Source organism: Oreochromis niloticus, linkage group LG14, assembly GCF_001858045.2.
Source record: "Oreochromis niloticus isolate F11D_XX linkage group LG14, O_niloticus_UMD_NMBU, whole genome shotgun sequence".
NCBI lineage: Eukaryota > Metazoa > Chordata > Actinopteri > Cichliformes > Cichlidae > Oreochromis > Oreochromis niloticus.
This window is the reverse complement of record NC_031979.2, coordinates 4,671,390-4,935,157: the sequence shown is the minus strand read 5'-3', so window position 1 is coordinate 4,935,157 and position 263,768 is coordinate 4,671,390. Positions and strand designations below refer to the sequence as shown.

Below are 263,768 nucleotides of genomic sequence, written 5' to 3'. Positions count from 1 at the left end.
GCCTTATTTCGGCGAAACAGTTGCGTTTCTCGCCTGAAACACATTATGGGTTTTCATTTTGTGAATAACTTGAAAATCTTAGCTCAAACAGCTGCAAAACCTATTTCCCCAGCAGGAAAGCCTGAAATATGTGTGTCCGAGTCTCCTATCAAAAGTTACAGCTGTCTTTATGGACTTGGTGAAAATCGCCTTATTTCGGCGAGACAGTGCGTTTCTCGCCTGAAACACATTATGGGTTTTCATTTTGTGAATAACTTGAAAATCTTAGCTCAAACAGCTGCAAAACCTATTTCCCCATTGAAATGCTGAATTCTATAAGGCCAAGCCTGAAATATGTGTGTCCGAGTCTCCTATCAAAAGTTACAGCTGTCTTTATGGACTTGGTGAAAATCGCCTCATTTCGCGAGACAGGCGTTTCTCGCCTGAAACACATTATGGTTTTCATTTTGTGAATAACTTGAAAATCTTAGCTCAAACAGCTGCAAAACCTATTTCCCCAGCATGGAAATGCTGAATTCAATAAGCCAAGCCTGAAATATGTGTGTCCGAGTCTCCTATCAAAAGTTACAGCTGTCTTTATGGACTTGGTGAAAATCGCCTTATTTCGGCGAGACAGTGCGTTTCTCGCCTGAAACACATTATGGGTTTCATTTTGTGAATAACTTGAAAATCTTAGCCAAACAGCTGCAAAAGCCTATTTCCCCAGCATGGAAATGCTGAATTCTATAAGGCCAAGCCTGAAATATGTGTGTCCGAGTCGCCTATCAAAAGTTACAAGCTGTCTTTATGGACTTGGGTGAAAAATCGCCTTATTTCGGCGAGACAGTGCGTTTCTCGCTATTACTGCATTTGAATGGAGTTCTCGCCTGAAACATTATGGGTTTTCATTTTGTGAATAACTTGAAAATCTTAGCTCAAACAGCTGCAAAACCTATTTCCCCAGCATGGAAAGCCTGAAATATGTGTGTCCGAGTCTCCTATCAAAAGTTACAGCTGTCTTTATGGACTTGGTGAAAATCGCCTTATTTCGGCGAGACAGTGCGTTTCATGGAAATGCTGATTACATGCATTAATGGGTTCTCGCCTGACACATTATGGTTTCATTTTGTGAATAACTTGAAAATCTTAGCTCAAACAGCTGCAAAACCTATTTCCCCGCATGGAAATGCTGAATTCTATAAGGCCAAGTTGAAATATGTGTGTCCGAGTCTCTAATCAAAAGTTACAGCTGTCTTTATGGACTTGTGAAAATCGCCTTATTTCGGCGAGACAGTGCGTTCTCTATTACATGCATTTGAATGGAGTTCTCGCCTGAAACACATTATGGGTTTTCATTTGTGAATAACTTGAAAATCTTAGCTCAAACAGCTGCAAAAGCTATTTCCCCAGCATGGAAATGCTGAATTCTATAAGGCCAAGCCTGAAATATGTGTGTCCGAGTCTCCTATCAAAAGTTACAGCTGTCTTTATGGACTTGGTGAAAATCGCCTTATTTCGGCGAGAACAGTGCGTTTCTCGCCTGAAACACATTATGGGTTTCATTTTGTGAATAACTTGAAAATCTTAGCTCAAACAGCTGCAAAACCTATTTCCCCAGCATGGAAATGCTGAATTCTATAAGGCCAAGCCTGAAATATGTGTGTCCGAGTCTCCTATCAAAAGTTACAGCTGTCTTATGGACTTGGTGAAAATCGCCTTATTTCGGCGAGACAGTGCGTTTCTCGCCTGAAACACATTATGGGTTTTCATTTTGTGAATAACTGAAAATCTTAGCTCAACAGCTGCAAACTATTCCCAGCATGGAAATGCTGATTCTATAAGGCCAAGCTGAAATATGTGTGTCCGAGTCTCCTATCAAAGTTACAGCTGTCTTTATGGACTTGGTGAAAATCGCCTTATTTCGGCGAGACAGTGCGTTTCTCGCCTGAAACACATTATGGGTTTCATTTTGTGAATAACTTGAAAAGCTAGCTCAAACAGCTGCAAAACCTATTTCCCCAGCATGGAAATGCTGAATTCTATAAGGCCAAGCCTGAAATAGTGTGTCCGAGTCTCCTATCAAAAGTTACAGCTGTCTTTATGGACTTGGTGAAAATCGCCTTATTTCGGCGAGACAGTGCGTTTCCCTATTACATGCATTTTATGGGTTTCCTGAAACACATTATGGGTTTCATTTGTGAATAACTTGAAAATCTTAGCTCAAACAGCTGCAAAACCTATTTCCCCAGCATGGAAATGCTGAATTCTATAAGGCCAAGCCTGAAATATGTGTGTCCGAGTCTCCTATAAAAGTTACAGCTGTCTTTATGGACTTGGTGAAAATCGCCTTATTTCGGCGAGACAGTGCGTTCTCGCCTGAACACATTATGGGTTTTCATTTTGTGAATAACTTGAAAATCTTAGCTCAAACAGCTGCAAAACCTATTTCCCCAGCATGGAAATGCTGAATTCTATAAGGCCAAGCCTGAAATATGTGTGTCGAGTCTCCTATCAAAGTTACAGCTGTCTTATGGACTTGTGAAAATCGCCTATTTCGCGAACAGTGCGTTTCTCGCCTGAAACACATTATGGGTTTTCATTTTGTGAATAACTTGAAAATCTTAGCTCAAACAGCTGCAAAACCTATTTCCCCAGCATGGAAATGCTGAATTCTATAAGGCCAAGCCTGAAATATGTGTGTCCGAGTCTCCTATCAAAAGTTACAGCTGTCTTTATGGACTTGGTGAAAATCGCCTTATTTCGGCGAGACAGTGCGTTTCTCGCCTGAAACACATTATGGGTTTTCATTTGTGAATAACTTGAAAATCTTAGCTCAAACAGCTGCAAAACCTATTTCCCCAGCATGGAAATGCTGAATTCTATAAGGCCAAGCCTGAAATATGTGTGTCCGAGTCTCCTATCAAAAGTTACAGCTGTCTTTATGGACTTGGTGAAAATCGCCTTATTTCGGCGAGACAGTGCGTTTCTCGCCTGAAACACATTATGGGTTTTCATTTTGTGAATAACTTGAAAATCTTAGCTCAAACAGCTGCAAAACCTATTTCCCCAGCATGGAAATGCTGAATTCTATAAGGCCAAGCCTGAAATATGTGTGTCCGAGTCTCCTATCAAAAGTTACAGCTGTCTTTATGGACTTGGTGAAAATCGCCTTATTTCGGCGAGACAGTGCGTTTCTCGCCTGAAACACATTATGGGTTTTCATTTTGTGAATAACTTGAAAATCTGAGCTCAAACAGCTGCAAAACCTATTTCCCCAGCATGGAAATGCTGAATTCTATAAGGCCAAGCCTGAAATATGTGTGTCCGAGTCTCCTATCAAAAGTTACAGCTGTCTTTATGGACTTGGTGAAAATCGCCTTATTTCGGCGAGACAGTGCGTTTCTCGCCTGAAACACATTATGGGTTTTCATTTTGTGAATAACTTGAAAATCTTAGCTCAAACAGCTGCAAAACCTATTTCCCCAGCATGGAAATGCTGAATTCTATAAGGCCAAGCCTGAAATATGTGTGTCCGAGTCTCCTATCACAAGTTACAGCTGTCTTTATGGACTTGGTGAAAATCGCCTTATTTCGGCGAGACAGTGCGTTTCTCGCCTGAAACACATTATGGGTTTCATTTTGTGAATAACTTGAAAATCTTAGCTCAAACAGCTGAAAACCTATTTCCCCAGCATGGAAATGCTGAATTCTATAAGGCCAAGCCTGAAATATGTGTGTCCGAGTCTCCTATCAAAGTTACAGCTGTCTTTATGGACTTGGTGAAAATCGCCTTATTTCGGCGTGACAGTGCGTTTCTGCCTGAAACACATTATGGGTTTTCATTTTGTGAATAACTTGAAAATCTTAGCTCAAACAGCTGCAAAACCTATTTCCCCAGCATGGAAATGCTGAATTCTATAAGGCCAAGCCTGAAATATGTGTGTCCGAGTCTCCTATCAAAAGTTACAGCTGTCTTTATGGACTTGGTGAAAATCGCCTTATTTCGGCGAGACAGTGCGTTTCTCGCCTGAAACACATTATGGGTTTTCATTTTGTGAATAACTTGAAAATCTTAGCTCAAACAGCTGCAAAACCTATTAATCAGCATGGAAATGCTGAATTCTATAAGGCCAAGCCTGAAATATGTGTGTCCGAGTCTCCTATCAAAAGTTACAGCTGTCTTTATGGACTTGGTGAAAATCGCCTTATTTCGGCGAGACAGTGCGTTTCTCGCCTGAAACACATTATGGGTTTTCATTTTGTGAATAACTTGAAAATCTTAGCTCAAACAGCTGCAAAACCTATTTCCCCAGCATGGAAATGCTGAATTCTATAAGGCCAAGCCTGAAATATGTGTGTCCGAGTCTCCTATCAAAAGTTACAGCTGTCTTTATGGACTTGGTGAAAATCGCCTTATTTCAGCGAGACAGTGCGTTTCTTGCCTGAAACACATTATGGGTTTTCATTTTGTGAATAACTTGAAAATCTTAGCTCAAACAGCTGCAAAAGCTATTAATTCAGCATGGAAATGCTGAATTCTATAAGGCCAAGCCTGAAATATGTGTGTCCGAGTCTCCTATCAAAAGTTACAGCTGTCTTTATGGACTTGGTGAAAATCGCCTTATTTCGGCGAGACAGTGCGTCTCTCGCCTGAAACACATTATGGGTTTTCATTTTGTGAATAACTTGAAAATCTTAGCTCAAACAGCTGCAAAACCTATTTCCCCAGCATGGAAATGCTGAATTCTATAAGGCCAAGCCTGAATATGTGTGTCCGAGTCTCCTATCAAAAGTTACAGCTGTCTTTATGGACTTGGTGAAAATCGCCTTATTTCGGCGAGACAGTGCGTTTCTCGCCTGAAACACATTATGGGTTTTCATTTTGTGAATAACTTGAAAATCTTAGCTCAAACAGCTGCAAAACCTATTTCCCCAGCATGGAAATGCTGAATTCTATAAGGCCAAGCCTGAAATATGTGTGTCCGAGTCTCCTATGAAAAGTTACAGCTGTCTTTATGGACTTGGTGAAAATCGCCTTACTTCGGCGAGACAGTGCGTTTCTCGCCTGAAACACATTATGGGTTTTCATTTTGTGAATAACTTGAAAATCTTAGCTCAAACAGCTGCAAAACCTATTTCCCCAGCATGGAAATGCTGAATTCTATAAGGCCAAGCCTGAAATATGTGTGTCCGAGTCTCCTATCAAAAGTTACAGCTGTCTTTATGGACTTGGTGAAAATCGCCTTATTTCGGCGAGACAGTGCGTTTCTCGCCTGAAACACATTATGGGTTTTCATTTTGTGAATAACTTGAAAATCTTAGCTCAAACAGCTGCAAAACCTATTTCCCCAGCATGGAAATGCTGAATTCTATAAGGCCAAGCCTGAAATATGTGTGTCCGAGTCTCCTATCACAAGTTACAGCTGTCTTTATGGACTTGGTGAAAATCGCCTTATTTCGGCGAGACAGTGCGTTTCTCGCCTGAAACACATTATGGGTTTTCATTTTGTGAATAACTTGAAAATCTTAGCTCAAACAGCTGCAAAACCTATTTCCCCAGCATGGAAATGCTGAATTCTATAAGGCCAAGCCTGAAATATGTGTGTCCGAGTCTCCTATGAAAAGTTACAGCTGTCTTTATGGACTTGGTGAAAATCGCCTTATTTCGGCGAGACAGTGCGTTTCTCGCCTGAAACACATTATGGGTTTTCATTTTGTGAATAACTTGAAAATCTTAGCTCAAACAGCTGCAAAACCTATTAATTCAGCATGGAAATGCTGAATTCTATAAGGCCAAGCCTGAAATATGTGTGTCCGAGTCTCCTATCAAAAGTTACAGCTGTCTTTATGGACTTGGTGAAAATCGCCTTATTTCGGCGAGACAGTGCGTTTCTTGCCTGAAACACATTATGGGTTTTCATTTTGTGAATAACTTGAAAATCTTAGCTCAAACAGCTGGAAAACCTATTTCCCCAGCATGGAAATGCTGAATTCTATAAGGCCAAGCCTGAAATATGTGTGTCCGAGTCTCCTATCAAAAGTTACAGCTGTCTTTATGGACTTGGTGAAAATCGCCTTATTTCGGCGAGACAGTGCGTTTCTCGCCTGAAACACATTATGGGTTTTCATTTTGTGAATAACTTGAAAATCTTAGCTCAAACAGCTGCAAAACCTATTTCCCCAGCATGGAAATGCTGAATTCTATAAGGCCAAGCCTGAAATATGTGTGTCCGAGTCTCCTATCAAAAGTTACAGCTGTCTTTATGGACTTGGTGAAAATCGCCTTATTTCGGCGAGACAGTGCGTTTCTCGCCTGAAACACATTATGGGTTTTCATTTTGTGAATAACTTGAAAATCTTAGCTCAAACAGCTGCAAAACCTATTTCCCCAGCATGGAAATGCTGAATTCTATAAGGCCAAGCCTGAAATATGTGTGTCCGAGTCTCCTATCAAAGTTACAGCTGTCTTTATGGACTTGGTGAAAATCGCCTTATTTCGGCGAGACAGTGCGTTTCTCGCCTGAAACACATTATGGGTTTTCATTTTGTGAATAACTTGAAAATCTTAGCTCAAACAGCTGCAAAACCTATTTCCCCAGCATGGAAATGCTGAATTCTATAAGGCCAAGCCTGAAATATGTGTGTCCGAGTCTCCTATCACAAGTTACAGCTGTCTTTATGGACTTGGTGAAAATCGCCTTATTTCGGCGAGACAGTGCGTTTCTCGCCTGAAACACATTATGGGTTTTCATTTTGTGAATAACTTGAAAATCTTAGCTCAAACAGCTGCAAAACCTATTTCCCCAGCATGGAAATGCTGAATTCTATAAGGCCAAGCCTGAAATATGTGTGTCCGAGTCTCCTATCAAAAGTTACAGCTGTCTTTATGGACTTGGTGAAAATCGCCTTATTTCGGCGAGACAGTGCGTTTCTCGCCTGAAACACATTATGGGTTTTCATTTTGTGAGTAACTTGAAAATCTTAGCTCAAACAGCTGCAAAACCTATTTCCCCAGCATGGAAATGCTGAATTCTATAAGGCCAAGCCTGAAATATGTGTGTCCGAGTCTCCTATCAAAAGTTACAGCTGTCTTTATGGACTTGGTGAAAATCGCCTTATTTCGGCGAGACAGTGCGTTTCTCGCCTGAAACACATTATGGGTTTTCATTTTGTGAATAACTTGAAAATCTTAGCTCAAACAGCTGCAAAACCTATTTCCCCAGCATGGAAATGCTGAATTCTATAAGGCCAAGCCTGAAATATGTGTGTCCGAGTCTCCTATCAAAAGTTACAGCTGTCTTTATGGACTTGGTGAAAATCGCCTTATTTCGGCGAGACAGTGCATTTCTCGCCTGAAACACATTATGGGTTTTCATTTTGTGAATAACTTGAAAATCTTAGCTCAAACAGCTGCAAACCTATTTCCCAGCATGGAAATGCTGAATTCTATAAGGCCAAGCCTGAAATATGTGTGTCCGAGTCTTCTATCAAAAGTTATACCTGTCTTTATGGACTTGGTGAAAATCGCTTTATTTCGGCAAGACAGTGCGTTTCTGGCTGTTACATGCATTTGAATGGAGTTCTCGCCTGAAACACATTATGGGTTTTCATTTTGTGAATAACTTGAAAATCTTAGCTCAAACAGCTGCAAAACCTATTTCCCCAGCATGGAAATGCTGAATTCTATAAGGCCAAGCCTGAAATATGTGTGTCCGAGTCTTCTATCAAAAGTTACACCTGTCTTTATGGACTTGGTGAAAATCGCTTTATTTCGGCGAGACAGTGCGTTTCTGGCTGTTACATGCATTTGAATGGAGTTCTCGCCTGAAACACATTATGGGTTTTCATTTTGTGAATAACTTGAAAATCTTAGCTCAAACAGCTGCAAAACCTATTTCCCCAGCATGGAAATGCTGAATTCTATAAGGCCAAGCCCGAAATATGTGTGTCCGAGTCTTCTATCAAAAGTTACAGCTGTCTTTATGAAGTTAATGAAAATTCACAAAATGAAAACCCATACTTTGTTTCAGGCGAGAACTCCATTCAAATGCATGTAATAGCGAGAAACGCACTGTCCTGGCGAAATAAAGCGATTTTCATTAAGTTCATAAAGACAGCTGTAATTTTCGATAGAAGACTCGGACACCCATATATCAGGCTTTGCCTTATAGAATTCAGCATTTCTATGCTGGGGAAATAGGTTTTGCAGCTGTTTGAGCTAAGATTTTCAAGTTATTCACAAAATGAAAACCCATACTTTGTTTCAGGCGAGAACTCCATTCAAATGCATGTAATAACGAGAAACGCACTGTCTTCTTCCGGGATGGGCAATTCTCTGTGTTCTTCTCCTCTTCTTGCTTCGACCTCAGGGGTGGACTACCCTGAGGTCTTTTTCCACAGAACTGGGAATTATTCTGCCCCGTGGTTGAGCTCCAGGATTTTTTCTGACTCAGCCAAGTCAGGGCTTCGGGCCCCCTTGGTGTGGTCCTTCTGAATTTCCACAAACCCCCTTCATGTTTATTGCTGTGGTTCTGAAATCCTCTCGAGGTGACTGACAGGACTCCAAATGGCATGAACCTTGACCCCAATCGCTTTCTTGGCAGTCTTGGTGTCTGCTGCGAAGGATCCTCCTATCTCCTTGACCTTGTCTGGTGCCTGCCCCTTCCTCTGTAAGAGACAGAAAAGGAAAACACCTTTCTGCCTAGCCTTGATAATCTAATGTTATTATCCATTGTTCTTGTAGTGATTCAACGTTGGTTTAGAGTATTATGTTTAGGACTCTCTGACACAGACACAGATAATTCTAACCATTATCTGTGTTTAAGCGTGTTTGCAATTACCCCTCTGCACTCTAAGTCATTCCTACAATATATCGGTCCGGACAGTCACGCAGAACGAAGCTTTTAACCTTCAACAGACTGAGTGCCAACTCATATGAGCACATTCGCAGTGTGTTTATAAAAATGACTATAACCGCTTATTTTAGTAATAAGCGGTTATAGTTTAGTATTTTAGTAATCAAAGATTTTCAACCCTAACCTTCCCTCCTTTCACATGTTTTAACATGTGAACAAGAGAACATGTGTTTCGTTCAGCCTGCTGTCCCACAGGTTCCCCTCCAGTGTGATAGTCACCCTTTCAGCTTTTTTCCTCTTAACTGGGGTGGGGTCCTGTGCTCGAGTCAGTGCTAAATCAGCTGTCGTCCCCATTCAGTCGGTCAGATACTGGGTCTTCCAGACCATCAGCCGGCCTCCTCATGAAAACGCACTAAACGAACAGAGGCATTTTATCTTCTAAACAAGATTCAGTTTCTTTTGATCATTAAAGCTTAAACACGAAAAGAATGATCTGTGCTTCTTATTGGTTCTCTAGGAAAAAATCTGGAGTTCTGGGAACTTATGGGTCATTGTAATCTTAAGTTTTACCGTACCTGAATTGTTAACCACACAAATCACCATAAAGTCATAGAAAATGATCACAGAAACCATTGTTTCATGTTAAACCTGGAACTACACCCTTTTGACGGTGTGTCAATTCAACAGAACTAGGAAATTAAAAGAAAAAGGTTAGTGACATAATTTCTCAGAAAACATCAGAAATTCTCCTCCCAAGTACCGTTGCTCCAGGCCTGCAACCCATCCATCCATCCATCCATTTTCTTCCGCTTATCCGGGGCTGGGTCGCAGGGGCAGCAGACCTCCCTCTCCTCAGCTACCTCCTCCAGCTTATCCGGGGAAACACCAAGGCGTTCCCAGGCCATGAAAAGACCATTTATGAAAAGACCATCGAGGGAACAGTTCACCCTGCCCAGGATAGAGTTACCGGGGCCCCGCCCTGGAGCCAGGCCCGGGGAGGGTGCCCGAAGGCAAGCCTGCAACCCTGTGCTAGGAAATTAAATCAGTTTGGTTATCATGTTAAGTCTATTTACTCTAAGAGCCTGCATCCACACCACACTTGCCTAGAAACAAAACCAAACCTGTATGTTAATATGAACTTCACATTTGCGATCAATGATAAAATAATAGCTTTTATTTTCTGAATGTTTCAGTCAACCACTCACCCAGAGGATCTTCAATCCCAGAAAATGCCTTCTCATTTGATAATGTCTGTCGTCTTTCCATACCCTGGTAACTTGCCCATCCAGAGCTGTATCATGTTGAAATATACGTACAACAAGCCAAACCACACCTTGATCACACCAATCATTTTTCCGCCAAGAGGAAAAACAGGTGGGTCAGGGACAGGTACATCCAGGTGGGTCAGGGACAGGTACATCCAGTGACGACAAAAATATAGGCTATTGTTGAGTTGAGTTTCTTGTCCCACAAACAAGGAGGGTGCTGCACCTATTTCTAGGAATGTGTGGTTATTACACAGGTTTTTGTAGGAACTTCGCCCCCCTCACCAATTTGATCAGCCCAGTGAAACCATTTGTGTGGACACCTGCATGTCAGACTTCTTTCGAGTCTGCCAAAGCATTACAGTGAGTTCCCCTGTTCTTATGGCATCCAATTTCATGTTACATTTCAAACTAGAAGTTGACGCTAGAGTGTGTGGTGCAGGAGCTGTCCTTAGGCAGGAGGATCATCGCAGCATGGATTGGCCCATTTGCTACTTCTTGAAAAGTTCAACAAATACCAGATGAACTACAGCACTATTCAAAAGGAAGCCCTTGCATTGTTGTTAGCCCTACAGCATTTCGAAGTGCATATCAGGTCCAGCACGGTACCCGTTCGAGTATTCACTGACCATTACCCATTGGTGTTTCTCTCCCAGATGCAAAATTCAAATCAGAGACTTATGCGTTGGTCCCTTCTTTTGCAGGATTTTAATCTCCAAATCGAGCATAAGAAAAGTATGGAAACTGTAATCGCTGATGGCCTGTCAAGAGCTATTTTTTAGTTTGGGAATTAAACAATAGGAGCCTTGTTTAATTCTTATGGAAGGGGGTGTTACGCATCTGCATTGTATGTGTTTGTTTTGTGCACTCACGCATCTGGTTATATTAATTCAGGCTGTGCCAGGGCCCTGCTGCGATTGGTGCATACACAGCTCTGGATGTGTGACTGGGTGTGTGACTTGAGTGACTGGTTCCAGTAGGAGGACTTGCCCATTAAATGGAGGCTTGAGCACCATGGCGAGATAGGTTCTCGCGTTTCTCCCAACGTCTGAGCTGTACGCCTGTGACAGCCACTGGCTGCAGTCACTTTGTGACAGTTAAGGAAGTGGAGTGGGTAGGGGTGAGCTACTGTTTCTTTTGATCACCCGTTTTCCCCTGTTTTGAGTAAGTTAAGGAGGTCAGACTCTGTCTTTATTTTTTTACTTTTGTTTTGGTAAGGTCAGGGGTGTGGGAAACAGTTTAGATTCGTTTTGTTTATTATTTTGGCCTTGGCTCACCCTGAAGTGTTGAAACTCCCATTTTGTTGTTCCTTTTTTTTATCACATTGTAAATAAATTACATTGTAACAAACTGATTTGTTTCCTGTCCTGCTTGGGTCTTTGCAGGGGAGCCAGTGCTTCACTCATGTTATAGCCTGGCCCCGTAACAATTCACATAAATAAAAATAAAATAAAATGCGTTATGGATGAAACTTTACATTACCTTTTCAACAAGGAAGTCAGTGCCTCCTTTGTCTCAATTTTTACCTCATCTGTCCACAGGACATTCTCCCAGAAGCTTTGTGGCTTGTCAGCATGTAGTTTGGCATATTCCAGTCTAGCTTTTTTATGATTTGCTTTCAACAATGTCGTCCTCCTTGGTCGTCTCACATGTAGCCCACTTTGGCTCAAACAACGACGGATGGTGCGATCTGACACTAATGTTCCTTGAGCATGAAGTTCAGCTTGGATCTCTTTAGAAGTCTTTCTGGCCTCTTTTGTTACCATTCGGATTATCCATCTCTTTGATCTGTCATCAATTTTCCTCCTGCGGCCACGTCCTGGGAGGTTGGCTACAGTCCCATGGATCTTAAATTTCTGAATGACATGAGCAACTGTAGTCACAGGAACATCTAGCTGCTTGGAGATGGTATTATAGCCTTTACCTTTAACATGCTTGTCTATGATTTTTTTTCAAATCTCCTGAGACAACTCTTTCCTTTATGGTGTTACTTTTGTGCCACTATTCTGAGCGCACGTAAAAAAAATTTGCAGGTGCAAGTGTTGCATTTTGAGGAGAAATTTATTTTGAGCAAAGAAAAACTAAATTTGAGTGAACGAAATGCATTGCTGCGTGCAAAAAATGTATTTCAATGTTTGCTATTATCCATACATCCTTTATCCATCCTTTGCATAAGTGCTCTAATGTTTTCGGAGATGCCTGTTACCCACTACCTGACTGCACATCTGGACTGGCCATTGGGCATACCGGGCATTTGCCCAGTGGGCCGATGGTGGTTTTTCATTTTTATGTTTGCTTGTTTGTTTTTGTAATGGTATAAACAATGAAAGGTGGTGGATTAGCCAATTGGTCATGATCAACTCTGAGCTGGACCAGTTACAATACATCCGTATTGAGGGGAAAAGGAATGCGATTCATCCCGTACTTCAGCTAGAATGAAAAAAAAAAGACACAAAGAGTTATTCTGTCTTTATGCTGTCAGCTGCCTGTTCTTCTGTCATTCTCTCTCCCTCCCTCTCCTGTTGCTACTTCAATCATGAAACTGATCAATGATCAGCTGATCGTCTCTCTTGTTTGTTTATTGCCCACTTTCCGCCAGAAAGAGGAAACCAGCGGATGTTGCGCTAAACAACAGCAGCACGTTCAAGCTTGATAAGCTATTGTTAGAATTTATTTAATATTACTTACTAGTATCAGCTGATGTTTGCTGGAGCCACAGCTGTAAAAGCTGGTGCTCATGATTTCGGTTTGGATATGTGGTGAGAGGAATACATGAAGGCGATACAAATCATACATATATACCAACAAGACAGTGTACATCACTGTCACAACAGCATTTGTTTTAGTTCAAAGGCTTTATGGTTTTGACTATAATATCTGGTGGTGCAGTCGGCCGATTTTTTGTCAGTTCAGCCTTATATATTAAGTTTAACCCGAGTGACCACCTGGTCAGCTGATGGGTAACAGGCATCTCCGAAAACGTTAGAGCACTTATGCAAATATGTGATGCCTTGATAAATCGAGCAGATATTTGAAGTTTACACAGCACCATTCTTGCATGAAAATATCTTAGAAGTTTATTTTGTGACCCAGAAAGAGCAATATTTCAAACTCCGCCACTCTGTGTTCCTCTGCCACTGCTTCGTTTGAGTTTTGGACGAAATGGATTCTGGGATATTGCATTTCGTCATTTCGAGCTGATTGGAGACCAAAACAGTCAATCAGATTTTTTTGCATCCAAGTCTGTGATTGGCTGGTTTTGTGGCACAAATATAACGGTGTACAAAAAGAGTTGAACAGCACGGGCAGAAATGTTGAGAGCGCAAGCAACACATTGCGAGCAAGCGCAAATGCAAAAACTGAGTAAGAGGGCCTGCTATTGTGTGTGTGTGTGTGGATAATAGCAAACAATGAAATACATTTTTTGCACGCAACAATGAATTTTCTTCACGCAAATTTAGCTTTTCTTCGCCCAAAATAAATTTCTCCTCAAAATGCAATACTTGCACCTGCAAATTTTTTTTATGTGCACTCAAATTTTTTTTACGTGCGCTCAGAATAGTGGCACAAAAATAATGCCATATTCCTTTGCTTCCTCTGGTCCATGTTGAGTGTGGTACACATCATGTCACCAAACAACACAGTGACTACCTGGAGTCAGCAATGCCTGACTTTCAATGGTTAAGATTTATAGAATTGTTATTTATTATTACTTTTGTCAGATTAAAGTTATTTCTCTGACCATTGTGAGTTTTTCTTTGATTGACCGAAGGGTATCAACAATTTTGTCCACGTCTGTACACTGTAAAATATAACTTGTTGTTTCAACTTAAAAATATGAGGTAAAGGGCTGCCTTAAAATTTTAAGTTAAGTCAAGAAATAGAGTTTGTTCTTATAACACAACCAATTGTTATCTTAATGAAAAATCACATGTTGTCTAAACTTTCATCTTAGTTTAGTTGACTGAGATTTATTAGTCAGTTCAACTCCTTTAATTGTCATCTTTACTTGGGAAAACCCTTTCAGCTAAATTAAAATAATCTATTGTTTAAACTCTTGTCCTAGTTCAGTTGACTTGGGTTTTTTAGTTAATTCAAATACTTTAGTAGTTCTTTTAACTTAGGAATCTATTTTAGCTTAACTAACATAATTTGTTAGCTAAGTTGATTTAAGTTTATTAATTAACTGAGCTCCTTAAGGTAGCTGAGTGAACTTGTAAATCAGTTTCATTTTAATTATCAGAGTTGATTGACTGGATGTTAAGAAAAATGTGTATTAAACATCTTAAGTTTTGTTTTGTTTTTTTTAGCTTTCTAACATCCATTTCAGCAAAACTACCTGTTAGGTTTATCTTAGATCTCAGGTTTAAATATCTACATTCCTTTAAATTAATTTTCTGTTGTTTACAGAAAAAAAATAAAAACCCACAGATTCCATTTAAGTCTATCTGATCATTTCATACAGAAAGTTTGTTTTAAGAACATGACAAGACAATTACTCATGAGCACCCAACATTCACCATTTATTGTGCCATCTTAGTCATCTGAGAAACAGAAAAATCAGTGACGTAGCTCATCAGGCTCACAATCCATCAAAACTCAAAGGCTGCTCCCTGTGAAACAATAAATTTGAACTTGGTCTTGAGCCCAGTTTGGGTGAAGATGAAATTCTGACCAATACTCTAGGAGCAGTAGTGATTCTTGTGAAGTAACAACATAAAGTCTGCATTAATGTAATGTATCAACGGGACACTTGCTATTTTAGAAAAGTTATTCTTTACATTTACAAAATTTTTAAACTTCATTGTGCTCAGTCACACCTGTTAGCATAAAACTTGAAATATTAAAATAGTACAAAACCTTTGATAAGTGACAGTAAAGATCAGTTTATAACAACTAAGACATCAAACTCTTGTATTTGTCTTCGTTTACAATTGCAACAAATTCCACAGAACCAATATCTCTGAAAATGACTGCATGCTTCTGAAACATTTGATAATATGGATATTTCAGAAACATCAGTTTGAGTCTGCTCAATTGCAAAACAAAGGAAAAACTACTGACTTGCATGAGATAAGCATCTGCAAAGTCCAGCATTATATTGTTGTTCACATAAGTTTCTTAAACCATGAACAAATGAGTAATTGTCTAATCTGGAATGTAAAGTGTAGTCATTTAGTGACATACAAAAGTGAGAATGAGAACTTGCAAGAATAAAAAAACAAACAGTAAAATAAAAACTGTCCTTAACACTAAGGAACATACAATTACAGTTCTGCATGGCTTTCTGCAAGAGTCTGTTTCTTAGACCATGCACTAGTGAGATGCACTGCCTTCCACCAATGTTCATTAGGATGTTCTGAATGACTTCAAAGATGTCCTTAAGTTCCTTTGGATAGTGTATGTTGAGGGCAAAAAGAAGGCCCATCAGCATGGAAATGGCACTTGAGACATCCCTCAGATTAGACAGGATTACTGCCGCCTCAAGGACAACCAACACATCGATGATGTCTTCTTCTTTCACCATCGCAATGCCAACTTTCATCCTCTTAGAAAACGTGTCTTCAATACCTGTCGGCTATAAAAGGGTTCAAAGACAAAAAAAAAAAAAAAATTACACAATTACAATTACACAATATCCCTTGTGCTTAACAATTCATGTCTTTCCAAAGAAGAGCCATACTGATGCTTTGGATGATGGTGATTGGCTTTGGGTAACACTTATTAGTTGTTAAAGTTTTTTCAGAATGAGATATGCACCCCCATGTTACAAATCCATTTCTTGCTTTAAACAAAGACCATGTTCATAAATAACTGAGCATGTCTTCAATTGCAGAATTCAAACAAAATTTTCAATTTAAATGGTAAATGGCCTGTATTTGTATAGTGCTTTACTAGTCCCCTAAGGACTCCAAAGTGCTTTACACATTCAGTCATTCACACACATGGGTGGATGACTGAATCGTGACTCAAGAGTTGACAGTTCGTCTTATAATTGGAAGGTTGCCGGTTCGAGCCCTGGCTCCGACAGTTTCAGTCGTTGTGTCCTTGGGCAAGACACTTCACCTGTTGCCTACTGGTGGTGGTCAGAGGGCCCGGTGGTGCCAGTGTCCGGCAGCCTCGCCTCTGTCAGTGCGCCCCAGGGTGGCTGTGGCTACAATGTAGCTTGCCATCACCAGTGTGTGAATTTAAATCTACTTATGCTAAATATTGGCTGTGCTCTAAACCAAATCTGGCTGAGAATACATGAAATGTGCAAACTGCAGCTACACTACAGGATCAGATTATGGCTCCATAGACAATGCTTCTTTAATCAGTTTATTGATTAAAGTTTATTTTTTCCCCCTATATTAACAGTATGAAAAAAGAGCATATAGACATGGCTGAACAGGTTGCATAATTGGCACTGAATATCAACATCCACCTTTACCCAGCTGCCCAATGACTCTCGGCCAGTAACCTTTAATTGCTTACCCAGTCTACACAGTCTCTTTTCCAGGGTCCAGGACATTTCACCAAAGTATTGCCCCCCACAGCTGTAGCAGCCACTGCAGCCCCTTAAATATCCTAATATCTCTGCCATTACAATATACAATGTGAGAAATCAAACGTAAAGCTGAAGTGAACAGTACAGCAGCGAAATGTCAAAGACCCTGGTGAAGACATGAATAAACACAAGACACTAATAATATCAATGCTAGCTTGCCAGTTAGTTTCTCTGAAACCCAGACCAACTCCAGTGTCAAAGATCTTGTAATAATACATTTGGTGAGGAAAAAGTACACATGTACTTTTTAATTTAAAATCCACTGTGGTGCTGTCATTATTAAATTTACTAAAAGAAACAATGCTAACCTTCACAGTCTTGAAAGTGTGTGAGGGATCTTCCTTTAGAAAATGAGGTCCTCTGTCCTCTTCCTTTGTGTAGGGCTCTGGTCAAAGAAGTCAAAAAGAAAACAAAAACACTTTTTAAACAGTGTTTATGAAGCATGTAGACAGCTCCAAATTCACAGCTTTTTGATGCATAATTCCATCAATATATGATTATCATTGGAGATTTTGAATCAGGCTTATCAGGACATTCAAGTAGAATATGATATCCAACCTACCACCAATATACACAGATTCTGTAAAAGTTACCACACTAAATGTCCAGTTGTGAAATATGATGACAGACTTTACTTATCAGCTTTCTTTCAATGAGTTCATCAGTTGAACTGGATAACCTAAAACTTAAACAAAGGATTAGATTTCGCAGTTGAACACTTACATCATCTCCGAAGCATCTTATGAGCCTAGTTAGCCTTTCTATGCCGCTCTTGATTTTGTACAGCTCCACGAACCTCTCCATAATGGTCAAGCACAGCAAAAAGGAACCCTTTCAGGTCAACAGATGTAAGACGGGCAAATTCTGCTTCAACCTGAGCAATAGAAGAAGAGGGGTGGAGAGTACAGGCAGAGTTAAAAAAAGATTCTTTGAGATCCAAATTTAAGCAAACCGTCATCTGAGGCCCATTAGAGAAAACACAAACACACAAAAGCAAACAAACAAAAAGATGCACTTTACCTGCCGTTCAGCAAACAAGGAAGTTCAGAGAACAATAAGCTCTGTCTCGAAATCTTTTAAAGTAGAATGATTGTGAAAATGACTTATGTGATGTAAAACTTTAGTAAACGTGCGATTAAAAGAACACTGAGTAAAAGGACAAGTAACAATTTCCTTATTCCTCAGATGTTTACCTTGATGAGCAATACTGTTTTAGTCCAACTGCCTCATTAAAGTTACACAACAGGCTTTTTACATTAAAGCCAGCAAGTCCATTACATACTCCCTTTTTAGATCTGAAATACTGTGCAGATTCTGTGTATATGTAGTGGACAGCAATTTACCCCAAAGAGCGCAAAGTTTGCAAGTCCACCTCATTTAAATGACAAAGTCAGATGTGATCATCTAGACCTGTGAAAATAAATTAATGACAAACTTGCAGTTATGGATGTTATTACAACCACAAGAACCTAAACAGTCTGCTCCATTGCTTTTGTTAATGAATCATTTGTTGGTAACACGTCTGAATATTTAGTTTATGCCACCTGCATGTGATCATCAATAGTGCCATATTACTTCTTAAGAAGTACCCTGACACTACAATCTTTATATCATTTGTTCTACAGAGCTATTAAGTTACAATATAATCTGAGGTGTTTCCAGTATGACAAAATGCACAAATTGTAACTTACCATTTGACTCCACTGACAAAAATAAATCCCCAGCATCAAGTTTGGCTTCACAGACCTAAAATAAGTAAAATAAAAATATATGTTATAATTATATTGTTTTCGCCATTTATTCATGTTTGCTAATTTTCTGACATATAAACAATGTTAGTTTTGTTACAATACAGAGAATGCAGTTTAATTAAAAGGTAAATTATGCAAAAAAAAACAAACTTCTGCAGTATACTATGCCAAAAATCAGTGTCTCTGATGCCAATTATTTTATCACTACAGCTCGTTTAGTATGGAAACTCACACAATCTAGTCATACTGATCACAAGAGTTCAAAAATAAGGGAAAATAGTGAGCTGTTGTTAAGCATAAAGCATTTCAGGGTAACAAATAACTGCACAATATAATTAAAGCAAAAAATAAGCACACTGGAGGACTATCTGATAAAAACTAATATAATGCTGGTTTGTAGACCATATTTTGTCTCAGTCCTCAGTGCACTCTTGCAGCTTAGCATGCAGCAGTTAATAACACCTTAAGTGATTACATAGGGGTAAACAGATGACAACAAGCATCCGAGTCCTGCCAAAAAGTTCTTTTTGAACCCAGTCAGTTATTGGAAATATTGCCAAAATGAACTTCCACCAAAATACAACAGCCTGTGAACTTGAAAGAAATTTACAAGTACAGAGACAATATGAAATAAGCTTTATTAATTAGCTGAGTTAGCTTGCTAATATCGCAACAGGGTGAGTGCACAACCTTAAAGCTAGCAGCACAATACTTGTGATTTGCTCAGCGCCACATTAAACCCATAAAAAAGGCCATGTGTCAGTTTATTAGGTCAAGTTTGGTCATGACACACAAGCTGGACCTTGTCGGCTAAAGTTACATTAGCTAAAGCAAACATTTCGGTAAAAGAGAAAAACACACATCATGCCATAAATTCAAAACATGTTCCAACTTTTGTAGCTCTCTTTCCTTATAGTTATAACCAATGTTACTCACCTTGAAAGCATATTCCAAAGAAGACGATTAGAAAACGTCCAAGTAAAGTGAGCATGTCGTTAACCGCCAATTCCCCATGATGCACCTCGGTAGCAGTCACGTGAGGCAGTTTTGAATCCTGCTGTGCTCAACTTACCCGCATTGTCAAGTTCACATAAGTTTCTGATTTAGCTGGACATGAGTTTTCAAGTTAGCTTTTTTTGGTGTAATTGGGACGTTTTTAACTTGTAATTCTATGTTATAACAACAACTTCAGTCATCTATCGTCAAACTGATATAGAATAATATGTTGAAATAACAAACAGCTAGAATTACATTTTACAGTGTATAACTTTAAATGTTAATAATGAAGTTTCACCATAAAGCCAGCTATATGCACTATCAAAAATAATGATAGTGGAGACAAAAATATAATTTGAAGGTCACTTCATTTTACCCTGTAATCCAGCCACTGGACATGAGGCCCACCACCTGGTTCAGGGAATCTGGCACGTAGACTCCCCTGAGGAAGAGGAATCGGCAGTAAGCCCACTGCCACAGCTTGGCGGCCAATTCGCAGAGGGGAGGAGAGCCCAGCCCCCCCTGCCGATTGATGTAGGGCGCCACAGCCATGCTGTCAGTCTGGACAATCACGTGGAACCTACGCAAGCAAGGCAGAAAGTGACGAAGTTCCAGGAACATGGCCTGTAGCTCCAACGTGTTGGTATGGCAAGAGATTTTTTCATGAAAGAAACAGTAAAAGAGGGACTGTAATGTTATGTGCGCGTTGAGAATTTTAGCATCTCCTAGTGGTTAGCTTGGAGACTGCGGTCAAGTGAATTTTTGGCCGTTTATCAATGCCCAAGTACGCGAGTACGTACTCGCGTTCTCGGTGAGTACGTACTCGCCGAGAACGCACGGGAGTACGTACCCGCCGAGAACACGAGCACGGACTCGTGGGCCGTTTCTCAATTCTCAAGTATGCGAGCACGGACTCGTGATTTGTACAGTCGGAACACCAGCGTACGTGATGATGTCACAGGTCCGGAGTTTTTACTGCCGTCCCCTCTTAATGTAACTGTGAGTAACATGTTATGAAGCTTAACTTTAATCACAGCCAAACCGGTTTACTCAGGAACAAATAACACACTGAAATAAACCAAACATTAACATTTAGAAGTGATCTAAGTGACTTATATATCATTTTTAACCGCACTAGTGAAACCTCTATTAATAAAAATAGTGTACATGTACATACGTGTACATACCTTAATAAAAACAAGCAGGTGAGATGTTAGAACGCTTTTATTTCTATTCTAGTGGACACTCAATACAGCTGCTGGAGTTTCTTTAACCTGAGTAGTGAGAAGTCCGCGAGCGGGGGGGGTGAAAACGATGTGCCAGGAGTCCGCTGTTGAGTTTTGGACGAAATGCATTCTGGGATATATAGCTGTCCCAAGTCCACACCGATGCATGCTCGATAAAACGGGCGGATCGAGAACACATCCGGGACTTTTTCGCGTTCTCGGCTTGATGCGTACTTCGAATTGGAACAGTACTTGGTCTCCGACTGATGACGTATCACGAGTACACGAGAACGCAAGTACGCACAAGTACGCATATTGATAAACGCCCTTTATGTGGTGTGGCTTGTATTCCTATTGGATGTTTAGGGTCACATGAGTGGGGTGATACAGGAAGAGTTTCCTATTGGATGTTTAGAGTCACATGAGTGGGGTAATGCAGGAAGCCATTTTAGTATGGGGATTTGCACAATGAGGGTACCAGAAGTCTCTCCATTTAATCCTTCAGCATCCACCTGTGTTATGCCATGGAGAAGCTTTGTTTGTAAGTTTGAATTGTGTTTTATCTTTATGAGTAGTGAGTGGTGTATATTTTATTGACTTTATGCATATTTGGAGAGATTTATATATAAATGCCTAGATCTGTTCGCCATGTGAAGCAAATGCATAATTCTTCGTTGAGCATATTTCTTTTTGTATTTTTGTAGTTTCACAAGTTCTGGGAAAGCACTGTAAGATGTACATTGATGAAGACAAACAAGTAAACAGCCCTCAACTTTACTTTCACGTCTGACTCATCATTCAACGCTTCCAGTGCCTACGGCATACGTTTAGCTATCTGTCACTTCGTGTACCAGAACCAAGATGGCAGCATGCTCTTTGTTCGTTACGTGTCCGTCTGTAACTAGTTGTAATTAGTTGTTCTTAAAGATTTCTTAAAAGATTTTTTCCTTTTTTTGTATCTCTTAACGTATTTCTTAACTATCTTTTAACGTATTTCTTAACCTGACAGTTAATATTGCATGGATTGTTGGAAAATGTGTGGTTGGTAGATGCTTTGGAATTTGATGGATGTATCTTCCTGGAGCTAACAGGCCTAGCCTGGCCCTGTACCGTCCTCCTGGAGTTAACTGGCCTAGACCCGGCTCTACACCATCTTCCAGGAGCTAACTGGCTAAGGTCTGGCCCTGCACCATCCTCCAGGAGCCAATTGGCTTAGGCCTGGCCCTGTGCCATCCTTGTGGAGCTAACAGGCTTAGGACTGGCCTCGCATTATCCTTGTGGAGCTAACTGGCTTAGGTCCAGCCTTGTACCATCTCCCATGAGTTAACTGGCTTAGGCCTGGCCCTGCACCGTCCTTCAGGAGCTAATTGGCTTAGGCCCGGTCCAGCATCTTCCCACAGGAGCAAACTGGCTAAGATCTGGCCCTGCACTGTTCTCCAGGAGTTAACTGGCTCAGGCCTGGCCAAGCGCTATCCTTCTGGAGTTAACTGGCTTAGGTCTGGCCCTGTGCCATTTTCCTGGAGCTAACTGGTTTGCTTCACCCACAGGTCTGTACTGTTCACTTCTGTTAAGTACTAAAATTGTGGATGATGGCAGTATTTACTATTCTTATATTCCTCTTGGCCTTTTTGGACCCTCGGATAAGCAATTGCATATGGACACATAGCAGGGGAATCTCTGAAAATGATCTTTATCTGCAAGAGAATTCTGAAAAAGGCACATGCTCTATAATGTTGCAAAAAACAGAGCAGTTACCAACTCAGTTGGATCATGACATTAGTTTCATGCCTGTTTTGCCCAGAGACTTCCCTAAACTTCAGTCTACTCTGGCCTTGCATACTTATTTCATTTGCCCATTTAATGGAGGTTTCAGCTCGGGTTCAACATATCAAAGTTTTGAACCCAAATCAAAGGTGAAACAGAGGTTGTTGATTGTCTTGCTTCTATTTTTGTCAGGAAATGTGCAACCAAATCCTGGCCCTGAACTGCAATATTCCCAGACTCCTTCTGATTTTAAAATAATGTCTGGTGTCAAATATATTCATCTTAATGTGCGCAGCCTACTACTGAAGATGGACATGGTCAAAATTTGGGTTAAATCTACAGATGCAGATGTTGTTATAATCTCTGAAACTTGGTTAACTAAATCTATTACTAATGAAGACATTAACATATATGGGTACAATGTATATCGTACTGATAGGCCAAAAAAAGGAGGCGGTGTAGCTATTTATGTCAAATCAAGATTTCATGCCTCGATTGTTCTGTCCCAATCGATATGCAAACAAATGGAGTTTTTGGCCTTGAATGTAGATATTGCTAATACTCTTTCGATAACCATTGTTGGGTGTTACAGGCCCCCATCTGCTTCAAAAGAGGCATTATCTTCATTAAAGCACCTTTTGGCTAAATTAAATTACACTGAACTACTAATGGCTGGAGATTTGAACTGGGACTGGCTAAATGCAACTTCTGGTGAATTTAAAGAATTTTGCGATTCAGTTAATCTTACCCAGCTAGTCTATCTTCCTACCAGGCCAAATCTTAAATGCCCTGAAAAGTCCACATTAATTGATTTGGTTTTAACAAATGTACCTCATAAATTCTCTTCGCTTGGTGTCTTCTGTAATGACCTAAGTGATCACTGTGTTGTTGCTGTTTGTACAAATGCTAAAATTCCAAAATGTAAGCCGCGCATAGTGTGTAAAAGGAATCTTAAACAATTCAATGAACAGGCTTTTCATCATGATTTGTCAGTAGTTAATTGGGAAAAAATCGGACTATTACCAGATGTAGAGCTAGCTTGGACATATTTTAAGGAAAGTTTTATGGAAATTGTTAATAAACATGCCCCCTTACGGAAAGTTAGAATTAAAGGTCGAGAAAATCCCTGGTTTTCGCAGACACTCGCAGATAACATACACAAGCGTAATAGAGCATGGGACAAGGCGAGGCAAACAGATACTTCCACTGATTGGTCTGTTTTCAAACAGCTTAGAAATAAATGCACTTCTCTTATTAAAAAGGCCAAATCTGAATACTTTTTGTCTGTCACCACTGAGAATCTCAACGATCCACAGAAATTTTGGAAAGTAATCAAGTCTTTTTCTGCCAATAAAATGACTCAAACCTTTCCTAAATTTGTTGTAAAAGATTCAGTCTCAATTAATGATAAAACTGAAATTTTGAATTGCTTTAATGAGCACTTTTTATCAGTGGGTTCCTTGTTTGATTCTGCAGAAACTTTTTTTTAACAAATTCTTGCCCAGAATTCTCTATGTTTTCTGGAGACCGTTTTATCTTTGTACCTTTTAGTGTTTATGAAGTGCATAAAGCTTTAAAGGCTTTGGATCACAGAAAACCTCCTGGTCCAGACTTGATGGAACCTTATTTTTTGAAGCTGGCAGCGGATTATATTGCAGAACCACTTTCAATTCTATTTAATTTTTCAATTAAAACCAAAGAAATTCCATCGGTTTGGAAATCGGCTTTTGTTTTGCCTTTATTGAAAGGAGGTGATCCATCGGTGTTGACTAATTATAGGCCAATATCAAATTTGTGTGTTTTATCCAAAATCATGGAATCTCTAGTTTGTGACCAGCTGAAGGAGTTTATGTACTCTAATGATATTGTTTCCAAATTTCAGTCAGGCTTCAGGAAAAAACAGTACTAACACTGCCACTATGAAAGTGATAAATGATATTATTATGGCACTTGATAAGAAATTGTACTGTAAATGGCCTGTATTTATATAGCGCCTTACTAGTCCCTAAGGACCCCAAAGCGCTTTACATATCCAGACATCCACCCATTCACACACGCACACACATTCACACACTGGTGATGGCAAGCTACATAGTAGCCACAGCCACCCTGGGGCGCACTGACAGAGGCGAGGCTGCCGAACACTGGCGCCACCGGGCCCTCTGACCACCACCAGTAGGCAATGGGTGAAGTGTCTTGCCCAAGGACACAACGACCGAGACCGTCCAAGCTGGGGCTTGAACCGGCAACCTTCCGATTACAAGGCGAACTCCCAACTCTTGAGCCACGATCGCTGTGCGTCACTCTTTATTGACCTCTCAAAAGCTTTTGACACTGTTGATCTTGCTGTCCTAAAAAACAGACTGCTCAGCCTTGGATTGTCAGAACATGCAATAGCGTGGTTCTCAAATTATCTGAATAATAGAACCCAGTGCATTAAACTTGAAGGTCTTTGTTCTAAATTTGTTGCTGTCCACAAGGGGGTGCCACAGGGCTCAGTTTTGGGTCCCCTTCTGTTTCTTTTATATATCAATGACTTGGGTCAAAATGTCTCAGACACAAATTTGCATTTTTATGCTGACGATACAGTTATTTACTGTTATGGATCATCTCTTGCTCAGGCCATTGAAACCTTACAGAAAGCCTTTGTTGCTTTCCAGCATTCACTTATCCAGCTAAAATTAGTTCTCAATGCTGACAAGACTAAGCTAATGTTGTTTTCTAAGTCAAAGAAGGTCCCGGAGCCTATTCCAGTGGTGTCCACCCTTGAAGGAAATGTCATAGAGATAGTTCATGAATATAAATACCTTGGTGTCTGGATAGATGACTCCTTTACCTTTAAACCACATATAGAGAGACTTGTAAAGAAACTGAGGCTGAAACTTCGTGGGTTTTTTTTTTTTCCGTAATAAACAGTGCTTTTCTTTTGCAGTAAAAAAACGTCACTGCAACTTTTTTATCCGTGTTAGATTATGGTGACATTCTGTATATGAACGCTTCTTCTTCATGTCTTCTAATGTTGGACACGATGTATCATGCTTCCTTGAGGTTTATCACCAACTGTAGATATCTGACCCATCATTGTGACTTGTACTTAAGAGTAAAAGGACCTTCTTTGGCCATTAGAAGACAGGGGCATTGGTACACTTTTATTTACAAAGCTATGCTTGGATTGCTGCCTCCTTATATTTGTACATTGGTCACAAGGACAAATAGTGGTTCTTACTCCTTGCGTTCAAATGATCAGCTGCTGCTGTCTGTTCCCCTTGTCCGCACAGAGTTGGGTAAGAAAGCCTTTGTCCACTCTGCGCCTTTTTCGTGGAACCTGTTACAGAAAGACTGGAAACTGACTGAACTGTTGTCTTTAAATGTTTTTAAAACTAAACTCAAAGGCCTACAGACTGCCTCAATAATGTGTAATTGTTAAAGGATTTTTATATGTATTCTGCTTTATTGTAGTTAAAAACCCCTAGTTGTTTAGCTTCATTTAAATCTCCTATTTTACTGTGTTTCATGACAAAGCTTGCATGAGAGAATACCACAGGTGCCTCCACCCTTGCTGAGTTTGCTGAGATAAGCTTGACTGGTTACTATTTTTAACAGTTTAAATATGTTTCATTGTTATCACCTTGTAAGGAGTTGTTTTACACACAAGGGGCGCCGACCTGACATATTTTAGGAAGGAGCAGGGTATAAATAAAGAGAGAACTGATGTCTCAGTGTGAGTCTCCACTGAGATCACCCATGTATATACATGTTTGAGTTGTGTCTGTCTTTGCTTGCTGGAAACGATTCTTTGACATAATTTTTGGTCCTTCGAGCCGGAAAGGAAATAACAACTGTTTTGTTGTGACTCCAAACAGAGATCTACACTGATTCCTGACGCCGTGGGGAGCCCGCACTGAAGTCTGTCAACAGCCCTCTCTAGGTAGAGGTGAAAGCCCAAGAGCGTAAAAAATTCGGGTCTTGGCCAGTGTTCTATCAGTGGTCCACGGCGGTGGGATTCAGTGGAACGATCTAACGAAACCGGCTGCAGCGACGTTTCAGTAAGGTAAAGAAACCCACACATATACACTCGCGTAAAACGAAGATAGGTTTCACCCGCCGAAAGGGTTGGAGAGTCTGATCCACTGCACGGATCTCAAATAGGACTAATCCGCCGAAAGGATTTGAAATTTAGGGCTTGCCCACCGCACGGGCTGGTAGAAAAGTTAGGGCTTGCCCACCGTATGGGCTGGTAGACTGATCCGCTGAAAGGATCTGCGCGACTGTATATTATATATTTGTGTTTTGTGTGTGTGAAGAGTAAATCATTTTTAACAGCACAGTACGCTGCTGGATTACTCTTTTGCTCTGTCATTTTATTTCCTGTCAGTAGCCAAAGTACTGGTGAGTAGAGGAGAAAGGTTGTGTTCATCACGTAAAACTTACACCGCTCCACGAATAGCGTAGGAGTAGAAGGGCGTGTTAGTTACCACTCCTAACTCTAATACCAGAGACGGCTCTGCAGTGTTGTTGTAATGGGTAACAAAGCTACAAAACTCACTGCTGACAAGCAGTGGCTAGAGAAAAAATGTCCAGGCGCCGGACAAATTAGTGCATGCAGATGGAGGAACCCAAAGAAAACTAAATGTCCCACATGGGAGGGAAAATGTAGCCCCTCCGCATTGACTAAATTAAAAGAAACCCTCCAAGCAGAAATAAATACTGAGAAAGATCCAAAAAAGAAAATAAAACGCTCACAAGAACTGCAATATTTTAAAGCATGGAAAGAGGAGAAAGAAAGGAGAAGTGAAAATAGAGAGAAAAGACAAAAGAAAAAAGAAACGATGTTACAAAAACCACAGCCACCTCCTTATGTGCCAACGCCGTCGTCACCTGAACCACAATCAAAAAAATCCATTCACCACCCAAACTAACCCCTATGCTCAAGCTCAAAGCATGTTAAAAAGTATAACTGTTGGTAGAAACCCACAGGAGGACATAGGAAAAGACCCATACGGGAGAGACACGGGGGGCAGTGTAGATCCACCTGGCCTCTCAGGTCTGTTTCCAATGATAGCCACACCCAATCCTAGATATGGACAGCCAACTGGTGGTGAAAATAATGAGCGAGATGAGGATCCAAATATATTTGTTTTTAGACCATGGTCACAAAAAGATAGACAGAATGTACTCAAAGATGTCCCACCTTTAAATGAAGGTTTCATACAGTGGAGAGATGCTGTCGAGTTAATTAGAAGACAGTGGTGTTTGAATGGCCATGAAATGCTTCAAGTAATACAAGACCTGTTAGGGTTAAAAATGGGAACAGTTAGAGGAGACTTCACAGGATCAGGAGAAAATGGTAGGGCCCTAGGTCCTGGATCTGCTGACCTACAAACTGCCATGACACAGTTGTATGAGCGGATTAGAGTTCGACTGGCTCCCAGAGCAGACTATGCTAAAATAGGAGAAGTAAAACAGAAGGAAGCTGAAACAGCATCCGACTTCCTCGATCGCTTACGTCCAGTTTTAAGACAACATTCAGGATTAAACTATGAGGAAGGCCCAGACACCCCATATCAACAACATTTAAAAAATGCATTTTTAAATGGCCTTTTGCCACCTGTAAAAGCATATGTAGAGAAGCATTGGGTGACCATGAACATCGGATCATTGCCTGATGCATTACAATATGCAGAACACGCTACTCGTGTGTTAAAGAAAAAAGATAAAGGGAACGTTTTTTCTGTGGATCCTGAAACAGGATTCATAGCCTTTGTAGGAGGATATAGAGGCCCAAGGCAGGGACAGCAGAGGAACAGAGGAAGGTATAGAGGAGGTTTTAGAGGTGCAAACAGAGGGGGCGGATATCGAGGAAAGGGAGAGAGTGACAGAGAGAGAGAGAATACTTGTTGGAACTGTGGTAAAGAGGGACACTTTGCAAGAGATTGCAGGAATAGAGGGGAGAAACAGCAGGATTGACTAGGAAAGGGACAAGAAGAAGAACAAGCAGAGGATGACATTTTTAATATAGAACAATTAGTTCTAGATTCAGAGCATAAACCTACTATAATTATTCACGTAAATGGTCAGCCTATGACCATGTTATGTGATACTGGTGCATGTAGAACAGTCCTACATGAAAAACCAAAGGGATTGAAATTTTCAGTAGACACCGTAATTGTAAAATCAGCCTCAGGACATACAACTGTACAGCCTCTCACAGAACCATTAACATTGGAAGAAAGGAAGAGTGGTAGAAAATGCAAAAACCAGTGCATTTATGATCCATCCTGCCCAGTGAATCTGTTAGGCAGAGATAGTTTAGAAAAACTAAACATAGGAGTAGTACCTGGTGAAAACGGTATGCACGCAGAGTTAATGTTGTGTGAGGAGGAATCAACAAGCCAATCTCCTTTTTACTGCAAAGGGAATGGTGAGCCCCATTATTACTGGACTTTAGATCTGCCACCTTTGGAGCCTTTGCAGTGATTAGCGGAAAGGTATTTGCCACCAGACTCTCAACAACTAGCGTGCACAGACTATCATAACACTTTGAGATTTAAACAAAGCCCAGGTCCTGATCCTCCATATGACAAAGAAGTGCACAGATTAGGCCCACAAAGACTAACTCTACAACACCTATATGTAACTAAAAGCGGCAATGCTGTATGCTCTGTAATACAGAACGATAACACACAAGAGTTAAACCGAATGGCGAAGCCACACGTCTCAGTGGCACGAAATAATGTCACTGACTGGAAAAATTTAGAATATGTGTTGACCTAGGTTGAAAGAGATAGATACGAAAAAACTGAAGACACGCATGAAGGGTGGCTGCAAGGGCGTAGGACAGGATGTATGAGGTACACATTAGGTTGGGTAGTGACGGCTAAACCAGCAACACATCTAATTGACTGCGCAGACTCACACTCATTAAGTCCTATCACTGAATGATATGCAGTGATGGTTGAGACACACCCAGAATTGAAGCAGTTACCTGAGACATTATGGTCCACAAGTCAAACAGATGTAGGCCTGATTAAATCAGCAGATCAAGTACGAGTAAAAACAACAACCATGTATAGGCCTTTGAAACCTCAGTACCCCCTTACTTCAGAAGCTAAGGAAGGCATTACACCAGTAATAACAGACATGCTAAAAGCAGGGATTTTAATAAAAACAACGAGTTCGACATGCAACACTCCAATATTTCCTGTCAAGAAAGCAAACACAGGGAAGTATAGACTAGTGCATGATCTCAGAGCTATTAATGAGATAACTGAACAGATACCGCCTGTTGTAGCTAATCCACACACAATTTTAAATCAGATTACTCCCAAAGAACAATGGTTCTCAGTGATAGATCTATCAAATGCATTCTTTTCTGTGCCTCTACACCCAGATTCACAACACCTATTTGGATTTACATTTAATGGACAAAAATGTACGTACACGCGTCTACCTCAAGGGTTTCAGAACAGCCCCACTCTGTATGCTGAAGCTCTACGAAAATCAATGTCATCATGCAAGTTGCCAGCTCCAGGCCAATATTTGTTGTATGTAGACGATATTCTAATCACCGGAGACACAGAACAGAGCTGCAAAACAAATACATTGACAGTATTATATCATTTAGCCGAGCAAGGTCACAAGGTTTCTCAACATAAGTTGCAACTATGGAAAACAGAGGTGATATACTTAGGGCATACGTTGTCAGGACAGGGAAAGAAACTACTAGACTCAAGAAAGCTAGCAGTACAAAATGCTCCAAAACCTCAGACTAAGCAGCAAATGATGAGTTTCCTAGGACTTTGCAACTTTTGCAGATCATGGATACCTGAGTATGCATTAAAGGTACAGCCTTTACAGAACATCATTTATGGAAAAGATTTAGGATTAAAAGATAAAGTAACCTGGTCAACAGAAGCATCTATAGCTTTTGAACACTTGAAAACCGTGCTGCAAACTAATATTGTTTTAGCTTTGCCAGATTATCATAAGCCGTTCTATCTACATGTAGATGGAGGAGGAGGTTATATGAAAGCAGTTTTAACACAAACATTCGGTGAAAAACAGCGTCCACTAGCATTCTATTCATCAAAGCTGGACTCTGTTGCAGCTGGCCTCCCAACATGTGTACAGGCCTGCGCAGCTGCAGCAGAGGCGGTACAGAAATCAGCTGACATTGTTTTAGGACATACTCTGACAGTTAAAGTACCACATGCAGTAACTTCAATACTGCTACAAGCAAACCTGTCGTACCTTACACATGCCAGACAACTATCACATGTGGGCATTCTGTTGTCACAATCCCACATAACGATAGAAAAGTCTGGACAGCTGAATCCAAGCACACTTTTAGCTACACCGGATGATGGCCAACCGCACTGTTGTATGCAGAAGTTAGATGAGGAAACGAAACCACGAGCTGATATTTATAGCACACCACAGCCTGGCTTCCTTGACATTTTTGTAGACGGCTCAGCATCTAAAGATAGTTTTGGTCGGAACTGTGTAGGTTATGCTGTGACAACTCGTGACACCATCATAGAAGCGAAACCACTACCTTCCTCACACTCAGCACAAAGTGCAGAATTAACAGCTGTAATAAGAGCATGTGAACTGCATAAGGAACAGAATATCAACATTCATACTGATAGCCAATATGTCTATTCAGCTGTACATCATTTTGCCAAGATATGGCAGAATAGAGGTATGGTGACGTCAACAGGACGCCCAGTTCAGCACGGAAGTTTACTTAAAAGACTGCTAGAAGTAATAACCTTACCGAGCAAACTAGCCTTATGCAAATGTGCTGCACATCAAACGGATGTGTCAGACATAACCAAAGGAAACAATTTTGCAGACAAAGCAGCGAAGGCAGCTGCGAAATAAAACAGTGCACTAACAGTGGAAACAAACACACAGATACCAATAGACATTCTGAAGAATGAACAAAAATCAGCTCCATTAAATGAACAAAAGAAATGGTTAAAGTGCGGAGCAATTTTACGAGATGACCTGATGATGTGCGACGGAAAACCAATACTACCAAAGTCCTTAAATAAAACAGCGGCCCTGGTGACACATGGAGTTACTCATGTGTCAACAGGAGGGATAGTAACTATAGTCACTAAACACTTCTATACTATAAATTTCGAAACTTCAGCAAAAGAATTTGTAAGAACATGCATGACCTGCCAAAGACATAACTCACAAGGGAATTTAAGACCAAGAAGAGGTCATTTCCCTACACCGCCTCATCCTTTTCATACAATACACATGGATTTCATTGAACTAAATGAATGTCAAGGCTCAAAATACGCATTAGTGATCATAGATGTATTCTCAAAATGGCCTGAAATCTATCCAGTAAAGAAAGCAGATGCCATTTCAGTTGCTAAATGTTTGTGTAACCACTTTATTCCAACTTATGGCATCCCAACTCTGATGAGATCAGACAATGGGACCCATTTTGTAAATGATGTAATTAACAAAGTCTCAGAAGCACTAGGATTTAATATCAAAAACCACTGTGCCTATCATCCACAAAGTGCAGGATTAGTAGAAAGAACAAATGGTACAATCAAGCAGAGACTAAGGAAGTGTATGGAAGAAACAGGAAGACCGTGGCCTGAATGTGTAGGCCTGGTAAAAATGTGGATGAGATTAACACAAGGATCTCAGAAGCTCACACCGTTTGAGATCATCCATGGTAGAACATTTCCACTACCTATAACGAGTGAACCTTTAACTAAATCTTTTAGAGAAACCACATTAGCAGAATGGATGACTAAACTGCTAGAAAACAAAGAAATTGTGCTGAATAACAAACTGCCAGAGGACTTTTCTCCAGTATCTTGCAGGTTGAAGCCAGGTGATTGGATCCTAATCAAGGTGCTCCAGAGGAAAAATTGGAGTTCACCCCGTTGGGAAGGACCTTACCAAGTGCTTCTAACCACTCCCACAGCATGTAAGATCGCGGAGCGACCATCCTGGATACATCAAAGCCACTGTAAGAAAGTGAGTGAGAGCATAGACTAACTAGACGCCGACGCCCCTGCCCTCTGGTGATCCGAAAGGTGGAGGAAGGGCTGATTGGGTATATCCCGCCTTTTTGCTTCTTGCCTTTGGTCTACTTATCAGAGGGGTCAGGTGTATCAGGTCATCATGAAGCTGCTTTTGATCTCACTGACATTGGCAGCCCTGGTCGCAGGATGTCTAATACTGCTCAGGAAGAACGATGGACCTCGCAAGAAAAGAGCCTGGACACATGATAATTCACATCACTATACAATGATACAAGACAATATCCACCCTTGGATGAACAACGCATGGTATCGGTACATACATGACAGCACACCCACCAAAGACTGTTATGTCTGCTCACATATGCCACCAACAACACAATATGCAACATTGTATGGCAAAGCAATGAACATGACTCAGGTGAAGTGTGCAGCAAGCTACGCCAGTCTCGGGTATCAGTACTCTGGAATTGTGATCAACCACAACAAACCTTCGAAAATAGGATTACGAAATGGCACGTGCGATGAATGGTTCTGGGTCGACCTGAAGGTGAAACAAAGGAACAAGGCTGGGTCATTTCCAGTCTTTCTCGAGAACCCTGGAAATTGGGATCATACCTTGTGCTACCGCCAGTCTAAGGGAACTATAGACATGGGAAACGCCACCAACTGCAAAGCAGTAGTGACGCATGCTCTTGGAGGACCAGTGAAGAACAATGACATTTCCAATGGCACCTATTGGGTGCAGGGAATGGCCTGGCTATGTGGACAGCGGGCCTATTTCACTCTCCCCCAGAACTGGACGGGTATGTGTGCTCCAATCTTCATATCTGATCACACGTTTAAAATAACTACCGACGATACATCACTCAAAAGAGGGAAGAGATCAGTTGACACTCCAGACCCGAAACCACATGACCCAATATGGGGCTCTGACGTCCCACAGGAATTCAAGCTTTGGACTACAGGACAGAAAGTGCTGCACTCACTCTTTCCGTGGGTAGGCACAGGGAAAAATGCGCTGAGGATCGAGACATTGAACTATCGATTTGGATTGTTCCTGAATACATCATGTCGAGTCAATGACCAGCAAAACGAGGAGATAGATGCCCTGCGAATAATGGTCATGCAACATCAAGTGGCGCTTGATATTGTGCTGGCTGAAAAAGGAGGATTATGTGTGCTTTTTAACACCACCTGTTGCACTTACATACCTGACAACATACATTCTAGTAACATGACGGATGCATTAAAAGTTCTAAAAAGGCTTCAGAATGTGCAGTCAAAGGAATATGTAGACGGGGGTACAGATTGGTTGAGATGGTTGCTAAATGGCTCATGGACTGTTTTGCTGTATAAAGGTCTAATATTCATAGGACTCTTACTTGTATTATTCTGTGTATTCTCCACATGTATTCTCCCTTGTCTCAGGAAGATGATTTCCAAAATGATTTCCACATCATTGATAGCTTATGTTACTGTACCACTGGATGACAAAAATGATCTGAGTAACAGTGAAGATAACTTTGAAGACGAAGATGTCTATGTGTAAGAAGAAAATCTTAAAGATGACCTGTGAAGCTAGATTGCAATATAAGTAACACATAATGATGACATGTTTGAAAATGCTAGGAGCAAGAGAACATGTTCGGAAATAAAGTGTGAAACGTGTTTAAATGAGCTAAAACAGGAGGGAATGTTAAAGGATTTTTATATGTATTCTGCTTTATTGTAGTTAAAAACCCCTAGTTGTTTAGCTTCATTTAAATCTCCTATTTTACTGTGTTTCATGACAAAGCTTGCATGAGAAAATACCACAGGTGCCTCCACCCTTGCTGAGTTTGCTGAGATAAGCTTGACTGGTTACTATTTTTAACAGTTTAAATATGTTTCATTGTTATCACCTTGTAAGGAGTTGTTTTACACACAAGGGGCGCCGACCTGACATATTTTAGGAAGGAGCAGGGTATAAATAAAGAGAGAACTGATGTCTCAGTGTGAGTCTCCACTGAGATCACCCATGTATATACATGTTTGAGTTGTCTTTCTTTGCTTGCTGGAAACGATTCTTTGACAGTAATTGTTTTGTGTAATTTTTAACTTTGTTTGTTTGTATGTATTTGTTTGGAAATGTGCTGCCTCTTGGCCAGGACTCCCTTGAAAAAGAGGTTTTTAATCTCAATGGGACATTCCTGGTTAAATAAAGGTTAAATAAAAAATAAAAACCACGCACGCAGCGGACAGAATAGTGAAAAAACAGCATCACACCAGGGATAATACAGCAAGTCTGGATAGCAGAGACTGCTAACGCTCATTAGTCTTCCTGCCTCGTTTAGTAGTACCTTACATGCCGAATAGTCACCATGGACAATAAGCCAGATACAGAAGATAAACAGAAGACTAGATCTCCAGGAACATCTGTGAAGTCATATGTGACCAGATCTGTTGCTAGTTCTTCTAACAGCTCCCGCAAGTCTTCAGCAAGCTTAGCTGCAGCTAAAGCACGCGCAAGAGCCGAAGCAGTGCGTGCTCGCTCCACCTTTGTCAAAAAAGAAACTGAACTCATGGTGGAAAAGGCCCAGTTGAGAGTAGAAGAGGCACGCATGGAGGCTGCTCTGGCCACACTGAAGCAAGAGAAAGAAGTTGCAGCGGCTTTAGCTGAGGCAGAGGTTTTGGAATCAGCTGCAGCAGAACTCTGCTCTAAACAAGATCTCAGGGCAGTGGACATCATAGGAATTCCCCCTGACTCCACAGAAAAAAGAACAAATGATTATGTTGAGTGTCACTCCAGAATGCACTCTAGTCAGCTGTCATTGCCCGGCCTTGAGTCCCACATCACCTCCAGTCGGCCACGCGATTTCTCTCATGCTCCACCACTCCAGGACAACGAACTGAATCCCATTCATGCAGCCACTGATAGACTGAGCTCCACTCCAGCTCATGTCAAGTGCCATACTACCTCTGAAGAAAATGGTGTGAAGCATCCACCTGCCCAGAATTACCCGGGGATTTATCCATGTAGTGTCACCCCCCTGCAGGAACCTCAACCACACACACATCCTCTTAGAATGCAAGCAGAGCAGCCCTCTGCTCTGAACCATACCGGCATTAATGACTTTGCTGTCTACATGGCTCGCCAGGAACTTGTGACATCCAGGATGACAAAGTTTGATGATCGTCCAGAGAATTATTGGGGCTGGAAGTCTACCTTCATGAACATCATCAAAGGGCTGAAACTCACCTGCAACGAAGAGCTCGACCTTCTCACTAGATGGTTAGGTCCTCAATCATCTGAGCAAGTCAGGAGAATTAGAGCTGTTCATGTCAATGACCCCGCTGCAGGGCTCAGGATGGCGTGGATGCGACTTGAAGAGAACTACGGGTCTCCTGAAATAATTGAGAAAGCTCTGCTGGACAAACTGGAGAGATTTCCTAAGATCAGCAACAGGGACCCTCTCAACCTGAGAGAGCTTGGTGACTTGTTAAGGGAGTTGGACTCAGCAAAGTTAGGTTGTTTGCCTGGGCTCGCCTATCTGGATACCTCTCGCAGCATTAACCCAATAGTGGAGAAACTACCGTATGGCCTTCAGGAAAAATGGATGACACAAGGCAGTGCGTACAAGCTGCAAAACCAAGGCCAGTTTCCACCATTCTCATTCTTCGCTGACTTTGTCTGCAAAGAAGCCCGCACTCGTAATGATCCAAGTTTTGCATTTAGCTCATTTGGGATGACAACAGTGAAACCAGAAAACTCCCCTAAAAGGTACACGCATTCAAGGAGCCAGGTCTCATCCAACAAAACAGAGATTACATCAACATCTGCCATCAAGCCCACAGAGTCAGCTAGCAGTAAGTTGGATGTGGACAGACAAAAAAACCCCACCCTCTCAAGCAGTGTAGGGGCTTCCGAGCTAAGACTCTAGATGAACGCAAAACGTTCCTGCGAGATAGTGGAGTTTGTTTCAGATGCTGCTCCTCAACTGAACACGTTGCTAAAGACTGCAAAACAATCATTCACTGTAAAGAGTGTAACAGTGACAGGCACGTCACAGCGCTTCATCCAGGACCAGCTCCATGGGCTGTCAAAGACCCTGAGGATGAGCATGGTGGGGAGGAAAATGAAGCGGCTTCTCCAGACATAATATCCAAATGCACAGAAGTGTGTGGAATTGCCAATAACTCCTGCTCTTGCTCTAAAATCTGCCTCATAAAAGTGCATCCTAGAGGACAACCAGAAAGATCTATAAAAGTCTATGCCGTACTTGATGACCAGAGCAATAGGTCTCTTGCTCGGTCCAAATTCTTCGACCTGTTTGGCCTCAAGGGTACCGGTTCTCCCTACACGCTGCGCACATGTGCTGGAGTCACTGAGTTATCTGGCCGAAGAGGAGTTGGATTTGTGGCTCAGCCATTGGATGGACGTCTCAGCATTCCTCTTCCCACACTTATTGAGTGTAGCCATATCCCAGATGATAGGTCGGAGATACCTACTCCTGATGTAGTCAAACACCACCCACACCTAAAGTCTATCACTCATCTCATCCCTGAACTTGATCCAAATGCACAAATTCTCCTTCTGCTGGGTAGGGATGTATTACAAGTCCATAAAGTGAGAGACCAACGCAACGGGCCCAATAATGCACCCTATGCCCAAAGGCTGGACCTTGGCTGGGTCGTAGTTGGAGACGTCTGTTTGGGAGCAGCTCACAAGCCGAAAGCAGTTAATGTCTGCCGGACTAACGTTCTGGAGAATGGGTGTCACTCTCATTTCAGTCCATGTCCCAACCACCTAGTTGTGAAAGAGAAGCTTACAACAAGGACAGGCATAAGACCTCTCAACTCTCAAACCCTGTCACACTTTCATCCTCTGGACAGTCTGTTTCAGAACTCTGATGATCATTCACTTGGCAACAAAATCTTTGAAAGAACAGAGAATGACAATGAAGTTGCCCCATCTATTGAGGACAAACGGTTCATTCAGTTGATGGATAATGAGATGTTCATAGACGATGCTAACAGTTGGGTAGCTCCCCTTCCCTTTCGCATGCCAAGACCACGGCTGCCTAACAACAGAGAACAAGCTCTGACTCGTTTCACCAGTCTCTACAAAACTCTAGAAAGGAAACCTGAGATGAGGAGACATTTTCTGGCTTTCATGCAGAATATCTTTGATCGAGATCATGCTGAAACAGCTCCAACACTCAACGATGGAAATGAATGCTGGTACCTTCCCAGTTTTGGCGTCTATCATCCACGCAAGCCTGGCCAGATCCGAGTTGTGTTTGATTCAAGCGCTCCTTATCTTGGCATCTCCTTGAACGATGTGCTGTTGACAGGGCCAGACTTAAATAACAGTCTGCTGGGAGTCCTAATGCGGTTTAGGCATGAACAGGTAGCCATCACAGCAGATATTGAGCAGATGTTTCACAGCTTTGTTGTCAGGGAAGGCCACAGGAACTTCCTCAGATTTCTGTGGTTCAGAGACAATGACATCGCGAAGGAAGTTGTGGAATATCGCATGAGAGTCCATGTGTTTGGCAACCGCCCCTCTCCAGCTGTTGCTACTTATGGGCTCCGGAGAGCAGCTTTACATGGAGAGAGCGAGTTTGGGGAAGAGGCAAAGGAGTTCATACACAGGAACTTCTACGTTGATGATGCACTCAAGTCACTGCCATCTGCAACAGCAGCTATCAGTCTTCTCAAGGCAGCCCAAGGCATGCTTGCCATCTCCAACTTGAGACTTCATAAAATAGCATCCAATTGCCTAACTGTCATGCAGGCTTTCCCATCAACAGATCATGCAAAAGACTTGAAAAATCTTGACCTGGACAAAGATTCACCTCCTTTGCAGCGAAGTCTTGGATTAAGCTGGGACCTTGTGAATGACACTTTTACATTCCGTGTTGCCAGGAGCGAGAAGCCATTCACCCGAAGAGGAGTTCTTGCAACCATCAATAGTTTGTTTGATCCACTTGGTCTCGTAACTCCCGTTACTATTCAAGGAACGCTCTTGTTGCAGCAGCTCACTCGTGACAGCAGTGACTGGGATGCTCCCCTCCCGTCTGAAAAGGCAACAGAGTGGATTACCTGGAGGGATTCACTGCAGGATTTGGAACAGTTTGCAATTCCCCGAGCCTACATTGCTACGTCTCTGTCCACTGCACAACGTACAGAGATCCACATCTTCTCGGATGCTTCCACCAAGGCCATTGCAGCTGTGGCATATCTCAAAGTGGAAGATGTGGAAGGTAAATGTCATGTAGGTTTCATAATGGGGAAAGCCAAGTTAGCCCCCGTGCCATTCCACACTATTCCCAGGCTGGAATTAGGTGCTGCTGTTCTGGCAGTGGAAATTGCTGAGCTGCTTGTGAAAGAGCTGGACATTAGTCTTGATAGTCTGAAGTTCTATACTGACAGCAAGGTGGTGCTGGGGTATATTTACAATGAAAGCAGGAGATTTTATGTGTATGTCAGCAACAGAGTGGAACGGATAAGGAAGTTCTCACGCCCTGAACAGTGGCAATATGTCCACACTGATGACAACCCTGCAGATGTTGCCACCAGGTCAGTGCCTCCAGCTCATCTCTTAAGCACCAACTGGCTTACAGGTCCCCATTTTCTGAGACGTTCTGGGGACACAGACTCAGGTAAAGAAACATCCTATGACCTCACTGATCCAGACTCTGATACAGAGGTCAGAAGCCACATCACTACTGTTGCAAACCCCCATAGGAGTATGGGGTCGCATCGATTTGAAAGATTCTCCATGTGGCAAACCCTTGTCAGAGCTGTGGCCTCCCTAATCCACATCGTCCAATCCTTCAAGTCTGAGAAGGACAGCAATGGGCAAGATTGCAAAGGCTGGCATCACTGTCTGAAGCCACACAAAATGGATACACTGTCACAAGCAAAGCATACCATTATTGGATGTGTACAAAGGGAGACATACCAAGTGGAAGTGTCTTGTTTGGAGAAAGGCGAAGTAATTCCTAAAAACAGTCCTCTGAGGAAGCTCAGGCCAATTCTTGATGATAGCAAACTTTTAAGAGTTGGTGGGCGGCTCCAGCATGCTTCAATCGAGACACATGAAAAACATCCTCTCATCATTCCTGGTCGCAGCCACGTAGCTACTCTACTTATAAACTACTACCATGAGCGGGTTCACCATCAAGGCAGAGTTTTTACTGAGGGAGCTATCTGCACGGCTGGCATCTGGATTGTAGGGGCAAAGACATGTATCTCCAGAAACCTGCACAAGTGTGTTACATGCAACAAACTTCGTGGTAGACCCGCAGAGCAGAAGATGGCAAATCTTCCACCCGATCGTCTCAGCACTGAACCCCCATTTACAAATGTGGGTCTGGATGTATTCGGCCCCTGGAATGTCTCCACCCGTCGCACCCGAGGTGGTGCAGCAAACTCTAAAAGGTGGGCAGTACTCTTCACGTGTTTAAGTGTTCGTGCTGTGCATATTGAGCTCATAGAGTCAATGGACACATCGAGCTTCATTAATGCTCTACAGCGGTTCTTTGCTATGCGTGGTCCTGTGAAGATGATCCACTCTGACTGTGGCACAAACTTTAAGGGAGCTTGCAGAGAACTTCGAATTCTCCTACGGGATGAAACCGACATCTCAAGGTACCTCAGTGAGGAAGGATGCACATGGCTGTTCAACCCACCTCATTCTTCCCATATGGGAGGAGTGTGGGAAAGAATGATTGGGGTTTCGAGACGGATTCTTGACTCTATGCTTTCTCAGATCAGTCCCTCGCATTTCACTCATGAAGTGCTTTCGACCCTTATGGCTGAAGTAGGAGCGATAATAAATGCAAGACCTCTTGCTCCCATCTCAAGTGATCCAGATTCACCGTTTCTTCTGACTCCAGCAATGATCTTGACACAGAAGGTCTGCGCCCCTCTTGCTCCTCCAGGATCATTTGAAGCTACAGATATGTATCGTCAGCAGTGGAAACGTGTCCAGCACTTGGCGAATACATTTTGGGAGAGATGGAGGCGAGAATATCTCTCTACTCTTCAAAGTCGAAGCAAGTGGCAAAATAGTCAGCCCAATGTCAAGGAAGGGGACTTGGTGTTGCTCAAAGACCCTCAGGTAAAAAGAAATCAGTGGCCAATGGCTCTTGTCACCAAGGCTTACCCAGACAGCGATGGACAGGTCAGGAAACTCGAACTGAAGGTCACGAAAGGAGGTAACGTTAAGACCTTTAGACCAGTAACCGAAGTAGTGGTACTTTTGTCTATCTGATTATCTACCATGGACAGTCAATGTGTTGTTTTCTTTAGTTGATTGGACTGCTAAGAAATTGATAGTGGTATTGTGTTCAATACCAGGAAGGGAGTGTAATGTTATGTGCACGTTGAGAATTTTAGCATCTCCTAGTGGTTAGTTGGAGACTGCGGTCAAGTGAATTTTTATGTGGTGTGGCTTGTATTCCTATTGGATGTTTAGGGTCACATGAGTGGGGTAATACAGGAAGAGTTTCCTATTGGATGTTTAGAGTCACATGAGTGGGGTAATGCAGGAAGCCATTTTAGTATGGGGATTTGCACAATGAGGCGTACCAGAAGTCTCTCCGTTTAATCCTTCAGCATCCACCTGTGTTATGCCATGGAGAAGCTTTGTTTGTAAGTTTGAATTGTGTTTCATCTTTATGAGTAGTGAGTGGTGTATATTTTATTGACTTTATGCATATTTGGAGAGATTTATATATAAATGCCTAGATCTGTTCGCCATGTGAAGCAAATGCATAATTCTTCATTGAGCATATTTCTTTTTGTATTTTTGTAGTTTCACAAGTTCTGGGAAAGCACTGTAAGATGTACATTGATGAAGACAAACAAGTAAACAGCCCTCAACTTTACTTTCACGTCTGACTCATCATTCAACGCTACGGCATATGTTTAGCTATCTGTCACTTCGTGTACCAGAACCACGCACGCAGCGGACAGAATAGGGACAGAAAGTAAGGGGCTCTTTGTTAGTCTATTTTTGTTTATAATTCAAAAGCAAACATGATAAAGTTAATATTTTAAAAAAATCCATATCCAATGTTGGGAAGGTTACTTTTAAAATGTATTCCACTACAGATTACAGAATAAATGCCCCAAATGTATTTTGTAATGTATTCCGTTACGTTACTCAATGAGAGTAACGTATTCTGAATACTTTAGATTGCTTAATATGTTATCATGCTTTTTACAACTACATGAATGTGCTATTGCTGTGTGATTTATTACTGTTACTGAAGGTTACTCGCCATATCAATACCAACTAAATTTTTAAATCTTAATATAAAATGAGTAACAGTAGGGTGGACATTAGATAAGGCTGCACTTTTTGCAGCGATCTCTTATAGAAAACTATTCCGTGCGTATGTAAAACAGGTCCGCGGCTCCAAACCGTAGTAAAGGGACCTCTGGCTAATACGTCGGGTTCCGTGTCGGGCTCGTAGCCGAAAAGTAGCTTTATTTTGTTGTCTGAGTCAACTTTGCTAATGAGAGACCAAGAGAGGGGCTGAAAGGCTGCTCCAATGGAATGTAATGATTTGGAGGAAAACGCGAACACAGTGAGTCGAGTCTTAATAGCTTACTTACAACTGGGCTCGTCAGGCATTCTTTTTGGCTGCAGTGGTTATTATTATAGTTGCATTTTTCCATCTTCCCTTTCTGGTCGGTGGCAACTCATACTTTTCGACTCTCCTTTTTCTCCCTCCATGGCGCTCACAGACACATAACGGGTATGGCAGTCCATTCTCCATGCAGGATGGACTACATTGCCAATGCTGTACACTCTTTAGGGCTATGCCTGTAACACTCCTATTTCCTCCTATTGACATTATATTAAATAATATTTTGAATAAATTAAAAAAAAAAAATTTCTTCACGTTATTTTGTAGGCCCGCAAGTAGAGGTGACATGGGCCGCGAGGTTGAGACACAGGCATTAGAGCCTCTTAATGCTTGTTTTGTTTTGGTTTCCACCGGTGTGGAATTACGAAAAATAGAGAAGGCATAGCCTAACACAGGAGTTCTGTGTTCGGCTAGAACTGGGCGAACCTATATAGATGACAACCGGAAGGATCATGTCTGGAGGCGTGGCCCTGCTCCTGAAATTCAGATACATAATCTTCAAAAACAGGATGTGACAAGTGATAATAATAACAACTGTCCATCCTCCAGGATCCCCCCACCCAAGGGAAATACACCGCTCTCAAGGCGCTGCTGCGCTACTCCCTCTCAGATGCAGAGCACCCGAGAAACTCCTCTCTCTCTTGGGCCTCGAGTTTGCTAGAAATGGATGACGGCGTATTCATCTTCACTCACCTCATCCTCTGACAGTTACTGGTGCAAGCTTGCCTCGCCAACTCCCCACTCCTGGCCGAAGGATTACCACTCACTTGCAGAAGAAGCGGATCGCATTTTCCTGGCTACTACGAGCTTCGGCATCCAGGCGATAGTTCCCAACTCACCGACGGCATCTCCCCCACCGATTCTCCCGGGGGCCTCCAACTCATCGATGGTGGCTGGGATCGCAGCATGGTGGCACCGCGGAAAAGGGCCGCGGAAAAGGGCGCTGTCATGCTGATGACAGCGCCGTGCGGCCTTTGTAGGGAAACAAACCCGCCAGCGCTCCGTAGCGACTCTGACCCTGCGGTCAGAGTCGCAGGGTCAGAGTCCTCTATAAAGAGCTACTCTTTATAGAGGACTCACGCTCGGGGACAGGTTTTCTCGTTGACTCCAGCTCCCAGAAGAGCCTCAGGAACTCTCATGCACAGAACAGATTTTCGCCTTAAGAAACATCATCGAACAGTGCGTCGAGTACCGGCAACAGCTCGCCATCAATTTCATCGATTTCAGGCCTTTGATAGCATCCACCACGATTCTCTTTGGCAGATCCTGCGCTTGTACGGTGTCCCTACCATCTTCATCAACATCTTCAAGGACCTGTACTTGCGATCATGCTGTTGCATTAAGACCGGAAATGGCCATACCGACTTCTTCGAGATCACCACCGGCGTCAGGCAGGGCTGCATCCTGTCACCTCTGCTTTTTCTCGTTGCCCTCGACTACGTCATGCGGTGAGCTGGTGCCCGTATAGGAGCTGGCGTCCATTGGTCTGATCAAGACTGTCTTGGCGACCTTGATTTCACTGACGATATCGCCCTACTTGAGGAAGACGAGCTGAAGCTACAGCAAGGAATGACCCATCTAAGAAGAGAAGCCGGCAAGATTGGCCTGAGGATGAGCTCTGAAAAGTCGAAGATCATGCACGTCAGCTCCAAGGACACACGACGGGGGATCTACATCGGGACACAGCAGCTAGAAGAAGTGGAGAAATTCACCTACCTCAGTAGCGTGATTTCCCATGACGGCGATGCGGAGGTGGATGTCAAATGCCGCACTGGAAAGGCGGCTGCGTATTTCGGAGGATCAACAAGATCTGGTCCTCCCCAACCATCTCCCTCAAGATCAAACTCTGCTTGCTTAATTGGATCGCGATCCCAACCACCATTTATGCCAGCGAGACTTGGAAGGTGTCGGCCTGCATCAACACCAAGCTCGACGTCTTTCAGCAGCGATGTTTTCGCCGGATTCTGCAGATCCGCTACACCGACCACATCACCAACGAGGAGGTCCTGCAAAGGAGTGGCACGGTCAAACTTCACAACATCGTTGGACGCCAAAGACTCTGACTGGCCGGCCATATCCTCCACATGGATGACGCACGGATTCCAAGAACAGCGATGCGCTACTTTAAAAGAGACAACCATAAGAGAATTTTTAAAACAATCCTAAAATGTACAGGTAGCCAGTGGAGTGAAATTAAAATGGGGGATAATGTGCTCAGACTTTTTTGTTCCAGTTAAAAGATGTGCTGCAGCATTTTGCACAACCTGCAGACGCCTAATGGATGCATCACTAGCCCCACAATAAAGTACGTTACAATAATCCAGCCTAGATGTAACAAAGACATGGATGACTGTCTCAAAAAGCTGTTTAGGTAAGATGGGCTTTATTTTGGCTAATTGCCTCAAATGAAAAAAGCTAGATCTTACAACAGCTCTGACCTGGCTTTCAAGTTTAAGATCTGCCTCCATTTAACTCCCAGATTAGTGATGACTGGTTTAACATACTGTGCCAGCGAACCAAGATCTATAGTAGTGGTCTCAGAGGCACCACCAAAAACCATCACTTCTGTTTTCTGCTCATTAAAATGTAAAACGTTCAAAGCCATCCAGGCCCTTATTTCATCAAGGCATCTGAGCAGAGGGTCTACTGAGAAGCCATTTATCTTTTTAAGTGGGAAATAAATCTGGGAGTGATCAGCATAACAGTGGAAAGATATCCTATGTTTCCTGAAAATAGAGCCAAGGGGTAGGAGAAAAGAAACGGGCCTAAAACTGAACCCTATGGGACCCCAAATTGAAGAGAAGCAGCAGAGGATACAAACTCACGAAGTTTCACAGAGAAAGTTCGCTCTGCCAAATAGGATCTAAACCACTGCAGTGCGGTACTCCTAACACCCACCAACTTCTCTAAACGGGAAATTAAAATGTTATGATCCACTGTATCAAAGGCAGCAGTTAAATCTAAAAGCACAATAATAACACAGTCACCTGAGTCAGTTGCTAAAAACACATCATTAAAAACTATTAAAAGGGCAGATTCAGTACTATGTAGAGCTTTAAAACCAGACTGGAAAACTTCTAAAATACAGTGTTCTTCTAAAAAGGACAATAATTGCTTGTAAACTACCTTTTCAAGAATTTTCAAGATAAAAGGCAGTTTGGAAATAGGCCTGTAATTTGCAATAATATCAGGATCGAGAGCAGGTGTCTTGAGTAGAGGCTGAATCGCTGCATGTTTAAGATTCACAGGTACAACACCAGAGGACAAACTACTATTTACAATGGATTGTACAAATGGTGCTATAGTGAGAAAAACCTCTTTGAAAAATCGAGGAGGGAGAGCATCATAAGGGGAACCTGAGGGCTTCAGGTGAGAAACCAAATCCTGCAGGCAGAGCAAAGAAACTGGCTCAAACCTGTGAAAGACAGCAGAGCTAAGGACAGGGATAGAAGGGTCGAGAATGGAATGGGAAATCTGCCCTTTCACAGATGGCACTTTATCTATAAAGAAGTGTAGGAAGTTTTAACAAATTTCCTGAGAGGACTCGACACCAACAGTCTGTGAAGCATGAGGGACCATGTCAATAGTCTTAAATATGGCAATTTGCCTGAATAATAGCAGCAAAATGTTTCCTCTTAGCATCTTTTACAGTTTTCTGATAAGAATTCCAGTAATTCTGTAATATTTGGTATGATACCTGAAGTTTATCCTTCTTCCATTTACGTTCAGCTCTCCTACACTTTCTTCTGGCAGCACGGGTGTCTTCATTCAGCCAGGGTTCAGATTTGGCTTTAACTTGCCTAAGCTTAAAGGGGGGGCACCGAATCTAAAACGGTTTGGCAGACTGAGTAAAACCGCGTGCTCAGCTCTTCTGTATCATTATATATGGAATCAGGAAGGTTGATTCCATATATATATTGTGATTAAAAACCTCTGCACAGATGTAATGTTAACTGGTTAGCAGGAAAATTATATGCAGGTCGTGTAAGTTGTTAAGTTAGGCAAAAATCATGATTATATGTTTTGTCTCCTAGTACCTATGTCATTGCTGGCTATTTGGCAGGCAGGAGTAGGACTCAAAATACACGAAATGGAAATGCAGGACAAACTAAAAGTCAGTTTTATTACTGAATTTATGGTTACAGAATGTATTTACATTAAAAAAAAAATTACTCAGACATGGAAGAAACCAGAACAAACTTACTAGGCAATGAGGAAGAAACTGAGAGGACACAGCAAAAGGGAGAACATTACAAAGGGAAACTGAGAAAAATTTTTACACACACAGGATAATGAGTGGCAATAGGTGGGAGGACAGCTGAAATTAATTACAGATAATTAGACAGATTACTTTTCTACTGGGAATGTGTAACAGTCCATTAGAAAAAGGTAAACAGGAAGCGAATGAATGTTGATGATTACAGATATCTTTATTCGATTAGGAAACATCTCCATCTCCAATATCTGACCTAGTCAAGAACACTCTTGAAAAAATAAATATATTACTGTCAGCCTAAAATCAAGAGACACCAAAATCAAGCATCTACGGAGGAAGGCAAGATGAGCTTGTACCACAGTGATCTGAATGTTTCTACTGATGGAGGAATTCTGAAGTGTAAAGGCCTTTACTCTGCTCAGAATCAGCCAAATGCTGCAAAACGGGTTTCACAGTGCACATGGATAATAAACCAAAGCAAACTGCGAAAGCAAGTTGTTTAGTGACAGCTTTAGCTTAGCTGACTTGACTAAATGGAGCAAAGAATTGGTTAAATCTGTGCATCTCCGGCAGGTTGCGCTCTGCCCGTGCATCTCTGCACACGCCCCGGCCTCTTCGTGAGCGCGCGGCTCGCGGAGCAGCATCAGCAGAGCGGGGGCGCGGATCAGATCGAAGCGGACATTCTGCAGTCATTGTTGGAGGATCGTGCGGAGTTGGACGGACTTTCGTACCAAGGTCTTCTGCAGCGTGGCCGGGTAAGATCCGCGGGAAACCGCATGTCCAGCTCAGGGGCCGGTGGGGGGAAACGGTGCGAAGCGAATGCGGGGGACGGCTCTGGAAAGCCGGCAGTGTATTTTCTTTTCTCCTTACTGAAAACAGGGATGGTGGAGGTGAGATGAGCGCTTACTGCTGCTTGCGCCGTATTACAGCGCAGTAGGTGCGCGCTACCTCACGGTGTGGAGGGAAAACGGTGGTCGGCGGTCTCCGACCATTAGTGGTCCAGTCTCCGCTACAGCCGCCATGACTGAACCGCCGTGTAGCTGTCTCTGCTCCACCGGGACAAGCCCAGCTGTGTGGTACTGGTCATGCAACTTTAGTAGACACACACACACACACACACACACACAAAGCAGGCCTCCGTCGCACCTTTATGTGAATGATTTCTGTAATGCTGTCGCCTACAGCAGCGCTCTGGGAGTGGAGCGAAGATGATAAAAATAATCGTGTTTCATGAGTCCGGACGCGCTCGGGAGAAATCCTCGGATGCTTCTTGTGATGTGATGCAGACGTGCTCTAGTTTCGAGGTTAACGTGTGTTGCTGCAGACATACAGATGGAAGCAACAACTGGGACTGGTTTTAAGTGTCCCGTGGGCATTGGGGGGGGCATCGATATGTAGTGTGTGTGAAGAGAAGCTATGTCATCTAGGTTACTAGCGCCCAGTAAGGGTCTGATCTTCAGGGTGGAGCTGCATTAATGAAAAAGTCGGTAGCTAGCGTGTGCGCAGTACTTTTTACCATGAGCACTGGCAGGGGCGGATCTAGAGAAATTTTCTTAGGGTGGCATGGACATCAAATGGGGTGGCAAAACCAAAACCTTTTTTAAAAAAAAAAAAAACCCTACATATGTAGATATTACATATGGTTAAAAGGAAGTATACATATTCATTAAGTATACAGGTTTCATATAAATATAGTCTAAACTTAATTAATTTTCTGTAGCCCGCATAATTAAACGTTAGAGTTACATGTGAATTTTGATTTTATGTACTGTATGGTAAGCTTGGGTGATATGTAAATATTTTCCAACTGACAATCGTCAGTCCAATAACCAACGATAGGGGATATATTTGTGCAGACTGATGGGCGGAGCAATATAATCGTGCACAGACTGATTTGCGCAATTACAATTTATAAGTTTTGTTTGGAGGGAATATTTTGCCTTCTTTTCTTGTTTGTTTCACTATTAATATAGCTACTTTTGGGATTATTCATTCATTTATTTATTTATTTGACATTTATTTATTTGCGGCAGAGAGCCATTGGGGGGGGGGTCGTGGTATGAAAAGCAAAAAAAAAAGAAAAAGAACGCTTGGAGACTGATGGCATAGTGGAGAGGTTTTTGACGGGGCTCCCACACAAATGTAAAGCAGGAGATGAAGCATCGCCAAATATGTTTCCAAACCAACTTCCTTCCAAGCCAAAGACTAGAAAATATGGTGAAGCATATCTTCCCTTTGGCTTCACCTGCACATGTGCCAAGGTAGGTCTCCCCTGCAGAACTGGTTTTCCCTGCGTCAGGAGCATGTGCTGGGCTCTCCAAATCACGGACAAACGGTATCCCACATTCTTGATTTTTAGTTCACAAACACTTCTTGTAATGACTAACTACTCCTGACATTTTGAAGATGTTAGCTCTTTATACAGTAAAGTTACAGTGGGATACAGTGGGCGTTATTCTTGTAAAACAAAGGGGGGCCTAGCAAAAGAAGTTTGGAACCACTGGGTTAACCCACTTAGTTCCAAAATATAATTGGCCATATTTGACTGCTTTTGATTTTACATTTATATTTCACCTCACACAACACACTAACTATGCACTCCACCCTAAACGTTACACATCTTTCTCTCTCTCCCGCTCGCTGGCTTTCGCTGCTGTCACTCCCAAATTTTTCCCATCATTCCGAAACAACAAAATCCCACATGATGCCATTTTTTTTGTTTTATATATACACACACACACACACACACACACACACACACACACACACACACACAAGAGCGCAGTCCTGGGAACAGCTAAGATACTGCGCAGGACCCTCAAGCTCCCAGGCCTCTGGTAGAGGACCCGAGCTTGAAGGACAAACTGCCCGCAGGGGCGTGCTGGGTGTTTTTTTTTAATATATATATATATATATATATATATATATATATATATGATGGAACAACATTTTCATGATGATCTGGGAACAACACCAACATATATATATGTATATATATGTCATATGTAGGGAGAGAGAGAGACTGCTTTGTCAGCTTAAATCGGTCATGTGCGTGTCTGCACACATCTGCTACTGTGTGTGTGTGTGTGTGTATGCCAGAAAGATGGAGAGAGTATGAAGGTGCTTCTTCCTCCTCTCACCTTTCATCAGGTAGATAAGACCTGCTAGGCATCCACTCTTAATTGGCTCTGCCCTGCCAGAGTCCGTGCAGCTCCTTCTCCACTCCTCATTCCCTAACAGCTCCTCCCTTCATCATCACCTCTTATCATACTTAACAATTCCTTCTTTACACCCTTGTCCTTTACCTGTTATGCAAAGCCTAATTGGAATACAGTGGCTGCTTTAGACTACCGTGTGGCAGGTTTAATTATAGCTTTTTGTACATACTAAAAGATATCATCTTATATGAGATATTTCTGATATTTTGTTTGTAGATTTGTTTAAACCTGGTTATTAAGTTTGTGGGAGTGATGCAACTATAAGCCTTTTTGTCTAAACTTTGTCCCATGTGAGTGAATTACTCAGAGTAAACACTAACAGAAAACTGCAATTCAATATTCATATTTAGGACACAAATTACTTAGATTCATGCAGTGGAATGTAACATGATGAGTTCTTCTTTTGAAACACTGTTTTTTTTTTTGTTTTTTTTTCTTTCTTTCTTTGTGTGCTACAACTTGCCTTGAGGCAACAGTTGCTATGATTCGGCCACATTTAAAAATTGAATTAAATTGAAAAATTCCATACTATATGTATGTTTGAACAACCACGTCTTATACTTACAGAGAATGGTAGGAATAATTTCCTAAATCACTTTTTATGGTTGAGTCAGTCTGAGGAAGGAGGCTGCACTTTTGAGCTGCTGGCTCAGAAGTGTCTAGTGTAGGAGGTGTCATGAGTTGTCCATGATACAGAGGAAATACAAGCGAACTGAGCTGGAGATGTTTTGTTGTGCTTCTGAGTGGTAATTTTAATGTGTGATGTAGGATTTAAAATTTAGAGATTTGCCTTTAAAAGATGGCAGAAGTTTTCCAGGTACTTTTGATGATAATGTGGCATGTGCATATTTCATTACCTAAACCTAAACTTGTTAGATTGGTGCCAATTTTGAGCTGCATCATTTTTGCAATCATGTGAAACAGGTTCATAGTCACATTTATTAACAATTCAGCCCCATGACTAACATTTTCCTTTCACAATAAAGCCTAGCAGCTCTGACCAATTTCTGACAGCGTAACATTGCTGGATGAGGCTGGGCTTCCGATGTTAGTCGGGATTTGTTTAGCAGTATACTGATAGATGTTCCAGCCTCGATGTTGTTTCTGTGTTCTTGTGGCTGCATATCAGGACTCGGACTGCATTGCTGCAGATAATATGTGAGAGCACTTTGCAGAGCACTGTAGGACTGCCTGCAGTGGCTGATCCTCCCCACTGAGCACACTGACCTCTACATGGAAGAAAGAGAGGAGGGGGAGGAGAAGATGGAGCTATTCTCTCTATTCTTTTTGTTCTCCTTCTCTCCGAGTGCCTTGCTGCACAAGCTGGCTGCTTGGAAATGGCATTGCTGCAACCCCTCCTCCTTCTTCACTCTCCCCCTGCTTTTCCTTCATCTATGGGGTCCCAAGAGCTTTGTGAGCGTCTGTTCGAGCCAAATGCCAGCACTCTGCATGCCCTCTCCCCCCTTCCTTCATCTTCCTGTGTGTATATGAGGGGGAGAGAGTTGGGGGATTTCTTTGGATGCCTTCTTTATCCATGATGGGGGTTGCCTGTTGCTGTGTTCTAGTGCTTCATCCCCAGCATTTGTGCCATTGGCGTGTGAGTAAGAGAATGGGCATGTTATTGTTCTCAGTTTCACCATAAGCTCTTTTCACACATGTACTGCAGCTCTACTGCATCCCAGTCCTTTGTCTATGACACTGTGCTTAGCACCACAAATTAGTTTAAAAAAACAAACAAACAATTTTTTCCCCATGTTCTGATGGGATGCTTACATTTAAACATACACTTCAAATAAACTGAAACATCAAGGAAATTGAGCCAAAAAGTTGGTAATCTACCATTTACCATTAATGTATCTTAGCTCAACAACCAGCTGACATATTCTTTGAAACCTGGCAGCTAAATTGAATAGATATTTTGCCAGTGTTCATGTTTAAGTTGTGAGGCTTTCAGTGTGAACATATCAGAAATTGTACATCTAAATGTGTGCGTTTAGTCTAGTATTTGCTTTTTTTAATGGCACGCATATCTAGATGCACCTTGACTGGCTTCAGATCCTGCCTGTAGCAGTTGCCACACACACCGCAAGCTGCAATAAGGATGCAAAGCCTCCTTATTCCTTGCAATTACAGGTGATCTTAAAATGGCAATTGTGAAACTTACTTCTCAGGACATTAGATGTATTACCATTATTTATCCACCTTTCTGCTTAGTAACCACTTGCTGAAGTTCTGTTGCTAGAAATCAGATGAATATGGGCAAGTAAATGCATGTCAGCTTTTTGAATTTATCATTTCAGTAGAAAGTAAATGCCAGTTCAATTCACTGATGCTAACTAAGCTAGCAACTCTAGGGCAGATGTACTTTATTAAGATATGAAATGCATTCTTCTTGCTTCCTCCACTTCTGTACCATTGATTCATTAATGTTGAATTCTCTTGCTGCTGCTCTATTCCCATGTTCTACTGCATGACTGATAGAGTTTGAAATCTGCTTCATGAGCATGTCTCTTAACAGGTGCCATTTTTGGGTCCTTATACACACACAATACGGTAATATTATGTTGAAGCATGGTACGTATTAATCTGCGAGGCTCCTGACTACGGTAGCTGTAATGCTCCAACAATCCATCAAGCGGTGTGGCTTCGTAGCTTACCAAAGTCTTACTAAAACATTTTGACAGATTTTTGAGTGCTGTGTACCACATAAAATCTGTTCGCGTTCAGTAAGCACAAACAGAATTCATACATAAGGCACACTTTTGAGGAAATGAAAGGATTTTAAGTGCACCTTATAGTCTGAAAAATACGGTACTGAAAATGTTCTTGTGCTTAAAGTGCTTTGCTGAGCTGAAATTTAAATATCTCAAGATATATAAAATAAAAAAGTCAAAATTAAAAGTACCTCAAAGGCTTTGAACTGAACATCTTAATATCCGAATATCTTACCTTGGGCATGGGCATCTGAGAGGTTCCGCCCTTGACTATCTCTGATTGGTTTAGACCACGATATGGGCATAATGTGTGTCTGTTGTTAACCACACAGAGACTTTAAGAGTTGCAGAGTCTTCTTTGTTTGTTTGTTTGTTTTACTCTAATGGCTGGTCGCAGCGGTGCGACCTAGGATTTTTTTGGTGGAACATTGGCACATTGGCAGAATGTGCAGGTGTCACCGTGCACTATTGGATTATTGTGGGAAATCTTTCCTTCATCATTTCCCTTTTCTGCACATCTGTGCAGAGACACTTACGTGGCACACAAATCGACCGAACAGTAGCAGCACGGAGTCGGTGCTGCGGCGCTTCAGCGGCACAGTTAGGCCATGATAGGGCATAATGTTGTCTGCTGTTGGCCACACATAGACTTTCAGAGTTGCATAGACGTTTTCTTTTTTACTTGAACGGCTGGTCGCACTGGTGCGACCTAGGATTTTTCTTTTTAGTCGCACCATTGAGAAATTAGGTCACATTTGCGACCAAATTGGTCACACTTTAGAGCCCTGGGGAGTTAAATTCAGTGGGGAAACATTAAAATTGGTTGTAATGGCTCAATGTGGGGAAAAGTATCATAACTCAAAATAATTTCTATTTAGAGCCCCAGGAGAATTTTGTAGTGTACAGTGTTCTGTCACCATGTAACTGTGTTCTGTTTAAATAGATTTTCCCTGAGAAATTTGCTCTTTAGTGCCTCCTTCTGGCATGACCTGGTGTAACGTGCGCAAATCTGTCTCTGTTCTATGATGTCATCAGAAAGTGCATGCTATTGTTTGGGGAAAAGACTTCTCCTGTTCTCCTGTTCTCTGCTGTAGTGAGAATTGCCTTCCTTAAGATGGTCTTTAAGGGAGACATTGTCGGTATGTAATTCTGTTTCATCCTTACTAATGAACAAAATCTACTTGAAGAAATGCGATTGCAGTGTTTGCTTAATAGAAATGTTTGTAAAGAGAGGATTCACTAACGCCTTTGGCTAAACAAGTCATTTGGACTGTTATTTTGTATTTGTCCTTGTCTATGATTTCTAAGAGCATTTCATGTTGTTTTCTCAGTTTTACCCTACTTCAACTGGCCTAAGTAAAGGGAGTGAAGTCAAAACCCTCTTGTCTGCGTGGTCATTTTGAAGAGGAGTTTAGTCTGAATGTCGACTCTAGCAAGGCGTTAGAGGCAGAGGACATTACAGTAAAACGGCAGCCTCTCAAAGACCAGTCTTGTGAGGAATTGCACGGCAAATAAAGCTATCCTCCAGAAACAGCTCAGCTCTAAGATTCAGCTGCAGATGTTGGCAAAATCCACTCGACGGCAACATGTCACAGAGAACCAGTGCATCAATGAAAACCAGATCTAATATATCTGGCTCCTCCAGGCATTCTAGTTCAGCTGCAAGTAAGGCAGCTGCCGCACAAGCACGTGCAGAGGCTAAGGCAGCTAAGGCTGAACCAGCATTCATGGATAAGGAGAATGATCTGAAGTTGCAGCAAGCAGAACTAGAAGCCTCTATGCAGCTTCGAAAAATGCGTCTTGAAGCGTTGTTGGATAAAGTACGCATGGAAAAAAGGGCTGCAGCTGCAGAAGCAAAGGCAGAAGTTTTGGAGGCTGCAGTGATTCAAGATAATAACGAGACTCTTAGTGAAATAGATGTTCCTGCTGATGACCCAGTAACACGCACGAGGGAATATGTGAAGGGTGCCACACATGGCAGCCAAACCACGCCCAATCTAGCAACCTCCAATGATAACACAGAGATGAAGCTCCCTCAGCATTCGCTGACCATAGACTCTTACCCCAGGATCTTTACGCTAGGATCTGAGGTACATACTCGAGCAAGCCCCAAGCCAGTTGCAGTACCACACATCCAAACACGAACCACACCCATAGTAGCAAATCTAAAGGAACATTTCCCAGGCAAAGCAGAGCAAAGTGACACCTACACCCCTAAACAAGAACCAACAGTCAGTTATGCTCAACAGCCTCTAGACAGTGGCTACACCGGCACCGCCTATATTACAACCCTAGACAACTTCAACCACCCACATGAGACCACATACCAGGAAAGGGGTGCACTGTACACTCTGCTAGAAATGGAGCACAACATGTCAGACCTTGTTAGATTTATGGCTCGACGCGAACTGGTGTCTACAGGGCTCCTTCACTTCAACGACCGTCCCGAATGCTACAGAGCCTGGAAAGCATCGTTTATAAATACCATCAGAGGCCTCAACCTTTCACCAAGCGAACAGCTTGACCTTCTTGTGAAATGGCTAGCTAAGGACTCAGCTGAACATGTCAGACGAATACGATCCGTGTATGCGAACCAACCAGCAAACGGACTCAGAACTATGTGGGATAGGCTCAATGAATGCTATGGTGCACCAGAGGTCATCGAAAAGATTAGACAACTTTCCAAAGATTCCAAACAGAGATGGTCGTAAGCTAAGAGAGCTGGGAGACTTGCTGTCGGAAATACAGGCTGCCAAAGAAGATGGTGACCTGCTTGGGCTTAGTTATCTGGATACTCCTCGTGGTGTTACCCCTGTGGTGCAGAAGCTGCCATTTTATCTCCAGGCTTTCCCTAGGCTTTAAGTACAAAGAAGATCGCGGGGCTCCCTATCCCCCATTCGGCTTCTTTGTGGACTTTGTGTGTCGGGAAGCACGGATGCGCAATGACCCTGGCCTCACACAGACAGCATTCAGCAGTGAGTTATCAGGCGCTAAGCAATCATCTAAAGCCGAAGGTCACAAAGCTGTGGCAGTTTTTAAAACGAGGGTCTCTCCGGATCCTCTGCCCCCTTCCAACGGTACAAGGACTGCATCGTTTGGCACCCGATCTGGAAGCGAGTCATCCACTAGAGATGATCCAGCAGAGCGCTGCCCGCTACACAATAAACCCCACCCCTTACCCAGGTGTCGTAGGTTTAGAGAGAAGCCAATAGAAGAAAGGAAAGCACTCTTAAAAAGGCACGGAATATGTTACAGGTGCTGCAGAGCCACACATTTGGCAAGGAATTGTGAAGATGACATCACCTGCTCAGAGTGTGGGAGCAAGAGCCACATTGCAGCCCTCCACCCAGGGGTTGGCTCAATGGTCCACCAACACAGCACGCTCCGCACCAGATCAGGGCAGGGAGGGAAACTCCAACCTGAATGAGACTGTTTCCACAGCATGCACTGAGGTCTGTGGAAACTATTCCGCAGGGCATTCCTGCTCAAAAATGTCTGACCAGGGTGTACCCGACTGGCTGCCCTGACGCTGCAGTTACGGTATACGCAATATTAGATGATCAGAGTAACAGATCACTTGCATGTACCAAGTTTTTCGACTTATTCAACATTTCAGGGTCTCCTTCACCATACACTTTGAAGACATGTACTGGAACACAAGAGACAGAAGGCAGACAAGCACATGGCTTTGTGATCGAACCCATCAACGGCAGTGTCACACTGTCTTTGCCGCCACTGATTGAATGCAACGAGATCCCAAATAACTGTGCAGAAATACCAACACCGGAGGTAGCATTAAATCACAGTCATTTGAAGGCCCTTGCAAAGCACATTCCAAAGCTGGAATACAAAGCTTCAATTCTGCTTTTGTTAGGCAGAGATATCATTAGGGTTCATAAGGTCAGGAGACAAGTGAATGGGCCACAAAATGCACCCTATGCCCAGAAGCTGGACCTGGGTTGGGTTATTGTGGGAGATGTGTGCATCGGAGATGTCCACAGACCTGCTGTTATCAGCTCTTGCTACACTAACGTACTGAAAAATGGACGCCCTTCTCTCTTTCAGTCATGCCCAAACAAGTACTCTGTAAAAGAGAAATACAGTAGTGGTGGGTCCCCTTCATTTCCCCTCACATGCAAACATCCCCTTGCCAGTGAGAAACAGGCCACTTTAGACTGCGATGTGTTCCAGACAACAAAAGACGATGACAAAGAAGCTCCTTCAATAGAGGACGGATAGTTCATCCACATCATGGAACAAGAGGTTTACAAGAATCAAGAAAACAGGTGGGTGGCTCCCCTGCCTTTCAGATCTCCACGACCAAAGCTCCCGGATAACTACGAGCAAGCACTTGAACGGCTCAAATCACTGCAGCGATCTTTCAGAAGGAAGCCCAAAATGAAAGAAGAGTTTGTCTCGTTCATGGCAAGGATCTTCCAGAATGGGCACGCTGAAGAAGCCCCACCTCTGAAGCCTAATGAGGAACATTGGTACCTGCCTTGTTTTGGGGTTTACCATCCCAAGAAGCCCTCTCAAATAAGAGTCGTCTTCGGCTCCAGTGCCCAGCACAAGGGTTTGTCTCTTAACCAAGTGCTCCTAACGGGACCAGACCTCAACAACACCTTGGTAGGAGTCCTCCTTCGGTTCCGGAAAAATCAGATCGCCTTCACCGTGGATGTACAACAGATGTTTCATTGTTTCATGGTGCGACCTGAAGACTGGAACTTCCTCAGGTTCCTCTGGTTTAAAGAGAACAACCCAGAGAAAGAGATTATGGAGTTCCGTATGAACGTGCATGTCTTTGGAAATAGTCCTTCACCAGCTGTGGCTATTTACTGTCTTAGACGTGCAGCACAGGAAGGCCGGAAGGAGTATGGGGAGGATGCAGAACAGTTTGTCACTCGTGACTTTTACGTGGATGACGGTTTAAAGTCCTTGCCCACAGCAGATGCAGCTATTGATCTGCTCAAAAGAACTCAAAGAATGCTGGCTCGCTCTAACCTTAGGCTGCATAAGCTAGCTTCGAACAGCAAGGAGGTCATGAAGGCCTTTCCCAGTGAAGATCATGCCACAGACCTGAAGGATTTGGACCTTACTGCTGACACTCTACCAATGCAGCCTAGCCTCTGGCTGTACTGGGACTTGAATTCAGACTGTTTCACTTATCGTGTTCAGGACGAGAGGAAGTCATTCACTCGACGAGGAGTTCTCTCAACGGTGAACAGCCTGTACGATCCTCTAGGATTTGTTTCCCCTGTGACAATTCAAGGAAAACTGCTGCTTCGAGAACTAGCCTCAGAGTCTTCGGACTGGGACGCTCCATTGCCAGCAGAAAAAGAAAAGGTGTGGGAAAGTTGGAGAGATTCTCTGCAGGAGTTAAGACATCTGAGGATCCCCAGACCATAACAAACATGTCACCAACTACTGTCAAGTTAACAGAACTCTGTGTCTTTTCAGATGCTTCGGGGAAAGCAGTAGCCGCAGTTGCTTACTTGAAGACTGTGGATGCGGATGGGGGATGCTGCACTAGATTGGTTGCAAGTAAAGCCAAACTGGCCCCACGTCCAGAGCATTCTATACCTCGGTTGGAGCTTTGTGCAGCAGTTATGGCAGTAAATCTGTCTGAGGTCATCACCTCTGAAATAGACATTGTATTTGACGCAGTCACCTACCTACTACACAGACAGTAAGGTGGTGCTCGGATATATCTACAATGAGAAAAGGAGGTTTTATGTATACGTGAGCAATCGAGTCCAGAGAATCAGACAAAGCACAATGCCACAGCAGTGGCGAATATGTCTGCACAGAAGACAATTCCGCAGACATTGCTACGCGGTCTATCACAGCAGACCGCCTTGAGAACACAATATGGTTCTCTGGACCAGCATTCTTGTGTCGACCTGAAGAGGCGTCACCTGTGGTACAGAGGTTTGACCTTTTGGAACCAGATCAAGACAGTGAAATCAGGCCTCAAGTCACAACACTGTCGGTCACAGTCCTCAAACATCTTGGCTCTGGGCGGTTCAATCGCTTCTCATGCTGGAGTTCCCTCGTAAGGGCTGTTGGTACCCTTATTCACATTGTTCAGAGCTTCAAAAAGGGAAAGGAGTGTGTCGCTCAAAAATGTGAGGGTTGGCATCAGTGCAGCACACCCCCAACTGGGGATATTCTTGAACAGTGTAAGCTAGTCATTATCAAAACAGTTCAACAAGAGGTCTATAGGAAAGAACTGGAGTGTCTTGCATCAAACGCCAACATTCCCAAGAGCAGCCCACTCGTTGCCCTGGATCCTTTCATTGACTCAGATGAGCTATTAAGGATTGGGGGTCGTCTCATTGAGGCAAAAATAGGGTTCAACGAAAAACGGCCACTGATTCTGCCTGGACGGCATCACGTAACCACCCTCATAGTGCGTCACTTTCATGAGCAGGTACGTCACCAAGGACGTCTCTTCACTAAAGGAGCTGTCCGATCTGCAGGTTACTGGATCGTTGGTGGCAGGAGTTGCATTAATAGACTCGTTTTCGAGTGTGTCACTTGTCGAAGGCTGAGAGGGAGGTGTGAAGTTCAAAAGATGGCAGACTTGCCGCCAGACAGGCTCAGCATGGAACCACCTTTTAGCAATGTCGGGATTGACGTGTTTGGGCCCTGGTCTGTATCAGCCTGTTGCACGAGAGGAGGCCACGCTGATAGTAAGAGGTGGGCTGTCCTCTTCACCTGTCTGTGTGTCAGAGCTATACACATTGAGGTAATTGAGTCCATTGGATTCCTCCAGTTTCATGAATGCAGTCAGAAGGTTTATGCCGATTCGAGGGCCCTTGAAGAACATACACTCTGACCAGAGTGTATGTTCTGGTGACTAATTTCACCAGAGCTTGTAAAGATATGGGGATTCCCTCAAATCTTGATGGGAAAGCCATGGAGAGGTTTCTGTCAGAACACGGATGTACGTGGACCTTCAACTCACCGCATTCCTCTCATATGGGAGGAGCATGGGAAAGGATGATCGGCATCACACATTGTATCCTGGACTCGATGCTTCTTCAAATGGGCTCCTCCAAACTCACACATGAGGTACTCACAACGTTCATGGCTGAGGTTTCAGCCATAGTGAACAGTCGACCACTTGTGCCTGTCTCAAACGATCCTACAGATCCTTTCATTCTTACACCTGCTTCATTGCTTACTCAGAAAGTAGGTCCATGCCCAGTACCAGAAGGAGATTTTGGACGTAAAGACTTATTGAAGTAACAGTGGCGCAGGGTCCAAAGCTTGTCTAACACATTTTGGGACAGGTGGCGGAAACAGTATCTATCAACGCTACAGTGTCGAACAAAGTGGACATCTGACTGGCCAAACCTTAAGCAAGGAAGCGTGGTGCTTCTTAAGGACAGTCAGTGCAGTAGGAACGACTGGCCCTTAGGAATTATCGTTGATGTGTATCCCAGTAAAGATGGAAGGGTGCGCAAAGTGCAAGTAAAGGTCATCAAGAAAGAGGGACCAAAGCTTTACGTCCGGCCTGTGAATGAGATGATCTTGCTCATTCCTCCGGATGACTGAAATGTGTTTGACCTTGTCATATTAGTAGGTGAAACCCGCTGAGTTTCAGACGGGGTGTGTTCTGTCACCATGTAACCGTGTTCTGTTTAAATAGATTTTCCCTGAGAAAGTTGCTCTTTAGTGCCTCCTTCTGGCATGACCTGGTGTAACGTGCGCAAATCTGTCTCTGTTCTATGATGTCATCAGAAAGTGCATGCTATTGTTTGGGGAAAAGACTTCTCCTGTTCTCCTGTTCTCTGCTGTAGTGAGAATTGTCTTCCTTAAGATGGTCTTTAAGGGAGACATTGTCGGTATGTAATTCTGTTTCATCCTTACTAATGAACAAAATCTACTTGAAGAAATGCAATTGCAGTGTTTGCTTAATAGAAATGTTTGTAAAGAGAGGATTCGCTAACGCCTTTGGCTAGACAAGTCATTTGGACTGTTATTGTGTATTTGTCCTTGTCCATGATTTCTAAGAGCATTTCATGTTGTTTTCTCAGTTTTACCCTACTTCAACTGGCCTAAGTAAAGGGAGTGAAGTCAAACCCTCTTGTCTGCGTGGTCATTTTGAAGAGGAGTTTAGTCTGAATGTCGACTCTAGCAAGGCATTAGAGGCAGAGGACATTACATACAGGTTGTGATCAGTTGATCTGCTGCTGTTTGTGGATTTCTGAATTTAACAAGATGTAAGGGGGTGTTTTATGAGTTGTCCTGCCTGAATTTCATCCTCAACACTGACAGTACACTGTTTATGTCTTTATGTTAGACAGTACAGTGGTCCCTCGCCATAACGTGGTTCACCTTTCGCGGTCTCGCTATTTCGCAGATTTTTTTTGTGCAATTTTGCATGTTTTTTTTTTTTTTTTACATTGTGTTCTGTGTCCTGATTGGCTGTAGACCACAGTACAGAGTGTGTTCAGCTTTTCAAATGTACATAAATCTTCAATCGCTAGCAGTGTGACTCTGAAGTTCTGTACTCAGTGTTTTTAAGTTTTTCCCCAACAAACACAACAATGTCGACGAAACGTTTTGCACCATCAAAGGCAACCGTGGGTACCTTTGGTTTCACTCTATAATACTGGACTTATTTTTCTACGAAGGCTTGAACTTGAAAGTGTTTAAACAAGAGAGAAAAGTGTGAAAATCTTCTGACCTGTCTGAGAAAAGTGTATAAAGTGTGTAGTGAGGGGTTTTACAGCCTTAAAACATCTATAATAATTGTAAAACATAAAGTTGGCTACAGTTGGCTATTTCACCTATCATGGGTTATTTTTAGAACATAACTACCATGATAAACGAGGGACCACTGTATACAGTTGGTATGAAGGTGGAATTCATTCAATGGATCTAAGCATTATCAGCTAAAAATCATATGAATCTCTGTTACAATTGATGTAACCTCTGACCATGAAACCACAGCCACTGTGCACTAGTCACACACAATCTAACCTGTTTATCCTGCATTAACCTGCAGAGTATTTTTATGCAGCCTTTAAAAAGAGATCCATGATCTAAGCAAACTGAGTAATCTACCTCAGTTTATTTTGCAGCATGTTTCACAATATGAAAAAACATAATGTCACACGTACAGACCTAATATCTAATTTAGAAACATGAGGAGTTACATCTAAGCTTTAAATGTCCAGTTTATCAAATACCACTGAGCAGTCCTTACAATTAAATCTAACCGCTCGTCTTCCTCTCCGTCTTTCTTAGTATCTTTCTCCATCTCTGAGTGAAGTTAGCTCTCTCTCTTTTCTTTCCCTGTGAAATACAGCAGCTGGACCTTTAGTTAGCAACACACTGTGTGACAAACTGCGCACAAACTTTGGCACACGTCATCTCTTTTTATGCAGCATCCTCTGGTGATTAACACATGAACAGGATTACCATTTATGCCTTACTGTTTAGGCTAAAATTGATGTAATGTTTGGAAGCTCACAGTGAAAAAACAATAACTTAACCCAAATGCGTTAAAGTAAAAGTAACAAGCTCGTTTTGAAAATGTAGGAGTAGAAAGTACAGATTTATTTATTTTTTTAAGTTAGGGAATAGAAGTAAAAAGTAGTCAAGTAAAGTACAGATACCCGAGGTACAGTATCAAAGTATTTGTCCTTAGTTACTTCCCAGCTCTGCATACAAGTAAGTTAAAGACAACAGCTGTAGTTTCAGTTTGGTTTTGTAAATGCATATCTCATTTGTGGTGTTTCTGTGGCAGTGGCTGTATAAAGCTGCTGTTTTTGAAAAATCCACAGGAAGACCTTCAACACAAACTTTTTAGATCCAGTTTTTACAAAAACTTAAATCAGAGTGAAAATTGTCTGTGGAAATTTTAAAAATATTGTTTTAATTCACCAGTGTGAGATACATGAAGTCTCTCTTTCTAATTGCATTGTACTAAACATTCAGACAGCAGCTTTAGTGGGCACTGTCCGTTGATTCCACTTGTCTGCACTGGTCACATCTAATTAAAGCTAGTTCACTGAGTATCTTTACAACAGGCTATTGTCAGGTTTGGTTGGTCTCTGCAGACATATATTGTTCCTGAGGGTAGAGCCTCCATTTTTTGTAACACCACTTTTCACTGTTTCAGTGTTACATTTTATCTCCACTAGACTGCATAGGAGCAATTTCAGGACTCACATTCTCCAATTAAACTTGAAATGATATTATTTCTAACGATTAAATTCACAATTTTTTCTACCCAGGACCTTCAGTATTTAAATGGTGTTACAGTGGCATCAAATTATTGCATTACATATATTTAACCCTTCTGAGGATGGTTCTTTTGCTGTGCAAATAGTTAAATATTTAAAAATAAATAGTTAAATAAATACATAAAAATTATTGATAACCTCTGATACTGCTAAAGAACTTGACTCACCATTGACTGTTGAAGAAATCATTGTTGCCTTGAGAAGCACGCAAAGTAATAAATCTCGTGGTTCGGGCAGATTCCCTGTTGAATTCTTTAAAAAAATTTCAGAATAAACTGTTCCCATTACTGCTTGTGGTATATAAGGAATCATTGCATCATGGCACTCTCCCCTACTCTAATGCAAGCCTCAGTAAATCTCACCTTAAAAAAAAGATAGGAGCTGCAAAGATTTGAATCCTTACAGACCTCTTCTTAATAAATGTGGATGCTAAGACCTTCCTAAAGCTTTGCCACATTGTCTGCAAAATATTATACCAACTATTGTTTCATAGGAGCAAACTGGATTTGTTAAGGGAAGGCAACGATTTAAAAAAAATCTATTTTCATTCACCTAGTCATTACATACGTTTGATAAATATCGTCATTAATTCCCTCTTACCTTTGCTGTTTTGCTTGCACCACGATAAAATCACACTTCCTGCACAGCTCTCTCTCTCTCAGTGATATTCAAGAACAGTTTCCCATCTCAAATCTCAAACCAATGCAGTTCAGTACCCTTAATACCTATGGCACGCTCCAATTGCCGCAATAAAATACTATGGTCAACACTATCGAATGCTGCACTGAGAAACAAGGACAAGCACAGAGATGAGTCCACTGTCTACTGTCAGAGACCATGAGATCATTTGTAATCTTATCTAAAGCTGTTTCTGCACTGTGATGAGCTCCAAAACCTGATGGAAACTCTTCAAATAAACCATTCCTCTGCAGATGATCAGTTACTTGTTTTACAAGTACTTTTTCAAGAATTTTTGAGATAAAAGAAAGGGTGGAGATTGGCCTATAATTAGTGTAGACAGCTGGGTAAAGTGATGGCTTGATGTTTTGGATTAGCCAGTTGAAGAGTGTTCCTACCAAAGTGCAAGGCAATATGTCTGTGTAGGTTCTTAGTCATCAAGGTCATGGTAGTCTGCTGTGACATGGTAGACCTGGCGCACATTGTACTGGCGGATTATGCAATGCGATATCCCGAAGCAGTGCTGCTGCGCACCATTTCTGCAAAGAGTGTGGCGCAGGCTCTATTTCAGGTCATCTCCCAAGTCTGCTTCCCAGAAGAAATACTGACTGACCAGGGCACATCATTCATGTTTTGCACTGTAAAAGAACTCTACGGAATTACTGGGCATTGAATCTGTTCGGACTAGGTTCTACCATCCTCAGACTGACGGGTCAGTGGAGTGGCTCAGTGAGACTTTAAAGTAGGGCTGGGTATCGTCACTGATTTCAAGAATCGATTCGATTCCGATTCATAAGGTCCCAATTTGATTTCATCCACAATACGATTTGATTCGATTTGAATCGAGGAAATTTTGCCTCAGACAGTCAGAAAAATTATAATTCTGATCATTTGTCAGTGCATATCTTTTATATCTATAAGTGCATATTTTTATATCTATAAAAAGAAAGCTGACACTTGTGAGACTTTATCAGAGGTGTAAGCATCACACCAGATGCCTTTGTGTCAAAGTAACTGAGGACAAAACAGAAAAACATGAAGGAGATTTTCCTGGCCTGGCTTCTTACAGCAGATAACCACCTTAAAATATTCTGCAGTAGAACAAAAACTGAAAAAAATCATGAATCAAAATATAAACATTACCTGATGCTGCTGAAGTGAAGCAGAGCGAAGTTACAGAGGCTTGATTAGAGATACAGCTAAGCATTTTCCAATTTCGCATAATTTTAAAAAGTTGAAATTTCTTCTGTTAACAGCAGAAATGAGGCTTTCTTGTCAGAAGTCGGTTAAATTAAAAAAAAACCCAAAAAACAGCGTCCGACAGTGCTGTACATAACTGTAGACTGGTTCATAATAAGCAAGCGAATAATGCAGAAAACAGATTTTTAGATGGGGAAACTGTTCTTGAAGTACTCTAAGAGAGGAAGAGAGCTGTGCATGAAGTGTGATTTATTTTATTTTATTCATTTTTTTTTTATTGTGGTGGAGGCAAAACAGCAAAAATAAGAGGGAATTCATGACGATGTTTATGTGAAGCGAAATGTGAAGCGTAATTTGGATTATTTTTTTTTTTTTTTTTTGCTGGTTCAATCAATTTTGGTTGGAGAGAGACACAACTGCACCTTCAGAATCTAGCACAAAAGAAAGACGTAAACACAAAGTGCAGACCTGCCGACGCATCAGAATCTGTGACCTTTCGGCTTTCAGCCCCGACGGTGTGTCCACGTATGTGCTGTTCGGTGAGAAACCCGACATCTCACTGATTCTGATGCGTTGGCGGGTCTGCTCTTTGTGATTACGTCTTTGTGCCGAACCCATGTACCTGCTCTGATTTAATGTTTTAGCTGTTTGGTGGTTGTTGAAATTTTGTGAGGTTTAACCCGAGATTCTAGTGTTTCGGGCAAAATAAATTTATATTTAAAAATCGATTAAGGATTTTAATGAATCCATATCGCGTTATTCAAGCTAGAATTGATTTTAAAACCCACCCCTACTTTAAAGTTCATGATTTGTAAGTTAGTCTTGGTAGTTGGGGATCAGTCCACCTCAGCTCCTGACTGCCACCCGACACACATTTCACCCGGCCCCTATGGCGCCTCCTGTGGGTGGTGGGCCCACAGGAGGATGGGCCCATGTCCCTTTTTGTGAGGTGTGCCTGGCTGGGCCCCATAGACTAAGGCCTCGCACCCTCCCCGAGCCTGGCTCCAGGGCCTGAGGGCCTCGAAAGAAACCGGTTCAGGCATCTGACAAGGATGCCTCCTGAGTGTGGTGTTCCGGGCATGTCCCACTGGGATGAGGCCCCGCAGCAGACCCAGGACACGCTGGAGAGATTATATCTCTCAGCTGGCCTGGGAACACGTTAGTGTTGCCTTTTAACTGAGTGTAAAAGGCAAATTGCTCAAAAGGAATTAGCTGTAAAACTGAAAATGGAAGTGATAGAGTCGTACAGTGTGTGGTGTAGCCCGATAGCTCTTATGGTGAAGAAAGATGGGTCTATACGGTTCTGTGTCGACTGTTGCAAGGTGAATGAAGTGTCACGTTTGCTCGCTGCTTGCTTTTTTACAACACTGGATTTAACCAAGGGCTACTAGCAGATTCTTTTGTTTCCAGAGTCTAAGGAAAAAAACAGCGTTCTCCAGTCTGTATGATTTGTACCAATTTGTCTTTCATTTGGCTTGTTCTGTGCCTCAACCACCTTCCAACAACTCATGAACCAGGTGCTGCACCCGTCTGCTGCATATGCCGCTGCTTATTTGGATGAGATCATCATCCACTGTGATAACTGGGTAGAGCATTTGCAACAGGTGGAGTCCCTGAGGAATGCGGGGATCACTGCCAACTCAAAGAAGAGTGCTGATTGGAGGGATGTACTGTATTTGGGGTATCACTTGGGAGGTGAGTAGGTGCGTCCACAGATGGCAGTGTGGAGACTATATTCATTATACTGTTTTACCCCGGAAGTTTCTCATGGAGCAGCACACTCTCCCTGTCTCAATGTATTCATCAGGCTGGAAGCTGTTTGTTCACACCTCAGTGGCCTCGTTAATATTTCACTGCCTCTTTCACACACTATTACACATACCGCAGATTTCCCCGTGCGTGGGGCTGGACGGCGTCAACGTGTTAACGAGCTAACCGCGCTAACACATTGATGCTGTGCAGCTGCATGCACGGGAGCAATCTGCGGTAACTCGTTAACGGAGATTTGCCGTGTTAATGCAGTAATGGGGTTTGCGTCATTTTAACGAGATTAACACTGACAACACTACTTGTGAGTATTGGAAGAGCTGGAAAACAGTTGGACCCCTCCCCCCCAACCCCAACATGCACAGTGTGTTCCGTCTTTGTCTCTGTCTTTTCATCATTCTGCCTGACTCATTTTTTTGTTTCATTCTTGATTGTCTCCAAACTGAGTTAGTTTTTTGTTTTTAGTTATTGGTAACAACAAAACCATCTGTGAAGCTGAAAATATTTTGTCCATAATAAAAATTCACCTGTAGTACAAACTAGAATGTGACTGCCCTGCAGTTACGCCTGCCTGGAAATGCCCACATATGAAACCACTACTTACTCATTTGCACAGGAGGAAAAAAACTAAAAGAAGACAGAAGATGTAATATTTTATGTTGGGAGCTACTTAAACAACAACAAACGAAAAAAAGATTGTTAGTTGTTTTGTTTGTACAGAGGAGGAAAGTGGACTGTTTGAGTTGGAGTTACTGACTTGAAAAGATGTTTTTGTTGTTGTCATATTCTTGTGACGCTGATGTTGTGGGAGAAAAATTTAAATCTTGTTTGGATATACTTTTTAGGTCTTATTGGAACTGGTGTTGGGTTTGTTTTCATTAATTGTTCAGGATGATAAGTATTTTCTTTTACTTGCATCCTTGTGGTTTATGGTGTTTTAGGGAAAGATGAAAGATGTCCACTTTACCAGCTATTACTCTTGTTCTGTGGTGATGTCCTTTCTTTTTACAAACAGTAGTGACTTCCCGACTCCCAAAGTTTTGATAATGCATATGTGTTGCGATGTATTCCACAGAGAAAAGAGAAAAATTGTCAGTTCCACTTGTCGTCACCATACAGGACTGAAATTGTTGCGCTTCATTGAGCAAGAGCAGAAGATAGACTTGGACTTCATAAACAGATTAAACTGGCAAGACTTAGTAAAGAGTCTGGTGCAGTGACATTGGTTTACACAGCAAAGTGAAGGATATGTGGGCATAAGAGTAGGGCTGCAACAATTCGAGTAATTCAATTACAAAAACTTCTCGTCACCAATTCTTTGCTTTGATGCTTCTTGACACATGGCTCTGTAGCCCACAGATGAGTGAAATTATGTAAAAGTGAGTTTTTCACCCACATTTGCACCTAAAAACAGACCTGCAATACAAATGTATTTAGGAGCAGCATGTGAATTAAAAACAGCATTAAGCCAACGCAGCCCCCAGTTTTAAACAAAAACGCTGATAACACAACAGCAGCAGCGATGCTGACGCTGGCACAGTTTAACATAGAGGCAAAGTCTGTTTACACATCACGAAGAGCAACAAGGTGGAGCCATTACCCAGATGGTGAGCTTGGGTTAAATGAAAGAAAATGTGTTTCTAGCATCCAAAACAGCAGCGCGGTTCCTGTAATCACCATTAAAAACTTTACTGGGAAAGGTCGGAGTCCTTCATCAAAAGCCCCTGGTCAACAAACTGATGTGAAGAAAAGCAAACTTTCTACCCGCTCACCCCACCGCTGTTTGTTTTATACAGTGAAAAATCTGAAGTAAGTCTCCAGAAATTGTAGTAAACTATGCAGATGAACCCTCAACTTAGTTTGATCCCATGTTTAATTATACAGCTTGCTGAAGACTAACGGCAGCTGTCCTATTTTACATGGGAGCAATACCTGCAGCAAATGGGGGTGAGTCTAAAGCGGGGCATGGAGTGTTACTAGGACTGGGCAATATGATGAAAATCTACTATCACAATATTTTTGAGCTATGTCACCATAGCTGGACTGGCCATCGGGCATACCGGGCATTTGCCCGGTGGGCCGATGGTGATTTTTCGTTTTTATGGGCCGATGTTTTGTTGTTTGTTTGTTTAGGGGGGTTTTGTAATGGTATAAATAATGAAAGGTGGTGGATGGCTAATTGGTCATGATTGACTCTGGGCTGGATAGATTACAGCCGACGAGGTCGAACTTTGAAGTTCCATATTGAGCTGAAAAGGAACACAGTTTGTCCCATACTTCAGCTAGAATGAAAAAAGACACAAAGCTGGAGTTATTCTGTGTCTTTACACTGCAGCTGCCTCTTCTTCTCTCATTCTCTCCCCCTCCCTCTCCTGTTGCTACTTCAATCATGAAACTCATCAATGATCAGCTGATCGGCTTTTCTGTCACAAGTCCCGTCTCCCTTGTTCGCTCACTTTGCGCCAGAAAGAGGAAACCAGCGGATGTCATGCTAAACGACAGCAGCGCGTTTAAGCGTGATAAGCTGTTGTTCAAATTTATTTAATATTACTTTCTAGTATCAGCTGATGTTTGCCTGAGCCACAGCTGTAAAAGCTGTAAAAGTTGTAAAAGCTGTAAAAGCTGCTGGTCATGATATCGGTTTGGATATGTGGTGAGAGGGAAATATGAAGATGAAACCAGGAGATGTCCTTACTGAATTATCAGGTGATGGAGAAACAGGTTTACCTTTTAGGAGACATGAATGAGTTGAAGGGAAGTTATGAACTGAGACAAATAACACCAGTATCCTTTTCTATGTAGTTGACAGCTGGTAACTGTGCAGGGGTGGGTCTAGCAAAGTTTTGCCAGGGCATTAACACGGAAAGGGGAGCACAAAGAAATACTTTGCTTTCTTATTCTCATTTAAAATATCTAGTTTTTAATAAATAATTATCTGAATCTTACAACTAAAGTTTTCATCTGATCTAAAATGTATAGAAACCCATTATTGTATGTAGTAAATATTAAGTCTAATATACACCCTAGTAAGTTATAGTACTTTTTCCTTTTGGGAAGGTACCATCTGTGCAGTCTGCAATTCTGTTGATGAAAGATGTTGAATCTATTAAAATATTGTAGAAAAATAATTGGTTTCTGTGCCTTTGTTTTACACATACATTAAATTAAAGTTGGTTATGTCAATTAAGCATCATGAGGCGGGGGGTGGGGGGTGTTGCCCTATTTTTTTTCATTTTTTATTTATTTTTTTATTTTTTGCTACGAGTTGGCAGCCCTATTAGTTAGGTTGTTTAATATTTCTGCCAAATACTGTTTAGAATACTAGGAGAGGGAGGAATAGGATGGCGTAGGTTTATTCGATTGATACATTAATACCAACGAGACGGTGTACATCACTGTCACAACAGCGTTTGTTTTCATTCAAAGGCTTTATGGCTTTTCCTATAATACCTGGTGGGCCGGTCTCTAGTCAAAATGCCCGGGCTGATTTTTTTGTCCCAGTCCAGCCCTGTATGTCACGATACATGATATATATCAAAATATGTTTAAATAACCTCCTAAAACAAATGTTATTTTCAACCATATAGTGCCTAAAGGTTCACTCGTATACTCATTCAAATCGACCATTCATTGTGTTTTTTTCCCCCTACTTTTACTACAGAAACTCTGAATCAATTGAAAACTTTTATTTCAACTAATTTCTTAACCACTAATTGCACGCTTAGGTTTTTCACAAATGATTATACTGTCACAGTAAGTCTCTTTCTGTGGTCAACACTAGACCTTTAACAAGCAAATATTATAGCAATAAAAAAGTACATCAAGCAAGAATTCACAATACAAAACAGTTGAACTTAAAAAAGGTGCACTTGTGTGCATATAACAAATAAAAGTTGTAAAATAAAAAATGAGATAATTACAAAAGAAACGTCTAGATAGTGATTATAAAAATGAACAGTCAGGTATCACAGCTGGTTAATTTAATGTTTTCTTTTGTGTGTGGGGAGACTTTGAAATGTAGAGTTTAAAACCGTCTTAAATTTGCAGTGGTTGACTTTTCAGCTGGTGGAATAAACTCATGGTAATGCTACCTTTTTGCGGCATAGTTTTACGGCATGCTTTGCAGATTACAACATTTTGTTTGGCATCCTCTTTGTGAAATCCAAACAACAGTGAGCCTCATTCCCTAGCTATTCTAAAACTCCCGCTGTCACCATATTTTTCCCTATCTGGTAGTGTATATAAACACGCATGCTTGGTGCAGTGTGCCAGGTAGAAAATGTTCCGGTTGGGAGGGAAAGAAAAAAAGAAACTTCACAGAGAATTGCATGGAGAAAACTTAATATTGCCATGTCAGTTTATACACAATGGTTACGATAAAGCCATTTTAACCATTGATACATCAAGTATATTCAATATATTTCCAAACCCTAGCTTTTAATAGACCATATTTATTTCAAGGCTTTCATAACACTTTTCAGATTGAAAGTGAAATAATATAAAGTATTGTAAAAGTTAATGTAATACTTAAAAATATAAAAATATATTCTTTTTTTCAGAAGCCATTAAAAATGTACATGCACCATTAAACTATTATTTTAGCAATTGAGTAATCTATAGATTATTCCATTGATTAATCCAGTAATCAGATAAGAATACTTGTCTTATTAATGAGCAATAATAAATATTCAAAAGAAAACATACTGTCTTTCAAAATGTACTTTATTATTTTCTATTTTAGAAATCAGTGTTTTTTTTGTTTCATCCATCATCTGTTTCATTTGTCAAAAACAAACCTTTTCTATTTACTTGTCATATTAAGTTGGCTGATTGTGACTTACTCCCGTTTTCACACCTTGGCTCGTGTGATTAGGTGGAGGATCAATAGGGGGGCCCATGTCCCTCTTGGGGGGACACTCCCATAGGGCTTAAATCTGGGACTCTCCACCATTTGACCTTAGAACTAAAAGAGCTTCTTGGATGAGAGGTGAAACGTCTTCAAGCAACTTAAAGAAGTCCAGACGCTTTTCTTTCCAAGCTCCTTAGACTCTGGTCTAGTACACACCATGCCCCCCCTTTACCTCACCTCTGTTTGCTTCTAAGTAAAATAGGACAGCTGCCGTCAGCCTTCAGCAAGCTGTGTAATTTAATTATGCAATCAGACTAAATGGTAAATGGAGTGATTCTTATATAGCGCTTTTCTACTCTCCCGGAGTACTCAAAGCGCTCTATACAACATGCCACAGTCACCCAATCGCACCCATTCACACGAGCACCGTCTTTTAAGGTTCTTAGTGCTTAGTCCTAACTACCATTTATACTCCGATGGACGCATCGGACGCACTGTGCAAAACAACAGCGGTGGATAGAGCAGCTACAAAATTTGCTTTTTTTCATATTGGAGTTTGTTAATCAGGTGCTTTGATGAAGGACTACCTTTCCCAGTAAAGTTTGTAATGGTGATTACAGGAACAGCGCTGCTGTTTTGGATGCTAGAAACTTGTTTTCTTTCACTCAACTTGAGCTGACCATCTTTGTAAGGTTCTGTCTATTTGCTCTTCACAGTGTGTGAACAGACTCTGCCTGTATGTTAAATTGTGCCAGCATCATCATTGCTGCTGTTATCAGTGATGTTTACAACTGTGGGTGTTACGCCCCAGCCTAGGGGTACAGGAACGTAACATAAGAGTTAAAAAAAAGAAGACCCCGCCCTGGTCCCCAAAACCATACACAGGGGGAAAAACGATTTCTTAGTGAACGGTGGCTTATTTGTTTACACTGAAAATGAAGCTCCGGGGTGAACAAAGGCCAAAATAACAAACAAAACAAGCTAAGTCAGGAGGAGGTGCTATCTAAAACCCTATGTGAAACAAAAACCAAACAAAAGACAAACGCTACACCTAACTCCCTAACTGAAATAAACAGGAGAAAACAGTGCAAGGAAAAAACAATAAGGCAGCTCACCCCTTCTGTTCCAGTGCTATTTACAATGTGCTATTTACAATGAAAACTAATGTACACACTATATACAGAACTCAGAAAGTCGCAAGAGTCACAGGCACAAAAGTCACAGGTTTTGGAAGCCAGGGTCAGGTCTGCTGCTGCTGTCAGTGGCTGCCCCGGGACAACTGCTGGTGAGGGATTTTGAAAGCAACCACATGATCAGGGGACCAATCAGCAGCCATCAGCTTATCCAATCAGGGACCTGCAGAAACTTAAAGACACAGACCGAACAAGAAACAGCCACCAAAACACATTATGGCCAGGGCCGTAACAGTGGGCTTTATGCTTAATGTTTTCAATCTTTTTGTTCACACTCTGCTCCTAAATACGTTTGTATTGCAGGTGTTTCTTTAGTCTTATTCTGGTTTAAAAATTCACATTTACATTGCTGAACACATCTGCGTAATATAGAGTAGCGCATTAAATGAAGCATCAAAGCAGAGAATGATTGACAAGAATTTTTTGTAACTGAATTATTCGAATTGTTGCAGCTCTACTCTTATTACCACATATCCTTCACTTTGTTGTGTAAACCATTGTCACTGCACTAGACTTTTTACTAAGACTTGCCAATTTATCCTGTTTATAACATCCGTCGACGTTTTTTTCGAATTAAATTTGCATAACTTAATGAATCGTTGCAGACCTACAACAAGCTAACCTACCTAATATGAATGCACGGAACTGTTTCTCAGAGTCAGTTTAATTTAAGAATTTTCTAACATTATATTTTTAAGTGATAGAAAGCAGTTCTGCTAACCTAATTGAATGGTTACCAAAACTGACATCAATGTCCAAAATGATGTCATGCTTCCTGACTTGCTGACTGTGTTTCTGTTTCAGTCTCGTCTCTGTTGAGCAGTAAAAGTTTTGAGACATCCAGCAGTTAATGTCATCAGTGTAGGTCATTATTGTTCACATTGTGAACAGAGGTTAGATTATCAGAGAAAAATGAGAAGTACAACTGTGTGCCATCTACATAAGAATGGTAGGGTAGGCTATCAGATGAGAGCTTGTAATTCAATTCAATTCAATTCAGTTTTATTTATATAGCGCCAAAACACAACAACAGTTGCCTCAAGGCGCTTTATATTGTACAGTAGATTGTACAATAATAGATACAGAGAACAACCCAACAATCATATGACCCCCTATGAGCAAGCACTTTGGCGACAGTGGGAAGGAAAAACTCTCTTTTAACAGGAAGAAACCTCTGGCAGAACCAGCCTCAGGGAGGGGCGGCCATCTGCTGCGACCGGTAGGGGTGAGAGAAGCAAAACAGAATAAAGACATGCTGTGGAAGAGAGACAGAGATTAATAACAGGTATGATTCAATGCAGAGAGGTCTATTAACACATAGTGAGTGAGAAAGGTGACTGGAGAGGAAAAACTGAATGCATCATGGGAATCCCCCGGCAGCCTGTGTCTATTGCAGCACAACTAAGGGAGGATTCAGAGTCACCTGGTCCAGCCCTAACTATATGCTTTACCAAAAAGGAAAGTTTTAAGCCTAATCTTGAAAGTAGAGATAGTGTCTGTCTCCCGAATCCAAACTAGGAGTTGGTTCCACAGAAGAGGGGCCTGAAAACTGAAGGCTCTCCCTACCATTCTACTTCTAAAAACTCTAGGAACAGCAAGTAAGCCTGCAGCGCAGTACCTGTGATACCTATAGCATGCTCTAATCGAGCTAATAGAATATTGTGGTCACCAGTAGCGAACGCTGCACTAAGGTCTAGCAGGACAAGCACAGAGATGAGTCCACTGTCAGAGGCCATAAGAAGATCATTTGTAACCTTCACTAAAGCTGTTTCTGTGCAGTGATGGGCTCTGAAACCTGACTGAAACTCTTCAAATAAGCCATTCCTCTGCAGATGATCTGTTAGCTGTTTGACAACTACTCTTTCAAGGATTTTTGATATGAAAGGAAGGTTGGAGATTGGCCTATAATTAGCTAAGAGAGCTGGGTCTAGGGATGGCTTTTTAAGTAAAGGTTTAACTACTGCCAGCCTGAAGGCCTGTGGTACATATCCGATTATTAGAGATAGGATAGGTTGATCATATTTAAGATTGAAGCATTAATTAATGGCAGGACTTCTTTGAGCAGTTTTGTAGGAATTGGGTCTAAAAGACACATTGATGGTTTGGAGGAAGTAATTATTGAAGTTAACTCAGAAAGATCGATTGGAGAAAAAGAGTCTAAATGAATATCAATGGTACTGAAAGTAGCTGTAGATGATATTACATCTGTGGGATGATTATTGGTAATTTTTTCTCTAATGATTAAAATTTTATTTGTGAAGAAGTTCATGAAATCATTACTGGTTAACTCTCCAAAAGTTGAATCTGTTCATCTGGACGTAGCGTTTTGTGGGAGAAACGTTTCGTCACTCATCCAAGTGACTTCTTCAGTCTCAGCTGACTGCAGGTTTCCCCAAACCTTATAAACAGTACATTTGCATAATGACTGAAACCAGCCCACTGAAGGAACAATGGGCTGTGAGGTCAGTTCCTTAATCATAATTATGCAAATTCCCATGTCCATTGATCAACAATCACTGACCAAAACCCACTGATCAAAGAACACTGATCAATGGCCATGAGTACCATTCACAGAGAGTTGGGGAATGGCTGCAATCACAGCATTGTAAGATGCCGAAAGATGTACCCTTAGGCCCCCTCCTCGATTCAGAGATGGTCTTTCCCTTTTCACGTAAATTTCCATTTACGTGAAAGCGTTCTTCCCAGGGAAGAACGCTGGTTTGAGCGCGGAGTCAAGGAGGCCATTTACGTGAAAAGGGAAAGACCATCTCTGAATCGAGGAGGGGGCCTAAGGGTACATCTTTCGTCATCTTACAATGCTGTGATTGCAGCCATTCCCCAACTCTCTGTGAATGGTACTCATGGCCATTGATCAGTGTTCTTTGATCAGTGGGTTTTGGTCAGTGATTGTTGATCAATGGTCATGGGAATTTGCATAATTATGATGAGACTGAAGAAGTCACTTGGATGAGTGACGAAACGTTTCTCCCACAAAACGCTACGTCCAGATGAACAGATTCAACTTTTGGAGATTTACTTTCCTGGATGATTGAGAATGCATCAAGACATTACTGGTTAACATTAAAGGGAGGGTTGGCTCAACAGTACTCTGACTTTTTGTCAGCCTGGCTACAGTGCTGAAGAGAAACCTAGGGTTGTTCTTATTTTCTTCAATCAGTGATGAATAGTAAGATGTTCTGGCTTTGCGGAGGGCTTTCTTCTAAAGCAACAAACTATTTCTCCAGGCTAAATGGATACAGGTTAAATAGTAATGGACCAAGAGCAGACTTTGCGGAACCCCTGATTGAATTTTGATTTGTGCAGATTTAAAGCTGCTAACTGAAACATAAAAACTTCTACCCGTTAGAAATCTTGAGAGCCAGTCCAGAACCTGACCTGTTAAACCAACATGAAGCCCTTGAATTAGAATGTTATGGTCAACAGTAGCAAAAGCAGCAGTAAGATAAAGAACTATAACTGAAACTCTCACTGTTGATCTTCATGACTTTACACCAACTGTGAATATTTTATTTCCTCTCTTGGAAAACTGCTCCAGCAGTACTACGCTTCTCCTCATAGCTACTGCAATTCATCTTCTTATATTTCTTCATGCTGCTGTCCCTGTCTGCCACAAAGTTCTAGGTTCATGTCTCACTCTATTTTTGCAGAACTTCATGGACCTCAAACCACACTCAATGTATTGGTCAGTCTTAACCAGCTCCCCAAACTTGTCCAAAAACCTCACATTCCACATGAGAATAGGGCCACTGATCCTCTTTTATCTGCTCTGAAACCCAGTCATTTTCTCTGTTAGTCCTCCAAGAATACAGGCCTTGCTCCAGGCAAGGCACAATCAGCTGGTGGAGACTATTCATTGCCAGGAGTGTAATGTGAAGAAATACACTAACAAGCTGATAAAACTTGACTTTAAAAAGTCAAGCAATAAGCAGCTATTTCACTTCCACATAAATCAGAGGGCAAAAAATCCCGCCTTCGGCATCCAATAAAGTCATTAAAATAAAAAACAAAACATAGCAAAAACAACTCATTATTACACCAGTGAAAAAATCAAACAAAGCTTTTCAAAATTCTGCCAGAAGTTACAAAGCTCTGTTTTCCAAAGCTCCATTGACCTTACAATATACTGACACATAACCTTTGCTACGTCCATACTGAGATGGCATCCATCTTTAAGATGGCACCGAGAATGGAAGTATCCAACAAGCACAGCGCGAGACCACATTGTTGGGAACAGCAAGCGGCGCAGAAGGTGCGGGTGGAGGAAACAAAAGTGGGGATGCAGAACTACGAAAACAACAAGACAAACCCCCCACTTCATCCATCTTTCTCACAAACGCCAGATCCCACAACATTTACTACAACCGCTGTGTCCGGCAGTGTTGTCTACTGAATGTAGCCAACTGAATCATGGCTCCATCTAAACATCACTGATGCCTCAGTGGAGTTACTGGGCTAACCATACACTGCCAGGACTGCAACAAAAACTCCGGTAAGGGAAGTTTTTGTTACAGTCCTGGCAACAAAAACTTCTTGTTCAGAACTTATGCGCTTCAGAACTGGTGCCATAACAGGAGAATTCTAAAAAGTCACTGCTCACTAGACTTAGACGCCATGTCCATTCAGAGCAGGCCCTTCTATCTACCTTGCAAGCTAACATAGCCATAGTTACAGTTGTTTACATTGCTCCTGACGCTAATGTTAGATCAGCACTCAACTACCTCCAACTTATTATCAGTAAACAGCAGAGAGAGCACTTGGATAGTGTCCAGGACACTGTGTCAGCTGAACTCTGGACACGCACACACATACATATACTGATACTGATAAGCACTCACCGACGCATCACCCTCCCTACCCCGGATCCAACGCCACCTCCAACGCTTACCTCCCCTCTGATGTGGACATCGGGTCAGTTGGAGGCGCAGTCGAAAGATTGCAGCAGTCCCAGATCAGATGTACACACTGGAACTCTTTCCCATGTTGCTTGTCTGTGTTTATTGTGCTATGGTGTGTTGATATCTGTGCATTCCTGTATTATCCTTTTGTGTTACACATTTCGATGTTTTTTTCCTCGCTACCTAGCCTGACCTGTCTCCCCAATGTGATGTTTGTGTATTGTATGTACGGTCGGCAAGGTCTGTCATCTCGGTTGCGGGCAAAAGGCCTGCAACTGACAAATAAAGGCTATCTCATCATATCTCATCATCTCATCTCATATTGCTGCTGGGGACTTTAATAAGGCTTATTTGAAATCTGAACTGCCCATTTTCCACCAACATGTTAGGTGTCTTATCAGGGGGACAGAACACTGGACCATGTATACAGTAACACCAAGCAGGCCTACAGAGTGACACCCCTCTGGCACCTAGGACAATCTGACCACACCTCTCTGCTTTTCATTCCTGCCTACATGCCCTCAGGAAACAAACCCGTCCAAGCATTTGAGTCATTAAAACATGGACAGGTGATGCTCTCCTCCAGCTACAGGACTTTTTTTATCTGACAGACTGGTCCATCTTCGAACAGCAGGACCTTGAGACCTTAAAAATAAAATGATATTTTTATATTTCAAGATCATGATAATCTTCCAATTTAGAACTACAAGTTAAAAAAGAACTAACACAAATAAAATACACTTCAGCTAAATACTTTTACAATTTATTTTCCCAAACCACGGAGCCGCATTATAAAGACTAGAGAGCCGCGTGCAGCTCCAGAGCCACAGGTTGCCGGCCCCTGCCTTAGGCAGTATTATTATAAGGAATGGCATACATTTTCACTGCTATGCAGATTACACCCAACTTTATCTATCCATGAAGCCAGATAACACACACCAATTAGTTAAACTGCAGGAATGTCTTAAAGACATGAAGACCTGGATGACTTTTAGTTTTCTGCTTCTAAACTCATGTAAAACTTCGGTTATTGTAGTCGGCCCTGAAAATCTTAGAACTATAGTATCTAACCTGATTCTTACTGTAGATGGCATTACCTTGGCCTCCAGTAACATTGTGAGGAACCTTAGAGTCATTTCTGACCAGGGTATGTCCTGGGTACCAATGCATGTGGTAAAAAAATATGTAGGACTGCTTTCTTCTATTTGCGCAATATCTCTAAAATTAGATATATCCTCTCTGAGTGACGCTTAAAAAGTAGTTCAGCCTAGAAATAATAAATACATGGACTACTGTAATTCATTATTATCAGGATGCCCTAGAAACTCCCTGAAAAGCCTTCCAAAATGCTGCAGCAAGAGTACGGACAGGGACTAGAAAAAGGGAGCATATTTCTCTTATATTGGCTTCCCTGCATTGGCTTCCTGTCAAATGCAGAATTGAATTCAAAATGCTGCTACTTTAGAGCACTTCGCTCTCCCACTGCAGGCTTACCTGTTGTTCCTAGAGTATTTAAAAATAGAATGGGAGGCAGAGCCTTTGGTTTTCAGGCCCCTCTTCTATGGAATGAGCTTCCAGTTTGGATTTGGGAGATGGACACTATCTCTAATTTAAGATTAGGCTTAAAACTTTCCTTTTTGCTAAAGTAAATAGGGCTGGATCAGGTGACCCTGAATCCTCCCTTAGTTGTGCTGTAAAAGGGGTAGGCTGCTGGGGAATTCCCAAGTATTTCTTGAGTATTTCTTCTTCAGCCACCTTTCTCATTAATTATACTTTATTCTGTCTTCTACAGTCTTCTACACCCTGTCTTTTGTCCTGTATCCCTTTGTTTGCAGCAGATGGCCGCCCCTCCCCTGAGCCTGGTTCTCCTGGAGGTTTCTTCCTGTTAAAAGGGAGTTTTTCCTTCCCTCTGTCGCCAAAGTGCTTGCTTGTATGATGCTATGATTGTTGGGTTTTTTCTGTGTACGTATTCTTGTAGGGTCTACCTTACAATATAAAGCACCTTGAGATGACTGTTGTTGTGACTTGGAGCTGTATAAATAAAACATAAAACATAGAAATAAACGCAATACACACATTCACAGTCCCCATATACTCTATACTCCTACACTGTAAAATATAACTTGTTGTTTCAACTTAAAAATATCAGGTACAGGGCTGCCTTAAAATTTTAAGTTAAGTCAAGAAATAGAGTTTGTTCTTATAACACAACCAATTGTTATCTTAATGAAAAATCACATGTTGTCTAAACTTTCGTCTTAGTTTAGTTGACTGAGATTTGTTAGTCAGTTCAACTCCTTTAATTGTCATCTTTACTTGGGAAAACCCTTTCAGCTAAATTAAAATAATCTATTGTTTAAACTCTTGTCCTAGTTCAGTTGACTTGGGTTTTTTAGTTAATTCAAATACTTTAGTAGTTCTTTTAACTTGGGAATCTATTTTAGCTTAACTAACATAATTTGTTAGCTAAGTTGATTTAAGTTTATTAATTAACTGAGCTCCTTAAGGTAGCTGAGTGAACTTGTAAATCAGTTTCATTTTAATTATCAGAGTTGATTGACTGGATGTAAAGAAAAATGTGTATTAAACATCTTAAGTTTTGTTTTGTTTTTTTAGCTTTCTAACATCCATTTCAGCAAAACTACCTGTTAGGTTTATCTTAGATCTCAGGTTTAAATATCTACATTCCTTTAAATAAATTTTCTGTTGTTTACAGAAAAAAAAATAAAAACCCACAGATTCCATTAAAGTCTATCTGATCATTTCATACAGAAAGTTTGTTTTAAGAACATGACAAGACAATTACTCATGAGCGCCCAACATTCACCATTTATTGTGCCATCTTAGTCATCTGAGAAACAGAAAAATCAGTGACGTAGCTCATCAGGCTCACAATCCATCAAAACTCAAAGGCTGCTCCCTGTGAAACAATAAATTTGAACTTGGTCTTGAGCCCAGTTTGGGTGAAGATTAAATTCTGACCAATACTCTAGGAGCAGTAGTGATTCTTGTGAAGTAACAACATAAAGTCTGCATTAATGTAATGTATCAACGGGACACTTGCTATTTTAGAAAAGTTATTCTTTACATTTGCAAAATTTTTAAACTTCATTGTGCTCAGTCACACCTGTTAGCATAAAACTTGAAATATTAAAATAGTACAAAACCTTTGATAAGTGACAGTAAAGATCAGTTTATAACAACTAAGACATCAAACTCTTGTATTTGTCTTCGTTTACAATTGCAACAAATTCCACAGAACCAATATCTCTGAAAATGAGTGCATGCTTCTGAAACATTTGATAATATGGATATTTCAGAAACATCAGTTTGAGTCTACTCAATTGCAAAACAAAGGAAAAACTACTGACTTGCATGAGATAAGCATCTGCAGAGTCCACCATTATATTGTTGTTCACATAAGTTTCTTAAACCATGAACAAATGAGTAATTGTCTAATCTGGAATGTAAAGTGTAGTCATTTAGTGACATACAAAAGTGAGAATGAGAACTTGCAAGAATAAAAAAACAAACAGTAAAATAAAAACTGTCCTTAACACTAAGGCAATTGTATGCTGTGAGCATACAATTACAGTTCTGCATGGCTTTCTGCAAGAGTCTGTTTCTTAGACCATGCACTAGTGAGATGCACTGCCTTCCACCAATGTTCATTAGGATGTTCTGAATGGCTTCAAAGATGTCCTTAAGTTCCTTTGGATAGTCTATGTTGAGGGCAAAAAGAAGGCCCATCAGCATGGAAATGGCACTTGAGACATCCCTCAGATTAGACAGGATTACTGCCGCCTCAAGGACAACCAACACATCGATGATGTCTTCTTCTTTCACCATCGCAATGCCAACTTTCATCCTCTTAGAAAACGTGTCTTCAATACCTGTCGGCTATAAAAGGGTTCAAAGACAAAAAAAAAAAAAAATATTACACAATTACAATTACACAATATCCCTTGTGCTTAACAATTCATGTCTTTCCAAAGAAGAGCCATACTGATGCTTTGGATGATGGTGATTGGCTTTGGGTAACACTTATTAGTTGTTAAAGTTTTTTCAGAATGAGATAAGCACCCCCATGTTACAAATCCATTTCTTGCTTTAAACAAAGACCATGTTCATAAATAACTGAGCATGTCTTCAATTGCAGAATTCAAACAAAATTTTCAATTTAAATGGTAAATGGCCTGTATTTGTATAGCGCTTTACTAGTCCCCTAAGGACTCCAAAGCGCTTTACACATTCAGTCATTCACACACATGGGTGGATGACTGAATCGTGACTCAAGAGTTGACAGTTCGTCTTATAATCGGAAGGTTGCCGGTTCGAGCCCCGGCTCCGACAGTTTCAGTCGTTGTGTCCTTGGGCAAGACACTTCACCTGTTGCCTACTGGTGGTGGTCAGAGGGCCTGGTGGTGCCAGTGTCCGGCAGCCTCGCCTCTGTCAGTGCGCCCCAGGGCGGCTGTGGCTACAATGTAGCTTGCCATCACCAGTGTGTGAATTTAAATCTACTTATGCTAAATATTGGCTGTGCTCTAAACCAAATCTGGCTGAGAATACATGAAATGTGCAAACTGCAGCTACACTACAGGATCAGATTATGGCTCCATAGACAATGCTTCTTTAATCAGTTTATTGATTAAAGTTTATTTTTCCCCGTATATTAACAGCATGAAAAAAGAGCATATAGACATGGCTGAACAGGTTGCATAATTGGCACTGAATATCAACATCCACCTTTACCCGGCTGCCCAATGACTCTCGGCCAGTAACCTTTAATTGCTTACCCAGTCTACACAGTCTCTTTTCCAGGGTCCAGGACATTTCACCAAAGTATTGCCCCCAACAGCTGTAGCAGCCACTGCAGCCCCTTAAATATCCTAATATCTCTGCCATTACAATATACAATGTGAGAAATCAAACGTAAAGCTGAAGTGAACAGTACAGCAGCGAAATGTCAAAGACCCTGGTGAAGACATGAATAAACACAAGACACTAATAATATCAATGCTAGCTTGCCAGTTTTTTTCTCTGAAACCCAGACCAAATCCAGTGTCAAAGATCTTGTAATAATACATTTGGTGAGGAAAAAGTACACATGTTATCATGTGGCATCTATTGTTTCATAGATGCCACATGTTTCATTTAAAATCCACTGTGGTGCTGTCATTATTAAATTTACTAAAAGAAACAATGCTAACCTTCACAGTCTTGAAAGTGTGTGAGGGATCTTCCTTTAGAAAATGAGGTCCTCTGTCCTCTTCCTTTGTGTAGGGCTCTGGTCAAAGAAGTCACAAACAAAACCAAAACATTTTTTAAACAATGTTTATAAAGCATGTAGACAGCTCCAAATTCACAGCTTTTTGATACATAATTCCATCAATATATGATTATCATTGGAGATTTTGAATCAGGCTTATCAGGACATTCAAGTAGAATATGATATCCAACCTACCACCAATATACATAGATTCTGTAAAAGGTACCACACTAAATGTCCAGTTGTGAAATATGATGACAGACTTTACTTATCAGCTTTCTTTCAATGAGTTCATCAGTTGAACTGGATAACCTAAAACTTAAACAAAGGATTAGATTTCGCAGTTGAACACTTACATCATCACCGAAGCATCTTATGAGCCTAGTTAGCCCTCCTATGCCGCTCTTGATTTTGTACAGCTCCACGAACCTCTCCATAATGGTCAAGCACAGCAAAAAGGAACCCTTTCAGGTCAACAGATGTAAGACGGGAAAATTCTGCTTCAACCTGAGCAATAGAAGAAGAGGGGTGGAGAGTACAGGCAGAATAAAAAAAAGATTCTTTGAGACCCAAATTTAAGCAAACAGTCATCTGAGGCCCATTAGAGAAAACACAAACACACAAAAGCAAACAAACAAAAAGATGCACTTTACCTGCCGTTCAGCGAACAAGGAAGTTCAGAGAACAATAAGCTCTGTCTCGAAATCTTTTAAAGTAGAATGATTGTGAAAATGACTTATGTGATGTAAAACTTTAGTAAACGTGCGATTAAAAGAACACTGAGTAAAAGGACAAGTAACAATTTCCCTATTCCTCAGATGTTTACCTTGATGAGCAATACTGTTTTAGTCCAACTGCCTCATTAAAGTTACACAACAGGCTTTTTACATTAAAGCCAGCAAGTCCATTACATACTCCCTTTTTAGATCTGAAATACTGTGCACAGTCTGTGTATATGTAGTGGACAGCAATTTACCCAAAAGAGCGCAAAGTTTGCAAGTCCACCTCATTCAAATGACAAAGACAGATGTGATCATCTAAACCTGTGAAAATAAATTAATGACAAACCTGCAGTTATGGATGTTATTACAGCCACAAGAACCTAAACAGTCTGCTCCATTGCTTTTGTTAATGAATCATTTGTTGGTAGCACGTCTGAATATTTAGTTTATGCCACCTGCATGTGATCATCAATAGTGCCATATTACTTCTTAAGAAGTACCCTGACACTACAATCTTTATATCATTTGTTCTACAGAGCTATTAAGTTACAATATAATCTGTGGTGTTTCCAGTATGACAAAATGCACAAATTGTAACTTACCATTTGACTCCACTGACAAAAATAAATCCCCAGCATCAAGTTTGGCTTCACAGACCTAAAATAAGTAAAATAAAAATATATGTTATAATTATATTGTTTTCGCCATTTATTCATGTTTGCTAATTTTCTGACATATAAACAATATTAGTTTTGTTACAATACAGAGAATGCAGTTTAATTAAAAGGTAAATTATGCAAAAAAAAAAAAAAACTTCTGCAGTATACCATGCCAAAAATCAGTGTCTCTGATGCCAATTATTTTATCACTACAGCTCTTTTAGTATGGAAACTCACAGAATCTAGTCATACTGATCACAAGAGTTCAAAAATAAGTTAAAATAGTGAGCTGTTGTTAAGCATAAAGCATTTCAGGGTAACAAATAACTGCACAATAGAATTAAAGCAAAAAATAAGCACACTGGAGGACTATCTGATAAAAACTAATATAATGCTGGTTTGTAGACCATATTTTGTCTCAGTCCTCAGTGCACTCTTGCAGCTTAGCATGCAGCAGTTAATAACAACTTAAGTGATTACATAGGGGTAAACAGATGACAACAAGCATCGGAGTCCTGCCAAAAAGTTCTTTTTGAACCCAACCAGTTATTTGAAATATTGCCAAAATGAACTTCCACCAAAATACAACAGCCTGTGAACTTGAAAGAAATTTACAAGTACAGAGACAATATGAAATAAGCTTTATTAATTAGCTGAGTTAGCTTGCTAATATCGCAACAGTGGTTGAGTGCACAACCTTAAAGCTAGCGGCACAATACTTGTGATTTGGTCAGTGCCACATTAAACCCATAAAAAAGGCCATATGTCAGTTCATTAGGTCAAGTTTGGTCATGACACACAAGCTGGACCTTGTCGGCTAAAGTTACATTAGCTAAAGCAAACATTTCGGTAAAAGAGAAAAACACACATCATGCCATAAATTCAAAACATGTTCCAACTTTTGTAGCTCTCTTTCCTTATAGTTATAACCAATGTTACTCACCTTGAAAGCATATTCCAAAGAAGACGATTAGAAAACGTCCAAGTAAAGTGAGCATGTCGTTAACCGCCAATTCCCCATGATGCACCTCGGTAGCAGTCACGTGAGGCAGTTTTGAATCCTGCTGTGCTCAACTTACCCACATTGTCAAGTTCACATAAGTTTCTGATTTAGCTGGACATGAGTTTTCAAGTTAGCTTTTTTTGGTGTAATTGGGACGTTTTTAACTTGTAATTCTATGTTATAACAACAACTTCAGTCATCTATCGTCAAACTGATATAGAATAATATGTTGAAATAACAAACATCTAGAATTACATTTTACAGTGTAGGTCCAGGCACCAACACTCCTAGAGGGGCAATCCACCCCCAGACACAGGAGATGGTTCCCTTTACTCTGGGGTGGAGACAAGCAGATCACTCTGGTCCCGCAGCAGCAGGGAAGGAGACCAACCCAACCCCTGACCAGACAGCCAGCTCCTCTTCCTGGCCCCTTGACCCAGACGGTGAACAGAGAAGACCCCATGCCTCACTCCGCCTGCTCATGTGCGGTGATGCTGCTGTTCCAAAGTGCATTTAAAACACAGAAGGGGCATGGTGCAACAACAACAGTTGCACCATGTTGCACCATGCAACAACAGTGTCAGCATAGCCGCTCAGAAAAACACTCAATGTCTACATGTATTTAAAATTGATAGGTGGGCACCGGCACCAGAGGTGAGGTTTAACCCTTTAAGACATACCATAGAAACAAGTCTCTGCTGTAGTGCCATTCTTGGGATCATTTCAAGTTTCCATACATCAATACAACCGTTATAGCCCAAATTTTAATAATATGTATGCATTAAGTCCATAGTAACTACATACATTTCAAAAAAGTGCAATAAACTGCAAAAAAAATTGAAAATCATTTTTGTTTTTTTTACATATATTTCTGGTTGGAGAAATTTAAGAAGTTTATCCCTCAAAACTGTAAATACAAAAAAGTTGCACAAAATAGTTTCCAACTACAGGAAATTTATTTTGAGTGTCTTCATAGTTTTAATTTTGAGATATACCATTTTTAATGTACTACAGGAAAAACAAAAATAAATATTATAATGCAAATTTGTAAAAAAAACAGCATGTGCATCAAAATAAACTATTTCCAACAGTGCAATTTGAGTTCTAAGCATCCCAGAAATGATACAGAGAAGCATAAAGTTGAACATGACTTTTAAAAACACCAGTATAGGCTTATAAGGCCCTGAAGGTAAAAAAAAAAACAACCCTATATTTTCCGCGAAAATGATGTCACTTCTGGTTTCGGGCAGGTAATGGCGGTCATGCAATAGTCCGCGCTGACGTCTATTCCAATGTAGGAAGTGTTATGAACAGCTGATTGGATCAGCAAAGCATGTTTCTAGAATATTGTGTTTTTGTTGCTGCAAATGCTTTTTATGCAATTTTTGCAAAGCTATATGTGGAAGGCAGGCAGGCAAAGTACCCGCTCCCTGGAGCCAGTTCCCACCGCTGACCCCCATGGGCACCACGGTTCCTCAAAATCCACCATAGGCAGGGGCCCCTGGCCCATCCAGACCAGGGCCAACAGCAGGAGTACCACCACCAAGCCCCACAGAGCTCAGGGGGCCCACCCGACCCCACCGCAGAGGAAAAACTACTCCCGCCACAACATTCAGTCAACTCCCAGACACGCAACCACAACCTCAGTAACGCATCAACCATTCAAGCCTCCCAGACCCAGCCAGCAGAGAGGCAGAGCACGCCCAGAACCTGGAATCCCTAGGTTCCTATAAATATATGTTCCAAGTATTTAATTCCGTTACAACTCCAATCTGGAAAGTTAATCATATTATTGTTCTATAGTATGTCAGGGTTGTAGCAAATGGGTGTACATTTGCATGGGATTAATGAAGACTGACTGACTTTTTTTTAGAAACTCCCACCATGCTGTCAGAGAAGAACTGATATTGATGCTTTTAAAGCATACGTTGTTTGATGTTTGGCCTAATGAATGGTAGGTCTGAAAATATTATAACATAGTGCCTGTTCTACGTGTAGCCAGTGCTCATCTAAGAGGGTACGTTTTAACCATCCTGAGATGTATTGTAGCCTGTTGGCCAAGAAGTCGTGGTGAAAATTAGGCAGATCACCTTTATCCTTTGTCCTTTGAAGGATTTTTAAGCTAATACACAGGGGTTTGTCTTTCCAAAGAAATTTAGAAATGGACTATTCCAGGGACCTAAACCAGTCTTGTGATTAATTCTTGGTAAGACCATTATTTTAAAAGTGGGATGTGGTTTAATTTAGTTAAATCTGCAAGCTTAGGAGAGACATTAATACCTAAGTATTTAATATTTCCAAATTGCAGTGGGGTAGAAAAAGAATTATGAAAGGAGCAATTAATCGGAAGAACTCTAGATTTTAACCAGTTTATCGAATAATCTGAAACTCTTGAGAAAGAGTTTATTAATGCAATTACCTCAGAGTGAGTGGTTTGTGAGTGTTGGAGAAAAAGTAACACATCATCTGCATAAAGACTGATTTATATACGTTCTACATTCTTGCGATTTATGCCCTTATTATTACCGTGCAGAATTCAAACAAAATTTTCAATTTAAATGGTAAATGGCCTGTATTTGTATAGCGCTTTACTAGTCCCCTAAGGACTCCAAAGCGCTTTACACATTCAGTCATTCACACACATGGGTGGATGACTGAATCGTGACTCAAGAGTTGACAGTTCGTCTTATAATAGTTATATAGTAGTTTACGGGTCATAAGCCGCTACTTTTTTCCCACACTGTGATCACTGCGGCTTATACGGACGTGCGGCTAATGCATATTTTTTTTCATGCGGCCAAAAACATTTTACCTGGTAACAGTAGACCAATAAAATTGATAAGTAGTATATATACGGTATATATTTTTACCGGTTGTTAAGAGACGTAATGTTGTTTGTGCACTGTTCTGTCAAAAAACCATAAACAACGTAATTTGTATGTCACCGATATGTAGGTATACTTAAAGGTAGCCGTGTTACAGGCGCTGTTCGAGGAAAAAAAGCATTTGCAGTATGTATTTTTGTATGTTACCATAACGTTTATGTTACATTACGGATTAAATTAAACGTTAACAATCCTCACGTGTAATATTTCTGTGTAAAGATCTCATATTACAAGTGAAACGCATACGGCTTAAAATCCGGTGCAGCCTGTACAAGTATAAAATTGATTTTCTTTCTACAATTAGAGCATGCGGCTTTTAATCATGTGCGCTCTGTAGTCCGGGATTTACGGTATATAATATTTTAACCAGTTTGTGAAAGAGTTTTCAAAGCCACATTTGTGTAAAGTTGCAAATAAAAGTTTCCGGTTATCTCTAGTAAATGCTTTTACCACATCTAGAAACAGTATTGTGGTTTCAGTGTTTTTACTGCATCAGTAGCATATCAAATTAAGCCATCTAGGTGTATTTATTGATTCCCTCCCTTTTATGATACCAGTTTGGTCAGGATGTATCATGAGAGGGGTGACAGTGTATAGACAGCCTGCAATTCTGACTTTTCAGACAAAATTTGGGAGCCATTTTAACATTGTTCTCTATGGAGAAGTTTGATGGAGGAGGCTGTGCTTTGGTGGGATTTATGAAAGAACCATAATATGCACCACAATAACAATAACACTGGATGAAAGCGAACAATGGTGGCTACGTTTTGTGGATAAAATGATGGCTGTAGAGTGAAAAACGTGGACACAGCAGCAGTTGAAAGACAAAAAATTATTTCTAAATCTTCCACTCCGACAGTTAATCAACACACTCTGTCAACATTCCATGCAATACACACGCATTATAAACTTTGAAACAGGTGAAAAAAGGCATTAACCATTGAATTAGATGATAACTTTTTGTTGAATAAAGTTGAATTTTAAAGTTAAAAATTAGAAAAATACAAGCACAGAAATACAAGTCCAAAAGAAAAGGGATTTAATGGTGGTTGAAGTGTTTTTCTAAGTTGATTAAGGAATTACTGATGTGCTCCAACCCACAGGTTAACTGCCTAAGGTAAGGTAGAAGAGGTTTAATTTACAGAATAAACACTAAGATTAATGCAAGGAAAAAACTAGTGTGGTTACTATTTTAGTGGTTTACTATTTCATTTCACTTTTTATCTGACATAATAAAGTGTTCTCTTTGCAAGCATCATCTATGACACCTTGTTACTGACAGGTAAACTAACATAAGCATTATGGTACTAACATTAACATTAACAAGGTATCAATGCAACACAGTAACTTGACTCTGTAAAATGCACACATTCAGAGTTTACACCCAAGGTCTAGGTTCCTGGTGTTTTACATGCTCATACATTGTGTCAGGGTTCCTGGGTCGGTGACCCAGTGTTTTCAGTTTTGTCACGTTTAGGTTAAGTTTAGGTTATGTTGCCACATCAATGTTCTCACTCCCTGCTTTTCCTGTGTCAGCTCGTATCTTGTGTTATTAGCCAGATTATGTTCAGCTGTGTATTCACCGGTCTCTCATTATCATCCTCATCAGTCTGTGTATTTAAGTCCTCTGTTTCCACTCGTTCACTGTCGTGTCATTGATGTTATGTTGTCGTTTCCGCCAGCGTTCAGTCAGTCAGTCCTTCATTCATTCATTCATTCAGTCAGTCAGTCAGTCAGTCATCCAGCCAGCCAGCCAGCCCTATCCTACCTACTTCTGTTCTGTTTGTTCACTCCGTTGACAATAAACACCAACCTTCACCTACCTACCTGTGAGTCCAGCGTTTGGGTCCTCCTTCTCTCATCCACGACACTATCCTGACAGAATGACACGACCCCGCGTTGTGGACCCAGCGGACTCGTAACTTTTCGAGCAGCAGAAGGCAGCGCTCCTTCGCTGGACGGAGGAGCTTAAGGGGAAGCAGTGGCTCTTCGCAGAGAGAGAGAGCGCGTCTTCGCGGGGACTCGTCTGGCTCTGGGTGGGCCTTGGGGACGCCGCGTTCTTCCGCCTGCTGCCCCTCCTGCATCGGAGCATTCGCCGCGGAGAGTGGGCGTCACCGGCCAAGCTTCGGCCGCTCGCTTCCTCGCCACTCCGCTCCTCGCTCGCCCGCCGGCTGCTTCACTCTCCAGCCTTTCCGCCTCGCCACGGCATAGCGGCTACACCTCCCATCTCCGCTCAATGAAGGCTACCGCGCCAGCGACTCAGCTGTCTACCCCACCCGCTTCCTCTTCCCGGAGAAAGCGGCGCACACGCCGCCATAAAATGGACTACTTTCAGCAACTCCCGGTGGTGAGTTCCAGTGACTGTTTTCCACACCCCTCATCTGATAATTCACTTAAAACGCACAATAGACTCATTTCTGATTCATGGGGAGTTTCCCTCCTAGAGGATGAAGTGGACTGGGAAGATTTCTTCTGCTCTGCTCCCCCAAAGACTGTTAAAAGACTGTAAATAGTGGTGGCAGAAGGACCAGAATAAATCCCGATAGACCTGTCAGTATCACTCGCCCAGTCATTATTTCCACTCCTATCAGTCAGCCTACACCAACACCTGTGCCAGCTCCCAGGACGAGGGCAGCTGTGACCCAGTATACCTCCACACCCGCTCCTGTTTCTCGGGTGGGGGTGACTGGTGTGCAGCCACCTCCCGTGCCTGTCCCAGCGCCTAGGCTGAGGGCAGCCAGAATCCAACCTGACCATCCCAGAGGCCCAGCCAAGGCTCTCCAGCCAGTGCCCTCATGCTCTGGAGGCTCGGAAGAGCTAGCCTGCTTACCCATCAGTCCACCACTTCATCCACCGTCTGATCCAGCCTTTCACGCACTAGCTCTATCCCTGGTTAGGCTAGCTGAAGTGTCCCCTGCTCAGCCACCGGCTTTACTAGCCCAGGCTGTAGCTCTATCTCCCTCACTAGCTCAGTCTGTAGCTCAGCCATTAGCCACACCAACCACAGCTCCGTCGTCAGCCTCGCCCACCTCTGTTCATCCCTTAGCATCTCCACTCCAGGCAGTTCACACGCCTGCTGTTCAGCTTGCACTCCAGGCAGTTCACACGCCTGCTGTTCAGCTTGCACTCCAGGCAGTTCACACGCCTGCTGTTCAGCTTGCACTCCAGGCAGTTCACACGCCTGCTGTTCAGCTTGCACTCCAGGCAGTTCACACGCCTGCTGTTCAGCTTGCACTCCAGGCAGTTCACACGCCTGCTGTTCAGCTTCCACTCCAGGCAGTTCACACGCCCGTAGTTCAGTCTCCTCCTGTCCTCCAGGCCCCTGTAGTGCAGTCTCCTGCCCTCGTCTGCTTCTGTCCAGTCGGTCCAGTCGCCTCCTGTCTCCCAGTCTCCCGTCCTCCAGTCTGTCCAGTCTGTTGTCCAGTCTTCTGTAGTCCAGTCAGTTCAGTCTGTCATCCAGTACTCTGTAGTTCAGTCCCCCGTTGCCCGATTTCCTGATCAGTCTCTGGTCCAGTCACTCATCCACCATCCTGTTCAGTTCCCGGGCTGCAGAGCCAGCTGTGAGCTCTCCTGCTCCTCAGCCAGGGGCCTCCGCGCCCGCTGGCCCTGCTTGTCTCCAGCCAGGGGCCTCCGCGCCCGCTGGCCCTGCTTGTCTCCAGCCAGGGGCCTCCGCGCCTGCTGGCTCTACAGCTGTTGCTCCGTCACCGCCGGCTTCTGCTTCGCCTGGTCCGGCCTCGGCCTCGGATTCGGCTTCTGCTTCGCCTGGTACAGCCTCTCTCGGATTCGGCTTCTGCTTCGCCTGGTCCGGCTTCGGCTTCTGCTTCGCCTGGTCCGGCCTCGGATTCGGATTCGGCTTCTGCTTCGCCTGGTCCGGCCTCGGCTTCAGCTTCTGCTTCGCCTGGTCCGGCCTCGGCTTCAGCTTCTGCTTCGCCTGGTCCGGCCCCGGCTTCTGCTTCGCCTGGTCCGGCCCCGCCGTCGCATTTGCCTTCGCCTGGTCCAGCTTCTGCCTCTGCTTCTGCTTCGCCTGGTCCTGCGGCTGCCACGCCGTCGCCCAAGCCACGTTCTGGACGTCAACGCCGGCGTGGTCGATCACCGGACCTGCTCAGTGGCCGCCGCCGTCTGCCTCGCGGCCGCCCACCAGATCGCCTCCAGCGTCACAGCCGGCTACGTGGCCGCCCACCGGAACTGTCTCGTCTCGTGGCCGCCCACCTGAACTGTCTCTGTTTGGACTCTGTCCCTCCATCCTGGGCCGTCGGGTGCCGGCCTTTGAAGGGGGGGTACTGTCAGGGTTCCTGGGTCGGTGACCCAGTGTTTTCAGTTTTGTCACGTTTAGGTTATGTTGCCACATCAATGTTTTCACTCCCTGCTTTTCCTGTGTCAGCTCGTCTCTTGTGTTATTAGCCAGATTATGTTCAGCTAGGGCTGGGCCATATCATACCGTTCACGGTAATACTGGTGTAATTTTGGGCAACGATAGGAAAATGAAATATCGCGATAGAATATGGGTAAAACGCGCATGCGCAGTGCCTATGTTTACATACGCACATGGCGGCGACGCAGAACGAGAAGAGCGAAAGTGGATCGTTAAATGAAACGGATGAACCAGAATTGGTTTGTAAAAATGCTGCAACCTCAGTGGTGTGGAACTGGTTTAGCTTTCGTCCGTCAGATACACAACAAAGCACTATTTTTGGTAGAGCATACTAGCGGGCCGTCATTATTACCGTGTTTTTTGGAAAATACGGCACACTTAAAATCAATCCTTTGATTTTTCTGAAAATCGACAGTGTCCCTTATAATCCCGTGTGCCTTATGTATGAATTCTGGTTGTGTTAACTGACCTCGAAATGATTTTATGTGGTACACGGCGCTCGAAAATCTGTCAAATGTTTTAGTACGACTTTGCTAAGCTACGAAGCCGCACCGCTTGATGGATTGTCGGAGAATTACGGCTATCGTAGGCAGGAGCCTCGCGGAGTGATACGTACTGTGCTTCAACATAATATTACCATATTGTGTGTGTGTAACCTCTTTTTAAGTTTTGTGGATATTATACATGGTTATGCTGAGGATATGTCGGCCAATTTCCACTGGAAATGCCTTTTGGTTCAACTGTCAGCGAGGAATTTGCATTTGCACTGTTAAATTTTTATATAGCTTTAATGCACATAAAAAAACAGCTGCTTGTTTAAGTGAAAATACATTGATGGGGGGTTTTTCACTAATAAAGTTGTGGAGTTGTAAAGTATTTTGTCTAGTGTCAATTATATCGTCAGTTATATCGTTATCGCAAATTTTCAAATGTATATCGTGATAAATATTTTTGGTCATATCACCCTGCTCTATGTTCAGCTGTGTACTCACCGGTCTCTCATTATCATCCTCATCAGTCTGTGTATTTAAGTCCTCTGTTTCCACTCGTTCACTGTCGTGTCATTGATGTTATGTTGTCGTTTCCGCCAGCGTTCAGTCAGCTAGCCAGTCAGTCAGTCCTTCATTCATTCAGTCAGTCGTCCAGCCAGCCAGCCCTATCCTACTTCTGTTCTGTTTGTTCACTCCATTGACAATAAACACCAACCTTCACCTACCTACCTGTGAGTCCAGCGTTTGGGTCCTCCTTCTCTCATCCACGACACTATCCTGACACATTGCTGTCATTGACCAAAATCTCTGCATTACAGTCTGCATTCAGCCTCGTTTTTATGCAAAATGCTACCACACTTTTTGAGGTCTCATCTCGTTTTTCTTCTATCTGTTCTATTGTTCTTCACCCTCATGTTTTGCTGTTTGCATTTTTTTTGGTTGTATTGAGTGCAGACAATAGCGGTGATACTGACCCAAAGCTTCCTCTAGTGTATTGCAGTTAGAAAAATACATTCATGTGGTTTTAGAATGTGATGTGTTGACAATAAAATTTCACATAGATAAATTTTTGTAGACTTCATTGAATGTGCTAAATTCTGAAACTCTCTGAAAATCTCTTATGTTAAAATACATAACTTAATACAGTCTAGACTGCTACTGACTCTGGAGAAATGTATTTGGAATGATAATCTCATTGCTAAATTGCTATTTATTTTATTGTTAGTATACCTGGTGGATCCATTTTGCATTTGTCTGATACTGACTGGTTCTTGCAGTTGGCACGAGTAATAGTGCTTGGATCCTGAAATGCTAGACAGTGGGCACTGGCCAGACATGTCTTTGGTATGTACTGTCATGGTAATGGTGCTTCTTTCCCCTAACCTACCAGACCTTCGTTAATAGTTACAGATAGAAGAGAATGAGGACGGGGAAGTCACTTAAACTTGAACTAACTGAGGCAAACGTGTGTGTGTGTGTGTTGTATATCCACTGGGAAATGCCATTAATCTGGCTTTTTGGCCTGTTTGTTTTTAACGGATTTTAAGGTGCTGGAACTAATGATTTTTAGACCTGAAACCTGAGCTCACACTTGAAAAGACAGGAGGAAAGTCACGTGAGACAGGGTGAAGAGATTTTTAAATAACAAATAATAATGTAATAGGACAGAGGAGTCAGAGGAACAAACAATATAATATGTGTGTAGTCTTTAGTGATTCTGTGGCACTAAACACTGCACAAAAGCAGAACTGCTTGAAATGTCTGATTTTTATAGTGGAGCAGTTCAATATGTATTAGAGCTGGGCGATATATCGAGTTTTTTAAAAATATCGATATATTTTTATACGAGATATAAGATGTGACAATATCCTTTATATCGATATAGTCTATGTTACATAATTATAGTTGCGGAGCCGCAAGTTTGCCTCTCTTTCGTCCACTTTTGTCTTTACGCAACGTTACTCGACCTCGCCTCTCCTTCACTGAACACAACTCCCCCTCCTCCTCCATCGCTTCACCTGCAGGCAGCGACAAGATGGACACGGCAAATCTCCGTTAATGAGTTACTGCGCATCGCCCCGTGCGTGGGCCTGGACGGCGTCAACGTGTTAACGAGCTAACCACGCTAACGAGCTAGCCACGCTAACGCCATGCACGGCCTGAAATCCTTTCATTTTCTCAAAAGTTGACTGCGTGCCTTTTGTATGAATTCTGGTTGTGCTTGATGACCGCAAACCGATTTTATGTGATACACAGCGCTCAGCAATCTGTCAAAAAATGTTTTAGTTCGCCTTTGGTAAGCTACGGAGCTGCACCGCTTGATGGATTGTCGGAGCATTACGGCTACCGAGGAGCCTCGCGGAGTAATACGTACTGTGCTTCAACGTAATATTACCGTATTTTGTGTGTATAAGAACCATAAATGGCACCTGTTCAGAGACATGGTTACGAAGCGGATTTCAAACTCCAGGCTGTCAGTCAGCAGTAGAAGTTGGGAACAGAGCAGCTGTGAAATCTCTCTTTGTTATTATGCTCAGCGTCTTTTAGTTTACATTTTGACTGCACAATTGTGAGCTCTTTGTTATGCACAAAACAACATAGTTTTCTTTTATTTATAGAGCATCATTCTTTAATAAATGCTCATAATTTATTTTTGAGTAGTTTTTTTCATGTACATCTATGCTGTATGTTAATAAAATTGCCTGTGTGACATCTGGGACACAGCTTTGACTAAGAATTCTTTTTGTTCTTACTTTATGGCTTTAAAAAGATATCGAGATATATATCTTATATCGCCATCCAGCTAAAAAATATCGAGATATGAATTTTGGGTCATATCGCCCAGCTCTAATATGTATGTGCTCCTCACTTTCAGAGGGTGAGTACAAGCACCATGCATACAAAAGTCAGTTTGTATTAGACCAGAAAAGCAGTAAAGTGCTTTAGAATACAAGCCACGTTTTCCAGCATTTCTTTTGGAACATTTATAACAGACGTGTTGACAAAGGTATGAATTGGTTAATGCATTACAATTAAGCTCATTAAAGGATGATGTTTTGAAAAGAAATCAGTCTTTGTACGTGTCATGTTCAGTGATGGGAATAACGGCGTTACTTTTTTCTGTAACGAGTAATTAACTAATTACTATTTTTATCGTTACAATGCTGTTACCGTTACTAACAAGAAAATGCGGTGCGGTCGCGTTACTATTTTTCAACAAACAGATGGTTGAAGCTGTGTTTAGCTTACTGCACCTTATATCAGTTGCATGGAAGTAGCTGTCTACGTAAGTAATCTGGGCAATACAGCTTTAAGCAGCTGCACACGCTCCCACGGACGGCAATCACTTTCTGCCCAACGATCACTTTTTGGCACAACACCTGGAGCTAACGGGCAAAACAATCGCATGAGTGCTGCTGTTTAACTGAGGAAGAATTAAGTAGTCGTGGTAAGCCAATCACATGACCACTTTAAGATGACAAAGCAACAAGGTGATATATACCAGTTTTTAAATTGTGTTGATAGGCCACGTAAAACCAGAGTCATGATAAACAATATATACGCAGCGTTTTTTCCTCAATAGCTTCGTCACGTTTACTGTCTAAGGACAGCACTGGCAAGCACTCTCTGCTTATGACCAAAAAAACCCCCCAAAAAACAAAAAACAGCCCGTTCGTGTTGGTGGAAAAATGCACCATGTCGACCAATCAAAAAATGATATGACAACATGACATTTGGTTGTTGTGTAGCCGACTGGCTCTGCTGGAGCCAGTCGGCAAGCTTGGGAGTCACTGCACCTAGCGCCCTGATTACCACTGGGACCACTGTTACCCTCACCCTTTTTTATATATACGTGTGTGTGTTTATATGCTTGTATAAACATTTGTATATACAAGCATGTAAACACATGGATGTGTGTATATATAGATGTCTTGTAATCTTTAATTTTCTTTTATTTAGACTATGTATCCCTCTATTCAGCACTTTTACCAACACTTGGTGTCTTTTAAAAGTACTATACAAATAAAGCTGACTTGACTTGACTTCTTTCAGTACAGGCTGACATTAATCTTGTCCTAATCAAAATGCTTCCAAACCGCAGCGATTCAATATATGTTGTGTGTTTCACTTCTTACCTTGTAAGTTCACCACATTTGGATGCAGAGAGAGTTTGGTCTGCAGCCCTGGTGAGTTGTGAGTGGCTGATAATTCCTAGACCCAGGAAGGAGTATTTCTGGTCAACTCATGAAGGAAGAAACCTTTCATTTCTGATCTCTACTGCATAAATACTTTTTTGTATGGTAAAGAAAAAAACTATTCTGTTTGCTGCTTCACATTACCTTGTTGCCTCAGTCAGCTTTGAGCTGAGAGTGTGTATGCATATGTGCCTGTGTCCAAACATATGTGCGCTTATCTTTACATGCTGATAACATCCTTCTATAGATGCATAAAGGTTTTATGACCGGCAGGCTTGCCAGCAGGACTGTCTCTCTGAGTTACATGTTAACCTATAACTGTGTATTAGCAAGGTCAGACAAAGCAACATTATCTCTCTTTCCAGTAGAAGTTGCTGTTTGCTGTTTACCATGTATTTCAAGGCTAATTAGCGTGTAATAAAAAGCTAATGACAGGGTGTTTAGAGCTGACAGTAAGTGGGACTTCTCTCAAGAGAATGATGCTATTTTTCTGTGTGGCTGATGTGGTGTGTGTGGCAGACATTTAGCTGACATAAGCTTGTAGGGTTTGCTGGTATAGTAACAACATAGCAATTATGCAGCAGAAAGATGAAAATTTATTTTAAGCTCACATTGTTTGCAGTGTTTATGAGGAGATCTGAAGAGATGGAAAGTTTGATGAATAATTATCGTTTTGAAACTTTTATATCCTCAGAAACTACATCTGTCCAACAATGACAAAATAATATCAAATACAGCTCAGAACTTTCAACTGTTTACATTTTTCAGCAGATGGAGTCTAATATTAAGCTTAATGCTATTGTTGTGTACTGTTGAATGAAAAAAGGTGCTAAAGTTTTTTCTTATTTCTTTAAATTAGACAAAACTGGCATGTTGAGGTGCCCAATTCTTACAGAGGGATATTTGCAGCATTTGAATTAATGAAGGTATTATATAGTCTATGTTATAATTATCAGAATACAGAACTCGTAACATGCAAGGGTTAAACCTCTGCTACAGAGCTCGTGCTCCAACTGCCCATCTGCAGCTCGCTTTGCAAAGGAGCTGCACCCATATAATATCACACATAAACCCATACACATTTGTTCAAGGTAATTACGGATGTGTATTATGTGACTTTTACATTTAGCAAATGAAAACCCAAGTGTAAAATCTATGGGAGCTCTTGCTTTGGCACAGCATGAACAACACCTCCCTCTGTACCATTCGCCTTGCTAGCTTCCAGACACCATTTGTGCAATGTGTGAGAGACATTTTGTTGCTCAGCTTTTTCTCTGAGTGACTGTAACATACAGTAGTGTGAGAAAATGTTTGCCCCCTTCCTCATTTCTTTGCAGCAACAGCTGCAATCAAGCCTTTGTGATCACTGACAATGAGTCTTTTACAGTACAGTGGAGGAAATTTGGCCCACACATCTTTGTTGTAATTCAGCTACATTGGAGGGTTTTTTAAGCATGAACTGTCTTTTTAAGGTCATGCCAGGGCATCTCAATTGGATTCAGGTCAGGACTTTGACTAGGCTAGGCAAAGTTTTTGTTTTGTTTCTCTTAATCCATTCAGAGGTGGACTTGCTGGTGTGTTTTGGATTGATGTTCTTCTGCAGAACCCAATTGTGCTTCAGCTTGAGGTCATAAACAGATGACCAGACATTCTCTTTCAGGATGTTTTGATAGACAGCAGAATTCGTGGTACCATTTACCACAGCAAGTCGTCTAAGTCCTGAGGCAGCAAAACCACCCCAGACCATCACATGTATTTTACTGTTGAAATAATGATCGCTTCCTGAGAGCTGTGTTATTTTACGCCAAATATTATGGGACACACACCTTCTAAAAAGTTCAACTGTCTTATCAGTCCACATAGTATTTTCCCCAAAGTCTTTGGGGATCATCAAGATGTTTTCTGGCAAAACTGAGAGGAGCCTCTATTTTCCTTTTGCTCAGCAGTGGTTTTCGTCTTGGAACTCTGCCATGCAGGCCATTTTTGCCCAGTCTCTTTCTTATGGTGGAGTCATGAACCCTGACTGAGGCAAGTGAGGCCTGCAGTTCTTTGGTTGTTGTTCTGTGGTCTTTTGTGACCTCTTGGACCAAAATTACTCCAGGAGCTGCGCTCTTGGGGTGAATTTGGTCAGCTGGCCACTCCTGGGAAGTTTCACCACTGTTCCATGTTTTCGCCATTTGTGGACAATAGCTCTCACTGTGGTCTGCTGGAGTCCCTCAGCTTTAGAAATGGCTTTATTACATTTTCCACACTGAGAGATCTCGGTTATTTTGTTTCTCATTTGTTCATGAATTTCCTTGGATCATAGCATGGTGTCTGTCTTTTGAGAACCTTTTGGTCTACTCCACTTTGTAAGGCAGGTCTTATTTATGGGATTTCTTGATTGAGAACAGGTGTGGCAGTAATCAGGCCTGGGTGTGGCTAGAGAAATTGTACTCAGCTTTCCAAAGATGTGATACGTCACAGTTAATTTATGTTATAACTGTGTGCAACAAGGTGCTTTATGTTGTAAGGTAAAAACATTACAGTAATACAAAGAAAACAGAGAAAACCCTAACAATCATGAGCAAGTACTTTGGCGACAGTGGCAAGGTTTCTTCCTTCTAACAAAAAAACGTCCAGAAAAACCAAGCTCGGGGGGGGGGGGGCATCTGCTTGTGCAGCAGATGTTGAGTGTGAGGGCAGGAAGACAGGCTGTAGAAGAGAGCCAGCGATTAATAATAACATTAATAAATGCAAATTGAGTGTTTCTTCTTCACTCATCTTTTTTCAGTCCATTATACCTCTGTTAGCTACACTGCTAGCAGTTTTTCAGCTTCCACTGCTTTGTCATTTGCCATTGCTCATTTTGTGAGCAGCAGCTAACCTGTCTGCTATAAATTTTGGCAGAACCATGCTTTTCAGGAAATGTATTGAGACAGCAATAAACCTAAAATTGTGAACTGGTACTACATAAATAAAATTAATGGTAGTAGTATTTCAGATGTTGCAATGACAGAATCCCTTAAATTGTTTCTACTTCAAGTACAAATAGAGAAAAACAACCATTTGTATGTATTATTACTGTATTAGCTAAGATATGTAGTGACTCTGCCAAAAGTGAACAAAAACAGATTGGAAGGGTTATTTCAGTACTGAGGCATAATTAGTGTGCCTCCCAACCAGTAAAGCTCACAGAGTTTTTCAGCATCAAAGTTTCCCAACAATCATCTTCCATCCCACCTCCACCATCACTTACTGAAGCTGACACCAAGTTGACAGTTTAATAATGTCAGAGAAAAATAAGAAAAAGTGATATTTTCTGCATTTCTCTTAGGATTATCGTCAAATTTTTCACTCATGAATGACTACTGAATTTTATTTAAATGCACGCTTAGGTTTCCATTTGTATTGTTTCAATTTGGGGCCACTGTTGCCAAGCTAAATAGGTTTACTTTCAACAGAAAGTAAATACTCTTTCAGAAGACTCGGAAACCATCTGCCTTTCCCACTCCATCTCTTTATCCCTTGTGGTGAAAGTGCTTAATCACCAAAATGCAGACTATTGTGGTAGTCTTACAGCTACAGCATGGCTTTTACTGGAACTGGTTTCAGGCCAAAAGTGCAGATTGGCACATACTTGTGGCTGCTTACTTACACAACACAGTATTTTCTTTTTTAATAAAAGAGAGAACACATTGAAAAAAGTAGCTACTTTGCATTTGAAACCACATCTGGCTTACTTTTGGTGATATTACATGGTTTTGAAATATAGTACTGCAATTTTCAAGTAATTTAGAAAAAGGGTTATGATAGGGTCAAAGTATAGTAGCAATTTGTCTCTGCAGTTATGTTCTATAGTATTTTGATGATGATACAATTCTTCCTAGCCATATAATTGTTTTGTTCCTTGACAAACAACCACAGCTTTTTTTTTTCTAAAAGTAGCAGTTGATTGTCGGTATCCACATACTGCACAAGGATGATGTAAGTTTCATTATGGCTGCCAAGTAACTGCACTCAGCTGGGTCATCTCTTTCACCATCTCTACTTCTCTAATGGTTAGCTATGGCTATTAACTATGGTTAATTGGCAGAGACTGTGAATGAAAAGAATCCCCCCTCCTGTTGCTGACGTTTCTCTCTTTGTCTCTGCCTTTCTTTTTCTAGTCTGCTTCAGCATGGAGTTATGATGGAATGGATATGAATATGAGCCAGTGGGAAGGCATCCGAGCCCCTCTTCTCCGCCTGGCCTTGCTGCTGCTGTTGGTATTCTTGAAGTCACCACTCTGCAACGGTCAGAACACCCATGGGGCTCCTCAAGATGAATCTCACTTCAGCTTCACTCAGCCTGTCTACCATGCCACAATTTATGAAAACTCAGCAGCACGCACCTATGCCAACAGTAAAATTAAAATGGGCATCCACCTCGTCCAGCACTCCTGGGAGATCCGCTACAGAATCACCTCAGGTGACGATGAAGGTTTTTTCAAGGCAGAGGAGTATGTACTCGGAGACTTCTGTTTCTTACGCATAAGGACTAAAGGTGGTAATGCCGCCATCTTGAACCGAGAGATTCAGGATAATTATGTATTGACAGTGAAAGCTTCTGTCAAGGGAGAGGCTCTTCTTGAGACCTGGACTAAAGTCAGTATTCAGGTTTTGGATATGAATGACCTCCGGCCCTTGTTTTCACCTACCACATACTCTGTCACCATAGCAGAGAGCACCCCTCTCAGAACTAGTATAGCACAAGTTACTGCCACAGATGCAGATATCGGTTCCAATGGAGAGTTTTACTATTTTTTCAAGGAAAAAACTGAACTGTTTGCTGTACACCCAACTAGTGGAGTGGTTACTCTCAGTGGAAGGCTTAATGTTGATGAGCAGAATCGTTATGACTTAGAAATTCTGGCGGTGGACCGTGGCATGAAGCTTTATGGAAATAATGGTATCAGCAGCACAGCCAAACTTTTTGTCCATGTAGAGCGTGTAAATGAACATGCTCCACTCATGAATGTCCTCACCCACAGCCCCTCATGGCTGGATAAAAATCTTGTGTATGCAGTGGTTACTGTTGAGGACCAAGATGAAGGGTTAAATGGAGAAATAGATTCCTTGGTCATTGTAGGAGGAGATCCCTCAGAGCAGTTTTTTGTTGACAGAACTAAAGAAGGAGAGTTTGCTATTAAAGCGTTTGAGTCAATAAGTCAAACATATCCTTATGGCTGTAATCTTAGCTTGCAGGCTAAAGACAGGGGCACCCCGCAGAAGTTATCTGCTGTTGAAGTCATCCAAATCAAGGTCGAAAAACATCAAAATTCAGATGCTAAATTTATGCAAGAGTTGTATGATGTCAGTTTAAATGAAATTTCACCTCCAGGTACACTTGTAGTGGCTGTTAAAATCACACCAGAGCCTGATGATGCAGAATATATCCTAACAACTTCTGCGGATTCATCCTTTTTTCAAATGAATACCCTAACAGGTGTAATCTCTACTGCTCGCTGGTTCACTCGGGTGTTCCAGGATGTCTTTAATCTTGAAGTAATGGAAATGGATAGTAATCTAAAAGTTAAAGTGAGGGTAACCATTGAGGATGCTAATGATCACACACCAACATTTGCTCAGTCCTCTTATGAGGTTTTTGTTAATGAAAGTGTACCAGTTGCAACCAGTGTATTAACAGTTTCTGCAGTTGATAAAGATAAAGGTGAAAATGGATACATAACTTACAGCATTTCCAGTCTTCAGCCATTACCCTTTAAAATCAATCAGTTTTCTGGTGTTATAAGCACCACTGAAGAGCTGGATTTTGAATCCTCATCAGAAAGCTTTATGTTCATAGTCAGAGCATCTGACTGGGGGTCTCCTTACAGACGAGAAAGTGAAGTAAATGTAACAATCCATCTAGAAAATGTAAATGATAATCAGCCGTTGTTTGAGAAGGTAGCATGCCAGGGGATTATTCCTGAGGATTTTCCAGTAAATGAAGTTATTACTACAATGTCTGCAATTGATATAGATGAATTAGAGTTAGTGAAATATAAGATCATTTCAGGTAACGAACAGGGGTACTTTGACCTCAACCCAGATTCAGGGGTTCTTGCACTGCAGCATTCTCTCTCAAGTGCCAATCCAAAGAGTGGTTTATTTAGTTTAAAAATAACTGCCACTGATGGTGAGAGCTTTTCTGATCCTATGTTTGTCAATATCTCAGTTGTTTATGGAAAATCTTCTTCCAAACGTTTCACATGTAAAGAAACAAATGTGGCTCAAAAATTAGCTGAAAAGTTATTGAAAAAGTCCAAAGCTAGCAATAAACCTAAAATTGAGGAAGGTTTTATTGACCTTTTTTCTGTGAATCGGCAGACGCCCCAGTTTGACAAAACATTTCCCACACATATTACTGTGCAGGAAGACCTTAAGGTAGGCTCAAGTGTTTTCAAGGTGAATGCCTATGATGGGGACACAGGTTTCAATGGTCAAATTCTATACTCTATTTCAGATGGAAATATTGATAACTGTTTTACCATTGACACACAGACGGGACTTATCAGTGTGTTTCTACACATGGACAGAGAAAAAAGAGATCGCTATCTCCTCAACTTAACTCTCTATGACCTTGGCCTTCCACAGAAAAGTTCCTGGCGGTTGCTTACTGTCTATATAGAAGATGCAAATGATAATACACCCCAATTTTTGCAAGAAGGAGGCTTTAGAATTGTCATACCTGAAAACATAGCCTTAGGTACTGACGTCATCCAGGTTGAGGCCATTGACAAAGATCTTGGGCCCAATGGTGAGATTGTATACTCTCTTTTGACAAGCACCACTCAGTTTGGTATCAATTCCACTAGTGGGATATTATATGTTGCTGGCCAACTAGACAGGGAGTTTGTCTCTACGTTTAACCTAAAAATTGAGGCTCGGGACAAAGCGGAGAAAGGAAGCCAGAAGTTTTCTGTGACCACACTGAAAATCATTTTGGAGGATGTAAATGACTGTCCTCCACTATTTATCCCTGCTGTGTACAGAACCAGGGTTCTGGAGGATCTCCCAATAGGAACAGTTGTAGCCTGGTTAGAAACTCTGGATCCAGATTTGGGGTTGGGAGGCCAGGTTCGGTACTCCCTAGCCAGTGATTATAATGGATGGTTTGAAGTCGACAGGGCAAATGGAGTTATTCGACTCACAAAGGAGCTGGACTATGAGACACAGCAGTTTTACAACCTTACTGTAAAGGCCAAAGACAAAGGAAGGCCTGTTTCTCTTCTTTCTGTTACCTTTGTGGAGGTGGAGGTTGTAGATGTGAATGAAAACCTCTATGCCCCATACTTTTCTGATTTTGCTTTGACTGGATTAGTTAAAGAAAATGCCCGGATTGGAACCACTCTACTCCAGGTCACAGCTAATGATGATGATGCTGGCAGAGATGGAGAAGTTCAGTACTCCATTCGAGATGGGAGTGGGCTTGGAAGATTTGCCATAGATGAAGAGACAGGTGAGTTTTCTTTGAAAATGATCTTGTGTGTCATGCTTTTAGTCATTGCAAATGAGAATTATTGCATAACAGTTTGAATTATGGTTTTAAAATACTATATGGTTGTATAAAATTGTCTAGTGTTGTAACGTTCTTGTTACTGAAGTGCATTGTTTTAACTTAAATAACCAAAGAAGTCAATACAGCGTGAGTTGGGTAACACAGTAACCTACCGTGCATTTTCAGATATAAAATCTGCACAAATTGGCTGTTTAGTTATTTTCGCATTATTGTTAATACTCTAGCTGCAGCATTTGGATTAACTAGAGTTTTTTTCAGGGAACTTTTAGAACACCCTGATAATAATTAATTAAAATAGTCCCCGCTAGAAGTAATGAATATGGAATATGAAGATATTGTGCAGATAAAAAATAGCAGGACCAGGACACAGTGACAAAAAGTGGGCTACTGGATCAAAAAGGCATAAATGAATATAATGAGAATAGGGCACTGTTGGAATGATACTACAGATGTAACTCCAATGGAAGGGTTTACATGAAGACGATGTGAGACCTATGGAGTCTTTGACACTGAACATCTGGACTAATGGAGAAACAACTAGTAGCTCAGTGCTCCAACATCTAGAAGAAGATTGACGAGGTACAACACAAAGGGAGAGCCAGGATGTCAGGTCAGGGGGAGATATCATCATCCCGGTCTTTTAAAATTGGGTACCAAGCCCCAAGAACAACTGATGCGTTGACGGTGTTGAGTGTGAGAGGAGCTGACCTAAGTGATAGCCAGATTAGCCATGATCCTAAGTGGCCAACTACCAAGACTATGTTAAGTATCCTCTGAAGGGTACTAAATGAAGGAAGTAAATGTAGCATTATGGACAATACCTACTGTGACCACCACAGAAACAACCTACAATCTACACCATAACATGGAATTACTATCTATCTGCATTTGCTGGAGAGTGGAGCTAACTGAAGCCTTTGAAGCATCTGTGTGCTCCATGGATCTGAAGTCTGAGAGTTGGCTTTGGTTGCAGAGCAATTAGCAGGGCAAGAAGTTACCAATGTCCGGGAGCTTTTTGCCTCTGTATTTGTGCAGAGTCTTTGGTTGTAGAGCAATTAGCAGGGCCAAAAGTTACTAATTTCCAGGAGCTTTTTGCCTCTGTATTTGTGCAGAGTCTTTGGTTGTAGAGCAATTAGCAGGGCCAAAAGTTACTAATTTCCAGGAGCTTTTTGCCTCTGTATTTGGGTAGATGGTGGAGCAGGGTTAGGGTCCCTGGTCTCATCCCTGGCTGCTGGAGTCTGCATGCCAAAGTAGTCTAAGGCAAGATACTGAACTTGATGGTATTGGGTTTTCTACCCAATATTTTGAGCTTATTCTGTACTTATTATTCATTTATTTGGAATTAGACTTTCATGTTGTCCCCTTTGAAGGTAGTCATTGGCCCACTATACCCCACTGAGAGTTCAGATGTGAAACCATTGAGTCCTTGTTACAATCCTTGTTACAAGCCATCATAAGACCTATTGAGGTCACCTGAGGCAAGGTGTGAGTAGTTAAAGCTGTTGGACTAGACTACAGCATTTACGCCCCACATGTAACAATGTGAATGAGCCTTGGCCAGCCTGGTGAATGAGCCTGTTCCTTCCTTGGACCACTATTGATAGATATGCCTCTTTTCCACTCTGCTCGACTTGAATTGACTCTACTGGGATTTGTCAATCCCTAAGGAAATTATGTGGAAATTAAAGGAAAATGACAAACTATGCTGATTGTGATTCTGATTAAAATTACGTACAACCTCAATGTAGGTGGGTTTGTTATAGCAACGTGGCCCAAAAGACCTGTGACGTAATTTGAATGTGATACAGGGGAGATCGAGCTGTATGTGATACAGGGGAGATCGGGCGACCGTGGCTCAGGGGCTCAGGGGGTTGGGAAGCATATCTGCAACCGGAAGGTCGCCGGTTCGATCCCCGGGCTCTCTGTCCTAGTCGTTGTGTCCTTGGGCAAGACAGTTTACCCTACCGCCTACTGGTGTTGGCCAGAGGGGCCGATGGCGCGATATGGCAGCCTCGCCTCTGTCAGTCTGCCCCAGGGCAGCTGTGGCTACAACAGTAGCTTGCCTCCACCAGTGTGTGAATGTGAGAGTGAATGAATAGTGGCATTGTAAAACGCTTTGGGTGCCTTGAAAAGCGCTATATGAAATCCAATCCATTATTATTATATCTACTGCTAAACGGATCACCTCTATTGTCTGCCAAGGCTGCACTGCAGGCTTCTCTGCTCTATATTTTAATTAACTGACACCACTGAGTTTAGCGTGGACATCCCAAAGGATCTTAGCGCTGTCATTCTTAACCACCCTCTACCTTTTTGTGTACACAAAATGATAATGCCTGTGTCTTGTATGAGAGTTGTCAAAGAACCAATAACCACTTGTGGAGAGCTACAGGAAGACCTGGAATCACCGGGGTGACGTAGGAGCAGCGACATGTAAAGACGCGTGGCTGAGTTGCTCTGCGGGGATGCACTATTTTTTCTCATACAAATACTGTGACATTGGGCACTAACACGTTATCTCTCGTCAGCAGAGTTACCACTGCAAACATGCGCATCACTCAAGAGAACTTTGCAACAATGTCAGGGTCTAAAAGTACCAGAAAGACTGATGGAGCCAAGGCCACTGACAGCCGTGCTAATGGCTGCCATAGCTAGCTTGGAGAAAAACGTAGTCGCCAAAATTTCTACGCTGGAAGCAAAAGTTGAGACCAAGTGCCAAGCTCTCAATGACCTGATCGATTCGCTTCACAGCAATGTTTCTGACCAAATAGATGAAGTGCGGACTGAACTTTGTGCTAAGATTGATGCTCTAGCTACTACCTGCACTGACCACCACGGCTGGCTAACTAGCCTGGAAGAAGCTGCAAACACATATTCGGACCGGGTTGTGGACTTGGAGAAGCAAGTTAACGATCTGAAAGAAATTGTTTTAGCTCTTTCGGACAAGACCGAAGATCTTGAGGGGAGACAGCACAGATGCAACATTCGAATACTTGGCGTGAGGGAGCACTTTGAGACTGGGACACGCCCTGTCAACTCTGTGGCCCAGCTACTAAAGGAGGTACAAGGATATTTACTCATCTGTCGACTTTCAAATCGGATATTGTTTTTCTACAGGAGACACATCTGCGTTCCACGCAAAGCAATAGGTTGACACAAAGTTGGGTCTCCCAGGTTTACCATTCTGGATTTAGCTCTAAATCGCGGGGGGTTGCCATTCTCGTAAGAAAAAATTTTCCTTTCATCACTTCAAATGTAAAATGCGATGTGAATGGTTGCTTTCTGATAGTTACTGGCAAGCTCCATAACACTCCAGTTATTTTGGTGAATACTTATGCACCAACTTGGGACAATCCAAAAATTTTTATAAGACTGATTGGCCTGCTGCCAGATTTAAATACGCATCCCCTGATTATGGGTGGGGATTTGAATCTGGCACTCGATCTCCACCTTGACAGGTCTAAGCCATGTCAGTCTACTGGGATCTCCAGATCAGCGACCGTTCTGAATACATTTCTTCAAAATTATGGCATCTCAGATCCACTGCGTATCACTGAGCCCTTAGCAAAATACTATTCCTTCTTCTCCCCTGTGCATCATTCGTATTCAAGGATTGATTATTTTCTTTTGGATAATCTCCTTATCCCAAGGGTCACCATGTGTAAATACCATACAACTGTAATTTCTGATCATGCACCAGTGCAGGTTGATATCTCATTTCTAAATGTGTGCTCAAGGCAGCGCTTCTGGACATTTGACTCAACGTTAATGTCAGATGAGGAGTTTTGCAAGTTCATTGAATACTACATCAAGCTTTTTCTAGAAATGAATAACACTCCAGATGTTTCAAAATTTATAATTTGGGAGTCGCTAAAGGCATATTTGGAGGGGCAATTAATTATCTCTTTTATGTTTTATAAGAATAAAAAACGAAACGAACGGCTTCGACAACTGACAGAACTTATAGCAAACACTGACACACAATATGCCACCCGTCCAACTGCTGATTTATATAAGCAGAAGGTACTGCTGCAGTCTGAATTTGACACACTCTCAATTAAAGAAACCTAAAAGCTTTTACTTAGATCAAGACATCATATATACAAGCATGGTGAAAAAGCAGGTAGGTATCTTTCACATCAGCTTTGTCAATCCACTACAGCCCAATCTATACCCGACATACAGTTAGACTCCAGTCAGATGGTAGCACACCTTGATGGAATTAATGCTGCTTTCAAGCTATTTTATCAGGATCTCTATACTTCCTGCACTGATTATTCAGAGGCTGACTTGGACTCCTTCTTGGGAAACATAGATACTCCCACTATTACCCAGACCAACGTGAGCTACTGGAAATCCTTATTACCACTGCGGAAATATTGCAGGCAGTTAATTCCTTGCAAAATGGCAAGGCACCTGGCCCAGATGGCTTCTCATGTGATTTCTATAAACACTTCGCCGGCAAGTTAGTCTCTTTACTTTCTGAGGTTTTTTCAGAAATTCAGGCAACAAGCAAGTTGCCACAAACTCTGTCCCAAGCCACAATCTCTGTAATACTGAAAAAAGACAAGGATCCTCAAAAATGTGGATCCTATCGCCCCATTAGTCTACTGAATGTGGATTATAAGATCGTCACAAAGGCTCTTGCACTTTGTATTGAGAAGGTAGCACCTTCTATTATACACGAGGACAAAACAGGCTTTATAGTGAACCGTCAGTCATATTTCAATATCAGACGGCTGATAAATATCCTATATTCTGACCATTCAGTTGATCACCCTGAGATGATAGTTTCACTAGATGCCAAGAAGGCTTTTGACTGTGCGGCTTTGGTTCTAATTTTATGTCATGGATCAGGACTTTGTACTTAGCGCCCCTGTCTTCAGTCGGCACCAATAACGCTGTTTTGGAATACTGTCCCCTACTAGAGGCACCCGCCAGGGATGCCACTTAAGCCCCTTCCTATTCAATCTGGCAATAGAGCCACTTGGGGCAGCATTGAGAGCGGAACCCAGAATAAGGGGATCACTAGGGCAGAGGTTCCCAAAGTGTGGGGCCCGCCCTCTAGGGGGGGCACAGAGCCATTGCAGGGGGGTCGTGGGAAGAAAAGCAAAAAAAAAAAAAAAAAAAAAGAACACTTGGACACTGCTAGCATAGTGGACAGGTTTTTGACGGGGCTCCCACACAAACGCAAAGCAGGAGATGAAGCATCGCCAAATATGTTTCCAAACCAACTTCCTTCCAAGCCAAAGACTAGAAAATATGGTGAAGCGCATCTTGTCTTTGGCTTCACCTGAACAAGTGCCAAAGTAGGTCTCCCCTGCAGAATTGGTTTTCCCTGCGTCGGGAGCATGCACTGGGCTCTCCAAATCACAGACAAACAGTATCCCACATTCTTGATTTTTAGGTCACAAACACTTCTTGTAATGACTAACTACTCCTGACATTTTGGAGATGTAAGCTCTTTATACACTAAAGTTACAGTGGGATACAAACAATATCAGGCTGATCCTTCCACAGTTTGTTCCCCCGGTTCAAATCACGGACAAACAGTATCCCACAGTTGTTTATGTTTTTGAACCCATTTACACAGAGAGGCATTTTTTGATAAATGTATTGATAGCAATGTTGAATATTATTACACAGGAAAAAAACAACTACACGTATAATGCTAGCAAAAAAAGTTTGGGAACCACTGCGCTAGGGGAAACACTATTCATAAGTGCTCTTTGCATGCAGACGACCTCTTTCTGTATATTACAGACCTGGAGGCATCAATTCCTTCAGCTCTGGACCTCATTGGATCCTTTGGCAGTCTGACTGGTTACAGATTGAACCTGGCTAAAAGCACACTGTTTCCTATTAACCGTCTGGCAAAGGAGGCTGACTACTCAACCTTTCAATTTAGATTGGAACACTCATTCACCTATTTGGGTATTCAAATCACCGACACTTATCAGGATCTTTTTAAACAAAATTTTACCCCTTTATTAGAGAAAACAAAATCGGATTTGGCACACTGGTCATATTACACATCTCTCTTGCTGGGCGAGTCAACACAATTAAAATGGTGTTGTAATGGACAAAAAAGTTCCAAGAATCCGTAAATCCCTGTTACAGTGTTCTAAGTCAGAGGGTGCCTGGCCCTACCAAACTTTTAGTATTCTTATTGGGTTGCCAATATTGTGAAATTGTTCACCTGGATGCGGGCTTTTAAGGAAGGCAAGGGCCACTTTGGTCCTCTATGGAGCTAGATGGTAATCTCACTATATACCCTGTTGCAATAATGTGTTCAAGCCTACCAGTCAGTTGCAATGTTAATTTTAAAAATCCTGTGGTTAAGAACTCTCTTAATGTTTGTTTTCAGTATCGGGCTGAGGCGGTCGCTTGTCTGCTCCCCTATTGTGTCAAATCATCTTTTTTTTACCAGCTCTGAGCGCTGCAGGGTTCAAGGTTTGGTACAGCAGGTGAATTACCTTTTTCTCTGAGCTGTTTGTTAAAGGGTCATTTTCATCTTTTGAAACATTATCTAAAGATTTTGGAATCCCAAAGACTTACTTCTTTAGATACTTACAAGCCCGTAGCTTTGCAGTTAAACACTTTACTTCTTATCCAAGTCTACCCACTGACTGTCCACTTGAGGACTGTCTGCAATTTCGACTTATTGCTAGAGGCCATATCTCTCAAATATATAGCACATTTCAGCATACAAAGGCAGACTCCGTGTCCAAAGCCAAAAACGCATGGGAACTGGACTTAAACCTCCAGATCTTGGACGACCTATGGGACCTCAGTGTTAGCAGGATCCATGAATCCTCAATCTCTATACGGCATTTTGTAATACAGTTTAAAATCCTTCACCAGGCGTACTTAACCAAACCTAAACTAGCCAAAATATATAATACCGCTGATGATGGATGCAGTTTGAGAGGGTCTCAAAATAATTACTACAATTCCCGGTCATCCGTTATTGAATATGTGGAGAAGTTGTCATTTACTGAAGTATGATGTAATACTGCTTTTATCTGTGGGGTTTTTTTTCTTTAAAACCACCTACTCAAGCCAACAAGAACTGCACACAATGCAGCCCTCCCCTTCCCCCTTTTATTTATTTATTTATTTATTTTATTTAATTGTTGTTGTTTTCTACCCTGTTCACATGGTAGTATTTCTTGTTTGTGTGCATATATTATACATTTTCCTGCATCCAACTGGTTCGCGCAACCTGTTTCACAATGGCAATGTTTGTAATCGCAACTCCAGTTAAATTTTTCTTTATTTTTATTAAACTGGAAAATTATAAATAAAGTTGTCAAAAAAGAAAGACCTGGCACAATTGTTTCAAAGAAAACAATAAGTTATGTAGTCCACTACCATGACCTGTATGCATGCTCACAACGCAAGACTCCATTGCTGGCAAAAGCATTTTGGAGTGCGTTTAAAGGTTGCTGAACAACAGCAGAATATAGTCTGGTCCAAAACTGAACTCGTTGAATGCCATAACACACACTATGTTTAGTGGTCAAATGTCACCCTAAAAATACCATACCAATAGTGAAGTCTGGAGGTGGGAATATCATGCTGTGGAGCTGTTTTTCAGACCTGAGCAATGCATGCAACTAAGTTTTCTATTCAGGAGGCATCTTGAAGCTGTCATCGCTAACAAAGGCTTTATATGAAGTATTAAATATTAAACTGATAGTTTGTCCTCTGGGCATAAAACCTTCTTCCTTTACTGTTATAAGTAGTTATTTAGCACTCTATATTTTCTGAGTCTGTTGTCTCTTTTTTTTCTTTTCTGTTTCTTAGTATAATAATGAGGTGGTGGGGTATGGAGAGGAAACCATAGCTTGCTCTTAATATGTGCATTAATATAGATATACTTGATGTACTGCTGTCTGTTGTAAGCTTAAGATCAGATGTCTTTCCTTTCTTGCACACATTCACATTTACACAAACATCCTGAAAACCAATAAGCTCTCCTTGCCATTCTTCCATCCACTCTGTTCAGCTCTTCACTAGAGCTGGGCGATATATCGAGTTCTTTTAAAAATATCGATATATTTTTATACGAGATATAAGATGTGACAATATCCTTTATATCGATATAGTCTATGTTACATTATAATTATAGTTGCGGAGCCGCAAGTTTGCCTCTCTTTCGTCCACTTTTGTCTTTACGCAACGTTACTCGACCTCGCCTCTCCTTCACTGAACACAACTCCCCCTCCTCCCCCATCGCTTCACCTGCAGGCAGCGACAAGATGGACATGGCAAATCTCCGTTAATGAGTTACTGTGCATCGCCCCATGCGTGGGCCTGGACGGCGTCAACGTGTTAATGAGCTAGCCACGCTAACGCCATGCACGGCCTGAAATCCTTTCATTTTCTCAAAAGTTGACTGCGCGCCTTTTGTATGAATTCTGGTTGTGCTTGATGACCGCGAACCGATTTTATGTGATACACAGCGCTCAGCAATCTGTCAAAAAATGTTTTAGTTCGACTTTGGTAAGCTACGGAGCTGCACCGCTTGATGGATTGTCGGAGCATTACGGCTACCGAGGAGCCTCGCAGAGTAATACGTACTGTGCTTCAACGTAATATTACCGTATGTTGTGTGTATAAGGACCATAAATGGCACCTGTTCAGAGACATGGTTACGAAGCGGATTTCAAACTCCAGGCTGTCAGTCACGCAGTAGAAGTTGGGAACAGAGCAGCTGTGAAATCTCTCTTTGTTATTATGCTCAGCGTCTTTTAGTTTACATTTTGACTGCACAATTGTGAGCTCTTTGTTATGCACAAAACAACATAGTTTTCTTTTATTTATAGAGCATCATTCTTTAATAAATGCTCATAATTTATTTTTGAGTAGTTTTTTTCATGCACATCTATGCTGTATGTTAATAAAAGTGCCTGTGTGACATCTGGGACACAGCTTTGACTAAGAACTCTCTTTTTGTTCTTACTTTATGGCTTTAAAAAAATATCGAGATATATATCTTATATCGCCATCGCCAAATGGAAGGAGTATGGCACAACTGTAAACCTACCAAGACAAGGCCGTCCACCTAAACTGGCAGGCCGAACAAGGAGAGCGCTGATCAGAAATGCAGCCAAGAGGCCCATGGTGACTCTGGACGAGCTGCAGAGATCTACAGCTCAGGTGGGGGAATCTGTCCATAGGACAACTATTAGTCGTGCACTGCACAAAGTTGGCCTTTATGGAAGAGTGGCAAGAAGAAAGCCATTGTTAAAAGAAAACCATAAGAAGTCCCGTTTGCCACAAACCATGTGGGGGACACAGCAAACATGTGGAAGAAGGTGCTCTGGTCAGATGAGACCAAAATGGAACTTTGTGGCCAAAATGCAAACGCTATGTGTGGCGGAAAACTAACACTGCACATCACTCTGAACACACCATCCCCACTGTCAAATATGGTGGTGGCAGCATCATGCTCTGGGGGTGCTTCTCTTCAGCAGGGACAGGGAAGCTGGTCAGAGTTGATGGGAAGATGGATGGAGTCAAATACAGGGCAATCCTGTCTGCAAAAGACTTGAGACTGAGGCGGAGGTTCACCTTCCAGCAGGACAACGACCCTAAACAGGGCCACAATGGAATGGTTTAAAACAAAACATATCCATGTGTTAGAATGGCCCACTCAAAGTCCAGATCTAAATCTAATCGAGAATCTGTGGCAAGATCTGAAAACTGCTGTTCACAAATGCTGTCCATCTAATCTGACTGAGCTGGAGCTGTTTTGCAAAGAAGAATGGGCAAGGATTTCAGTCTCTAGATGTGCAAAGCTGGTAGAGACATACCGTAAAAGACTGGCAGCTGTAATTGCAGCAAAAGGTGGTTCTACAAAGTATTGACTTAGGGGGCTGAATAATTACGCACACCCCACTTTTCAGTTATTTATTTGTAAAAAATGTTTCGAGTCATCTATGATTTTCGTTCCGCTTCTCACGTGTACACCACTTTGTATTGGTCTTTCACGTGGAATTCCAATAAAATTGATTCATGTTTATGGCTGTAATGTGACAAAATGTGGAAAGGTTCAAGGGGGCCGAATACTTTTGCAAGCCACTGTATCTGAATTCCCTGAATTGCATTGTGAGCATGTGTTGGAAAATCAGCTGGCAAACATCACTTTTGCGCTCTTCGCCACGATGGACCAGTACAGGGTCTACATCACTGGAGCCGCAGCACCAATCCATCTGTCAATCTCCCGCTCCCCTTTCCCCTCACTTGTGAACAAGATACTGAGATAGTTTAAACTCCTTCACTTGGGGCAGTAACTCATCCCTGACCCAGAGTGGGCATCCACCCTTTTCCGGCTGAGGACCATTGCTTCAGACTTGGAGGTGCTGATTCTCATTCCCGGCACTTCACACTTAGTTCATTGATTTTCATTTTAGAATTGGGAAAATGACTTGGAATTCTCTCTGAACTCTGAATCCAGGTAAGTAAATCCCAAAAAGTTCAGGAGAGGACAGTGGTAGTTTGAACATAGAGATGGTAGTGGTGATTGGAAAAGTGGTGGTGATGGTTCTCCTGAGCCTCCAACGAGGACAGACAAGGGTGCAGGCACCTGCTGGACACCAGCTACTCCCACCCAAGGAGTTGGTACAGGTGCGGAGGTCAGTTGTGTCCTGGCAGGCCTCACCTCAGGGACCACTGCTGTCCCCACCCGAGGAGCTGATCAGCAGAGCTACAGCCAGCCTGGAAAATAGAGCGTGGACCAGCTGGGCCCTAGCCACCCCTCACCTGAGAAACAGATACAGCTGCAGGGCAACGCTGAGCTGCAGCTGCCCTGCGAACAGGAGCACAAAGACACAGAGGAGCAGGCTCAGAAGAGAGACAGTCTTTGTGAGATTAGTTCTTTGCTCTGAATGAGCAGGTAAAAAACAGTCCTTTAAATTCACAGGCTGAACATAAACAGTCCTATTACTCCTGGCTCGGAAGAAGCAGAACAAAAAGAGGTTTTTGTATCCAAAACTAATAGTCTTTTAAATCTCCAGAGTTAGAACAGACCCCCTCAAAGTGAACAGTCTTAGCCTTCCCCAGCCAAGAAAAAGTTTGAGTTAAACACTCATTTTCATTTCTCTCACATAAAATCGCCCCAGAATAAACAGAACGACCTTAGGGGGAACAGAAAAAGTATCTTTGTCACTTACCCCAGCTGGCTGTTCAGAAGTCCCGGAATCTGGCTGAGGAGAGAGGCGCCGGTGAAGTGGATGCCGTTTCTTCTCGGATGAGGGAAAGGAGGTGACGGAGGAAACCAGTGATGGTGGAGAGATGAAGGCCTGCTCCTCATCCTCTGACCACATCGCTCCCAAAACAGGAGGCAGGTGAACAGGGTCCCGACCGACGTGTGGAGGGGAAGGAATTCCGCAGCCACGGCATGTAAATGCCTTTCCCCAGTGGCGGCCGCTGCTGCACCGTGGTGTGTGGCTGCTTCGCGGCAAGCTCTGTCCTCTGTTGCTTCGTGGAGAGCCCCATGCTCTGTCGCTGCTGCGTTGCAGAGGGCTCCGTGCCGGTACAAACATGAGGACAGAACTAAATCTTCACTAAACATGGGGGCACAGGAACCAAAACCTAAGTACTAGAAATCTCAAAGCAAGGAGAAGACCTTCATAAACCATAATGCAATAAAAAAAAAAAGAAAAGAAAAGAAAAAAAAGTACAAAACTCAAAACACTGGATCACAGACCCAGGACCGTGACACAACTGGAAATCAGGAACGCGAAAAACACTTTCTCAGACCACTGTAAATACTACCTGCTGTTTGCTATTATATCTTGTCAAACTGTTGGAATTTAAAAATTTGGATTTCTAAGTGTATTAAATGAGTTTCTTGTAACAAGCATGTATCAGCATTAACTTTAGTTAAGTGGGATATTTATTTATTTTGATATATTTCCCGAAGCCACGCACATTCCAATATACCAAATTAAGTTGCTGCATCATTACTTGTTACATGTCATGTTGTCATTGTATATTAAAGCAAGATGGGTATGTTTAGTAAAACATAGATGTGATTAAGTGTATGAATGTGTTAATGTGTGTACTTTATAATTCAGTTTCAGTCTACTTATAATTTTTAGCTGACTAAAACTAAAAGAATGTAGATGCCTAAATTATAACTACATTTTAAGGCAAATTTTTAGTCAAAAGACTGTGACTAAAACAAAACCAAAATTTGTGTCAAAATTAATAGGCTGGCTAGTTCATGAGTCAAGATTTTATTGCAGCAACTCAGAATGATACTCAGTAGTTTGTATGGGCCCCATGTGCTTGTTTACATGTCTGATAACGTTGGGCAAAGAATTGGGTACTGGGGCATCTCCTCTCAGATCTGGACCAGGGTATCACTGGACACCTCAGACTTGGACAGTCTGAGGTGCAGCCTGGCTGAGTCAGATGGAAAAAACATTGTCCCAGATGTATTCTGTTGGATTTAGGTCAGGCAAGCATGGGGACCAGTTAAAGGTATTAATTCCTTCATCCACCAAAAACTGCCTGCATACTCTCACTACATGAGGCTGGGCATTGTCAGGCCCCAGGAGGACCTTTACTAACACAGGGTCTGACAGAGGGTCCAAGGATTTCATGCTCATACCTAATGGCAGTCAGGGTGCCATTGCCTAGCCCATAGAGGGCTTCGTCATTCTTGAAGAAGTCACTTGGATGAGTGATCAAACGTTTCTCCCACTGAAAATGCTACATCCAGATGAACTGAATCAACTTTTGGGGATGTTACAGGCAGTGTAATGTTCTCCACGGCTTCTCTAGACTCCTTCTAGCACATGTGCTCAGGGTGAACCTGTCGACAATCGACTACCTCACCAACAGACCACAGAACGATCTGGAATATGCGCCATATTCCGACTCCATATGTGAGTTCCTGTGCAGCTCCTTCAGCAGTAAACTGTTACAGCCACGGTGTACGACTGAGCGCTATCGTAGGGCCTCCGTCCCGGCAGCAGTCAGGCTGTACAGATAAATACATTCATATTATGATCATTCTCACTGTACTTTATGTATATATTAAAAGGAAAATCTTTGTGTATTTTAATGTATATAGTAACCCATGTGTATATAGTATAGTATTTTCCGTTTTTTGTATTTCCAGCCTATTTTTTTATTTGTTTTTTATTGTTTTCTAATGCATCTCTAATTCACCTTTTCTTCTTGTCCCTTGCGCTGCTGTAACAAGTGAATTTCCCCAGTGTGGGATTAAATAAAGTCTATGTCTAACATAAATATAGAGAAATGGAAACATGGATTTATTACTCCGATGTATCAGCAACTTGGGGTTGTCCTCTTGCCCAAGAATTTTTGGCATGCAGACTGGGGCTACCATTGAACCACCGATCTTCGGATTATTTAAATGACCTGCTCCACCAGGTGGAGCTGCTGAGCTACAAAATGGAAATGATTCACTGAAATTTCTATTCTTGTTCAAAATAGAACTAGCCAGTTGTACAGTGTAAAACAGCTTTGGCATTACTTGAATAGGTGGCATTTCTTTTTTTGATACTTTTGGAGTAAGCTCTTGCTCTTGTTCTTTTTGTCTTTTCCCCCATTAGGCGTGATCTACACCACTGATATGTTGGACCGAGAGAGCAAGGACTCCTATTGGCTAACAGTTTATGCCACCGACCACGGTGTGGTTCCTCAGTTCACCAGTATTGACGTATTTATCCAGGTGGAGGATGTTAATGACAACGCCCCGTTGACTTCTGAACCTCTGTACCGAACCTCAGTGCCTGAGAATTCTCCACGTGATGTTTCTGTAATCCAGATCGAAGCTCAAGATCCTGATGCCACACTCTCCACTACTGCTGAGAGGCTCAACTACCGCATTATTAGTGGAAATCCACAGAATTTCTTCACCATCAATACCCGCACTGGTGAGAAAGCATGTGTGCATCTTTCATCAAAAAGGTAGTGCTATATGTTAACATAAGCAAATCTAATTAGAAACCAGGAGTTGTAATTATAGGTTTGAATTTTTTTCAGTAATAAATTATCTTTCTTTTGTCTGCTGTGCATAACAAGTAGCAGTAGCACTTACTACTTGGTAATAAAGTGATAATAGCAGGGTAACAAGGCAGAAACAAGAACCTAATAATATGGTAAAGTTATTACCACTAATTTACAAAGCAGTAACCAATTAATGTGACGAAATGTTTCTCCCACTGAAAACGCTATGTCCAGATGAACAGAATCAACCTTTAGGGATTTACTTAGTTGGATGATTGAGCATGCATCAAGACATCCAAGTAATTTAATCGTAACAACAACTGTTACAATTGAGTAGAACTATACTGAAATTCATGTAATTGGATAATAGACCCCCAAAACTGGGTGTAATAATGTGAAAATAAAAACATCCCCATGAGGCAAAACCAATTAGTAGTAGGTCTCTCAAAGTCCACCATCATCTCCACTGTCTTGAGCAGGGTCAGCTCCAGGTATGACATGTTCCGTTTTTTCTTAAGGAAGTACAGGAGAATGTCTATGGTTTTAAAGATTTAATTTGCTTCAGCAATTGAAATTACGAGTTTACAGCACTGGACCTCGGTGTGAAATCAGCCACCTGCCTCACATGAAGGATGACCTTCAGTTTGGGCTATACAGTGTTATACCACCACAATAACAAGTATTATTATGACTACTTCCGGAAGCGGCATGGCGGTCCCTCTGTCTCCCTGCGAATCTTCTTCTCTCTCCGTTCACTTCTGACCTCGCCTGATATCTGCTCCTTTCCTGGAATAGAACAGAGAAGATGCCTCCATGCCTATACTTGATTATTAATATTATCCTACTGATTCTATTTATCTATTCTATTTATTCTATACTGTTTAAGTTTGGGACATTCTGTTCGGACGCCCTTGGCCCAGAAAATATCATCCTGACTGTTAACCAGTTATGATGTGTAAGCATGTTCTGGACCAGACAGATCGTGGACTCATGGATGTCTCTGTCATCCATGAACTTAAAGAGTTTCACAGATTATTCTCCTGAGGTGCATTCATTAGTGTAGAGGGAGAAGAGCAGTGAGGAGAAAACATACCCCTGGGGGAGGCCGGTGCTGATGGTCTTTGTGGGATGTGATGCTTTTTCAGTGCTCACCTGCTGCTGCTTGCTTGTAGTCATTTAACCCTTTGATGGTGGACTTCTTTAAGATCAAGATGACAGTGGAGCGTTTGAAGCAGGAGAGGACTTCACACAGCTCCAGAGATCTGTTAAAGATGGGGGCCAGTTGGTTGGCACAGACTTTCAGATAGGAGGGGAACACACCATCAGGTCCTGGAGCCTTTCTAGTCTTCTGTCTCTGGAAGAGCAGACACGCATTCTCCTCAAGGATCTTTAATGCAGGTCAGGGGTCAGAGGGGAGGGGGATGAGGGCTGCAAGTACTTTTTTTGTGTAGGCATTAGGTGAGGGTGAGCAGGTGGGAGGTGTGAATGATTGTCTTTCAAATCTGCAGTAGAAGGTGTCAAGGATGTTAGCTATTTGGCTTCTCTTCAGGGTGCTGGGATGGACTCCTGTAGCTGGGGATGTGCTGCAGGCCTCTGCAAACTGGTGTAGGGTTGTTGGCTGAGAAGCTGTTTTTTAGCTTCTCCCTTTAGTTCCTCCTACCCTGATCTTCTTGCTCAGCTCATTTCTGGCCTGCTTGTACAGGGCCCAGCCCCTGCTGCTGTAGGTCTCCTCCTTGGTCCTCCTTGGCGCAGCTTCTTCAGAATTGGAGTGAACCATGGTTTGTTATTCTTGTATGTGCAAAAGGTCTTAGTCTACCCACACAAGTCTACACAAAAACTTATGTATGATGTCAGTTTGTTCATTCAAATTGGAAGTTGCAGCTTCAAAAACACTCCAGTCTGTGCAGTCAAGGCAGGACTGTAATTATTCCCAAGTGCTTGGTCCACTTCTTCATAGTTTTAAGTTAAATTCTTCATAGTTTTTAAAATAATTAAAAGTATTAGTCATTGTATTGCCATGTAGATATATCATAGACAGATCACTGAAAAGTATAGCCGTAATGAGAGGAAAGATGAAAGCATAAGCCAAAACAAGTCAAAGCTGGCCGACAGTTTGAACTGACTGAACTAGCCTTCATTCAAGTCCGCCCTTACTTCCACGTTTTTCCGGTTGCCAGCACCACGGCGTGAAAACTTTACAATGGACCCAGAAATGTCGCTCCATTTTTTGTACATTTTTAATTCTCGAGGAGCTAGAAAAACTTTATTGTCATCGCCGACATGTTTTGTACCTTAAGCTGATCAGAGACAATCATATCCAGGTAAAATAATTTCCTTTAATCTACACGCATTTAGGAATTACTAGGTTTTTTTTAACTAGGAGGATCCCAGTCCTGATTTTTGTTGATGTATTATAAATATTCTTGTTTTATTGCTTTTGTTATTTACTTCATTTTCATTATATAAATATCCATTAAAATTTGTTCAACGTTAGCGTTATGTTCATACATGTTAAAAATACCTGTAAATAAAATGAGTTCAGTGACAATTACTGTTTGTTTTAATTTATTCATGACATAAAACTAAAAAAAAACTAATGCAACACATATAACAACGTAACAAATATATCCAAATAAATAAATTTCCTAATGCATAACTCATTTTGGAACTAATCTTTCAAGTATTGAAAACAGTCTGTCCATCCTTTCCCTGCTGTCTTGCGCTCTCCTGTCCTCAGCCTCTCTCTGCTGCCTCATGTCCTCTCTGATAAGGTCTAGTAGCTCACCATCCCTGTCTCTTTTCCTATTTCTCCCTGTTCTGGGTGGCTGTCCCCCTTCCTCATCGCTTTCGTTTTGGTCACCCGCTGCTACGCTTGGCCCTGGAGTGTCCTTAGGGAGAGAGGAAATTAGGACAGGAGGCAAATAAATACAACACAACAACTCTTAGTAATTGTACATTTATTAACGTGTGTTCTTAAGAATTATCTTCTTGATAACACACATAAATACTTTGTATTTCTTTTTAAGTTACCCCATTTCTTTCTGGCCTCCAAGGAGGTGACTTTCCCCCACAGGCCCATCTTCTCCAGAATTGTCCTGATCACACACAAACAATAAGAGAAGAGAGAAAACTATGGCAACTATGTTAATCCCTAAATCCAAAAGTTTTCACAGCAGAACATAAGAGGAATATCGTCTGGACATCACAGGTTCAGTACAGCATGAGGGTTAATAAAACCGTACTCATATGAATATGATGTGTAAATTGATTTATTCTTGTACCTCCATGCCACAATGGCCGAATTCTTCACCCCAGTGAAGAGGTGATCATTTTCTCCTCTCATTTTAATAAATTGAGCTGTTTGAGTTTTGTTCCCTAAAACATATCACCAAAAGGTTAATTCGGAAAAATCTAAATTTGCTGCAGGTAAGCAGCAATATATGAAAAAGTGCGGGACCCACCATACAAGCTAGTTTAAGGGCAATTTTTACGAAAATTATTTTAATTAAAAAATAACCATAAGCAAATACCCAAAGCCTAACAACACAACTGCTACAAATATATAACTTTTGTACCACCAGATTTTCATATACTTTAAAAGTGTATTCCTCTCCTGCATTACCTCCCGCTTTGTCCGCAATTGTTATGAGAAAAATTCTGCTGTGTGACCCACAATGAATCATGGGATATGGTAGGCCACCAAGGATACACCCGACCCATCCTTCAAATCTGGGACAGCCTTCGTCGCATCACTGTGACGTAATTGCCCAAAATTGCGGCCCACAAATGCTACCCCTGAATTTGGACACAGCATATGACTATATTAGAGAGTTGTTTTGATACAGAAGGAATCAGGGCTAGAAGATAAGCCAGGTATCATAATGTAGGCATGAAGGAGACCTGTCTTCTGCTATAATTTGCTTTGACGATCCACATAAGCCATCTGGTGGAATACCACCAGGCATACCACCCTTTAGAGTTGACCCAAAACGTATAAAATGACATTAATGGCATAACTGCATTAACGCGGCAAATCTCAGCACTAATTTTTAAGTTATCTCCAGTGAATTATCAGCAAACAGATTGTACATTTCCTAAATTCTTGTTTGATAGTTTAATTGTTGTCTACTGTTTATTTCTCAGGTCTGATCACCACAACCTCCAGGAAACTGGACCGTGAACAACAAACAGAGCATATTTTAGAGGTAAGGAAAGATTTGTAGCTTTAGAGATTTAGAGATGAATGTTCAGCACCTGCAAGGTGCAAGGCTCCAAGGTGGTTGGTGCCAGTTAGGGTGGTAACCTCCAAAGCAGATGGTGGACAGGGAGCCATCAGGCTGAAAAAAGAGTCCGTCGGACTTGATTAGCCTGCAGGACTTCAAAATCAGCCAATGGGTGCCAGCAGGCCAAGTGGAACACAGCTTGAGCAGTGGCTGAAGCAAAAACTTGGTTATGGGAAGAGTTTAGTGAGGCCATGGAACAAGACTGTCAGACTGCCTAGAAGTTAGTGCCAATTTCAACTGAGGTGATGAAAGGCTCTAAGTGTTGTAGGGTTGTATTAATTGACATGTCTCTACAATGTCGCATGAAAATCTCTGTTGGTACACTAGATTGGCAGACTGGTTTGGTGGTTCCCATCTTTAAGGAAGAGGACCGGCGTGTGAGCTCAAACTATGGCGAGGTTTCACTCCTCAGTCTCCCCAGGAAAGCCTTACAAGGGGGCTGGAAAGGAGAGTCCATCTCTTAGTTGAACCTTGGATACAGGAGGAAAAATGTGTTTTTGTCCTGGGTACAGAACACTGTAACAGCTTTTTACCAGCTCGAGGATATCTGAGGATGTGTGGGAGCTTGCCCAACCAGTCTACCTGTGTTTTGTGGACGTGGAGAAGGCATTCTTCCGTCAGAATATTATGTGGGAGGTGCCTCTGGAGTATGGGTTGTCTGGCCTGTTGCTGCGGGGCATTCGGATCTTATTTAACCAAGAGCTAGATCTGCATTGATGGCAATAAGTCAGACTTGTTTCCAGTGGGTGTTGGACTCCAGCTTGCACTGAAGTGGTTCATAGCTGAGTGTGATGCGGTGGGAATGAGAATAAGCACCTCTAAGTCTGAGGTCATGGTCTTTAGCTGGAAAAGGATAGAGTGCCCACTCCAGGTAAGAGATGAGTTGCTGCCCCAAGTGGAGGAATTTAAGTATCTTGGGGTCTTGTTTACAAGTGAGGGGAGAGGGGAGCAGGAAATCAACAGACTGATTGAGGCTGTGGCTGGAGTGATGCAGATGCTGTACTGGTCTGTAGTGGTAAAGAGAGAGCTGAAAGTACAAGGCCAATCCCAAAAGTAAGGTCTCTTATTTTTTTAGAAATACAAACAACTGTTTATTTCCCATAATATTTACATCATTTTAAAGCTTGAAGACTTATCTATTTGTCTACATAATCGCCATTTCGGTTGATGAATTTTTGTAGAAGCTGTGGCAGTTTTACAATGCCCATGTCATGCCTGCTCGCTGCTGCAGAATCGCCTTCTGAACAAATGTTCTTTCAACTTTGCGAACAGGTGGTAGTCACTGGGTGCGAAGTCCGAACTGTAGGGTGGGTGGGTGGGTGATGAAGTTTTGCAGGAGAGCGACAGTTTGACGGGTGATGTGTGGACACGCGGTGTCGTGGAGAGTGCTTGGACTGTAGGAATAAGCCAGAGTACCTGGAGAGAACCCACGCAAACGCAGGGAGAACATCCAAACTCCACACTGAATGACACCGGGCTGATGGTGGAATTGACACCAAAGGAAGGACCGTCTTGTTGTGAGGCAACAGTGCTAATCTCTGCGCCACTGTGCTGCCACAAATTGCATTATCGTTAAATTAAAAATTAATATTTTTAAAACCTGTAATTTAAAAGCGTGATTGATGTTGGAACAAATGAATTCTTAAGGCAATTCAGCCTGTATTTTGGGACTCTATATCCTCTGCTGGAAGGCAAGAGCCCATATGAAGGACATGCAGTGCGTCTGACAGAACCCTCTGGGCCTGTCTGATTACCGACTGGTCATAAATGGAGGGGTGGGAAAGATTTTCAGTCCTCCCAGTCACCTTCATGGCAGACCGCACCAGACACAGCAGATTAGATTTTGCATGCACAGAGGGATTGCCATACCATGATGATATGCCACACCCTATGATGCTTTCCAGTACAGCCTGATAGAATTTTCTGATTATGTCAAGTGAAGTCAATTTTTTTTTCTCTTTTTCAAACACCTTTAGTCTGTGTTAAAAACAAAAAAACAAACTAACAAACAAACAAAAAACAAAAAACAAAAAACAAAACGAGAACACATCATGGTCATTGCAACTGAATAGATAATCAAGTTGAATCCCAAGATAAATTTAGGATTTAATATGATTGATTTTTTCATTATGGATAAGCACTGGGTTGTGGTCTCCTACTGCTTGGGGGTCCAGCACCATCTCCTTAGTAGACTCGATGGTTATCATCACATTGTGATGTTACGTCCAGTAAGGGTATGAGAATTACACTATTGAATTGTATGTTCTTTCTTTCACTGACATCCAGTTGTTGACTGTTAGCCTACTTCAAAATGTATTGCATTGAGTTAAAATACACATGGAACTTTAGGATTTTCTCAACCTTTGTTTGAGGACAATTTTCCCTAACTGGAGCTCCTTAAATTGTAATTGAAATGCTACCCATAATAATGAGTGTGGCTTGGTGTGAGTAATGCTTTGTCCTGTAGTCCATATCAGCTCTTTGGTCTGCAATACCAGATTATTCACTGAGCACTATCCTGATAGCTGAAGAGGAGTTGCTATGGCGATAACATCTTCAGTAGACTGTTTAGCGCTATTTCTGTTCTGCTAGATTGCACCTGCTCTACGTACTTGCCTGCACAAAGTGCAGTATAGTGAGTCAGGATGTTTGATTAGAAGCCAAGAACGAAAAATTTGGGTTGTTCTTTGTAAATATTTCAAACTATGTAATAATGACTGCATATTAGATATTTTGTCCCAACAATGCTTTATCTAAGCATTGTTTGCTTTATCTAAGCATTGTTTGGACCTCTTCTAAATTTCACTCTGGCAATCACTTAATTTTAAAACTAACTATTGGTCTCATAAAACTGCACTTTGTAATAAATGTTTGAGGGACAATCTCTACTAGAACAGCATGGTTGCTTATGTGTCATGAAAGATCAAGTTTGTGATTAGGAACACTGTATATATTTTTGAACAAGCCTTTCTGCCCATACAGGTGTTGGTGTCAGATGGTGGCCCTAATCCCAAGCAAAGTACTGTTTGGGTGATAGTTCAAGTCCTGGATGAAAACGACAACAAGCCCATATTTCCTGAGAAGGTGTATCAAGTCAAACTTCCAGAGAGGGAGCGTAGAAAGAAGGGAGAACCAATCTATCGGGTGTTTGCCTATGACCGTGATGATGGGCCAAACTGTGACCTCTCCTACAGCATTGTGGATGGCAATGAGGATGGGAAGTTCTTCATCGACCCCAAGACAGCAGTGGTATCTTCACGCAAGGCCTTCAGTGCAGGGAGCTACGACATCCTGACGGTATGGATTTTTTTTTTAATTTATTAAACATGTCTGCTCTGTGAGTTCAAGAACATTTAAGTTGTATTTTCTAAACTCCAAATCATAAATTAATCGTTTAGTCTTTGCTGTGAAGGACCTTTTGGATCTGGAGAACATATTCTCTGAATCTAGGGAATGTGTGTCAAAGATTCTATGTGTGTTTACTTTTGTTTTTCTTGATGATCTTGATTTTAGGAAATGCTCTTTAAAGATATATTTCTTCATCGTTAAGGTTGCCTGAACGGCACTCAAAATAACAGAGTTTGGTGCTTATTTAATTGATGCACACTGATTTTAGTTTTGTTATCTTCGCTTCTGACAAAAGAATAGCTCAAAACTGTCTCAAAAGTACTTCTGATCAAACTAACCCTACAGCAGGAACTGGTTGAAGCTAATATTTATCTTATTGTTACCATTTTTATATTTAGCAATTTATATTTAGTATATTTATAAACTTTATAAAATTTTTATAGCTTATATACACCAAAATGTTTGACACAGTCTTCTAAACTTAGGAACGTAGGAAATTTTATGTTTGTTCGATTATTTCTTTGTTGTAATAGTGCTTCTTGACAATATTTCTTATACCATTGGAAATCCTGTTTATTTTCCTTTAAATAATGAATATTTAAGTGAAAAACTGAATATGAATGTGAAAGACTTGCCAAATCTTATCTCCCAATGCCAAACAGTTAATTCTGCTATTTACTTTTGTTTTGAGCTTCTTGTATTCCACATGCTGATAATCAGGTGCCTGATTGGGCCTGCATGGGCCCTGCTATAGTTCCACACAGTTGCAGTGTATAGTTGCACAACTGATCACAGATCAGTTGCTCGCATGCGTCAACCGACATGCTGCCAGTTTTAGTTGCTTCTGCTTTTTACATAATTTTCTTAGAGATTAATAAAGTTTATTCTGATGACTTGACACCTGCTCCAAGCATGCTATATTTGACTGTGTTCCACAAAACCAAGTTGCAGCACCACAACAAAGGGTGTGCTGACAGGGTGTTTCGTTACCCTGTCAGCACTTAGGAACCGTAGGGTGTCTTCTACAAATTTGCGATCAAGGTTTTCAAGATGAAATGGCTGATGGTTTTCTACCCAGACAATTCAGAACAGATTGTGCACAGTAATCTCTGGTCTCATAGGGCTGTCAGGATGCCTGTCATGACTGCCCTTCACTGTCAGGTCTGTCTGGCGTCATGTCATCAACATCTGCACTGGAAGCTGAACATGTGAAAGAATGTTATATGCAGCGCTGAGTCCAGATTCTGCCTATGGCAGTTGGATCATAGTATCAAAGTGTGGAGAAGACGCAAAGAATACTATCCCAATTGCTGCAGTCATAGGGTAACATCTTTTGGTGGAGGCAGTGTGATGTGTGGGGTGGCATCTCCTTCACTAGAAAAAGAAGGCTTCTCAATACTGGAGGAAAACTCAGAGAGAGAAGATGAGATTCTGCAGCCAGTGGCAATCCCATATATCTACACTCTGGAACTGAACTCCCCAACGGAGCAGGGTTTGTCAGAGACTACCTCCATTATTTGGGAGTGGAGAAGATGGAAAGGCCTCCCTGCAGTCTTGATCTCAACCCCACTGAACACTTGTGGAATCATCTTGGGCATGCTCTGCCAGAGTTACCAACCCAACCACACTGGATGGCTAGGGAAAAATGCTGATTGAAGAATGGGATGCTATCTCACAGCAGTGTGTGGCCAGCATGAGAATGAGGTGCCAGGCTCTTGTGGCTGTGTGTGGTTTTTCTACATGCTACTGAGTCCCCATGAATAAATTGTTAAATTGCCAATATGTATGGTTTCTTCAGACTTCAATCATTTAATCTAATAAACAATGCCAAACAGTGACAAACAAGTCGATAGCAGAAAAAGCTGTTTGGATGTGACAGAAATGATTTGTAAAGTTTTTCAAGGGCACAACCCATATACTCAACTCTGCTCCTAAACCCACAAATGCATTTTCCTTACAAATGTGGCAAGGGGAAATAAATATGCTTTCCGATGCCTGTTTATTGTGACCATGGCAAGAAGCGTTGTTACAATGAAGAAATAATCAACCAGCATACCAAAACAAATAAGAAAATCTAAGTTTTCAACTTGTGGAAGGTCTGTATTTGATGCCAGTTAAAAATCAAAAACACCAAACACGTTAACATTTAAAGTGGTGAATACTGTGGACTTCAAGAATGGTGTGATATAGTTGTGGGGTTTATTGTATCATAGCATATGGAAATATTTTTAGTCTGCAAAAGACCCTTTGCCTTTCTTTACCTCCATGTTCAGATCAAAGCAACAGACAATGGGCGTCCTCAGAAATCCTCCACAGCGCGACTGCACATCGAGTGGATCCGCCGACCACCTGGTCTCACTCTACCGCTGATTTTTGATGAACCATTCTACAATTTCACTGTGATGGAGAATGACAGGGTGGCTGAGATTGTGGGTGTGGTATCTGTGCAGCAGAGCTCCACCCCTTTGTGGTTTGACATCACAGGTAAAATGCCCCTGTAATGGAGTATGCTTCGTAAACCACTTGAGGGTTTTGTTGTGTAAGGAAGGGTGTGCTCAGGTTTGTGCATGTTGTGTTGGTATAAATGAGGTATAGCTCAGACACGGTGGCCTGCATGGTATGCTCTCCCCATCCCAGTACCATAGTGACAGCTTCTCAGATCCCAATTCAAGTAATCTGTTGGTAGTCTAATATGAATTAAGGATCAAACTGAAACTAGGTACATTTGTTTATTTTTCTCTCTTTATTTAAAAAAAAAAGGATTGTTTCATTAAAGTATTCACAGCTATATTTACTAAGCAGGGCAATTTAATATTATGGTGTTATCACAAAAAACTCAACTGGAGTGTCAACTGGAGGGGAGTGATCAACCAAAACTGTGTTAATTAATAAACAGTTTAGCCAAGTTCATTGCAGTAACAACCCGCATTGTGTCAGAAGCAAGCAAATTACCAGATCAAAAACAATTAGACTTTAGAGAGTGAGTAATGTATTTAAAAGAACAAACAAAAAAAGACAGTATTTGTACTCTGACAGGTCTCCAGCTGTGATGTATTGTTGGCTCCAATCAGCCCAAAATATATAGATAAATGGGACAGGGGATGACAGACATTCCCACAATACACTTTTTTTTAGTCAGTGTGCATTAACCTGGAGATACCTTCTGACTTGTGCTTCTGGCTCTCCTTAGCTCTGCCTGTCTTTGTATTTTTTTCTCCATTTTCTGTCCATGTCACTCTCACTTCAAAGACATTTTTCTCACTTCATTTGTGTGTAATGATGGTTTCTCATAGTCTGAAACTTAAAAAAATGTGTTTTAGTTATTTAGGAAACAATATGAAAAAGGTAAACATTTTATTTTTAAGAAAAGAGGATAAAACGTAATCAGAATATTTAGCATTAGAGCAGCACAGGTAAGTCAACTGAAAGACAATGTAGTGTATGTGATCATCACTTGTAAGTTTGGCGGAAGACACAGACCAGGAATCCCAGCTGATGATGCAATTAAAAACAACTGCACTTTATGTTATTTTCAATGTACATTATTTTAACTTCACTAACTTCAAGCAAAAATGCATTTTCTGATGGATAAACTACACGCATAAAGTATACAATTTTGCCCCAAGTGATCATCCAGTAAACCTTTCAGCTAGGAAGAGGAAAACCCCTGCTCAGCTCTAGTCAGTCTGCTAGTGAAATTTGCCCCCTTAGTGATGCTATCACCAGCATCACAAGATATCCTATCCCTCATCTCTATTTGCCCTTAATTTCTTTTATCCCCATATTTGTCACACTTAGGTCATCAAAATACATGTTAATATCAGACAGAGACTGGGTTAAAAGCCTTACAATTTGCTTTGTAACTATTTTCAGACTGATAGATGTCAATGGCTTTATTCTCAACTGTTTCTTCAGATAGTGGTATGATGTGTTGCTACTTGAGACCTTACCGTACATCACTTTGTTGGACAGGTTCTGTTTAACTTCTGTGCTTGATACATCAGTAATCAGACCTGAGTGTGTCTAGTGAAACTGAACTCAGTGTGGCACAGGAATGTCGGACCTGACCACATAGTTTGCTCTTTTTAGCACTTTTTATTCAGTTGCTGTTCTCACAACAGTCTGTTGCAGCTTTTCAGCTACACCCCACACAACAACCTCAACCTCAGGTCCCAGCATGTCTTATGCATGGGAGGCGTGATGAACTGATGGAGCTCCGGTGCGTCAGCCTCCCCTGCAGCCATACCATAAACCATGCCCCGCCACACTGTGGTTAATGATAGTTAATTCATGATTTAACAAGGGAGGCAATTAGTTTTTCACACAGAGCCAGGTAGGTTTGGGTGCCATATAATTTCATTATGGATTAATAAAGTATTCTGATTCTGATGGCCTCAATAAATGCAATCATCATTTAGTGACAAATATGCAAAAGAATAAGGAATCAGGATAAAGGCAAATACTTTTGCACAGCACTGTATAAACTTAGATAGTTATTCTCCTTTCTTTTTGTCCTCCCCCTGGAGGCTCTCTGACCTTTCTGTCTCACCTCATCTTTCCTGTCTCTTCTCAATGCTTCATGCTCATAAGGTCCCAGGTCTTTCCGTGAGATGTTCTATATTCTGCAGAGCACTTGTGGCAGGAACTGTTCCTCAGAAGGTATCTCCCTTCCACTACTGCTATTATCTGCCTTCTCAATACCCTATTTTCTTTATTTTTCTGTCATTTTCCCTTATTATTTTATTTTGTTTTTTGCACCAATGATGCACCTCTCTGCATGTCATCTGTGCTTGTGGTGCATGTGCTATAACTGATTAGTTGGATGTGGCTGGTTTTTTCGAGTGTGTGCACGTGTGTATGTGTATCTATCGGTGTATGTGTGAGGCAGAGAAAGAGAGATGGATGGACTGTTGTAGCCAAGGTTAGTTGAAGGGATGCAGGTTTAGTAAAACAATGCAATTTTTGTATCTATAACAATGATAGGTCACCCCAGCAGAAGTTCTGTCTAATGACCTGCTGTTAGCAACAGCTTTACACAGTTCCTTATGAAATTAACATATGCCTTCATGAATCCCTTTTCAAATGCAGGCTTACATATGCATTCAGATCTTCCATTCTGTGCTGGCCTGTTAGCTAAACTAATGGCTGGAGTTGACTCTTGAACAGCAGCACTGAGTCAGAATGGTGCTGTCGGAAATGCAAAACTTCTAGCAGTCTACATAAAGCAAGAGCACCAAACCCCCAGTGTCTAGCAGGCAGAGGTGAACCTAAACATCCTTTACTAAAAATTGCATGAATCCATCTCACAACAAAAAAAGCACTTATTACGTCAAATCATCTCACAGCCAGCAAATGAAATTAAAATTTCCCTAAGGTCTCAGTCACACAGGTCTAGAGACCAGTTGGCAACCCTTGACAACAACAGGTTGTGCAGTTAAAAATGTGTGCTCCCTAACAGAGGTGAGTGGTTGCTGGAGACTGCCACCAGTTTGTAGGTGAAATTGGTTGAAACTTGCACCAAAAAATTATTTTGATTGCTTTGAACACTAGCAAATTACCACAGTCATCTGTGGTTTACTTACTTACTCTGTGGTTGTGAATCTTGAAAAAGTGTGATGGGGTGGCGGTTTAGTTCAGTGGGTAAGCAGGCGCCCATATGCCGTATGGCTGGAGAGCAATAGGCTCAGGTTTGAGTCAGACCTGTGGCCCTTTGCTGCATGTCTTCCCCCCTCTCTCTCTCCCCACTTTCCTTTCCTGTTTGCAGAGGCTAAAAGCCCCCCCCAAAAAGTAGAATAATGTGTACGTGAGATTAAAAAAAAATGTGATTAGCTGGAAACAGAAATATTCAAAGTAAAAGTTGTGTCTTAATGCTGCAACGTTCTTGAAAATATGCAACTTTCACATTGATAGTGAACATTCTCAGGTTCCAGTTTGCTTGTGTCTTTTCACAGATGTAACACTGCTCAGCAAGTAGTTTGCATGTTTTTGGACTGTGTGGGATGTAGCATGTTCCAGTAGTAAATTGGACTGACAGTCTTTTAGAGTGTATTTTAAACTCCTAAATGGACATTTTTGAATTTTTCAATCTCACTTATATTTTACAACCCCCCCCCCCCCATTTTTTATGTTTGCTTGATTGCCTAAAAAATATCAGGGTATTTAAATCAACCTTTTTTCAGGTGAGCTAACCAGGTTAAATTGTACTCTGCAGCCCACTATCCATGATCAGAGCCTTACTTTGGCTAATGAGACTGACCAAAATATTTGACACGGTCCTCTAGGAATCAAGAAAATTTCAAGGTTCAAACTTCTTTATTGTCATTCATCATGAAAAATATGGCAGAATGAGATAAAGTTACTCAGATCTTGAAAAATCTTTAAAAAATGATAGAATAATAAGAAAACAATAACTTTGTATAAATAAAAACCTATTAAATAAATAAATGACCTATTAAATATTAATGGCTTAGTTAATAAGTCCACTAAAAGTGCAGAATGTCAGTTTTGTCTATTCAGAGATGTGGCAGTTCAGCACAGTTTAGCTCACAGTGCGGTACACTGTTGATTTTCTTTCCAAAATCAACAGTTCTTGCCTTAGTTTTCTTAAGGATTTGGTTGTTTGTTCTTACACCAAAGTCCCAGTATGTTCACCTCCTGCCAATAGGCTTGCTTGTGCCCATTAGTGATAAATCCCACCATTGCTGTGTCATCTGCAAACTTCACTATGAGTCTTTTGGCATAGTGAAGCTTTGAGAGAGACCTGGGGAAGCAGGAAGTGAATGAAGGAAGGAAGTGAATTATTTTTGGATTTGTGGTTTTTTGGTGGGGATTTTTGAACCAGTGTACAACAGGGAGAGACAGGGAGCAAGTCAGAAGGCATTCTGCCTCTTTCTAAATGAAAACCATATAGAATAATCTTACATACCTTATGTTTTTATTTTACAAGTTCATAATCACTTTTACCTCCAGATAAAAGGAACGTACCTCCCAGCCCATTGTTGCGTCAGTGGGCTAGTTTCAGTGTACTGTACAATATAAAGCGCCTTAAGGCGACTTTTGTTGTGATTTGGCGCTATATAAATAAAATTGAATTGAATTGAATTCAGTCATTATGCAATGTACTGTTTATAAGGTTGGGGAAACCAGCAGTCAGCTGAGACTGAAGAAGTCACTTGGATGAGTGACGAAATGTTTTTCCCACTGAAAATGCTACGTCCAGATAAACAGAATCAGCCTTTTGGGATTTACTTACCTGGATGATTGAGCGAGCATCAAGACATCTTCAATGCACCACAATGGTAGCCTGATACCAGACAGAATTGTCACATGAACAGAAGCTGTCAACTCAGCTGTATAGAGTGGGGAATCATAATGAAGCAGTTCATTTTAAATTGTAGATTTAAGCTGTTCTTCATATTTTGGGCCACCAGATGCCACAAAAGAGGACTGTGGTGAAAAGCTTTGAGTAATTAACCCTTTTTTCAATATAGGCTTCAATGCTCCATAAAGCTTCATTTGGCCATTAATACTAACTGGAGTGAACTAAAGGTGAGCCATTTCTAATGGCTGATGGCAAAGTGCTTGTCCATAGGGGTTTTCTGATTGTATTATATAACTGTATTATTCTAAGATCCTTTTCCTTGCCATATAAAGCACCTTGAGGTGACTGTTTTTGTGATTTGGCACTATATAAATTGAATTAATTTGATAAATAAACAATAACAACAAAAAACTAGAATACTAGAATGATACTCCTCCCTTTCCCCCAACACAGATTCAGCTACTCTGTCCCATCTATTTCTTTGTCATACCTGCATCTCTCCATTCCTTTCTTTTTTCCCACTGGTCTTTTGCTTAGCCTCTTCATACCTACATTCACCCGTTCACCACCGGCTTGCTATTGTTCTGACTTTACTCGTTTTTTAAATCTATTTTTCATTCCCATTTAACCCCTTCTTGGGGTAAAAGAGACAATATACAACAAATGAACAAAGCTGAGGGTCATTCAATACACATCATAATTATTAAAAATGAGAATTAAATAAATACATCTGTCAACAAATTATAAGCGTTTAATATAATACTAATTAATACTGTTCACCTTTCTCTTCATCATTTTCTCTCTTTGGATTGCAATTTGATTGTTATTTGTGCCATTTCTTCTATTTTAATCTGGCTGTTTGCACAATGGAGGGATGGCCTGAGGACTAGCAAACCTTCCTTAGAATCCAGCCACTCTGCCAGTCTTTTTGCCACTGAGGCAAGAGAATGTGACAGCAGTGCCACTGCCATCTCCCTCACTCTCCCCAGACTGAGTGAGATGTTCCTTCTGATGTAACATCAATAATTTTGATTACACTTTTTATCTCTTTGTGGTAAAATAGTTAAATAGAGGAAGAGTTATCTAGTCTCCTATTAAACTAACACTTCATTCTTGATGAATGGAGCAGGATGGTGACTAAGTAGGATTAACCAGAGAGAGAACAGGAGTGAGGGTGTCTTTAATCACTCCACCACTGTCAACAACTTGATACAGTTTATGCCGTCCAGAAACATCGCCACTGCATTAGTCATTCGGAGGATTGATTCCATACCTCCATACCCAACCAACTCACCCACAGGCGGGTTATAATCTCCCACTGAGGAGCTGACAGCCAGAACCAGCTTCATGGCATGATTGCAAGTCAGCTGCCCCCATTTCCCAACACCTGAGTCCATTGTGCAAACACCAACTTCACAAAGCAAACAAAAACTAGGAAAAATAGCCAAAAACAAAAATAGGTGAGAAAATTTTGCAATGACACATTCAAGCTGCAGCACACTCTAAGCGAAAGGGAGGGGTACTACCAGCATGGAAAGTGTTTTTGCTTGTTGCTTTATTGTGTTTCTGTGATTTCTGCTTCACATTGGCATTTTATAGCATATGCTGTATATTATATATTATTGTATGTAATCTGTGGTGTATAGGAGTTTGTGATGTGTGTATGTGTGTGATGGAAGAGCTTAAACCTGTCAGCAGCCATCCTTTCCTCCTCTGCACTATCACAAACTCTTAGGCAATGGTCTCCAGTCATGTTCTCTTCCCTTATCCCAACACTGCACTAGTTAATTTACAGATTAAGATTGTACAAAAAACCCCCAGAAAAAACAATTCATGCATTTCAGGACTCAGTAGCGCATGTTTTACATGACTGGAACCCACTGATCCACAAAATAAAATTGTGTGGTTTTTGTGTTTATTCACATATTCATCTCGTGTGCATTCAAAGTAGGTATGATCTGCATTTTTTGGCCATCCTTTCTTGCTTGACATTTGTGCTGTGGTGCAGGTGGGAACAGTGACAGTGTGTTTGATGTAGTGAAGACTGTGGGCACCATCATCATTGCCAAACCTCTTGATGCTGAACAGTGCTCCTTCTACAACATGACAGTGCAGGCTACAGATGGCACCAGCACTGCACATACCCAGGTACCACTTTTCCTTTATTTCAGCATTGCCTACAGTTTGGTACATTTCAACTGATTTTGTAGCACAGTTTTGTAGCAAAACGTGAAAAAAATTTCAAAATGTGGACTTTATTGCCTTTTAAAATTGGAAAATATTCACCGGATAGGAATTGGTACATATGACCAGATAGATAAAAAAGCATGTTTACGGACATGAAAATAATTCAGCTAAATTAATTATATGTAAATTCATGGAACAGAAAGATTGTGTGATACATTGGGGTGGCTGCAGCTCAGGAGATAGAGCAGGACTGTAAATGTGTATGAATGTTAGATAGAAAAAACAAACAAAAAAAGTTAGATAGCATTTAGGTAGAAAAAGCAGAGAAAAAAGTGCTTGTATTAATGGGTATGAATGGGTGAAAGAAACATGTTTTATAAAGTGCTTGGAATGCTCCAGTAGAGTAGAAAAATGCTATATAAGAACCAATCCATTTACCAGAAATGTCCAGTAACACAAACCAGTAGGTTAGAGGTTGTGATTATGTCACCAGTTTCCACTCCCATCATTTTTGTAATGACAAGAAGTGTAAGTTGTAAGAACTTTATTTTACCACTCCACTGGGTTTGCAGAGGATAGGAATGAAAAGAACAATTAGTGTTTCTATTCAGACTGGTCCCCTTATTTAGAAATACCTTCCATAATAATTCTGACATTTGGATTACAATAGACTCCTTAGGCAGGGTGGTAGACGAAAGTGGAGCCCTGGGCCTGTGGATCCTCAGTAATAGATTAGTTTTTTGGGATGTGGAACATCACCTCACTGGTGGGGAAGGAATCTGAGCAAGTGCAGGACGTGGAGTGCTACCGAATAAATATACCTCAGTGTATAGCAAGTGTTCTGGAACCATACTCCTGGAGAATGGCTGGACTGTATCCTTTTCTGGAGTGGCCTGTGGTGAGAGTAGCTGTGTGGGTGTGAGGACACTCACAAGTCCCTGGCTAAAGACCACCATCACATTACCTCTGTGCATGCCCAGAACAATAGTTCAGAATTCCCAGCCTTCTTTGAGTCTTTAGTTAGAGTCTTGAAAGGGGTTCTGCCTGGGGAATTCATAGTTCTCCCAAGAGATTTCTTCGCTCATGTGTGCAAACATGGAGCTGGAAAGGTGTGCTTGGGAGGAATAGCTTGATAAACCAGTGTAGTGTTTTTTTATTGGACTTCCGTCATAGGTATGGGTTGGCCATAAAAAACACCATGTTCGAAAGTGGTGTACTTCAGCGGTCCCCAACCCCCGGGCCTCGGACCGGTACCGGTCCGAGAGTCGTTTGGTATTGGGGCGCGAGAGTTGAGGCTCAGGTGTGAAATGTATGTTTTTCAGGGTTTTTATTGGTTTTCAGCCTTATTTTGTTATCGTTTTTATCGTTAACTCGGTTTTCCTGGGTCTTTTCACGTGTGTTATGAATAAATCTTCTTTTTTTCAGTACCGGTACTAGTTTTATTTTGTTGTATTTATCCGCGACACCTTAAAGGCCGGTCCGTGAAAATATTGTCGGGCATAAACCGGTCTGTGGTGCAAAAAAGGTTTGGGACCACTGGTGTACTTGGTATCATAGCACCTTATGCCAAATGTCAGTGATTTTTTTTTATTTTTTATATATTATCTGATCTGAGGTCATTTGTTTTGGACATTTGGATAAAGAGAAGGAGCTGTCAACTCATCACTATCTAGTGGTGAGTTGGGTCAGTAGGCTGGGAAGAATGCCAGATATACCTGGAAAACAGACTAGGAATGTCTGGTGGAGGCCCGGGTACTTAAGCTCATAGTGTAAATGGTAATTACTTGTGGACAAATCAGCATCTTCCATGCAAACTACAGGTAACTGCAACAATTTTCTATCGACCAAACCAATCCCAAGGAGGTTCTTGGTGCAACACCCCTTCAGACCACAGCCAAAGAATCGTGGTCTGAATGCTTTGTTGTGTCAAACACATTTACTTTCCCAAGAGGAGCACCATAGACTCTCTGTAGGCTTCTCTTGCTAATAAACAGTTTGTACCTTTAAGACCAGCTGTATGCTCAACTCGGTCATCTATAACATCTCAAAGTTTCTAGTTTCGATCCTCAACCCATTGGTAGGCAGCTCTAAACACCACATCCAGAACACCTTGGATTTTGTTGAGAAGGGTGAGCGATGTCATCATGGAGGCGGATGAAACAATGGTCTCGTATGATGTTACATCTCTCTTCACTTGTGTTCCAGTCACTAAAGCAGTGGAGGTAGTTTTTAAGAGATTACAGGATGACCCCAACCTCAGCAACAGGACCACACTTAGCACCAATCAAATGTGTTTGCATTAGGAACTTTGTCTTCATTCCATATATTTCACATACAACGGTCAGTACTACAGGCAGAAACAGGGGTCAGAATCAGAATACTTTAATAATACCTGAGGAAATTATGTGGGTTACAGTTGCTCCAAGACAATAACAGTAACAGACTGAATAAATTATATAATACAATCTCTTACAACGTTTATAAAATATAAGAAATAGCTCTAATACAGTCTTTCTCAAAGTGTGCTACACTCTCCCTGGTGGTACGCGGGAAATCTCCAATTTTTAAAAAAAAAAATTAAATAATATACCATTGTGAGGTATGCAAAGACAACATGAGCATTCCTGAGGCTCTTCTGGGAGCCGGAGTCAACTAGAAAACGTGTCCCTGAGCATGAGTTCTCTATAAAGAGTAGCCTTTTCAGCGGTCGCGGCCGCTACGGAGCGCTGGCAGGTTTGTTTCCCTGCAAAAGCGGCACGGCGCTGTCACAATGATGGTAAAAACACAGCCCTTTTCCATGGTGCCGCGATCCCAGCCACCATCGATGAGTTTGAGGCCCCCGGGAGAATCGGTGGGGGCGCGGGAGATGCCATCGGTGAGTCAGGAACTATCGCCTGGATGCCGAAGCTCCTAGTAGCCAGGAGAATGCGATTCACTTCTTCTGCAAGTGAGTGGTAATCCTTCGCGGCCAGGAGCAGGGAGTTGGCGAGGCGAGCTCGCACCGGCAACTGTCGGAGGAAGACGTGAGTGAAGAGGAATCCACCGTCATCCGTTCCTAGCAAGGACAGCGTGCTCTCCGTGACCTTGAGTCCAGTACCATCACCCAGGCCCGAGAGAGAGAGAAGAGTTTCTCGGCTGCTCTGCATTGGAGAGGGAGTAGCACCACAGCAGCAGCCCTTGCGAGCGGTGTATTTCCCTTGGGTGGGGGGATCCCAGAGGAGGGTCATCACACGGTGGGTGAACAGCGGATCCAGCAAGGCCACCACATGATGGTATTTCGTGTCGTTGGCCGAAACGCCACGAAGAGCAAACTGAGTTTCGACGTGCAAAAACCATGAAGGTCGGTCATGAAGCCAAAAATCTGGCAGCTTAACCGCCACAGCAAAAATTAAAACGTACAGCTCTGCTATCACTTCTGGCACAAATGAACAGTGTTGGGAAGGTTACTTTTAAAATGTATTCCATTACAGATTACAGAATACATGCCCCAAAATGTATTCTGTAACGTATTCCGTTACGTTACTCAATGAGAGTAATGTATTCTGAATACTTTGGATTACTTAATATATTATCATGCTTTTTACAACTACGTGAATGTACCATTGCTGTGTGATTTATTACTATCACTGAAGGTCCGCGGCTCCGAACCGTAGTAAAGGGACCTCTGACTAATACGGCAGGTTCCGTGTCGGGCTCGTAGCCGAAAAATAGCTTTACCATACTTTGTTGTTTGGGTCAACTTTGCTTGCGAGAGACAGAGAGAGGCGTTGAAAGACTGCTCCAACGGAACTTATTGTTTTCGGAGGAAAACACGAACACAATGTACACTCGAGTCTTAATAGCTTACTTACAACTGGGCTCGTCAGGCACTCTTCTTGGCTGCAGTGGTTATTATTATATTTACATACTTCCAGCTCCCGTTTTTGCTCTATGACTGCTCGTACTTTTCCACTATCCTTTTTCTCCCTCCTCTTGCTCACAGACACATAACGTGTATGGCAGTCCATTCTCCCTGCAACATGGACTACACTGCCCATGAGGCTACATTCTTTAGAGATATGCCTGTAGCATTCTGCCTATTAGCTTAGCACAACAACAACAACAACAACAACAACAACAAAAAGGCGCTCTCTCACCCAGGAAACACACAGTCGCAGAGAGAGAGAGAGAGTGTCGCCCTGTAACCATGGCAACCGTGACGCTGCCGCCTGGAACAACAGAACATAGCTGCCAAACAAAACTCAAACAGTCCTGACCCGCCACAATATGAAACAGGAAAGTACCGCCGTGTAATCCATTAATTTCAACAAAGTAACTGTATTCTAAATACCACCTTTTTAAACGGTAACTGTAACGGAATGCAGTTACTCATATTTTGTATTTTAAATACGTAACGGCGGTATATGTATTCCGTTACTCCCCAACACTGCAAATGAAGGGAGAAAACTAAACAGCAGCGGGGTTTGTAGGGTTCCTGAAGTTTGGCTTGCTGGTATATAATGATGTGCTGCGTAGTGGCTAGCTACACAGCTATGGTTAGCATAGTATAAACACAGTGAAGCTGGAGGATGAACACTAACTTTTTTCCACTCAGTGAGGGTTCCCGATGGTTAGGAACAAATGTAATTGCATGGCAGGGTGCTGTTAACAGACCAAATTTCAGTCAGGAGAACAACTGTGTTACGCCCCACTTAAAAACGAAGTGTTGACTGGGGTGGGGGGTAACACAAAGTGAAAAAGAAAACATGAACTACTGGAAAATAGATGTCATTAAACATGATTTATTGCCCAAAACTACTACAGTAAAAATAAACACAGGGAAGCTCTTTTCTTCAGGGTCTCCAAGGCCAAAATAACAAACAAAACACCCCCTTTAGCTAAAAATCAAACCAAGAACTCTCTAACTAAAACAAAATACAATGGCTGAGCTCCCTGTCTAACCAAAACAGGAGAAAACAGTTGAAACAAAAATGGCAGAGAACCCCTACCTGCTTCCACAACGATGAACTAATTAACACAGTAAGGGCACACCTTTGCTTACAATAAAAGAAAGAAAAACAAAGTTTCACAGAGTTTAAGCTCTCTCTCTCTCTCTCTCTCTCTCTCTCTCACACTCACACACACACACACACACACACACACACTCACACACTAAGGCCTGCTGCCCAAAACACTATAGCTCACAGCTCTGGCAAAATGGGGGAAATGGCAGGGGTGTGGCAGTTTAGGATGGCAGACTATATGCCGTGGCTTACGAGCTGAAACACACCTCAGCTGTGGCTCATGAGGCAGACCTGCAACACAAGAAAAGGAGAAAAAAAACTCTCTCCCCGAGGGAGAGCCACCAGAGGTCAGCGACCGTAACAAACTGCAATATAAGTTTAGTCATTAATATACTGCTGCATGGGCTGGGTTGTAGTTACATTGTAAGGTTTTAAAAACTGAGCTTTAAAAGGAATAGTGATGATAAAAACCGAGAGAGGCCAGCAGTGATCACTGACTTTTTTAGGGGCTTGTTCAGATTAAATAGAGCAAAATATGAAGAATTAAAACATGGTAAAAACACAACAGCCTTAATAAATGTAGAGTAGTTTGGACCAGGAAGTAGGTTTCATCAGGTCATCACTTAAAGATTGGATATTCCACCTGTTGTGAATGTTTTAATGCAGTACAGTTGTTATTATTATCACTTGTAACATCTTCTTTGTGTCAGTTAAAATAAATAGCATTCATATAAGAAACAAAATTGTCTTGTGTAAACTGTATGTGGTGTTAAATACTGTACTTTAATGTCGGTCATAAGGGTGGTACTGGAAGAGCCATATATTTTATGAGGTGGTACTCATTGTGAAAAGTTTGAGAACCACTGCTCTAATATATACAAATCGCTTTTGGGTAATCTCAGTCTCTTACTGAACGTGCTCCTGTGTCTCAGAAAATAGAGACGACTCTGGCCCTTCCTGTATAGTGCAGTGGTGTTGTTAACCCAGTCCAATTTATTATCTATGTGTACTCCGAGGTATTTATAGTGATGTCCACATCAACCATCTGGATTGACACGGGCCCAGGGACAAGGCCCAGTACTCAGTCTCATGACCCCCACTGATGCATCCAACCACCTGAAAGACAAAACAGAGGGAGGTTCACAAACAAATATACAAATTGCCTATGTCTGAGGCAAGACACAGCCCCAGCCCACCCAAACTATCTTAACTGCTCCCTCTCCTGAGTTTTAGTCATTTTAAAGGATACTTAAACCAATTTGTGTCCAGGAGTTTTGATTTGGTCTCCCTCACACTGGTTGGGAGGTAGGTTGAATTATCAATTTTTAATAATAACTTATACCATTTTGGTAACAATTTTGGGGTACTGAAATTTATAAACTAAGTTATCCAAGTAGGTATTTGTGGTATGGCATGGTTTGTGATGCTGCTGCAGGTGCGATTGACCCAGCTGCGCAGCATCTGCATATCCCCACATAGCAAGCAGGTCTGGCCCAGATCTGGTATCAAGCCGGCACTGCTGGCTGACTTCTGGCATGACAAGAAGTATGTCATCCATGTATGGGCCAGGCCTGGCATAGATGGAACTGTCTATGTGATGGCATGCCATATCTGGCTCGATTGTGGTTTGGTTTATGTGGCCCAGGCCCATAGAAAATAGGTCTGGCCCAGATCCGGCATCAAGCTGGCACTTCTGACTGACCAGTGTCATGTCAGAGTGTATGTCAACCAGATGTGGGCCAGGTCTGGCAATGATGGCACTATTTATGTTCCTATTTTCCCATTTTAGTTAGAAGACCCAAATGCCATGTTGCAATACTATACTGCTATGGTAGCCAACGTTTCAAATGCAGGTTTAGCAGGTTTGTGAGTTTATCCAAAACCTAGTGACGGTTTACTCATCTTTGCCACTGGGTGGCTGTAAGTCAGCAGGTAGAGCAGGTCACCTACTGATTGGAAGGTTAGTGCTTCGATCCTTGTCTTCTCCAGTCTGCATGTCGAGAGTGTGAATGTGTATGAATGTAGTTAGGAGGCACTCAGTTTAGAGAAAGTGTGTGATTGGGTGAATGTGGCATGTTGTATGGAGCACTTTGAGTAATCCGGGAGAGTAGAAAAGCGCTACATAAGAATCAGTCCATTCACTGTCTGAACAGAGTTTCGTCATGTTACTTTTGCACTATTATGTTCCGGCACATGTTATTATTACATGGCTTGATTAAGGTACACATTAGGCTGACATCTGGGGCCAGAGCTTAAACTATTCTGGGCCAGCACAGGGCCAGCAGTGTGTCTATAACTGGCCCGTGGCTGCACATACCTTACACATGGCCCACATACCACAAAGAATGACAGTCCTTTCGTGGCCCAGATCAGGTTTGCCAGAGGTAATCCACACATGGGCTAGCACAGGACCACCAGTGTGTCTGCAACTGGCTTTGCGCTGGCCCATGTGTGGGCCACATCTGGCAAACTTATTTGTTTTCAAACTTATTTGTACTGGTTTATTTTTCCATAAAAATCTCCAGGTGTTTGAGTCTAGTTAAACCTGGCTGTAGAAGACAAAGGGCTGTAAATTCCTCTTACTTAACTCACATTTTGTAGGATTTATATTTGGTACTAATTTTGATTTGAATTATTGTGGATATGGATAAGCATAAGACAATGGGAATTTCATTTTACTTTAAAATCACATTTTAGTGTCATATTTATTGTTAAGTAGTATTTTCCCAATTAATTTATTTCTGTGTGCTGTTCCTATAATACTCTGCAATCGTGTACTTGGTGAGCAGTGGGACATGCATGTGCACTGTGGACAAATGATGTAACATCCCAAACAGATGGATCTGGAGAGCTGTAGAGTGTTTTGACTCAATTTATGAAGAATGAGCCAAATCCAAATTGCTTAAAACTGCTAAAAAAATTTCCAATTTACTCAGTCAAATTGTCTGCGTCTAAAGAGACAACTTTCGAATTTGTAGATGGAGCGATAATCTATTACATTAATTAGTCTGCTTTTATTAATGGCTGGGTGTCTACCCTTGATAAAACTTGTTTGATCAGGATGTTTTAACACTGGAATGATTTTTTTAATCTTCTGACAAAGGCTTTGCAAAATATTTAAAGTTCTACATTTATGAGTGAGATTGGATGGTAACTGGATGGGAGTGTAGGATCTTAGCCAGTTAATAGAGATAGGCTGATCATATTTAGGACTAAAGCATTCATTAATGGTAGGATTTCTTTAGCAATCTTTTAGGAATGGGGTCTAAAAACACATTCCTCCAAACATTGATGGTTTGGAGGAAGTATTTACTGAAGTTAACTCGGAAAGTTTAACTAGAGAAAGAGCCTAAATAAATATAAATGGTATCAAAGGCTGTACATAATGTAACGTCTGTGAAATGGTGTCACAAACCTGGGCTGCGTGGCCATGACAAACAAAAACAACAACCAGGAAAGCCCAATATAGTATTGTTCAAAAAAAAAAATTTAAAGAAAAAAACACAAACCATGGCGTGTTTAGTCAGTACAGTCAGTGGTGTGGATGCCTGCATGGATGAAAGAATGGTGTATGCAATGTTGTTTCATGCAGAACCAAGCCGAAGGCAACTAAAATCTAAAGGGGTGTCTCAAGGGGGAGCACGGGGAAGTACGGTGCCATGGTGGTTAACACTGTTGCCGCAGAGCAAGAAGGTCCTGAGTTCAATTCCACCATCAGGCCAGGGTCTTGTGTGGAGTTTGCATGTTCTCCCTGTGTTTGCGTGGGTTCCATAGAACCATAACAACATGGTGTATGCTGTACAGTGCAGCGAGGAATACCCAGACCTCTACATTGGAGAGACCAAACAGCCACTTCACAAGCGCATGGCACAACATAGAAGAGCCACCTCCACAGGACAAGACTCAGCAGTCCATCTGCATCTTAAGGATAAAGGTCACTCTTTCGAGGATGCCAATGTTCACATTTTGGACAGAGAGGACAGATGGTTTGAAAGAGGAGTGAAAGAGGCCATCTATGTCCACTGTGAGCGACCATCTTTGAACAGAGGCGGTGGTTTACGACACCAACTGTCTGCCATCTATAATCCAGTTTTGAGTTCCCTCCCCAGACGCCTTAACGCCCACTCACATCATGGGCCATCTGACCTCAGGAATTCACATGACAAGGTGGGGCCAGGTTTCACAATGAGCTCACCCGAAACCCTGGCTGGTTAGGTCCCACACCTGTTTTCACACCTTGGCTCATGTGATTAGAGGATCACCAGGGGGTCCTTTGTCCCTCTTTGGGGGGATACTCCCACTGGGTTTAAATCTGGGACTCTCGGCCATTTGACCTTAGAACTGAAGAAGCTTCTCGGATGAGAGGTGAAACGTCTTCAAGCAACTTAAAGAAGTCCAGACGCTTTTCTTTGCAAACTCCTTTGACTTCCATAGAAGTTGCGTGGAAGCTTGTTCCATAGAAGTGGAAAACTGAAGGCTCTCCCTCCCCTTCTACTTTTAAATACTCTAGGAACCATGTAAGCCTGCAGTGTGAGAGCGAAGTGCTCTAATGGCATCATATGGTACTATAAGATCATTAAGATAAGATGGGGACTGATTATTCAAAACCTTGTATGTGAGGAGCAGGATTTTGAATTTAAATCTGGATTTAACAGTGAGCCAATGAAGGGAAGCCAATATAGGAGAAATATGCTCTCTCTTTCTAGTCCCTGTCAGTACTCTCGCTGCAGCTTTTTGGATTTATTGAAGGTTTCAAGTAAATCCAAGTACTTCCTACTTGAGGCTCTCTTTTTCACAGGAGCTACAGTATCCAGAGTCATATGTAGGTATGAGGTAAAATTATTAAGATAATCGACCTCTGTTGGAGAAGCGTTCAGGTAGCTTCTCTGCTCTGTGTTGGTACAGGGCATTGAAGATGATAACAGTGGGTGAATGATATTCTAAAACTTGGTAACAGCAGTTTCAAAAAGACATCTACTGTGATGAAATCTACTCCCTACTGCTGTGTAATCATCCATCCATCCATTCGCTTCCGCTTATCCTTTTCAGGGGTGCTGGAGCCTTTCCGAGCTGTCATAGGGCGAGAGGCGGGGTACACCCTGGACAGGTCGCCAGTCTGTCACAGGGCTAACACATAGACACACAGACAACCATTCGCTCTCACGTTCACTCCCGCATTCACACTTATGGGCAATTTAGACAGCAGTTTATTAATTTCTGTGTAATCAATTATTGTAAATTTAAATGTTGTCAGGAAATTATCAGACAAAAGAGGGGTTTCAGGAAACACTGTTAAATGTTCACTTTCTATGCCATATGTTACAACAAGAGCTAGAGTGTGATTAAAGTGGTGGGTGGATTTTTTTTTACATTTTTACATACATACAAGCCAATTAAGTCTAATAACAGATTAAATGCCGTGTTGAGGCTGTCATTTTTAGCATCTACATGGATGTTAAATCACCCACATTAATTATTTTATCTGAGCTGCTAAATCTATCTAAAAATGTATTGGCTAAAAAGTCTGACAAATCAGACAGAAAATCTGTGTAATGCCCAAGTGGACGATAGATGATAACAAATGAGACTGGTTTTTGATTTTTCCAGTTTTTAAGTGAACTAAAAGTCTGTTTTGGTCCTTGGTTGATTAATAGGCTAGTGTGGAAAACTGACCTCTGATTCCTCCGATTGACATAACCGGGTGTCATTACTGCTGACTTGAATTATAATTTTACTGAATTTATGTTATGTTTACCCTTAGCCAGCAGTTTAAAATTTTCCTAAGTGTCGCCTGCTCCGGCTCCTGGAAGACAATTAACTATGATTGCTGGTGTCTCTAGCTTCACATGTCTAAGATAAGATAAGATAAGATAAGAACAGACAGGAGTGTCGCCAAGTGGGGAAAAGCGGTTAAACACATGAACAGGTTGGTGGTGTACCATGGGCTTCTGTTTAGGACTGCGCTTCCTCCTCACCGTCACCCAGCCATCCTGTTTTCCCAACTACTGGGGATAATCTGCTGGGGGACAGCTAGCAGGAGCTACGTTACCTTCGGCCTGGCTAAGCTACAGGTTTTTCAAGAGTGCGAAGTTGAGTCTTCAATTTATTGATCCTGGCCTCCAGAGCTGCAAATAGGCTACATTTATTACAAGTATCATTAGCGCTAAAGGAGGCCAAGATGTAACTCCCCTTCCTACTGCTCCCTGCAGGCCATTGCTGCCTCCCCCTGGAAGTGGGTACTTGGTGATTCTTGGGGCTACTCACGGTGGCTTGGAATATGGCCTGCTGGGGCTCCTGTTCTTAGTTTTTGCCAGGATTGGCCAGCTTCTGACATGGTCAGCTGCCAAGGAGGCCATTTATGTGAAAAGAGAAAGACCATCTCTAAATCAAGGAGGGGGCCTAAGTGTACCTCTTTCACTATCATACAATGCTGTGAGCTATTCCCCAACTCTCTGTGAATAGTACTCATGGTCATTGATCAATGGTCATGACAATTTGCATATTAACAATCATGAAACTGACCTCATGACCCATTGTTAATCAGTGGTGCTAGGTTTGGTTATTATGTGAATGTACTGTTTATAAGGCTGAGGAAACCTGCAGTCAGTTGAGATTGAAAAAATCACTTAAAAGAGTGATGAAACATTTCTCCCACTTAAAACACTATGTCCAGGTGAACAGAGTCAGCTTTCTGTGATTTCCTTACCTGGGTGATTGAGCATACATCAAGATATTTTTTGATGTGTTTTTCAGGAAATAAGACCAGTTTAAATTGTTCATCTCCTCAAGTTTTTACTAACAATTACTTTGGTTGATTACTGCTGATTGCTGCTCAATTGTGCAAAGCACATATGCCTACAATTACCAACATGCAAGCACACATGATGCCATTATCTTTGGAAATAATTTAAGGGAAAAATTGTGTGCTTAAGATTCAACTCAAAAAACACTGATATGCAGCTTTCAAAAATTTTGTTGTGGGAATAAGAGGGTGGTGTGTTTCAAAAAGCAATTTTGAACTGACAAGCTTTAGTTTAGTTGCAAAATCTTTAATTATAAGTTATATAAATCTGAAGACTTCATTGAGTTTATATCTATAATTTTTAAAGTGTGTTCTTTCTTTCTTTCCTTTTTCTCTTGTTAATGTCCCTCATGTTCCAGATTCACATTACTGTCATGGACAACAATGACAATGCTCCCATCTTCTTCCAACCAACTTATGATGTCATTGTTTCTGAAGATACACCACCTGACACTAAAGTGGTCCAGGTTCAGGCATCAGACCGTGATAAGCATCACCAGTTAACCTACTCTCTGCAGAGTTCCATAGACCCAAACAGCATGGGTCTGTTCCGTATTCATCCCACCCAGGGCACTATCTACACTACTCAGAGGCTTGACCATGAGGCCTGTGCACGACACATTCTCACTGTGATTGTAAGATATACTTTGATCCATGAGTTATTTTTGGTCTAAAAGTCTGTATCATAGAATTGTATTCATCATACAGATAGTTTTCCTGTTTTAATTATGCAAGCACACAGTAATCCTCCGTTTGGGCTGGACTACCTTTTGGTGACATCAGCTGACTAGTTACATGGTTTACAAATTACACCATTCAGTAAACCAGTATCCACATCTCACTGCATCATTAGAAGTTACATATCTAAATTTTAAACTACTACATAACACAGGAGACATATGTGTGGTTAAGGAGAGTGAGGAAGTAACAGTTGTAGTCTAATGACTTGTTTTTGTAGACATTATTTAGACTATCATATATCTTCATCCTATACATATCATTAAAGAAAACATTTAGGTTTGTTTAATCATTTTCTCCACAGGTAAAGGATCAAGAATTCCCATACAGAAAAGATTTGGTTCGTGTACTAATAGAAGTGGAAGATGTAAATGACCACGTACCCAATTTTACCAGTGCTCTGTATGAAGGCTCAGTATATGAGTCAGCAGCAGTGGGATCAGCTGTAGTCCAGGTGACTGCCCTAGACAAAGATAAAGGCGAGAATGCAGAGCTACACTACTCTATTGAAGCAGGTAAGCTATGGCAACTGAGTACTTGCTCCTACATATGTACATGGTTTGAACGTTAATTTGATATTTTGTCTATTATTGGGGTTTTTGGGGTTTTTTTCTCTTCAACAGGAAACAGTGGAAATACATTCCAAGTTGAGCCAGTTTTAGGTGTCATCACTGTTGCACATGAGCTGGACTTATCCAGCATAGGCCATTATATTCTCACTGTCAGAGTAATTGACAGTGGCTCCCCCCCACTTTCCACTACCACAATAGTGCGGATTGCTGTCACTCTATCTGATAATGCTGGTCCAAAGTTCCCTCAACCTGAGTACCAAACTGAAATCATGGAGAATGCATTGGTTGGGACCTCTGTTAGTACAGTCAGTGCTGTCAGCCAGTCCACCCTCAATTATGACATCAAGCAGGGCAATACCGATCATGTTTTTAAGATAAATCAATATAGTGGAGTGATTACTACTCAAAAATCGCTTGACTATGAGACTACAACTTCTTACACACTGATAGTCCAGGCTATTAACATGGCTGGCATGGCCTCCAATGCTACTCTGTTAATCCAGGTAGTGGATGATAATGACAACCCACCAGTGTTCCAGGAGCTTCACTACCATGGGAGTATAAGTGAGGCCGCACCAATTAACAGTGTAGTCTTAAACTTAGATGGTTCACCTCTAGTAATAAAAGCCACTGATGCTGACCGTAACCAAAATGCACTGCTGGTATACCAGATTATTGAAGACACAGCAAAAATGTTCTTCACCGTGGACTCAGGAACTGGCTCCATCAGAACCATTGCTAATTTAGATTATGAGACCTGTACTATCTTTCATTTCCATGTACATGTGAGAGACAACGGAACGCCACAGTTGACAGCGGAAAGTCCAACTGAGGTCACAATACAAGTGATTGACACAAATGATTCCCCACCTCGCTTCACCCAGAGTTCTTATGAAACAGTCCTGTTACTCCCCACTTATGTTGGAGTTGAAGCACTTCAGGTTTCAGCTACAGACCCTGACAAAGATATCCCTGCAGAGCTTATATACTCTCTGACTGATGGAGAACTGCAGCACTTTGGCATCAAACCTTCAAGTGGAATTATTGTAGTCAAAAACAACAACTTTTCCAAAGAGCGCTTCCGCTTCAGTGTCAGAGTTTCAGATGGTAAATTCTCTAGCATGGCTTTGGTGACTATACTTGTCAGAGAAGCTCTAGACTCTGGCTTCAGCTTCACCCACAGTATTTACTCTTCATCTATTAAAGAGAATGTATTGAATATCACAAAGGTAGCTGTGGTCAATGCTATTGGAAACCGTCTGAATGAACCAGTAAAGTACAACTTATTGAATGCTGGTACACATTTCAAAATTCGCCCAACATCTGGAGTCATTGAGACCACAGGTATAGCATTTGACCGTGAAGAGCAAGAGTTCTATGAACTGGTGGTTGAAGCAAGAAAGGAGCATGACCCTCTACATGTGGCTAGAGTCGTAGTTAGAGTCCAAGTTGAAGACATAAATGATAATGCCCCTGTGTTTGTTGGACTTCCTTATTATGCAGCTGTTCAAGTAGAAGCTGAACCAGGATCACCCATTTTCAGGGCCATGGCAGTAGATGGTGACAAAGGAATTAATGGACAAGTATCTTACTATCTCAAAGATGACCATGGTCATTTTGAAATCAACAGGCAGACAGGTAGTCTCAGCCTCAAGAGGTCTTTTGAGTCTGATTTGTCCAATGTGGAATACCGAATGGTAATATATGCCAGAGACAGTGGTTACCCACCCCTTTCATCTACAATAGAGTTTCCCATCACTGTAGTCAACAAAGCCATGCCTGTTTTTGCCAAATCATTTTATACTGTTGCTGTGAATGAGGATGTAGCTGTGCACACACCTATCCTTGGCATCAATGCCTCTAGCCCTGAAGGACAAAGCATCATCTACACAATTGTTGATGGAGATCCATCCCTACAGTTTGACATTGGTTTTGATACCGGAGTCATAAGTGTCATCCATGCTTTGGATTTTGAGGCAACATCATCTTACCACCTGACTGTTAGAGCCACAGACTATCTTACTGGTGCCCATGCTGAGGTTGATGTAGATGTGTTTGTCCAGGATGTCAACGATAATCCACCTATCTTCCAGAAAATGACCTACAGGGTAGTTTTATCTGAAACAGCCATGATTGGAACGCCAGCACTCCAAGTAGTTGCCACAGACAAAGATTCTGAGAAAAACAGTGTTGTCCGCTACCAGATCTTCTCGAATTCACGTAATAATACAGAGTACTTTCATATTGACAGTAGCAGTGGATTAATCCTGACAGCTCGTATGCTAGACCATGAACTACTCCAAAAATATGACTTTATTGTCAGGGCAACCGATAATGGTTTTCCACCACTGAGTAGTGAAGTGTCTGTGACAGTCATGTTGAATGACATAAATGACAATCCTCCAGTTTTCAACCAGCTGCTCTATGAGGCATATGTGAATGAGTTGGCAACAAGGGGTCACTTTATAACTTGCGTCCAGGCATCTGATGCAGACAGCTCAGATTTTGACAAGTTGGAGTACAGTATTTTATCAGGAAATGAAAAAAGGAATTTTGCAATAGAAAAAAAGACGGGGATAATCACACTGTCCAGCCACCGTAAGCAAAGAATGGAGCCTGCCTATAGTCTCAATGTTTCAGTATCTGATGGGGTGTTCACCAGCACCGCACAGGTTCATGTAAAAGTGTGGAGGGCCAATCTGCATAGTCCAGTGTTTGGACAGAATATGTATGGGGCGGAGCTAAGAGAGAATGCTGCTGTGGGAACCAAAGTTATACAGGTAGGTGCAGTAAGGATTCATTAAATTATAAATTAAAAAGAAATAACATTAAGTATATTAAGTAGCTATAAAGTATTTTTCTGAATTGACTAAGATGATCAAAATTTTCATTTCAGGTCAAGGCAACAGATGCAGACCCAGGAGAGTTTGGGCTCATAACTTATTCCTTTGTGAATGATGTTGGTAAGGACAAGTTTAGCATCGATGCAAATGGTCAGATCTACACCACAGAAAAACTTGATCGTGAGGATCCAGCTAACAAAGACATTGTTCTCACAGTGGCGGCCCAAGATTTAGGTGGACGAGTCTGTTACTGTACAGTACAAGTTACTCTATTGGACGATAATGATAATGCACCTTGTTTCCGTGCCACAGAGTATCGAGCTTCAGTGAAATCTGATGTAGCTCAAGGTTTTTTGGTGACACAGATTCAGGCCCATGATCCTGATCATGGCATTAATGCTAAAGTGACATATTCACTTTACAGTGAGGCAAATGTACCAGTGGTAGATATTTTGGAGATAGACCCAGACAATGGATGGATGGTGACTAAAGGCAGTTTCAGCCATTTCAGAAACTCTGTATTATCTTTCTTTGTGAAGGCTGTTGACGGAGGAAATCCAGTCAGACACTCTCTAGTGTCTGTCTATATCCATGTTCTTTCTCCAGAGACTTTTATTCCATCCTTTAGCCAATATCATTATTTATTCAATACACCAGAGAACACTCCTATTGGTTCAGTCATAGGAACAGTTCACCTCAACACTCCTCTTGAATTTACATCACTCTCTACTACTTTTGCCCTGGTTAATGGAGAGGCTGGTGAAAACAACCAAGATGGTGTGTTTGTGGTGGAAAAGCATACTGGAGTGATCAAGCTTGATAAGCCTTTGGACTACGAGGTGATCAAAGGATACTACTTCAAAGTCACTGCCACGGCACAACAGGCTAAGCTTGATTCGGTGAGTTGTGTTGAAGTTGAAGTCAAGGTATTAGATTTGAATGACAACAAACCAGCTTTTGAGGCCAACTCATATGATACCACCATTATGGAAGGAATGCCAGTTGGAACCAGAATCATTCAAGTTCAAGCAAGAGACCCAGATTCTGGAGCAAATGGCCAGGTAACATATACACTTGGTTCATTAATCCAGTTAAAAGAGGATTCAGACACACTGGTCAGCACTTTTAGCATTGACAGCAATACTGGTTGGATCACTACACGCAAAGACCTGGATCATGAAACTAGCCCCTCGTACACTTTTACAGTGGTGGCCTCAGACCTTGGGGAGACCCTGACTCTTTCCAGTACAACCACTGTCACAGTTTCATTGTCAGACATCAATGACAACCCTCCCAGGTTCATGGAGAACCACATCTTTGGTTCTGTTCAGGAGAGTGACCGCCCAGGAGAGGTTGTGGCTGTGCTGATAACTAGAGATGATGATAGCTCTGCCTTCAACCGTCAAGTCAGCTATCACATCACTGGTAAGTCCCAAGGCAAATATTTTTTACTGCATTGTTAAGGAGTAACCGATAGAAAACAGAAAAAAACTTAAATACATCTATTAATTAAATCAACAGTTGACATTAGGTAATTCAATTCAGAGCACTTTATTTATATAGCACCAAATCACAAGTATTTTACACTGTCAGGTAAAGACCTTACAATAACATACAGAGAAACTTGCAACAATCAAGCGATCTCTCCAACCCCTTTTTGAGCAAACACTTAAGTAAAATGTATTTATATAGCACTTTTTACAGAAAAAAATCACAGTGTTTCACAGTAAAAAAAAATAAATTAATAAGAATGTAAAAACAAAAAAAATAAATAAACAAAATTTAAAACAAAATGCAAAACAACAACAATGAAGACAAGCAAAAACTGGAGTGATATTGATCTTCTGTTGGTACCAGTTAAGTCTTGCTGCAGCATTCTGTACAGTCTGAAGGTGATCCAAAGCTGTTGTTGAAAAAAAATCAAAGGACTATTATAATAATCCAGTCGGGATAAGAAAAAGGCATGAATAATCATCTCAAGTTCAGCCTTTGAAACCAGTAGTTTGATTTTAGAAACATTCCTTAGATGATAAAAACAGTTCTGAACCAGTTGTTTGGAATAAAATGGTAAATGGACTGGTTTTTATATAGTGCTTTTTCTACTCTGAGCACTCAAAGCGCTTTACACAACTTGCCTCATTCACCATTTCCCACAAGCATTTTTTTCTGTGCTCTTTCTATCCAACACTCATTCATGCACCAATGGACGAATTAGAGACCAACTCAGGGTTAGTATCCTACCTAAGGATATTTCGCATGCACACTCAAGCAAACGGGGATCGACCCACCAACCTTCCGATAAGTAGGGGACTGGCTTTACCACCTGAGCTACAGCCACCTCTACGATGATGCTGATGCGACATTGAACTGTCAAACATAACACAACCATTTGGTGGTAATGGGAGGAAGGTAGGACAAAAAAACACATTGTGGAAGAGAGCGAGAAGTTAATAATAGGTAATGATTAAAGACATAGTGACTCAAAAAAGGTGAGTGAAGAAGAGACACCTGGTGCATCATGAGTTGCCTAGTGCAGTATAACTAAGAGAAGATTCAGGCTGAAGGTGAAGGCTCTGCCACTCATTTTACTTTTAAATATCCTAGGAACCACAAGTCCACGGTGTGGCAGCAAAGTGCTCCACTGGGGTGATACAGAACCATGAGGTCTTAAGATAACCTTTAAGAAACCTTATATGTGGGAGGAAGGATTTTAAATTCAATTCTGGGTTAAATAGGGAGTCAATGAAGAAGCCAGTATTGGGGAAATGTACTCTCTCTTTCTAGTCCCTGTCAGTACTCTTGCAGCACCATGTTGGATCAGCTGAAGGCTTTGTAGTGAGTTTTTCAGGCAAGCTCGTGATGATGATGAATGTAGTTTCCACTGACCAACATTATGTTTCTAATATTTCTCTGGCTCTTCCTGTAAAGTGCAGTGGTGTTTTTAAGCTTGTCCAGTTTATTGTCAATTTGTACTCCAAGGTATTTATAGTGCTCCACTATGTCCACATTGACTTGAATCCACATGGATTGAAACAAGGGTCACTGTTTCCTGGTCTGCCTAAGGTCCACAATCAGTTCCTTGTCTTTGTCATGGTGGCTGCTAGTATTTTTTTATAGAGCCTCAAACCCTTTTTTCAGGCTAAATGAGGATTTTCAAAATTGGTGAGATCCTGTTTTCTCTCCAGCTTATGGGTTATCTGCATCAAGCTGCACGTTTGAGAGTTATACCAGGGAGTCAAGTACTTCTGATTTGCGGCTTTTTAAGCCACAGTATCCAAAGTTGTAAACACTGAGGATGTTTTCTCTCTTTTTTTTGGTCCTGCATAAGGGTGAACCATGGAACCAGTTAGGTTTAGGATTATGTTACAATTTTCAAAGTGCTGGGCAGGATCACACTGGGTGGCACATTATACTAGCAGCAATCATAGCAGTGCTAGTGCTATAATTACTTTGTGACTGTGACAGAATTTTAAAATTCAATTGGTATCAAAAGATAATAGACTCTTACTGTGGGATTCAGGAAACAAATGCCATCTTTCAATATTTCTTGATGTCAGCCTGGGATATTCTTCGCATGAATAAGGTCCAAATCTGCAGATCAAATCTAAAATATTCATAAATTATTATACAGTATGGATAATGATTGCTCTCCAAGTGCATGTCTGATTAAACATACTGATTTGGCTGATCAACTGGCAGTGAGCTACAGGAAAAAACAACATACTATAATTAGATACATTTAAAATTCATTAAATCTCCTTAACCATAAATCTTTATAGAATATGCAATTGAGTTATTACTTTCTGTAATTTTTGCCAATTTTGATAATTGAAATAGAATTTCCTTTATATAGCGCCAAATCACAACAACTGTTCCCTCAAGGTCCTTTATATTGCAAGGTAAAGAACCCTAAAATAATACAGTGAAAACCCCAACAACAACCCATAAGACCATAAGGCAGAGCCTTCGGCTTTTGAGCCCTTCTTCTGTGTAAGACGCACCAGTTTCTATTCAGGAAATGGACACCTTGTCGACTTTAAAGACTAGGTTTAAAAATTGGTGTGATTGTAGCATAGGAGGATGGAGCAAGTCATTTACTAATTGGAAGTTTGGTGGTTCGATTCCTGGTTGCTCCAGTGTGCATACCAAATATCCTTGAGCCATATACTAACCCCTGTGATCCATGCACTGGAGTGTGAATGTGTGTAAATGTCAGAAAACACTTAAGCATAAGGGGAAAAATTGCATGTATGAATAGGAATAAATTAAGTATTTTGTGTAAAGCCTTTTGAGTGCTCAGTTAGAGCAGAAAATCGTTATGAAAAAACCAGTCCATTACCAAAACTTCCCTTTTGCTAAACAGTGTAGTTTGAACTGGATCAGGTGACACTGAATCTTTCCTTTTCTTACACTGCAATAGGCTTAGGCTTCCCATGATTCACTATTCACTATTTCATGATGCAGTATTTTTTCCTCAATCACCTTATTCACTTTATGTTCTTGTACACCTCTCTGCATCATTATGTAATTTCAAATGCAACATTCAACTTCAAAACTTTAGAGTCAGCTCCTTCCCTGCTTGTATCTGTTCATCGTCTAGTTCAGTCTGTTGTCGTTGTGGACTTGTACTCTTATGTACACCACACTGACATTCTGTCTCAGGATAGTCATGGGCCATCTAGTTGTACTCTTTCTGAGGTTGGGCTCTCTGGTCTTATACCCATTCAAAAGCAGATGATATATCTCTGACCATTCCACAAAATCTTCTACTAATACTCTCCTCCTGCATATCACTAATATTTCCAACCTACTGCATAATCATCTGAATATTTCTGTAGAGGGAGGTCCTGGAGGTGTACTGAAAGTCTGAAGTATAATAAGTGAACAGGAATTGAAACAGTGCAGCCCCTTTCTGGAGCTCCAGTACTATAAATCACAATGTCAGATAGAGCACTGCCAAATCTTACATACTGTATACTGGACGTGATTACTGACATTTCCTGTATTTTCTCCCTGAGTGACACTGGTTAGATTGTGTTGAAAAGCTTTTGTAACCTACATCAACTACACTGTCACATCCACCAATTGCAATAAAATATATATGGAAGCTTCATAAGGGCAACTGTGGGTCATGTGATAGAGAGGGTTATCTACCAATGGTGGAGTCCACACACTGAAGTAACCTTGGGCAAGATACTGAGCTCATTGTATCCACTGGCATATGAGCACAAGAAAGTATGCGTTTAGGTGTAGATGATAAATGTGCTGTGTGAATGTATTTGTGACTGGCTGAGTAAGGTCTGCAGTAGAAAATGGTTGAAATTTTCAACTGAATAGAATGGTGCTATAGAAGTATCAGTTTTTTTGTTTAACATAATCTGCCTTTGGATCCTCTTTCACACACTCCATTCCTGACACAACTTTAAAAACAAGTGGCCTCGAACTTTATTTGATATTCTCTGCATCAAACTGTAAAGGTCAGCAATGAACCCACAAACAACAGCTGATAGCAGTGTCATTCTCTCTGTTGTGTCAGCCTTTAATACTAGTTCTTATAGTTGTTTGTTTCCCAGAAACTTTATATGCAAGTGTCTAATAATGATGCTTTTATTGTTTTTTGGTATTTAGCCTAACTCTCGGCCCCCGGCTGTATGTGATACACCAGCAGATTAAAAAAAAAAACTGCCTGGTTTACACATCCTTCATGTAAATGCTGGTAGCTTGCTACCTAACATGAATATGATTGAATTCTGACTGTTCCAGAGAAGTCTTGGGAAGCTGCTCAAGTCTTGAAGATCTGCACCTACGCAGTTTGAAATTACGGACCTAAGTAATTAACCTGTTTGGAAATCAGTCTATGGCTGTGGTTGGCTACTATTGGCCACTATCTGCTTCCCCTACCACAGAGCCTTCTCTAAGGCTACGTTCACACTGCAGGTCTTAATGCTCAATTCCAATTTTTTGATCAAGTCCGATTTTTTTGTCTGCTTGTTCACACTACAAATAAAATGTGACCGCAAACGCCCTCTAGTGTGAACCCTCAAAGCAGCCCGCATGCGCAAAAGAAGACGTCACACACAATGTGCTTTGTTTAGACCCAGACCAAACAGTATTGTTTGACTGATGGCCCTTAATATAAAGACTTGTTTTGGACTTTACGTTTCCCAATTTTGCTTTAAGTTGTAAAGTTATTTTGTTATTTACATATGGCCTAATAATTATCCTTATCACTGTTTTAGAGAGGAACGGTGCTTCAAAGGATAGTTGCAGATTTCTGTCAGAATCTGCAGATTATACAGTACAAATAAAATGTTCACGTTTCTCCAACGCTGTCTTCCAAACAGTTTCACTGACATCTACACTGGATGGCCAGGAAGCGTTCACGATGTCTTCTCAGGCGCTTCTCCGGCGCTGATAATTGGCATCTGTCTTGTGTCAGTGACGTAAAAGACGGATTTAATGCGACATGACCGTTCAAACAGCAGTCGCTTTCTAAAACATCAGATATGTATCGGATTCAGTACCACAGACGAAAGTGACCCAGATCGGATTTGAAAATATCGGATTTGTGCTGTTCACACTGTTATACCATGATCGGATATGGGTCGCATAGGGTCAAAAAAGTCAGATTTGGTGCGCTTTCGTGTGCAGTGTGAACGTGGCCAAATTTGACTTTTATCTGAACTGCATTTTCTTCTTCGTCTGATGGCACACTGTTTTTCTTTAAATCTTAAACAAAATATTCAAAGCTGTATACGCCTTAATCCCAAATCACCAGATAAATCATCTCTTATTAACACTTTTTTAAAACTAGTATGCCAAATAGGTTTGTGGGTGAGAAACGCTAAACTCTTACAGTCCAAGCCTGGCATCTTTACAAAAAGAAATTTAAAGTTTTTATTTACGACTTCAGTCAGATTTAACTGGGGTCGTATTACAAGTCCAATTTAGCATGGAAATATTTCCATTGGTCATTCTCCTACATAAGAGGAACCAGACGTGGGCTACTGTGAGAAAGTCTGACTAATGACGTTTGGCTATGTTTTCGTAAGTTTCGTAATCGGTTCAATGCCTCCATTAGGAGGGCAAATGCTCATACCATTGAGATAGTTTCCGAACAGTCACAGCTAGCTTTTGATTGTATACAGTCACAGCTGTGTCAGCTCCGACTGGTTTTAAATACAAATAAAACCAAGGTCATGTTGTTCTGAAATGGAAATAGCGTGCCTGCAGTACTTCACTCTCTTGTACCCGGCATTTCTATTGAACCTGTGACCTCATACAAATACTTGGGTGTTTGTGATTGGTGATAATCTTTCCTGTAAGCTACATATTGCTCACCTGTTAAAGAAACTTTTTTCTTTTTTCCAAAATCATTGCTAATTTGTGTTTCACTTTCACTGCAAGGAAAAGGCATCTTGCTACCACCTTTTTACCCCTCCTGAATGGCTCTGCTCATTCATGGCTCATTCTGCTATTTGTGGTTTACTGCCCTCCTATTTATCAGATTACATGTTACTTAAACATTTTAGTCATAGTTTGTGGTCTCAAGACTTAATTACATTGAGTTTTCCATCAGTTCTTACAGATTTTGGAAAGAAAACATTCTTCTTTTCTGCCCCGTTTTCATGGAATACATTACAGAAGGACTTACAGCTCTCTCAGTACATTTCACTAGCAGAGTTTAAAAGATGTACAAATGCCCTTGTGAAATCATAATTGGGAATTTGTTCCTGTTTTTCCAGTAACTGTTTAAACATGAGATAATTTTTATTTTCATCATTTTATTGCTATTTTATTGTTTTATTGTTATTTTATTTTGTTTGTCAGAAACAGATCTCTCTTGTAAATGAGACATTGAGTCTCAATAAAGGTTAAATAAATTAATGACCACCTCTGGTGGAGTTGGGCTCCTTCCTCCTGCTGGCATGGTATCGCGGAGATGTGTGGCCCCAAATCTTCCCTACCGTTGAGGGCTGCTGATGGCCCATCTCTGTCTGCCTCTGGCTCTAGTGGGGCATTTTTGCAGTTTCCCACCCTAATTTCTAAGTACATTTAATGACAAAGACACACACACACACACTTAAACTTGACAATCTTGCTCTTTCTCTCTCTCACATTTGCACACACATACACCAACATCAGAAGAAGATTGTTGATTGCATTTTCGAATTCTTGTGTTCCAGGTGTCTGTTTTTCTTACAGGCTTCTGCCTGTCTTGAAAACCAAGATACACAACAGTGCAGTTCAGATCATAATTCTAATTTCCAAGGCAGCCAGGCAGGACAGCCAAAAAAAAGTTAAATAAATTAAAAAACAAAGAAAAAAACAAAACAGTTTTTTAAAAATCAACAACAGTATGATGGCAGATAGTAAAGTAAGTAAAGTAAAAGTAAAACTTTATTTATATAGCACCTTTCAAGATAAAAATCACGAAGTGCTTCACAGAAGCTAAAACCTAAAAATAAAAATCAACCAAAAGCAAGTTTAAAAAGATTAGTTTTTAGCTGTTTTTTAAAAGCGACCACTGAGTCCACAGATCTCAGGCTCAAAGGGAGAGAGTTCCACAATCTGGGGGCCACAGTTACAAAAGCTTGTTACAAAACAAGCCTTTTGTTTTCAGCCTCGTGTGTTGGACAGCCAGCAAGCCCTGGTCACATGACCTCAGGGACCTGCTGGAAATGTATGGATGTAAAAGTTCACTTATATATGTTGGTGCTTGTCCATGCAGAGCCCTGAAAGTCAAGGTCAAAACCTTAAACTGGATTCTGAATTTAACGGGGAGCCAGTGCAGCTGAATCAGCAGGGGTGTGACGTGGGAATACTTGGAGGACTTGGTCAGAAGCTTTGCAGCAGCGTTCTGAACAACTTGCAGATGCTCCAAAGAGGCTTTACATAAACAAGTAAACAAAGAATTACAATAATCCAGTCGAGATGAAACAAATGCATGAATGACAATTTCTAATTCGGAACGCGATACAATAGGATTCAGCTTAGCAATGTTTCTCAAGTGATAAAAACAGGAGCGAACCAGAGATTTTACATGGGCATCCAAAGTCAGAGCTGAGTCAATAGTAACACCAGGGTTCCTGATAGACGGTTTGGCAAATGTAGCAAGTGGACCCAAGTTTCCCATAACACTAGGTACAAAACTTTTAGGAGCACAAACAAGGACTTCAGTCTTCTCCTCATTTGTCACATGATGCAAAGTCTGAAGTAATAGTAGTTCAAGCTACCAGACAGACAACTTGGGTATCTTATACTCAGAGATAAAGACTTTATATAAAGGACCCGATGATTCCACAGGTTTATTTGGCAAACTGATTTTTATTTTACTCTCACACATGTATATACTTCTGTGACTGTACACTTTCCAGTGGGCTCCAGCCCACTGTTCTCCACTCCAAACCTCACATACCTCTTCTGTGCCCCAGCAGCTACTGAAATAGGGAAGGCATGGTTAGCATGATGGATCTCAGCTGTACCAGGCAGCCTTCCACATCACTGTCCCCTGAACCCACTGCTCCACCCCTCCCCTGTAGCTGAGCCACAAAACACACCCTGCCACAGCAACATGCTCATTATTTTGCACAGAAATGACAAATTACTATATGCATAACACTAATTTATTATTGTAACACAATTTTTAAAAATTTAATTGCCTTTACTCTGTCAAAACATTTCAAATGCAATTAAGAATGGTGAAGTTTATGCCCATTTTGAACTTTAAATATAGTTTAAAATTTGAACTTGACTTAGAATGCACAGGTTTTGACTTTGAACTTTGCCTTCAGCCACAGTGAAAACTAAAAATTACCTTACTGCACTTCAGATTTTACAAATGGATTCACAGACATACATAACTAATTTCTTGACTGATCCTGTATTAATTATGTGTGCCGCCCAGGTGGGAACTATCGTGGTGTATTTGCCCTGGGTCTGGTCCAGGGTGAGTGGAAGATGTATGTAAAGGGCCCACTCGACAGGGAAGAATGCAACCTATATAACATCAACGTCACAGCTAGTGATGGATTGTTTGTTTCCCAGGCAACAGTAGAAGTGACAGTGGTAGACACCAATGACAACAGCCCAATCTGTGACAAGGTGAGGAATAAAGTTGTATTGTTTTGGGTTTTTTCTACGTAACTGATTTGGCATAACTAGTTGTGTCCGTGTGTGTGTGACTGCAGGTTATGTATACTGCCTACATTCCAGAGGACCTCCCAGCCAACAGTGTTTTGTTGAGGGTTGGAGCTACAGATGCTGATATGGGTATCAGTGGTTGGATTCAGTACTCTCTACATGGTCCTGGATCCCAAGACTTCAATATTGACCCAGACAGTGGTATGGATGCAATCCAACTTTAAAAATACGCTTGTAAAAGTTTTTCTCTGAACTAGCATGAATCGCAACTTAATCATACACAAGGCAAATGTCATCCCCCTGTTTGGCTCCATCACAATGTTTCATATCTTGTTTTATACCTGTCCAGGTGAGATTAAGTCATCTGTGCCTCTGGACCGTGAGATGACACCTAGTTATCAACTGGTTGCCCAGGCTACTGACGGTGGTGGGCGGTGGTGCCGTGCTGTGGTGTATCTGACAGTAACTGATGTGAATGACAATCCACCTATTTTCACCCAGTCTCGGTACACCACCAGCGTCTATGAAGACACAGTCACCAAAGCCCTACTTACACGTATCCAGGCCATAGACCCTGATGAAGGTGATACACTAGGCAACTGTTTATATTATCACTACTACAAGTACTGCTTCCATTGCTAATCTGCATCACAAGAAACCAATTATTCAAGGTGCAATTAATGGAGCCACATCAAAACTTTTACCAGTATTTAATATAAATGAGGTACACAACATACCCAATTTAAATTTGGCTCTTTCTGAAGTGCTCAAGCTTTCCAGCACTCCTTTTGGATCACTCCCTGGAATTCCCACAAAAACACAAAAAATGTCTTTGAAGTCATTAAGCATGATGCAGATCATGCTTGCGACCTGATGTGTCTTCTCTGGGTTTGAACCATGAGGAAGAGTTTGGTCATGCTGAAAATGAAAGTTGGATTAGACTGACACAGAGGTCCTTGCTTGTGGACTGTTGTGAACTTGCTTTCATGAAGCAGTGTGAAAATAGCATAAGTGCTGGAAGGCACAAATCATTTCACAAGGAGACAACCTTTAAGGAAAGACCATTTTGAAATATTTTTATCAGACAGCTCCAGACACATTAATTCAAAACCTGCATGAAATGAAAGAAGCTAATGCAAAAACAAACCGTTCTTTTAACAGGGAAATGTTAATATAAATGCATACCTAATATACTGTAGTGCTAAAAAGAAGTTAAACTAATTGTATACAAAATTTGAAGTGCTTAAAATATTCAGTCAAATAGTTAAGTGTAGGGATGGGTATTGATAAGATTTTAACGATTCCGATTCCATTTTCGATTCTGTTTAACGATTCGATTCTTTATCGATTCTCTTATCGATTCTTGTTTTTTAAAAGGAGAACACTAAGGTCGATTAGCTTAGAACTGTTTTATATCTTCTCTTTCAACAAGATAGAAATTTAGGAGTAACATGGCCTTACAAACCCAACAGTGAGATCTTAAGAGATCCACAGCCTACGGCTCTTCAATGGGGTGTCACAGGGTCCCCGGGGAAAATTATAAACGTAAAATAATAAAATAAATATTCTTCTGTAGCAATAACAAAGTATAACATAAATTATTCTGTAGCAATTACACAAGAATATCCAGTAATGTCCCTGCCTACAATTAAACACATTCACTTACCATCTGCTGTGGCAAATGGCTGCAAGGCTTTTACCACAAACTAGTCACTGCTCGGTGACATTCGGGCCTGAAAAGAGACGCTACCGGTGGACTGCAGCGACAACTGCCAGCGAGCGCCAGCCAGACTCTGTCTGTCTGTCTCATCATGGTCACCTAAATGCACAGTGATGGCAGGTTTTGTAATAAAGCAGATCGCGCTAACATAATATGCACTGTTAGTTGATTATTTACCTGCCGCATTAACGGGAGAGGACGTGCAAACGTTACCGCTGCTGCTGCTGGGTTGAGATTCACGAGTCCGGAGCGGTTTTGTGAGCGAATGCTTTTGCATATTCGTAGTGTTTCCTCCCTTAATGAAATATCTATTTTGCAAGTATTGCAAGTTGCCCTGTTGTCATTCGTTCTCGTAAAGTATAAACAAACTTTTAAGCGTTTGAGCCGCTTAGGCGCCGTGTTTCCTGCCAGGTACCCTCCGACGCTCCGCAACGTGGTGACGTCATTCGGGGCGACTGGAATCGATAAGGGAATCGTTTGCAAAAATGGCAAACGATTCCAAGGAATTGAAACAGTGGGAACCGGTTCTCAACAAGAACCGGTTTTCGATACCCATCCCTAGTTAAGTGTTTTATAGAGGTTTTATGTCAGGCCACTAGTAAAAAAAAATTTATAACTGGGTATAAATCTCATATCGTCTCCTACTGAGGCCCAAAGCTTCACCCTTTTCTTTTGACATTACCGTAGGTCCGGGGCGTATGGTGATCTATTCCCTGGCTGACTCTGCAGGAGGATTTTTCTCTATCGACAAATACTCGGGCATTGTGGTCCTGGAACAAGTTCTCGACCGTGAAATCCAGCCATTTTATCAGATAACAGTTTGTGCATCTGACCAAGGCTCACCACTCCCGCTCTACTCACTGGTCAATGTCACAATTACTGTCCTGGACATCAATGACAATCCACCTGTGTTTGAGCGACGTGATCAGTTGGCATCTGTGCCAGAAGATGTGGGAGTAGGTACTGAAGTTCTGAGAGTTTACGCTGCCAGCAAGGACATCGGGACTAATGCTGAGATTACTTACAGTATCCGATCAGGGAATGAGCATGGAAAGTTCCACATTCATCCATTGACTGGTGAGTGAGGGACACCCTCTCACTTTGTGTAGGTGTTACAGTATTAGTCTGTGCTTTTAATTGCTCATACAGTTTCTAAGATGGTAAATAACTATATCTTTCTCTAACTAGATCTCTATCAGCTTTCACTATGCTATGTTGACTCACAACATTATCTGTTGTTCTTAGGGCCGTTAAAAATCTGTCACAGATTTTCATCATAAGGTAGAATGTGCATGAGCATCAGTGAATATCAAGGCTTGGCCATACAAATTGCCCATCAATATTGTAAATATTGTAATGGCATGTTGCTGCAGGATGATGTGGTAGCCATGCCGGTTCAGTGTGCCTTCAAATTTAAAAAAAAAATTTATATATATATATATATATATATGAAAATTAAAATTTCCCCACTCGTCCCTGCGGGCGGTCTATCCTTCAAGCTCGAGTCCTCTACCAAAGGCCTGGGAGCTTGAGGGTCCTGAGCAGTATCTTAGCTGTTCCCAGGACTGCGCTCTTCTGGACAGAGACCTCCAATGTTGTTCCTGGGATCTGCTGGAGCCACTCGCCTAGTTTGGGAGTCACCGCACCTAGTGCTTGGAATACCACTGGGACCACTGTTACATTTTCTCCAGCTCTTCTCTGAGCCCTTGGTATTTCTCGAGCTTCTCGTGTTCCTTCTTTCTGATGTTGCTGTCATTGGGAACCGCTACATCTATCACTACGGCCGTCTTCTTCTGTTAGTCTACCACCACTATGTCCGGTTGGTTATCCACCACCATTTTGTCCGTCTGTATCTGGAAGTCCCACAGGATCTTAGCTCGGTCATTCTCCACCACCCCTAGGGGGCTTCTCCCTTTTTGACCTCGGGACTTTCAGGCCGTATTCGGCATAGATGTTTCTGTATACTATGCCGGCCACTTGGTTATGGCATTCCATGTATGCCCTGCCTGCTAGCATCTTACACCCTGCTGTTATGTGCTGGATTGTCTCAGCCTGCACCTTACCTCTTGCCTGGTGTGATAGACCCCAGCCTCTATGGATCTTGTGCTCAGAGCTTGTTCCTGTGCTGCCATGATTGGTGCCTCTGTGGTGTCTTTCAGTCGGCTTTGTCCAGCCACTGGTAGGATTTCTGGATATCAGCCACCTCCACTATCTGCCGGTGGTACATACCGTGCAAGGGGCCTGTCCTTTCATGATGCTGCCTCCTTTTCGTTGGGGCCATCTTACTGATGTATTCGTGGATGTTTGTTGTCTCATCCTGGACCGTGGTGCTGACATTCACCAGTCTCCGGCCTCCTTCCTTCCGCTTAGCGTACAGCCTCAGGGTGCTAGACTTGGGGTGAAACCCTCCATGCATGGTCAGGAGCTTTCTTTTCTTGATGTCAGTGGCTTCTATCTCCTCCTTTGGCCAGCTTATTATCCCAGCAGGGTACCTGATCACAGGCAGGGCGTAGGTGTTGATAGCCCGGATCTTGTTCTTACCATTCAGCTGACTTCTCAGGACTTGCCTGACCGTCTCCAGGAACTTGGTGGTTGCAGCTTTTCTAGCGACCTCTTCATGGTTCCCATTTGCCTGTGGGATCCCTAGGTACTTGCAGCTGTCCTCTATGCCTGCAATGTTGCTTTCTGGTAGTTCGATCCCCTCAGTTCTGACTACCTTCCCTCTCTTCATTACCATCCGACTACACTTCTCCAGTAATGACATTCCGATGTCATTGCTGCATATCCTGGTGGTGTGGATCAGTGAATTGATGTCTCGTTCACTCTTAGCATACAGCTTGATGTGTGTGTGTGTGTGTGCGTGCATGTATGTATACACAAATATACATATACACATATACACATATCTATATCTATATCTATATATATATGTACTGTATATGTGTATATGTATGTGTATATGTGTGTACATATATATATATATATATATATATATATATATATATATATATATATATATATATATATATGTATGTATATATATATTAGGGGTGCAACAATACTCATATCGATATTGAACCGTTCGATACAGTGCTTTCGGTTCGGTACGCATATGTATCGAACAATACAAAATTTTTAATTTATTTTATCAACTTTTCTTCTGACGATGCTGTGTTGAGCGCTCAGTGGATCTGCGTTCGTACCTGGCGTAACCCTGGCGGAAGGGGTTACATGAATAGGATGAGGGACCTATGGATTCTTCGATACCCAACATCCACCCAACGTGGTGGAGAATGACCGAGCTAAGATCCTGTGGGACTTCCAGATACAGACGGACAAAATGGTGGTGGCTAACCAACCGGACATAGTGGTGGTAGACAAACAGAAGAAGACGGCCATAGTGATCGATGTAGCGGTTCCGAATGACAGCAATATCAGGAAAAAGGAACATGAGAAGCTGGAGAAATACCAAGGGCTCAGAGAAGAGCTCGAGAGGATGTGGAGGGTGAAGGTAACGGTCGTCCCCGTGGTAATCGGAGCACTAGGTGCGGTGACTCCCAAGCTAGGCGAGTGGCTCCAGCAGATCCCGGGAACAACATCGGACATCTCTGTCCAGAAGAGCGCAGTCCTGGGAACAGCTAAGATACTGTGCAGGACCCTCAAGCTCCCAGGCCTCTGGTAGAGGACCCGAGCTTGAAGGACAAACCGCCCACAGGGGCGTGCTGGGTCTGTTTTGTGTGTGTGTGTGTATATATATATATATATACATATTTGAAATAGAGAGAAAAAAAAAGCTAAGATAATTCACCGATGAGTTGAGGTCAGGCAGGCCATTCCACAACTGAGGAGCTCTAATGGCAGATTGGTTTACGTGTTAGGTGGGAACAGTTAGCAGGTTTCTGCCTTCGGATCTAAGACTGTACACTGGTTGATACAGGAGTGGTTGGAACTGTAGTTCCACTAAATATTCTGAGGTGAGGCCATGAAGGGCTTCAAAAGTCATACGTAAAATCCGTCTATCCATTTATTTTCTTCCATATATCCGGGACTGGGTCACTGGGGCAGAGAAGCCCAGATCTTCCTCTCCCCAGCCACCTCCTTCAGCTTATCTGGGGGAACACTGAAGCATTCCCAGGCCAGTCAAGAGATATCATGTTTTTAGCATGTCAACCCAGGCAGGGATCCTTCCATGCCTGGAACACATCACTCAGATGGCATCCAGGAGACATCCTAGTCAGATACCTAAACCAACTCAACTGGCTACTTTCAATGTCACCAATGGTAACAAATGTGATCTGAGCCACTTCAGAGCTTTCCCAGAATTACCAACCCTGTGCTGCAGTCTCTCTATCAAAGTTTGATAGTTTATTGTATAAAATATTGCAAATAGGTTAAGTAGTACAAAAATAGAGCATTCATCTATATTAGTAGTTCATTTGTAAACCTCATAAGTACAGTCTCAGTACTATGATAATGTCTAAAGCATCACTGAAATTCAGAATTTCAGAGATGTTGTTCTGACATAATACTTCAGGAAAATGAGGACAGAGCATCTTCTCCAAGAGTTTAAATGGTCTGTAATTAATTTAGTCAGAAGAAAGGCCATATTTTTGGATGAGTCCTGTTGCTTCCTATTTATTCCTTTCTATTCCCTCCCACTCTGTTGATCTACTATAGAGTACACCATACAGGAGCAACACTTTTAGTAAATGTTCTAGCTGAATATTTACTTAACTTTCTCTCACCTCTAACCAATGCTCTTAAAAAAACTCCACCAGCTGTTTCTATGACACAAAACTCTTGTAACAACTTCCAACTGCTCCAAAGTCATCGTTACTCATTCAGTTATGCAGATTGCATCTCCCAGTTTTAAAGTGGACATTAAAGAATCAGATGGCATTATGTTAAAGTTACAGGTGAAATCATATACAGTGAGGAAATCCCAGCCAGAATCCCATTTGGCACACAGATTACAATGAATCAATCAATAATCAGAATCAGAGAAACTTTATTAATCCCAGAGGGAAATTGAGTTCTCCATCCATCCATCCATCCATCCATCCATCCATCCATTTTCTTCTGCTTATCCAGGGCCTGGTCGCAGGGGCAGCAGCCCAAGCAGAGAAGCCCAGACCTCCCTCTCCCTGGCCACCTCCTTCAGCTTGTCCGGGGAAACACCAAGGCATTCCCAGGCCAGCCGAGAGATATAGTCTCTCCAGCGTGTCCTGGGTCTGCCCCGGGGCCTCCTCCCTGTGGTACATGCCCGGAAAACCTCATCCAGGAGCCGCCCAGGAGGCATCCTTGTCAGATACCCGAACCACCTCAATTGACTCCTTTCGATGTGGAGGAGCAGCGGCTCTACTCTGAGCCTCTCCCGAATGGCTGAACTTTTCACCCTATCTCTAAGAGAGAGGCTAGCCACCCTTCGGAGGAAGCCCATTTCTGCCGCTTGTATTCGCGATCTTGTTCTTTCGGTCACTACCCACAGCTCGTGACCATAGGTGAGGGTAGGGGTGTAGATCGACCGGTAAATTGAGAGCTTCGCTTTTACACTCAGCTCTCTCTTCACCACAACAGACCGGTACAGCGGCCGCCAATCCGTCTGTCGATCTCCCGCTCCCTTCTCCCATCACTCGAGAACAAGACCCTGAGATACTTAAACTCCTCCACTTGGGGCAGGAACTCGTCCCTGACCCAGAGTGGGCACTCCACTCTTTTCCGGCTGAGGACCATGGCCTCAGATTTGGAGGTGCTGATTCTCATTCCCACCGCTTCACACTCGGCTGCGAACCATTCCAAGATGAGCTGGAGGCCAGCAAAACACCGCTCAGGTTCAGATCCAGGAGGCCGTTCCTCCCAATCACGCCCTTCCAGGTCTCGCTGTCATTGCCCACATGAGCATTGAATTCTTCCAGTAGGACAACGTCCCTAGGAGGAGCACCCTCCAGTACCCCACCCAGGGACTCCAAGAAGGCTGGGTACTCTGAACTGCTGCTCGGCACATAAGCGCAGACGACGGTCAACCCATTCCCTGACCCGAAGGCGAAGGGAACAAACCCTCTTGTCCACTGGGAGAAACCCCAACATACCAGCAGCAAGCTGAGGGGATACCAAGATACCCACCCCAGCCCGCCGTCTCTCACCAAGGGCAACTCCAGACTGAGACAGAGTCCAGCCCCTCTCCAGTAGGCTGGTTCCAGAGCCCAGGCCATGCGTTGAGGTGAGCCCGACTATATCTAGCCGGTACCTCTCAGACCTCACGCACTAGCTCAGGCTCCTTCCCCATTTCATGTCCCGGTTGCCAGTAGGGCTGGGCCATATTATACCGTTCACGATAATACCGGTAGAAAGCTAGGCAATGATAAGAAAATGACATATCGCGATAGAATATGGGTAAAACACGCATGCGCAGTGCCGAAAAAGCACGGAGAATGCACGGTAACGGAGAATGTGAACGGGGAAAAGGATGAACCAGAATTGTTTTGTAAAAATGGTGCAGCTTAACTGGTTTGGTGTTTGTCCGTCAGATACACAAAAGAGCACTTTTTTTTGTAGAACATGCAAGCGGGCCGTCGTTATTGCCGTATTTGTCTGACTAAGGTGCTTGTAAATCTGGGAGTAATCTGGGTCCTAAACTCCATCCTTTAAAGTCCCGAAGTCAAACGAACATCATGAGAGTTTAAAACTGTCTAAAGTCTTTCACCTTTAATGAAATGATCAGCATTGCTACTTTACCAGGTGTAACTATTTAGTTTAACGTCCAGGCATCCATGAAAACAGAATTCATTACATTTAACGGAGTTAGAAGTTAGCAGGAAGTTAGCGGAAGTTAGCTCGCTAGTTTCGCTAGTTACCTAAACATGATATAGCATGTTCTGACTGAGAGATTTCTGAAAAAATTCAAATGTACAGCTCTTCTGTCACTTCCAACATAAATGGAGACGGAAACTAAACAGCAGTGACGTTTGTAGGGTTACTGAAGTTGGGCTAGCTGGTATATAATGATGTGCTACGTGATCGCTAGCGACACAGCTATGTTAGCATAACATAAACAGTGAAGCTGGAGGATGAACGCTAACTTTTATCCACTCGATAAAAGTTAATGTGAAGGTTCCTGATGGTTAGAGACAAATGCAGTCGCATAGCAGGATGCTGTAAACAGACCAAACTTCAGTCAGGAGAACAACTGAGATAATCCATCCACAATAGAAGGTTAGTCATTAATATACTGCAACAACATGGGAATAGAGCAGCTGTGATAGAATACAGCATTAATGAATCAATGGTACAGAAGTGGAGGAAGCAAGAAGAATGAGTTGAATAAAGTTTGATTTATCTGACTGCTTTGTTTCGCTTAATGTGCCTACTTGTTTAAGTAAAATGAATGGATCAGGGTTTTTTGCGCTAGTAAAGTTGTGGAGTTGTATTTTGTCTCGCAGAAATTATATCGTCAGTTATATCGTTATCGCAAATTTTCAAATATATATCGTGATATATATTTTTGGCCATATCGCCCTGCCCTAGTTGCCAGTCTTGGTAGCCGGGGATCGGTCTGCCAGGACCTCCGCTCCTGGCCGCCACCCGGCTCACATTGCACCCGACCCCTACGGTGCCTCCTGCGGGTGGTGGGCCCATGTCCCTTTTTCGGGCTGTGCCCGGCCGGACCCCATGGACTAAGGCCCGGCCACTTTAAGGACTTTAAGTAGAGCCACCAGTCCTCTATTTCGAAAGGAGCCAGTTGAGCTGGTTTGAGCATCTGATTGAGGATGCCTCATTGACACCTGGTAGGTGGTGTGTTTCAGGCATATCCTACCTAACCCTAACCCAGGGCTTGCTGGAGATAACACATCTGTCAGCTGGCTTGGAAGTGACTTGATGTGGAAGTTGGAAGAGTTGGCCGGGGTAAGGGACTTCTAAATTTAGCCTGCTGCCCCCCGTGACCCAAACTTGGATACGTGGCAGAAATGGATGGATGGATGGATGAAAAATGCTTAATTATGGTACACAGGTCCTTCTAGAATTTACCAAATGTTTAAATGGAAGGGTTTTAAATACAAGGCTGTAAAAACTATATAATGATGGTAAGTATTTATAGCAACAATATGAGCTCAGGAAGTAGAGCAGGTGATCCAATAGCTATAAGGTATTTCCCAGCCTCTCACAATCCGCACAAGACCTCCAACTGGTCAGTGCATTCGGCGGTGTGTGAGAGTGATTTGTTATCAATTGTAGGTATAGAATAAAATAAATGAAGTGCTGTGTGAAAAGGCAAATCTCGCTTATTGCTTTAAGGAGTCAATAAGATTAGTAAAGCAATTTATAATCTCCCAGTTTGTTAACATTTTGAAATTCCAACCCATTACAAATGTCTATAATTATCTTCTCTTCCCCTTTCTCTTTCTCTTATTCAGGTGCCATTTTAGTTGCCCAGCCTCTTGATTATGAGACCTGCAGAGATTACTTCCTGACAGTAGAGGCTCGTGATGGTGGCACGCCCTCTTTGAGTGCCATTACTACTGTGAACATAGACCTAACAGATGTAAATGACAATCCACCCATGTTTAGCCACAGTGTCTACACTGCAGTGGTGTCAGAGGATGCCACTGTTGGCGAGCCTGTTATTCAGGTATGTTTAAAGAATTAGTCAGGTTTTCGCTGCATGTATGTCTGAAGTAGGGCTGCCACGATTAGTCGACTAGTCACTAATTGCGACTAGACTAATTTAATAGTTGACGCGTCATTTGAGCTTTTGTAAGATCCTGAAAGACAGAGGAATAAGTAGTAGGATTTAAGAGTGGAATAACGCACTGATGGCAGCAATGCATGTACAAGGATGCCAGCTGCCGTTAAACGCCAAAGAAGAAGAAGAAGCAGTCTCTGGTATCGTAGCTGTGTCCAAATTTAGGGGCTGCATCCTTCGGAGGCTGCATTTGTTGGCCGATTACGTTACAGTGACGCGACAAAGGCTGTCCAAGTTCGAAGACTCCTCCAAATGCGGCTGACAAATGCGTTCCCCTTATCCCCAGTTTTGAAGGATGGGTCGGGTGTATCCTTCATGGCCCAACCTATCCCAGAATTCATAGCACGGCCCAGCCAATTCCACTTTCCAACAATGGCCACAGCTACTTGTTTTAATATCAGTCTTTCTGGGTCAGAAAATAAACTTTTAAGATATTTTCCGGCGAGAATGTAACTGTGTAAACTTCAAATATCTGCTGAGTTTATCAAGACATCACATATTTGCAAAAATACCCCGACGTTTTCGGAGACGTTTGTTACCCACCAGCTCGATAACTAGCTGGGGGTTCAATGTTTACTAGAGCCGGCGAGAACAGCACATCTTTTTCAGACTCCCCCACGGTTAAACATGATATATAAGTCACTTAGATAACTTAAAAATGTTATTGTTGGGCTTTTTTCGTTGTTTTATTTGTTCCTGAGTAAATCGGTTTGGCTGAGATTAAAGTTATAGTTTTCACAAAGCTGAATAAACGTCAAACAGAAAACTGATTAAACAGAAGTGTGACATGGTCAAGAATTTACTCCAATGTCCGGTTATATATTAAGGAGCAAGGAGCAGACGGCTGAGTTTATTAAACTCCACCGAGACAATCTGCAAATTTCATTAAAAGTTTAATAAACTATCATCTTGTCTTTATTTTTAGATATCTCATACCTTAAACGCTTCAAGCTGTAAGCTAATGATAAGTTATATAAGAGCAGATGCATGCTGGTGCAATAAGCTGTATGTATTACGTCCAATGGATGCATGATCTGATTAGTCGACTAATAGCAAAAATAATCGGTGACTAGTCAACTATCAAAATAATTGTTTGTGGCAGCCCTAGTCTGAAGATTGAGAAAGAAATTGATCTTGAAATACTGTGCAAGGCTTCACATCCAGAACAGTGAATTTTTATTGCCATTGTCCAAGCAGTCAGAAAAGTCTAATTACCAAAAGATAAGGATTTCATTTTTGTTTTTTTCTGTAGCCCTATCAGTATGGAAAAAAATTATCTAAATTCGTGTTGCAATTTCTTTAAATATCCGTCATCCCCTAAAGATAGATCATAATGTTTTTTCATACTCTTGTTCACCACCACATAAGTTTTCACCTTTGCACCCAAGCTGTATAATAGGCAGCTCAGTATTGCTCAAAAAAATTTAAGGAACACTTAGAAAACACATCAGATCTCAGTGCTTCAGGAATGAAAGGATGCCATCTCGTTTGATGGCTGAACTCAAAGACACCCCGAGAATTTAAAGTGAAAAAGTGATGCGGCATACAAATCTAGTTTGCCCAAATGTCACTGCAGCAACGCAGAATGATACTAAGTAGTTTGTATGGCTCCTGTATGCTTGTATGGGTGCCTGAAAACATCGGGGCATGTAATCAGGCCTTGTGTTATCTTAAAGATCTCATAGTAACATATCACAGCAATATAGCACTTTGCTTTCAGATTATTTGCTTATGTGTGGCTCCCAGGATATTTAAAAGTAGAATTGGAGATGAGCCTTCAGCTTTCAGGCCTGTCTTCTGTGGAACCAGCTCCCAGTTTGGATTCAGGACACAGATACCCTCTCTACTTTTAAGCGTTGGTTTCGAGCCCTTTTTTTTTTTAAAGCATATAGTTAGTGCTGTTTTAGGGGAGCCTGAACCCTCCCTCAGTTATTCTGCAATAGACTTGGCTGAGGGGGTTCCCATCAATTGAATATTTCTTGCTAACTCACCTCTTTTCACTCTCTCTGATTATACACAGCATTTAATAGTTACTTATTATTATCTCTGGTTCTCTCTCTGGACTGTTATTTGGTGCTATATTAATAAAGCTGAATTGAACTGAAAAGCCTAGCCTTTAGAGATCCTTTCATGGATATGTCACCACAGACCATTTACCCACTACCAAACCGGTCATGCTGAACAATGTTATAAGTGTGTCCCAAATCAGGCACTGCATCCTTCGAAGGACCTGGTGTGCCTAGGCCGGATCCTGCAAAGACTGCAAAGCTGAAAGTGTGGGGCCGTCAAATGGGACAAATTTTATCATCTTTTGAAGTGTATTTAGATATATATATATATGTGTGTGTTAGAGATGGCACGATACCACTTTTTTATGTCTGATACCAATACCGATATCATAAATTTGGATATCTGTAGATGCTGATATAAATCCAATATAGCGTATTTTATAATCAATAAAACTATTTTTTTTAAATATCTTGCTGCATTTTGTACAAGTTCATACTCAAGTTTAAAAAAACAACAAAAAAATAAAGCTATTCTGTTATACCTGTATGCAAAAAATACACTGTACCCAAAATATTTCATAGTTCAGCAATACTGATCAATCTAATAAACCTAAACCTACACCATCCTTCCTATTCTGGTATTTTAAAGAGTACTTAGTGGAAATATTAAGCAACCTAACTAATAGGGTTGCAAACTCCCAGCAAAAAAAATAAAAAATAGGGAACCACCCCCCACCCTCCACCTCATGATGTTTAATTTACATAATTGACTTTAATTTAATGCACGTGTAAAAAAAAAATGCACCGAAATCAATAATTTTTCTACAATAATTAAATAGATTCAACATCTTTCTTCAACAGAATTGCAGACTGCACAGATGGTATCTTCCCAAAGGAAAAAGTACTATAGCTTACTAGGTTATAAATTTGACTTAATATTTCCTATATACAATAATGGATTTCTATACATTTTACATCAGATGAAAACTTTGATTGTAAGATTAAGATAATTATTTATTAAAAGCTAGACATGACAATTAGAAAGAAAAGTATGTCTTTGTACCCCCCTTTCCCTATTAATGCCCTATCTGGCCCCCTGGCAAAACTTTGCTAGACCCGCCCCTGCACAGTTACCAGCCGTCAGCTACGTAGAAAAGCATCCTGGTGTAGAAAGTAATATTATGTAAATTCTAACAACAGCTTATCAAGTTTAAACATGCTGCTGTTGTTTATCCGCTGGTTTCCTCTTTCTGGTGCAAAGTGGGCCAAAAACAAACAGGAGTGACGGGAGTTGTGTCAGAAAAACCGATCAGCCGATCATTGATCAGTTTCATGATTGAAGTAGCAACAGGAGAGGGAGGGAGGGAGAAGAGGCAGTCGCTCGCTCCATATATCGGTTGTTAAGCTTAACGTGGGAATGCTTTACAAACATTCAGAGATGAACTTACACGTTTGCTTTACTTCTCTGGGATAACTTTCTCGGAGATTAAATGCAGGTTTGGAAGCACATAGCAAAGCTCCAAATGCTCAACCAGACTGCAGACATGTCTGGCACACCACAGCTGCTCTATCACGTGACGCACACTCCTCTGACGTGCTAAGGTTATGAGCTGGGTTACGCCATGTCGCAAGTTTTGTGAGGTGCTTTTGTGATATTTAATGGATCGGATTACATTTTTTATTTCGCTCCGATATCCGATCCAATAATTTAGGTCAGTATCGGACCGATACGTAATATCGGATCGGTCCATCTCTAACATAGGTGTGTGTGTGTGTGTGTGTGTGTGTATATATGTATATATGTATATATATATATATATATATATATAAAAACACCGATCTCGCCCCCTGCGGGCGGTTTATCCTTCAAGCTCTGGTCCTCTACCAGAGGCCTGGGAGCTTGAGGGTCCTGCGCAGTATCTTAGCTGTTCTCAGGACTGCGCTCTTCTGGACAGAGATGTCCGATGTTGTTCCCGGGATCTGCTGGAGCCACTCACCTAGCTTGGGAGTCACCGCACCTAGTGCTCCGATTACCACGGGGACCACCGTTACCTTCACCCTCCACATCCTCTCGAGCTCTTCTCTGAGCCCTTGGTATTTCTCCAGCTTCTCGTGTTCCTTCTTCCTGATATTGCTGTCATTCGGAACCGCTACATCGATCACTACGGCCGTCTTCTTCTGTTTGTCTACCACCACTATGTCCGGTTGATTAGCCACCACCGTTTTGTCCGTCTGTATCTGGAAGTCCCACAGGATCTTAGCTCGGTCATTCTCCACCACCTTTGGGGGCATCTCCCATTTTGACCTCAGGACTTCCAGGTTATACTCGGCACAGATGTTCCTGTACACTATGCCGGCCATTTGGTTATGGCGTTCCATGTATGCCTTGCCTGCTAGCATCTTGCACCCTGCTGTTATGTGCTGGATTGTCTCTGGGGCATCTTTACACAGCCTGCACCTGGGGTCTTGCCTGGTGTGATAGACCCCAGCCTCTATGGATCTTGTACTCAGAGCTTGTTCTTGTGCTGCCATGATTAGTGCCTCTGTGCTGTCTTTCAGTCCAGCTTTGTCCAGCCACTGGTAGGATTTCTGGATATCAGCCACCTCCTCTATCTGCCGGTGGTACATACCGTGCAGGGGCCTGTCCTTCCATGATGGTTCCTCGTCTCCCTCCTCTTTCTTGGGTTTCTGCTGCCTGAGGTATTCACTGAGCACTCGGTCAGTTGGGGCCATCTTCCCAATGTATTCTTGGATGTTCGTTGTCTCATCCTGGACTGTGGTGCTGACACTCACCAGTCCCCGGCCCCCCTTCCTTCCGCTTAGCGTACAGCCTCAGGTTGCTGGACTTGGGGTGAAACCCTCCATGCATGGTAAGGAGCTTTCTTGTCTTTATGTCAGTGGCTTCTATCTCCTCCTTTGGCCAGCCTATTACCCCAGCAGGGTACCTGATCACGGGCAGGGCACAGGTGTTAATGGCCCGGATCTTGTTCTTACCGTTCAGCTGACTCCTCAGGACTTGCCTGACCCTCTGCAGGTACTTGGTGGTTGCAGCTTTCCTAGCGGCCTCTTCATGGTTCCCATTCGCCTGCAGGATCCCCAGGTACTTGTAACTGTCCTCTATGTCTGCAATGTTGCCTTCTGGTAGTTCGATCCCCTCAGTTCTGACTACCTTCCCTCTCTTTGTTACCATCCAACTACACTTCTCCAGTCCGAACGACATTCCAATGTCATTGCTGTATAGCCTGGTAGTGTGTATCAGTGAATCGATGTCTCGTTCACTCTTGGCATACAGCTTGATGTCATCCATGTACAGGAGGTGGCTGACAACTGCTCCGTTCCATAGTCGGTATCCGTAGCCAGTCTTGTTAATGATCTCACTGAGGGGGTTCAGGCCTATGCAGAACAGCAGTGGGGACAGAGCATTTCCTTGTTAGATCCCGCACTTGATGGTGACTTGTGCTATGGGCTTGGAGTTGGCCTCTAGTGTTGTACGCCACATCCCCATTGAGTTCCTGATGAAGGCTCTTAGGGTCCTGTTGATCTTGTACAATTCTAGACATTCCAGTATCCAGCTGTGGGTCAGTCTGGTCTTGCAGTCTCGGCTGACTGTTCTGTCTACCAGTAGCTGGTGTTTTGCGCCTCTGGTATTCTTGCCAATCCCTTTTTGTGCCCCGCTCATGTATTGACCCATGTCTCTGTTCATCTTAGCCGATATGATGCCTGACAGGAGCTTCCATGTAGTACTGAGGCAGGTTATTGGTCGGTAGTTGGATGGGACCGGTCCCTTCTTGGGGTCCTTGGGGATCAGGACCATCCGACCTTCGGTTAGCCATTCCGGGTGTCTCTCATTAACTAGCAGCTGCACTCCACGAGTGCTGACTGCACTCGAAGAAGCTGACTGCACTCCACGAGTGCAGTCAGCTTCTTCATGGTTCAGCCAGTAGGCGTGAACCATGTCGGGCCCTGGTGCTGTCCAACTCTTCATACTGGAGACCCTTTCTTGGATGTCTGCCACTGTGATGGTTACTGGACCCTGTTCAGGGAGGTCACTATGGTCTGCCCTCAGATCCACTAGCCACTGAGCATTGCCGTTATGGGTTGCGTCCTTCTCCCATATGCTCTTCCAGTATTGCTCCGTCTCCAGCCTTGGTGGTGCTGTTCTCTTATTGTTCCCTTGCCACTGAGAGTACACCTTTGCTGGTTCTGTGCCTTCTATCTCTCTGGTGTACCTCCTCAAGCGGCTGGCCAAGGCTGTGAGTCTTTGCTTGGCAGTTTCCAAGGCCTCAGGTATGGATTTGCTGTATTTCTTATGCACCTTCTTTGTCGTGCCTTTCTGCAACTCCGTTAGTTGGCTAACCTCCCTTCGTGCTACTTTGATCTTGCCCTCTAGCCTCCTTCTCCATGGAGGGTACTGCCCCTTGTGGCTGTTCAACTTGTAGCCAAGCATCTCACTGATCACTGCTGCCGTATTGTAGATCAGCTTGTTAGTGTCCGTAATCGTGGTTGTAGGTATTATCCGTAGTGCTGCATTAACATCATCTAGCAGACCTTCTGAGGGTATTTCACGTAATCTTGGTAACCGGCTATGGGGGATCCAGGTTTCAAGCTTGGCCATGATCCTATCTTTCAGGTCAGTTCCTCTCGCACTCAACGATCCTTCTCCTATCGCACTTGGGGCTGTGTACCCAATCTCGGGTGGGGGTGATGATATCTCCCCCGTGACCTGGCGTCCTGACTCCTCCTTGCCGTAGCATTTATGTTGTACCTCGTCAATCTCTAGCTGTGAGAGCAGTCTCTTCTTTCGAATGTTGGAACACTGAGCTACTAGTTGTTTCGCCGTCATTGTGGATGTTGGGTATCGAAGAATCCATAGGTCCCTCATCCTATTCATGTAACCCCTTCCGCCAGGGTTACTTGCGTAGTAGCATTCCAACAACACCCTGTTTTCGTCTCTTGCCCACCGATGCCTTCTATATATGTATATATATATATATGTGTATATGTATATGTATATAATATTATTTATGAAGGAGACAAATACATGGGGTGAGAAAATCATGCATTTCATATCTTAAGTCAGTTGTAAAAGATGTGAGAGCCTTTAACAAGCTGATTTTTGCATATATGGGTCTGTCACAGCCGAGATGATATAAGCACAAAACATTCACACAATATGATATAATTCTGTAATGAATTTGGCTCAAATTGTGCAAAGCATATAAATATTTGCAGCAAAAAAATCCAAAAAAACCCCAAACCCATACATATAGCAGTAATATTAATCCAAAATATACCATGTTTCATATAACTGAAGAAATAAAAATACTGAAATTTATTTTCACTATCAGCCTGGTGCTGACACTTTAATGTAAGTTCTTTAATGTAAAACTTTTCAGTGCCCTGAAAAGTGGCCACCCGAAAAGTGGCTGTAGCTCAGGAGGTAGAGCAGGTCATCTGCTGATTGAGAGGTTGGTTGTTTGAGCTCTGGCTCCACCAGTCTGCATGCCAAATATCCTTGGGCGAGATACTAACCCCAAGTTGATCTCCAGTGCATCCGTCAGAGTGTGAATGTTTGTTAGAAAGCACTTAAAAGCATAGAAGTAAGTGAATGTGGCATGTTGTTTAAAGCGCTTTGAGTGCTCTAGGAGAGTAGAAAAGCGCTATATAAGAATCAGTCCATTTAACAATTCTGTCCTTTTTGCAGACTTTGCAAGTACGGTGTTTAGTCCAGCGCTTCCAAAAGACAGTGTGACTGCTGCAAGAGCTGCAAGTTCATCAGTGATGCTTTGATTTTGACAGAATTTAAAAATCTCAGTTTCTCCTATTGCAACATCTGCAGTAGTGAATAAGGTTCCCTTAAAGCCTGATTTGAACTGCTGCATTTGACATGCAACCTTTTCAGCTTTCTTTTCGCTGCTTTCACAGTCACTTGCTTGCAACATTAGAAACTTCTGATGTGTACTTTATTTTTATTACATTTTCTTATTAAACACTTAACCAACTTATATTAGTTGACTTCCACGGAAAGGTTAATACGCTACCTTCAGGGTCTTTAGCCCTACTGCCAAATGAGGGGGAGAGGCTCACACTCACTGAGGACCCCTCTTAGAACTAGTGGATACCCTGCTATGAGTTTCAGTCATCCCAGTTCAAATCTGATTTCTACCCAACAGTAGAGCTGACTACCTATTGAGGTAGCATTGAAATTACTTCAGCACAGCTGAGATCATCATTTTCTGTGTCATTAATCTGATGCACAAACATTATGTGACACACTACGGACCCACACAGCATTCTGTTATATTGCAACAGTTTTATTTATACAGTGTGTCAAACACTAGACGCTTTCCTCCGGGCAGCTCAGCCACAGAGTTTCCTGGTCTCTGGACAGCTTTCCAGCTGTCTCTGCATGCACACCTCCTAAGGGAGTGTTCATTCATGAAATCGCTTCCACCTGACCCTCAGCTTCCCTGGCACTGCCCCTCGAGCCCACTGCACCCCTCCACTGCAGCTGAGCCAGAGACCACACCCCCGTCACACATCCCCACCACCCGGCCTCAGTTGGGTGGTGGGGAGAGGAAATCGGCCACAACCATCTGCATCCCGACCTATGGACCACCTTGAACTTAAAGGACTGCAAAGCCAGCTACCACCTGGTGATCTGGGCATTGGCATCCTTTATGCAGTGGAGCCACTGCAGCGGGGCGTGGTCTCAGCAGAGGGTGAATGAGTGTCCCAGGAGGTAATAACGAGGAGAGCCCACCGGAAAGCCAGTCACTCCTTCTCCACAGTGCTGAATGTCATTTCCCAGTTGGTCAACTTCCGGCTGATGTACACGATCAGGCGGTCAACCCCCTTTACCTGCCCGTTTTTTTGAGGTGTCCGTCTGCAGGATGAAAGAGGGGGAAAAGTTAGGATTGTGCAGGAAAAGAAAACTTTCTTTAACCTGCACAAACGCCATCTGGCATTGCTCCGTTTACTGGACCAGATCTAGGGCGCCTTTTCGTGTTCTTCCTTTGTGCAAGTGTCACGACTCACTCGATAAAGCCTATCGTTCAATATTAGAAAGCACGGGTAGGTCCGCTCAGCTTTAGGGTGCACCAGGTGACCATCAACTACTATCACTTGGTTGAAGGCTGAGTATAGGGTGTCGTCCTGTACGGCTTTCTTAGCCTTCGCTAGCTGCTGGTTAATGTCCTGCTTATGTGCGTTTAGGTCTTCTTTCATAGTTTTATTAAAATTGTCCTTAAAGTGAACCAGGGTCCGACTTTAGTTTGGCCTTTAAGTTACTGATTTGTCGGCTGATTAACTTAATTTCCCCATGTAGGGACCAGCAAAGGCTGCTACTTCTCCACCGCCATGTTCCCTATTCGTGCTAGCATGCTTTTCTTCTTCTTGTGCTGAGACTACCTTCTTTGTACTCCCAGACATACTGTGTAAACGAGAAGTTGTCAAATCAAGTATTTATTTGAATTTTAGGGGAAAATTCTGCTCTACTATCAGGAGTTCAGGTTTAGTCAGCCATCTCGCTCTGTTGCCAACTGGAAGCCGCAAAGCAGCTGTTCAAACGTCATCACCCAGAAAACTGCCGTTTTGAGACTCACCCACTCTGAATAGTGAGAGATGAGCTTGTTTAGTGGATTTTAATGCACTTCCGTAACATCCATACTCATTACCTCTTTGATTTCAACATATTTTTTCTGTATTTCTCTAATGCTTTTGACATTTTGACATTCTGTGAAAGGACGCTGTTTTTCACAGTATAGAATATCGTATAGTATATACTGTATATACACATATACAGTATATACATGGCTTTTGGAAGCCACTACTAGTATGACAAGAGGAGTTTTTAATAATTTAAGGTGGCTTTTCATTTGCACCTTGTGATACACTTGTGGCAAATCTGCTTCCCTTTGGCCAGGGTGCTCTGTTTATTCTCACATTTACATATGATTTTGCTTCATCAGCATCCTTAATGGTGCCAAACAAAGGATCTGCAGCTGTTTTCGCTTGTCTGTTTATGAATCTGATCAGATCTGTAAACTTTACTCTCCTTCCACTTGTTTCTTGAATGTCAAAGGCAGAAATTCTGCATGTTTCTCTCATTTTATATGGCAGCTTCGACACAATAACTCTGAGATTAGTGGAGTTCTCAATCTCTTGTAGTTGACTGATGTCTTGTTACAACCACTGAGAAACAGGGAATAGCTATGAAGAGCCTTTCCATCATCTGGTTTAATGTGTGGCCAGTTGAATGCTTGGTTCATGTTGGCAGTTGCACTTCTCATTTCTTTACCATAATTATTAAACAGCAAACTCCTGGCCTCATTGTAGGCTTCCTGAGGATTTATGTGCTGGCAACTTCTTACCAAATCTCCGGGTTTATCTCCAACAAACTGTTCAAGGTAATGCAAACTGTCACTGTCCTGGACACCTTGACCTGGCTTCCTGAGGATAGAAGTCACTGAGGTGGCTTGAAGCTGGAGGGTACCACTCCTGACTCCAGCGAACAGTTGATGACCAACCGTAAGAGGGCACAGAGCAAGTAGACATGCTCTGACCAATGTTGTCTGCATGGGGTCCAGGGTGCATGTGGAGGATGTGGACTGAAAGACCCACTTGGTGACCTGGGAAGAATTCACAGACGAAAAAGAGGAGAAGGAGCATGGAGTTAGATGTGCTATGGGGGAATGACGTCCTGAAGTTGATGTGCAGGTGCCAGAAGCTGTTGATGGATGAAGTTAATTTGGCGGACAAAGACCTACTGGAGTCGACATGAATATTGAAGTCACCAATTAGGAGTGTGGCTGGAGAAGAAGAGCAAATGTAGGTGAAAATCTCAGACAACTGTGACATGACCACAGTACAAACTTTATGGGGGCGGTAGATGAAGATAACCTGGAGCTGTGTTGACACAGCCAGGGTGACATTAAAACACTCAAAATAGGTAACACGTTGGATCTAGTTTTCTCCACCAACACTAACACTTCCAATCTGAATTGCCTGAACCTTGTTGTTTCTGACCATCTTTCAGTCCACATCCTCCACATGCACCTTGGACCCTTCAAAGGAAGTCGATCTTGCTGTCAGTAATGGTATGGTGGATTAGCATTGTTTTATTGTTTAGTGACTGGGCATTCAACGGCATGAAAGATGCACTGTTGGTAGCTGATGATGAGACAGATATGGAGGAAATGGTGCTGTTGATGCAAGCAACTTGTCTTAAGCTGCTCAACTAGTGGTAGTGGTAGTGTCATTGTTGTCTACTGGAACACCTGCCAGACAGTACAGAGAGAGCGACATTGTGCCAGTGCCTGTTAGTGCAGAGGAATGTTCCGGATAGAAAGCCTTTCATGAAGAGATTTGATGTACATAATGGTGCTCTTTCACCTGTCCAGTTGTTGCAGAGGGAGTACAAGATTATCTATGACAGATAACAGTTTGGTCAGTGAACAAAGCTTTACAACTTTCCTGATCAGTGCATTCACTGTCTTGGTGTTGCCAGCTCAGATGCTGCTCCTTCAACTAATTTTCATTTTGTTGTGTAGGGTCTTTACAATATAAGGGAACTGTGATATTGTACTATATAAATTAAATTGGATTGTTCTTTTCAGTTTAGCCTGCTGTACAATGTGAACAGGCAGGGTGACGGCACAATCTCTTTCCTGAGCTGCTGTACTGTACATCACCAAATCAGAAAGAGCAAAATTGCCCAGTTGTAATTTTCTCATGGATGTCACCTAACCTTTCTAGTGGGGTGTGTGGAGGCTAGAATGTGTGATGGAGGACGTAGCAGAGGGCTGTGTATTAAACCTTTTAACGATTTTTTTGCTTTCTTTTGGCCTCTACCCTGGTTGTCAACCTGACGCTTTAAATCCTATCAGGTCTAGTATTATGTTGTCTCTGGTGGAACAGTTGATATCCTGTTGAAAGGCTGATAATGTTCTGTTCATGCAGACACGGGTAAATTCAGAAGTAACATAACAGTGGAATACTGGGCTAGCAGGCATTGTACAATTGATTGTTGAATGTACAACAAATTAACACGAGAAGTAATATGACTGCATTCCAGCACCTACGAATCTCATATTTGGGCCATAGAAATGCTACTTCATAGAACCATGCCCAATATTGCACCACTTATTTTCTTGTCGCTCAAATAAAATCTCTAAGCCCCTAAAATGTTTCGAAGCCAGACCAGGCTATTGATGCATTTTGGTCTGTGAGTCCAGTCACCTTTCCATGGAAAGGTCATAATCAGTGTTGTAACCTTATATGTTTTTTTGCCCAGTGAGATTTTTGGGCACCCTAGTGACAAGGAAGTTGAATAGTCCAGCCTAGAATTTATAAACCAGAAACAACCTCTGACACATGTTTCTGATTTCGGCATTATGGTGTTCATGAAAGAAGTCAGTCTTAATTATTTATTTAAAGGACATCTCCAAAAGTTGAATCTGTTCATCTGGACGTAGCGTTTGATGGGAGAATTGATAAACAGTACTGTTTATAAGGTTTGGGGAAACCTGCAGTCAGCTGAGACTGAAGAAGTCACTTGGATGAGTGACGAAACGTTTCTCCCATCAAACGCTACGTCCAGATGAACAGATTCAACTTTTGGAGATTTACTTTCCTGGATGATTGAGAATGCATCAAGACTATTTAAAGGACACTTTATTGGTCAAAATGACTACAGGCTTCCTCACAGTAGTACAAGATGCCATGGTAATGCCATGCAGTGTAAGTATCTGGTTAGAATAGAATAGAATAGAATTCAACTTTATTGTCATTGCACATGCACAGGTACAGGGCAACGAAATGCAGTTTGCATCCATCCAGAAGTGCTTTAGCCGTGATATAGATATATTACAATATATATTAGCAATAATATAGATGTGTAAGTATATTACAGAAATGGGTCTATTATGGTATGTTATAATGTACATGGTGTAAAGTATGTTATGAATATTCTATAACATATGTACAGGCTGTAGTGAGTACAAGCTATGTACAGGCTATGAACAGGATATAAATATGAAATAAAAACTATACAGAAATCTGAGATATACAGTTATACAGAAATGTGAACTATGCAAGTTATAAACAGTTGTAGGATTAAAAATTATCATATGTACAGAATGATATTTACACAGAACTATACAGTAGTGCAGTTAGGATAAGTGAGATATGTGGATAATTGTGATAGTGATAAAGTGCTAGTGGTTGTGGGTGTGTGTATGTTCAGTCCATGAGTTTAACGTGGGTCAGATGTCAGGGGGCAGAGTTCAGGAGTCTGACAGCTGTGGGGAAGAAGCTGTTCCGGTACCTGGTGGTCTTAGTCCGGAGGCTCCTGTAGCGCCTCCCAGAGGGCAGGAGGGTGAGTCCATGTGATGGGTGACTGGGGTCTCTGATGATTTTCCCAGCCCTTTTCAGACACCGCTTCCTGTAGATGTCCTTTATGGCAGGAAGTGGTGCTCCGGCGATGCGCTGGGCAGTTTTCACGACCCTCTGCAACGCCTTCCGGTCCGAGGCAGAGCAGTTCCTGTACCAGACTGTTATACAGTTGGTCAGGATGCTCTCGATGGTGCAGCGATAGAAGTTCACCAGGATGTCTGAGGACAGGTGGTTCTTCCTCAGAGTCCTCAAGAAGAAGAGGCGCTGGTGAGCCTTCTTGACCAGCTTGGAGCAGTTGGTTGTCCAGGTGAGATCCTCGGAGATGTGGCCTCCCAGGAACTTGAAGCTGCTCACACGCTCCACAGCCGTCCCCTTAATGTGGATGGGTGGATGTGGGTCAGCATTCCTCCTGTAGTCCACGATGAGCTCCTTAGTCTTCTCAGTGTTAAGCAGCAGGTTGTTTGTGTCGCACCACTCAGCCAGACGATGCACCTCCTCCCTGTAGGCGGTCTCATCGTTGTCGCTGATGAGGCCAATCACCGTGGTGTCATCTGCAAACTTAATGATGGTGTTAGAACCATCAGCAGGTCTGCAGTCGTGGGTGAAGAGGGAGTAGAGGAAAGGGCTCATCACACAGCCTTGTGGTACACCGGTGTTCATTGTGATTGTTGATGAGCAGCGGTTATCCAGTCGGACATGTTGAGGGCGGTTGGTCAGGAAGTCCAGTAACCATTTGCAGATGAGGGAACTCATGCCCAGGTCTGTCAGTTTCCTGATGAGTTGTGAGGGGTGGATTGTATTGAATGCTGAACTGAAGTCTATAAACAGCATTCTGGCGTAGGTGTTGTTGTTGTCCAGGTGTGAGAGGACAGAGTGCAGTGCGATGGAGACTGCATCCTCTGTGCTCCTGTTCTGGCGGTATGCAAATTGGTGGGGGTCCAGGGTGGGGGGCAGACAGGATTTGAAGTGTCCTAAGACCAGCTGCTCTAAGCACTTAGTGATGATGGGGGTGAGTGCTACTGGGCGGTAGTCATTGAGGCTAGATGGGTTGGAGTTTTTGGGTATCGGGACGATGGAGGTGGATTTGAAGCAGACCCGTACCACAGCGTGGGCCAAGGACAGATTGAATATGTCTGTGAGCACTCCTGCAAGCTCCCCAGAACACGCTCTGAGAACACGCCCGGGGATGCCATCAGGACCTGCAGCCTTGTGGACATTGATCCTGCTCAGCACCGCTCCTACATCGGTGGGGGAGAGAGTCAGAGGTTGGTGGTCTGGCGTCATGTCTGTTGTGGTTGTGCGGTTCCCTCGTTCAAAACGAGCATAAAAGTTGTTGAGCTCGTTGAGGAAGGAGACATCAGAGGATGCGGGGGAGGGTTTGGTGGTCCTGTAGTCTGTAATCGTCTGGAGTCCTTGCCACATGCGTCGGGGGTTGGAGTTGGAGAAGTGTTCTTCTACCTTCTTTTTGTAATGGTGTTTGGCTTTTTTGATGCCCTTCTTTAGATTAGCCCTGGCTGTACTGTAGGCGTGTGCATATCCTGACCTAAAAGCAGTGTTGCGGGCCTTCAGGAGGAGACGAACATCCCGGTTCATCCAAGGCTTCTGGTTGGGGTACATGGTGATCCGTTTCTGGGTGGTGACACTGTCTGTGGTTTCGGAGATGTAATCCAGTACAGATGAGGTGTACTTGTCCAGGTCTGTGTTGGTGAACATATTCCAGTCTGTATTTTTAAATCTGTCCTGGAGCACTGCGTCTGTCCCCTCTGGCCACACTTTAATTGTCCTCACAACAGGTTTCACACGTTGGATGAGTGGTGAATACCTAGGTGTGAGGAACAGGGAGAGATGGTCCGATTGTCCAATGTGGGGGAGGGGTGTTGCTTTGTAGGCTCCAGCCAAGTTGGAATAAACATGGTCTAAAGTCTTGTCTCCTCTGGTGTGGCAGGAAACATGTTGGTGGAATCTGGGGAGGACTGTCTTTAAGTTGGTGTGGTTGAAGTCGCCAGCAACAATAAAAGCAGCCTCGGGGTGTTTATTCTGGTGTTTGTTAATGGCTGCAGAAAGTTCTTTCATGGCCAACCTAGCATTAGCGTCGGGGGGGATATATACTGCAGTGAGTATGATCGAAGTGAGCTCTCTGGGGAGATAATAAGGTCTGCATTTGACCATTAAAAACTCCGCATTAGGTGAGCAGTGACTCTCAGTAGTAGTGGAGTTCATCCACCAAGCATTGTTAATATAAATGCACAAACCTCCACCTCTGGTCTTGCCGGAGTCATCTGCTAGCCTGTCGGCTCGGTGTGTGTGGCGTCCTGCTAACTCGATAGCATTGTCCAGGCAGCTGTTGTTCAACCATGTTTCGGTGAAAAACATGACATTTGAGTCCATAATCCGTCTGTTGTTAGTGATGGAGAGCCGTATCTCATCCATTTTGTTTGCCAGAGAACGGACATTGGCGAGGAAAATACTGGGTAAAGGCAGCCGATGTGGTGTTAGCTTTAGCTTAGCCCGTAGCCCTCCGCGCCTAACCTCGCCTTTGTTTACGTTCTCGGCGCCGTCTGCGTGCACTTCCGCCCGGCTGGGGAGAGTGGGCAGCCTCCGGTGTTCTTGAGATCTCTGGGATGAGTCGGAGATCGGCGATAAAACTGTTGGAGTTATGAGTCCAGATGTCCAGAATCTCTTGTCTGCTGTAGGTCAGCAACGCACAGCAATTCTGGATGAATAATCCGGTTAAAAGTAGATAAAAAACCACTAAATAGCAGATTCTGGAGAGACACTGAGCCTCGCGTTGTTCACGCGCTGCCATCTTGGTGAGATGGCGGCACTCTTTCTGAGAATTCTAGATGCCAAATATGATCATTTCAGCTTTGTCCTAATTTCAATGTCCAGAGTTAAACATCATTAAGACCTTTATGGCCTTAGGGCATCCTTGTGGTTTAACTAGTTTTTTGTTTTTTTTGTGCCATCTGGGATTTATAGATGAATTTATAAATATAACTGGATAACTGGGTGTAATTGAATAGCAACTTACATGTATGTGGTGTTTTCTGATAGTATTAAATAAGGTAAGTATAATAAGAAAACTATCGATCCTTGCACAGAACCCTGTTGAACACCATGATTAACTTTTTGTCTGAGAAATACTCATTAAATTAACCAACTAAATCTATCAGAAATTATTAAAACAAGTGCTATGTATTTCTTTTGTTGCTGAAGGTATATTGTAGTCTTTACCAAAATGTTATGATTAACTGCAGTGAATACTACACTGAGGGCTAGCAGAACAAACACAAAGATGAGTCCACTGTCAGAAGCCATGTGAGGATATGTTGAGGACAAGTTTAAATCAGGACTAAAACAAAAATAAACTGTTCCTCTGCAATCATCATATAGCTGATACACAATTCTTTCAAGAGTTTAAGTTACCAAAGCCTCATCTTTTCCATATTGTCTTACACTTTAAACATTAGCAACTTTCAGATCCAATACAGCACATCAAAAATTGAAAAGGGTAGAAATATGTATGTGAAAAGCTCTGGTCGCAGACTTATTCTTCAGTGTGTTATAGAAACCTCACTACAGACAGTACTGCAATTATTACCCAACCAAATATGTACTCTTCTTAGTGTGTGTTTGTGTATGTGTGTGTGTATTTACAGCTGAAAGCAGATGATGTGGACAGTCAGCTGAATGGAGCCGTCCTCTACTCCATTGTCAGTGGAGACAGACACAACCAGTTCCTCATTGACCCACTCAGTGGAGTCATCAAGGTCAACAAGCAACTGGACCGTGAGACAGTGAGGACACACTTCTATGTAGAAAAACATCCACTTATCCTCTGTGCAGTTTGGTTTGGTGAAATTACTGGAGACAGGCCTGTTGCGTCATTCATTATTCCTTATTGGGTCTGTATAGATTATGATGTAGGCTATGTGATTGGCTGACACCATTACCTGTTTTTTATACTTGTATTTGTGTACTCTACAGTTTGACTCCCCAAACAACAGTTAGCTGTTGAGTTTCTATCTATGAGTTGAGCCTGTTGCGGCAGATGGACACCTCCCGAGCCTGATTCTGCCACAGGTTTCTTCCTGTTAAAGGGGAGTTTATCCTTCCCACTGTCACCAAACTGCTTGCTGATTCTTGGTGTTTTCTCTGTATTGTTGTAGGAACTTTACCTTACAATACGAAACACCTTGAGGTGACTGTTGTGATTTGGCACTATATATATATAAAATTGAAATTAAATAATGGAATCATACTTCTTGCTGCAATGTACAGTTAAAAGTCTATAGATATGTCCTTCTACATGCAGCCTGTATTTTCCCCTGTCTTTTTTGTGATCATTGAAATGCTCCAACAGTAGCTTCTTTAGTCTCCTACAACCTACACTGAGTCGAGGGGTGCATCAGGGTCTGCCCCTGGGGAAATCCACTACTAGCTCCTTGATTTTCCTTGCATTGATCAGGAGATGGTTCCACCGGCACCTGTCCACAAAATCCTGAATCCACTGTCTTTACACTGCTGGCCTCATCTGTGATGAGTCCTCAGGGAACTTTTGTAGATGGCAGCCTAGACGGTTGATGGAGAAGTCTGGAGTGTAGAGAGTGAACAGGAATGGTGCTAGCACAGTTCTTTTCAGGGCACCCCGTACTGCAGACCAGGCTGTCAGAGATACAGTCCTGTGTCCTCACATACTGTGGGCAGCCAGTGAGTCCAGTATCCACTGGGACAGTAGGTGGTCCGCTCCTAACAGCCCTAGTATGTCCCTCAGAAGTCCATGCTGGATGGTGTTAAAAGCACTGGAGGAATCAAAGAACATGATTCTCACAGTGCTTCCAGTCTTCTCCAGGTGGGTCAAAGCTCAATGCAGGAGATAGATGATGGCATCATCCACCCCGATGCTAGGCTGTACTACACAGGAGGTCTTTCAAACCTGTGGTACTTTCCCTAGCTTCAGGCTAATGTTGAAAATGTATCCCATGATGCCACACAGTTGGTCTATGCAGTACCTCAGGAGCCTGGGGCTGATGTGATTCGGACCTGCAGCATTTTGATCTTCTGCAGCTCGTTCCTCACATAAAATGTTGAAAGGGACAGGATAGTGGTAGGGGAGGGGGGCTGTGAGTATTTTGAAGCTGAGGACTGAGAGGTGTGCAGTCATGGAAGAAAAGCAGGCACTGGTCGAAGATAGGGCATTTGCAGAAGAGGTGATTGGGCTGGAGGAGGGATGAGTGTCTGGTCAAACCTGCTGAAGAGCTGGTTCTGATCATTCTGAATCTCCTAGAGCCTGGGAGTTGAACCTGGAACCTCCGTGGCCGTTTTCCAAGACTATGTAATAATGTATACTTTTTTGATCCCTGTGGGGAAATCACTCTCTCTGCATTTAACCCATTCAATCAGTGAAGCAGTGGGCAGCCACTAATCAGGCGCCCAGGGAGCAGTGTGTAGGGACCCTACTCAGGGGTACCTCAGGGTAGCCATTCAGTGGATTCGAACCTCCGACCTTCCGATCATGGGGGCGACCACGCTACCTACTGAGCTATTCCTGCCCCCAACATGAAGTACCCTTTGAAGTTCTAAGTAGAAGATATGAATGCAGCATTACTTACAATCCCTGCTGCGACGATCATCGTTAACCAACACTACAACACTACGGCAGCAGTGATCGTAGAGATGCTTGGCTATAAAATGATCAGCCAGAAGAAGCAGTACTCATGGAGTACTAGTGGCAAAGATCAAAGCAGTATGGAAGGAAGTTAATCAACAATCGGAGCTGCAGAAAGCTGTGATGTAGAAAGTCATACCTAAGATGTACAGCAAGCTATCTATACCTGAGGCCTTGGAAACTGCCAAGCAAGGACTCACAGCCTTGGCCAGCCACTTGAAGAGGTATACTAGAGAGATAGAAGGCAAGGGAATAAATCAGCTGTACACTACTGAACCATCCAAGGTGTACTCTGTGGCAGGAGAACAATATGAGAAGAGCCCCACCAAGGCTGGAGACAGAGCAATACTGGAACAATATAGGATAAAGGCTAGTGGCTCTAAGAACAGAACACATCTACCTCCCTGAACAGGATCTTGTAACAATCACAGTTGCAGACACTTATGCTTATAATTATGCAAATTCTCATGACCATTGATCAACAACCACTGATCAAGGCCCACTGATCAAAGACCACTGATTAATGGCCATGAGTACCATTCACAGAGAGTTGGGGAATGGCTGCAATCACAGCATTGGTGAAAGATGTACCCTTAGGCCCCCTCCTCGATTCAGCGATGGTCTTTCCGTTTTCATGTAAATGACCTCCTTGACTCCGCGCTCAAACCCATGTTCCTCCCTGTTCAGGATGTATACATCCTCATCATTGAAAGTGTCGAGGATGCCAATGTTCACATTTTGGACAGAGAAGACAGATGATTTGAAAGAGGAGTGAAAGAAGCCATTTATGTCTATTGTGAGCGACCATCTTTGAACAGAGGCGGTGACGGACAGGAAGCAGCACGCGAGGCTGGGGAAGAATGTCTCGGACTCCCGGACCATCAGCACCAGCTCCCCTCAGGGCTGTGTTCTTTCTCCTCTGCTCTTCTCCCTGTACACTAACTGCTGCACCTCCACCCACCAGTCTGTCAAGCTAATTAAGTTTGCAGATGACACCACCGTTATTGGACTCATCTCGGACGGGGATGAGTCTGCCTACAGGAGGGAGGTTGAACGTCTGGTGTCCTGGTGCAGCCACAACAACCTGGTGCTGAATGCCCAGAAGACAGTGGAGATTATTGTGGACTTCAAGAAGCACACAGCCCCACTCCCCCCTCCATCTTCCTGACTGACACCCTCATCACCACTGTGGACTCATTCCGCTTCCTGTGTACCACCATCACCCAGGACCTGAAGTGGGAGCCCACCATCACCTCCGTCATAAAGAAAGCCCAGCAGAGGATGTACTTCCTGAGGCAGCTGAAGAAATTCAACCTGCCAACACGGACGATGATGCAATTCTGCACTGCAATCATCGAGTCCATCCTCACCTCCTCCATCACCGTGTGGTACGCTGGAGCCACTATCAGGGACAAACAGAGACTGCAGCGTGTTGTGCGCTCTGCTGAGAAGGTGATTGGCTGCAGACTCCCATCTCTGCAGGACCTGTACACCTCCAGGACACTGGGGCGTGCAGCTCGGATCACAGCTGACCCTTCTCACCCTGGACACAGTCTGTTTGACCTGCTCCCCTCAGGCAGGAGGCTCCGGTCCATTCGCACCAGAACCTCTCGCCATAAGAACAGTTTCTTCCCCTCTGCTATTGGACTCATGAACAATAACCATATGACTGTTCGCACCACTAACACATGACCCTACACTGTGTTCACTGCATCATTCCATGTTTGCACTGATCACCACCTGCACTCATGTATATATCCATCTACTTAGCACTTTTAATTTTAATTTTTATGTTTATTTAAGCGTTGTCTGACAGTATGTTTTGCACTAAGTACCGCAGCAATTTCCTAATGTTGTAAACCTGCTCAACATTTGGCAATAAAACCCATTCTGATTCTGTTTCTGGCTTACGACACCAACTGTCTGCCATCTATAATCCAGTTTTGAGATCCCTTCCCAGACGCCTTAATGCCCACTCACACCCTGGGCCATCTGACATCAGGAAATCACATGATAGGGTGGGGCTAGGTTTCAAAATGAGCTCACCCGAAACCCTGGCTGATTGTGACCCACACCCGTTTTCACACATTGGCTCATGTGGTAGAGGATCATCAGGGGGTCCTTTTGTCCCTCTTTGGGGGGTTACTCCCACGGGGTTTAAATCTGGGGCTCTCCACCATGTGACCTTAGAACTGAAGAAGCTTCTCAGATGAGAGGTGAAACGTCTTCAAGCAACTTAAAGAAGTCCAGACGCTTTTCTTTCCAAGCTCCTTAGACAATTGAAAGAGTGTCCACTGGCTTGTAGGTGTAAATAGACTGCAGAGGCCTGGCCTGACGAGGTAGCTCTTCTGTGTTGTGCCATCCGCTTTGCCAGAGGTTGTTTGGTTTCCCCTATGTATAAATCCTGGCAATCCTCCTGGCACTTAACAGCGTACACTATGTTACTCTGTTTGTGTCGGACCCAATCCTTGGGGTGGACCAATTTTTGGCTGTTTTGGGGTTTAAAAGCCACAGAGACACGGTGTTTAGAAAAAATGCGTCTCAATTGTTCCAATTGTCCTGACACATACGGGATCACTACAGGTTTTCGCTTAGGCAGTGGTTGTCCTTCTCTCCTGGATTGGCTGGAGCTTTCTTTTTCTGCCTTCCCAGCTTTGACAAAAGTCCAGCTGGGATAACCACATTTACTCAGGGCCTTCTTGATGTGATGTTCTTCTGCTTCCCTGGCCGCTGTGTCTGTGGGGATGGTGTTCGCTCTGTGTTGTAGCGTCCTGATGACACCCAGTTTATGCTCCTGTGGATGATGAGAGTCAAACCTTAAATACTGATCCGTATGTGTAGGTTTCCGGTACACATCAGCTTAGCTGTCCCCCATTACTGATGGAAATCTCACAGTCTAAGAAGGCTAGCCTGCCACTTTTCATATCCTCCCTGGTGGATTTGATGTGTCGGTCCACCGAGTTAATGTGATCCGTGAATTGTGGTACGTCCTGAGATTTGATTTTTACCCAGGTGTCATCCACATACCTGAACCAATGACTTGGTGGTGTTCCAGGGTAGGATAGCAAAGCCCTCTTTTCCACTTCTTCCATGTACAAATTGGCCTCGATGGGTGAAACTGGGGAACCCATGGCACACCCGTGTTTCTGCCTGTAGAACTGACCCTTGTATGTGAAGTAGGCAGAATGAAGACACAGTTCCAAAAGCAAACACACTTGGTCAATGCTGAGAGTGGTCCTGTTGCTGAGGTTGGGGTCATCCTGTAATCTCTTACGAACTACCTCCAATGCTTCCGTGACTGGGATGCAAGTGAAGAGAGATGTAACATCATACGAGACCATGGTTTCATCTGCCTCCATCATGACATCTCTCACCTCTCAACAAAATCCAACGTGTTCTGGATGTGGTGTTCAGAGCTGCCTACCAGCAGGTTGAGAATCAAAGCCAGAAACGTAGAGATGTTACAGAACCTGCAGTCAGCTGAGACTGAAGAAGTCACTTGGATGAGTGACGAAACATTTCTCCCACTGAAAAAGCTACGTCCAGATGAACAGAATCAACTTTTGGAGATTTACTTACCTGTATGATTGAGAAGCATCAAGACACTTAAGAAAGGGTCTCCAGTATTTATAAGTTGGACAGCACCAGGCCCTGTTACACTGCTATGTGTTGTTTGGTGACATGCTGCAATACTAAAACCCCAAGAATGTGTGTTTCATTCATATTTCGTCAGTGGTTGAATGGCAATAAAGCGGAGTCTGAGCCTGAAAAAAGAAAAGAAAAAAAGATGATAATTTTGATGCAGTCAGGTGAAAACTTCTCTCAGATTTGACTGGTTTATATGGAAACACTCAGCTAACTTGTTTGTTTTCACAGCAGATTTTTGCTTATACTATCAGTGCTGTCGGTTCTGTATCTATACAGTTATCATACATACATGAACAGACAATTCCAGAAAAAAAATAGCTGTGTTAATTTGTTCCATACCTGCAGAGTCTTAGCTTTCATGGTCACCCATCTTCAACATTGAGAAAAGTCTGTTGCCAGCTGATTAGCTAACTATGAGCTGGTTTGTTATGGATTGGATCCATCACCATATTGTACTTAATTTATTTGAATAAAAAAAACACGTGCACAAAGCAGTTCTTAATTTGAGCTGTTTAATGTGTTGCATCAAAATGAAGGAAGACATGACTCTTTCTCACATCTTAGCTTTTTTCTCACCCTTCTTTAACTTCCCTTGTTTCTTCTTCATCTTCTTCTCCTCTGCAGTGGTTTAAGATTTCAGAAATGTAAAACGTATTAATGAGGGCAGGCTGTTTGAGCATGCTCGGAAAGGGAGTCCATGGGTGTGTGTGGGATCAAAGCTTCTGGCTGATGAAAGTGTGAAAGAGGTCTTGACAGAACGCAGAAGCTTTACAAAGTTGAGGACCATGAGGATGTATGCTAAGCATAAGGAAGGAGTCTGGGGACTAGTGTGTGTGGGTACCACAGTCCAGGATTAGGCAACAAACATCCATGAATACATCAGGCCCCAACCAACCACGGGCTCAGTGAATACCTCAGGCAGCAGAAACCGAAGAAAGAGGAAGAAGAGGAGGAACCAACATTGAAGGACAGACCCCTGCACAGTACACTGTAAAATCTAATTAGTTCACAGAACTCAAAAAAACTATGCAAACTCGTTGCCTCAAAAAAATTGAGTAAAGTTTTACTTAAGATGATTAAGCTAGGGCAACTTACCCATTTTGAGTATACTGTACAGCCTCATTAGTTCACAGAACTCAAAAAAACTATGCAAACTCGTTGCCTCAAAAAAATTGAGTAAAGTTTACTTAAGATGACTAAGTTAAGGCAACTTATTCACTTTGAGTACAGTGTAAAAACCTATTTAGTTTCCAGAACTCAAAAAAAATATGCAAACTCGTTGCCTCAAAAAAACTAAGTAAAGCTTACTGTTAGGACAACTTATTCATTGCAAGTATTCTGCCCTCGCACTTAACTAGGCAGGCAGACAACCATCATCCCATGTAGAAAGACCACACCGTTGTTCCTTTCTGGCAGATTTATTTGATTGGATGCATAGCATGGCTTTGTTGAAATACATGAGTGGATGAATGGTAAAACTGTAAACAAACACAAAATATCCCGTGTGAGCTGACATAAGCAAGCATTCTCACAATTAGAAGATGGTATGACCTGTTACTATGCAAAGCAAAGCAGAACGAAACAAGCTAACAAGCTAACGTTAGCGGTTAGCTAGCGCTAATTAGCATCTAGGCTAATGACTAATAAAGCACATCATTGAGTGAATTTACTTTCTCAAAATATCACAAACAACTCACGGCAGTTAGTGCTAAACATTCACTGGTAAAACGCAACATTACTGCCAACTTACAGACTGTGCTGGCTTAAGAGGCAGCATAGGCAGGCACAGGAGTAGCAAACTGTCCTTCTCCCGTTAGACAGGAAGTAATGAGAAGTAGCACTTCCGGTAGGATGTCAAAATAAAATGAACAGTGTGCCAGAAACAAATAAAGATTGCATGAACTTATATAACACTACATAACATGAGGAGCGACTCTTAAGGAGCCAGAACACTCCCCGCCTGACATCAGTAAGATGTCACACTTGGACCCAAACTAAACTTGTTGCACAGCATCTGATACAAGAAGAACAACGTCCGTGACTGGCCTTAAGTAAACTTTGGCTTTACCATCTTTCACCACCTTGACTTCTACCTTCCTGACAAGTCCGTCACTACTAGGATGAACCTTTGCAATCACCCCCATGGGCCACTGATTTCTCTTCACAAGAGGATCTTTCAGGAGGACCACATCCCCAGCTGCAGGTTTGGTCTGGTGGAATGCCACTTGCGGCGACACTGTAGTGTTGACAAGTATTCCTTACGCCAACGATGCCAGAAAGAGTTGGCCAGACTCTGAACTCTTTTCCACTGTTGCCTGTAGAGGTCCTTCTCCCCGAAGTCGCCTGAGGGTGTAGGAGGTGCAACAACTTTTTGCGTGAGGAGTGTGGCGGGAGTAAGGATGCACGGAATATCTGGATCACTTGACACTGGAACCAGCGGCCGTGCGTTGATGATGGCGGCCACCTCTGCCATGAAGGTGGTCAGGACGTCGTGCATGAAGGGCCTGGAATCAAGTTGAGCGAGCTGGGAGTCTAATATCTTACGTGCCACTTCTATCATCCGCTCCCAACTGCCCCCCATGTGAGAAAAGTAGGGAGGGTTGAAGACCCAAATACATCCATTATCATTTAGGAAGGACTTAACATGTGGGTCACAAGGAATCCTTCTGTCAAACCCTAGCTCCCTGGAGGCTCCTGTGAAGTTAGTTCCACAGTCCGATCTCAATTGCTTTGCAGGCCCTCTGACTGAAAAGAACCTGCGGAGAGCGTTAATGAAGCTAGACGTGTCCATCCCCTCTATGATCTCTAGGCGAACTGCCCTTGTGCTCATGCAGGTGAACATCACTGCCCATCGTTTGCTGCTGGCAAGTCCGCCCCGAGTACGACGAGAGGCAACCGACCATGGCCCAAACACATCTATGCCTACATAAGAGAATGGAGGCTCAGCACTAAGACGTTCTGCAGGAAGATCTGACATTTTTTGGAACTGTGTTACTCCCCTTAGCTTGCGACAAACTACACATGAGTAAATGAGGCTGCTGATCTGGCGTTTACCTCCTAAGACCCAGTAACCTGCGGATCTTAAAGCACCCTCTGTAAGATGACGCCCGTGGTGCCTGACCCTTTCATGGTAATAGGTTAGTTACATGGTGTTTGTGCGGCATAATCAAGGGGTGTTTTTCTGCGGACTCGAGGTCAGAATGAAGAAGGCGTCCACCAAGCCTCAGGAGGCCTGATTTGTCAAGGTAGGGAGAATGCTTTAAGAGGGGGCTTTTCTTTGGGATGTCCATCCCTGACTGTATTTGTTTGAGCTCCTCTGGCAAGCTTTCTTGTTGGACTGTTTTTATAACCATCTCTCTTGCTTGCTCAAAATCTGAGGTAGTGAGTTCATGACATATATGCCATCCCTTACATTGTCCACCTGATTGCTTTACCTTAAAGGTGCGTGCAATGTGCGCCAAATGTGCAACTGCCCTGGTAAGGGACTGCCAGCTGGAGAAAGTTTCTAAGTTTGCAGTCTTTAAACAGAGGCGTGATGTTTGACTGGTGGCAGTGATCAAGAGACGAACTTCAATGTCTGAGTCGGGGTTTTGAAGTTGGAATGAACGTATCTGATGAGTTGCTCTCTAAGGGCTTTAAGGGAAACTCTGGCCCTTTCAACCATGTGCTGGACAACAGTTTTTCGGCAGGTAGAGATCTGGAGCCGTGATCGGCTGGGTTGTGCACCGAGGGTACATAGCCCCACTGAGTTGGTTCTGTTGCTCGTCTGATGCGTTGCACCCGGTTGTTCACGAAAACGTGAAATCTTCTTGCCTCATTGTAGATATAGCCAAGAACGACTTTGCTGTCAGAGAAGAAGCGCATGTTACTAATCTGAATGTCCATTTCATCTCTGATTAGCTCCCGAACTTCCACCGCTAACACCAATGCACACAGCTCGAGCCTGGGAATGGTAAGTTTGGCTTTCCCGAATACGAACGCAAACTCTGTCTCACCATTTTTGTTCGTTAACTTCAGGTAAGCCACAGCTGCAATAGCCTGGGTTGATGCATCACAGAAGACACAGATTTCTCTGTGGTTCGCACCAAGAAAGGAGAAGGAGCAGTATGGCCTCGGGATATGGATTTGCTCGAGTTGTTTGAGAGCATTCTTCCATTCTGACCACTCCTTGAACATGCCCTCTGGAAGAGTCTCATCCCACCCACAAGTCTCTTTTGTCAGTTCCCGCAACAGTGCCCTCCCCTTGATGCTCACTGGCACTGCAAACCCCAGCGGGTCAAAAAGGCTGTTGATAGTGGACAGAACACCTCTTTCCGTGTAAGGCTTTTTGGTTTGAGAGACTCTGAATGTGAAAGTGTCACCTTCAATGTCCCAACATACTCCTAAGCTTCTCTGCATTGGAGGAAACTCTGTGTTGAAATGTATGTCCTTGAGCCCGCTTGCCAAGTCTACAGTAGAGAATGCTTTCATGACATTTGGGCTGTTTGAAGCTATTTTGTGGAGCCTCAGGTTGGATGCAGCAAGCAGCTCCTGTGTGTCTTTGAGGAGCTTGATTGCCTCTGACTCAGTAGGGAGGGATTTGAGTCCATCGTCGACATAGAAATGTCTTTGGACAAACTGCTTGGCCTCAGAATAGTGCTGTGTGTCGGACAGGTGTGCCACCTTTCTCAGACCGAAAATTGCCACCGCTGGGGAAGGGCTGTTGCCGAACACGTGCACTTTCATTCTGTACTCGACAACTGGCTCTCTTGGGTCACTGTTGCGGTACCAAAGGAACCGGAGGAAGTTCCTGTGGTCTTCTCGCACCTGAAAGCAGTGGAACATTTGTTGTATGTCCGCTGTGACAGCCACCGTTTCTGCTCTGAAACGGATGAGCACCCCGATCAGACTGTTGTTCATATTTGGACCTTTGAGCAGCACATCATTTAAGGACACTCCCTGAAACATTGCACTCGAGTCAAACACCACCCTGATGTTCCCGGGCTTCTGTGGGTGATAAACGCCAAAGAAAGGCAGATGCCCCCATTCTTCTCCTTCTTCGAGAGCTGGTGCGGGTTCGGCATGATCCCTGTCAAACAACCTCTGCATAAAATCCATAAAATGTCTCTCCATCTCAGGGCGTTTATTTAATGTGCAGCGCAACGACTCTAAGCAGCTGAGTGCTTGGTTTCTGTTGTTTGGGAGGCAGGCTCTCGGTGTACGGAAAGGAAGTGGAGCTGTCCAGCTATTTGCATCGTCTTGGTAAAAGTCTCTTTCCATAATTTCCAGAAAGGCTTGGTCCTCAAGGGAAGGGGCCAGCTCTTCATCCTTTTCACTTTGCTGGAATATGTGTTTCCCTATTTGACATGAACTGTGAGTGTCCCAGGGTTTGTTGTGTGACTGTGGCTGCTCTTTGACATGAAAACTGTTCTGACAGGGTGTTAGGAGACTCGGACGCCCGTTCTCTAGAATACTCGTTCTGTATGTGCCTATGATGGCTGGCTTATGGGCTCCCCCTAGGCATACATCCCCTACAATAACCCACCCAAGTGCAAGTCTCTGGGCAAATGGAGCATTGACTGGTCCATTCACTCGTTCATACACTTTGTGCACTTGTATTATGTCTCGGCCTAACAGCAACATAATCTCGGCCTCAGGGTCTAGGGGCTGCATGTGATCTGCTAGGTGTTTGAGGTGCGGATGGGCTAGAGCAATCTCTTGCGTTGGGATTTCATTCTTGTTGTCTGGGAGTGAGTCACACTCGAGCAAAGAAGGCAGAGGAGAGCTGAACTGGCCATCAACGGACTGTAAAAAGAGGTTCGCAGCTAAGCGGCCATTTGTGGTGGAAACCCCTGTACATGTCTTGAGTGTGTATGGCGCTAGGCGCTAGGTTGCTCATTGGAATGCCAAAGGTGTCGAAAAGATTTGACTTCGCTAATGACCTATTGCTCTGGTCATCTATGATAGCGTAAACCTTGACTTTTTTGTCTAGATGCCCCTTTGGATAAATGTAGGCTTGACATATTTTTGAGCAGGAACGCCCCCCACCTAAGTCCCCACAAACTTGAGTGCATGCTGAGCTTGTCTCCAAGTCTAGGCTATTCTCCCCGCCATGCTCCTCCCTGTCCTGGTCTGGGGCAATGTTTTGAGCTTTTGTGTTTTGTGTCCATGGAGCTGGACCTGCATGCAGTGCTGCAACGTGTTTGTTGCTGTTGCACTCGAGGTAAGTAATCTCTTCCTTACAGTCTTTAGCTTGGTGAGCTGAGGAATTGCAGCACCTAAAACAGATGTTGTATTCTCTGAGGTATGCTTTACGCTCGTCTAGTGTCTTTTCCCTGAAACCTCTACACTTCTTTAACGGGTGCGGTTTCTTGTAGATGGGACACAGTTTGTTTGTAAACTCACTCGTGCTGCCTAAGCTTGGTTTGTGAGTTTCGTTTACCTCTGTTTTGTGGACGGCAACAGGCGGTCTTGACTTGACAAATCTTGTATAGTGGTTGTCGTGAGTTGTTGGATAGGATGTGGGACCTGATACAGTAGACTTAAAACTGGGGTCATTTCTCATTTTCGCTTCATCTTGTATGAAGCGACAGAAGAATGAGAATGGAGGGAAATATACATCATGTCTCTGCTTGTATTTAGTCCCCTCTGACATCCACCTGTCTTGAAGATTTGTTGGCAACTTATCAACTATCGGGGCAATGCCACGTGATGTGTCCAAATACACTAGCCCAGGTAAAGAGCCGTCTGATTTGGCTGCATCAATTTCAGAAAGTAGGTCGCCAAGTTCTCTTAGATTCTGGGGGTCTTTGTTTGACACTCTAGGAAAGCGTTCAAGTCTGTCAAGGAGCGACTTCTCAATAGCCTCTGGAGTGCCATAACATTCTTGTAGCCGTGTCCAAACTCGACGTAGGCCCTCTGCTGGATTGTTGAGATTGACAGAGCGTATACGTTTGGCATGCTTAGACGACTCTTCTCCAAGCCACCGGGTGAGCAAATCTAACTGTTCGCTAGGCTTTAAGCTTAACCCTTCAATAGCATTACAGAAAGAAGCTCTCCATGCCCAGTAGTCCTCTGCTCTGTCTGTAAACTTTGTCAGACCATCTGCCACCAATTCTCTTTTTGCCAGAAACTTAGCGAGATTAGCAAAGTCACTGTTCCCGTTGTTGAATTGTGTTGGTTGGAAAGGTGGAGCGTAAGGGGAAAAGCTGATAGGTTGAGGTGTGGTACTTACATACCTTTGGCCACATTTTTCTTGGGTATCAGCAGCTGGTGTCAGATGGCTACCGATCTCATCTTTGATGTCCTGTTGATTTACCTGTGGGACATATTGAGGTGAAGTGGCTGGATCGGGGTTTGGACTGATGTCACATTGTTTTATGGGTGTAAAGTGTTTAGGGTCCGGCAAGTCTTCTCTGCGATGCTCTGGTGAAGAATATCCAAGATAACTCTGTAGTCTGTATGACTGGGTTGAATCTGGAAGCTGGCGTAGAGCGTATGAGTTCAGCACTGGTTGTGAGTTGTCTTGACCCTGTCGTGATTCCCCATGTTGTTTTTCTGACACACGAGATGACCACATTTCCCCATTTACCTCCTCTGCTATTGCTGCTTCAAATACATTGGCTTCAGCGAGCGCAGCTTCTGCTTCCTTTTCTTCTTTTAGTGCTTCTAATGTAGCACTTAACTCTGCTTGCCTCATTTTCACCTCAATCTCCCGTCATGTAAACTCTGCTCTGGCACGTGCTGCTTCGGCCTTTGCCCGTGCTTCGACTGCTGCTTTGGCGAGTGAGCTGCGGGATCTGGATGTTGATCCAGAGCAGGTGGACCGGACCTCCAGCTGCTCCTCCTCTGCTGACAGCATAGTCACGTCTGGGTCAGATGTCTGGGAGACTGTGCCTCCTAAAGTAGCCGTTTCGCCAGTCTTTTTACTATTCTGCCCTCGCACTTAACTAGGCAGACAGACAACCATCATCCCATGTAGAAAGACCACACCGTTGTTCCTTTCTGGCAGATTTATTTGATTGGATGCATAGCATGGCTTTGTTGAAATACATGAGTGGATGAATGGTAAAACTGTAAACAAACACAAAATATCCCGTGTGAGCTGACATAAGCAAACATTCTCACAATTAGAAGATGGTATGACCTGTTACTATGCAAAGCAAAGCAGAACGAAACAAGCTAACAAGCTAACGTTAGCGGTTAGCTAGCGCTAATTAGCATCTAGGCTAATGACTAATAAAGCACATCATTGAGTGAATTTACTTTCTCAAAATATCACAAACAACTCACGGCAGTTAGTGCTAAACATTCACTGGTAAAACGCAACATTACTGCCAACTTACAGACTGTGCTGGCTTAAGAGGCAGCATAGGCAGGCACAGGAGTAGCAAATTGTCTTTCTCCTGTTAGACAGGAAGTAATGAGAAGTAGCACTTCCGGTAGGATGTCAAAATAAAATGAACAGTGTGCCAGAAACAAATAAAGATTGCATGAACTTATATAACACTACATAACATGAGGGGCGACTCTTAAGGAGCCAGAACAGCAAGTATGCAGTATTAAGAATAACTTGATATTTCTGACTAATACTAATTGTTTACCTACTGACAAACATTTCAAGTTCAACTAAATGAAAAAACAATTTGTGGTAACCTGGATATGATTAAAAATAATTAACAACACTTTTTGTAATGATGTTAAAATCAGCCCAACTTTTATTTTCAAATGCAAAAAAGTATAACGGCCAACATACTGGACACTGTTCTCTTGAACAACAAACAATTATATTGCCATCACTGTTATAATCTTACAATGAAACAAAGTCTCAGATTTAATTATTCTGAAAAAGAGGTTAAGGCCTACCACAAGTTTGTTTTGTACTTACATTACTTATATAATCAAAATAAAATATTTATTGTTCTGTCACAAGTGCAGTCTCTAATTTAAACAACACATTTGTTTTTCATTCAAACACAGGAGCTGGAATGTTGTAATATTTTAAGGATGGCTTGTTTCCAGTCCAGGCATTACTGCCTAAATGACTATCATGGATCAAGGTGATCCAAATGTAAGTGCAGAAGAAAGTCTTTAACTTCCCTTAAGTACAGTGGCAGTGGATGTGGGTTGGAGATGCAATGAGCTTGAACCTGCAGGCGACCGTCTTCACTGACCACACCATCTGTGACGGAGGACTCATCTCTCCTGGTGTCCTGCAAGCAAACAATCATATTTTTTGGAACACGAACTTAATTGCTTTCTTAAAACATTTTTTTCTGCATTTCGTATAGAACAGACTCCAATTTAGACAATCTCAGGCTCTCTTCCCACCGGAGAGGTGACATTCAATGTCCCACTTGTCAGTCTGGATAGCCCTGACCACCACCCGACACACAATAATGTCATGAAAGCATCATTTTAAAAAGGGCTATACAAACATGGCCAATAACTTTCATTCTAATGATCTGCAAAATGATTTGGGCACAAAACAAATTTTGCTGTTAGAAAATTTGCAGACTTCACTATATACAGTGTAGACCCTCTAAACTAAGTTTGGGGGACGTGATCTTTCAAGAAATGCAGACCAAACTGTTGTTGTTTGTTTACTTACACAGCATGTCTTGTAGAATTAACTGGAGTCAACAGCAACAGCATAGTGCAGTCATATCACAAGTCTAATAACAGAAGACAGGAAAAGATCAGTAAAGAAACAACTTCCCCAAACCAAAGCACAAATAAAACAATAAGAAAAACAGGCTGATCTAGAGTATGATTAAAGTTCAGCCTGATTAATATAAATGTTACTGACAATTGCTAATATATTGGAAAACCAAAATACTTACCACTGAGTTGATGTCTTTCTGTCCAACAGCAGGAGTGCTGGTCCCGAGCCTCAAAGACAGTAAGAAGCAAGCAGAGGGAGAAAAAAGCTGATTTGATCCTTAATGGATGTGCAATCATCTTAACTTCTAAACTTACAACACAGAAGGTCATTGTAGACCCCATACAACCAAATTAGACTAACACATATAGTATTAAAAACACCATCTTCTACTGTGTCTGAATGTGTGGTATTGGCACTGTCAGTTTAGGCCTAAAGAGATATGTGTTTAAAAAAAGACCACCTAATTTAAATATAATCATTACATGCTTGTTAAAAGCTAACTTCCAATATATAAAGTTTCTAATAAGCAAAATGACCAGACCTAACATATGGCAGGGTTTATATGTAACATAATGTTTCTTATGATTCAACTGTGGAATTTAACTTAATTCTTTAGAAGGACAAGCTATATTATTTTATTCTCAACTATAAAGCCAACCTAGACTTTAACATTTAACAGGCCACTAATCTGGATTATAGCATTCATAGCAAAACTTGTTTTTAAACACATTTTTTAACAAGATAAATACTATTGTTATTATTATTATTATTTAAAATGTAATTAAACAGAAAAGTCAGTTAAATATAAAAGCAGTTTGCTTATGTTGTTAAATAAAGGCTAGATTTGACATTAATAGATGCCACAGATGTTCAAAAGCTGCCACAAAGCATTAAAAAAAATAGATGTCTCCAAAAAAGTCGGAGCATTTTTGCAAATATGTGATGTCTTGATAAATCGAGCAGATATTTGAACTTTATGCAGCTACATTCTCGCCTGAACATCCGGACTGATCCGTGAGAGGGAGGAGGACGGTAGTGACGTGGCATTTTCAAACCACATCGTTTCATCCTTCCGCACTGAGAAGCAAAACTTCCCGCTTACAAAAACGCTGATCAACTCAAATAAATTGAGTTGATCAGCGTTTTTGTATAAAAAGTACTGGTAAATTACTTAAATTGAGTTCTAATAACAAATTGATAAAATTGAGTTCAGCCTACTTAATATTTTTAATTAAACACAATATTAGATTTTACAGTATATGTGCCACCGGCAGATAGAGGAGGTGGCTGATATCCAGAAGTCCTGCCAGTGGCTGGACAAAGCTGGACTAATCATGGCAGCAGAGGAACAAGCTCTGAGCACAAGATCCATAGAGACTGGGGTCTGTCACACCAGGCAAAACCCCAGGTGCAGGCTGTGTAACGATGCCCCTGAGACAATCCAGCACATAACAGCATTGTGCAAGATGCTAGCAGGCAGGGCATACATGGAATGCCATAACCAAGTGGCCAGCATAGTATACAGAAATATCTGTGTTGAGTATGGCCTGCAAGTCCCGAGGTTAAAATGGAAGACGCCCCCAAGGGTGGTGGATGACGACCGAGCTAAGGTCCTGTGGGACTTCCAGATACAGACGGACATACACCACTATGTCCGGTGATGGCTAACCAACCGGATATAGTGGTGGAAGGCAAACAGAAGAAGACGGCCATAGTGATAGACGTAGTGGTTCCGAATGACAGCAACATCGGGAAGAAGGAACACAAGAAGCTTGAGAAATACCAAGGGCTCAGAGAAGAGCTGGAGAAGATGTGGAGGGTGAAGGTAACGGTAGTCCCAGTGGTAATCGGAGCACTAGGTGCGGTGACTCCCAAACTAGGCTAGTGGCTCCAGCAGATCCCATCTCTGTCCGGAAGAGCTCAGTCATAGGAACAGCTAAGATACTGCGCAAGACCCTCAAGCTCCCATATATAGCTCCTACATATATTTGAGAGAGAGAGAGAGAGATTGTGGCTTATAAGTACAGTCCATTTAAAAATCACACCTTGAAATATATACTGAAATTGTTGATTCTTACAACCTTTTGGAGCCCCAAAAATAACAGGATTGCTCAATACTATTTCCCTTCGCTGTGAGGAGGCGATTGGCTCCGACAGAGCTTTGACTGCACTCCGAAGGAGGCTATGGACATTGAGTCTGAGGGGACCATTTTCCACAGCTCCACTGGTTGCTACAGCAAGGTTAATAGCAACTGTTGTGGTGTTAATCCCAGAACCAGCTGTGCTGGTTCTGCTTAGTCACTGGTGGACACCGGAGATGAAGGGAGCCGCCAGGCCTGAAGGAGTCTTATCATGAAGGAGTCTTAGCAGGCCTGTGGGACTCCAGAGGCAGCAGACAGGTACTGGCAGACCCAGGGGAGTGCAGCTGTGCTAGTGGCTGATGGAAAAACTCTGGTGTGGGAGGAGTTCGGAGACTCTTGGTTGCCTTCAAAGCGGTTCTAGCAAACCGTCAGAGAATTCAGGAGGGGAAAGCAGTATTCTAAACACACTGTTTACAGTGGTGCTGACCCCGACAGGGGATTTAGTCAGGTGGTGGAAGGAACACATTGAGGATCTACTCAATCCAATAGTCACACCTTCTATAGTGGAATTTCTTTTTTTCATTATTTTTATTTCATTATTGGGTTTTGTAGATGATGTGTTCTGTTAGCTTCTAGCTTGCACAGGAACAGTTTGTAGCTGAGTATGAAGCAGTGGGGATAAAAATTAGCACCTTCAAGTCTAGACAAAAATGGGTTGAGTGATTTCCTGATTGAGTACAAATAAAGAAATTCATATTAAAAAATGTTGAATAATAGATTTTTTTGGGGGGGGGGGGGGGGGGGGTGAAATTTGTAAATGTGTCCAAATCTGCTCATGTGCCTGAATGCAGTTATACCTAGGCATGGCTCAAAAGGAAGAAGTGGAGGTAAAGAGACTTATAGTCAAGAAGAAAAGGCCAAATTTGAATTCCATTGAAGTTTTTGGGAATTTGAAACTAGCTGAATGAAAAATGAAAACTCCACTGTGCTGCTACAAAAGTGGATTTTCTGGCTTCACCATTATGTGCCAATGCATCATTCCTGATTTGTTTGGATATCTTCTGTTGTCTCTTTCCTTGTAGGTTCCCAGCTACTCACTTGCCATAAGAGCTTTGGATAGTGGAACCCCTCCCATGTCCTCCACTGTGATGGTAAACATAGACATTTCTGACATCAATGATAATCCACCCACCTTTTCACCGGCCAACCTCTCTGTTGTCATACAGGTAATCTTAATAATCCTCACAATCTTCAGTTGAACCCAAATATAACAATGTCATGTAATAATTGTACCCATGAAGCGCCTTGAGGCGACTTTTGTTGTGATTTGGCGCTATATAAATAAAATTGAATTGAATTGAATTGAATTGAATAATTCAGGTGAACTATAGTACTTAAATTCCCAAGTCAGTGCTTTAAGTAGGCCTGTCCCCTCCCCCATATCAGCATCTCTAAAAATTAGTCAGTGAAAAAAGGAAAGCTTACAGTTGCTGTGAAATCTGATATTGCAACACAGGCCAAACATATAAAAAAATTCTCATCTCTGTTTACAACTGTGTTAGATTATGTTATAAGCTAGCAGTTAAATATTTAAACACCAAGATTTAAATCAAAATGATTCCAGCTTTTGCCTGCCATCACTCCACAGTAAACTGTGGGTCATTCTAATTATTCTAACTGTTATGAGCACAGATACCTACTTCATTTTATTCTGTCATGTTTCTCATGATGAATGACATTATGAATGACCCTTGAACCTGAAATAGTCTATTAAAAGACTATAAATTTATTTTATTCTGCCAGAATGTTGATAACAGTCCTGTAGATTCTTTTTCAGATGTGTATTTTTCATTTTATTTTAATTTTAATAATCTTTAAATTTGGATTAGGAATTATGACTGAACGTGAAATGCATATAATGATTCATCGTCTTGGCTTCCTTTGACCAGGAAAACAAGCCAGTTGGTACCAGTATCCTGCAGTTGTCAGTCATTGATGAGGACTCCTCTCAAAATGGCCCACCCTTCGACTTCCGTATCTTATTGGGAAATGAAGGGAGGGAGTTTGTGTTGGAAAAAGATGGGACACTAGTAGCCAATCAAGTATTCAGAAGGGACCTGGCAACAGAATATGTAATTCAGATACAGGTAGAGTCAAACTGTTGCTTACACCACACAAACAAAGTTGTTGCACTCATTCTTCTCTACTGTCATACTATTGTAAAAGATAGTGTTTTAAGTTCAGCAAACTTTAGCGAAGCATGTATCTACCATTGCTGTGTCACAATTTGGCCACAGTGCCTGCTGCTCAGCAAGTTATACATTCTTCAATCTAAAAAAATGTTGTACCTTGCTAAAAAAAAAATAAAGCAGCAATTAAAATGGTATATATTCATGTTTGTCAAAATGGTATTTAAAATGTTAGAAATGTTAGAGCCTGTTGGCTGAGGTATATCCTAGTGGTGAATTATTTTCATAGCCTTTTCTGTCTTTTGTCTGTATGTCTACTGCTATTGTTAAAAAGGTAAAAAATGTCAAAAAATATATTTTTGAAATATCCTCATTTAAAAAAGCTAAAGTAAAAGAATTGTTGCATATTTCAAATATCTTTTAATCTAGTTTATCTTTTAATATTTTTCATTGGTTATTTTTCTACTTCTGACTTCTGATCTGACTTTTCCTGCAGGTGACAGATTCGGGGAAGCCTCCTTTGTCATCCTCCTCCATACTCACAATCAGGGTGATTGAAGAGAGCCTCCATCGACCAGTAGCAGTACCACTGGACATTCATATTGTTACTATGGAGGATGAATTTCCTGGTGGTGTGATTGGTCAGCTGCATGCCACCGATGCGGACCCTTATGATGTTTTGACTTTTGGTCACGCTCCTTCAGCTCAGCGTAGTCTTTTTAAGATTAGTCCTCATGATGGAAAGATCATTGCCCTGGGTGGTTTGGATGCAGGCAGGTACTTTCTCAATGCTAGTGTCAGTGATGGTCGCTTTGCTGTTCCTGTACCCATAAGTGTGCATGTGGAGCAGGCAACACCAGACATGTTGCGTGAAGCAGTGACAGTGCGTTTTGAGAGAGTGGCACCACAAGACTTTGTGGCGTTGTACTTGAAAAGCATGTTAAATGTGCTCCAGCAGTCTGCTGCTACTCAACAGCAGGACTCACTGCATTTGCTAAGTTTGCAGCCAGTTGGAGGGACGCAACAGCTGGATATGCTCATCACTATGGAAAAAGCAGGTGGTGGATACTATAAGGCAGCCTACCTCACCCAAAAACTAAGTGCATCACGGCGAAACCTGGAGGAAGTGCTTAGAGTGTCAGCTATCCTGGATAAGAACTGTTCTGGATTAGACTGTCGTGGGGCTCAGTGCGAACAGAGCATTGTCTTGGATTCACACAATCTCGCTACATATAGTAACCCACGGGTCAGCTTTGTCTCACCTCGCTTTCACCGGACCTCACGCTGTACATGCAATGGTAAATCAGAATTGTTTTTCTTTGCAGTCTTGCCTTAGACTACATGTAAGATATGCTTTTTGTGTATAGCGCTTTGTGACTGGCAAAGTAAATTAAAGTAATTAAATTAAAGTAATTTTATCCACTTATTTGCACTGCAGCTTAAATTAAGTGGAGTGAGTTGGATACTTGCTAAACTCCCATTGCTGTCTTTGTTTCTTCTATTTTAATAGTGTCTTACTGTGAGTTTCATTAGGATAGTTTCTCAATAGTTTCTTACTGTCTGTCCCTGTGTTTTGTGTGCATGTGTGTATGTATGACAGATGACAGCTGTTCTGTCCTGTCAGAACAATGCGAGAACCAACCCTGTCCACCAGACATGCAGTGTGTTTCAATAGAGGCCAATAGAGGGCGTTATGCATGCCAGTGTCCACAAGGCAAACTTGGAGAGTGTGCAGGTACATATGTCGGCAAAAGAGAAACAATCCAAAGTCAGCATGAAAATAAAAGATGCAAGAACAACAAGTAAAAAACTAACTGTAATGTAACTCTAGAGTAATGTCTAACATTTGTTGTTATTATTTTCGGTGCAGGACATTCATCTTTGAGTTTCTCAGGTAACAGCTACATCAAGTACAGACTCTCTGGACAGCTGCAAACAGAGTTGAAACTGAGTCTGAGGATCAGAACACTGCAGAGCCAAGGAATTATCATGTACACACACACTGAACCCTGCACTGTGCTAAAGGTACATTCACACACATTACAGTAGTGGTTTCCACCACTTCAAAGGACATTTTATTGACAGTCATTTGTTAAAAAGTAATCTATCATATCATATCATATCATATCATCAACAGAAGCCTAAATCTTATGCTGCTGATCTCTTGAGTCATTAAAATAAAAGACTAATCGATCAATCAGTCTTACTACATTTTTACATTATTTTTTATTTGTTCATATTATCACTTTGTTTTTGTTTTTGTTTTTTGTATTTATCTTGATATCTTGATTTCAGATTTGTTTTTACTTAAAAAAAAGTTTGTTCATATGGTATTTTATTTTACTGATCAGCACACCATTTCACCTATTTAAGCTATTTTTAATGTACGTTTGTCATGTTTAACTTAGCTGCTATAATCTTATCTTTGTTTAGAACCTGTCATGCAGTTAAGTCCAGGTCAAAGTGTTTCACGGGTGATTGACAAGCCAAATAAATAATGTGTCATAATAAGAAGATAAAAATAAACTGAAGAGATAAATCATTAGATTAATTAATTATTTAATTAAATAAATTAAAATTTAAAACAACCTAAAAGCGGAGCAAGAGTGTAAGATAAGATACATGAAGATGGCGGTGTGCAATGTCACAGTGGCTCTACACATTTTTTCAGTCCTTTTTGCGTGTTTTGGGGGGGGGGGTTTCTTTCTTTTTGTTAGCGCTAATTTCACTTCTGTTTTTAAGAATATATAATATGAGAACCTTACATAAAACATCCTGAAAATATTTCAGAACAGAAGTATTGGGAAGAGAGGCGAACAGTTTCGGTCTACTGAAAACTGAAACTGTGTCACTCTGTCTCTGTTTTAACAGAGGCAGAGTGACACTGAAAACACTCCCAAACAGCCATGGCAACTCATGGTATCATCACTAAACAGCTGCAGCAGTTCATAGTACAAAAGGCTGCATCATGTCATCACCTCGAAATGCAGCAGAAAGTTGTGACAGCACCACACTGGAATCTACCCTAAACAATCATCAATCACAAATGCCACGACGAGTTATGGCATCATCCCAAACACCTAAACATCACCCTTAAAAAGTTACAGGAGCTTGTGGCTTGACCTCTAATGGCATGTCATAGGAACTGATGGTGTCACTACCTGTACGACTACTAGGTGCTAATACCACACTTTGAGCTAGCTGTCTCTCTGGATCAATTGCTATAGGATTGCAGAACTCTCAGGCATTTACAACTGAAATTCTTGACATAACTTTATCTCCAGTGCTACTTCTCTCTATTATAAACAAAATGGTTCAACTGCAGTTACAGATTGCTACACATACTTTTAACCAGGAATGTTGCATTCTTTTAATTAGAGATCTATGGCTATCTTCTCACTTCTATGGCTATCAAGCAAGCAAGCCACACATTCCGGTGTCAGGACAGAAACTCAGGACAAAAACAAAGACTCTAGAGCAAAAGAGAGGGATTATGCATTTACATACACAGTAAATGGCGCATAAATGCAAAAACCATAGGAAGTCACTGTTAACCCAATTTGTAATATCTGACTGTTAAAGGCAGACTATTTTATCTTCATTTTATCCTCATTAGTTTGACATTGTCAAATAATATAGTAGCTGGGCACATAGACATATGTAGTAATGTGATAGCTGCACAGCGACAAACTGTTCCCACAAAGTTGGGAGAATGAAATTGTTCAAAATGTCTTTGTATGCTGAACCATTAGGAGGTCTTTTCACTGGAACTAAGGGACTGAGCCCAACCCCTTAAAAACAGCCCCACACCACACTCCCTCCCCACCAAACTTTACACTTGCCACAGTGCAGTCAAACAAGTACTGTTCTTCAGGCAATCAGAAGTGTGATTCATTACTCTAAAGAACACCTCTCCACTGTCCAGTGGTTGCATGCTTTACCATTCTGTATCTGATATAATGTTGTATGCAGCCCATGAAGATCTTGACACACTGTTCTTGAGCTAATCTGAAGGCCACAAGAAGTTTGGAGGACTATAGAAATTGGCTCTGCAGAAAGTTGTCAAACTCTGCACGCTATTCAGCTCAGCATCCGCTGACACCGCTCTGTGATTTTCCGCTGACACCGCTCTGTGATTTTGCGTTGGTTGCTTCATGGCTGAGTTGCTGTTTTTCCCAATTGTTATAATACTTTGCTATAATACCACTGACAGTTGTCTTTAGAATATTTAGTAGTGAGGAAATTCCAGCACTGGACTTGCACCAGTGGCACGTTATCACGGTACCATGTTGGAATTCACTGAACTCCTGAGAGTGATCCATTCTTTCACAAATATTTGTGAATTAATCTGCATACCTAGGTGCTTGGTTGTATACACCTGTGGCCATGAATGTAACTTGAACACCTGGATCTATGATTTGGATGGGTGAGTGAATACTTTCAGCAATATAGTGAATAACTATTAAACTGGAAGAGAGACAAACATTTGATGTGAGGTAACATAAAAAATCTCAGCCAATAGCAAAGGCAGAGAAAGAGAGGAAATTATGATTAACCAATGAAATGATAACTTTCAAATGAATCAACTCTCTCTCTCTCATTGGCTTGCACGTCTGTCAGCGAAGTGAAGTCAATGAGTTACCATGGTGATGGCCTTCAGTGTGTGTGTGTCTGGCATTTGGGCCTGTCTCTGTGATGGGCTTGACACTCTCCTCACAAAGAATCTAGTAGGTTCTTAATAGTAGTTTTCCATTTTGCAACTTTGATTCCAAGTTATTACACAGAAACTGTCACACTTGTTTAATGATAATAAGCCACGGCATTAAATATATTTAGAGTGTTACCTTCAGTTTTACCTTCAAAAAAGAATTTTCACATGTTGCATCAATCAATACTACTTTATTATTATGAGGTTAATGCCTCTTGTCAGTATGTATACAACCCATCCAATCCACACATGCAAAGTCAAACCATAGATGTCCACAAATTTAGTTATGTGTAATAATGAGAAACTACACAGGGAAGGAGTATTGAACACATGAAGAAAGGAAGGTGCTGAAATGCATGGAAGGTCATGACAGTAGCTGAAATCTATCAATAACTGGAAAGCAATCCTGCCACTTAGTGCAAATTAATATCAGTAGCTTCAGTCCTCACTGATGGCCTATAAAAAGGTGCCTCATTACCAAGGTGTCACACAAAGAACATCTAATGATGAGTAAAACCAATGAGGTATCTTAAGACCTTTGCAACCTTATTGTTGGAAAACATACTGATGGCATTGATTACAGCATAATTTCTAAACAAGGGCATAAACTTTAAAGGCCTTAACTTTAAATGAAGGGCATTTAAAATTTGCTGAACAAAATTTAGGCAAGCCTGTGAAATACTGGGAGAATATAGTCTGGTCAAATGAAACCAAAATGGCACTCTTTGAATGCCATAATACAGACTATGTTTAGAGGTCAAAAGGCACTGCACATCACATCAAAAGCACCGTATCAACATTAAAGTTTGGAGGTGTTAGTATCATGGTGTGGGGCTGTTTTTCAGCATACAGCACTGGTATTCTTCAAATAATTGAAGAAAGGATGAATGGAAAAATGTATAGAGATATTCTTAATTTAAAAAAATTTACTGCCATGTACCAGGATGATGAAGAGGAAACAATGGTTGACGCTTCAGTAAGACAATGATCCCAAACACACGGCAGAAATTCAAAATGGGGTTCAGAGAAAGAAAATAAAGCTGCTAGAATAGCCCAGCAATTATCTTGCCTGAATCCAACTGAAAATCTATGGAAAAAGACCTAAAGCTTGTGTTCCTAGTAAGAGCCCACAGAGCCTTCAGGATTTGAAGACTGTTTGTGTGGAAGGATGGGCCAAAATCACACCTGAGCAATGCATGCGATTAGTTTCTCTCAATACAGGAGGCATCTTGAAGCTGTCATCACCAACATCTGTATTTTCTTTACAGTTAAATTACAGTTAAATTTTTTGCAGAATGTGTTTATGTAACACTATATTTATGTACTTTGATGTTTCAAAGACTGTGTGTGTGTGTCTCCGTGCAGTTGGAGGATGGGAAGCTGTGGTTCCAGTTGGCTTGTGGACTTGGTGGAAATGATGACAGTCCTGACATGCTGGGCATCTCAGGTCGTCGTATCAATGATGGGAGCTGGCACACAATGGCACTTGAGCTGAATCGCAACTTCAGCAGCTTGGCACTTGATGACAGCTATGTTGAACGACGCCGTGGACCATCATTTGTACAGAGAGTACCTACAACTATCGTCTTTGGAGCACTGGTCAGTTCATGAGTACCTAGGGTTAATAACTGCCTACAGGAGTTAATTAACAGCTTTTTCATACCTTATCTCCTTTACATCAGACATGTTGACCAAAGGCAGATTGCAAACGGAAACTCAAACTCATCATTACCTGCTATTGTTAGCTGTGTTTCACAGATAGTAACTGATCTGAAAGCAGTAAAAGCAGACCACTAGCAGCTTGCTTCGTAGTCAGGTCTTCCCTTGATTTACCATCAAAAGCAAGTGGTTTATCCACAAAGAACAAGCTGCTAGCCTCTGAGCTTGTTATTGTTAACAGGGCATAGACATGCCCTCAGAAACACCAACAATCAGACAACCCCCTATGAGCAAGCACTTTGGTGAGAGTGGGAAGAAAAAACTCCCTTTAAACAGGAAGAAAGCTTTAAGTCTAGCAGGATAGACACAGATATGAGTCCATTGCAGTAGCCTGTTGTAAAGCTGTTTCTGTACTTTGATGAGCTTTGAAAATTGACTGAAAATGTTCAAATAAACCATGGCTCTGGCGATGATTAGTTAGCTATTGTACAACTGTTCTTATAAGGATATGTTTGATAAAAGTAAGGTTGGAGATTGGCCTATAATTAGTTAAGACGGCTTGGTAAAGTGATATCATCTGCGAAAATCTGAGACTATTTTTTAGTAACTACATGGATGTTCAAATCACCCACAACAATTATTTTATCTGAACTGATCACTAAGTTAAAAAGACTGAAATTTGAGAAAGAAAATCTGAGTGAGTGCCAGATGGACAGTAGATAACAACACATAAAACTGGCTTTTGAGTTTTCGAGCTGTGGTAGACAAGGCTAAGCGTGAGGGTTTTGAATGAATTAAAACTCTGTCTGGGTCTTTGGTTGATTAATAATCTGGAGTCCTTTCACTCCGCTTTCTCAGCCTGTGGACTCTGACAGTTAGTTTGCTTGGGGGTTTGGATTCTAACATTGCCTTAACCAGATTTCTGTAAGGCAAAGTAAATCAATTTGTTGATCAGTTATTAATTCATGTACTAACAGGGACTTAGAAGAGATATGTAATGTTTAATAATCCACATTTCACTGTTTTACTCTTTGGTGCATGTTTAAATTATTTTTTGCTGATTTTTGGTTTGTTTTTGTTGGTTTGGGAACAGAACATTCTCTAAGTGGATGTGGTTTTGTGGGGGCAGGAAGTGAGAAGCTGAAACTTTGGATGGTCACATTTGTGTGGTTTAATAACATTGGCCAGATTTCTAGAAACGAGCGCCAGGTCCAAAGTGGGATGGTCTGTCCTAACAACACCAGGTTTTCACCAAAAAGTTTTTCAATTATGTATAATGAATAAACATATAAAAACAAATGAGTATATACCTGATTTTTAGTTTTTAAATAGTTCAGGTGTTTCATCTCGTGTAATTTGGGTAATTCTTAAAAAAACAGGATAATTTTAAAAATAAATACATTTCATTTACTGGCAGTGGCAGATGAAGCTCTACTATGTAGGCAGGAGTGGAGACTATTTGAAGCAGTTTAACTCAAAATTCCTAATCCTTGTTGTTCTTAGGTGCAGCCCCCAAACTCTCGGAGCCTCATGGAATCCCAGAAGGACCCGCGGGTGCTTTATGGATTCCAAGGTTGCCTGGACTCTGTAATGCTGAACAACAATGAGCTCCCATTGCAGAACAAACGTTCGCAGTATGCAGAGGTGGTGGGACTGACAGAGCTGAAACTGGGCTGCATTCTCTACCCTGATGCATGTCTTCAGCAGCCATGCCACAACGGAGCTACTTGTACAAGTCTACCCGCCGGTGGTGAGTCATAGAAAATAAATCAAACAGCACAGTCACCCTCAGTAAACACAAGGCTGCAGAGGTCTTTCATGACATGTTAATCATTATATGAAATAGAGCAGGGCGATATGGCCAAAAATATTTATCACGATATATATTTGAAAATTTGCGATAACGGTATAACTGACGATATAATTGATGCGAGACAAAATACAAAATACAACTCCACAACTTTACTAGCGCAAAAAGCCCATCCATTTATTTTCACTTAAACAAGCAGCTGTTTTTTATGTCCATTAAAACTATATAAAAATTTTACAGTGCAAATGCAAATTCCTTGCTGAAAGTTTAACCAATGGGCATTTCCAGTAGAAATGGGCTGACATATCCTGAGCATAACCATGTATAATATCTCTGTGAAGGTTCTCAGTCATCCAGGTCATCGTAGTCAAAGGAGTTTGCAAAGAATAGCGTCTGGACTTCTTTAAGTTGCTTGAAGACGTTTCACCTCTCATCCGAGAAGCTTAGCTTCATCCGAGAAGCTTAGCTTCTCGGATGAGAGGTGCACGGGATTATAAGGCACATTAAGTGAAACAAAGCAGTCAGATAAATCAAACTTTATTCAACTCATACATCTTGCTTCCTCCACTTCTGTACCATTGATTCATTAATGCTGTATTCTATCACAGCTGCTCTATTCCCATGTTGTTGCAGTATCTTAATGACTAACTTCATAATGTGGATGGATTATCTCAGTTGTTCTCCTGCCTGAAGTTTGGTCTGTTTACAGCATCCTGCCATAAAACTGCATTTGTCTCTGACCATCAGGAACCCTCACGTTAACTTTTATCGAGTGGAAAAGTGTTAGCGTTCATCCTGCAGCTTCACTGTTTATGTTATGCTAACATAGCTGTTTCGCTAGCGATCACGTAGCATATTATTATATACCAGCTAGCCCAACTTCAGTAACCCTACAAACGTCACTGCTGTTTAGTTTTCTCTCTTCATTTATGTTGGAAGTGATAGAAGAGCTGTATGTTTTAATTTTTTCAGAAATCTCTCAGTCAGAACATGGTATATCATGCTTAGGTAACTAGCGAAACTAGCGAGCTAACTTCCGCTAACTTCCTGCTAATTCTAACTCTGTTAAATGTAATAAATTCTGTTTTCATGGATGCCTGGATGTTAAACTTAATTGTTACACCTGGTAAAGCAGCAATGCTGATCATTTTATTAAAGATGAAAGAATTTAGACAGTTTTTAACTGTCAATGTGCCGCAGTGTTCGTTTGACTTTGGGACCTGAAGCGGACAGAGTTTTGGACCCAGATTACCCAGATTTACGAGCACCTTAGTCCGACAAATACGGTAATAACAACGGTCCGCTTGCATGTTCTTCAAAAAAATGTGCTTTGGTGGGTATCTGACGGACAAACACCAAACCAGTTCCACATCACTGAAGTTGCACCATTTTTACAAACCAATTCTGGTTCATCCGTTTCACTCAACGATCCGCTTTCCCCCTTCTCATTCTCTGTTGCCGCCATGCTTTTTTGGCCATGTGCATATGAAAAGAAAGGCACTGCGCATGCGCGTTTTACCCATATTCTATGCGATATTTTATTTTCTTATCGTTGCCTAACATTATACCGGTATTACCGTGAACGGTATAATATGGCCCAGCCCTAATATGAAATCTATTAACACATATTTAATGTACCCAGTTGAGTATACATTGAAAGATTAAGGTATCACTTTCCCTACTACTACTACCTCTGGATGCATCAACCGCTGAGTGTGTGATAGCACATCGAATGAAGCACTGAATGTGTGTGTGTGTGTGTGTGTGTGTATGCTTGTAGTGTAAAAGTGCTACTGGGTTTGCAATAAAATGAAAGCCAGGAGTGGAGAGTGAGGCAGAGGACCATTATACATTACTGCAGGGCAGTCTGGGCCATGATGTGACTCCCCACCTCCATCGAAGCCAGCCCCCGACACCTTTAATGAGTCCTGTAGTGCTCAATCTAAAAATGCTATTATTTTAGGTCAAAATTGTATGTGTGATTGTATACAAGTTAGTGCTGTACATAAAAAAGAAGTGATCTGTTCTTAATGAAGTCTTACACTTTGTCTGTCTGCAGGGTTCTCATGCAGTTGTAAACCCCAGTACACTGGGGGGCACTGTGAGATGGAGATAACAGCATGTGTCCCCAACCCATGTCATAACGGCGGTGTGTGTAAGCCCATTGGCAATGCATTTCTTTGCAGCTGCAGGAGAGGCTTCAGGGGCCTGACGTAAGTCTGGGTGAAAACACACAAAACTGACATGCACCATGCTGAACAGTTGAGTCACTCTGTATAAATATCATTCTTACACCCTTTAGCAATGTCTCTGCATTTAGATCCTAGTGTAGCAGAGGTCGACTGCTGCTCACTGAACAGTCACATTAACAAAAAAATTCCAAAGTTTGGATCTACAGTATATTCTAATGAAAAAAATAATGGTTGTTTACAAATGATCAAATCCGACAGTTATCAGACAAAACATTTAGTGCAGTATCTTTCATTTGGTTTTTAAGTGTAACTGCTTACAGCCTAGAGATTAGGGTGACCACAGATTAGAAAGTGGTCACCTGGTGTCTACAATTTAGGACAATTTTGTTTTTGGAAAATTTCATATTTATAATTTTTAAAAATTATTTAAAAAGTTTTTTACATATTATTTTACATATTTTATTAATAATTTAATCTATATATATTTAATTTTGTATTTTGGAAAGTTTTCAATCCTTAAACCTTTTGAAAGCAGTCCCTCAGATCAAATAAGTTTTCTGTACTATAAAATACATCACGTCTCGCTACTTGTCACCTTTATAGTGACACATAAGAGCCTCTTTCCCTAAATATTGGGATGCTGCATAAAAAAATGTAGTGCAATGACTGGTGCATTATTGAAATGTTATTTTAATTGAAAATGAAAATAGTACAGATAAAGTTTATTTTGGCAATGATGGTTTTGTCCAGTGCAGATTAGATTAGCACTGTCATGTCACATAATTTGTTTTTCAAATACTATATCTTTGAGAACTGAGGAGTCTGTAGTTTTGAAAGCAAAATGTTTTTGCTGCCTAAATGTCCCTTTTCATATTTTAATTATAGGTGAAAGGACACATTCTTCTCTCTGAGTTTATTAGAACATAAATGACACTGTAATATGTTGATAGTTACAAACATCAGAGAAAGGGATTAATGTGAGGCTGCATATGGATAAATTCTTGTGCAGTTTTTTCTTCATTGACAGGTTTTTCACACTGGTCTCTTCCACTCTATTTGCATCCTTTCATCTTGCAGTTGTGAGGAAGATGTGAACGAATGTGACCGCAGGAATCCAGAGGGGGAGTGTGAGAATGGTGGCACCTGCATCAACACTCACGGCTCCTTCTACTGTAACTGCACGGCAGGCTTTGTTGGTCAGCGCTGTGGCCTAAGGCCTGTTGTTGTCCCCGACATGCAGGCTGGTCACGCTGTGGTTGGTAGGGAGGAGCTTATTGGCATTGCTGTCGTACTTTTTGTCATCATCACCCTCATCATCCTCTTCATTGCATTCCGCAAGAAGGTTTTCCAGAAAAACTACTCGCGGAACAACCTATCTCTGGTGCAGGACCCAGCCACTGCAGCACTCCTTAACAAGGCCAATGGTGTTCAGTTTAAGACCTTACACTGCACCTCAGGAGACCCTCTCAACCTGTACTCAGAGCCAGGTATGGAGTCTGCCATTTTGGGAGGGGGTGGGATGATGGGACCTCCACAGGTCCCTGTGAGACCCATGGCATACACGCCCTGTTTCCAAGGAGACCCACGTTCCACGCTAGAGAAGATGGCAGATGGACGCAGTGTGGAACATACAGAGATGAGTACCTTTCACCCTGAGTCACCAAGGATCCTTTCAGGAACCACCAGGAGAGGGGTGGTGGTGTGCAGCGTGGCCCCCAACCTTCCACCAGTGTCACCATGTCGCTCAGACTGTGACTCCATATACAAGAGCCCATGGGATAATGATGAGTGTGAGTGAATTTTATACAATTTGTCTCCTAGTTAGAATAAGTCACTCTTTTTACTGAGGCATTGCAGTGTTTACTATGCAGGTTTATTCATGCATTATAGAGGCTTTGTACTAACATTAAATTGTATTTTGCTGCTCAGTCAACAATCCCAGATGTTTTTTTGTTTTTTTTAATGCAGGCTGTAGGACAGGTATACTATCAGTTACAACTGGAGCCACTGAAGGCACTACCTAGATATGATGTCTTAATAAATGTTTTTGCGTAACATACACAGACTCGTGCTTGCTTTACAATCTTCCCTTACCCCCTGACTTTTTCCTACAGGTAAGGTGGACGACATGGCAGAAGAAGTAACATGTTTCTCAGGAAGCAACAAAGGCAGTAACTCAGAGGTCCAGTCACTGAGCTCCTTTCAGTCTGATTCTTGTGATGACAATGGTAAGACACACCCATTAGAAAAGTGCTTCATGATTCTTTGAATACTCTAGTTTGCTAGTTTAACTTTTGGTTGCAACAGGAGTTGCTTTCTTCTTTTTATTCATTTTGCTCACCATTATCCATGCAAAACCAGCCCATCACATTTGGGTTTCACCTTTGGGACAAAATGCTTTTGAAATATTTGTGAATATTCTTATACAAAACAAATAAAACAAATAATAATCAGATAAAAATACAGAAAGACACTGTCAGCGTGGGTTGCAGTGGATAGAGAGGGCAATGATGTGTATTTGTCAGAGTACAAGACAGGAGATGAGAGGAGAATTAAAAGAAATGGATAATATTGTATCACTGAAACCTAAACAGTCATCTGCATTGTCCCATAAAATGAAAATGTAATATGTCTTTTTTTTATATGGCTATTCATTGTTTCTTTCAAACGAGAATGTTTCCAAGTATACAGAATTTTAAATGGGAGGCGGCATCGTATGGTGACCCGCTGCTGAGTGTAGGAAATGGTGGGATAGATATTCCAAGATATAAGAAGTGGTGAGACAGATCCTTCATAGACAAGCTAAGGAGTTTTGGCGGCTTTTTTATTGGTAGTCGTGGCTTTTGTGAAGAAGTTGTGTATTTTGCTTTTGTGGGGTTTTTTGTTTGTTTTTTTTAAACTTTTTATTTAAATTTTACTTCACAGAATTGCAATTCTTCAGAAATGCTAGTTACATTGTTTAAAGTCATCAGTTAATTAACTACAATTTTTTTCTCAGTTGTACAGATTATTTTGCCATTTCCTTTCCTGTGCTTGCTGAAGACGGGTGTTAACACACCCGCTCTTAATCTGACAAAACTAGCAAGCAGGAGAAATGGAGTACTGTTAGCCTCTTGTTCCCACCTGATTTTCTTTGCTTTTATAAATTTTCTTTGTCTGGCGGTGTGTCTTTTTCTTCCCAACATAAAAACAGGAGGTAATCAGGTGAGGCAGTCCTCTGCAGAGATCAGAGAAAGTAGTGGGCAGCCATAATTAATTACTCGGTCATGAGGACACACTTAACCGACAACGTGATGAGCATTTTCAAATCTGAATGCCTATATTTCAGATATATGTTATATATCTGCTCCTTTTCTCTCTCTGCAAGCCTCCATAGTGACCGTCATTCGACTGGTAAATGATGCAGTCGACACAATCGAAAGTGAAGGTACCATGTCTTATCAACTTTGTGTCTCTCCTCTCACTCTCCCATTCTTTGCTAATTTCAATCTTGTAAGTGACGTATTTCACTAAAAGAGGTGTCTTAAGCTATAAGTTGAATGTCCTCTTGCTATGTGCAGCATACTTTATCTTTCATTAACAGAACTCTCCTAGCTACTGTAATTAGATCAGTTTATTGAGTTTATTGTGACTTATTAAGCCAAAGGTTTTCAGGGTTTCATTCCAACTGGTCAGCAGTAGATGACTGCACTAATGGGATCCTAGTCCCTACTGCACTATTTTATAGCAAGTTAATCAGGATAGAATGAAATTCCTGTATATAGCTGCCCTTAAATGGCACAGTGCTGGCCATTAACTTTTGTGTATTGTTGTTTTCTGCATCTGACAGTGTCAGATATGGACCAAGGTCAAACCTTCAATAGAGGTGACTTCCAGCCCACCGACCCCCACCTTTCTTTTACCTAACCCTGTCTCTTCATCTTTTCATTTATCTACCTGCAGCAAGTAGACAAAATAAATTTTTTTCAATAAAATCAGCTTAAATTGCATTGTATCAAAACTAGCAGGGTATGGAGCATATTAGAATACATGTAATTTACCAACATTTCAGCTCATATATGAACGATATAAGTCTTGCATTAACACAAATCTCGTGGGAGTGGTCAGTTTTGACATTGGCACAGGCAGGAGCTGCCAGCTAAAAGTAGACAGTGGGTCCCAAGATTGTTGGCAAGATGGAGAGTGATGTTGATAATAAAATTAAGACTGGATATTTTGAAACTAACAAAAAGAGTGGATAATCAGATATGTGGAAGAGTTTTAAAATTGCTTAAAACAAACACAGGCACAAATCTTCCTGTGCCAGAGACAAAACAGCAGTATTCTAGCACACACTGAATCAAGCAAGAGACACAGCAAGTCTAAATAAGAATGATGTGGCAGTTTGTGGCTCAACTATGGGGGTAGGGGGGATGGGTTTAGTTAGAATGTTAGAATGTGGTGTCAGGGGAGGCTGACAGACACAGCTGATCTCCATCATCATTCTTCCCCTATTTGACTAGGATGCTGGGAACAGATGAGAAAGCTGTGTGGTGTGTGCTAAGGTAACAGCACCTGCTATTTGGAACCCAACTAACAGGTGTACATTGCAAGTACACCTTGCCTTGCATGCGTTGCATTCTGGGATGCGGCAGGTTGCCATAGATGTGCAGTTCAGTATGGGCTAGCAGCTAGCTGTGAAGTGAAGATAAATGTTTCTTGTCCTCCAATAGTCAGGAATACAGCACCTTCTTTGTGTACTTACTTTGATTGTTCCTGCCCTCAGATACATCTGGCAGACTAAATGTTCGCATATGGTTTGTATTAATGCAGTATTGTGATATTTACACAGTTGTTTTATAGATTGGGTTTTTAACTTATTTGTAGCTTCAGTTTATATCTGTATTTGTGATTCAAAACTGAGATATTTATATTTATTTATTCTGTTCTTGTTCTACTAAAATAAGTTCAGTGGTATATCAATAAATTAATTGGTGTCGGTCAGAAATTTAACAGGAGTGATATTTAAAAAAAATTAAATACTTCAGTGCAGGTTTTTTGATATATGGGTGGGAATTTAACATGTTAATTGCAATTAATTAATTTGAAAAAAATAACAAAAAAAAAAATGCATTTTTCCCTTTGCATTCCAAGCAAAGGGAAACTTTTGTCAATTTCCTGGTATACCGATTACACTGATGCACACATCAGAGCTACAAAAATGGAAGAATCAGAAGAAAGCGCATTGGTAGGACTGATCAGAGGCAAATTTCATTTCAAAGAACTACCCAAGGGAAGCCTTGTTAAAAGCGTGGTTTTGTGCAAATTGGCGGAGCCAGGCGGAGCCTCAGTTGTCTTCAGCTTTTCCTGACCGCCCATGCCGGCCTTGTCCTCAGGTCCCGTTCCCTTCAGCCAGTCCCCCACCTCCCCAGTTCAGCCGGGGAGGTGGGCAGTTCAGGTCCTGGCGTTTCAGGGCCTGGACTAGTTGTTGGCCCTACTGGGTGTTCGGGGGGGGGGGCAAGTGGAGCCCACTAGTGGTGGACCACTAGTGTTCAGTTGTGTTGTGATGAAGAATAAACCAGGAGTGAGAATCGAGAGCTCTCATGTCGTCTTTGTTTGCCTCCACAGCCTCACTGGGCTGACCGGGTAGACACAGGGCCCATGGCAATATTACTCTGTTTGTGCTGGGGAACCAGGTCCTTGGGGTGGACCGATTTTTGGCACAGCGTGTTTTGGGGTTTGAAAGCCACATTGTTTCTCTCACTGAAAATGCTATGTCCAGATGAACAGAATCAATTTCGGGGGATTTCCTTAGCTGGAAACACAAAAAGCATACATCAATTACATTTTGGATCGATTCTATTTGTTGCATTTTGGAAAATGAAGTTTCACAAGCTATTAATACTTTTATTTTTATTTATTTATTTACTGCATAACAACGGAGATATTGATGATTGGATTTGTCATAAAACTATGTTGTGGCAGGCAGAGCAGGACCCAAATGCGGGACTTTGAAGACAGGGAATGAACATAAAATTAGCTTTATTGTTTTATTTCTTTGTGTGACAATAACTAGAACTAACCTTTGAATAATGTGGTCAGAGGGGTATAAGAATGAAGCAAGATTAATTTCTTAGCTCTCTAACTCATTAACTCTGTAATGGCTGTGACTGGTTGTTCTGTGTTTTACCCTCCAAAAGCTGGACATACTATAGTGACGTCGCCCGTTGGTTGCTGAAGTTCAGTTTGAACCCTGCCATCTTGGTAAGAAGGGATGAGTCTGACTGTAAAACTGGCTGCTCACTGGCTAAGACACTATCACTGCAAGGTTGTTAGCCAATGAGTTAGAAGGAAATTCAATGGATAGTCATCTCGTTTGAATCATGGCATGACCAAGATTTACAAAAAAAATTTAAGTTTTTAGTTTTTGAATTTATGCAGAATTAATTTTTTTTGTGAGTGGTCATTGAACACATTCTCCTCTCAATTAGTAATATTTACTTAAAACTGTCTTTTATCTCTCTTGGCAGTGCTTTGGGATCTGTATTTGTGATTCAAAACTGAGATATTTATATTTATTTATTCTGTTCTTGTTCTACTAAAATAAGTTCAGTGGTATATCAATAAATTAATTGGTGTTGGTCAGAAATTTAACAGGAGTGATATTTAAAAAAAATTAAATACTTCAGTGCAGGTTTTTTGATATATGGGTGGGAATTTAACACGTTAATTGCAATTAATTAATTTGAAAAAAATAACAAAAAAAAATAATGCATTTTTCCCTTTGCATTCCAAGCAAAGGGAAGCTTTTGTCAATTTCCTGGTATACCGATTACACTGATGCACACATCAGAGCTACAAAAATGGAAGAATCAGAAGAAAGCGCATTGGTAGGACTGATCAGAGGCAAATTTCATTTCAAAGAACTACCCAAGGGAAGCCTTGTTAAAAGCGTGGTTTTGTGCAAATTGGTGGAGCCAGGCGGAGCCTCAGTTGTCTTCAGCTTTTCCTGACTGCCCATGCCGGCCTTGTCCTCAGGTCCCGTTCCCTTCAGCCAGTCCCCCACCTCCCCAGTTGTTTTTGAATTTATGCAGAATTAATTTTTTTTGTGAGTGGTCACTGAACACATTCTCCTCTGAATTAGTAATATTTACTTAAGACTGTCTTTTATCTCTCTTGGCAGTGCTTTGGGATACTGCATTTTTTTTTTCTAGATCGATACCAAGTAGGGTTTCTCTATTGGTAAAGTACCAACTGAGTTTCAATACTTTTAACTTATAAAGGCAGCAAATGTGGGGGAGAGCAGTGTGCCTGATGAACACATGCAACAGTCAACACAAAAACGTTCAGATGTTTCATAATGCATATTTGAGGTGTATTTTTTCATTTACAAAATTAAATTTTTACACAATTTAATGAGCTATATACTGATACAGGATACACCTTTGCAGCCTTCTCTCTCCTCTGTCTTACAGATACATTTTATTATTTCTAAAGGGTGTACTGAGATTGATTTTGAGGTCACAGGAGGAGTATGGAACACAGAGGAGATGAGGATGCACAAAAACAACAGTAATGAGAACAACCGGTTTACTTTGGTTTTTATCTGACTGTTGGTTTGCATATCATGTATTCTAATGGTCTTATCTGTGGTTCTATTTTTTATTCCTTTTGTTGTTTCACCTTTTTGAATTCTGGAATTCTTTTAATTTTTGGATCAGCCAATAAAGACAATTTTTTATCGTTCACTTTGCCTGCCTTAGTATTTCTCCATTTGGGAATAACAAGAATAAGACTTCTCTCCAGTGTTATGCTTGACTGCCCTTTTCAAAACAGTTTCTAGTGACAACTTTATATACCATCACTACATTTGTGGAGAAACATTGAAATAAAAGAAGTTTTCCCAACAGTTGTTTTTACAGTGTATCTATCAGGTGTATAATCAGTGACAGACCTCAGAAATGGTCTGCATCAAAATTAAAACCTTAATCAGAAACAAACTGTTCTTACTGAAATTATTTTGTCTACCTGCTGTATCTTTGTACCCCTATCGCCCTATAGTTTGTCATTGGTAAATTCCTCATCTCCTTCTCTGGTCAGAGCTTTGTATAGATATGTTATTCCACAGCTTGTCTTGTGCTGCGCTAAACAGGCCAGGGTGGTGACCACTCTACTTTTATTGTGTTATTAAGTTTTCCCATTGTTTGTATTCTGTTTTTATGCATGGAAATCTTTTTTTGTGTGTGTTTCACTGGCATTTTTAAACTCACTTATTTTAAATGAAATCTGAATTCAGTTTTCAGAGTCATTAGTCGATTATTCTTTTAGTAAGCAAAACTTAAGTGATAAGAATGACTATTTATGCTATGCCAGAGGACTACTGATACCATGGGATACCATATTCAAGACGATGTATTCAAGTGAGACAGGAAGTTTCTCTTAATCCGAAGAAATTCCATTCCAATAAAACAATTAACCAGTCCAGGTACTTACCTGGACTGGTTAATTGTTTTATTGGAATGGAATTGGTTAATTGTTTTATTGGAATGGAATTTCTTCGGATGTATGTCTTGCTGTGATTTCAGGTATGAAGACTGACCTCAAGATCAAACAATCCACTGGACATACATAGTAAATGGAAGTGTATGCCATGGAAATTGTTTTCTGACAGTGGTTGGACAAGCAAATATTCAGTCCTTTTTGAAACACCGTAACGTAATTTAAATTTGGTTGTATTTTAAGAGCCAGTTCACACAAAGCCTACATTATAGGAAAACCTAGTGATCCCCAGTGGACAAGACAGCTATTTGACCAGTTCTTATCTTTAGAGGGTGTCTTGCCACTGACTGACAGGAAAGCAAAGAACAAGCACAGAGAAAGAATAGAAACAATATAATAATAATAATAAGCACGTGGTAGATTGGTGGGGCAAGTAAATGCTTATGAGAAACATGCAGTTTAAGAGCCGGAATAGGTCTTAATATGTTCTAGGACAGAGAGCACCAGGTTAATGACATACTGTAGTGGCGAATAATCTTTTTTCGGTAATTTGCCCCATAAATCTCAAATGTTGATATTTTGATATGTACTCACTTTTTCCATATTAAATTTGGGGCAGCCATGGTGTCCCCTTGTGCAAAGCTGTGGCTTAGGAATTAGAGCAGCTTGTCTACTAACTAATAGTTTGATTCAGCTCAATCTTCAGCTCCTCCATGTAAAAGTTTCCTTGGGCAAGATACTGAACCCCAATTCCATCCATCAGAATGTGTGTATGTTTGTGTTTGTCCAAATGTGTCCTGAAAATCTCCCAAACTAAAAAATTTCCATGGAATATACTTAGTCTCATTATACATGGATAGAGAGGCAAGGAGATTTTTAAATGACTTCCTTGCAGATAATTTACAAGATATGTTATAATGCTCTAACTGAACTGAATGGATTTCTACTGTTTTGTCATTTTATTTATTTCTTTGGGGGAAGGAGTGCATGGCTTGTGTGCTGCCAATTCTTCAAGAAGCTGAGCATGCTGTCACATTTGTAACACCAATCTGCAAAGTGCATGCCAGACCTAACAGGTTTTTTATATAGACTATGTCTTGTCCTATTCCTGAATTTCAACACTTCCATGTAGTGTTGATGTTACCACGTCCATCTGGGGCTTACTGAAGGCATGTTTCCATGCTCCAATTCCACATTGGAGTGTTTGCTCTTTAAAAAAATGAATTTTTATCATTTTTACAGTTCAGATTGGTGCTAACCATTTCCCCTTCTACCATCTAGCATACCACTGGGATACATCAGACTGGATGCCAAGCCCGAGGCTCTCAGACATTGAAGAGGTCCCAGGCTACGAGGCAAGTCATGGAAACGAAGTAGCAGGCTCGACCCCTTGCCTTAGCGAAAGTACTCGAGAACTGGAGTCAGATTACTATCTAGGGGGCTATGACATCGACAGTGACTATCTCCCTCCCCACGAAGAAGAGTTCTTGAATCAAGACCAACTGCCACCTCCACTGCCCACAGGTGAGGATTATACTGAGCCTTATGCACCATTTTCTACCAATAAACCACTTTCCAAGGAGAGCACGCTGAGCACAAGACATCAGCATGCCAGACCATATTTCCACCCTAGCCAGTACCTTCCTCCCCATCAAATACCAACTGGGGAGGCACCAAATGAAGTTTTAAGCTCTTCAGTGAGTGGCCTAACACCAGGAAATGGGGACACTGATGACTCTGTGTCCCGAAATATCCGACTGTCTGTTGGTGCATCATCGGCCTCAGACATGTCAACCCCCTGTGGGCTGGATGACTCTGAACATGGCAGTGACTTTGACAGTATGGATGAGCTTCATCGAGGGGTGACCATCATAACGGACTCACAGCAACAGACTGAGGTGTGATTAGGTATACAGTACAAGAGTACCAGCCAGTGGGAGCATAGTAGTTGTGAAGATAGAAGATGCAAAGGATTCTGTTATGACTGGACAAGGTAAACTTCTTCAGCAGTACTAGGTACTGCTACAACTATATACATTAACAGTAATTTTTTTTTTTTAATTTCACCTCACTGAACTGTGACCAACAGAATAACAATATTAACTGGATTGTCAATTCTAACCCCACTTTGTAGACCAGTTAGGAATGATTTTCCTACTGTAATAGGAATTTACTTGGAATATGAAAAGAATGGGATAGAGAATGTGAAAATGAAAGAATGATTATGGATGTGGTAGACAGATTTAAAACAAATTAAATAAAACTAAAGGGTCAATGATTTAAGTGCCACATTTGTATGGTTTTTTTGGTCCTTCACAGAAGCCCATCGGACATTTTTTTTTCTATTTAAAAAAACAAAAAAAAAAAAAATGAAAATTTTCCTCCATGCTTTGTAAACTTTGTATTGTGCTGAACTGTACAGACTGTAAAGTATTTTGACCTCACTGGTGAAAAGTATAAAAACATACTTTAAAAGCCATTTTTGTTTCAATGTAAAATGTGCCCATCCACATCTCACCTATGTGCTCCCTCCTCCAAATCTTTAAAAGACAATTACATTTCAAACCTCCTCTTTCCTTAGCTTGAAAATTCAATTTTTCATCTTTTTTTTTTAAATTCTGTTGTGTGTGGATGCCAAAAGCTGCTGTAGTTGTTAATGTATGATAAACTCTATTATAATAAATTGTACTAAAAATGGATATTAAAATGTTATGCATACATAAGATAAAGAATTTATGTTCAATTTTTAAATAGACTGGGTATCCTGGGATTAATATTTAAAAAAAATTAAATATTAATTTTCACCCAGTATTGTTTTATTATAAGGATAACATGCTACCACCTTCACTGACTATTGTGCTCTGTTCATAGTTATGGTCATCTTGTGTTTTATAATTTCATTAGTTTTATTCACATTTGTGTAACCTCTGCCTTCGGTTCCCTCAAGTACTTTCAGGTCAGTTCAATTTTGAGGTACTTATACATTTAAGTGAGAAAAGGATATTTTCCTACATTTTTAGAACTGGTTTGGCTCAAAGGTGCTGAGAAAAAATATTCCACCCATCTCTGCTTTCTTTAATTTTGTGTGCAACTCATTCTATTCTCATGCTAAGATGTACATTCAGATTAAATATAAAATAAAACAAATGCAACCTGAGTAAACACAAAATATTAACTTTTGACTTTTAACCTCATCAAATATCTTAAAGAAACAAACTCATCCTGTGCCAATTTAGGTACTTTCAATAATTGAAGAACATTGTCTGTGGAATTTTGCACAACTCTTTTTTTCTCTCTTTTTTTTCTTAAAACTGTCACCATATCTTGATCATATCTTATGTTTGTTGTTGTTGTTTGTTTAGTTTTTTTGTACAACTGTTTTGGTGCCGCAATGTTGATGGTTCAAGGTTCAAGGTTCTTTATTTGTCACATGCATAGTTATACAAGTATAACACACAGTGAAATGTATCCTGACACGCTCCTCGACATGTGCAAAAACATGGGGGGGGTAGAGGAATAACATTATAAATATATATATATATATATATGTATATATAGTATATACATTGGGTGAATGTGCAGTAGAAGCAGCAAGCAGGTGAATTCTGTACATTAATATGAATAGACATCTGACTATTTTACAGAATGGACACTATAAACATATTTAAAGTTAAAGGAATTGAGTGTCTGGAGGAGAGTCTCAGTCAATTATAGATGATGTGAGATGGCGGGTGTGTGTGTGTGTGGGGGGGGGGGGGTTGGTTTAGGGTCTGGATGGCTTGAGGATAGAAGCTCTTCTTGAGTCTCTCTGTCCTTGCCCAGATGATGCAGAACCTTCTACCAGATTGTAGAAGTTGGAACAGTTTGTTGCCAGGATGGGACGGGTCCTTCAGTATCTGCGTTGCTCTAGTCCGGCATCTCCTGGTGTAGGTGTCCTGAAGTGGGGGGAGAGCAATCCTGCAGCAGCGTTCTGCTGTACGGATCACTCTCTGGAGAGCTTTTTGGTCCTTCACACAGCTGTTCCCAAACCACACTGTCATGTTCTGTGTGAGGATGCTCTCCACAGCACCTGGTATAGGCAAAAATTGATCTTTGTTATGACAATAGACCTCACATCCATAATGTGTCCTACACATCCTTTAATATTTTACCGGGATGCCCACATGTGTGGAGGATTAGTCGTCTTCTACATTTGAAGTGTAGCTACAGTCTAGTCTAGTCTAGAGCATTTTATAATGCTTCTCAAAAAATACATTTTCTTACTCATCTCTTTTAGAATCCCAAGTGTGGTTCTGATGAAACCCTATGTTTCTGAAAGTAGTTTACTTAGTTTTACTTAATTGGGCTGTTAATATCCACCATAAGTTACGGTATCAAATATGGAATGGGTTTTTTTTTTAGATTTTCAAAAGAATTTGTCAGAATCCCAAGTTGCTCTCTGGGTTAGGGAGTGTAAATGTGTGTGATAGAAAGCTCCCAGGTGTAGAAAAAAGTGCACTGCATGAATGAGTGTGAAAGGGTGAATGAGGCATGTTGTATAAAGTGCTTTGAATGATCAAGTAGCGCTTTGTAAGAACCAGTCCATTCAGTGTGCTGCTATATTTAAAATCTCATGTCCATGTCATTGTCCATATCTATATGACCTCTGTTCCTTATCTGCATTGTATAGTTCTATGTAAAAGTCTTCTGAAAAAGCCCCTTTCATGATGTCTTGATTGGGGTGTTTTTTGTTGTTTTTTAAGGATGAGGTAGGTCTTTGTGTTCTTGTTGTTGTTTTTTTAATCTTTTTTCTCTTGGAACTCTTCCATTTTTGCCCAGTCTCTTTCTTATTGTTGAATCATGAACTCTGACCTTAGACAAGTGGTGCCTGGGATCTTTTGCAACCTGGAGGAATTGTTGATGTGCACTTGGGCGGAGTGCTGAACCTTCCAACAATTTGCCAGCCTACCAAAATCAGTCCAAGTTTTCTCCATTTGTTAATAATGAATCTCACTGTGATTCGCTTTGTAACCCTTTACAGACTGATGTCAATGCCTTTGTTTTTCATCTATTCTAGAGCTTCTTTCTGGCATGATGTTTTCCTTTATGATACCATTTATCCTACTTCACTTTATCAGACATGTTCTATTTAAGTGAGTTCTTGATTCAAGAGGTCTGGCAGTAATCAGGCTTTGGCGTGGCTAGTGAAACTGAACTCAGCTTTCCAATTCATATGGTTAGTCAAAGTTAATAAATGGTTCAAAAAGAAGTAAACTTTTTCATACAGTGCTGTGTCAGTTTGGATATCGTTTTCTCTCAAAGTCATCATTTAAAAAGTTAATTTTGTATTAGTTTATATTTATATTTTTGTCTAAATTTAAAATTTAGTAGCTGGGATTGGCTCCAGCCCCACTGGAACCCTGATACGGAAGAGCACTGATGGATGGATGGATGGATCTTAAACATGTAAATGTGACAAATATGCAAAAAAAAATATCAGAAGGGAAAAAATACTTTTTCACAGCACTTTTTGATCACACCTGTTCTCCTGTTTTGCTGTTCAGAGATTCCACAGGATTCCTCAAATTCAACAGGTGCCTGTCTCTGCAAAAACCTAGGCAAATTTGGTGGCAACACATTAATTTCTCTCAGCAGTCTCACAGACCTCCTTGAAATTGGTCACCATTGTCCCATTAAAAGTATATATGACATCCCATGTAAAGTTTCACACAAGATTCCCTAAGCTCCCTAAGCTTCCCTAAGTTCTTTTGCACTGAATGGAACTGGAGCCTCGTCATCTCATCTCTCTATATACTGAACTGTATATAGCAGAGATAATAAATAATAGACAATAAAGTTTACTTTGACTTGACTTTGACTAAAACCATCTTTTTCTCTTATTTCACAAACACTGGTCAATCTGCAATCCTTCTGAAGATATGTGTCAAATTTAACCAATAAATTCAATGTAGAATGAAGTATATATAATAAAGCAAAGCATGAATGTATGTTTAAAAGTGGCTTATTGACTAAAGCACTCTGAGTGGTCAGTAAGGCTAAAAAAGCGCCATATAAATGCCAGTCTATTAGTAGTACTTCCAACATTCTTGAAAAATAATGGCAGATTATTATCTAGTAAAAATAAGATGACACGGACATTAGCTGGAGATATCAGTATGAAAAAAGATGATAATTAAGAATGTTAAGATGAAACAATACTGGCAACTACAGCCACTTTATCTTAAGCCATTTTACTTTGTGGGATTGTTATCTTTGCCCTTTTGATCTAGTCTTGCATTTTCCTGTATGATAGTTTCGAAATAGTTTTTAAATGCAGTGCCATATGCTGAAATTTTACTATAAAAAAAGACATAATCTGTCTAGTTAAAACCTTTAAAATATTGAACTGAACAATGCAACTGGCATTATACTGTGAGTCTGAAATTTATGTTCACCTTTACCTGTTTTCCTCTTCATTTGTTTAATCTGTTTAATTTTTTTGAGAGTACCTATATACAAACTTCAAGGAGTAGACATGTTTTAAGGCATTGCAAGTGTTATTTTGTAGCATCTTCACCATATCTAAAGAGACAAATTAAATCCTTATCCAGGTTAACTATAGCCTCAAAAATATTTGGCTGCTTCATTTCACCAGTGTACTGTACTATTGTGTGTCTGATCCTGTAAAGCAGGCAGCTCTTTTCCTTTGTAAAAATGCAAATTTGTTTTGAAATTTGTACAGTGTACAGAGCTAGATGAAATTCTGCCTAGATGAACTGCCTTTGTGTTTTTCATGTGCTATTTGGATGGATGTGGAGAGTTTAAAATTTCAATTAACTCAATTGCACATCTGCCACTGATTGCGTGGTCAGTGCTATTTTTACTCTTTAACCACTACTTTTAAGGTCCACGTGAATGCAAAATCAAATTTAATACATTTTGGACAGTATTAGTCATTTTTTACCAGGATATGTCCTTCAATGCACATATTAAACAAATATGTAGGACTGCTTTCTTCCTTTCTTCCAAATAATCAGGAATCTGCTATGGAATCTATTGGAAAAGTGACAATTGGATAATGAACAATGGGTATGGAAAGTGTTTCTGGCCTTATGGCTCAAAAACAATGGAAAAAAACAACAACATAAACACATAAATGACAAGTTTGGACACAGATTATAGGTTTCCATTCAGAGATATTGAAGAGGAAGACTTTGATTATGAGAAGGACTGTCAAGGAGGTTATTTTGCCACACACGCTGAGAAGATGAACTTCAAAACATTTAACTATGCAGAGCACAACATGCATGACCCTGAAACTAACATTGACCCAGATAATCACTTCTACAATAACAATAATAGTACTTGTGAGTACTATACAGATGACCAATTTAATATGAATATTAAAATGGCAAATGCATTGTCGGTCATACATTTCAATAGTAGAAGCCTGTATAAAAATTTTTCTAAAATTACGGAATGTTTAAGTAAGTTAAAAAAGTTTAATATAATTGCAATATCAGAAACATGGCTCGATAATGAGAAAGTTAGTGAAATGGGACTGGAAGGATACGAATTATTTACAATGAACAGGGTGAATAAAAAAGGAGGCGGTGTTGCTTTATATGTAGATAAAGTTTTGAAATGTAGTCTGATTGAATGTATGTCAAGCATCATAGATGACGTAATGGAATGTGTTACTATTGAAATCCATGTTGAAAAAGCTAGCAATATAATTATAAGTTGCATCTATAGGACACCAGGATCATGCCTTGAGACATTCAATGAAAAACTTGCTGCTATGTTTAGCAACCTAAATGATAAAAAAGTGCAAATAATTTGTGGTGATTTTAATATAGATTTGCTAAACCCAAACGGACATCAGAAAACAACAGATTTCATCAATACAATGTATAGTAACTCCCTTTTCCCTGTAATTATAAAACCAAGTAGAATAACAATTGATACAGCTACATTGATAGATAATATATTCACAAATAAAATTGACCATGAAATAGTAGGTGGACTTCTTATAACTGATATAAGCGATCATCTTCCTGTTTTTGCAATTTTTCAAAATTATTTTGGGATTAAAACTAAAAAAAAGAATCAAACATTTGATATGATACGACATAGAACAACAAGAGCCATTGCTGCCCTCCAGGTGGACTTAAAGGAACACAATTGGAATGAGGTTTTTGCAAATGAAGATTCAAGTAGTGCATATGATGCATTCCTATCAACTGTAATTTTACTATATGAAAAACATTGTCCTTTAATGAAAATCGCTAGAAAGCATCACAGATCAAATAAGCCATGGGTCACAAAGGGGATAGAAGATGCATGTAAAAAGAAAAATAATCTATATAAGAGATTCATAAAACAGAGGACAAAAGATGCTGAGATAAAGTACAAGTTATATAAAAATAGATTAGTAAATATTATAAGAACAAGTAAGAAAGAATATTACCACACATTACTGGAGCAAAATAGAAGTAACACACAAGAAACATGGAGGATATTAAATAGCATAATCAAAAAGGGCTCAAAAAATAAGAATTATCCAGACTATTTTAAAAAAGATAAAGATATTGTGCTTGATAAAACTAAAGACATTGTAAATGAATTTAATGATTTCTTTGTAAATGTTGGCTTTAATTTAGCAAAAGAAATTCCAGAGTCAAGAAATAATAATGACCTAAATAAACATATTACTCAGAATGTGTCCTCCATGTTTATTGGTGCTGTAACTCATAGAGAAATAATTAACATTGTGAAGACATTTAAAAATAAAAAGTCCACCGACTGTTTTGGTATTGACATGATGTTAGTTAAGAGTATCATAGAATATATAGTGCAACCTTTCGCATACATTTGTAATCTGTCCTTTCGAACTGGTGTGTTTCCCTCACAAATGAAAATAGCAAAAGTTATTCCAATCCATAAAAACGGAGAGAGATGTCAGTTTACCAATTACAGGCCAATATCACTACTCCCACAGTTCTCAAAAATTTTAGAAAAGTTATTTGTTAATAGACTTGATAAATATATTGAGAAGCATAATCTCCTAAGTGATTACCAATATGGCTTTAGAGTGAAAAGGTCCACTTCGATGGCAGTGATGGAACTTGTAGAAGGGATATCTAATGCAATAGATAATAAGGAATATACTGTTGGTGTTTTTATAGACTTACAAAAGGCGTTTGATACAATTGATCATTCTATATTAATGAATAAACTAGAGAGATATGGCATAAGAGGGATAGCATATAAGTGGATGAAAAGTTACCTGGATGACAGATATCAATATGTTGAAATCAATAATGTAAAATCTAAGCAGTTGAAGGTAACTTGTGGTGTTCCTCAGGGCTCTGTGCTGGGCCCTAAATTATTCATATTATATATAAATGACATATGTAGTGTTTCCAAACTGTTAAAATGTGTATTGTTTGCTGATGATACCACTCTGTATTGCTCAGGTAAAGACCTAGAACAGCTTCTGACTACAGTGGAAAAGGAGTTAAATATATTAAAAAACTGGTTTGATGTAAATAAGTTATCGTTAAATATAAAGAAAACAAAATTGATTATTTTTGGCACTAAACAAATGAAAAATGCATCTAAAATCAGGGTTAATGGAATTGAAATTGAAAGAGTGTATGAAAATAAATTTCTTGGAGTGATAATTGATGATAAGCTGAGCTGGAAGCCTCATATAAATCATGTGACAACAAAAATGTCAAAAACCATTGCTATTCTCTACAAAACAAAGCATGTCCTGAACAAAAAATCATTATACACACTTTATTGTTCTCTGCTGCTTCCATATATGACTTATTGTCTGGAGATATGGGGTAATGCATATAAAACAAATACTCTTCCTATTTTCAAGTTACAAAAAAGAGCTATAAGAATTATAAATCAATCAAACTATATAGAACCAACTAACATTTTGTTTATTAATCTGAATACCCTAAAATTTTATGATTTAGTCGAATATAAAATGGCACAGATAATGTATAAAGCACAAAATAACTTGCTTTGCCGCAGTATTCAGAAGCTGTTTAAAGTCAGAGAGAGTCAATATGACTTAAGGGGAACAGATGTCTTTAAAAAAAACAAGATAAGGACAAACATAAAGCAGAGATGTGTTTCTGTTAGAGGAGTTAACCTGTGGAATAGTTATGACAGTGATTTAAAAAGGTGTAGTTCATTTTCCTTGTTTAAAAACATGTTTAAAAATAGAGTATTAGAAAAATATATTAATCAAGAATGAAAAGAGCAAAAATAATAATTCTGAAACTCTTGATTGTTTTGCTTTGATGTAGTTATCTAAGGTGGAAAGTTTTTTTGTTTGTTTGTTTGTTTGTTTTTGCTTTGCTTTGTTTTATTCTTTGCTTCGAGCCCTGTGTACAGGAGCTGCATGCAAAAGATTTTTTGTTAAAAGGGTTGGCATAATAAGCAAATGCTTCAGCCAATTCCTTTGATTAGCCTTGTCTCATGATTTTTTGCTTTGTGGTAATCTTTATTTTGTATTCTGTATTCACTGAGATATTTAAATGCTAATCAATAAAAAATCAATCAATCAAACATCTCTAAAATTAGAAATATCCTGTCTCAGAGTGACGCTGAAAAACTAGTTCATGCATTTATTACTTCTAGGCTGGACTACTGTAATTCATTATTATCAGGAAGTCCTAAAAACTCCCTGAAAAGCCTTCAAGACTAGAAAGAGAGAGCATATTTCTCCTGTATTGGCTTCCCTTCATTGGCTTCCTGTTAAATCCAGAATTGAATTCAAAATCCTGCTCCTCACACACAAGGTCTTAAATAATCAGGCCCCATCTTATCTTAATGACCTTGTAGTACCATATCACCCTATTAGAGCACTTCGCTCTTGCACTGCATGCTTGCTTGTTGTTCCTAGAGTATTTAAAAGTAGAATGGGAGGGAGAGTCTTCAGTTTTCAGGCCCCTCTTCTGTGGAACCAGCTTCCCATTTGGATTCGGGAGACAGACACTAACTCTGCTTTTAAGATTAGGCTTAAAACTTTCCTTTTTGCTAAAGCATATAGTTAGGGCTGGACCAGGTGACCCTGAATCCTCCCTTAGTTATGCTGCAATAGACGTAGGCTGCCGGGGGACTCCCATGATGTGTTAATAGACCTCTCTGCATTGACTTGTACCTGATATTAATCTCTGTCTTTCTTCCACAGCATGTCTTTCATCCTGTCTTCCTTTTCTCACCCCAACCGGTTGCAGCAGATGGCCGCCCCTCCCTGAGCCTGGTTCTGCCAGAGGTTTCTTCCTGTTAAAAGGGAGTTTTTCCTTCCCACTGTCGCCAAAGTGCTTGCTCATAGGGGGTCATATGATTGTTGGGTTTTTCTCTATATCTATTATTGTAGAATCTACTGTACAATATAAAGCACCTTGAGGCGACTGTTGTTGTGATTTGGTGCTATATAAATAAAATTGAATTGAATTGAAATTGAATTAATTATGATAATTATAAGAATGAACTGCAGGAGAATAACAAAATCCATGGTAAAATTCTTGAGAATGGCATGAAATTATGTACCTCAGTCTTACAAATGGTTGATTGGTCCCATGCCAAGACCAAATTTTGTTACGTGCTTGGACCAGTTCTGTTTACGTTATACATGCTTCCCCTATGCAATATGTTTAGAAGGGATAGGATACATTTTCACTGCTAGGCAGATGATACCCAACTTTATCTATCCATGAAGCCAAATAGAACACACTGATTAGTTGAACTGCAGGAATGTCTTAAAGACAAAAAGACCTGGATGACCTATAATTTTCTGCTTCTAAATTGAGATAAAAGTGAGGTTACTATACTCAACACTAGAATCTTATAAATATGGTGCTTAACCAAATGCCTATTCTGATTTAGTATTCTGTCATCTGTAGTCTGTTTTTTAACATAACTATATAATTCATCAGTACCATCTGAAGTAAACACATATACACTACCGGTCAAAAGTTTTAGAACACGTGCATTTTTTTCGAGTTATTTATTGCAGTGGTGAACTGCCAGAGGTTAAAAAAAAGAAAAGAAAAGCAAGGTTACTCAAAACTTTAAAATAATGTACATTTCAGAATTATACAAAGAGATCTTCTTCAGGGAACACAAAATGGGTTAACAATTTAAAGGGGTTTTGGAGCAAGATGAGTTGAAGCAAGAAAAAGCCACTGTAAAGTTGTCAGAATGAGACAGAATAAGACAAAGAAGCTTGCCTGGGCCATGAAGACTGGAAGAAGGTGTTATGGGCTGCTGAATCAAAATTTTAAATCTTCGGTTCATCACACAGGGTATTTGTACTCGTGAATAGGTGAAAGGATAGTTCCACAGTGTGTGGCATGTCAAACATGGAGGAGGAAGTGTGATGGTCTGGGGCTGTTTTGCTGGTTTCAGGGTCCACCCTGAACCAAAACAGCTACCACAGCGCCATGCAATACGCTCTGGTATGCGCCTAATTAGGGGTCCATCCTACAACAAGATAATCACCCAAAACATAAGTCCAACCTATGCCAGAACTACCTCAGGAAAAAAGAACAAGATGGTAAGCTTGAAAACATAGAGTGATCAGCACAGTCTCCAGACTTAAACCCCATCAAGCTGGTTTGGGAACAGGACAGAAGAGTTTTCCTCTGCAAAGCAAGTGCAGAACATTTATGGAAACTTCTGCAACAGATATGGGAAGAACTTTCTGAAGAATATTTGATTTCTGTTGTAGAAAGAATGCCATGGGTGTGTTCAGCTGTTATATCTCCCAAAGGTGGCTAATTTGAAATGAAAGGATAGTACAAATAAGCAATTGGAGTTGAGAAATCATGGAATCATAAATTTATAGACCAAAATGTATTCTAAACGTTTGACTCATCAGGGTGCAATGACACATTAAACTGCATAAATTTCAATAAAAAACCGGAAGAATTGGGTGTTCTAAAACTTTTGACCAATAGTGTATATTCAATGTACAGTCCCAGTCAAAAGTTTAAGACCACAAAAAAATCATATTTGGCTTTCAAGTAGAGCTTCAACATGCAAAAAGAAGCAATGGGAGTCAGACAAAACATTTTTTGAGCATGCAATTTATTAAAAACAATGCTTAAACTGAAACAGGCTGTTTTACAACTGATCAAAAGTTTAGGACCACATCCCTTCAAAAGGCCAAATCTGTGCAAAAATGTGGATTCATTATCATTTTAAGTCAGGTAGTCACACTGTAATGATGTTGTGATAGCAAAGGCAAAAAAACTTTCCCTTTTTTAAACATGGTCGGGTTGTTGAACTCCATAAGCAGGGTCTCTCGCAGTGCACAATTCTCCACCATGAAAAAATACGGTCTCTCATTAACGAATATCACTTGTTATGAAAATGGGCTGAACCTGGAATCAAGCTTCCTCTTTAATAATTACCGTGGATCATTTGCAGAGAATTTCTCTTAGTGCTTTTTCCCCTATGCTCTAAGTGTTTCTGAACACTCCATGCCAACAATTTACAAGAACTGTTTTCATGTAGCCTTGAGCAGACAGGAATCGAACCCTGCCCTGCTCTATCACTGGAACGACCACCCCAGAATGTGAATGCTACAGAATGCTACCGAATGTGTACTGGTATATGTACAATGGCTTCCTTGATACCACAGGTTCTGTACAGGATAATGGTCAATGAAACTGTACTTATAAGAACAGCATTATTAAATGAACAGACTGTGGTAGACTAGCAGTAAAGCATGCAGGAAAACATCCAGGTGAGTGATTACCAATCTTCCTTATTGCACTTGCATATAAGCTTCATCTTTGGGATATGTTTGACAGATTAAAGAGCAAAAAGTCATGTTTAACAGCTTAAACACAGGCAGACAATCACTCTTGGCACCACACCAGAACTGTAACTCAGGTAGTTTCCATAAAAAGGTCCTTGATTAATTTACTTTAGAAAGAGAACATTGTGCTACCTGTCAAAAATCCTTTTTTTGTTCGGAGAAGAGGATTCACTCTGGGTCTCCCATGGCAAATTGGTCCTGACTGAGGGAAAAGACAAAGAGCAATCCATGAGACCCCTATGGGTGAAAAATCTAGGGAACAGTTCACCCTCCCTGGGATAGGGTTACCAGGGCCCGCTCTGGAGCCAGGCCTGGGGAAGGTGCCTGTGCCTATGCGCCAAACGACAGTTTAGAGTACCTTACCTTTTTGGAGTTCCCAGGTGGGGTGCTTCAACACTAATGTGAGCAATGACAGTGAGACCTGGAGGGGTGTGATTGAAAGCAAAAGCTAAATTGGATCTAAACCCAAGTGGTATTCTGTCACTGGACTTCGGTGCAAACCACAGTTTGTCCATAACAAACACCATGTTCAAACAAAGGTGTCCATAAGTGTATGTGGCACCAGGACACCCTACTCCACAGATCAATGATTGAGTTTATTCGAATCATCAGATCTGCATCTGTATGACACTCTGTGAGCTGTGAACTGATCACCACCTGGTGGTGAATTGGTTCTGGTGATGGGAGAGGATGCTGACAGACCTGCCATACCCAAACTTATAGTGAGGATGCGCTGGGAAAGCCTGGCTGTGAGGTCTTCAACTCCCACCTTTGGCAGAGCTTCAACAGCATGTTAAGTGAGACTGAGGACACTGAGTTGGAATGGAACATGTTCATTACATCCATCGCTGAAGCTGGTGTACTAAGCTGAGGTCACAGTGTGGTTGGTACCTGTCGTGGTGGTAACCCCCGAACCAGACAGTGGACATCGGAGGTGAAGGGAGCCATCAGGCTGAAGAAGGAGTCCTATTGGGCTTGGTTAGCCTGTTGGACTTCGGAGGCAGCTAATAGGTACCCAGAGGCCAAGTGGAACGCAGCTTGGCCAGTGGCTGAAGCAAAAACTTAGATGTGGAAGGAGTTCGGAGAGGCCATGGAAAAAGACTTTTGGTCTGCCTCGAAGAGCTTCTGCCAAACCGTCAGGTGACTCAGAAGCTACTCTGCCCACACTGTTTGTAGTCCAGGTGGAGCGCATATAAATGATGTCACAGTACATTTGGCCACATTACTTTAATGACCCCTTGCAGATGTACATACACAACTGTAATGGAAATCAAGTTGAGTCAAGTCAAGTCACACACACACACACACACACACACACAGATTAATACATTCCATTTTATATATGTATATTTTATTCTTTGTGTAATTTGATATTTTAATGCAATGCACTTTTTCTAATGTCTAATGTTTACTAATGTTCTTCCAGGACCAATGTGTCCTGGAAGAACATTGCTTTATTTCAAGGTGTATTACTGTGGCTCAAATGACAGTAAAAAGCAACTTGACTTGAACTAGCATGTTCAAGTCAAGTTCAAGTCACGTTGCTATCTGCAGCACTTAAAACAACACAGGGAATCAAAAACAGTCCAAAATTCAGTCCACTGCCATGTACTTCAAAGATCTGTAAAGATGAGCAAACAAACAGCGTACAAGCAAGAAAACAATCAAAAGTTAATTCGTCAAACATAATTTACTCTTGACTGTCTTCTAACATCCAAGACCTAACAATATTATATGAGAAAAGAAAATGATTAAATTAGCTTCAAATATCTATTGATATGTGATCATTCTTATGAAAAGATCATAAGAATGGTCTTTTTTAGTTATTCACCAAAGTGATATGATATTCCCGCTGCCAAACAGCCTTTCTCAAAACCTTGAAAAGCTTTCATATTTTCAACTTAACCACTGGTGTGGCTACTAAAATAAGAAGAAAAAAGAAAAGAAAAAAAACAAAAAAAATTGTTAATACCCTACCTACATATACTTCTTAAGCATATCACATATCCTGTGATTATTAGTCACAAGTATTACTCATGGTATTCTTGTTTTATTGTTAGCTTCTGTTTTTGTTAACAGAGAACTTGTGGAACCCCATTGGTTTTTGAGACTTGATAGTTTACTTCTTAAGGTCAGGCTGCTCAGGTCTTCCCATTCCTGGTGCTTAGCCATCATAGCAGTTTTCTTTAGGTGATGACGCTCTTATTTAACAATCTTAGTTGCCTGTTTATGCTTAGCAGCTTCCTTTGGGAACTGCTTGGTGTACAGATGGTGTGTGTACTGCAGTTCTGGTAAGATAAGTCTCTGACATTTTGTTTTGGTTTGTATATCTAAGTTTGGGTTTAGGTTATAGCCCTGAATGACAGCTGTTCCATACTGAAAAGGCTTCAGCCTAGCATCTTTTACCAGTGATGGGTCAACCGCACCCCTATCTGTCAGGCAAGTGTTTGCAAGCTTGACTTGTAGCTTTCTCAGCTGAGCTACTTCCCTCTCCATCTTCTGTCGTCCAACTAGACTATCCACTTTGTGCCAGAAGGTTGTGTTAAAGTGCAGGTAAATCCTCCAGTCTAAAGCATTCCACATCTTGATTTTCTCTGCAGTGTTCGGTGAAAGTGAATGCCGAGTTTGTTCACTGCGACTATTGAGCCGAAAGGAAACCATATCTTCCAAGGACCAGCAGAGGGAGTACTTGAGCAAGACCATGGACTCATCAAAGTATTCAGAAATTAGTATAAGATTAAAGTCCTGTTCTATAGTTTGAATAGCCACAGTGGTTCTCTCCTCAAAGTCTCCAGTGCCAACTGCAATATTATTCTTAAAGCCAAAGTCAAAAGCCAGAATATTGTGAGCGTAGTGGTTGTTGGCCACTGATGCACTATAGTTTCTCCAGCTGTTGTCTAAGAAGTCCTCCAGGCTAAATGTCTTACGAAAGGCTGGGATGCTCTTATAATAACTAAAGATGGATTCCATCATAGCCACAGGATGTCTCAAGATGGAAAAGTAAAAGGTATCCTGAGGCATCACTTTTGCCACCTGGGAAATACATAGTAAATTACATAGTCAGACACCTGTTGTTCTGAAGACCAGTAGTGTTATCACTATATTATCCAGGTGCTATATATGTTTATTCTTGTCATCCTTAGCAAGTCATAAAATCAGATAAAAAAAAACAACTTCAGATGAATTTAAAAATATGTTACATTATACCATGTCCTTATTTCAATAACAAAATGCAGTGTGTGAAAAAATAATACACCTTTACTGCTTTCTTGGGAATTTAGAGGGTAAGTTTCAGCCAGGTGCTGCTAATCAAAAGCACTGATTAAATGATCATTAACAAGTGTCACAACCTCTATTAAAGGAGACATTTTGGTTTCGAGCATTGAGATGTGTTTTCACACAGTGCCAAAAAGGAAAGAAATCTGCAGTGATATTTGATGACTTTTACAGAAAGGCAAGAAGTTTAAGACTCCCACCCCTTAAAAAATAAAAGAAAATGAAAAAAAATAAAATACATATTTATTAGTCTTGAATAAGATAAACTAGACCAGATTAAAGCATACCATTCTGCAATCCTTCCTGCCTGCAAAATTATTTTTAAAAATGTGTAAAATTGTGACTGGTGAAGGATTTTTATTAGAACTATTTTGCAAAAGCAATGGGAGAAACACCTCTTCATAAGAGAAACCCCTCTCTTATGAAAAGAGGTGTTTCATAAGATACTATGAGACTCCTCTCTACACATGTAACTGTATAGTAATGATAAAAGTATTTATTCTGCAGAAAAATCTTCCCCATCACTGCTATATGGAGTAGTGTCAATGCTGCAGATGTTTAATGCATAATAGTCTATAAAATCACGGGTTTGTAGTGCCTGTCCTATAAGGACCACAACAAATTTTAATCATCTCAGAAACACAAGCCTAGATCATAGATTCATAGATACAGTCTTGATTTTTTTTTAAAATCACTTCTCTCTAGTGAATCTGTAACAAATGCAAATATCACTGTGCTAGATTAATGTCTAAACGTTGCAAAAACTAAGAAGCGATGCACACATACACGCATGTAGCACAGTAACATGGTAACTGGGACATCTCATGATATGATGGTAAATAATGTTTTATGTTATCCTACACATTGTGCACACCTGCTGATCTCTGGTAAATGGTTTGCAGTATGAGTAACCATGGCAATATACCCTTGTGAGAATTTTCTTTGTAGTACACAAACCCAGGGTTAACCTTTAAGGTACCTGTATAAGAATAAATCCTGCTCTATAGTTTAGATAATTTGTACATTAGATAATATGTCATTAGGCCTTGTCTGCCATGTCTGTTTAACAGTGTTAAACAGACATGGCAACCATGGAACAACATACATTTTTTGATGAAACTCACCTCAGATTTTTTAAACCTCATGTGGTTGCACATGATGTGGAACTCTTTCACACTTCTGCTGCTGACTCCTTCAACAAAATGTGGAACAAAGAAAAATGGATAAAATAACTGGCTCTGTTTGTTTAGAGGAAGGGCAAAGGTCAAGTTTCTGCTTTCCCCATAGCGATACAGGATGTTTAAGATAGTGCTGCTTGCTGTCTTGTGTGTCTTGAGGAAAACGATGTGAGACTTTGGATGGCAGGTTGCTTGAGTGTGAGTACTGTTCTGAGTATTCAAAAAACTAGAAGGAGCGGGAGAGCGGGTGAATGTTTTTTCTGTGCCTAGATTTAAGTCTTTCCGGGTACTATGGGAAACCAGAGAAGATGGAAGGTCTATGTTTGGTTTGTTTCTGTCTTTGGGTAGAAGCAGCTTGCCCAGTATAACTTTTCTCACCTCCAGTTGAGAGCTTGCCAGCCTGCTGATTAAAGAATATGAAGGCTTTTCATGCCGCTCATTACCATTTGCAGTTTGTTCCATTTCTTGTGATATTGTGTCTTCAGGTCTTATGTGAGGAAAATCTTTTTCTTTCTTGATAGGAAACTTCATCTGCTGGAGTTGTATTAGCTTGCCATTCCTGGAAAAAGTCATAAACAAAATAAAAAACCTCACTTCCAAATTTTATATTGTTGGTGCTAGGTCGGGAACTTTTGACATCACATTTTAATGCACTGGAGGTCCTTTACTGTGCCATTTCAATAAACATTTCAATTTTGTTTAAACAAAGGTGAGGATGTGACTTTCTATATGCAGAAAACATCATGTGAAAGGTAATCAGTACCTCACAATGTGACACTACAGGTATATTCAGCCAGTTATCCCTTGAAAGCAATTAGTTTATGAACATGCACAAAACACTGCAGAATACATGTACACACTTCAGAATACAAGTAATCAAGAAATGTCAATATTGTAATATTATAAATTATATTGTGTGTGTGTGTGTGTGTGTGTGTGTGTATCAAATGGCTTTTCTTTAATTTTTTTTATTACTTTCTACATTGTAGATACACACTGAAGACATCAAACATATTAAGCAAGATATATGGAATTATGTAGAAAGAATTGATAAATAACTAAATATTGTGGTGAACGGGTGAATGTAGGTATGAAAAAGGCTAAGCAAAAGACCAAAAAAGAAAGGAATGGAAAAATGCAGGTGTGACAAAGAAACAGATGGGAGAAGCTGCTACCAGATAAGCTGAATCTGTGTTGGGGGAAGAGGGAGGAGTATCATTCTAGTATTCTAGTTTTTTGTTGTTTTTGTTTATTCATCAAATCAGTTCAATTTATATAGTGCCAAATCACAACAACCGACAACTCAAGGTGCTTTATATTGTAAGGTAAAGGATCCAGAGATACAGAGAAAAGCCCAACAATCAGATGAACCCCTATGGACAATTACTTTGGCGACAATCGGAAGGAAAAACTCCCTTTTAACAGGAAGAAACCTCTAGCAGAACAAGGCTCAGAGAGTGGCAGCCATCTGCTGCGACTGGTTGGGGGTGGGGGGAGGAAGACGGGAAAAAGACATGCTGTGGAAGAGAGTCTAAGATTAATAATAATTAATAATTAAATGCAGAGTAGTGTATAGTGTGGTTACTGAAGAAAAGGTGACTGAAGAAGAAAAAGTTAGTGGATTATGGGAAGGCCCCATCAGTTCAGGTGTGTGTGTTCCCCTGCTTCTACCTCTCCTTCACACCTTCTCATTTAATGTTTTTTCTTTATTTTTACTACTTTCTATTGATCAAATATATGAAGCAAGATGTGTGGAATTATGTTGCAAAGAAAAACTTGATAAATAACTCTAAATATGTCTTTTATTTTAGATTCCTGAAAGTAGCCACCCTTTGCTTTATTGACAGTGTTGCAAACCCTTGGCCTTCTCCCTATAAGCTTCATGGTGTAGTCACCTGAAATGGTTTTTACTACACAGATAAATTTGGGTTTAAAACAAAATCAATTCAATGTATTAAGTTTCTCTATAGCAAAACAACAGCCAGAATTAAAGTTAACAGCTGTGAGAGAAAGATTTGATCTAGAGAAGGGAACTAGGCAGGTCTGTTGCTTTAGTCCCACATTGTTTGCTCTATATATTAAACCACTTGCTCAGATGATTAAGCAAGATAACTCGTTAACAGGGATCAAAATCAATAACCAAGTACACACTATTTGTTTATTTGCAGACGATATGATGATATATTTAGTAGACCCAGTTAATTCCTTTTTTTAAATTAAGGCAAGCATTAAACACATTTGGAAAATACTCAAGTTACAAGATAAACCTTAAAAAGACTCAAGTTCTTGTATTCAATTGTATCCCAGACCAAAAGCTCCAAGAATTGAAAATAAATTGGAATGCAAACTCCCTGAAATATTTTGGTATAAAAATAACAACAACAACAAAAAATGATCCAATCGACTCAGACATACAAAAAGAACTTGATAGATGGAATACATATCCTTTGAGTTTTAGTGACAGAATAAATGTAATCGCGCCAGGAACCTGCTTGGCCAGAACCGGCAGACAGCGCGAGGGAGAGCCCTGCGTAGATGGAGCCGGAGATTGCCATGTAGGCTGGTCCAGCAGCGTCCACGCCAGAGATCAGTACGTCTCCTGGACCTGCCCCATCTCCACCAGAGGCCAACGCATGGTGGGGTCCTGCGAGCCACCCACCAGTCAAACAGCTGTAGAGCGTTTGTAACAGCAACCGTGTGAGTTAATAAAGAGATGCTGAAAAGCATGAAACTGTCATTGGGTCTGCCGTGGTATTGTTACAATGGCATTGATCAGTTTCTCGGCAATTTACTATACTATTCATGCAGTAAAAACACTGAAACTACAATATTGTCTCTTGATGCTGAAAAAGCATTTGATAGAGTTAACTAGAAGTTTTTATATACAACTTTACACAAATTTGGTTTTGGACACTCTTTCACAAACTGGTTAAAAATATTATATAATTCCCCAACAGCATGTGCCAGGACAAATGACCAAACACCTTCCAGCTTCTGTCTCCAGAGGGGCACCAGACCTGCCCACTCTCCTTTCACTGCTTCCAATTTTTATTGAACCACTAGCAGCAACAATTAGGCAGGCTATAGCGATAAAGGGCATAAAATGCAAGAATGTAGAACTTAAAATCAGTCTTTATACGGATGATGTGTTGCCTTTTCTCCAGCATTCACAAACCACTTTCTCTGAGATAATTACATTAATAAACTCTTTGTCAAGAGCTTCAGATTATTCAATAAACTGGTTAAATCTACAATTCTTCCAGTGAATTGCTCCTTCCATAATTCTTCTTATATCCCACTGCAATCTGGAAATATTAAATATTTAGGTATTAATGTTTCTCCTAAATTTGCAGATTTAGCTAAATTAAACCACATCCAACTTTTAAAGAAAGTTTGAGACAATCTGGCTAAATGGAAGTCTTTACCCATATCACCCATATCACAGGGATTGCTTCAATAAAAATGATGGTCTTGCCAGGAATCAATTATTTATTCTCAGTGATCCCAAGTAAACTATCACTGACTGGTTAAGACTGCTGGAATTTATGGAATTTCCTTTAGAAAGATAAATCCCTCCATATTAACTTTCACTGCTACTTCTTAGCCAACATGTTTTAACCATCCTGAGATGTATTGTAGCCACAATACATCTCAGGATGGTTAAAACATACCTTCTTAGATAAGATCCGGCAAGACATAGAACAGACCCTATGCAATAATATAGAGATTTCTGAGATCCATTCGATCAAACATCAAACGACAAGTATGATTTAAAAGCATTAATATCAGCTCCTCAGTGACATGATGACATGATGGGAGCTTCTAATCCCATGCAAGTTACTGGCCTGGTAACCGTGCTGCTCCTGGGTGGGTCTTGCATGGGCTTGGGGACTTGGGTTCTGGGAGTGCTTGGCCTCCAGGCTGGGGTTCTGACTGGGCCTGGGGGGCTTAGGTCCTGGTTGGTGTGTCGCCAGGGTTGTCAGTGGGTGTATGCGTGGTGGTCATTCCTGGTGCAGGGGGCCTGGCCCTGTCACGAGGACCTTTGGTGCATTGTTAGAACTAGGGGCCTCTTTAGCTGCTTGGGTGGTTGTTACCATCTTTTGCAGGTCATATCTGCAAAAGATGTGACCTGCATCTTTTGCAGGTCACAGAGTCCACTCTGTAGGTGGTGGTGGTGGACAACTTGGGTGTCTATTGTCTGATGTAGTCTCAAAGTTGACTGAATGTTGGGGATGCTGTAGTGGGGTAAGGTGGGCCACCCTGAGCAGGCTCGGTAGTGCTGCTGTATGGACCCAGCCACCTGCCCTTGGTGGATTTTGGGGAACAGGGGTGCCTAATTGCTTTCCTCCTCCCACATGCAGTGCCTTAAGCACTGAGCCTGCTGGGCACTGCTGCGGCCCCCTGTGGCTTCTGCACCATGGCGGCTGAGTGACCCCCGTCCAGGGCTCTCCTCACCTCAGTTCTAGGTGGGTGCCGCTGCAGTGGTCCTCCTGGTCTGGGGGGCCTCTGAATGTCTGTTAGATACTTAAATGGAGAAACCTTATGAACACAAGTGCGCTCACACACACTTGTACAATAGGGCATGGAGAGAGTGAAGGAGTAGAGCCACTGGTCTGCCACATCAAAAGGATCCTGTTGATGTTGTTTGGGCATCTGACTAGGATACCTCTGAGGGAAGGTGTCTCAGGCATGTCATACCGGGAGCAACCCCACTCAGGACTTGCAGGAGAGATTATATCTTTTGGCTGGCATGGGAAAGACTTCTCCCCTGGATGAGATGGAAGTGGATGGTGTGAGGGAAGTCTGGACTTCTCTGCTCAGACTTCTGCTCCCACAAGCTGAATCCAGATAAGTAGCAGATGGTTGGATGCATGGATATTTTGCTTAGAAAAGATTATAATGAATAAAAGTTTTGAAAAATTCACAATATTATCATTACTTCTTTTTTTAGATGACCAAGTATACCTTATGCACCATTAACAATTAGTTTAGACTTATTATCCAGACCTCTACCTCATCAACATGATCAATATTTGCCATAATTTCAAAAAGTTATGGACAAAAGTCTTTTTTTGTGTAAAATTACCATTGTTGTTAACAAAAACTTGCCAAAAACGCCCAATGTATCAAATGTGATACAAAAAACTCTAAATCTAAATGAAATTAACTAATTAATTTGACAATTTTCTATAATTAATCACGATTAATCGTAACTACTTGATCAATAGCCTGGTTGCACTTACATTTTTTCAACTTTATATTTAATCTTGTTACTAACATTTATGCAATATAATGAAGTTAATGCAGAATAAACACAAAGAATGTATGCTTAAAGAGAATTTGAATAGTTTTCTTCAATCTTTTAGCACAGGTTCTCTCCTATGAAATACAACTTTTTAAAAAACCTACATACTAATAGGTAAGTATACACTAATATATATATTAGTGCTTTTAAACAATTAAAATGTTTAATCAGACTCATCACAGGGTTACAGTGGATTCATTTTGATTAATCGCGATTAAATATCATTCATTTATATTCTATATTATTCGCATTTCATTTTGCATGAACAAACAGACTCAAGAAAAAAGGTAAAATATACGCATACTTAACATGTTTATTGAACATCTTGAACATTCATGTTAACAAAAAACTCGGTAAACATTTATCCACTCTCTCTGTCACTCTTGGGGAGGCACTTCAAGTCCTTGAAACAAGGAACCAAAGCTATTCAAAGCGCGTATTCTCAACGATATTAATAGGTCTGCCGTTTGTTGCAATCGACTTGGCAATTGTGTCAGTCAATATTTCTGAGGTAAACTTAGTGAGCCCCCGATGCTCTATGAGTGGTTTGTCGCAAGCTGGGTGATGCGTTAGCCAAAGTCCTAGCAGCATCCCTGACTAATGTATGGTAAATGGATAGCACTTTTCTACTCTTCTGAGCATTTAAAGCGCTTTACACAACTTGTGCATTCACCCATTCACACCCACACACGCACATTTTCTTAGTGCTTTCTAACTAACATTCACACACACATTCATACTCCGATGGATGCATCTGTTCCGTCTTGTTATTTTTTTTAATTCTCAAATTTCCCATCGAGGGGGGTCAATGCGCGTTTATCATCTTCCATATTGAGTTGATGCTTGTCAGCTGCCTGTCACTACCAGATCTACTGCCCATTTGCACATGTGCAAAGGTAACTCTACTTGAACAAATGCGTTCACGGATACATTTCAGGGATTTTGAGTCATTTTGCACTCCAGAAGTGTTAATTGCGTTAAAAATTGTAATCGCGTTGACAGTGATGGTGGATTAATTTGCGTTAACATGTTAATTTTGACAGTACTAAAAGAAATATATAATAATAAATATTATAAATATATAATAAAAATATATCATACACAACATGTGGATTTGGCTATAAGGGTTAATAAACATCTCAGTTCTAAAAAATCTGAATTTTCTGGCTATTTTTTGGGTTGGGTCTTACAAGATTAAGTCTCACTGTGCATCTGTCATTCTCCTTTGCAAAGGCCTTTGTGCAACCCATCTCCTCCCCAGCTCAATCTCTCATCACTCAAGCATCTAGGCTCCGGGGAGTCCTGCTCTAATCCCTTTCACAGCTGGGGTTCCGTTCGGCCGAGAAGGGCCATCAAACCACCAAACACCTATCTATATTCTGTTCATCTATAAATCATGTTTATTCTTTCTAATAATCTCTCCTTACTGAACTATTGGCAGAGCTCTGAGCCTACAGGGGGATGTAGGATGAAGTTACTGAGAAACAGGACTCAGAACATGGTTCACTGATAACTTTAAGTTCAATAAATTAACTTTAATGTTGTATTTTTTTAATGTATTATATTATGTACCATATTATATATTTTAAAGTTTATAATTGTCACATGAGTTATCTTTCACCAATGCTAGATTTAGCAAGAATTGTCCCAAAAAAGATTAACGATAACAAAGTCCACTTGGTTTGAGAAAATTGATGTTGAGAGTAGGACTTTACCTGGCCTGATTGGTGACAAAGGTCTGAATGGCAATACAGACTCCCAGCAAAATGAACAGTATCCACAGAGAGTGATGCCTGCTGTGCAGGCATCTCTTCCTCTTCACAAACCTGCAAAAACACACACACACACACACACACACACACACACACACACACACACACGTAGTAATGATTTTTAAATTGATTAAGTGACTGTTGCCACATTGTGTTGAGACTGGGTTATGAGAGAAAACTAAGTGACACATTGCCACAGACACCTCCAAGTGCTTAAACTGCCTCTGAGTAAAACAATTAATTCAACTCTTGTACAATGAATTTTCCGTGGGTTGGATGTTGTTTTTGTTGTATGTATGTTCTTTACTGCTAAGATTTTGGTTGCTCAACTGTACAGTTCACTTAAAGCTCAAAATAACTGCAAACCTGTCACTAATTACTAACTGATTTAACATTTGCCAATAGAACTAGAGTATGGGAACCCACTCCAAATTAAACAAATGCAACGTATATACCTCATTTTCATTCTAATAAATGCCCAAAGTATGCAATTATATTTTCATTATTTTTTCCTTTTTAAATAAATATTTTTCTCAGTATCCATAGCATGAGTAGAAGAATTATCTTGTTTTATCTTGTTTCACTTTTGTAACACCAACAAAAAGAAATTACAAATGACAGCTTAATTTTAGAGAATTTTAGGGATTTTGATTTTTTTCTCTGAGAAACAAATCTAGCCATATGTGGCTTTCGTTTCTAAAGTAAACTAAATTTATACATGCTGCTGATCATATGTAAAGGTGTAGGATTAATTATATACATACTTCTGAATAAAAATATTATGAGAGAGAGAGACCAACTACAGTAACATCAACTATGCCAAGTTACTAATCCTAAATTCATTGCTGTTATAGCACCTAAAAAAGAGAAAGAAATCTTCTCTACACCTCATTTACATGGAGCTTAAAATGCTTTTTGTATACTGGATATCCCCATGGCATTCAAAACACTGATGTAGTTAAACCATACAGCAACTTCTTCCTGACTATCTTTATTCCAGTGTGTAGACTTGCTGTTGCGGTGATACTCAGCTTGTTCTAACATTCTGGAAACATGCAACAACACTGGAGAGTAAACACACACACACACACACATACACGCACATATAAATCACATGGTACCACTCTGACTCTAGAATTTAATTCTAGTAAAATTTTACAGTTGAGCTAAGATTCTAATATTTTTAATCTGGAGGTTAATTACAAAATCAAAGAAGCTCATATGAAAAGACATACAGTATATTGCCAAAATTTTTACCATTCTCCCAGAAGCGCATTTGTGAAGTCAGACACTGATCTTTGATGAGAAGGCCTGGCTTGCAGTATCCGCTCTAATTCGTCCCAAAGGTGTTGGTTTTTTAAGGGTAGAATGGAAGGCAGAGCCTTTAACTTTCAGGTCTGTCTTCCTGTGGAACCATTTATCTTTCTACTTTTAAGATTAGATGTTTTTTCTTCACTTGCCTTTTTACTCATTATATGTTTATATTGCATTCTAATTATTAGCTGTTATTAATTTTTTCTCTCTTCCACAGGGTGTCTATTGTCCTCTCTTAGTAGCCAGTGCCCCAGGTGGAGAGACTGGTGATTGGAGTAGATTTCCATGGGCATGTAAGTAAAGGAAACAGATGCTAGTGTTTTACAAAAAGGGTGGAAATTGTTGTGCTGAATGTGTACTTTACGAAGAGGGGGAAGAAATAGTTTTTGTTCTGGGCCTGGTTCTTCTGGAGTTTTCTACTTGTTAAAAGGGAGTTTTTTCTTTCCCACTGGCATAGGGGATCTTCTGATTGTTTGGATTTTCTGTTTTCCCCACATTATTGTAAGGTCTTTGTCTTACAATATAAAGCATGTTGTGATTTGGTGCTATATAAATAAAACTGAACAGAACTGAATAGGGTAACATATATATGTGGAGGAACGTACTCAACCGCCCTAGGGAGAGTATCTCATTTTGACCTTGAAACTTCCAGGCTATAGTCGGTACAGATGTTCTTTTATACTGTGCGAGGCACTTGATTATGTATGTATGTTCTGCCTGCTACTATTTTACAGTGTGCTGTTATGTGCTAGATTGTTTCAGGGGCATCTTTGCACACCCTGCACCTGGGCTCTTGCCTAGTGTGGTAGATCCCAGCCTCTATGGATCTTGTGATAAGAGATTGTTCCTGTGTTGCCTCAATTAGTACCTCTGTGCTGTCTTTCAGTTTAGCTTTGTTCAGCCATTTCTGGATGTCAGCCACTTGTGCCTTTTTGCCAGTGGTACATGCCATATGCAGGAGCCTGTCCTTCCATGATGATTCTTCTCCTTGTTCCTCTTGTTTCTCTGGTTTCCTCTGCCTGAAGTATTTGCTAAGGATGTGGTCTATTGTGGTCTTCCTGATGTACTCATGTATGTTCATTGTTTCATCCTGGACGGTGGTTCTGAAATTCATTAATCCTTGGCCATAAGCATACAGTCTCAGGATGCTGGATTTGGGGTGAAACCCTCCATGCAAGATAAGGAGCTTCCCTGTCTTGATGTCAGTGGCTTCTATTTCCTCATTTGGTCAGCTTATTATCCCAGCAAGGTATCACTGGCAAGGAATTGGTGTTGATTGCCTGGCTCTTGTTCTTCCCATTCAGCTGACTCTTCAGGACTGGACTTGCCTTACCCTCTGCTGGCTCTGGTTTTCCTAGCGGCCTCTTTGTGGTTCCTATCTGCCTGTAGGATTCCAAGGTATTTGTAGCTGTCCTCAGTGTCTGCAGTGTTCATTTCTTGTAGTACAATCCCCTCCGTTCTGACTACCTCCCTCTCTTTTTTACCATTCAACTACACTTCTTCAGTCTGAATAGCATTCCAATGTCATTGCTGTAGGTTCTAGTGGTTTGGATCAGTGAATCGATGTCTCATTCACTCTTGGCATACAGCTTCATGTCATCCTTGTAGAGTAGGTGGCTGACGATTGCTGCATTTCGTAGTTGGTATCTGTAGGGGGTTCAGGCCTATGCAGAACAGCAGTGGGGACAAGGCTTGTGCTATTGGCTTTTAGTTGGCCTCTAGTGTTGTTTGCCACATCGCAATCGAATTTCTGATAAGGCCATTAGGGTCCTGTTGATCTTGTATAGTTCTAGGCGTTCCAGGAACCATGGGTTGAGGCATTGCGTCATAGGTTTGCAGTCAATCCAAGCGGTGTACAGCGGTGAGCCTGGTTTTACAGTCTTGGGTGACTGCTCTGTCGGACAGGAGCTGGTGTTTTGCGCCTGTGGTGTTTCTGCCTATGAGTGTCCCACTCATATATAAAACCATATGCCAACACTATTTAATTTTTTCCAATATTTACATTTTACATTTTTGAATACTGTTCATATGTATGTAGTGCCACAGAATTGTGCACCTCACCCCCCTTTGTTTCCTACATGTCTGCACTGAGTAGGAGATGCTCTGTATCTCATTGTACATGTGTAAAGACATTCTCTACTGTACTCTCTACTACTACTCTCTACTAACCTGAAGGTTGTTGGTTCAATCCCAGTCTGCTCCAATCTGCATGTCAAATATCCTTGGGCAAGATACTAACCCCAGGTTGCTCTCCGATTCATTCATCGGAGTGTGAATCTGTATGAATGTTAGTTAGGTAGCACTTAAAACCTAGAAAAGTGCTTGTGTGAATGGGTGTGATTGGGTGAATGAATAAGTTGTATAAAGCGCTTTGAGTGCTCAGAGTAGAAAAGCGCTATATAAGTGTCAAGGGATTTCAGGATTTTGGGATTTTTATTATGTTATGCTTAAAAATACATTTCCTTATCTAGATGTTTTTGCTCTTTCAGTATTCAGCTTAAATGGGGAAGTTACACTCTGTGCAGACTCAACAGGAAGCCTGCACGCAGCACAGTTCTATTTTATCTCTTCCTGTACGTCTCTGAGAATGCTATGAATAAAAAGGCTGACAACTATTGCACTGGGTGCGAGTCTCCCTGAGTCTCACCCATGTACACGTTAACCTGTCTGAGCGTTTTTATTCTGACCTGAGTTGCAATACAGGAAAACTCCTGACAATAAGAACCAGTCTATTTACCATTTACCATGTGATGGTTACTGGATCCTGTTCAGGGAGTTTGCTTTATCCAGGGTCTACTCTTAGATCCACTAACAATTGAGCATTGTTTCTATGAGTTGTGTCCTTCTCCCATATGCTCCTCCAGTATTGCTCTGTCTCCGTCTTGTGGGGCTGTTTTCATGTTGTTCACCTCCCACTAGGGGTACACCTTGGATTATTCAGTGGAGTACAGATGGTTTATTCTCCTGCCTTCTGTCTCTCTACAGAAAAACAAACAGAAAGCTCTCAGGCAGGAGGAGCAGGATCCAGGGCATGTAGGGCCAAAGAGGGGCCACCAGGATCAACCTCACCTCCTTGGTGTGGACTTAACAGAGGATCGACTGGAGGAGAGAGAATGGAGGGAAGGCATAGAGGAGACACTGGGGGCAGGGGTGCACAAGGGTGTACTACCCCAGGGGAGGGTTGTCATTCTGCAAAAAGGTCGACCTCTGCTCTTCCAAATTTGCACCAGATCTGGTTGGATCGTGAAGATGGAATTTCCACTCTCCTCGACTCGGGCCCTTACTTGACACAATGTCTGCCACCATATTTAGTGGCCCTAGCACATGAACTGCTCTGAGCGGGCAGAGCAGGCATTAGCCAGAGAGAAGCCAGAGAGCCAGAGAGAAACTCTGGCTAACAGCATCAGCCACAGTAAGAACCAACTGGTTACGTAAGTCCACAAGACCTGTAGACCTGTCCAGAAGGATACAGCCAGTTGCAGCGACACTAGGTGAGCACCGAGTGTTCAACTCACAAGACCCCAAGAAACAGACCAGGTGCCCACAGCATCAGCTACAGCAAGGTTCCACTGGATGCATGAACCCATGAGACCACAGATCACAGCCACATATTAGAGTCACTGCAAAGGACCTTTTCTTTCTTTCTTTCTTTCTCTTTTTAGGGCAACAGCAACTATGGGGACCGGCCAACCAACAGGCTTCACAACACAAAGGCAATGGACACACACTGTACCATGCAAAGTACACACGCACACTGCATCTGACAGCAAGTGGAGATCAAAGAATCATAGTTTTCATATCTGCATAGATGTGTTATAGTGGGCAAGCCGGAGTGTCTTAAAGAAGTATCCATATGTCCTGATAAAGGGGGTTTCATTCTCCATACATATGGAATATGTAAAAGAGTGGAGAGACAGTCTTGATGTGATAGTGAGCAAGAGTGTAAGATTTACTGCCAAGATTCTCCATCCAGAATGTGGAGAAATTGAATAGCATCTCAGTGTGTGCATATTTTCCCTGCTGTTGTCCTTGCATACAGTTTTCTGATATTCTGTGCTGTTCTGTATGGGGATTCTGTACTCACTCAGAGACTGGAATATACACAGAAATATTATTATCACCATGGATTCAAACTATAAATACATAAATATATGAGGAAGCCAGCAGCACCTCCTTTCAGTGAAACAGACCAGTGATGGGGTTTCCCTGGTGAGGGGGAAACTGGTGACAGCAGTCCATCTTTGGAGGGCCATGACATGGATGGAAGGACCCCTCTGGTGGTTTCCTGGAGGGGTCCTTCATCGCTGACTGAGGCAAGAGGCTACGTCAGATCACCCTCATCACTGGAGCCTCAGATTGAGGTGGGGCAGCTGTCGAGCCAGATAGCAGCATTGGAGAAACTGGAGTGTGGAGCTGCAGCTGCAGCAGATAGGATGAGGAAGCAGAGCCGATAGATGATGAGTGCAGACTCAAAGCCAAACTTCACCCTTAGTCTCGGTGAAACTGGCAAAATCCAACAACCAGCATAAACCAAAGTCCATTACTCTAAATATAGAGAAACAGCAAGAACAAAAACAAGATTACTATATGAAGGACCAGATTGTGACGAACGTCAGATTTGTTATTTTGAATGTGTCTTTTTGCAATGAAAATCTGTTTGTGTTTTTCCATTTGTATGGACCTCACACCCCACTGGCAGTCAACCAGTAAGATTATTTTAATTTTGCGCTTTAGGAGTGTTCAGCTAAGTAACCCGTTTCTAATGTTGTCTAGCAGGAAGTGTTTCGAGTTACCAGGAAAAGTAGCCGCGTGGCAAATCTAGTAGTTCAATAGTAATTAAATATTTTAATACAGCTGAATTTGATTGTTATTTTATTTGGATGATTTGTTATTTGATTGTTGAATTTGTCTGTTATTTTAAATGTCTTACCCTTTAAAAATGAATCGCAATCTTCTGTGCTGCTATATCTTCATGGCTATCTGTGTCTGCTATGGCTATCTGTGTCTGGTATGGCTATCTGTGTCTGCTATGGCTATCTCTGTCTGGTATGGCTATCTCTGTCTGGTATGGCTATCTCTGTCTGGTATGGCTATCTCTGTCTGCTACTAACATCGCAGAACTATTGCAATGCTCTGGAGTGAAATGACCATATTCTCAATTTAAAGGCTCTGGAGTGAAAGAAAATATTTTTCTAGCTTCTAAAACAGCAGTGCTTGCTTTGAATGCTAGTGGGTGATTAATCACCAGAAAACACGATTCAAAACCTGAGAAAAAAAGCGGGAAAAGTTCATCAAATATTGAAATCTACAATGTCACAATGTCTGTTTTTCACAGCAATAAATATTTCATCGAAACACAGGGAAAACCTCACAGAATCTTATGTTCAATGTTATTTATTTGACTTCATAACTGCATGCAACTACAATGAAAACGGTTTAGTTTTTAGCAAATGTTTTTATGAAGTTAAATGTTTATATAAGCAGCTCTCACAGACAAACATGAACTTTTAGCCTCTCTGTGTAAGGAACAAAATTGCATAGCAGGGGCTCCTGCTATGCAATTCTGTCTTTTTGAAGAATTCTACACATTTCTCTGTTAGCAGTCAGCTGAAGCGCAGTCAAATCCATTGCAAATACAAGTGCAGATCAATATGTCCTATTGCAGGGGTCTATATATTGTTTTTTTACCTTTGTGCTTTGTGTGAACAACTAAAGTAAGTAAGTAAAGTTTATTTATTAAGCGCTTTTCACAGACAGGCAGTCACAAAGCGCTGTACACAAATATTAAAATAAACAATACAATCAATAGACATTATACACAATGTAAACGATCAAATGTAAATAATGTAAAGAATATAAAATACGTAGATCAACAATAGGCTTGTTTGAACAGAAAAGTTTTTAACTGCTTTTTAAAAGAATCCACAGAGCAACTAAGGTGTGTTGCTTATAAAATCCATGAAGTGCTACAGAGAAAATTACATTTTATTTATGTAATTAACACATTTTGAACTCTTAAAGAAATATAACAAAAGGAAAGACACCCAGCTGAACTAAAATGATCCATGTAGCAAACAAAAACTGTTGTGAGCCACCACCCTTTTAAAAAGTAATTGGAAAAAAAGCACTATGCCGCTAAAAAAAAAAAAAAGATATTTGCAAAATTCTGCCTAAATATCTATTTTACCTTGTTAATGTGTGTGGCGGGGCGTGGTCTGCAGTGCTGCTGAATGGGAGTCGGACGCACCTGAGCGGCACCCGCAATCACGCCTCGCCGCCTTAAAGTCTGTGCTCTCTCTGCTGTTGTGTTGTCGGGCTGTGAGCTGAAAAGCTGCAGCCGGCTGTATGCGTACAGCAACCGTGTGTGAAAAGTGGTCAATATAGAGATGCTGAAAAGCATGTTCATGCAAACATCGTCGGGTCTGCCGTGATATGTTTACAATGAGACTTCTGGTCCCGAACCTCTGCTCACAGCATCTGCAAATCGGGGCTTTCATCTTTAAGCAGGACTGTAAGCTGTCATCTGTGAGGCGTGAGCGGTGTTTGTTTTTAACATAGTTCACGGTGGAGAACAGCTGCTGACATAATGTGGATCCGAAGATCCATAATTGGCCTACCTGGGGTTGAAAGTCTCGATAAATGCACGGCGTTTCGGCGGGTACACCGGCTTCCCCGAGTGTAACGCTTATTTTGAGCAATGAAAAATGGTAAATGGCCTGTATTTATATAGCGCTTTTCTAGTCCCTAAGGACCCCAAAGCGCTTTACATATCCAGTCATTCACCCATTCACACACACATTCACACACTGGTGATGGCAAGCTACGTTGTAGCCACAGCCACCCTGGGGCGCACTGACAGAGGCGAGGCTGCCGGACACTGGCGCCACCGGGCCCTCTGACCACCACCAGTAGGCAACGGGGGAAGTGTCTTGCCCAAGGACACAACAACCGAGACTGTCCGAGCCGGGGCTCGAACCTGCAACCTTCCGATTACAAGGCGAACTCCCAACTCTTGAGCCACGATCGCGATAAAATAATAAAATATTATTTTATTTTTATATTTCAAAATCACAACAATCTTCCAATATAGAACTACAAGTTTTTTTAAAAAGAACTAAACACAAATAAAATGCACTTCAGCTAAATACTTCTAATTTATTTTCCCAAACCACGCGGAGCCGCAGTACAAGGACTAAAGAGCCGCATGCGGCTCCGGAGCCACGGGTTGCCGACCCCTGTCCTATTGACTCCAAGCAGACTAACACTTCGACCAACATGATCAGCTACCCCTGCAGATAGGATTGTACTTCATGCAAAAGGTACTGCAGCCTGAAATACAGATCACTAAGGTTCCTTGGCAACTGTTACCCAACTGCCATCAGATTGTTAAATTCACAACAAATATCATAATAAATACACAATTCTGATGTATGACTGTATGACAATAAAGGAAGCAAGGCCCCAGCAGGAGTTCAAACCAATAACCTTCTTGCTGTAAGATACAGCAAGAAGGCATCACCAATGACCAGTCAGTAGGTGACGATTTTGTACTTTTTATTAGGTACATAATAAAGCACAGAGCAGGTTAGGTGTGCAGCTTAATTTGCATGGTGACAAATGCAGGTGAGAAGTACAGAGTATCTAGAATCGAACTTCCAGTTGAGTGAACGCTGGCGCGCCTGGCTACCGCTGCTCACCGGTTATTGTTATATTTTTATTATAATTTTTTCAAATGCTGACAACAATTTGAATCGAGTATATAAGGCGCAACCCTGTTTTGACTTGTTTCTGCAATATTTGCGAGTTTCTGTTGCTTGCGCTGCAGCTGTCAGTGTCACGATCCTGGGTCTTTGACCCAGCATTTTAAGTTTTAGTTTGATGTTTATGGTTTACTTTTAGGTTCATTAGATTACCTAAGCTCATTTGTCTATTTCGATTCCTCTTGTATTTTCTTCCCCTGTATTTAAGTTTCCCTCACTCTTTGTCTGTGAGGCTGTTTTGACTGCATGTCTTATGTTATCAAGTTTGGATTGTCATGTCTTCTTCACATGTTTCCTGTTTTATTTTGGAAGAGTCTGGTGTTCTTTGTTCATTGTAGTTAGTGTTACTCTCCCCTGTATTGTCATTATGTTTCATTCTAGTCAGCTGTGTTCTCATGTGTCTCCACTTCCCCTGATCACCTCGTGCGTATTTAAGTCGTCAGTCTTCCTTTGTTCATCGTCAGGTCGTCTGTTTTTCTCGCCATAGTCAGAGTCACAGCCATTGCCACAGTTAGCTTTCATAGTTTGTTCCCAGTTTAGGTTTCTGTTTAGTTATTGTTCTTGTGCTGCCCTCGTTCTCATTTGTTTCATTCATGATCATCAGCCACAATAAAGAGGCTCGCTTTTGTTTAAGTTCAGTCCCGTATCGTCACTTGTGTTCGCACCTGGGTCCACCACACACATCTCCGCACGGTCTGTCTCCACAAACCGTGACAGTCAGCTGTTTGTTCGGTCCCTACTTTCATCTGGCCTCTTCCAACCATTTGTGCTCAGTGCTCGGCCCTGATTAAGATGTGGATCCACAGGCTGCTGGTGTGGGTTGTGCTCACCTGGGTTGTTTTATCCATCGTTCATCACCCGGCGACAGCTCTTCTCCAATACTCTGCTACGGATCTTTTGCGGCTCCGATTTTGCCTGGCTGTCTCTCCACCTGTGGCTCTTTACCTCTACCCAGACATCGCCTTCAAGCCCCGCCGCAGGTACATCCACCGAGGGCTTCGGCGAAATTTCAACATCAATGACACTAACTCAATAGTGTCCATCTGGTCTATAGCTCATCGTTCTCCCCGCAAGACAGACCGGGCTGTCGACCACAACGTGCTGGCCCACCTTGCTAGATCAACTAAGCCCTGTCAGGAAAGGTAACTCCAGTATCATCTTCAATCTATTAAACATCCGCTCTCTCACTGGTAAGGGACATCTCGTCCAGGATCTCCTCTCCGATCGTAAGTTGGACTTTCTTTGCCTGACTGAAATGTGGCAACAGCCCAATGATTTTGTTTCTCTCAATGACTCCACGCCATCTGAGTTTGTTTACACCTATTAACCTCGCAACTCAGGGAGGGGCGGGGGTCTCGCGATAATTCACCGGAAGCACTGGAAAGTTCTCCCTGTCTCTGCCCCTCCCTCCCATTCATTTGAATACGTTGCATTACAGCTCCCTGGATCCACCCCCACCATTATATGTACTGTTTATCGACCACCTAAGCCAAATGAGTTTTTAAATGAATTTTCTGCTCTTTTCACTCATTTCTCTGTATTTTCTCCAAATCTGATAATTGTTGGTGACTTCAATATTCATATGGACAATGACAAAATCCCTCTTTCCAGAGATTTTACCTCCTGCCTGGAAAGTTTGGGGCTTCTACAGTACATAAAGTTTTCTACTCATTCTAAAGGACATATCTTGGATTTGGTCTGTTGTTCTGGCATTACCCCTACAGCACCATGGTTTACCCCCAACCTGCGTCATCTTAAAGCTAAAGGACGCCAAATTGAACGTCTTTCAAGAAAACTGGACTTACTATACATAAAGAAATGTATAATGATCATGTTTTGTTCTATAAGGACTGCATTGTTTCAGCCAAATCCGCATACTACTCTGGTTTAATCAGTTCTAATGAAGGTAACTCCAGGCCATTGTTTTTTCATTGTTCAGTAAAATTACAAAACCTCAAGACATATT

At 41.5% G+C, this 263,768-nt stretch overlaps 5 protein-coding genes across 11 annotated transcripts; 3 read left to right on the top strand and 2 right to left on the bottom strand.

Moving 5' to 3' along the window:
• The first annotated feature begins 21,010 nt into the window (after positions 1-21,010).
• On the top strand, positions 21,011-24,342 carry LOC109204916 (uncharacterized). Its single transcript, XM_019367154.2, has 2 exons — positions 21,011-21,160; positions 21,324-24,342. Exon 2 carries the CDS (start codon positions 22,206-22,208, stop codon positions 23,871-23,873), a length of 1,668 nt encoding a protein of 555 aa, XP_019222699.1. The 5' UTR covers positions 21,011-21,160; positions 21,324-22,205; the 3' UTR covers positions 23,874-24,342.
• An 8,167-nt stretch (positions 24,343-32,509) lies between these two features.
• Positions 32,510-33,959, top strand: LOC109204919 (uncharacterized). Its single transcript, XM_019367155.2, has 2 exons — positions 32,510-33,378; positions 33,420-33,959. The coding sequence occupies exons 1-2, from the start codon at positions 32,542-32,544 to the stop codon at positions 33,483-33,485; spliced, it is 903 nt and encodes a 300-aa protein (XP_019222700.1). The 5' UTR covers positions 32,510-32,541; the 3' UTR covers positions 33,486-33,959.
• A 12,253-nt stretch (positions 33,960-46,212) lies between these two features.
• fat3a (FAT atypical cadherin 3a) lies at positions 46,213-229,872 on the top strand. Of its 7 annotated transcripts, none has more exons than XM_025897976.1 (31): positions 46,213-47,017; positions 100,802-104,135; positions 117,791-118,114; positions 122,331-122,392; positions 125,453-125,767; positions 128,092-128,302; positions 130,409-130,477; positions 135,148-135,287; positions 147,491-147,766; positions 148,174-148,384; positions 148,472-151,221; positions 151,338-152,709; positions 161,192-161,388; positions 161,475-161,628; positions 161,777-162,010; positions 163,835-164,224; positions 171,559-171,773; positions 188,950-189,087; positions 207,413-207,556; positions 208,280-208,477; positions 209,016-209,817; positions 210,120-210,254; positions 210,390-210,544; positions 214,593-214,826; positions 216,390-216,636; positions 218,756-218,909; positions 219,966-220,678; positions 221,003-221,116; positions 222,256-222,315; positions 222,718-222,753; positions 228,648-229,872. In XM_025897976.1, exons 2-31 carry the CDS (start codon positions 100,829-100,831, stop codon positions 229,268-229,270), a joined length of 13,980 nt encoding a protein of 4,659 aa, XP_025753761.1. In that variant the 5' UTR covers positions 46,213-47,017; positions 100,802-100,828; the 3' UTR covers positions 229,271-229,872. The 7 variants fall into 7 exon arrangements, with proteins under 7 accessions (XP_025753761.1, XP_025753763.1, XP_025753762.1 ...); XM_019345093.2 differs by having other exon boundaries at positions 46,214-47,017; positions 148,493-151,221; XM_025897978.1 differs by lacking the exon at positions 130,409-130,477.
• Positions 196,994-200,271, bottom strand: LOC112842099 (uncharacterized). The gene is made up of 2 exons (XM_025897980.1): positions 198,064-200,271; positions 196,994-197,065 (listed from the first exon to the last, which is right to left on the bottom strand). The coding sequence occupies exon 1, from the start codon at positions 200,256-200,258 to the stop codon at positions 198,177-198,179; it is 2,082 nt and encodes a 693-aa protein (XP_025753765.1). The 5' UTR covers positions 200,259-200,271; the 3' UTR covers positions 196,994-197,065; positions 198,064-198,176.
• Positions 229,873-241,176: 11,304 nt separating the features above from the next.
• On the bottom strand, positions 241,177-246,497 carry gal3st2 (galactose-3-O-sulfotransferase 2). Its single transcript, XM_025897975.1, has 2 exons — positions 245,598-246,497; positions 241,177-244,230 (listed from the first exon to the last, which is right to left on the bottom strand). Exons 1-2 carry the CDS (start codon positions 246,222-246,224, stop codon positions 243,400-243,402), a joined length of 1,458 nt encoding a protein of 485 aa, XP_025753760.1. The 5' UTR covers positions 246,225-246,497; the 3' UTR covers positions 241,177-243,399.
• Between the last annotated feature and the right edge of the window lie 17,271 nt (positions 246,498-263,768).

Coding starts and splice junctions, on each gene's coding strand:
- fat3a (XM_025897976.1), top strand. CDS start 100,829: ATGGATATGAATATGAGCCAGTGGGAAGGCATCCGAGCCCCTCTTCTC. Junction 125,768..128,091: donor GGAGCTACGACATCCTGACG/GTATGGATTTTT, acceptor CTCCATGTTCAG/ATCAAAGCAACAGACAATGG. Junction 135,288..147,490: donor CCAGCACTGCACATACCCAG/GTACCACTTTTC, acceptor CTCATGTTCCAG/ATTCACATTACTGTCATGGA.
- LOC109204919 (XM_019367155.2), top strand. CDS start 32,542: ATGAAGCTGCTTTTGATCTCACTGACATTGGCAGCCCTGGTCGCAGGA. Junction 33,379..33,419: donor GGACTACAGGACAGAAAGTG/CTGCACTCACTC, acceptor AGGGAAAAATGC/GCTGAGGATCGAGACATTGA.
- gal3st2 (XM_025897975.1), bottom strand. CDS start 246,224: ATGACTTTTTCCAGGAATGGCAAGCTAATACAACTCCAGCAGATGAAG. Junction 244,231..245,597: donor TGAGGTTTAAAAAATCTGAG/GTGAGTTTCATC, acceptor TGTATTTCCCAG/GTGGCAAAAGTGATGCCTCA.
- LOC109204916 (XM_019367154.2), top strand. CDS start 22,206: ATGATGGCAGTATTTACTATTCTTATATTCCTCTTGGCCTTTTTGGAC.
- LOC112842099 (XM_025897980.1), bottom strand. CDS start 200,258: ATGCAGCCCCTAGACCCTGAGGCCGAGATTATGTTGCTGTTAGGCCGA.